Genomic DNA, 204,646 nt, shown 5'->3' with positions numbered 1-204,646 from the left:
AGTAACACGTTTACCAGAAACTCCTCTCACCATATTCATGCATAAGGGTGCATTCCCAGAGATTTAGATCGATCCATAGATTAAGATTTAGATCGACCTAACTCCCTGGAGGTTCATGCTAAATTGCAGTCAGCCGAGCGAGCACCATAGTTAATTACCCCCTTACAGCTTTTAGTAGGCGGGACAGACGCTTAAGCCGGCTAAGCTGACAGTAATCTAGTGAGACTCCCCACAGGGATAGATCGTTCTAAAATCTATGGGAATGGGGTCTAAGATGCCAGCAGCACATGCCGCATACATAAAACCATACTGCAGTACGTTAATATACGGGCTGATTCTCAAGGCAATGAAACTGTAATTAATGTATTTTAACTACCAGTACTGAGAGAGCAACTGCAGACAGGAGAAATTGTGTTTTATTCTGGTTGAAAATAACATGAGTTTGAAAGTAAACCCACTTGTCTGGGGACCATCTCAAAATTCCCATGGTTTCAGCTAAAAGTTTTTTTAAAGTAAAAATGGGAATTACCTGATTTAGTGCAAAGCAGTGGCGGATTTAGGGGGTGTCAGGGGTTTTTGACACCCCCCCCCCCGCCCCCTTCGATTTCTGACTCTAAAGGTCCCCTCTTCAAATTAGAATTTTGACTAGCTGAATCATAGTTCTAAACCGTACTTAATGTCACCGTTCGTCCTCTAAAAAAACAAAAAAGTTCGGGACCCTTCAGCGGGCCCCAAACCCCAAGTCAAGGGGGGGGGGGGAGGTCAGCTGCCCATACGCGGACCCCCTTCAAATATTCATGGATCCGCCCCTGCAAAGTGTCGCGATTCAGTCAAGCGTAAAATCTCTTATGTAAAACTATATATTGTCACTTATCAGTATGGTTCGACTGTATCTTAAAAAAGCTATATTTTTTATATAAAAGCTTACCTGCCCTTATCCACAAGTGCCTCGATCTCGAGACGTCCTAATTCAGCCCTCTACTGGGGTCACAGGTTGATTTTTCGCCAGATTTTGGAAATTTCACAGACACCGGTATGTCTTTGGCTAATTCATGAAACAATTCTCTGCCACTGGACTAAAGTGCGATCCTGGTGGAGGCTATTGTCATGCAAGCTAGGCTCTCAAAACTCCAAAACTCTTACAACTTTTGATCTCTAAATTATATTCTGACTCCTATCCTATCCTTTCTTTACCTAGTCCTGGCCTATCCCATTATCTATATACAGTAAATGTAAGCCTAGCTACCAGCAATTTCTCTCTACTTTTTTATCACTTGTTTTAGCGGGAGGAACACGCATACCAGCACAATACGTGTATATAGGCCAATAATATACTAACAGCACGTATCACATCTATAAAACCGTGACTTGCACAGCAGCACATTTTCGTGTCTGACACATACGGGTTGCTGAAAGGGACCATGAAAATAATATTGATGGCATTTTTCGGCTATTGAGCTAACAATGCCAGGGAACAGTGTGTTGAATGCAAGTTGCAAATAATACGGGTATTAATATAAACATGCTGGTTTCAAAACTTCTGACCTCAAAATTCCTCACGGGCTCCTACATGTACCTTTATTTACACTATTTTAATGAGTGAAACAATGACTGATAGGTATAAAATTGTGTATAATCTTCTTCGAGGTTAAAACGATTTTGAATGGGTCCTATATACAGTATATTGTTTATAGACACAAGCAAAGCAATCCCCCACATTTAATAATAATTAATTATTATTATTAATATTATTATTAACATTATTATTATTAATCGATGAATGACAGTTCTGTTTTCCTCTAATTTCATGATATAAAGCTCTCTATCATTGGGCGTGGCCAACTGACGTCGCATGTTGATCCTTGTTGTACATTTCAAGGGTTGATTTACACAAGAGGGAGACTTATAATCCTGACAGAGTTGTCATATAAGTTATAACCACGACACCAAAATCTGTGATTGTTTCAACCACAGTGACGTAAACTAGGTGACAGTTCGATCCACAGTCATCAATCCACAAATCGATTTATTCACACCGCACCGCAAGCCATTCAACAGCGTGTCACGTCTCACGCTGAGTCACTTTGCTGGATCTAAAAATAGCAACACGAGACAAACATCCGCATGCGCGATAATTACTTCCGTGTTGTCATTCACGCTGAGATCTTTAATCAAAAGTTGTCAACTTTTTGTCTAAGTGCGATGAAGTCTCTTTGAGAGTGAAAAACAAGTGGAAATACTGTTTCTCCCTCTCAATCAGGTCTTGTACAGAATCGGTATGTATATAACTATAGTTTGTCCCTTGGAGCATTAAGATTTTCGTTGCACATTACTACATGTATTACTGTTAAGCGATAAGTAGCAATCAACAGGTGACCCTGGCGTAGACATAATTTTGCAGTGAACATGGCACCCCGCTAGCTGTACTAAGTAATAGAATAACAACTCATTTAGTTAATAGGTGTCAGGCATAATTGTAGATCGATTCGGAGATAACGTACGTCCAGATGTAAAGTAGGCAGAGCGGATACACGATAACGAGCTGAAGAGGGGAAGGCAAAAATGGCCATGCTACCCTTTTTTTAACCCCAAACCCCTCTGAAATCCACACATAGATAATTAAAGGCTCGAAAATTAATTTATATAAGCTGGCACTGCGGCTGGATTAATTTAGTTGCGTAGTTCAACTACATACTGAGTACACCTGGAGATCGAAGAACGTAATTCGTGCTGATCGACACACAAATAGTGAGTGAACCACTGCACAGGTAGTTAAATTCACGGTTGACTGAACCTGAGACTTGCACATACTGCAGGTGCTATACATGTTACCCCTCCATTTTACTTCTCCTTCCTGGCTCTGCTGTTGAAGTAGATGTGAATGAATCATGTGGGGAAGAACTGTTTGAGTGGAGGGGATATACGTACACAAGTATTTTTATCTTGAAAAATCAATTAATCTCACAGTTTTTTTTTTAACAGACTGTTGAGGCAGCTAGTATTGGGAAAAGTGAGGAGAAATGTGTTACTAGGTCTGTATAGTCTAATAGATGTAGGAGTTAACAGAAAGTTTAATTTGGCAAGAAGTTAATAAAATGTGTCAGAATCAGGGAATCTTCAGTTTTTTTATGTACAGACACAGATGTACAGTCTGTACATATAGCCATCATCTGCGTCTGTCGTCGCCGTCGCCGCCGTCGCCGTCGTCGCCGTCGCCGTCGCCGTGCACTTTTACCGATAACACGATAAGTGGAAAACCATTTTGCCTTTTGATTTGAAACTTGCAGAACTGATGAATATTCATAATACGCAGGTCAAGTTCGAAAATCAGCATGATCGGGTCACTCTTAGGGAATTTATGCTGTTTTTTCACTTTTTTCAACATATATGCAGCACCGATAACACGATAAGTGGAAAACCATTGTACCTTTTGACTTGAAACTTACAGAACTGATGAATATTCATAATATGCAGGTCAAGTTCGAAAATCGGCATGATTGGGCCATTTTTAGGGAATTTATGCTGTTTATTCACTTTTTTCAGCATATATGCAGCACCGATAACATGATAAGTGGAAAACCATTTTACCTTTTGGCTTGAAACTTACAGTACTGATGAATATTCATAATACGCAGGTCAAGTTCGAAAATCAGCATGATCGGGTCACTTATAGGGAATTTATGCTGTTTTTTCACTTTTTTCAGCATATATGCAGCACCGATAACATGATAAGTGGAAAACCATTTTACCTTTTGGCTTGAAACTTACAGAACTGATGAATATACATAATACGCAGGTCAAGTTCGAAAATCAGCGTGATTGGGTCATTTTTAGTGAATTTAGGCTATTTTTTCTCTTTTTTCAGCATATATGCAGCACCGATAACACCATAAGTGGAAAACCATTTCACCTTTTGGCTTGAAACCTACAGAACTGATGAATATTCATAATACGCAGGTCAAGTTCGAAAATCAGCATGATTGGGTCATTTTTAGTGAATTTAGGCTATTTTTTCACTTTTTTTCAGCATTTTTGCAACACTGATAACACAATAAATGAAGAGCTGTTTTACCCTTTGGCTTGAAACTTACAGAACTGATAAATATTCATAATATGCAGGTCAAGTTCGAAAATCAGCACGATCGGGTCACTTATAGGGAATTTATGCTGTTTTTTTTCACTTTTTTCGGTATATATGCAACACTGATAACACAATATAAGAAAAACAGATTGGCCAATTGTCATTATACTCACAGGAGGGGCCAATCTTACTAAAACGCAGGTTGAGTTTGAAAATCAGCATAATCAGTCCATTATTTTAAAAGGTAATGCTGTTTTTTCACATTTCCTCACATTCAATTCTTAGGCATGTTAACAGTCTCATTATTGAACTAATAAGATACATAAATGTGTTTGTTTGGCATTTCCTGCATCTTTACAACATTGTTAGTTGATTTTGTAAAAATGATGGTAAACTTGTTATCATGTATTGTGTAATAAAGTGTCAAAAATGGAAATAAACTCATATCATTGCAGTTTGTCAGATGCATTCATCCACTATGTTCAGAATCTCAGAATGGAGGAAGTTGGGCATTTAAAACTGTTCTATTGATACTTTTCCCATCTCATCAATTTTCTTCATTGGTGATATAAAAATGGCAGTAAACTGTTTATTTTGTTTTATGTTAAAAAAGTGTTAAAAATGGAAATAAACCCATTTCAGAACAGTGCTGTATTGTTTACATTTTGGCATTTTCAATATGTGACTTTGAAGTTCCATGGGCCTGAAGGCTTTTGCTAGTCACATATTCTGAATAACCATGATACTAATATTTTATAATTAAAAATTGATGGTCATTATGCTGTAAAACATTATGTAATATTGCATGAAAATTTGAAGAAACCCCTATTTTGGGCACTGCTCCCATGATGACCATTTAAGGAAAATCATGTCACTTACTGTTCTCAAACTTACAGGAAAGAAACATGGGACTAAAATACAGCTCCAGTAGGCAATGTAGTCTGTTTGGTAAATTTTTCTGGCAATTAAACAGTTTTTTGTGAAAATTTAATTTTTCACATATTGGCATTTTCAAGGTGTGACTTTGAAGTTCCATGATCCTGAAGACCTTTGCTTGTCACATTTCCTGAATATCCATGATACTAAGATTTTATAATTAAAAATTGATGGTCATTATGCTGTTAAACATTATGTAATGTTGCATCAAAATTTGAAGAAACCCCTATTTTGGGCACTGCTCCCATGATGACCATTTAACAAAAATCATGTCAATTACTGTTCTCAAACTTACAGGAAAGAAACATGGGTCTAAAATACAGCTTCAGTAGGCAATGCAGTCTGTTTGGTAAATTTTTCTGGCAATTAAACAGTTTTTTGTGAAAATTTAATTTTTCACATATTGGCATTTCCAAGGTGCGACTTAGAACCTCCACGGGCTTGAAGACCCGTGCTAGTCACATTTTGTGAAAATCTATGACACTTATATTTTATTATTAAAAATCGATGGTCATTATGCTGTTAAGCATTATGTAATGTTGCATCAAAATAGAAGAAAACACAATTTTTGGTGCTGCTGCCTTGCTGACCATTATGGAAAAACCGTGTTACTTATGAATGTCAAACTTTCAAAAAAGAAACACAGGACTAAAATGCAGCCTGAGTTAGAAAAGCAGTCTAATTGGCTTCTTTTTCTGGAAGTTATACATTTTAGTGTTATATTCATTATCTTTTTTGGCATATTCATTGTGGGACTCGGAGCTCCCATGGACATGAACCCAAATGGTAATCATATTTTCTACATGTCCATCCTATTTATAGTCAATAAACAAAAATTGGTGATACTTATTCTCTAATTTATTATGTAATGTTACATCAAAATTGACAATCTTTTTGCACTGCTACTGCAAACATTATGAAAAGAAAACTGTGCTACTTATTATAATTTTAAACTTACAAGTACGATTTTTAGGATTGGCCTTCAGCTCATGAGAAAACCAGCTCTATTGGATTATCATGTTTATTGTATTTATGCATTTTTTGTGAAATTTTCATTTTTCTCATTCTGGCACTTTCTAAGTATAAACTTGAACTCTGATGGGCCTGAAGCCTTATGCTTTTACTTTCGTCTGTGTTACCTGTTGTGCAAAAGTTGATGTTGACTGTGCAGTTAAACATAATGTATTATTGCATCAGGATTGGTAGTCTCCTATTTTGGGCATTATGGTTTTGTGCTTTTCTTAAGGTGTGACTTATGGGCCTGAAGACCTTTGAGTGGGTCAGTCTGTAAATTACCCTTGGGTATTACTAGATTAATTTCAGAGTTATAAAGTCATTTGCTTTAATAGGCCATTAAATGAGATTACGTAAAGCACACTTGTTGATATTTCCCTGTAAACTCCCAAAGGTAAAGCTCTCTGCTAGATTAATAATAAGGAAGCAGTGATAATTATGCAGGTAAATTTTGTTTAATATTACAAATAAGTTTTAAATATATATATATATATATATATATATATATATATATATATATATATATATATATATCAAACTGGAAGATTAAAAGTTTGAATAGCAGCTTCATTGGAATTATATTTACCTCAAGCTCTGCCAAGGAGGCTATATTTTCACCCCTGTTTGTCTGTCATCCACATAACACAAAAAGTTATGGACTGATTTTGCAGAAATTTTCAGGAACTGTCGGAAGTGGGCCAAAGAGGACAATGATTAATTTTTGGTGGTGGTCCGGATCAATAATCAATCAATTATCAATAATAATCAACAATTGCTGCCTTGGCAGAGGTCTGCACTCTCAAAGTGCTTTTCTAGTTTTGTTGTTTTCCTTTATAATTTTTTCTCAAACACTTGCATTTGTGACTTTTAGCCCCAGGCAGGCTGTCATCTGCCTGGGGCTCTGCACATTTTCTGTATTTCTACATAAGCAGTTATATTGTTTTTTATGTCTTTAAACATTATGTAATATTATTTTATGCACTGTCATCATTTTTCAAATATTGAGACTTTCATAATGTGAATTTGAACTCTCATGGTCCTGAAACTGTAATCTTATTGAAGGGGTGGATTGAGACCATCTTCTGGGTCTTCCGGAAGACAGTCAGGTTATTAAGTTTATATTGACTGGTATCTATTTTTTTCTGTTGGAACACCATCAAAATGAGGGATGGATCAACATAGATACTTTGTAATACTGTCAGAAAATATCTCTGGGTCCGCTCCTGTTATTGACCATGTTACCTGTTGTGCAAGATTAAAATTCAGTGTTGACTGACAGTGCTATTATAAGCATTATTTATTATTGCATCAAAATTGACAAAATGACCTTTTTTGCATCTTTATTTTCTGTTTTTTGTCTGTACATTTGACAGCTTTGCTGCCTTGTTTAAATGTTTAATTTTAAAAACGTACAAATTGTAGCATGCATTTGTGTACCCTGAGTTTCATAGTACACTGGTAACTCCCCACTGTTCGCATAGCACAGAGTCTGTATAGAAAGTACATTTATGTGGGTTAAAAGCCATTTTCCATACACATATGAGACATACTAGTATGCAGTGTGTTGGGTATGGGAATGTTATGGTCACTACGGTGACAACTCAGGGTGACAGTTAACGGGTTATTAAGCTGTCAGTGGTTTGTGATAAGAAATGAATAATATGCTTAAGGGGGTCTTGCATCCCTGCATGTGTGTGTGTGTGTGTGTGTGTGTGTGTGTGTGTGTGTGTGTTAGAGAGAGAGAGAGAGAAAGAGAGAGACACATAAACTTGGCAACACTGGTTATCATAATAGGCCTATGGTCAGGATTGTTTGTAAGATGGCATATAGCTGCAGTACTAGTAGATGACTGTATAACTACTTGTAAAATGACGCGATCCTTTTCTTGGAAGAATTTGTGTACACTGATTTAAATAACAGTACCGGTACTGTCAGAACTCAATATTGGTGAATCATATGGCAGCTCTTTTGTGGCATTTAACCCAATTCTCAGTGTGATACATGTTGATGCATTTCATATGAAAGGGCGATTTTTTAGTTGCCCCCCTCCCCTGAAAATGAATAGGTTTATGGTTTTAAAAAATGATTAAAATAGCTATGAAGTTTAGGAGCATTGACTTAGCAGGCATACTTGCAGGATGGGGGGTGGGGTGAGGAAGACTCATGAACCACTGTGCTCCACCCCCTCCCCAATATTGGGGGGGGGGGGGGGGGATAGGATTTTTTTTTCAGTATTGAAAATGGAGGTGGGTGGAGGCAGCTCAAATATTTAAGGTACTTGGAAATGTTGGACTCTTTGGTATTACAAGAAGCAAGTGGCTCAATCACTCCCTCAAAATGGAGGACTTTCTTACATAATTTAGGGCACTTCACCACTATGTCTTTGTATGCAGGTAACAATATAGCTAGCTGTGAGTAACTGTGGATTGGAGGCTAGATCAAAGATTGATCAGTATGTGGAATGCCACCATTCTGTATCAGATAATATTTATGAGTGTAAATAAAAGGTACTTAAGTTTTTCATTGCTATCTCTTCAGTCTGTTGTCAGCTTACTAGTAATGATAAATATCTAAGTATAAAACAATGTCTTGTATTGGCATAGTTAGGGACTTATGATAATGTTAGATATATTTCTTGGTAGATAGCCATGTTTATTGCCCACTGCTTACTGCTTGTTATATGATATATTGTATAATATGATACAAATTAAGCCAGTATGAGTACAGCAGGTTCTTACTATTAATTGGAATGAATTTTCAGCTATATTTCCTGGAATGTTTTTTGTTAGGGCATATATTCTGTAATTCCTGAGATTAGAAATAGTGAATTAATATTATTTGAAATTTGGTGAAATTCTGAATAGGAACTTGGGATGGAATCAGAATTTTTTTTTGAATAACTAAACAGTTTTAATAAATCTTCAGTTTGTAAAATGTTTGCAGGGGTAATGTTAAGAAATTCCACATTCGTATACTTTTATACAGTGGTCAGATGTTTAAGACATAAAACATATGTACTTCATTAATGTTTTCCACAAACTCATCATTTTCATTTGAAGTTAGAGTAAGGTAGCTAATGATGTACATGCTGGGTAAAGCCAAGGAATATACTAGTACATGTATGAAATGGTTCGCTTTGTCTAGCTAGTACCTCTTTTGCCAAAATGAAACAGTACTAGTAGTTGACTGCAGCTATTCTTTATTTTCAGGATCAGAAGTTTTTTTAAAAATCCACATGTACATACATACAATTAGAGCATGGTACACACAGTATATAGAACACCAGTGTTGCGGAACAGATATAAACTCAGTATAGATATATTCTACAGATTAATCAATCTAATCAATCTATCAATCAATCTATCAATCTATCAATCTATTTTTTGAGATAGGAAAAATTTTAAATGAACTATAATATGATAAATGTCTATTCATGCATACATAAGGTTTTTTCTACTTAAATGCATGTTTAAAACAAATTTACATAGTTTTTATGTGTGTTATTTGTGTTTAATTCCAGGTCATTATAGTGGCAGTACAGTTAGAAAGACAAAGCCCCAGGAAGGCCTCATAATAATGAAAAGGACTGAATGGTACAGGACCACAAAATATTAACTAAATTAATATTTAATTGATGAGGTTTTGATAAATAATTGATAAATTATACCTGTAAGTCAATGGAGTAATATGCTTGCAGACAATATATTTTGTCAAAAAGGCGCTCAGTTCAATCATTTCAAGAATGCAGGAAGTCAGAATTTAAAAATGGAGTTTTTTTTGCCATTGTGCAAACTTTAGGTATTACATAACTTTTTGATGTCAACAGAAAAGAAGATACATTGCTGTTTATAAAAAGTATTTTTAACTCAAGAGGAGTAAACAATTTAGGCATTTTTCCCCAACCTCTATCAAGCAGCATAATTTTGGGACAAATTAAGTCTGTGATGTAGGTTTCATTTTTGACTTGATGATTATTGAAGGAACAGCTAAAAAGGAAAGAAGAAGTAAAGGCACTTGAATCAACCTACAAGTGAATAGACTCTTATGCATAATGGAGATAGACCAAGCTCTGCTGGATTCTCTCCCTTTGCCGCAGAGACTGAAACTCTGCAAGCAGCTCAGACACGAGCAAGTGAGAAGGTACAATGAACGACAGAAGGAAGAAGCCCAAAGAGGAGGAGTGCAGCGGAAGCGGAAGGAGAACAAAAAGGGGACCCAGGTTAACTTTCATGGCAGCGCCCGTCTGTGGGATGCCACAGCAAGATTTGATGACAGAGAGGGTAAGTGTTTGCTGATACATTTCAGGGTTAAAAGAAAACAAGGAGAAAAAAAAAGAAAAAAAAAGATTTATTGCTTGCTTATAAATGCATAATTGATGTTGCTGTTAACTGTTGATTTCCTCACACAAAGACCTTAATTTTCTGGATTTTTTACAATAACATTACAAAAAAAAAAAAAAAAAAAAAAAACAATAATAATAAAATAAAGTAAAATATTTTGGAAGGAAAACATGGTGTTCAAATTAATTGAGTAACTACTGTCAGTATATAGTTTGATGTATTTTGCAGTTAATAGAAATAGCTCCTTGATTAGTAACAACACTATGTCAAATCACAGCCCATATGTAAAGATAATTGTATTCTTCAATTATCAGTTATGGAACTACTACAGGATGGTTTCCCGCCTAATTTAACAAATGCCAAAGGTGCCACGCTTCTTCACCAGGTGAGAATTTTTAATGTAACTCTGCAAAACGAACATTTTCAGCTAAAATGTGTGTTGAGATCTCTCTTCAGGAGTACATTTTTCACTGCACTTATTTCAAACTTGAATTATAGTTTGGACAGTCTTAATTGGTGCTTTACCATTTTACACACACATACACACACACCATTTGATTGCAGTCTAGCTCATTGAATATGTAGCATTATGATTATATATACTTATGCCAGAACATTTTCCTTATATTTTCTTAAATGAAAATATTAGTATGGCCAAGGGAGTTTTTAACATAGTTTTTTTTACATATTTTGTTGGGAAGTGTTTAATAGGTTAATAGTATTTATTATTTGTTATAATAATCAGTCAGTAGTATTGATTTATAAAATTGTCTTCAATTTTCAATCTGTTTTAATAACTTAAAAACATTTTTACCAAATACTAATAATTGACTTACTTTTCTTTGCCTTAAGATTCATAACTTTTTGAGTTGATCTTTCATTCCAATAAATGGTTTAATAACTTTAAATTTAATTATTTAATTCTCTGTCTATCTCTTTATTTCCATTCATAATTTTACCAAATCTTTAGCAAACTCTGTTTTGTCTTTTCTCCTCTCTCTCCACTTGCCATTAGAATTAGATATGTAGAACTTTGGGTAAGTATGTTTTCTTTTGTTGTTTACTCAGGCAAAAAAAGCGTGTGCTGGGGCATGCTTTTTTGTGTACTAACTGAACTAAGTGGTATTGTGTAGAAGTCCCTCTGCTTGATTGAAGTTTAACTGTGCAGAGATGGCTTTCTTCTAAGGTGTTGATGCTCTAATATAAATGAATTGTCCTTTTGTATCAGTTGTTGTTCTGAGTGTCATTTAGAACTTCACCTAATTCAAGGATAAAGAAATTATGTCCTGCCTTGTTTTTTGTACATGTATGTGTGAATTTCCCTATATATACATAACACATTTGTCCAGCATGGGTGTACATCATCAGTATTTATACATAATGCCTGAAGAAATATATATATATATATAAAGTTAAATGCTAGATGTTAATGTTGTGATGTCATATAATATGCGTTTGCAGTAAGATAATGTTATTTCTATAATTTTAACCCCAAACTAACAATCAGCTTGTACAATCAAATCATAATTATCATGTAAACTTCAGTTTTCTTATTTTAATGTCATAATGAATGACTTGTAACAGGATGTTATGTTTCCATAGGTAAAGTAATCAAATTTGTGTGTTATATACCTTTACATTACGTTGTCACTGTGTTAAGACCTTGCATGAAAATGCACCAGGGAAGTTATATGTACCTCAAACTATGTGTTGAATGTTTATGAATGCTGTTAAGAAATCACAACCAAATATAAACAGCTATGCTGTGGCTGCATGAAATTGTATTCACAAGTATGGGCTTATCACACACATACATGAATGCATGTACACATGAAAGCATGCACATGCACAAGAGTGCACTTATGCTTGCACTCACACACACACACACACACACACACACACACACACACACGTGAGAAAAAATTTAAGTATGTAGATAGTCATATATTGCATGGGTATATTTCAGTAATGTTAGTAATATGGAGGTGGTAGGCAGAAAAAATTATTGGAAATTTTTTCACAGTCTTACTGGGACACAATAAAAAAGTTCCTTTTGAGCATTTCCTTTGCACATATTTCTCCTTTTATGCAATGTTTGAACAGTATTTTCAGGTTGACTTTTTTTACCCTGAAATCCATTCATTACATTTAATGCTGTAGAGGTTTTCAACAAAAATGAGGGAACGTTGTAAAAAATTTATAAAGATGGATCAAAACATGACTTGTTTGTAAATGCTTTGTAGTACTGAAATAAATAAGTCTACTACTTGATGTTTCATAGAGGCATAAGAAAAGTCTTAATTTTGGTACTCGCTATTCCAGAAAATTTCCCAAATATTTCATCCTTTAACATCCTTATACCATCATTTCCATTAAATTTTATATGCATTATTGAATGAAAACTTCTCATATGAAAATAAAAAATCAATGAAACTTGCATTGCCTGAAAAGTAAAAAAAAAAAAAAAACTACTAAAAAGTACAAAGAAAGTATCAACAATACCTACAATAATTTCTTTTCAAAATATCTCTTTAAGTGTGCCCAAGATGATAATATATCAGTGGCTGAAGTTTTAATCGCACGAGGAGCGAGTGTGAATGCACGAGATGTGGACCTGTGGACGCCACTTCACATAGCGACCGCTTGCGACAACCCAGATATGGTGCAGCTGCTGCTACAGGTGACACGTCAAGGGTTGACTTAAATTACCACTACTTATTAAAATTAATATTTTAAAATAATTTTTGTACATGGTTTGCCCCAGAGAAACAGATTAAGTCATGAAATGAAAAGATTATTTTAACAATAGTTAAAACTATTTACATTATATAATTGACAGTGTACTTTTGTTCATGTAAGTGTCATAACACAATTATTGTTACATTGTGACAGAGGAAAATGCAGCATTATTGCAAAGTATAATTGTAAGGTCTTGGTCTGTTGGTAAAAATCTGCAAAAATTAATGAATATTATTATTATTATTATTATATTCTCTATTTATCGCGTGAATAAGGCATACCATCTTCTTTAATGTTGTTACAGAATGGTGCAGATGCTGCAGTACTTGATATAGATGGGAACTTCCCATCAGACCACGCACCAGAGAGCAGTGAGGTGGCGTTAATGCTCGCGAGGCATCTTGACAGACTCGGTAATCATAAAGACTGCACTGTACAAGCTGAGTTGGTCTAACCCTGTTGGAGATCCCGATAAAAAGTGCAATCAGTGGCATCAGTTGAATTGTCTGGAAACAAACTTTCTCGGGCAGTTGGGGGGTAATTCACAATTATGGGCTTATTAAGCTGATTCTATTGATTGCACTTTAGCGTGAACCCCCCTCCCTCCCCTCTCAGAGTTGGACCGACCCAACTCTTTAATTCACACTGGACAGCATGCATAACTGGACAAGTCTACTTTGAGAGGTATATAAACATGTTAGAAAGTATTTCAAAATTTCAGCTCTGAGATTTATATATTAGAACATGTTAAGGTAAGCAAAGGATATGCAGAATTTGCATCAAATTGTCATTTTCTGATGTAGGTATTGACAGCAACAAATTGAAAGAAATACGTCTCCAAGCTCCCAGGAGGATGGCATCTGATGTGAAGGAACTTTTGGCTCAAGGTCAAGGTCAAGTGGGTCTTGCCAGCAATAATGGTGTGACTCTGGTAGGTTCCTGATAACATTGCCAGTCTTTGTGCTTGATATGAATGATAATGAAGATGATGTGTGTTTGTATTACTGATTTATTGACACTTAAAAATACAAGAATGAGTAACTGTTATTTTGGCTATGGCATTTGACATAATGACAAGGATGAAAGGCAAAGAAAAACATTCGACTTGATTTCGCAAGGAAATTAAGCATGATATGCAAATGAATATGACATCTTTTGAATTGTTTCATTTGGTAGAAGTTGATAAATAAATATGAAATTGCAAGCTTTGACACCTGTCCTAATCTGTTTAAGACTTCACATGAAAAATCTGTTTTCCAGCTACATATAGCAAGTGCCAATGGATACAGAGAGCTGGTCAAGCTACTGCTGGACAGTACAGTGGATGTTAATGCCCAGGACAGTGACGGATGGACAGCCCTACATGTGGCTGCCAAGTACTGCCAGGTAATCTCTCTTTCTCTCTCTTTTTCCTTTTCTGTGCACAGCCCCCCTCTCTTTTCCTTACTCCCCCTTATACCCCGTATCCCCCTTTCTCTCTCTCTCCTCCTGCATCCCTTACAGTCCTTCTCTTTCTCTATCCCTCACTCTTCCACCCTCTGTCTCTCTCTCTCTCTCTCTCTCTCTCTCTCTCTCTCTCTCTCTCTCTCTCTCTCTCTCTCTCTCTCTCTCTCTCTCTCTCTCTCTCTCTCTCTCTCTCTCTCTCTCTCTCTCTCTCTCTCTCTGGCATATATACTGTACAAGTAATGCTTTGAATATGTTTTGACACCCTCTTTTGCAGATAAAGATAGTAGGCATGCTGCTGAAAAAGAAAGCAAACCCACATCTTGTGAATAATGACAACCAGAAGCCATCAGATATAGGAGGGACTGAAAAGATAGTGGACATGTTGAAGAAAGCAGAACAGGATTCTGGGTCAAAGATGGAGGTCGAAATCCAAAATGGGGGAGAGGATGGTGACTCTGAGATTACGTTTTTAAGAGTGAATAGTAGAACCATGTAAGTACTTCAGATGTCATGGTCATTTCAGGAAATACAGACTGCATAATTTTTAACCTTAGACCTACAACCTACTTTACTTAATTAATTAAAAATTTATCTTTTTCTAAAACTGATCACAGCGATGTGTTTTCTGACGCTTAGTTTTAAGAACTTTTATTTTGATAATTGTTAGTGTAACTAAATATATAAGAAAATATGTGTGTGGTTGGTAATTTTTGTTTCATATTGTTCAATTTTATAGTGGACTATCCTTGTGTTTTCCTCATTTGATTTTGAAACTGACATTTTCACCCTTCAGAACTCTCAGACGTGTCAATTTTTCAGAACTCTTATACATGTTTTAATTGACTCAATTTTAATCTTATACATGTTTTAATTGACTCAATTTTAATCTTATACATGTTTTAATGGACTCAATGTTTTAATGGAAACAATTTTACAGGACTCTTTGACTTGTCCTACTTTTTCAAGACTGTCGTACATGTTTCACTTTTTCAGGATTCCCAGGCATGTCCCTTTTTTAAGCGCTTCCAGACATGTTAAACTTTTTCAGGACTCTTTTCCATTTTTTCAGTAATCTCATACCTGCCCCTCTATTTCAGGACCCCCAGACATGTGCCCCTGTCAAAGCAGGAGGAGCTTCAAGAGGGCCAGAGGAGGGTGGCAAAGTCCCCAGCTCCTGGACAAGATGAGGATGAGGATGAGGATGAGGAAGAAGATGTCTATGAGAACCTCAACTTAGCTAGGATACAGGAGGAACTGATTGATGAAAAGGTATGTAAACAGTGGTCACAGAATTTGTAATGAGAAAGTTTCTAAAACAATTGCAGCAGTATTTAAGATGTTACGGTAGTATAATATGCAATATAACACCTGTTGATTTGTCCTTGTCCAGGTACGCCTTCCACCAGTGTCCAGCACAGATGACCTGGCCAGTTTACCTGAGGTCACAGAGAGGTCAATCCTGACACACCTGCAGGACAGGTACAGGGGGAACCAGATATATGTAAGTGAAGGACCAAGATTTGGGGATGGATTTGGAGGGGGGGGGGGGGGAGTGGATTTGGGAGAGGATCTGATAAATTTATTTTAGCACACATACAGTTTTGCTATTGGTTGGATAGTGGGAATGCGGCTAGGGATATTACTAGATATATCAAGGGAGAGGGGATGAAACATAGAGCAAATAATTAATTAATAATTTTTAGATTATTTAAATTATTTAAAAAATATATTTTGACACACTGGAAATCACACGCACACATGTGCATGCACACATGCACACATTTTGTAAATAGAGGAAGAGAGCTGGGGGTGAAGAGAGATGGGGGTTAGATGGTGGAGAGGCGAAAATATGATGGCATGTCTGTGTGATAGGTATAGTGGAAACCAAATATGTAAAAGTAAATGACGGATGAATTCTTGGAGTACATTCATTTGATAATTTCTAGTGATAAGCTTGATCAGATTATTTCTTTCTTTCCAGACCTACGTTGGGGACATTCTCATTGCGCTGAATCCTTTCAAGGAGTTGCCATATTTTACCAGATGGGTGTGTATAGAATGAGACTGCTGAAAGAGGCTGATACAATTCATACTGTCATGTCTGACACAAAATGATAACCAACCATTAGATCTCTTAGCATATCTCTTAATTTAGCCAATTCACGTTTTAGATATACAGGCAGAAATTAGTGTTGGTGTCAGATCTTTAAAAAAGTGAAGTCCTTTATTAGAGGGGGGTTAAAGGATAGGAGTGTTGTTATAGGAGATTAATTTATAAGAACATATATATTCTTAGATGATGCAACAGTGCCTTATATCAGTATCCATGTTTCAAACTTGATAGCTTTTCATTTTCCATCTTCAAGTGGGAAACAACATATGATTTCTAGTAAATTATTGAATAGGGATGCACAGTTATTATTTTGCAACTATTCAAAAAAAGAAATTATAATGAATTATTTTGAGTTGTCAAAATTAACAAATTTACTTAAAATTGTCAAAACTAATAGTTGTAAGGTTACTGTAAGTAAATAAATGTAATTGATGCTATTCCCAGGTGTCCAAGCAGTACCACAAGGGGTCCGACCAGACCCCCCATGACCAGACCCCCCTGTCCCCCCATGTGTTTGCAGTGGCAGACAGGGCATACAAGGCTCTCCTGAGGGAGAATACCTCCCAGTGCTGTATTATCAGTGGAGAGTCGGGGGCCGGGAAAACGGAAACGTGTAAATTCCTCATACAACACTTGCTGAATGTTGCTGAAAGTGATGAGAGGGATCTTAACTATAAGATACAGCAGGTAATTTTAGGCTTATGATGAATTCTTTGTCTCTGTTTATTTGAATGTTTGGGAAAATATTTCATGTTTGATACTAAATAAAAGAAAGAGAAAAGGAAATAATTGATAAATTCCCCTCAATTCTTTGATGAACCTACATACCCATGAAAAAAATTGATTTTTAAGGTAGTTACTTTTCTTGATGTTTTATCAAAAATTATCCATTGAGTTTGATGTCATCTTTGCATTTCCAGGTGAATCCTCTGTTGGAGTCCTTTGGCAATGCTCAGACTGTGATGAACGACAACTCCAGCAGATTCGGGAAGTTCCTTGAGCTGAAATTCTCCTATGATGGCATAGTCCAAGGAGGTATGGCATTGTAAGATCGCATTCCGAACAGATGATCCGAGGACTTGCTGATTCATGGACTAAATATGGGCAACCCAATTTAAAGGCATAACTGCCTAATATCCCAAGTTTTGCTTTTAAATATCCTAATATCCCCTACATGGATTAAATCACATCTTCGAGGTTTAATTGCTTGGGTCCTGCGGGAAGACCATTAAGACCATTCCTTGATGTTTGATGGATCAACAAAGATAATTTAGTGTTTGTCAGAAAATATCTCTGGATCCGCACCTCGTAATTTAATTTTAATTTTTAAAATTATGTGTCATAAAATTTCAGCCAAAATCACAGAGTACCTGCTGGAAAAGTCCAGGGTGGTTTCCCAGGGAGTGAAGGAAAAGAATTTTCACATCTTCTACCTTATGTTTGCTGGCCTGTCTCCTGATGAATACAGGAAATATGGACTGGAGTCCCCGCACAAACACAGGTAAAAAGGACCAGCTTTATTTTACAAATATTAAAAAAAATCTCTTGTTTGCTGGTCTGTTGCCAGATGGCAAGTAAGGAACATGCCCTCCCTGATCTCTGACAGAAGATATAACCATCATCAAGTTATACTTTGGCACAGCTAACACAGAGTTAAAGCATTACTTATTTTAAAAAAGTATATCTCTGATTGGTTGTAGGCTACCTCTACTTGTGAACCATTGTTACATTAGCAATTTAGCAGTTGTTTTCTAAAATTGTAATATTTTTATCTCACACTTTGTGTTTTTTCTGTCGAAGTCCAAATTGTTTAACTTTTTCATACATTATCTAGTAAATATTGGCTATAAGATGGTTTAAGAATTTGGCATTATATAAAGTATCAGTTGCCATATTATTTTGTTGAATGTACTAACGTAGAGGTTTCTGTAAGCATTGTTCTGCCTTTTTATCGTTCATTAATACAAATTATTTACTTTCAAATGGGTTGAAGAATGTGAGTAATATTTTCTATTTTACAAATATGTCACTGATTTTGTAAACAATTTTTAGCAGAGCTTATTAGATAATTTTTTTGAAAATGTATGCACTTGATTGTTTCAACCTGTAAATTGTTATAACTTTTTGATGTATGAGGTGTATTATTGCAGGTACTTGAGGGGTGTGGACACGGACTTGGACAGGTGTATTTCACAGGAGACAGCAGAGAGGTTTGCTCAGCTCAGAGAATGCTTTAAATATATTGGATTCACAAAGGCAGTATGTATGAATTTACTTCTCAACTTAGATGTTATTGTAAGTCTTTGATTTTGTCGGATATGTTGTTTTTTCCCCAAGGTTGATTTTTCCCAATTTTTCATGATATTGTTATATGGTTAATGTATGCAGTTTAGCAATATGATGACGTTTTTTTGTCTTTTGTACTTTTTATCTATACTGTGGCCAAATCATAAATTTCCATGCATTATTTGGATCATTTTCTTCTCCAGGATGTAGATATGATTGAATGCACTGTGTTAGTTGTGACTGACAGTTAATTGTGCTAGATGTGACAGTCACATTATTCTTTCTTCTCCAGGATGTAGATCACCTGTTCTTTACTCTATCTGCTGTGCTACACCTCGGAGACATTCAATTTGAACCTGTTGGAAACAATGAGGCTGCCAAAATCTCTAACCCCGATACTTTAAGGAAAGGTATGGCATTGAATAAGATGTGACAGTGGAATGTAATGGTTGTGACGGCCATAATGTCACACATGCACACACACTCATGTGCACGCCTGCACACACACACAGTCACACACACACACACACACACACACTCTCTCTCTTTTACTTCTTTTCCCCAGGTTTTTCTGAGACTGGCATTAAAAAAATGTCTCATAAATATATCTCTCTCAATCATCTGCATAGAGTAACACAGAGAAAATTGAATGTTATTTTAAATGCAAATTAATATTTTTCTGCAGTCGCAGCTTTGCTCCAGGTTCCAGTCGGTGACCTCAGTTCTGCTCTGGTATCTGAGATTACCATCACCAGAGGTAGTATAGCTTTAACTTTTCCTCATATAATATTTGATTGTCTTTAGATATACTTATAATTGAATGAAAAGTGGCTTAAATGTCTAAATGAAAATGTTTACCTGGCCAAGGCATGATTTTCTTAAAGATGGAAAATTTGTTATAATATATAATTCAGGATTTTCTTAAAGATGGAAAATTTGCTATAATTTTATAGAATTACGTGTTTTTTTTCTGTATCAAGACATGATTTACCCTTCATCTTAGGGCTTAGATCACATGACTTAACACGAATTCCTTGACAATCGATCATTTAATCACAGCCCTAAGGAAAAAGGTAAAAATATCAGGCATCATGGGTAAAAAACCTTCTTTTTGCCATTTTTTTTACACAAAAGACAACGACATGTAATGTATTTCACTGTATCATACAATTCTAGGCGAACAAATCAAACGTGAGAGAAACTTGACCCAGGCAGGGGACTGCAGGGATGCCCTGGCCAAGGCCCTGTATGGCCGACTGTTCAGCTGGATAGTCAATGGAGTCAACCAACTCATACAGCCCCCAGAGGAGGTGTAAGTATGGGGCAGGGATCATTTTGATTCAAATTTAAATAACATTAAAAAAATATATTACTCTGAAATTTTGATGTAGGGAGGAAGGTAGTCTGTTTTAGTGACTTATCACTTTCTCTCGGGCTTTTCATTTCTCACGTTTGAACTTGAATTAATTCAATGGGGTGTAGTTTTATTTCTTCATTTCTTTGGGTGGTAATTTGAGAGAGAGGGGGGGGGGTGATATGATGTGGAGTTGAAAGAAATTGACTTTGTGCATCATCTTTTTTTTCTTTAAAAAATATAATTATTGTTTTTGCTGTTTTGTGTTAGTATATTTCCCAGCACTGTTGTCTAGTTATTTTTATTCCAACCAAGAATTAAACTGTTTTTTAGAGGATTTCCGATGCTTTATTCTATCAAAACATTCTGGAAATAAACACATATTTATCTTTAATTTCAGTGGCTTCTCTCCAGTTCAGATAGGAATCTTGGATATTTTTGGATTTGAAAATTTCCCCAGAAATAGTTTTGAACAGGTTTGTTCAAATAGCAATTTTAATGTCTTCTTGATTATTCTATATTTACATACACAAAGTCTAATAGGCTGGTTAAATTTGTGCCAGTCTTTGCATTTAACTCTAAAACACAGCTGAACAAAAACCTGAAATGCAATACATGATGTCTAGTATACTGGTAATTACGCACATTTATATAGTTATGAATAGTTACAAATTTTAAGACGAAATAATGGGAATCATAATTATTAGCAATCTGATTTACTTAAATTGATTTTGGTACACTTACTGGTGCACACACACGCACGCACACACACACACACACACACACACAACAGCCCATGCATTCATACACCATAATATAAACAATTCAACTTGTCACAGTAATATTTAGCAAAAATTTGAAGTCCTTTAATTAATACAAAATACATTGAATGATATACATAATAATTGTTACATATACACTGATTCAGATATAATTAAGTAAGACTTACATACACACACATGAATCATATGTACACACTCACCTTTATAATATATTTAAATTTGTCACAACAAAAGTAACTGCTATGATTGTTTTAAACATATCACCTCTGGCAGGCCTGTAGCCGGGGGGAAATGGGGGGTTCGAAAGAACCACCCTTTTTGTCAGGAAAAGGTCTATTCTGAGTAAAATTTGATCTAGATGCACATGGGTTTCATTGTAAAAGGTTCACTTTTTTGGAAAAAGAACCCCTCCCTTTTGAAATTGCTGACTACGGGCCTGTCTGACTATGCATAATCAACTCTGCATTTCTTTCCAAAAAATATATATACATCAAGAATAAATTTTAATGAAAAAAACATTGAAATAAAGTGAATATTTCTACTCTAAGATATGCATCAACCTAGCCAATGAGCAGCTGCACCAGTATTTCAATGAGTACATCTTTGAGAGGGAACAGCAGGACTGTGCCGCGGAGGGAATCGCCATGACAGATATAGCATTTATCAGTAACAAGCCCACTGTGAACCTGTTCCTGGCAGTAAGTTCAGTATTTTTGTATTCTGTGATGTATGTTTGATTATTCTACTACTTTTACGAAAGGCAGCAATTTTTAAATTTACCAGTAGCATGATCAGTTTCCATTGGTTCTTCTTTCCTCTGAGATGGCTTGTAAATGCAAGCCTGTATCTGATGTAGTGCAGGGTGGATTCTGGAAACAATGCTGCACTGCACTGGCACTTCACGTGATGTGTCACTAGCTGAACCAACTACAGTTCCAATGATAACTCTTTTGCCATTTTCCAATTCCACATAAACTGCAGATCCAGAGTCTCCTTTCTTAGAAAATGCTGCTTTATCGAGATTAGGGATGCTTAAAACAGTTATCATGTTTGAAAATGGTTTAGGAACTCCATGTGTGCCATCAATGAGATGAGTATTACAACAGTAATCATACTCGGAGCTAACAAATCCATGTGTCAGCCCCGTGGTTTTACCAAATTTGTGCACAAGGATAGGGTTTTGGATACAACTTACATCTTCTATATCCACATTACTGAATGATATTTGCTGTGATTGTATCGGAAACAAATTGGCTTTAGCATTTTTATGTAATTCCACAAGTGCAATGTCTACTCCATATGGAATCTTTGAGCCAAACCCATTGTCAAGGTCAACATTACCTGCATAGCATTTGCTAACAACCCCACATCTTTTCAAAGTGCAGTTGTTTTCAACATAGACGGGTGTTTTAGTTGCTGTTTCAGGATTTTCGCTGTAAGGGCAAACTACATGGGAACATGTAACAAATGCCTGTGGCTTGGTTGATGCTTGATCATCTTTGTGCTGATTAACAAATAGCCCAAGGCTACCCTGGCTATTTAGTAAACCAACAGAGCATCCAATATGTAACTGACTATGATCATCATTTCTGCTTCCTTCATTGTCAGCAGAAAGAGAAAATGTCCCTTCCCTGACTTCAACTGGAAACCCCTCAAGCTCTTTAGGAAAGTGTGCCATATTTGTTATGTCACTGCAGTATACTGCAATACAAGGTTTTTTCTCACCATCGCCATTTGCTTGAAGCCTTGAGATAGATATTCTTGAGATGTTGGGATATTTATGTTGCAAGAAAACTGAACATTTTTGGATGGCTGCTCCAATTTCTTCTCTTATTTCATGGGGAACAAGATCTGTTGTTATCTTTTCTAGGAGTTCTTTGTTTATGAAGTCTGGAACTGTGAAAAATGGTTTGGAAATGAAGCAAAATCAGATGTGAACTTTTTTAAAATGGTCAACAGTATATATGTTTGAGTACATGAATGAATAAGGTGAATCAAAATGTTCTACACAGAACTTAAAGGGACCATTCAGATTGAGAACAGCCAAGTGCTGGTGAAGCCATGACCTAAATATGGCAGACCTACATGAAAGGAAGACCGCTAGTCCTGTAATGGTCTCTCTACCTTTCACATGCCACCCAATGCTTTTTCCCTCGACTGGTTGAATTGAGCTGAGATTTAATTACTGTGCCCCTGCAGGGATGATGTGTGGGGAGGTGTATAAGAGGCGGAGAGACCATTACAGGATTAAGTGGTCTTCCCTTCATGTAGGTCCGCCATATTTAGGTTGCGGCTTTATTAGCACTCGGCTCTTCTCAATCTGAATGGTCCAATATACTGCCAAGTATTAAGATGACATTGGAGACTTTATTTACCTTTGCATTTAAGTAGCTTTTCTGCAGGTTTAAGCTTCTTAGATGAAGCACTTGTATATGCTGTATCTGATGTGCTTTGTCCTGCTTGTCTGAAAACAAGAATAAAGATTCTTTTAAATCTTATCAGACTTTGATACTCTTTTAAGATGATAGATGGCACAGTGGACATTTATTACCTCCGCCAAGAAAGTTATGTTTTCACCCTTGTTTGTCTGTTTGTCTGTCATCAACATAACTCAAAAAGTTATGGACCGATTTTGATGAAATTTTCAGGAACTGTCAGAAGTGGGCCAAGGAACAGATGATTAGTTTTTGGTGGTGATCTGTATCAATAATCAATCTTTAATCAATAATAATAAAAAATTGCTGCCTTGGCATAGGTCTGCACTCTCCTAGTGCCACAAAATATGACCATTACAGATTTGCACTCATTGTGAACTTGGCAAACAGTGTTACAAGAAATGCTGGAAGAAAGAATATCAGGTTATCCTAAAATTATTTATAAAATTGGATGGGCAACAAAAATGTTCTGTTTAGTTTTGCTGCATTATTTATGTATTATAGTGGAATACAATTGTGAAATTGTAATGTGGTTTGGTTTGATCAAATAAAATACAGACATTCAATGTAAAATATATGCATAATCTTAATTATTATATTATTGTAGTAGTAATTGCTATTAATTGCAATGAGATGCACTTCTTTCTGGCTCAAAGGATGTAAAGATGAGTGTTTAAAATTATCCAATAGTTGGAATTTCCCTGTATGACTATTTGAACAACCATGTCATGGTCTTGAAGCCTAAGTTGATGATTGATAGATTATGGATACGGTCACATTGTAAGAAAAATACTGTTATTCAAATTTTGCAAGCTGTTTGCAAATAAGTTACCTTCTATCCAATGAACTTGCCAGTTTTGATCCTTCACCGCTGCTACTGCTGCTGCTGCTGCCGCTGCTTCCATCTGTAAAAACAATAGAAGCTATCATGCTCTGGGAAATATATATGATCATTACAAATAATATATATAATAATACCTTATTTCTGGGCTTACAAAGTAAGATTTTACATCTTCTGTATGAGGATTTCTGCTGGTTACTGGCTAGAAGAAATCAGGGATAATCTGGTTAGAAAAGTCAGCTGTTAGTTTAAATGATCTGTACAACACCATGCAGTAACATTAAGTTTAAATATAGCAGTGACATTAAGTTTAAGTAGAGGTTAGTTTAGCAGTGACACTTATATTAAATAGAGGACCATAACAACTTGAAAACTATAACCTGTTTGAAGCATACATGTAGTAGATGAAAAAGATATATGTGCCATTTACCATCTATTTCTTTGTATTGTTTTCCCTCCTCCAATCCCTTGAACCTCTTCAAGGTTTCAAGGTAGCAGTGTATGGCTTCTTTCCCCATCAGATCCTCCTCTAGTTGTAGCACAAGGGGATTATCTCTCACTCTGAGACATTCTAAATGTTCAAGTTCCAAGAGCTGATGTGGAAGATGAGTGATCCTGTTATGTGACATGTCCAGGTACTGTAGTGATTGAATTTTGCATATGTCTTTAGGAAAATGAGTAAAATGATTATGGCTGAGTTCCAGATTTGTGAGTTTGGTCATTGTGATGACATCAGGATGAACATCGTCAATTTTGTTCTCATTCATTAGCAGTAAAGTAAGCTCTTGAATGTGGCATATCTCAGCTGGTATAGTTGTGAACTGATTTCCACTAAGGTACAGATATGTGAGTTTGGTCATTTTCTTGACATCAGGATGTACACTGGAGATTTTGTTCCTATCCATTTGCAGTGTATTCAGCTCTGGAATATGGCATATTTCAGCTGGTATAGTTGTGAATTGGTTTTGCAAAAGGTCTAGATGTCTGAGTTTGGTCATTTTCTTGACATCAGGATGTACACTGGAGATTTTGTTCCACCTCATTACCAGTTTCATAAGCTTTGGAATGTGGCATACTTCAGCTGGTATAGTTGTGAACTGGTTTCCACTAAGGTACAGATATGTGAGTTTGGTCATTTTCTTGACATCAGAGTAAACACTGGAGATTTGGTTATTATCCATTTGCAGTGTCTCAAGCTCTAGAATGTGGCATATTTCAGTTGGGATCTCTGTCAACTGGTTTTGACCGAGGTCCAGATTTCTGAGTTTGGTCATTTTCTTGACATCAGGATGAACACTGGAGATTTTGTTCTCATCCATTTTCAGTGTCTCAAGCTCTGGAATGTGGCATACTTCAGCTGGGATCTCTTTGAACTGGTTTTTACTAAGGTACAGATTTCTGAGTTTGGTCATTTTCATGACATCAGGATGTACACTCGAGATTTTGTTCCCATTCATTAGCAGTGACCGAAGCTCTGGAATGTGGCATATTTCAGCTGGTATAGTTGTGAATTGGTTTTGAAAAAGGTCCAGATGTCTGAGTTTGGTCATTTTCATGACATCAGGATGTACACTGGAGATTTTGTTCCACCTCATTACCAGGTTCATAAGCTTTGGAATGTGGCATACTTCAGCTGGTATAGTTGTGAACTGGTTTCCACTAAGGTACAGATTTGTGAGTTTGGTCATTTTCATGACATCAGGATGAACACTGGAAATTTTGTTATCATCCATTTGCAGTGTCTCAAGCTCTGGAATGTGGCTTACTTCAGCTGGGATCTCTTTGAACTGGTTTAGGCTAAGGTACAGATTTTTGAGTTTGGTCATTTTCATGACATCAGGATGAACATTGGAGATTTTGTTCTCGTCCATTTTCAGTGTCTCAAGCTCTGGAATGTGGCATACTTTAGCTGGAAAATCTGTGAACTGGTTTGAACTGAGATCCAAGGACTTGAGATTTGTCAACTTGATGACATCTGAGTGAAGACTAGCGAGTTTGTTATAACTCACGTCCAGTGTTTCTAATTCTGGCAAAGAACAAATTTGGGCTGGAAACTCTGTGAAGTTGTTACGCTGAAGGTCAAACCTCCTCAGATGTTTTAGCTGAGAGATGGAGTCAGGGAGATGTGTTAGATGGTTCTGTGATAAATCTAAGTCCTGTAGATTACTGCACCTGCTAATGCTTGATGGTAGACTGGTCATCCTTCTGGACCGCAGCCTCAGTTTTGTCAATTGGCCTATTTCCCATGATGGGTCAATTTCTTCACCTCTTTCCAATTTTTGAAGAATATGAAGTTTATCTTTTTCCTTTTCCTTATCTTTATAAGCCATTGTTCCAGTTTTCTATATCTTCATGAAGTTATGGTACTTTATCATATATCTTCATAAATTTGAATTATGAAGGCTTTGTTCCATTGACCACACTGTAGTGTTATTTGTGCTCCATGCATGAAGGCATCTTCTCTGTGTTACATCTTGTTCCACCAGCATATTCCCTTTGCTCTCTGGTATAAAAATTATGATGGAGTGTTCAGGAGGCAGAGAATAGGTTTCTGGGAAAGTCTGGTCTGTAATTGATAATTAGTAGAAGATTACTATTATAGTAATAAAGATATTCTAATTACAGCATCAGCAACATGTTGAAGATAAGATGAGTATATATACATGTATAACATAGTTGATTGTTTTGCTTAGGTAAATGCCATTTGTGGTTAATTTTTTAAATACAAGTTCTAAATCTCTGTGATGGAGAAATTTTAAATACTGACACCATACCTCAGACTTGAGAAAATCAGACTTTAGCACAAATTATTGTATCACCAGCGTTAGCGCTGGCGGTACACATGGTTTCGGTCCCGTCCAGATCATTCCGCCGGCTCCGCCGGTTCCGCTGGCTCCGCCAGACGGCTACCGTTACCGCTTCTCCTAGACGGTAAGGGCGCCTGTACCCATCTCTTGGATTTAGGTCACCTATAATCTCAACTCGTTCCACGTAAAATTTGGGCTTTGTCCGTATTGGGGTCTGGGTGTGGCACTCATTGCAATGCACCCTTGTCCAAAAATGGCAAAATTAAAGCTAATTATCTACCCTACGGAAAGGGTTATGGGGAAAATTTCTACAGACGGCTTTCCAAAAGTCATATGTGTAGATTTCAAATATGCCCTTGGATTTGACCTTTGACCTTTACTTCAAGGTCAAACGGGCCAAAATTTTCAAAAAAATAAAATTTTTTACGAAAAAAATTTTTTTTGCCCTGTTATTCAGACACCACAAAGACTTAACCAATAATAATATTATTGGAAAGTGTTACCCTTTAGGTCATCTTTCATCTCCGTGAATTTGAGGTCAATCGGTGCATTTTCACGGGAGTAGCGGCCATAAGATGCCGAAACTGAAAACTGTCTCTAATTCGGGAACCGTTAATGCTAGAGACCCATTCTTTTTTGCATTTTGTAGAGCATGTAAAGCCCAACACTGGAGGTGGTCTCCGTTTTTTTGTACTCAAACGCTATCAAAAAGTACATATTGGTGGTGAAAGCAAAATGTGCAGTACGGTATAGTCAGGTGGCTCAGTCCAAATTTTATCCAGAATTGTGCAATAGATGATAAAAGCATGAAACTTTCCACGATGAATAACCATTGGGTGTTCATCTGTTTTGGATCGGGGGGTTGACAAACACCCAATGGTCATTCATCGTGGAAAATTTCATGCTTTTATCATCTTTTGCACAATTCTGGATAAAATTTGGACTAAGCCGCCTGACTACTTTTCACCATGAACTAAACTTTGCATATTTTGCTTCCCTTTTATCTCCAAAACTGGCAGAGATAGGTCCATAGTTACTATTAAAGTTGAATGGGAAGTCATATACTGGCAATCTAAATGTGACCTTGAAATTGACCTTTGACCTACTTTTCACCATGAACTAACCTTTGCAATTTTCCTTCCCTTTTATCTCCAAAACTGGCAGAGATAGGTCCATAGTTACTATTGAACTTGAATAGGAAGTCATATACTGGCAATCCAAATGTGACCTTGAAATTGACCTTTGACCTACTTTTCATCATGAACTGAACTTTGCAAATTTTGCTGCCCTTTTATCTCCAAATCTGGCAGAGATAGGTCCATAGTTACTATTGAACTTGAATAGGAAGTCATACACTGGCAATCTAAATGTGACCTTGAAATTGACCTTTGACCTACTTTTCACCATGAACTGAACTTTGCAAATTTTGCTGCCCTTTTATCTCCAAAACTGGCAGAGATAGGTCCATAGTTACTATTGAACTTGAATAGGAAGTCATATACTGGCAATCTAAATGTGACCTTGAAATTGTCCTTTGACCTACTTTTCACCATGAACTGAACTTTGCAAATTTTGCTTCCCTTTTATCTCCAAAACTGGCAGAGATAGGTCCATAGTTACTATTGAACTTGAATAGGAAGTCATATACTGGCAATCCAAATGTGACCTTGAAATTGACCTTTGACCTTCTTTTCACCATGAACTGAACTTTGCAAATTTTGCTTCCCTTTTATCTCCAAAACTGGCAGAGATAGGTCCATATTTACTATTGAACTTGAATAGGAAGTCATACACTGGCAATCTTAATGTGACCTTGAAATTGACCTTTGACCTACTTTTCACCATGAACTGAACTTTGCACATTTTGCTTCCTTTTTATCTCCAAAACTGGCAGAGATAGGTCCATAGTTACTATTGAACTTGAATAGGAAGTCATACACTGGCAATCTAAATGTGACCTTGAAATTGACCTTTGACCTACTTTTCACCATGAACTGAACTTTGCAAATTTTGCTTCCTTTTTATCTCCAATACTGGCAGAGATAGGTCCATAGTTACTATTGAACTTGAATAGGAAGTCATATACTGGTAATCTTAATGTGACCTTAAAATTGACCTTTGACCTACTTTTTACCATGTACTGAACTTTGCAAATTTTGCTGCCCTTTTATCTCCAAAACTGGCAGAGATAGGTCCATAGTTACTATTGAACTTGAATAGGAAGTCATATACAGGCAATCCAAATGTGACCTTGAAATTGACCTTTGACCTTCTTTTCACCATGAACTGAACTTTGCAAATTTTGCTGCCCTTTTATCTCCAAAACTGGCAGAGATAGGTCCATAGTTACTATTGAACTTGAATAGGAAGTCATACACTGGTAATCTTAATGTGACCTTGAAATTGACCTTTGACCTACTTTTTACCATGTACTGAACTTTGCAAATTTTGCTGCCCTTTTATCTCCAAAACTGGCAGAGATAGGTCCATAGTTACTATTGAACTTGAATAGGAAGTCATACACTGGCAATCTAAATGTGACCTTGAAATTGACCTTTGACCTACTTTTCACCATGAACTGAGCTTTGCAAATTTTGCTGCCCTTTTATCTCCAAAACTGGCAGAGATAGGTCCATAGTTACTATTGAACTTGAATAGGAAGTCATATACTGGCAATCCAAATGTGACCTTGAAATTGACCTTTGACCTTCTTTTCACCATGAACTGAACTTTGCAAATTTTGCTTCCCTTTTATCTCCAAAACTGGCAGAGATAGGTCCATAGTTACTATTGAACTTGAATAGGAAGTCATACACTGGTAATCTTAATGTGACCTTGAAATTGACCTTTGACCTACTTTTTACCATGTACTGAACTTTGCAAATTTTGCTGCCCTTATATCTCCAAAACTGGCAGAGATAGGTCCATAGTTACTATTGAACTTGAATAGGAAGTCATATACTGGCAATCCAAATGTGACCTTGAAATTGACCTTTGACCTTCTTTTCACCATGAACTGAACTTTGCAAATTTTGCTGCCCTTTTATCTCCAAAACTGGCAGAGATAGGTCCATAGTTATTATTGAACTTGAATAGGAAGTCATACACTGGCAATCAAATGTGACCTTGAAATTGACCTTTGACCTACTTTTCACCATGAACTGAACTTTGCAAATTTTGCTTCCTTTTTATCTCCAATACTGGCAGAGATAGGTCCATAGTTACTATTGAACTTGAATAGGAAGTCATACACTGGCAATCTAAACGTGACCTTGAAATTGTCCATTGACCTATTTTTCACCATGAACTGAACTTTGCAAATTTTGCTGCCCTTTTATCTCCAAAACTGGCAGAGATAGGTCCATAGTTACTATTGAACTTGAATAGGAAGTCATATACTGGTAATCTTAATGTGACCTTAAAATTGACCTTTGACCTACTTTTTACCATGTACTGAACTTTGCAAATTTTGCTGCCCTTTTATCTCCAAAACTGGCAGAGATAGGTCCATAGTTACTATTGAACTTGAATAGGAAGTCATATACTGGCAATCCAAATGTGACCTTGAACTTGACCTTTGACCTTCTTTTCACCATGAACTGAACTTTGCAAATTTTGCTTCCCTTTTATCTCCAAAACTGGCAGAGATAGGTCCATAGTTACTGTTGAACTTGAATAGGAAGTCATATACTGGCAATCTAAACGTGACCTTGAAATTGTCCTTTGACCTACTTTTCACCATGAACTGAACTTTGCAAATTTTGCTGCCCTTTTATCTCCAAATCTGGCAGAGATAGGTCCATAGTTAGTATTGAACTTGAATAGGAAGTCATACACTGGCAATATAAATGTGACCTTGAAATTGACCTTTGACCTACTTTTCACCATGAACTGAACTTTGCAAATTTTGCTTCCCTTTTATCTCCAAAACTGGCAGAGATAGGTCCATAGTTACTATTGAACTTGAATAGGAAGTCATATACTGGCAATCTAAATGTGACCTTGAAATTGACCTTTGACGTATTTTTCACCATGAACTGAACTTTGCAAATTTTGCTTCCCTTTTATCTCCCAAACTGGCAGAGATAGGTCCAAAGTTACTATTGAAGTTGAATAGGAAGTCATACATTGGTAATCTTAATGTGACCTTAAAATTGACCTTTGACCTACTTTTTACCATGTACTGAACTTTGCAAATTTTGCTTCCCTTTTATCTCCAAAACTGGCAGAGATAGGTCTATAGTTACTATTGAAGTTGAATAGGAAGTCATATACTGGCAATCTAAATGTGACCTTAAAATTGACCTTTGACCTACTTTTCACCATGAACTGAACTCTGCTAATTTCTTTCTCTTTTAACTCCTAACCTGGCAGAGATAGGTCCATAGTTACTATTGAACTTGAATAGGAAGTCATATACTGGCAATCTTACTGTGAAATTGACCTTTGACCTACCTTTTGATGAACTTAACTTTGATTGTACCATTTTAAGTTATATATATTTTTTTGCATATTTTGAAAATTCTTGTTGATTGCATTTTTACAGCTTGTCAAGCAAAAGACTGGTGGCTGTGTCCCTTATTTTGTGTATGTGGGGGTCTATACAAATGCGCTTGCTCCAGCTGGTGGTACAATATTCGGAGGCGGTATCGCCTCTCTGATCCTCTAGTTGAACAAGATTTAAAAGGGAAATTTTCTGGGCCACCAGCTGCGATTGGAGAAATCAGAGTTGTTTACATCAACATTTTAAAGCATCCCAAGAAAATGTGGCAGGTCAAAGTTTGGATGGAAGACCAGCATACAATAAGAGAAAAAGAAAAAAATTTAATACAGGTCATGTGGACAGCGGTTGATAGAAAGAAGTGGAGGGGCTTGGTCCATGGAGTGTGCCAACAATCTTGGATACATGGAAGTTCAAGATGATGATGATGATGATGATGATGATGATGATGTTGACACCATACTATGGAGGTGAATCTCATTTACTTCTTAAAGCTATAGGCACCCACACCTGACTTGGTTAACAAATACTTGTTGCTTTAAAAAAGGAGAGCATTTTGTCCATAGATTAGAGACAAGGTATATATCTCCGCCAAGGAGGTTATGTTTTCACCCCTGTTTGTTTGTCTGTCTGTCTGTTTGTCATCAACATAACTCAAAAAGTCAGAAAAGGTCAGAAATAGGTTAACTTAGAAATGACTAGATTTTGGTGGTGATCTGGATCAATAATCAATCAATAATCAAAAACCAAAAAGCTAAGTTATGGACAGATTTTGATGAAATTTTACGAACTGTCAGAAGTGGGCCAAGGAACAGATAATTAGTTTTTTACTGTGATCAGTATCAATAATCAATCAGTAATTATAAATCAAAAAATCAAAAATCAAAAAACTAAATCATAATAGAATGAAAATTTAGGGGTGAAGCAGCATTGTGTGGATACTTTGCTGCCTTGGCAGAGGTCTGTGCTCTTGAAGTGCTTTTCTAGTTATAGTTGAGATGCAAGTCCATGTTAAGTGTTTTACTATTTTTATAGTAACAGTAATGCTATTAGACTCAAGCTTTTTGCTGGCTTTCACTAGGATGGGAATTTCTGTTGAAGTCATGAGCAAGAGAGAATGAAAGGCCATTCATGTTGATGTACTGACAAATTCAATGCTAAATTTATAGTAACTGCCTGAGAGAATTCTTAAAAAGCTGAAATATTGGAATCAAATTTTTAATGGCTAAGTCCGAGAGCTGTATCAATATCATAAATAGCATTGCACAATTTTGGTTCAGACATACTTATACACCAGCGAAGGCACTGGCTTATTTAAGATCTTATTTAAGCTTATTAGGCCCACCGTGAAATAAATATATTAAGTCCTCTACAGAGGTAGTGAAGCTGATACATTAACACACACACACACACACACACATACACACACACACACACACACATATATATACAATTGAATTTGATAAATAAATAGATAAACAAGAGACATGCAAAAACCCCTGGTTATTGCATGTCTCTTGTTTATTTATTAATTTTAATTGTGTACAAATGCTCCGGACTGTTGAGCACTCTGTTCCACACTCATATATATATAAGATATCATGGCACTTGGTATTTGCTGAATCATGATTAAAGTGCATGCATTGGCTTTATGTTGTTGACTTACCAGTGATATCCCTCTTTCTTGTTACAAATACAGCCATGCATTTTAAGAGTTTATGACTTCATATGACTATTGGGGTCATTGATTGTTAAACAGAGAGGTCCATTAATCTCAATCCAGACTTCAAGGTGGTTCTTCTTTTTCAATGAATTGTCATAAATGGTAACAAAAATAACATTAATAAAAACAAAGCCCAGGTTCCTTATTTTAAACAATTAAAAAGCTTAAAAATGGTTTATTTCACTTTTTGATTTGATTACAGTAGACGAGATGGAGAGTAGGTAACAATTTCGATGTAATAATTTAAGGACACCTGATAAGATATCATGACACTCGGTATTTGCTGAATCATGATTGAAGTGCATGCATTAGCCTTATGTTGTTGACTTAACCAGTGATATCCCTCTTTCTTGTTAGAAATACAGCCATGCATTTTAAGAGTTTATGACTTCGTATGACTATATGTGAAAAGCTATAATTTTTTTTGTTATTTCTATATTACATTAAGTCTTAACTGTGGGATTATTTTTCCATGTGATGTTTGATCTCTACTATTTCCAGTTAATGACTATCATTAAATATACAGATTGCCAATTAACAAATTGCCCATTTATAATTTAAGAGAAGTAATGAAAAATAATGAAATTTGACAAAAAGGGGATTATATATATATTATATATATATGGGCGTCTGCAGGGGAGTCAGTGGGGTCACTTGACCTCCCCCCCCCCTGGAATTTTGGCGGGCATGTTAATTGCGGGTACCAAGCCAAACATTATCTACTCCCTCAATGACTTTGACCCCCTCTGGAAAATTTTCTATATATATAACAAGCATATGTGTGGTGCAGAGTGTCCAACTGTCTAAAGCATTTATGCACAATTAAAATTAAGAAATGAAAAAAAAAAAAACATGAGACATGTATCAACCCCAACTCTGAGTTTCTGTGTGTATATATATATATATATATATATATATATATATATATATATATATATAATCAAGGTTGTGAATAACTTAGCTTCCTCTCTCCATTTTATTTAAAAAAAAGCCCTACGGCCGTTTCGGCCCTGAGGCCTCGTCAGGGGGAAAACAAATTTGTAATTTGTTTTCGCCCCTGACGAGGCCTCAGGGCCGAAATGGCCGTAGGGCTTTTTTATGTACAGACACAGATGTGTCTGTACATATAGCCATCATCTGCGTCTGTCGTCGCCGTCGCCGTCGTCGCTGTCGCCGTCGTCGCCGTCGTCGCCGTCGCCGTCGCCGTGCACTTTTACCGATAACACGATAAGTGGAAAACCATTTTACCTTTTGAATTGAAACTTGCAGAACTGATGAATATTCATAATACGCAGGTCAAGTTCGAAAATCAGCATGATCGGGTCACTTTTAGGGAATTTATGCTGTTTTTTCACTTTTTTCAGCATATATGCAGCACCGATAACACGATAAGTGGAAAACCATTTTACCTTTTGACTTGAAACTTACAGAACTGATGAATATTCATAATACGCAGGTCAAGTTCGAAAATCAGCATGATCGGGTCACTTTTAGGGAATTTATGCTGTTTTTTCACTTTTTTCAGCATGTATGCAGCACCGATAACACGATAAGTGGAAAACCATTTTCCCTTTTGACTTGAAACTTACAGAACTGATGAATATTCATAATACGCAGGTCAAGTTCGAAAATCAGCATGATCGGGTCACTTTTAGGGAATTTATGCTGTTTTTTCACTTTTTTCAGCATATATGCAGCACCGATAACACGATAAGTGGAAAACCATTTTACCTTTTGACTTGAAACTTACAGAACTGATGAATATTCATAATACGCAGGTCAAGTTCGAAAATCAGCATGATCGGGTCACTTTTAGGTAATTTATGCTGTTTTTTCACTATTTTCAATATAAATGCAACACTGATAACACAATATAAGAAAAACGGATTGGCCAATTGTAATTATACTCACAGGAGTGGTCAATCTTACTAAAACGCAGGTTGAGTTCGAAAATAAGCATAATCGGGCCATTACTTAAGAAGTTATACTGTTTTTTCACATTTCCTCAGATTCAATTATTAGGCATGTTAACAGTCTCATTATTTAACTAATAAGATGCCTAAAAGTGTTTGTTTAATATTTCCTGCATCTTTACAACATTGTTAGTTGATTTTGTAAAAAACATGGTAAACTTGTTATCATGTATTGTGTAATAAAGTGTCAAAAATGGAAATAAACTCATATCATTGCAATTTGTCATATTCAATCATCCACTATGTTCAGAATCTCAGAATGGAGGAAATTGGACATTTAACACTGTTCTATTGATACTTTCCCCATCTCATCAATTTTCTTAGTTGGACATATAAAAATGGCAGTTAATTGTTAATTTTGTTTTATGTTAAAAAAGTGTTAAAAATGGAAATAAACCCATTTCAGAAAAGTGCTGTCTTGTTTACATTTTGGCATTTTCAAGATGTGACTTTGAAGTTCCATGGTCCTGAAGACCTTTGCTGGTCACATTTTCTGAATATCCATGATACTAATATTTTATTATTAAAAATTGATGGTCATTATGCTGTTAAACATTATGTAATATTGCATCAAAATTTGAAGAAACCCCTATTTTGGGCACTGTTCCCATGATGACCATTTAAGGAAAATCATGTCACTTACTGTTCTCAAACTTACAGGATAGAAACATGCAACTAAAATACAGCTTCAGTAGGCAATGCAGTCTGTTTGGTTTTTTTTTTTTTTTTTTTTTTTTTTTTTGGCAGTTAAACAGTTTTTTGTGAAAATTTAATTTTTCACATATTGGCATTTTCAAGGTGTGACTTTAAAGTTCCATGATACTGAAGACTTTTGCTTGTCACATTTTCTGAATGTCTATGTTACTAATATTTTATTAATAACATTTGATTGTCATTATGCTGTTAAACATTATGTAATGTTGCATCAAAATTTGAAGAAACCCCTATTTTGGGCACTGCTCCTATGATGACCATTTAAGGGAAATCATGTCACTTACTGTTCTCAAACTTACAGGAAAGAAACATGGGTCTAACATACAGCTTCAATAGGCAACGCAGTCTGTTTGGTAAAATTTTCTGGCAATTTAACAGTTTTTTGTGAAAATTTAATTTTTCACTTATTTGCATCTTTATTTCACTTTTCTCAGCATATATGCAGCACCGATAACACGATATGTGAAATACCATTTTACCTTTTGGCTTGAAACTTACAGAACTGATGAATATTCATAATACGCAGGTCAAGTTTGAAAAACAGCATGATAGAGCCACTTTTATAGAAGTTATGCTGTTTTTTCATTTTTTTAGCATATATACAACACTGATAATACAATATAAGAAAAACAGATAGGCAAATTGTTATTTTACTCACAAGAGTGGTCAATCTTACTAAAACATAGGTTGAGTATGAAAATCAGCATAATCGGGCCATTATTTTAGAAGTTATTCTTTTTTTTACATTTCCTCAGATTCAATTCTTAGGCATGTTAATAGTCTCATTATTGAACTAATAAGATACATAAAAGTGTTTGTTTGACATTTCCTGCATCTTTACAACATTGTCAGTTGATTATGTAAAAATGATGGTAAATTTGTTATCATGTATTGTGTAATGAAGTGTCAAAACTGGAAATAAACACATATCATTGCAATTTGTCATATTCAATCATCCACTATGTTCAGAATCTTAGATGGAGGAAATTGGAAATTAAACACTGTTCTATTGATATTTTCCCCATCTCATCAATTTTATTAGTTGGTCATATAAAAATGGCAGTTAATTGTTAATTTTGTTTTATGTTAAAAAAGTGTTAAAAATGGAAATAAACCCATTTCAGAAAAGTGCTGTCTTGTTTACATTTTGGCATTTTCAAGATGTGACTTTGAAGTTCCATGGTCCTGAAGACCTTTGCTGGTCACATTTTCTGAATATCCATGATACTAATATTTTATTATTAAAAATTGATGGTCATTATGCTGTTAAACATTATGTAATGTTGCATCAAAATAGAAGAAAACATAATTTTTGGTGTTGCTGCCATGATGACCATTATGGGAAAATCATGTTACTTACGACTCAATATTTCAAAAAAAGTTGGAAAAGCAGTCTAATTGGCTTCTTTTTCTGGAATTTATACATTTTAGTGAAATATTCATTATTATCTTTTTGGCATATTCATTGTGGGACTCAGAACTCCCATGGACATGAAGCCGAATGGTAATCAAATTTTCTACATGTCCTTGCTATTCATAGTCAATAATAAAAAATTGGTGATCATTATTCTATAAATTATTATGTAATGTTACATCAAAATTGACAAAAATATTTTTGTACTGCTTCTGCAAACATTATGGAAAGAAAACTGTGTTACTTATTATTATGTTTAACTTACAAGTATGATTTTTAGGATTGGCATGCAGTTCAAATTAGAAAGCCAGCTCAATTGGGTTATCATTTATTATTGAATTTATGCAATTTTGTGTGAAATTTTCATTTTTCTCATTCTGGCTCTTTCTAATTGTAAATTTGAACTTTGATGGACCTGAAGCCTTATGCTTTTACTTTCGTCTTTGTTACCTGTTCTGCATAATTAAAATTTGATATTGACTGTGCAGTTAAACATTATGTACTATTGCATCAGAATTGGCAGTCTCCTATTTTTGTGCATTATTGTTTTGTGCTTTTCTTAAGCTGTGTCTTATGGGACAAATTTGTGTGGTCAGTCTGTAAATTCCCCTTGGGTATTCACTAGGCTAAGTTTAGTGCTATAAACTCATTTGCCTGATTAAGTGGCCATTAAATGAGATTTCATAAATCACACTTGTTGATATTTCCCTGTAAACTCCCAAAGGTTAAGCTCTCTGCTAGATAACAGTGTCCATAATAAGGAAGCACTGAATAGCAGCTTCATTAGATTATATTTTTGTTGTTTTCTTTTTAATTTCTTCTCCAACACTGGCATTTTTAAGATGTGACTTTCCCATCCACCTGAGGCTCTGCACAATTTCTGTATTTCCACGTAAGCAGTTGTATTGGTATTCATGTCTTTAAACACTAGTAATATTATTTTATGCACTGTCATCATTTTTCTTATATTGGGACTTTCATCATGTGAATTTTAACTCTCATGGTCATGAAACTATAATCTTATTGAAGGGGTGGATTGAGACCATCTTCTGGGTCTCCTGGAAGACAGTTAGATTTTTTATATTGATGGGTATCTATTTTTTTTCTTTTGGAAGACCATCAAAATGGAAGATGGATCAATAGAGATACTTTAGAATACTGTCAAAAATATTTCTGGATCTGCTCCTGTTATTGACCATGTTACCTGTTGTGCATAATGAAAAATCAGTGTTGACTGACTGCTATTATAAGCATTATTTATTGTTGCATCAAAATTGACAAAATGACCTCTTTTGCATCTTTTTTTTCTGTTTTTTGTCTGTACATTTGACAGCTTTGCTGCCTTGTTTAAAATAAAATGGAGAGAGGAAGCTAAGTTATTCACATCCTTGATTATACCAGCTCTCCACGGGCCGCCGCCATGGGTGGAGCACTTTTTCATGGTGTACTGACTTAATTCTTCGATATATATATATATATATATATATATATATATATATATATATATATATATATATATATATATATATATATATATCATACTGTACAATACTATACAAAAGAAAATTTTTTTCTTTAATACAGTATTTAGCACTAAGGTAAAATAAGCTTACCCAAAAGACAGGCAGGCATATCAGTATTTGAATTCGAATGAACAATGGTATATGATACTACAATGCCTATATGGATGCCTGGAAATGGCAATATTACATATGTATTCTGAATAATATTTTATTTTAGATCCATAAAAATTTTAATCAAATTAATATTCAAGACATCCGGACATGTTGCTTTCATTATTCATGATCTACATCATATTTACAAGTCATCTGCAAGTCTTATTAGGGCTAGCAGAATGCAGTGTCAGTATCCAAGTTTTCTACTCTCTCCAATATCTGATCATAAAAGTCAACAGAGGCAGATGGACACAATGAACATCATTTGTATTCTCAGCTTTGTTTTAGCTGATTTTAATTCATCATGTAGATTTGTCAGTTTCCATTTCTTCTTCCCTCTGTGATGCTTCTTCCATCCGCGGTGGCTTGTAAATGCAAGCATTTATCTTTTGTAGTGAAGGATGGATTCTGGAAACAATGCTGCAGTGTACTGGATCCGATGGGGCATCGAGTGCACCAACTAATATTCCAATTATATGGATTTTGCCATTTTCCCATGTAAACACGGCAGACCCAGAGTCCCCAGGTTTACAAAATGTCTTATCATCTAGAATAGGATTGCTTAAAACAGCTATCATATTTTTTAATGTCTTGTCTTTGAATGTTATGTCCTTGGCATATTCAAACTGTGGTTTGGCATACCCCTTTGTCAACCCAGTGGTTTGCCCATATTTGTACAAAGTGATAAGGTCAGGGAGATCCCATATATCTTTAGTATCCACGTCACTGAATTGTGTTTCTTGTGATTGAAATGGAAACAGATTGCCTTGAGCATTTTTATGCAATTGAACAAGAGCAATATCTACACCACATGAAATCACCTCACCATCCCCACTGGTATAATCAACATTACCAATGTAATTTTTGCTAACAACCCCACATTTTTTCAAATTTTGGTTGTTTTCAACAAAGACAGTTTTGCCAATTTCATTACCAGGACAAACTACATGGGAACATGTAACAAATGCCTGTGGCTTGGTCAGGGCATAATCACCACTGTGCTGATTAGCAAATACCCCAAGGCTACCCTTGCAACTAGTTGAACTTACAGAGCATCCAATATATAACTGACTATGATCATTATCTCTGTTTCCTTCATTGTCAGCAAGAAGAGAAAATGTCCCTTCCCTGACTTCAACTGGATACCCCTCAAGTTCTTTTGGAATTTTTGATGCATATTCCATGTCGCTGCAGTATATTGCAATACAGGGTTTTTTCACTACACCTTTTTCTCTTGAAATAGATATATATGAAATTTTGGGGAAATTCTTTTGTAATTCATCACAATTCCTTTGGATGATAGCTCCCATTTTCTTCCTTTCATCACGGGGCACAAGCTCTTTTGTTATCATATCTAAAAATTCTTTCTCTGTGATGTCTTCAGCTGTGAAAAATGAATCATAAATAAAATAGATGTAAATACTTTGTTTAAATGGCCTCAGACCAAGATTGTAATATTATGCATTTTTCTACAGTGTTTTGCATAAAAATGTGATCAAAATTGTAAACAAATTTGTTTCATTGAGTTGACATGTTCTGTGAAATATTTAGAAGACACTGAAAACCACATGTACCTTTGGGCATTAGCAGCTCTTCCCTACGTTGTGTTGTTGTAGATAAAGCACTTGCAAATGGTGCATGTGGCTTGCTGGGCCCTGCAGGTCTGAAAATAGAATACCATTTCTTTTAAATAAATACTCAGAAGCAATTTTAATATATGTATAATAGTTTATAAAGGAAGTGACATGAAAAAAAAAAACAACTAAGTTTGAGCCATCACTGTTTTGGTCCTTTACATATTTAAACTTGGCACATTTAGGATATTCCTGTAATTTTATTACTTTACATGTAAATTATTTACCGTTCAGATGTCATGTCTAGTTTCAGTCCAGATAATCTGAAAACAGGAATGAAGTTTTTTTTTCAAATAGTTGTATGAGAAAAAATATTTATGTACTAAGCAAGTTATTGACACTTGATACATGAGCCTAACTCTTTAGATTTTGGATATTGCCTGCAAATAATTTTATTAATTTTGATCTAAAATCTACCATTAGTAATGGAATTTTATTTGAATAAGGCCTTATGGGCAGTTGTGATATATCTGTTAAAGTATATATTAAAAAAGACAGTTGTTAAAATATCTTAAAAGTTCAACAAAATATTTGAAAAACTTAGTGTCAGCATCAGCCTTAAGATTTTGTGTATTATATTCAGATCAGTTACCCTGAAGTTGAAAACTATTGACCCATGATGGTTCCTTAAATATTGGTCTGAGAATTAGCATCATCCTTAGCATTTTGTATATTGAATATAAATCAGTTACCATTGAGGTTCTACTTGAGGTTCTAGATGTACTACAACATGTCAAATCTTTAAAATTAAACAATTCATTAAACATTTTTGCAACATCAATCTTAATATTTTGTATATTACATAAAAATTAGTTACCGTTGAGGCAACCCCTCCCATTCCTGGGGTGGTTCCATAAATTTTGGTCTGAAAAAAAAAAGGAATGAACCCTCATCCAATTACACTTTGCATCAGCATCAACTTTAACATTTTGTGTATAATATGCAGATCAGTTACCCTGAAGTTGAAAACTCCTGTTCCCATGGTGGTTCCTTAAATATATGTCTGATAATTAGCATCATCCTTAGCATTTTGTATATTAAATATAATTCAGTTACCATTGAGGTTCTACTGGAGGTTGTAGATGTACTATAACATGTCAAATCTTTAAAATTAAACAACTCATTAAACATTTTTGCAGCATCAATCTTAATATTTTGTATATTACATAAAAATTAGTTACCGTTGAGGCAACCCCTCCCATTCCTGGGGTGGTTCCATAAATTTTGGTCTGAAAAAAATAAGGAATGAACCCTCATCCAATTACACTTTGCAACAGCATCAACTTTAACATTTTGTGTATGATATGCAGATCAGTTACCCTGAAGTTGAAAACTCCTGTTCCCATGGTGGTTCCTTACACATTGGTCTGAGAATTAGCATCATCTTTAGCATTTTGTTTATTAAATATAAATCAGTTACCATTGAGGTTCTACTGGAGGCTCTAATGTTCTACAACATGTCAAATATTTAAAATTAAACAATTGATTAATTTTTTTTGTAGTGTCAACCTTAACATTTTGTATATTACATATAAATTGATAAATATAAAATAAATTACCGTTGAGTCAACCCCTCCATTTCCTGGGATGGTTCCATAAATTTTGGTCTGAAAAAAAAAAAGGAATGAACCCTCATCCAATTACACTTTGCATCAGCATCAACTTTAACATTTTGTGTATTATATGCAGATCAGTTACCCTAAAGTTGAAAACTACTGTTCCCATAGTGCTTCCTTAAATATTGGTCTGAGAATTAGCATCAACTTAAGCATTTTGTATATTAAAGATCAGTTATTGTTGAGGTTCTACTGGAGGCTCTAATGTTCTACAACATATCAAAACTTAAATATTAAATAATTCACATTTAAATTAAATTTAAATTAATTAAAACTCTTGCAGTATCTGCCATAACACTTTGTACATTACATATAAATTAGTTACCTTTGAGGCAACCCCTCCCATTGCCTGGATGGTTCCATAAATTTTGAACTGAAAAAGAAATGAACCCTAATCCATTTAAGAAGCAAAAATTTTTGTCAAGAACACAGTGTTAAAAATTATGTTAAAATTATCCACTAGTTTGAGTTTTCCTGTGTGAGTATTTAAACAACCATGTCATGGTCTTGAAGCTTTAGTTGATGATGGATATAGTTACATTGTTACTTGCAAATAATTTACTATGGGCAGCCAAAAGGGCAAAAATCCAAGACGTCGATTCAGTCATGTTTCATTGATTCACTGCCTTTTCCGTCATTTCAGTTTCAAAAGCATGATTGACTGAATCAATGTCATGGATTTTTGCCCTTCGGCTGCCCATAATTTACCTTCTGTCCAATGAACTTGCCAATTTCGATCCTCCCCTTCTGCTGCTGCTGCTTCCATCTATAAAAATAATAGAAGCTATCATGCCCAGGAAAATTTATATGATGTCTATTTCTGGGCTTATGAAATAAGATTTTGCATCCTCTTCATGAGGATTTCTGCTGGTTACGGCTTGATCAGATGAGTGATGAACTGGTTAGAAAAGGCAGCTGTTAGTTTAAATTATCTACACAATACCAAGTAATAGCAATGATATTCTAGATATAATAGAGGACCATTACAGTTTGAAAACTATGATCTGTTTAAAGCGTAGTAGATAAAAAAGAAATATGTGTCATTTACCATCTATTCGTTTGTATTGTTTTCCCTCCTCCAGTTCCTTCAAGGTTTCAAAGTAGTGGTCTATGGCTTCTTTCCCTCTCAGATCCTTCATTGGTGATGGCACAAGAGGATTACCTTGCACTCTGAGATGTTCTAAATGTTTACAATCCAAAAGCTGATGAGGAAGATGAGTGATCTTGTTATATGAAATGTCCAGGAACCATAGTGATTGAATTTTGTATACTTCAGCTGGGATCTCTTTGAAGTGGTTTTCACTAAGGTCCAGATATGTGAGTTTGGTCATTTTCATGACATCAGGATGAACACTGGAGATTTTGTTTTTATTCATTTCTAGTGTCTCAAGCTTTGGAATGTGGCATACTTCAACTGGGATTTCTGTGAAGTGGTTTTCACTAAGGTCCAGATATGTGAGTTTGGTCATTTTCATGACATTAGGATGAACACTGGAGATTTTGTTTTTATTCATTTCTAGTATCTCAAGCTCTGGAATGTTGCATACTTCAACTGGGATTTCTGTGAAGTGGTTTTCACTAAGGTTCAGATTTGTAAGTTTGGTCATTTTCTTGACATCAGGGTGAACACGGGAGATTTTGTTTTTATTCATTTTCAGTGTCTCAAGCTCAGGAATGCGGCATACTTCAGCTGGAAAATCTTTGAACTGGTTTGAACTGAGGTACAAGGACTTAAGATTTGTCAACTTGATGACATCTGGGTGAAGAATAGCAAGTTTATTGTAGCTCATATCCAGTGATTCTAATTCTCTCAAAGAACAAATTTGAGCTGGAAATACTGTGAAGTTGTTTTGCCAAAGGTAAAGCTTCCTCGAATGTTTTAGCTGTGAGATGGAGTCAGGGAGATGTGTAAGGCAATTCTGTGATAAATATAAAAGCTGTAAATTACCGAAGCTACTAATGCTTGATGGTAGACTGGTCATCTGTCTCGATTGCAGCCACAGTTTTGTCAATTTGCCCATTTTCCATGATGGATCAATTTTTTCACCTTTTTCCAATTTTTGAAAAATAAGAAGTTCAAGATTTCTTTCCTTTTCTTTATAAGCCATTGTTCCAGTTTTCTATATCTTCATGAAGTTATGGTTCTTTATCATATATTTTCACAAATTTGAATTATGAAGGCATTGTTCCAGTGACTTCACTGAAGGCATCTTCTCTGTGTTGAGTCTTGTTCCACCATTTTATTTTCTTAGCTCTCTTGTATAAAAACTATTGATGTAGTTTTTAGGGGGGCAGAGCATAGGCTCCTGGGAAAGTCTGGTCTGTAATTAATTGTAAGAAGAAGATTACTATAGTACTAAAGATATTGTAATTACTGCGTCAGCAACATTCATAAAGATAATATGATTATGTACATGTATAACATAGTTGATTGTTACCCTCTACCAGGGCGACATCGATTTTCCACAGCCATTTTGGCCTGATATCAGACCAAAATGACTGTCTATTTATCTAGAGACATATCTATGAATATCTGTGGAAAATTGATGTCGCCCTGGTAGAGGTTAGTTGATTGTTTTGTTTAGGTAAATGCCATGTGTAGTTAAAGTTTTATATACAAGTTCTAAATCTCTAAGATTGCATGGAAATTGAGAGGGATCCATACGATCACTTTTCAATTGACAAACCACTTTTCTCTTAACCTAACTTCAAGGTCAAATGAGAGAAGTGACATACACATGCAAAACATGGTGAATTTATACTGTAACAGTTGTAGATAAGACTGTAATTCTACTAAATATATCCATGGATAAATTATGTCTGCATTTATTCATTGCAGCTGTTATGAAGAATGACCATTTCTTTCGTGTGTAAATGTTGAATAATAAAATTGTGAGTGTTTTGAAAAAAAAAAAAATTTATTCAAAATACTGTTTACAGGAGCGATCCAGAGATATTTTCTGAGAGTCTTCCAAATTATCATTGTTGATCCATCCTCCATAATTGACCACCTTCCGACAGAAAAAATTAGATACCCGTCGATATGAACTTGAAAATCTGACCATTTTCTGGAAGACCCTGGTTTAAGAGCTATAGAATATAGAGTCTGACTAGTTATAAAATTGAAAGTTTCCTACCTGTCTTTGGTTTTCTGAAATGATTCAGCAGCAAAATCAGTGTTACAATATTACGTGATCATATTTTATGCAGCACACTTCACGAGAATATTGTAAAAATAAAGATTGCGCAATTGGTATCACATTGGACTTTGGTATTACCAGTACCTCGTGATGCATGTTGGGGCTATTGATTGTTAAACAGAGAGGTCGCTTAATCTCGATCCAGACTTAAGGGTGGTTCTTCTTTTTCAGTGAATGGGTCATAAATGGTAACAAAAATAACATTAATAATAACAAAGCCCAGGTTCCTTATTTTAAACAATTAAAAAGCTTGAAAATGGTTTATTTCACTTTTTGATTTGATTACATTGGACAAGATGGAGAGTAGGTAACAATTTTGATGTCATAATTTAAGGACACCTGATAAGATATCTTGACACTCGGTATTTGCTGAATCATGATTGAAGTGCATGCATTGGGCTTACATTGTTGACGTAACCAGTGAAATCTATCTTTCTTGTTACAAAATACAGCCATGCATATTTTAAAAGAGTTTATGACTTCATACTACTATATGTGAAAAGCTACAAAATTTCTTGTCATTTCTATATTACATTAAAAGTGTTAACTGTGGGATTATTCTGCCAAGTGAAGTTCTATGCTATTTCCAATTAATGGCTATCATTAAGTACACAGGTTGCCCATTACTAAAAAAAAGATAAAAATAATAATGAAAAACAAAAAAAAATTATTTACACTATACTATGCAAAAGAAAATTTATCTATACCTATACAATATTTAGAAAGCATTGAGATAAAATAAGCTTACCCAAAAGACAGGCAGGCATATCAGTATTTGAATAAACGATTGTATATGATACTACAATGCCTGTGTGGATGCCTGAAAATATCAATATTATATATGTATTCTGAATAATATTTTATTTCAGATCCATAGAAATTTAAATCAAATTAATATTCACGACATCCAGACATGTTGCTTTCATTATTCATGATCTACATCATATTTACAAGTCATCTGCAAGTCTTATTAGGGCTAGCAGAATACAGTGTCAGTATCCAAGTCTTCTACTCTCCCCAATATCTGATCATAAAAGTCAGTAGAGGCGGATGGACACAATGAACATCATTTGTATTCTCAGCTTTGTTTTAGCTGATTTTAGTTCATCATGTAGATTAGCCAGTTTCCATTTCTTCTTCTTTTTCCTTCTGCGGCGCTTCTTCCATCTGCATTGCTTCTTCCATCCGCGGTGGCTTGTAAATGCAAGCATTTATTTTTTGTAGTGAAGGATGGATTCTGGAAACAGTGCTGCACTGCACTGTATCTGATGGCGCATCGAGTGCACCAACTAATATTCCAATTATATGTATTTTTCCATTTTCTAATGCAAACACAGCAGACCCAGAGTCCCCTGGTCGACAAAATGCCTTATCGTTTGCAATAGGATTGCTTAAAACAGATATCATATTTTGAAATGTCTTGTCTTTGATTTTTGAGTCCTTACCAAAATCAACCCATGAAACGGCACACCCCTTTGTCAACCCAGTGGTTTGCCCATATTTGTACACATAGACAGGGTCAGGTAGATCACATATATCTTTAGTACCCAAGTCACTGAATTGTGTTTCCTGTGATTGTATTGGAAACAGGTTGCCTTGAGCATTTTTATGCAGCTGAACTAGTGCAATATCTACACCACATGGAATCACCTCACCATCTCCACTGGCATAATCAAAATTACCAGTGTAACTTTTACTAACAACCCCACATTTTTTCAAATTTTGGTTGTTTTCAACAAAGACAGGGGTGCCAATTGCTGCTTCAGAATTTTCATTACCAGGACATACTACATGGGAACATGTAACAAATGCCTGTGGCTTGGTTGGTGCATGATCACTTTGCTGATTAGCAAATACCCCAAGGCTACCCTTGCAACTAGTTGAACTTACAGAGCATCCAATATATAACTGACTATGATCATTATCTCTGTTTCCTTTATTGTCAGCAAGAAGAGAAAATGTCCCTTCCCTGACTTCAACTGGATACCCCTCAAGTTCTTTTGGAATTTGTGATGTATTTTTCATGTCGCTGCAGTATATTGCAATACAGGGTTTTTTCTCTACACTTTTTTCTCTTGAAATAGATATATATGAAATGTTGGGGAAATTCTTTTGTAATTCATCAAAATTTCTTTGGATGATAGCTCCCATTTTCTTCCTTTCATCACGGGGAACAAGCTCTTTTGTAATCATATCTAAAAATTCATTCTCTGTGATGTCTTCAGCTATGAAAAATGAATCATAAATAAAATAGATGTAAATAGTTTGTTTAAATGACCTCAGACCAATATTGTAATATAATGTATTTTTCTATAGTGTTTTGCATAAAAATGTGATCAAAATTGTAAACAAATTTGTTTCATTGAGTTAACATATTCTGTGAAATATTTAGAAGACACTGAAGACCACATGTACCTTTGGGCATTAGCAGCTCTTCCCTTTGTTGTATTGTTGTAGATGAAGCACTTGCAAGTGGTGTATGTGGCTTGCTGGGCCCTGCAGGTCTAAAAATGAGAATGCTGTTTCTTTTAAATAAATACTCAGAAGCAATTTTGATGCGTATATACTAATTTATTAAGAGAGTGACGTTAGAAAATATCTGTAAGTTTGAGCCATCAATGTTATGGTCTTTTACATATTTAAACTTGGCACGTTTAGGATATTCCTGTAATTTTTTTACCTTACATGTAAATTATTTACCGTTCAGATGTCATGTCTAGTTTCAGTCCAGATAATCTGAAAACAGGAATGAAATTTATTTCAAATAGTTGTATGAGAAAAAATATTTACGTACTAAGCAAGTTATTGACACTTGATGCACGAGCCTTACTCTTTAGATTTTGTATATTGCCTACAAATGATTTTATCAATTTTGAACTGAAAACTAACTGTTAGTAATGACATTTTATTTGAATAAGGCCTTAACTTGGCAGTTGTGATATATATATATATATATATATATATATATATATATATATATATATATATATATATATATATATCATACAGTTTGTATATTATATGCAGATCAGTTACCCTGAAGTTGAAAACTCCTGTTCCCATGGTGGTTCCTTGAATATTGGTCTGAGAATTAGCATCAACCTTAGCATTTTGTATGTTAAAGATAAATCAGTTATCGTTGAGGTTCTACTGGAGGCTCTAATGTTCTACAACATGACAGAACTTAAATATTAAATAATTCACCTTAAATTTTTGCAGTATCTGCCTTAACACTTTGAACATTACATATAAATTAGTTACCTTTGAGGCAACCCCTCCCATTGCCTGGATGGTTCCATAAATTTTGAACTGAAAAAGAAATGAACCCTAATCCATTTAAGAAGCAAAAATTTTTGTCAAGAACACAGTGTTAAAAATTATGTTAAAATTATCCACTAGTTTGAGTTTTCCTGTGTGAGTATTTAAACAACCATATCATGGTCTTGAAGCTTTAGTTGATGATGGATATAGTTACATTGTTACTTGCAAATAATTTACTATGGGCAGCCAAAAGGGCAAAAATCCAAGACGTCGATTCAGTCATGTTTCATTGATTCACTGCCTTTTCCGTCATTTCAGTTTCAAAAGCATGATTGACTGAATCCATGTCATGGATTTTTGCCCTTTTGGCCGCCCATAATTTACCTTCTGTCCAATGAACTTGCCAATTTCGATCCTCCCCTTCTGCTGCTGCTGCTTCCATCTATAAAAATAATAGAAGCTATCATGCCCAGGAAAATTTATATGATGTCTATTTCTGGGCTTATGAAATAAGATTTTGCATCCTCTTCATGAGGATTTCTGCTGGTTACGGCTTGATCAGATGAGTGATGAACTGGTTAGAAAAGTCAGCTGTTAGTTTAAATTATCTACACAATACCATGTAATAGCAGTGATATTCTGGATATAATAGAGGACCGTTACAATTTGAAAACTATGATCTGTTTAAAGCATAGTAGATGAAAAAGAAGTATGTGTCATTTACCATCTATTCGTTTGTATTCTTTTCCCTCCTCTAATTCCTTGAACCTCTTCAAGATTTCAAGGTAAAAGTGTATGGCTTCTTTCCCTCTCATTCCTTTCATTGGTTGTGGCACAACGGGATTACCTTTCATTATGAGATGTTCTAAATGTTTACGATCCAAAAACTGATGAGGAAGATGAGTGATCTTGTTATATGACATGTCCAGGTACAGTAGTGATTGAATTTTGCATACTTCAGCTGGGATCTCTTTAAACTGGTTTTCACTAAGGTACAGTTTTGTGAGTTTGGTCATTTTCATGACATCAGGATGAACACTGGAGATGTTGTTCCTATTCATTTTCAGAGTCTTAAGCTCTGGAATGTGGCATACTTCAACTGGGATCTCTTTGAACTGGTTTTCACTAAGGTACAGTTTTGTGAGTTTGGTCATTTTCATGACATCAGGATGAACACTGGAGATATTGTTCATATTCATGTTCAGTGTCTCAAGCTCTGGAATGTGGCATACTTCAACTGGGATCTCTGTGAAGTGGTTTTCACTAAAGTCCAGATATGTGAGTTTGGTCATTTTCATGACATCAGGATGAACACTTGAGATATTGTTCATATTCATGTTCAGTGTCTCAAGCTCTGGAATTTGGCATACTTCAACTGGGATCTCTGTGAAGTGGTTTTCACTAAGGTCCAGATATGTGAGTTTGGTCATTTTCATGACATCAGGATGAACACTGCAGATGTTGTTCCTATTCATTTTCAGTGTCTTAAGCTCTGGAATGTGGCATACTTCAACTGGGATCTCTGTGAAGTGGTTTTCACTAAGGTCCAGATTTGTAAGTTTGGTCATTTTCATGACATCAAGATGAACACTGGAGATGTTGTTCCTATTCATTTTCAGTGTCTTAAGCTCTGGAATGTGGCATACTTCAACTGGGATCTCTGTGAAATGGTTTTCACTTAGGTCCAGATTTGTGAGTTTGGTCATTTTCATGACATCAGGATGAATACTTGAGATGTTGTTCCTACTCATTGGCAGAGTCTTAAGCTCTGGAATGTGGCATACTTCAACTGGGATCTCTGTGAACTGGTTTTCACTAAGGTCCAGATATGTGAGTTTGGTCATTTTCATGACATCAGGATGAACACTGGAAATTTTGTTATCATCCATTTGCAGTGTCTCAAGCTCTGGAATGTGGCTTACTTCAGCTTGGATCTCTTTGAACTGGTTTAGACTAAGGTACAGATTTCTGAGTTTGGTCATTTTCATGACATCAGGATGAACACTGGAGATTTTGTTCCTATCCATTTTCAGTGTCTCAAGCTCAGGAATGTGGCATACTTCAGCTGGAAAAGCTGTGAACTGGTTTGAACTGAGATTGAAGGACTTAAGATTTGCCAACTTGTTGACATCTGGGTGAAGAATAGCAAGTTTATTGTAGCTCATATCCAGTGTTTCTAATTCTCTCAAAGAACAAATTTGAGCTGGAAATACTGTGAAGTTGTTTTGCCAAAGGTGAAGCTTCCTCAAATGTTTTAGCTGTGAGATGGAGTCAGGGAGATATGTTAGGTAATTGTATGATAAATCTAAGTGTTGTAGATTACTACACCTGCTAATGCTTGATGATAGACTGGTTATGTGTCTGAAATACAGACCCAGTTCTGTCAATTGGCTTATTTTCCATGATGGATCAATTTCTTCACCATTTTCCAATTTTTGAAGAAGAAAACGTATATCTTTTCTTTTCCTTTCTTTATAAGACATTGTTCCAGTTTTCCTTATCTTCTTGAAGTCACTTTATCAAATATCTTCACAATTTTGAATAATAAAGGCCCTTATTTAGTCACCACACTTGTGTTGTTTGTGGTCTCAGTATGAGGGTTCACTTGTATTTTCTCTGTGTCAATTAAGTCTTGTTTTCTTCAATATATTTTCTTAGCTCTCTGGTATTAAAACTGTGTTGGAGTTTTCAGTGGGCAGAGCGTAGGTTCTTGGGAAAGTCTGGTCTGAAATTGATAAGTAGTAAAAGATTAACTTAATACTGGACATATTCTAACCACTGCATCAGCAACACAATGAAGAAATTATGAGTTTGCATATGGACATTATAATAGATGACATTGCATAATTCCTGTATGTGTATTGTCTGGTGAACTTGTGATTTTGCATCAAGGCAGGATTATGTACTTTATCTTGAAACACAGAGTTGTAAAATTGTTGTGGGAATTGTTGTAGGAAGCATAATAATAGTAAAGATGTTGAACAATCACTGTAATTTAGTTGTATGAATTTGAAGTAACAAATATCTTTATCTTGACCACATAAGAGCTAAAAAATGTGCAAGAGCTGTACTCCAATATGTCTACCATCAGTGTTGAAGGTGTACTACAATTAAACACAGATTGATTGGGATCTGTATGATGGTTTTTCAACTGACAAACCCACTTTTTTCATGGCAACCTGACTTCAAGGTCATGTAAGAGAAATGACTTGCCATTCATAATGTAAACATACACAGCTGACTTAGGGCTTCATTTGAGACTGTGACGATATGTGACTAATTATCCAACACACCTTACAATTATTTAGCACCAACAAAATGATACATAGCACTAACATTCATCTGCTTTGGTAGTGCTGGTTAATTTATGGGTTATGTGGTTAATATGGATGTTAGTGCTAAAAGATCTGTGAGTAGTGTTAGTAAACCCATTTATAAAGTCTAATATTGCTACATCCTGTGTACATACAATTAAAAAAAATTGTCAAATAATAGATGGTATTATGGCCATGAATCCATAGGACTTCATATGTCAAACAACCACCATGAGCCTACATACAAAAAGGGAATTTTGGACAGTATATGTGCAACGTATGGTCATCACATATAGCAAAATAATGTAATCCAGAGTCATTTACTCTTAATTACAACCAATGCACTTTCAATATGCCACTGTTATTTATCTGTGATTGAAATACACATGCAACCATTTGTAATGAGAACCTTTTATATACTTAGGTAGTTATAACTTTTATAAAGCTCAAAATGCAATCCGCAATTCCATGGTTCATGTCAGCTGAAGTCGCTGAAAGATCCCAGGACACATAAAGACCAGTTTAATGGTTTATTTGTTGATGCTCTCCAACTACATCATCTACGCGAGGTCTCCAACTTCTAAAACATCTCCCATGGCTCGCTTCCATTTTCCTAGTGTAATAGGGTACATGTATTTCATGTATTCACGGGTATAAATATATATATATATATATATGTAATAGTATATTGTAGCGTACATTGATATAAGTGTCTTATTATAAATAGCTCTTGTATATAAATATATGATATGAATATGCATAGTGGTGTTAGCGCCCTTTTTATGTCACGTGGGTCATGTGACCCTGGACTATAAAAGCGGTTGGCGCGTAATTCAAAGTGAGATACACCAGTGATCGGCTGTGTAGATAGTACGAATAAAGATTTTTCTAAAAGGACAATACATTTGTTGTCATGCCACGGTTACACTAGCTCTCCTGATTGGTCTCCCCAAAGTTTCCCTTAATCAGAACCCCCAGGTATTAATTCTGAATGTCTGAAATACATATTTTTTATCCGTGTTTCACTATTTGGTGGTACATACTAATTTTAATTATTAAAATTGCACACGTCCACTTACGTTATATAATTACAGGTAAAGCCATGAAACAAGTTGAGTGCACAAGCAAACGACTTCAATAAAATTGATTAACAAGTCTGGGGATTATATTTGTGAACTTAACACATTGTGCAGCAAATATTATAATCTTGACATTTTTCTGTAATTTTAAAAACTGAATCCATACAATATACAATACCTATCTTAATTTATTAATCTAGTCATGGTGTCTGCTCCTATCAAGGTGGATTATAAACTGAATCTTACTAAATTTAATGAAAAATGTCAAATTTTCTAAAAGCAGTTCCTGTCGACTCAAGGGGTCGGTTGAGGTTATTATGTATTGCATTGTTCATGACTCAGAACAGCTGAGGTATCGATTGTAGCATTAATAATTTAGCAAATTGATACAATGTTTTTTGCACCTTACAGTTGTAAGGGCTGTTACTCTGCTCTTTCCCTCCTCCCACTGAAGATTTTTGAAAAAAATATAATTGCTCTTTATAAAGTATATAAGCTTTTTCTATTCTCCTAGTCTATTATAAGTCTCTTTCTTTTCCTTCAGTCAGTATCTAGATATTTAGTACCACATTATGTACAAATAACTAGGTTGCATGTATGGAATATATGGGACTTCAACAGCTGCCCCACCCAAGTTTTTTTCAGCCTATGGCGATTATTACATTTGTTCTGTCATTGTGAAATGTACCTTTTCTTCTTTCATCAGTGAATTTGCTTCTTACAAATATGTTATAATAAGGTGACCAATTGTATCATACCTTTGTTCAGAAGGTTGCGAAGAACGTCAATTTTTCTAGGTGCAATTCCTGTTGACTCTAGGTGTCAGCTGAGGATGTGACGCATTAGGTTGTTCATGACCCTGCTGATTGTTTATACTTCTTTTCTGCTCTTTTGTTAAAAAATCTATAGCATGTCTGGGGTTTCCATTATTAAGGCCACTAGTAGTAAAACGACCAAAGGCATAGAAACAATGCCTTGGGCTTATAAGTATTTATAAAAAATTAAAACATACTTCCCAAAAGGCCAATTAAAGACAGAGATTAAGTGCAGTGTCCAAAGGATGACACTATAGCGCCAATTTGGGGGGAAAAATGCCATTTTCGGATTGGGATTTTTTCTATAATCAAGACAGCTATTCAAGTGATTCAAACGACCTCATAAAACTGGTTGAAAGCACTTCAATCTGGTACCAGGGAATTGTCGTAAAGGGATAATAACTCTTCGTATGAGATCTATATTTCACAATAAAATCATTGTGAATAACTCATAGAAATATAATATATTCTGTTTTACCACAAAAACGGCAGTTATAGCTATTATTCTGATATCTGAACTTGTCTTAAGACCACGTGACCTCCATTGATGGCTATACTCTGTTAAAATCTCTTAAGAGTTTTTAACAAATACCAAACTTTTTAGGAAAAAACCAGGGACTAACTTTGAATGTAAAAATGGATTCATTAACCATTGGTAAGTATGGAAAATTGTTGTTTACTCCAGGAAAATTCATTTTTTGGCCAAAACTAAGAGTTATTATCCCTTTAAACGATTTACTTTTGATTTTATCATCTTTTACATTAAATTACCCCATATTTCAATGGGTTATACACTTCAAAAGACGATAACTTTCAAACAATTTCCACCAACACCCTTGGCATCAGACAGTAGTCCACATTTTCAACAACAATTAGTGCAATTTTCATAACGATCAGTTGCTTAGATAGGGAGATATACCTGAAACCGATTCACTTATCTCGTCAATCTGGAAAGCTGTTAAAACCGCCAAAAACATTCACAGGGAACGATCACTTGGAACTATTGCTCATTAATTGTCATCTAAAAATATTTTTTTGGGTTCTTTGAAATGCCAGAAAATCGTGCTTTTAATACATTTTCTGATCACATGTTAGACTTGTAAGCGTGCTGCCATTTTGATTAACAGCTCTGGAGAGGGCCCTAGCCTAGTGATGTCAAGTAGGGTGTCAAGGATATGTTGAAGGAAGTGCTAACAAAGGCAATTATGTGTAACCGCAATTAAGAGGTGTGAAGTTGTATTTGAACGTTTCAATGGGTCTTCCTCGGCAATTGAATAATTTTACCTGGGAGATTCCTTCTCTGCAAAGTGATCAGATGAAAGTGTCTGTTGAGAGCAAATGGCCATCGCTTGTGTAAATATGAGTTTTTGACAGGTAACGCCACAGGATTATTTTCATGGCACTTGGTAATTGTCAGGTCAACGGAAAAATCCAGTGATTACTTCAGAGCGGTATCTCTCGAAATGCCAGCTAAGATAAAGGGGAGACGCTCAGCTGCACAAGAATCAGCAGTAAAAGTGGCTGAGAGGCTTTTGAATAAAATGACAGAGTGTGGGTGAATTTTGAAACCACGAGCGTGTTGATTGTAAAAATGTATCTATTCCTATCTTTTGAAGCATGTAAAAGTTGCGTCGGCATTTTACTGTGGATTGCGTCTAATACCAGATCATTCACCGTACTTAAGGCCAACATGAAGTTATTAATTATTTTATAAATAGGTCTGATTTTCTTTCTTTCCTCTGGAAATGCATTTTTTTAAAAATTGTGTTAAAACACAAACTTTTCTCTTCCCCATAGCGTACTTGACTTCTTCAGTGCTTAGCTGATGTAAGACTTATGACCTATTACTGCACACGTAATCGACCAATAACTCAGTAACTATGCTCCGCCCCCTCATGGCAATGGCCCTTAGCAACAGAGGCATGGCTTAGTCGTCAAAAGACACATTTTGTGATGCAAATTCAAAAAAAATTATTACATCCAACGTAAGATACTTTTTTGATTAACATAAACACAAAAAACTTTAAAAACATGGTTTTCAGTGTAGTTTACCCTACTACTGGCCTTAAAGCCTTTGCTTACTGTATTGAGAAAAATGTTTTTCTGCACCTTATGGTTGTCAATTAAGGCTGTATTCACACCCCCTAACCCTAAGATTTTTGAAAATGTTACTTGTTTGTTCTGAAACAAAGTTCACAGATATGTGTTAAGCATCAATTTCTGCCATAGAAAGCACCTGTTAATCAAAATGTTTGATTTTCACCCAATCCTATTCAATACAGGTTTATTCACAGGTTTTATTTGCATTCCAAAAATGTTGAATTCATTGACCTTAATAATACTCATAGCTGAAATTTACACCAGAAATGGACTTTTTGACCCATTTTGCCTATAAAAATACCTGCCTGTAAAGTTTTCAAAAAAGTTCTTATTCACCCTACCCTGCTATTGTAGTTAATGCTTGCAATGCGGTGATCCACCCAAGCATTTTTCTTAGCCTATGGCTGTGATTGCCATTTGATCTGTCATTGTAAAGTGTTCTTTTTCTTCTTACATGAATGAATTAGCTTCTTAGACCCCATTTCCAGAGATTAGATCGATCTACTTTAGATCAACCTAACTCCATGGGGGTTCAAGCTAAATAGCTGTCAGCCAATCGGACACGAAAGTTAATTACCCCCTTACAGCTTGTAGTAGGCGGGACGGACATTTAAGCCGGATTATCTGACAGTAAGGCCACACTTTTTTATTTTTATGGATGACATCCTCTGGGGACCCCGAAATCGGTGCGAGAGGGCGAAAAAAAAAAAAAAAAACAGTCCAAAAAATGCGGCTAAAGGAATGGTGTCAGTACATAGCTGGAAACACAAATTTACCACAGAAACACGTATCATACTAACAATATGTCTTTATCCATGCTCTCAAAATATTAAAGCATTGTGAATACTTCGTAGAAAGATAAAAAAATGTCATGAATAGACGGGCCCATAGCCAGGGGGTTAGAAAGAACCACCCCTTTTGCTGGGAAAAGGTCCACTCTGGGTAAAATTTGATCTAGATACATTAAGTTTTTATGGAAAATGGTCCACTTTTTCAAAAAATGAACCCCCCCCCCCCCTTTTGAAATTGCTGGCTACGGGCCTGATAGACATGCTGCATATTACCCAATTTATTTAAGGTTATTTCATGCATTTTGTTGGTATAACAATCAATAAAACAAATATCAAACAAACAGCATGTCTTTATTTGTACTCTCAGAATATTAAAGCATTATGAACACTACACAGAAATATTAAAAAATGATGCAAAGATATGCTTAATACTACCAATTCTATAAAAGGTCATTTCGGTCGATGCCATTTGGTCAACTTCGACTCACATGAAGCAGCCAAACTGTCGGGTGGCCTGACCGACCTACAGCCCACCAAATACCTTGACGCACTGTCGACCCTTTTTTTTCGCTACAAAAAAACCTGGTATGTGTTGCTTTGGACAGAATATCACTGACATTTTCCGGGCGATAATTGCTGGCCGCCGCCAGCCTTTCGCATAATTGTAAAAAAAGTGGATATCTCCATGCCCAATATCAATGGCATAACAATCCAAAACGACGGCCCCGTTCTCTTTATGACTTTATATAATTAATTGTCCTGTAATTTGAAAGTAATCCTAGAGATGAATTTGATGGCAAAGCGGCCATATTTCCACGTGGTAGTAATACGCATGCGCAGAAAGCACATTTTCCGGCAAATTCAATAACGACGTTTGCGACAACCGACTTCGATGGGGGGGGGTGATTTTTTTTTTTTTTTTTTGGAGAACGGACGAAAATCGGTGCGCGCGCAGGATGTCATCCATAAAAATAAAAAAGTGTGGCCTAATCTAGTGAGACTCCCCGCAGGATAGATCAATCTAAAAGCTCTGGGAATACAGCCTTACACATGCTTGTTATAATATGATGATCAGTTGCATCATAGTTTTGTTAATGACATCTATCCCAATTGTTAACTACCCTTATTTCAGATCATATTATCTGAATGTTTGTGTCATGCCATATACTGTAGGACACTTTGGGTCTGGTAACAATGAATTTTAATGACCTAACTGCTGTGCACTAACATGTAATAATTTAGCAATGGTCTAATATCTTTCCTTTTATGTTCATCTTACACAGAAACCACAAGGCATCTTCTCAATCTTGGATGAAGAGAGTCACTTCCCCAAGGCGACAGATCTTACTCTGGCCAGGAAGCTACATCAGGGACCAGGTAATAGGAGTCGTGGTTTGCAAAACTTGATAAAAATTCAAAATTGATTTCAAGCATACCGGCATATTTAAGTCAAATATCATAATATGATTGGCAGCAAGATAATTAAATCAGTATTAGAATGGTTTCTTTAGGGGAAAATAAAATAAAACTACTTTCAATTTGAAAATTTTGTCAGTAAATTTTTATGTTTTATGTTAATGTTCAGGAGTAGTCATTGGGAACTATTTTCAAGAGAGGTTAAGATACCCCAGGGACCTGGCTAACCCTGGGGACTGCTGCCTCATCTAGTTGCATTGGCATATTTGAAAAAAATAAATAAATAATTTCAAAGTTTGATAACCTCAACAGTTTTAAAGACAACTGAAATTAAGTATGTTTTTGGGAAACCATTGTTTTACATAAATGCTGAAAATAAATGGCTCAAAGGAAAACCTTTCTTAGATTGGCACTCTGAAAAATTAAAAATCTTAAGTAAAAAATATCATGCTGGTCTGTTTGACTTCTGAGGTGTCAGTGTCTGACAGTTTTGACACCCGTCAGTTTATTTTTGATGTGGTGATAATATTAAGAATGTTTCATTTTAACACTTGAAATTTTCAGGGTTGACCATTAATAATGTTACAGTACTGTGTCATCTATCGGCATCAGATCTGTACGAAATTACAATTTTTAAGGATCGACATAATACACTGCACACTTAAAGGTCAACATTAAACTTGTTGTCCTACTTTGTCAATATATAAGATACTCTTTTTCCTTAAATATAAGGTCTCCCTAGTAGGGATCTACTGTCTTAGTACACAATGGGTACACTGTAACTTTCAGGTAAGACCTCCCCAGGGATCTACCTGCCCCCCAGGGATGGAGGCCCCACCTTTGCTGTGATGCACTATGCAGGCAAAGTTCAGTATGATGTGTGTGGAATACTGGATAAGAACAGGGACTCCCTTCCAACCTCTATACTCTTTACCATGAAAAGTGAGATCATTGTTATAATTATATTTTTTATTGTTCAGTTGTAGTAAATCCAGTATTACAGATGGCATCAAATCTATACACAATCTCCATATTTTTTATGGAAAGATTGAAACATTGTATCTAGAAATACAGGACTGGTATATCTGTCATCTGCATCCGTCTGATCTCTATCCCTTTGGTGTCTACATTATTGCTTTACAGTATTATCAATCACCTCTGATGGGCTTAATATTTGGGAAATGTTTACCGGCAAAGATTTCAGCACTGTTCCTTAAGTTTAATACAACAGAAGGCATCAATCTGTTATTTGGGTATTTTTCATCTCCTCCAGCCAGTGATAGCCTTCAAATCAAGGAAATGTTCCAAGGTAAAGTAACCAGGACCGGCTCCCTGGCTCCCAGCACTAGACAACAGAAATCCAGGAAGATTTCTGGCACCAAGTCGGCCTTTGAATTCTTCCAGAAGAGGAAAAGTAGGAAGGAAAGCAAGGTAGTTGTCAGAGTTTATCACTGTGTATTTGTATGTATGCACATATGCATGTGTGTGCAGGCTTGCATGTGTACTTGTATGTGTGTGGATGTATTTGTGTGTGTGTGTGTGTGTGGAAGTGTTATTTGAGAGTATGTGCATGTGCACTGTGAATTTGGATGAGCTTGCACATGTGTATCACCATGCATTATGATCATAGTAACATTTATGCTCAGCTGAATGTATATGTGTTTGTGGTAAATGTATCAGATATATGTGTGTGTTTATTAATGTACATGTATGTATATGTGTGTTTGTACGTGGATGAGCATGACTGTGTTTTTGCAATGTCTTAATCAAAATCAGATTGGATTGTGTTATGTTGATTAAACCAGGAGGGTGAGAAATCAGTGCATTTGATTGTGTTAAATGATGACAAAAATGAGTTGTGCCTGATTAAGTTTTGTAAATATCAATTCCAGTTTGGTAAGGCCAGGAACAAACGAGAGCGACCTGTCATGGGAACAGAAAGAAAGGGGGCGCTGACGGTGGCATATCATTTTAAGGTATCAGAACTGTGTGCTTATAATGGTAGATATAATGAAGAGATTTGATCAATCATCTTTGCATAACCTGTGTATGAGTCCATAAGTTAAGAATTTTGGAATAACATAATATTCAAAGGTGAAAGGATGCTTAACTGTATTTTTTGTAAGAACAATTTTTTTCATTGTTTTATTATTTTTTCTTAAAATGGTGAGATTATCTATTTCTGGTGTTAATTTGTTGGACATTGAATTTTATGGAAGAGCATTATAATATGAAACAAATTAAAGATATTAGATTTGCCTGAGTGATTTCTTCATAAAAATTCAAAATGGATTTTGAGCATACTGGTATAAAGTCAAAATGTCATAATATGATTGGCAACAAGATAATTAAATCAGTATTAGAATGGATCCTTTCTGGAAAGATGAACTCAAGCCACTTTTATGTTGTGTTACAGAATTCTCTAGCAGATCTGATGGCCAAAATGAACTCGGCCAGCCCTCACTTTATCCGCTGCATCAAGCCCAACATGGATAAGACCGCCCTTGTCTGTGTGCCTGAGTATGTGCTGGCGCAGCTCAGGTATTCTGGTGTCATGGAAACCGTGAAACTAAGACAACGGGGCTATGCCATGAGGATCTCCTGTGAGGATTTCCTTACCAGGTAATTCTAATTTTTTGAAAAATAATAATTATAACATAATAATAATAGATGAAATAAGTGGATAAATAATATTAGAATGAGAAAAGGAAGAAAAATAAAAAAATGATAATTTTTTACTTGTAATATTATTTACTGAAGCATATTTGTACAATGGTAATGATTGTTAAAATTATCATGATAATAATTGTATTGGTTCATACTTTTAATAATAACATGAAGTATGCTTTATAATGTATGAAATCTAATATATCAAATGCATTTGAAAAAAGTCAGACTCTGTAAAATGGAATTGAATAGAACACAATATATTATATTGTATAAAATTAATTATATGTAAAATTAATATAAATTCTAATTTGCAATAATTTTATTTTCTGCAAAGTCATTTAGGCAATATTATATGTTGTTAAACTTGAATGTTCTTTCATCTGAATGTTTTATTTTATACCTGAAATGCTGCATATGTTTTCAGATATGACGTGTTGTCACTCTGCTGTGTTCCCTTGGAAACTGGTCACATGACTCCTCTACAAAAATGCAAGCAGGCCTTGCAGAATGTGAAATTACAAGATTACCAGGTACATGGTATTACAGCTAGTGCACCAAATAAAGACAAAAGAACAATGAACAGAGATACATCAGTTGATATTTACTTAATATTTATTCTTTGGATAAGTACATTGTATTAATGTATTTTCAAAAATTGTTTACAGGGCTTGTTTTTAAGTGCTCTTACTACATAATACACAATAAAACTACCAGAATAACACACCTGCAATGACAGTTTATCTAAATATAATAAGTGACTCAGACTGACTTACTTTCACCCACTTGGTTTGCTATATGTCTTCACTTGATATCAGGTTGGCCACACAAAGCTGTTCTTTCGCTACTGGCACGTGGAACAGCTTGACAAGGTGATAGAAACCCTTCAGAGAAAAGTCCTTCTTGCTCAGAAAGGTGAGATAGGGTTCCCATGAGAATGTTCACATTCAAAATATCTCTAATTTTTTCCATTTTTTTTTTGTTTAGTGGCTTTCATTACTAACATATAAATGAATATTGTAAAGCAATAAGTCAGCAGAACAGGCTCATAATTTTGGGAGGAGGGTTCGGGGGATTAGAAAGAAAAAGTTAGATTTGAATCCAAATTGGATATAAGTCCTGTGCCATGTCTCAACTTGCTACAAAAGATTTGATTTTCAGAAAAAAAGACCCCCACCCCCATTTGAAATTGCTGGCTAAGGGCCTGCACAATTACACTGCCATTCTTCTGATTATTTCAGTTGTGAGAGGATGGATGGAAAGAAGAAAATACTCCAGAAAACTGGCAGTAAAGAGACAGCAGGACTGCTATGTCAGCCAGTTCTTGCAGGGTGTTTATGACACTTGTGTGGCTGTGTTCTCCCAGTTGGACTCTCTTCGAGTACAGGATATACAGAGACAGGAAGAGGAAGTAGAAGCGGAAAACAGGAGGAAGACTCTGGAAGAAATAAAACGGTTTGAGACTTCGATATATACTTTTTTCTCCCAGTAGCATTTGTTTATTTTACTTTTAAAAGTTTGCAGAAAGTCAATTACATGATGGATGCTAATATTACACCAGTTATCAGTTTCTTATTTATAATTTACATCAGATTTTTAACAAATCAGAGACTGAACAAAAGTTGTGAATTTAGATCAAAGTTTTAGAAAAATCTAGTTGCAATAAAGTCTCTCAACACTGGTGTGTTTCCACTAATTGACTATCTTTTACAAGTGCTTATGTACAGATGAGGTGCAATATTCTGTCACACTGATATTATGAGAATTTAAGATTTGCTTTCTCAATTTGTCGAAAGACATTTTGATTGGCATAAACTTAATCCTTTTAACCCCGAACAAACTGCAATTTATAGGAAAGAAGAAAACAGACGTTCAATAGAGGCTCTGGACTCCATTTTGGATCAGTACGATGATGAAAAGACTCCAGACAATGTCTATTATCAACCAATGGATGGTTCATTTGATGTTGCCATGGAAACCAGCACTGAGCAGACACACTACATGCCAATGGCGGGCAGCGATGATGAAGTTTTTGGGAGTGACCATCATGTTTATGGCAACATTAAAAGAGATGGAATCAGTCAGGTGTCAATCAGAGAGAGAGTCCCGCCTCCCAGTTCAGAGGAAGCAGCCTATGCCATCTCCCATCTTTTCCCAGGTAAAACTGTACCGCTGGTCCATTATGGCAATTAAAATTTTCACCATCTGGAATACTATAATTATACATATAAATAACAATCTGTATACTAGATGCATTTTATTTTTTACAAAATTAATATGAAACTTGTGGTACATGTATGTCATAATAATAGTCCTGCATCCATAGTTTGCTTATGGTTTGGCACAACTGTCAGAAGTCTAAAAACCAAATTTTTGATCTGATCATAAGGAAATTAATGCAGATTTATTTATTACCCAGCTGTGGTATTGATGGTCTTTGTATTGTTTAATCAAAAGGAGAAGACAGGAAAATGTCATTCGAGCACCTGCCACCAGCGCCACCTATACCTATTGGCCTGACCAGAGAAGAGTACTTACACTTTGTACAAGAAGCAAAGGTGCTGACCCCCTTCTTTCTCTCTATATATCTCTCTCCCTCTGTCTCTCTCTCTCTCTCTCACACACACACACACACACACACACACACACACACACACACACACACTAGTATTCACACAAATGCTCTCCAGCCTCATTCCCTCTCATTCTCCATACAAACAAGACAACAATAATAAAATAGCAGGCAATCTGTGAGATTATCTACAGTTTAATGTCCTCAATATGATGTGTCACACGTGTTCTGTTTTAGTTGCAATGAGCAGAAGTGTCAAGAACACTGTCATTTGTATATCATAAACATATCATTATCATATAATTATCATGAAAACGTGGTTCTCTGTGCATTTAAAATGAGTATGTCTGAGAAATGTAAATGTGTTAATTGTGTCAATTTAGAAGACCTCGCCCATCATTCTTATTGAGGTCAATTATGAACCATGAACTAGGCAATAGGATTCAAGCATACAGGTAAATAGATCTGAATTTTGAACAGTTTGAATTAATTTGGACAGGAGTCAATGGCCAAGACTGAATGTGTATATTACATGTACAATGGAAGATGAGAGAAATTTGCAAGGCATATACTTTTCATGTGGCCAGATACTATGAGTGTCTTAATTGACTGGGAGCTAAATATTCCAAATAAACCTGTGTTTGATTAGAAATCAAGACAGTTTGCAGTTAGGTTTATCAGTAATTACATTTATAAATGATTTGAATTTCTATGAAATTTCAGAGTGGAAACTTGCCCGATTTTTGCCCATGATTGTAAATAACTGTTAGTGCTAGTTAATATACCTGCATGAATGATTTTAGATTTTATCTTATTGTGGCTGAAGATATCTTTCCGCCAGTTAGGAAATATGGTGCAAATCTGAAAAGAGGGGGTCAGTAAATAGCCCCTTTGTCCATAAAAAGCCTTCGCTGAAACAAAGTTTGATCCAAGTTCTAATTAAGCTATTAAAAAGATTTTTTTCTGAATAAAGGACTCCCATTTAAATTTCTAGCTACAGGCCTGCTGTACATTTTGTTTCCAAATGAACAACTTTGGCTGGCAAAATGTATGCATGCTATGTTTTGATATACGTCTGTAAATACGTAACAGATTTCCTTTTAGAATGTTACATGTTGTTTAAGATATAGTCAGAAGTTTACGTTGAGGATGACCTACATTTACTGAATTGTTTCTAATTATACACATTTGTCTGCACTGGGAGATTTTATTAGCATCAATAATGTGGTGCGTTGAGTAGATTGAGGTAATGTCTCTTTTTCAAATAGCTCCAGTGCCATAATTGCCATACATTTTAAATTGAGTGGAATTGAAATTTAATTTTGAACCTGCTATTAAGAAAAGGTGAGTTGTTAAAGAAGGGAAAAAGTATGTTGGCATGGAAGATATATAAGGGTCATACATGTGTCTGTTTTTATATTCAAATTGTTCATTTATTTTACACCTTGTCAGTGCAAAAAAACTGATATAAATTAATTGATGCTTTGTGTCAGCATTGATTTGAAGTATCAGTTTTGTATAAAAACTAAGTATCATAGAGAATAACATTAAATTATAACATTTCTTACTAAGGGTTAAGAAAGCTAGGACGGGCCACCAGATGTTTGGCTTGACAGGTCTAAATGAAAGGAACCCCTGCTGTAAAATGGATCTATTTAATTATTTAGTACAATGTACTAGTATTTCAGCTATACAAATCTGTTTAGAACAGGTGTTGGAACTTTATACTTGTATGTGATAACACAGTATGTGGCTTTTGTGTGAGAACAGTTATGAAACCAGGCTAGTTAACACTTATGCATGTTTCCAGGAGAGCACTTGTAGAAAAAAATATATATAGTTTGGAATTTCATAGGAGACGGGTATGAATGAATGAATGAATGAATGAATGAATGAATGAACGATGAATGAAAGAATGAATGAACAAATAAATGAATAAATAAATTAATTAAAAAAAGGTATGAATGAACAAACAAACAAGCAAAAAAAAAAATTAATAATAAATAAATAAATAAATAAAAGCAAGAAGGGGTGTGTGGAAGCGTTAGAGTTCTGTGCCCACTCTACCCCTTCAATTTGTCACTTACTAAACTGAAGTATATCAAAACCTAAGCAATAACTAATATGCAATATATCCGAAACTTTTCCAGACTGATCCCCAGGGCACAAAGCAGCCACCCCCTGCAGTCCCTGTGCGTAGCCCTGACACCAGACTGAGCACTGGAAGTATGTCGGAGCCACAGTCCAACACAGACAGAAAGGTATAAATGAGTCTTTTCTCAAGTACATAAAGGTGAAATTGATGTAATTTAATAACACAGCATCCCACCGAAGGGGCCGTAGCAATATTCTGAAGGTTCATTAGTCCAAAGGTTCATTGGTCCGAATGTTCACTATAGAACCCTCAGACCAATGAGCCCTAGATTGAAAAACCATTGAAAATGTTACCATTTTCAGACCAATGAACCTTCGGAGCATCGAGATGCCCCCCACCCCCACCAAACATATTATTTGTAGAACTTAACTACCTTGACATGTAACATGCTGCTTCTAATTTTAAATTGTAACTATTTGATCAAGGCTGCTGCTTTTTATGTACAGACACAGATGTGTCTGTACATATAGCCGTCATCTGCGTCTGTCGTCGCCGTCGCCGTCGCCGTGCACTTTTACCGATAACACGATAAGTGGAAAACTGGTTTTTCTTTTGGCTTGAAACTTACAGAACTAATGAATATTCATAATACGCAGGTCAAGTTCGAAAATCAGCATGATCGGGTCACTTATAGGGAATTTATGCCGTTTTTTCACTTTTTTCAGCATAAATGAAGCACCGATAACACGATAAGTGGAAAACTGTTTTACTTTTTGGCTTGAAACTTACAGAACTGATGAATATTCATAATACGCAGGTCAAGTTCGAAAATCAGCGTGATTGGGTCATTTTTAGTGAATTTAGGCTATTTTTTCTCTTTTTTCAGCATAAATGCAGCACCGATAACATGATAAGTGGAAAACCATTTTACTTTTTGGCTTGAAACTTACAGAACTGATAAATATTCATAATACGCAGGTCAAGTTCGAAAATCGGCATGATTGGGTAATTTTTTAGTGAATTTAGGCTATTTTTTCTCTTTTTTCAGCATATATATACAGCACCGATAACACGATAACTGGAAAACCGTTTTGGCTTTTGGCTTGAAACTTACAGAACTGAAAAATATTTATAATACGCAGGTCAAGTTCGAAAATCAGCATGATCGGGTGACTTGTAGGGAAGTTATGCTGTTTTTTTTTTACTTTTTTCAGCATATATGCAGCACTGATAACACGATAAGTGGAAAACCGCTTTACTTTTTGGCTTCAAACTTACAAAACTGATGAAGATTCATAATCCGCAGATCAAGTTCGAAAATCAGCATGATCAAGCCATTTTTAGGGGAGTTATGCTATTTTTTCACTTTTTTCAACATATATGCAACACTGATAACACTATATAAGAAAAACAGATAGGCCAATTGTCATTATACTTACAGGAGTGGTCAATCTTACTAAAATGCAGGTTGAGTTGGAAAATCAGCATAATCTGGCAATTATTTTAGAAGTTATGCTGTTTTTTCATATTTCCTCAGATTCAATTCTTAAGCATGTTAACAGTCTCATTATTTAACTAATAAGATACGTAAAAGTGTTTGTTTGATATTTCCTGCATCTTTACAACATTGTTAGTTGATTATGTAAAAATGATGGTAAACTTGATATCGTGTATTGTGTAATATAGTGTCAAAAATGGAAATAAACTCATATCATATCATATTGCAGTTTGTTAGATTCAATCATCAACTATGTTCAGAATCTCAGAATGGAGGAAATTGGACATTTAACACTGTTCTATTGATATTTTTCCCATCTCATCAATTTTCTTAGTTGGTCATATAAAAATGGAAGTATACTGTTTATTTTGTTTTGTTTAAAAAGTGTTAAAATGGAAATAAACCCATTTCAGAACAGTGCTGTCTTTTTTACAGTTTGGCATTTTTAAGATGTGACTTTGAAGTTCCATGAGCCTGCAGATCTTTGCTAGTCACATTTTCTGAATATCCATGATACTAATATTTTATGATTAAAAATTGATGGTCATTATGCTGTTAAACATTATGTAATATTGCATCAAGATTAGAAGAAACCCATATTTTGGGCACTGCTCCCATGATGACCATTTAAAGAAAATCATGTCACTTACTGTTATCAAACTTACAGGAAAGAAATGTGGGTCTAAAATACAGCTTCAGTAGGCAATGCAGTCTGTTTGGTAATTTTTTCTGGCAGTTAAACATTTTGTGAAAATTTAATTTTTCACTTATTGGCATTTTCAAGGTGTGACTTTGAAGTTCCATGATTCTGAAGACCTTTGCTTGTCATGTTTTCTGAAAGTCCATGTTACTAATATTCTATTAAATAAAAATTGATGGTCATATATGCTGTTAAGCATTATGTAATGTTGCTTCAAAATAGAAGAAAACAATTTTTGGTGCTGCTGCCATGATGACCATGAAGGGAAAACCGTGTTACTTATGACTGTCAAACCTTAAAAAAAGAAACACTGTACTAAAATGCAGCCTGAGTTGGAAAAGCAGTCTAATTGGCTTCTTTTTCTGGAAGTTATACATTTGAGTGAAATATTCATTAACTTTTTGGCATATTCATTGTAGGACTCGGAGCTCCCATGGACATGAAGCCTAATGGTAATCAAATTTTCTACATGTCCATGCTATTTGTAATCAATAATCAAAAATTGGTGATAATTATTCTATAATTTATTATGCAATGTTACATCAAAATTTACAATAATCTTTTTGCACTGCTACTGCAAACATTATGAAAAGAAAACTGTGTTACTTATTATTATTTTTAACTTATGAGAATGATTTTTAGGATTGGCATGCAGTTAAAATTAGAAAGCTAGGTCAATTGGGTTATCGTTTATTATTGAATTTATGCAATTTTGTGTGAAATTTTCATTTTTTTATTCTGGCACTTTCTAAGTATAAACTTGAACTCTGATGGGCCTGAAGCCTTATGCTTTTACTTTGGTCGGTGTTACCTGCTGTGCATAATTAAAATATGATGTTGACTTTGCAGTTAAACATAATGTATCATTTCATCAGAATTGGTAGTCTCCTATTTTGTGCATTATTGTTTTGTGCTTTTCTTAAGATGTGACTTATGGGCCTGAAGGGTCTTTGAGAGGGTCAGTCTGTAAATTTCCCTTGGGTATCACTTAGCTAAGCTCTGAGTTATAAAGTAATTTGCCTAATTGATTATTAATAGGCCATTAAATGAGATTACATAAAGCACACTTGTTGATATCTCCCTGTAAACTCCCAAAGGTTAAGCTCTCTGCTAGATTAATAATAAGGAAGCAGTGATAATTATGGAGGTAAATTATGCAGGTAATATATATATATATATATATATATATATATATATATATATATATATATATATATATATATATATATATATATATATATATATTATATATATATAATCAACAATTGCTGCCTGGGCAGAGGTCTGCACTCTCGGAGTGCTTTTCTAGTTTTGTTTATTTTCCTTACTAACTTTTTTCTCAAACACTTGCATTTGTGATATTTAACCGCCTGAAGCTCTGCACATTTTCTGTATTTCCACATAAGCAGTTGTATGTTATTTATGTTTTCAAACATTATGTAATATTATTTTATGCACTGTCATCATTTTTCAAATATTGAGACTTTCATCATGTGACTTTGGTCTCTCATGGTCCTGATACTGTAATCTTATTGAAGGGATGGATTGAGACCATCTTCTGGGTCAGCTTCCAGAAGACGTTAGGATTTTTAAGTTTATATTGACTGATATTTATTTTTTTTCTGTTGGAAGATCATCAAAATAGAGGATGGATCAACAAAGATACTTTGGAATACTGTCAGAAAATATCTCTGGGTCAGCTCCTGTTATTGACCATGTTACCTGTTGTGCATGATTAAAATTCAGTGTTGACTAACAGTGCTATTATAAGCATTATTTATTATTGCATCATAATTGGCAAAATGACCTATTTTGCATCATTATTTTCTGTTTTTTGTCTGTACATTTGACAGCTTTGCTGCCTTGTTATTTAGTCTTATAGTGACAGTATGTAGAAGCCACAGTCAGACACAGACAAAAAGGTGTAACTGGGTCTTTTCTCAAGCACATTAAGGGGTAATTGATACAAATTTTAAACACAGCGGCACACCACACAATGTTTTTTGTGGGACCTATATGTACTCATACATACTACTACTATAAATAAATGCTAACTTGTAGCTACTGGAACTAATACCAGATGTAGAAATATAATTGTGAAAACTTGATCAAGGCAAGTATCAAATAGCTGGCATTCTGCTTTTTATTTAGGTTTATAGTGACATAGATTAGATGAAAAATGTTTTTTATGTTTGACAATTATTGTGCTATGTTAACAATTGACTGATAAACATAAAATAAAATATTTTAGTTCTACCCTATCATAAACCTTCAGGAAGTTATCACTTTTTTGCAATTCCCAATAAGGCAATTCATCCATTATCCCCTAATAACCTGATACTGTATACAGTAAGCATTGGATATAAGATTTCCAACTTTAAGGTATTATACACAGTAGGGGGTGGTGGGATTGCAATCAAGTATATACTTTCTGTATTTAAAACTAAACTATTTGTAAAAAAAAAAAAAAAAAAAAGAATTGAATGCAGACAGGGCTGTGTGTACTAAATTGAGACTTTAATTAATAATTAATAAATAATGGCCATTTTCACAAGAATGTCATCACTGTTGCAGATTTTGGGGGACTACGACCTTCCTGCCGATTACGACATTGCCTGTCCTGTGATTCAGCCACCAGAAACTGAAGATCAAGGTGATAGCTGTGACCTTGACCCCTATTCTCTTCCCCCTCCTCCCTTAGCCTGGCTCAACTCAATCAGGAGAAAGGGAGAGAAGCCAATTTTGGAAGTTCCACCACCAGATGGCAGTGCAGGTGCTCTTCCAGTGGATCTGGAAGACTATGATCAGGTTGAACAGGTGGTTGCAGCCTATAGGAAGTCACAGATGCCAACAGGTGGCATTGGTGCACACCAGCAGAGGGCAGCACAACAGATGAGTGGGTCACAACAAGAATTACCATCCAGGTCAACAGAACAAAGATGGCCTCCACAAGAGATGAACTTCCCAAAAGGGAGAAAAGTAGCACCCCCAGCAGTTTTGCCAAAGCCAAAGAAAAGCTCTAGCAGCACGCCTACCACCCCATCTGCTCCTTTAAATCTTGGTAGTCCAACTCCATCACAGACAGACAGTACGCAGAGTAAAATCCCAATGAAACCACCTGTGAAGAACAGTGAAAACGCACAGCAAGTACCAAGAAATAAACCTGTCTCAGACATGAGACCCGTGGCTCCCTCTGCAGACATGAGAAGAGCTTCCAAACCAGTCCAGCCAGGGCCACCTGCCACCTACATTGCACCTCCTCCACCCTCTTTTGTACCTCCTCCTCCGCCTTCAGTGAACCAAGCACAACAAAGACCCCCAAAGCCTAGTGGGCCATCACCTGGCAATGTTTCACAGGGACAGTCTGGAGCAGTGGCTGCCAAGGTGCCCAAATCTCCTGTTAAGCAATCACCAGCTTCTCCAGGACCTCAGACAGAAGCGGGTCAAAGGTCAAACCTACATCCTGGTGATCGTTCCCCATTAACCACAAGTGGTGCAAGGTCATCCTCTGGTGGGGTGCAGGATGGTCCCCCATCTTTCGTCCCCCCACCTCCACCTGGTGCTCCTGGAGGCAAAAGGAGCTCACAAGGGCCTCTCCCCTCACTCGCCCCCCAGCCAAAACAAACAAGTGGCACAGGGGGTCCTCCATCCTTCACTCCACCCCCTCCATCACCAAAACATGCTGTTCAAGGAGGACAGAGCAGGCAGCCACCAGGATCACATGGGCCACCTCCAAGACCTCCAAGCACAGCTTCACAGCCACCTCCATCTCCCAGGCATAGTAGTAGCCCAAGCAGACCAAAGGACAGTCCTCCAAGGCCCCCCTCACAGGGTGACAAGAATGTTTCTGGTCAACCAGGACCAGCGGTGCTTGGACAACCTTCCCCTCCACAAAGTAAGGAGGCTGTGACACAGAGAGGCAATGGAAATGGGGGACAGAATAATCAGAAAAGAATGTCTGGGCCATCTTCAGCAATGGCCAAACCTCCACCCAGTCCACCAGCCTTGCAGAATATAACACCTGCTAAAGTACTGAAACCCAAATCTCCACATACGCCTATGGGTGCACCCCCTCCACCCCCTCCACCCCCTGTATCTCCTGCAACAGGTAAACCAGCACCCACACCCTCATCTGCACCCCCACCTCCACCACCCCCTCCTCCAGGTCCACCCTCTAACATCCCTCCCCCTCCTCCAGGTCCACCCTCCAATGTCCCTCCCCCTCCTCCCCCTCCTCCAGGTCCATCCTGCAATATCCCTCCTTCTTCTAATGTACCCCCTCCTAACCTACCCTCTGCCCCACCCCCACCACCCCCTCCCCCTCCACCCCCTTCCACATCATCAGCACCACCTGGTGGCCTGCTGGCAGGGATTGCCAATGCCAAACTGAAGAAAGTGGAGACTGGACCAGGAACAGATGAAGGTAAGATAATTCCAAATATATGTGTGTTATGTTAGTTGTGATTGGTTTTGGGTTTAATTGCTCTGGGCATGAGTGGATTAATTGTGTTGTTTTAATGAATATTAATGTAAGTAAAGGTAAAGATAATATTTTTGATTGACTTTTGTTTGTGTCTTTAAATTGTGTTGGGGGTGACTACCTTGTGTAAATGATTGTGTTTGGATGTGATTCCTTTGAATAGTTGGTAATAACTTATTCACTGTGGCATTAGGGAATGCATGCTTAAATGAATCAGATGATTATAGAAATAAAATTGTGGTAGTTGATTTATTATTAAATGCAAGAACTTGCACTGTATCAGTGTGTTTGACATGGCAGTTTTCACCGGCTTTTGACATCTGTATTCTTTGTTTTCTTTATTGGAGTCACCTTTGAAAGGCATAATTGCTTTTGTTGCATTAGTTGTGTTGACAATGTGAGTTTTATATGTGTTAGTCTGAGTTTTATTCTTAAGGGATTATCTGTACCATATGATTATTTTAACTTTGCAATATCATATGGGAGAGCAAAGATTTGTTTACTAAAACACAAGCAGATTTTGTTTTGACCTTATGAAAAATTATCAGACATTAAATAAATTAGATTAGAAAATTTAGAGATATGAATGAATAGAATAACTGAAACTTACTCTAATCTCCTGCGAAAATTTGTCTCATTTAATGCTTACTTACAGTTCTCAGTCTGTCCTAGAACATAATGTTTTTCTCTTTAAATGAAAAAATGTTCTTAATGTGTTCTAGGACATTCTGAAGGACTTCCCAAAGAGAGTTCTCGAACTATTACATTCATTACAGAACAGCATTAAAACTGTGAAAAAAAAAATACACCAAATGTTCTAGAATAGATTGAGAACTGTAAGTGAACGTTAAATGAGACAAATTTTCACAGGGAATGGGTGAAGTAGGTGTGATGCAGTACACGCCCTGTCCTCCTTTCTTAAAATTAAATCATTTGTTGACTATATGTTCTGTAGTTGCTATATGAATCATATAAGATGTTCTTTGCTTTTTTTTTATTCACTGTATTTTCTTGGTCTGTTGATGCCTGTTTTGCATGAGTAAATGGTAGTGTTGAGGGCAATTGTTTTTTCCCATGTCCACAGAGACTGTATATTTATGATTATAAATCAATGTGGATTGGCTGCAAGTGAATTTTATTGTGATATGCATATTAATGGCAATGTTATTTTACTTTATATGGAAGATTTTACTGACACTAAATATATGTATTTTCTTCATCTTAAGTAGGTTTTTACTTAAAACCAATAATGCCGAGATATATTTTAGAGTAAGATATTTACACATTGAAGATCATAAAAAAGATATGTAAAGAGTGTGCAACAATAAAATTTTCAAAATATCAGATTCAGGTTCGAATAATAAATTGATCAAAGTTGATTAAATTTAAATAAGATGGGATTCAAATTTCTGATGGTAAAATGTGAATATGCCCAGTTCAGTTATATTCTTAGATATGTGAGATGTTCTGGGTTAAGTTTGCTATAAAAAGTTGTATTCTGCTATTACAAACCAGCTTAAATGTTAAAACCTTAATTTATTTAGATTAAATCATACCAGATTTAGCATGATATTAATACAAAGTAACCTTGGTGACAGCTCATAGACCATAGAAGTGTCGATTGCACCAGGCACAAGTTGTGAGTATTACAATGAACTCTCTCTAACCTGCACAAACCGGCACACACTCTGCCAACATGGAGGACGCATCAACCAGTTCATCGCTGAACTTTTTCTACTGCTTGTGGGAGAACTTTTAATCATAAAACTGTTTAGGATTTATCTACTGCCCATTGTGTCCAATGAAATAGGTCAAGTTGCTGGGTGAAAAATGACTTTTTATGGTAAGTTAAGGATATTTGTACACCAAATGAAATATGAAAAATTATGTCCTAGAGAAGGGGCCTCAGTACAATAGGCAATTAGTGGAGGCGGGAGACAATAATAATTGACCCAGCTGTCACAGGAATGACTGTAATTTCACAGTTGCATGACTTGAAATTGTTTGATATAAAGTGCTGTAGATCAATTAAAATTGTTATGGTTTTAGTCTGTTTTTAAGATGGATGGAATAGAGGGGCAGGAGGGGAGAATTTGGGAGAGGAGAAGAGGGGCCCCCATCTGTCCATCTGTGATATACTAGTAGCAACTGTTCAATTTTGATCTTTGCCTTCTAGTTTGTTGAATCTGTTTGAAGAAAAGCTACAACAGACATAAAATTAGATTATATCTACCAAGGTACTGTTTTTTAGATTGTTTTACATGCTTTTTATGTACAGACACAGATGTGTCTGTACATATTGCCATCACCTGCGTCTGTCGTCGCCGATGGCGATGGTGATGGCGATGGCGATGGCGATGGCGATGCCGGCGCCGTGCACTTTCCTTGTAAACACGATAAGTGGAGGGCAGTTTTACTTTTTGGCTTTATATTTACAGAGCTGATGAATATTCATAAAACGCAGGTCAAGTTCGAAAATCAGTATGATCGGGCCATTATTGTAGAAGTTATGCTGTTTTTTCACTTTTCAGCATATTTCCTTTTTTTCAGCATATGTGCAACACTGTAAACACAATATAAGAAAAACCGATAGGCCAATTGCCATTAAACTCACAGGAGTGGTCAATCTTACTAAAATGCAGGTCGAGTTCGAAAATCAGCATAATCGGGCCATTATTTTAGAAGTTATGCTGTTTTTTCACATTTCCTCAGATTCAATTCTTAGGCATGTTAACAGTCTTATTATTTTACTAATAAGATACATTAAAGTGTTTGTTTGACATTTCCTGCATCTTTACAACATTGTTAGTTGATTATGTAAAAATGATGGTAAACTTGTTATCGTGTATTGTGTAATAAAGTGTCAAAAATGGAAATAAACTCATATCATTGCAGTTTGTCAGATTCAATCATTCACTATGTTCAGAATCTCAGAGTGGAGGAAATTGGACATTTAACACTATTCTATTGATATTTTTCCCATCTCATCAATTATCTTAGTTGATCATATAAAAATTGCAGTAAACTGTTTATTTTGTTTTATGTTAAAAAAGTGTAAAAAATGGAAATAAACCCATGTCAGAACAGTGCTGTCTTGTTCCACATTTCCTCAGATTCAATTCTTAGGCATGTTAACAGTCTCGTTCTTTAACTAATAAGACATGTAAAAGTGTTTGGTTGACATTTCCTGCATCTTTACAACATTATTAGTTGATTATGTAAAACTGATGGTAAACTTGTCATCGTGTATTGTGTAATAAAGTTTCAAAAATGGAAACAAACTCATATCATTGCAGTTTGTCAGATTCAATCATTCACTATGTTCAGAATCTCAGAATGGAGGAAATTGGACATTTAACACTGTTGTATTGATATTTTTTCCATCTCATCAATTTTCTTAGTTGATCGTATAAAAATGGCAGTGACCTGTTAATTTTGTTTTATGTTTAAAAAATTGTTAAAAATGAAAAAAAAAAAACATTTCAGAACAGTGCTGTCTTGTTTACATTTTGGCATTTTCAAGTTGTGACTTTGAAGTTCCATGGGCCTGAAGACCTTTGCTAGTCACATTTTCTGAATATCCATGATGCTAATATTTTATTATTAAAAATTGATGGTCATTATGCTGTTAAACATTATGTAATATTGCATCAAAATTTGAAAAAAATCTATTTTGGACACTGCTCCCATGATGAGCATTTAAGAAAAACCATGTCACTTACTGTTCTCAAACAGTACAGTAAATATGTACAGATGTGTCTGTACATATTGCCATCACCTGCATCTGTCGTCGCCGTCACTGTCACTGGTGCCGTGCACTTTCATTGTAAACACGATAAGTGGAAGTCAATTTTACTTTTTGGCTGTATATTTACAGAGCTGATGAATATTCATAAAATGCAGGTCAAGTTCGAAAATCAGCATGATCGAGCCATTATTGTAGAAGTTATGCTGTTTTTTCACTTTTCAGCATATTTGCAACACTGTAAACACATTTCAAGGAAAACCAATAGGCCTGTTGTCATGAAACTCACAGGAGTAATCGATCTTACTAAAACGCAGATCAAGTTTGAAAATCGGCATGATCAGGCCACTATTTTAGTACGGTAATGTGCCAGGCATTTCGACGGGCCCAGTCAATCCGACCACAAAAATTATTTTATAAAATTAATTTTTCTGGGCTCAAACATTTAGTCCATACGTCAAAATCATGCGACAGAATTTTTTTCTTGTTCCGATTGTTCGACCACATCGTCGGCAAGTCCCGGTAAATTTTCAAGCCAGTGAAATAGATGCTGCATGCCTCGGCCTTTTGTCAATTGTTGTCCTTTCAATAGCTCTCGTCAATGAAGAAGAAATAATTGAAGATCTAATCTTGAAGCATGACGTACCTGTCATTTCCTTTGTCCCCGAACAGTGCTCATAGACATACAATTTGTGCAAATTAAGCAGACTTGCCCTCGCTGAGTGATTCATCACGCCCGTATCTGGGGGAGGGGGGGGGTTAAAAAAGGTCTATTCTGGATGAAACTAAATATCGACAGTGGGTAGAATACGTCGTAAACACCTTCATATAGACCATATATAGCGTTTGCTAGCATTAAAAAGTTTGGGAAGGATATATGCAATTTATTTTCAAGTTCAGTTGTAATATACAGTATATGCAGATGGGGAAATGTTCTTCAAGTCAACACCGCAAGATCTTACATTTACTACAATCGCCCGACAGATCAGCGGGATCGACCGCCCAGACTTCTTGGCGCCAAATACCACGCGCTGTCAAAATCTGACGAACACGTGTAGCTGTTCACCTACATGGATAACTGATTTGTCAACAATAAAAATGACGTCTTCCTTAACTCCATGGGAGCTTCATAGAGAGTTCCACTGGGTATTTATGTTACCTGTGAGTCAATTTTTATTTCCCCAGATGCATGAAATGTTGATAATATTTAACGTAATCCACGAAGTACTCCATTCCTGTGACCCCCTCCCCCAAAATGGGACCGTCTTCATTAACATGTGGTTTGCGCTATGCTGGAGCAGACCAGATAAAACTAGTCTCTCATTTCTGCATGTGCTCAATTCTCACGTCAAATTATAAATGCACCTGTTTTGTGAAAATTATGGCGATTAAATGCTTTTTTACGTTGTATCATTGGGGTTTTCAATATACACCGTGGTTTGTGCACAGCGAGAGTACTAGTATATAAGTAAGAAAATCGGAAGAGTGCCAGCAAGATACTGTACTGGTATGTCTATCGGCACAGGTAGGCTCGATATTTTGCCTTTTCTCAATATATTTTAATATGACATGCTTTTTAAATAAAATACTAAAAGTAATTTGAAGTTACACTGAATTCCGTTTGAGTACCAGTTGGTATTCTTTGATACGGGTGACTGAATTTTCTTCGGAAGTAAGTACGTCTACGCTGAGTAAGCCTTGCGGGTTGAATACAACTGATCTCAGACTGGTAAAAAATTTCAATTCGGTTGATTTCAGTTGTCATATTAAAATTCAAATAGGGCGTACGTAGATCACATAACTAGTTTAAGTCCACTAAAGCTACGGTTTCAAATATAAGTGACCGGCCTTTGTTTACAACACCTGTCTCCGGGGAAATACTCGTCCCACTTGTGAAGCGCATCATGAAAATGATCGTAGGTGAGGGAAATATATAAATAGAAATTATAATTGTCGTCTTTTTTAATGTTAAGTAATGTTAGCACATATTGTACACAGCAAAATAAGATTTCAAAAGGAGGATAAAACATGCCTGAAACACGTGTTAGGCGAAAATTGCGGCTTATCTTGCGTAACACTTCCGGTAAAATGCAATACTTCCGGAAAGATGGACGTTTTGGCAAATGCCCCTAACAATCCGACGATATCAAAGGTTTCCATTTGCTGTATTTTAATCAATTCGACCAAACCATGAAATTAATTAATTAATCTTGGTCGAATTGTTTGGCATATTACCATAGTTATGCTGTTTTTTCATTTTTCAGCATATATGCAACACTGTAAACACAATATAAGAAAAACAGATGGGCCAATTGTCATGAAAGTCACAGGAGGGGTCAATTTTACTAAAATGCAGGTTGAGTTCGTAAATCAGCATAATCGTGCCATTATTATAGAAGGTGTGCTGTTTTTTCACATTTCCTCAGATTCAATTCTTAGGCATGTTAACAGTCTCATTATTAAACTAATAAGATATGTAAAAGTGTTTATTTGACATTTCCTGCATCTTTACAACATTGTTAGTTGATTATGTAAAAATGATGGTAAACTTTTTATCGTGTATTGTGTAATAAAGTGTCAAAAATGGAAATAAACTCATGTCATTGCAGTTTGTCAGATTCAATCATCCACTATGTTCAGAATCTCAGAATGGAGGAAATTGGACATTTAACACAGTTCTATTGATATTTTTCCAATATCATTAATTTTCTTAGTTGATCATATAAAAATAGCAGTAAACTGTTCATTTTGTTTTATGTTAAAAAAGTGTTAAAAATGGAAATAAACCCATTTCAGAACAGTGCTGTCTTGTTAAAATTTGATGTTGAATTTGCAGTTTAACATTATGTACTTTTGCATCAGAATTGGCAGTAGCCTATTTTGTGCATAGTTATTTCCTGCTTTTTGTCTGTACATTTGACAGCTTTGCTGCCTTGTTTTGTTTTTGGTGTTGTAAGCCTTGCGTTGGTATATACACACCTTGCTGATGCAAAATGTGTTCTTGCATATATCTCTTGGGGTGATAGCATATCATCTCACACATAAGCGTGAAATCCCAACAACAACCCCCACCTCCCTCCTCCCAAAAGCACTACATAACCTGAAAGTCATGGCAGACAACCCAATCTCAGTATTTTAGCCACTACTCACAACACTGGACTCTGCCGTACATCTCATTCACCTGGCCAGCATTTATATGGACTTTTTTGGATTGCCTCACACTTATGACCAAGGGAGCCAACAAGTATTACTTTCAGTGAATTGCTTAGATATTAGAATGTGCATCATATTGCCTTTGTTTTGGGTGTCAATATTGGGTTGAACTAGGATTTCGCCGTGAATTTGAAATGGATATGCTAAATTTTTTATGCCGCATTCATAACATATGATCCATGAACTTACTGATCCACAGACTAAATATGCCCAAACCTACTTAAAAGCCTTTCCAATAGCAATTAAACCTTGCAGCCCAAATTTATTTCATGTTGAGACTAGGAGATCATTGAAGGATTAGGCTGTTTTGTCATCATGTAGTGTTCACCATATCTGATCCGGGAAGGAGTAGCTCCGAGGATCATCTGTTCTGAATGCGACATAAGACAAACTATGGGGCTACACTTTCCCACACTCTCTGTACTGTAACACCCCATTTCCATAGATTTTTAGATCGATCTATCCCTGTGGGGAGTCTCACTAGATTACTGTCAGCTTGGCCGGCTTAAGCGTCTGTCCCGCCTACTAAAAGCTGTAAGGGGGTAATTAACTATGGTGCCCGCTCGGCTGACTGCAATTTAGCGTGAACCCCCAGGGAGTTAGGTCGATCTAAATCTTAATCTTTAGATGGATCTAAATCTCTGGGAAAGCACCCTAAGTCTCTCCACGTGTCACACACCATGTTAAGGCAAGGACAGTGTCACCATCTGGTGCTGTGACACAAGCAAGGAGATGGAACACCACAGTTGTCAACATTTGGGAAATGTATTAGATGTGGAAATTCAACCCGCAGGTTACTATGATTTCATATAGAGAAGGTTATTTTATTATGGTAAATAAATAAAAGAAAACAGCATTGGTTCCTAAAAGTAATAGGTATTCTAATCCAAATACAAGTCTTCATTCAGAACTCTTGCTTTAATGCCTCCTTTCTGGGTGTTTTTGGATATTGGGGCTTATAATACATGTAAAATAAGCAAAGCTGTGTACAACTTGGTGTTCCCATCATGAAGAAGCTTTTATTGTTGACAAAATGTAGCACTCTGTGTTGATTTGGTGCATTTATATGTGTGCATGTACCATTGTGTCAGAAATGCTCCAAAATGTCTCCATAACTTGTAAAAGAGTATGTCAGTATCTCTGTCTCAATTCCAAACTGTCCCTCGTCCAAAGTAAAGATAAAGTAACAGATGGACAAGGGTCATCTTTGGCTGCCTTTGGTCACATCTGCTGACCTCAAGATGTGACTGTTGGGAGAAGGCCCTTAATTAATCCAATATGGAGGATGGAAACCTCTTTTTTACTCTCATTAGTGAGTATTTATGTAATGTGTACTCTTATATTGTTTTTCTGATCAGTTTATCTGGTATGTCCATTTTCAAATTGTTCAGTATCGGGTATAATGCCTGACTTTTGTTCAGAGGTTTTGATAAGCTGAGTTTAGCTTAAAAATGTAACTTAAAAAAGGCAACTTTACTACCAGTATTTAGGTATCATTATGGAGCATTATACAATTTGTACATTTAAGAATCATTGTATGTTAGAATATCGCTGAAATGTGAAGAGCAAGTAGACGAGAAAGTGTTCAACATTTATTATTTTTTCTTTGGTGACATCACTACTTTTGTCACCTGTGATATCAGAATTTGACTTGTTTTGACAAAGGTGACGTTGAAGATGTCCAGTCACAGCAGTGACGTCATCCAATTCTGTAAGATATTATTAGCATATACAAACATTGTTATAAAATAAAATTTTATTGTATCATGATACTTTTTCATAAGCCCTGAATCTTCATAAGAGGCATAGTCAGAAAAAAATTAAAAATAAATTAAATTGTTGAGATTATCATATAAAACATTTATTTAATAATTGCAGTATAGAACATACTGTACTCAATCATATTAACGTTGAAGTTACTTAGTCTTTATTTGATAATTAATACTTCTTTACGTGGTAAGGGTGTTGTCAGAGTGGTGATTAGATCCCTTGTCTGTTCTCCCATAAGGGTGCTTAAGGAGAAAAACCCCATTTCCCCCAGGTAGATATTTCATATCAATCAGCTGTATATTGGCATGAAGAAAGATTGGTAAAAAGAAATTCTGATTGCATGTGGTTTTAGCTAATTTGACAGACTGGCAAGTCAGTTAATTTTGAAGGTACCCATATTTTACCTAAGTTGGTGATCTATAGGAATTTTTGTCTATTGTAATATAATAATTCAAAGTGAGTGATCGAGTGATCAATCCTTTTTGAGAAAATATACACTGTGATAGTGTTTCTTTTTGATAAGTCTTCACTTTTTTTACATAATCAAATAAAAACATAAATATTAAGAAATTTATTGTAACAGAAACAATGCAAGGGGTGCCTCAACTAGGTATTTAGTTATTACCAGTGTTTTCCATACTGCTGTATAATGTGATTAATATGAAGACGAGAATGCACTTAGCCTAGACTAGAAATTTTTGATATTAAGTACTTGGTACATGTAATGTAACTGTCAGAGGCAAACACAGTTAGGATGCAGTTGCTTTGACTTGATTAGAAGGAAGGTGAGTTTTGGTATTAGGTATCTTGATGAAAAAAGAGGATTGCTTATAATTGGGAGTAGTTTGGTATAACAAGTAAGTTGTTAATTTTCTTTATAACCCATTACCTGTGTATAAAAGTCATGCACACATTGAATTGAAGTTTGTGTGAAAATCAGAAAAATGGCAGATATATTATTTTGATCAAAAGCAAAACAGCTTTTGATAATTTTCATGTGGTGAACTGCTAGTATGGTTGGTGTTCATGTACGGAAACCATGTTATAATGCCAATGTCATAGGGACTTTGTTCTGCAAAATTCATGGTCCACGGAGTAAATTTTATAAGGGCATTGTGACATTCACTATCATTTCTAAGGACATTGTATAAGGACATTAAAACTACAGCATATCTATCATTTATATCTCTGGAAATTTACTGTTCTTTGTCAAACAAGGTAATATAGCCATAATGTAACCATGTTGTTTAAATATTATCAGGATATATAAATGTTTTTCATGAAAACAAAGAATTTAGACGTCTTTCCATTAAATTACTTGGCATCATCATGTATTCCATGTTTTAAGTTTCAAAAATTCCACTGTTGTTTTTTTAATTGATAAATTACCACAAATATTATTCTTTATCATTATTATATTAATAATGCTTCTTTTGTTTAAAAATTTTCAAGAACAAATGTTGAAATTGGTTTTTTGCATGTTTCAGAAAATACCCTGGCATTTGAAGATTTTCAAGTTAGAATTTTTAATTAGAAATTTGTCAAATAAGCTGTTTACAGTTTTTATTTACAAATATCATATTTATGTCAAACATTCCCTCTGTTTTTTAGAGAGACCAATGAAATCATCAAAGCAGACGTCAGCCCAGTCTGCCCTCATTGCACAGATTCAAGGAGGCATAAAGTTGAAAAGAAGTCCTGGGCCAAAGATAAAAGAAATTCACAGAAATGGTACATTGTCAAAGTCTTCTTTGTAGCTGCAAGTCTTGCATTGCTAAAAAATAAAATAGAATAGAAATGGATGATTAGAAAAGAAATAGAAATAAAATTTTATGTTGATGCAAAATAATCATGTTGATTACTAATATTAACAAAGCAAATTTCTGAACATCATGAAAAGCAATATATCTGTCAATCATTAAGAATAGCTGAAACTGTATATTAAACAACAGTTTTGGATCTTGAATTTTGTTACATTGTCTATAAATGTTTGTGAATGACTTCAGATTCTGTAAAGGTGAAGAATGGCCCAGACAGCACTGGCAAAGTAGCAGGCACAGGACAATCCAGTATAGACCCACCAGGGGGCACTGCAAAACAGGAGGGTCCATTGTCACCAGGTGAAGGCACAGAACAAATAAATAATACCCAACAAGGTATTTACGCAATTGGTATGATAATAATAATTGTTACAGAACTGAAATTTGCTCAGATATTAAGAATTTGCTAAGTTTGGAATTTGTGTTTGTTCAAAATTTGGTTTTGTTTCTGTAATTCAGAGTAAGAGCTCTTTTCAAACAAAGCACACAGAGTTATAAAAATCATATTAATAAATTGATTGTAGCAATATTAAACAGCAATTTCTTGTTTATGCAAGACTGGGTCTTTGCTGTTTGTTTATGACTGCATGTTATTACGTAATATACCCATGTTAGAGCAACTTCTTTAATTTGAGGGGTTTTGATTATTTATGTTTTTTTAAGGTGCCTCGGATTTCCCAAGATCGCCTTCAGGACCAAATGTGACAGTGGTACCAGTTGGTAACAGACCTGTGTCACCCAAAACTCTGAAAAATAATGCCCAAACCACAGGTTAGCTCTCTCGCTCTCTCTCCCTCCCTCACTCCCTCTCTCTCTCTCTCTCTCTCTCTCTCTCTCTCTCTCTCTCTCTCAATAATATACAATGTATATATACTGTATAGTGGCCAATAAATTACATATATCCATGCCCTGCTATTGTGCTGATTTCTGAAACCACACTGATCAGTGGACAGAAATGATCAATATTTGGAGTTCAATCAGAATTCTTGATTACAAGCTTATCAATAATTGTGAAATCTATTGGTATTCATGCATATATGTGCTGCCGTGATGCAAGCAATTTGGTTGTATTAAAATAAAGTGTAGTGGTTGTGGTAGTTTTTTTAGGCATTGTTATATTTATTTATTTATTTATTTATTTATTTATTTATTTATTTATTTATTGACAGTGACAACATTTACCTTATGTAGTCTGTGAATGAAGACCTATTGTGTTTTTAAAAAGGTTTTCTAATATACAGCTGTATGTTTTGTTGACATTTTTAGGTGAACAAAAAATACGTAACTGAAAGATTTCTCCTATACCCAAATAGTTTTTTCTTCACATTAAAAATATCAAGTTATGTTTGGCAGTAATCGCAAGTAAATGTGAATGTCCATAATGTTATTATTATTAACCTACCTTTTCTTTAATTTTGATTAATGGCAATTAAAAAGTTTCAAATTAAAATAAATAAATAAATAAATAAATAAATAAATAAATAAAAGCCATATAGTCAGAGTGCTCAAAATGCTCCCCAAATGTGAAATGTGGAAAAATGTTATAGAAAGATATAAATTGTGAAAGCCAATGACTTATCCCAATTACAACCAAGTGCCATTGGACAAAGCCAATTATTAAAACAAATACATAAAATACCAACAACCTGTGGACTACTAGTATGTAAATACTATATCCACCTATCCTCTACACCTTTTTTGTATAAAAGTCAGAGAACAAAGGCAAAGCAATGCAGGTAGATTCTAATGAACTTGATGACTAATCAATTAATCAATGAATATTGCATGCTGGGTTTATTAGGTATTTTGACCTGAATGGGAAATTTATTGTTGAAAAAAATCAATGTCTGCTGCGTGTATGAAGCCAGCTCACACTGTGAGCAGGGAGCTCGGCTACTGGCCTCACAGACTAGTGGCTGCTCTTACTGTTCTTGAATGGAACCTTCTATTTTGGTCTCATGTTTTACTCCTACCAATTTTTGTCTTGGGTCAAAGTGTCTACTGTATTAATGATGCCAGCCTTGCAGGTCTGATAGCTTAGCTTCTTGTTCAAAGTGTGAGCTGGTCTTAAACTGCTGGCCTGGGATGGTGTGTACCAGTATATTAAAATGATTGATCAGAAGGAAGTTATTCTTCTTCCAGAGCATGGTGTATATTTATATTTTACAGAGGTTATTTTAGAATTCAGGATACTATGATTGATTATTTTTTGTTACTCATGAAAGCCTGTTCTCTTCCTCTCTCCCATTTAATTTTTCATCATTTTTTTTTCTTTGAGAAATTATGAATAAACATTTTTCTTCTTTCTACAAACTGTAACAGCTAAATAAATAAGTGTGTGCTGTTAATGTGAAATAATGGACTAAATGAGCCTTTGCATTGCCTTTGTGGTCTTAGTACAAGTCATATTGGTCTTCTACATAAGACTTGCAGCCAGGGTCAGCCTTTACCTTTCAACTTTGACACCCAATAATGAAAAACTGAGGCTTGCAGTGACCTCACATTACGTGATCAATAAATAAGCAAAAGAATCCATAGCCATGACACATGCCCACTCTGATGGGGCCCGGTATGGATAACCAATGGAAGCCAAAGACAGAACCCAACCATGCCGTTGTCATTTCATAAAAAATTCATTAATAGTCCCACCATGCATTGCAGTTTTTGGAGAGAAAATTAATGGGTTATTACAGTCTGCGCCTGCTACCTGTTCTGGTTCTGTTAATCCAGGGTCTATAGGTAGTGTATATGTGACTTTGGGCAACAGAGATCTGAGTTAACGGTACAAGCAAGGTACATGTACGAAGACAAATTGCAAATACTTAGATTTCGGAAGAAGTTTGATGATATCAGACATGTATTTTTTAAGTTTCGTTGGCTACAGTAGCTTTCCATGCCTGTACATATACATTGCATTATTTGTTCTGGTTGTTTTGTACAGTAAAAATATGACATGAATTGTTATATCAAATTGTTATATGATTGTACTGGTATTACTGTAGATTTGTGGCCATGCAGTCATTGTTTATAAAGTTTCAAAGTCAAAGTGAAGATTATCAGATTTTTATACCTGTTATGAATTTGTCACACTTCTCTAACCAGAATTTTTTTGCATAGCATTAGGTTGTATCTTAAATTGATGCAAGTTATAAAATAAAGCTGACATTAATTGTGGTACAATGCATGAAGATAATGACCATTCACTTTGTATATCTTTGATTTGTACAGGATTACCATCATTTCCTTTCTCGAAATGCTTATGGATTTTGTTTATCATGCTGTTCAACAAAATAGATAGAATATAACCTCTGTAAATAAAATGATGTTACAGAAACAAAAGTCAAATATGCACATACATGTGGAGTTCATTATGATAAAGATTCTAGCATTTGGACTTTATTTATAATTTAAGTGATGCTACAAGGTGCTGTGGTACCTCTGTTTGCTTAACAAAATGGCCCATATACATAGTACATTTTTCCTTGATTTGAGGCTGATTCAAGGACATAATAAGTACACTCCCCCCTCCCATCTTCTTTGAAGGCTGATCTTTTGGGTAGTCTATACTATATAGGCCATGCAGCTGAGTGACAACATTAATTCTATGCAAAAAGTTTGGTCGCATGGGCATTATAGACAGGTTTAAAGAATTAATCAGAAACATACAGCAGGTATTTGTGAATTTCTAGTAAAAAATCATTCTATCTATGCCCTTGGTAGGGGTACATTGTAGTTTTTGGGGATGTTCTAGGTATCATGTGTACATCCCTTCATCTTTTTTTCCATTTCTTAATATAAGCCTCGGTGTTATCTATGATTATCTATATCAGAATAGAAGATCCAAGTATCAACTGAGGATCAAATATGATGGACCCTACATATAAGTAAGACCACTTAATCCTGTAATGGTCTCTCTGCCTCTCACGCGCCTCCCTATGTGTCGTTCCTGCAGGGGCACAGTAATTGAATCTCGGCTCCATTTGACCCGACGTGTGGGGAGGCGGAGAGACCATTACAGGATTAAGCAGTCTTCCTCTCATGTAAGGTCTGCCATATTTGATCTTCGGACCAGTTGATACTCGGATCGTCTATTCTGAATGGCCCCTTTGAGTACATCTTTTTAATTTCACTTACATGTATGTTTCTTTCCAGTGTCTTCAGCCATAGTGACCACAGACATGCCTGGACCTGCCGGACCAGCCACTCAGAAAGGTCAGTTATCTTTGGTAGTGTCTTTTGCCCTGTAGATAATTTCTGAAACTCTTTTTAGGTGTGAAGTCAGTTTTCCTCCCCTAGGAGAACTGCCTTTTGATGGTCATGGTATATGTGTTACCTAAATTTTGTTGTAAAATATTCATGTTTAAGATTTAATTCTGAAGTCCAAACCTGTACCTTTATTCACTCGTCATGGTTTGTGTGGTTCATCTGGGCACATTGAAGACTTGTAGGCTCCCCTATCACAATCTTAAGTCCACATGTCACTGTTCAGCTGCTATAATAATAATAATAATTCTATAAGTTCCCAGTGATTGTTATCCAACACTAATTAGATGTTCTGGCCTCTGGCCAGCAATTTCTTAAAGGTGGGGAAGGGTGATCTTTCGCCCCACAACATGGAATTTTTTGCCCCTTTATTGTCCCAGCTTGTGAAGTGAACCTAGATCAAACTTTGATTTAGAGCAGACCCTTTTATTTCAAAGGGTATTTCTTTCACGCCACCCCCTACCTTCCATCCACAAGCCTGACCACTGCACAAAAGACAATGAAAGTCTCACTTCAATAATAATTGGATGCCCCTGTTGAATGAAAACACTATAGTGGTGTGTCTTTGCAGTAGTGTTCCAAAGATATTTTGGACAGTTTTCCAAATTAGCTTTGTTGATCAATCCTCCAAGTTTGGCCATCTTTGGCTGTCAGAAAAATTTACATGCCCAGCAGTATAAATTTGAAAAACTCTGGAAGACACAGATTATGGCCTCTATCAACCTCTGTGATATATCACACACAGCAGTGGCCAGGTAAAAGAATATTAACCTAATTGTTCAACAGATTGCCTCTTTTAATGACCAATTAAGTCAAACAGCAGTAATCACTTTGCAGTAATGTTATTATTGTGTTAGCTTTAACAAAGAGAAGATTGCCCATAAACGGCGCCATGAACATGAAGAAGAAGGAGAGATGAGGTTTTAACGTTTTACATTGCATTTTTCTACTTAGCTTAATGTTGTGTGCTGTCAGGCTTAGTGTAAAATAGTTTTACAGGTATCAAGTTGTAAGGGATATGGTCTAATGTATAAATTATACAGCATTGAATCAACAGGTAGGACTCTCATTTGATACATGTGCTTGTGCCTTATAATATGATTATTATGTGAATGAAGTTAAATGCTTTCATATAAATCATGTGAGACTCTCAAATTGAGTCAGACTTTATATTTGATGATATGCATGACTTCTAACCTAAAGAGAGAAGCATGTGATGCATATGTTGCCTACTGTAATTTGTTCCTGCCTTTTTAGGTGATACCACTATATTGCTGATATCATAAAGAACAGGGTATTTATGTGAACTATAATATGTTGTCAGAAGCTATATGTCATTGACATATTGGTTCCTATTAAATCATATTGTCATTGATGTATAGTCTCTTTTTAATTTATTGTCATTGATACACGGTCTCCAATTGAATTAATAGGGTTTCATATCCTTGGCCACATTGAATGAATCAGAATCAAGCATTGTTTACCGTTCTATACTAATCGTTATTAATTCATTATATAAATGCAAGTCCCCAGTCACTTACTTAGGCTATGTATAACAGTACACTAACCAGTTCTCTTTCTCTTTTAAACTGTGCAAATAAGGTATATGTAAATTCAAGAGAGAAAGAAAGGTAATAGCTACTTGCAGTTTGTGTGCGATTAGCTACATATACAGAGTAAAAGAATAACTATGAACTATATATTGATGAGTAGGGAATCAAGGAAGAGATTATGCCTCAGTAGGTTTGCATGCATGCAGAAGGTGGTGTTTATTCCATATGATTGTTGTGACAGTATGACTGTATAAATCATGCTGGCTCAGATGAAGAATGCCTTAGATCAGTAAAATCATACTTACTTGCCACGCCCCTCATCAGATTTAAGCCAAGGTCTACTTAAGATTGGAAATAGGTCTTACTTACGTCATCCCTTATCTGTTTAGACTGATCCTTCTTTAGACTGGAAATACAGTTGCAATAGGTCTTACTAAATCTGTTCCCCCATTTGTTTAGACAAGGCTTGATTCAGACTGGAAATGGGTCTCATTTTTGTCATCCTTCCTCTGCAGTAACAAAGATCAGTTTAATAAGACTGTGAATTGGGTCTTTACAAGACCACAATAAAATTGTACATAGCTGATATTAAATTTATAGAGACCAATTTGTGTTGAGAGAATTGGAAACCCGCCTAATCAGTCAGTTTGTCTGATTATTTGATGAAGTAATTTCAGGTTAAAAGTCGATATTGTCTTTACAAACAGTTACGTGTATATGGTTTGGTAGACTTATCATAGAAACACACACGTACATATAAACACAGAGAGGGATTGGGAGAGGCTCAACCTGGGGAGAAGCGGCAAAGACAGTCAGAGACTGCTAGTAGCTGTGTCGGTCTGACTCTGTGGGAGGTTTCTCGCTAAGGTAAAATCAGCTTAATTGTCTGACACACCTCCTCGAGCATCTAGGAGCTAATTAACAATTGGGTGCTGATAACAATTCATAGAAAATGCAAAAAGACTGGTAGGATTCCAAACTGACAAAATTTGTATATTTCTATGCATCTTTAATGCCAGTTTCAATATTGTGTTTAGGAACATCAGATATATTGTAATGGACAAAAAATTTAGGCTGCTAGAGCAATGTAATTTTGACTTAAACCAGCCTTGTATTAATATGCAGAATTTTGTCACCCTGGAGTGTAACAAGGTGCCCCTGTTCCCCCCTCAGAATACTGATGACAACTCTTGAGTGTCATCTTTCCTTTCCACACAGCCACTACCTGCGTAATAGTCTGGCAGGAGGATCAACAGTGAAGATCACTTACATTGCTCATTAACTTTACTGTTTGTTTACGGAACAAGATTTCTGACAGATACTACAGGTTCTGAGCTTGAAGGTATTTGGGGGTTTATAGTAATCAAAATTAGCTTTAACGATTGTTCGTCAGTAATAGATAAATATTTTGGTATGTTATAGATGCAATATGAATACTTTGGAAAAAAGAGGTAAATCATAATTTAAAGTGAAAACTGATAATACCCTGGTAATTCAAAACAATGTCTAATACACAGTCTGAGAAATTAATACAGAAAGGTTCTGTTCTTGTTGTCAGAAAGGTTCAGGTAATTCACTCAATCATCTTCAGAAGCAACAGGTAGAAAGAAGGCCCTTATTCAGTTCATGTGATACTAAATTTGTGACAAATTAAAGTTGTGAAATTTGAAAAATAATACTGTAACAGTGACAACTAGCTAAGAAATCTTGTCAAGCTGAAAACAAATGTTGACAGATTCTTAGCAGACTGAAAGTATGAACAATGCAACAGTTGCTTCTCTGTTTCACTTAATTAAATCTGAGCATTTGATCTGTCACATCATAAACAGACCATACAGACATAATAGTATTATTTCATTTGTTTGAGCAAAATAGAGCAAAACCTGCAATTATCATTTCTTGTTTATAATTTTTGGTTTTTATCATTTCTATAAAAGAAAGCTATCAAAATGGAGGATGTGGTTGAGACAGTCCAAGGTATTGTAATTATCAGCATCTGATAACAAAATAGATATTGTACTGCATCAGTTTGTTTGTAAAATTATATCCTAGTGTATTCCTATTATTGTTTCTTTGTCTGAGTTAGTCGTGATATTTTTACTATATACATTTATTTTATTCATATATATCTCAATATTTGTTTGTTTTTATTTTTACGCCTTACATCTTAAGGGCTGTATACTAATGGCAAGGTCAATACTAAATATAGCAAAGGCAGCAGAAATGCTGTACAAACTATAAATAATTCCTGTCCAAGTGATTTTGAATAATCCCCTCTATGTGTCAATATTATCATTTTCGTCCACTCTGTCCTTGTATGTGTACAAGTCGAACATGATTCTGGACATCATTGCTGTGTTTGAGCAAGGGTGTGTCGTTAAGAATGATGTTGAGACGATGGTGTTACTGTCAGCAATATTACATTAATCAATAACCTAGCATGCAGCAACATGTGGCTGTCTGTTATTGTATTGTATGGTAATCAAACTGAAATTTCAAATGCCTTGGTTATTTGTATGACATTTTATTTTTTTGGAAAATATGTTTAATGCTCACAAAAACATACATTCTTACTTATGTATGATTAAATCTAAGACTTGATCAGGTATAATCTGTAAATAAATTACTTGATCAATTCATTAATTAATTTTTTTATGAGTGTGTGAGTGAAACTCACATATTTTGTTTGAATTTTACAAGTAATTGCCATAGTCAGAATCTTATGGTATAATGGCAGTCTTCGTTGCATCTTAAATTGGCTAAGTCACTGGAGTCGAATTGTCATAACCTCCACTGCAGATTTAATAATTTGATATTTCTGAAAAACAAAGGTTTGGCTAAGAGGAAAACTGATTTTATTAAACTGAATATTGATTAAACTGAATAGGAATTTAGAAGAATAAATATAATTGAAATAGTTGTATGATCCATTTTCAAATTGGATTTATACTGCTTACAATGTGAACCATACTACCATTTTATTAACTTGTAATGGACAACAAATATTCATATAGGAATAGATTAATTTGCATGTTTCTTTTATATAAGTATTATGTATGTTATGCATGTGATGCAGTTGTACAGTCAAATAGGTTGTCAGGGGCACATACATGTACTTGTGGATATTATATAACCAATGTTTATTTGACTTGATTTTATAAATACAGTCATGTACTACACGTAGATATGTATTTTATTATAGTTCAACAGTGCCATGCCTGTTACATGTAAATTGCTAAGTTACTGGACGTGTGAAAATTTAAAGACATATAAAATGATGTAATTCAGTATATATATATATAAAAAAAACAATTGGAAATCTGTAACAAACAGACCTCAAAAGAAGTGTCCACCAAATGTCATAATAAGATGTAGATAACACATGTTGTGTGTGTTTAACACTCATCTGATTGTGGCGCAGGGGGGAAGTAAATCATGTAGTACAGAGAGGAATACAAGAATGAATTATCCCAAGGACCAGGTGTGAAGTCAGCATATTTGTTGCATATGATGGTTTGATACTAATGTTGCATGTCTAGGGTTGTCACAATATACTGTATGTTACTAAAATCAATATTCTAGTATTGCTGATGATATTTATCCGTAAAACATTAAAGATACTGTAGTTTTCTGTTTGTTATTCCGATTATTATTTTTGTGTTTTTTATTGTTATAATTTTTCTCTTGGGGGGGGGGGGGGGGGGGGGAGGATACATATTCCAGTGGAAAGAGTGTTAGGGATTGTTTTTTAAGGTTGTTTCTGTTACCAAAATAGATGCACTGTAGAAATTATACCTTATAACACTACTGGTAGTATACACTGAATGCACAGGGCCAAGGTCTGTACATGTGTGTGTGTGTGTGTGTGTGTGTGTGTGTGTGTGTGTGTGTGTTTGTGTGTGTGCATTAACTATATGTATATAAATTTATACATAAGCATTGCTTTCAATTGTATGGTTAGTTGGGTTTTAGATATGTATTCATTTACATATAACAGCTGCCTTTAGCCATATGATCGGTTGGGAACTGGATAGCACACATTTTACAGATAAATAAATGAATGAAAATATTCAAATGTGGTCCAGGAGTAGGAAGTGGCAGTACTGTGATGAACTAGTTCAGTGTATTAGTTCAGCAGCTGTTGCTTCATTGGCTGACTTCAGAGTAATTTCTGTTTCCATATTGACATCTGCCTCACTTCAACAAAGTCACACCCTGCTACAGAACTGGTATTATATCTTTGCAACTTTAAAAATCTGCCCGTGTGAAAATGTCAAGGAATGCAATAGTACAAGTTGTTTTTTTTTTTTCTTTTTTTTTTTACATTATATGACATTAAATGGGTTGGCAGCTCAAAGGAATTCTCTCAGTCTGGCTTAATGCAGCAAAAAAATAAAATAAAATAAATAAATAAATAAATAAAATTAGATTAAGTAAAAATAAGAGGGAATGAGATATTTATGCCCCCTTTTGAAATAGCGGTAGAGCCTCTGTAAGTTGCTTTGCACATAACAGTCCATCTAGATTCATCAATAACTAGACCTACATGTCCTTCATATTGCCTTGCTTATTTTGGATGAGTTTTCATGAAAGATATAAAAAGTAAACATCAACATGCTGTCAGTTTGATAATATTGGCTTTTTCCATCAAATCCTACCTGATTGTGATGATAATGATAATGATGATAATGATGATGATAGCTTTGTCTTCGGCCCAAAGATTCAGGAAAGGTGCATCATGTTGGGCCTTGCCTACCTCAGTATATGCTCTCTCTGGGAATAGAGACACTGCATATAATTTTGATTTTCAAGCTCTCCCACACTCAGGGTAGGCAAAAGCTTCGATGTTTGCTGTTTGGACATCTCACCATATACTCTTTCCTTTCCTGATACAGATATACCAGATATACATAATACTTTATGTTTCTTTACCTTTTTTTCTACGAGATATAGATAATATGCTCTGTAGTCAAAGGCAGAGAAGGACACTATGCATTAGACAACATCCATAAGCTCTGTATATATTAAGCCATATGCATGTGCAATATTTGCTTTCAGAAACTTGTATTTGGAGGAGTATACCTGTATATTGTCTACAACCCAGTTCCGATGACTTAGAACTATAATACAGTAACATGAATGTTGGGTGGGTTAATAGGGAGATTAGGTTGGCAGTCACTGGGTAGAAATTGCTGACAGTGTATGGTACTGAGTTTAACTGTCACAAGTAGGTTTTAAATGCGCCTTGTGACATATTGCCCCAGTTGACATATATATTTCAAATAAAGGATATTATAATCAATGTCTAAAGGATGCATACATACACTGAATATTTGATATACACCATCAGGGCCTATAGCACATGACCAGAGCCCTACAATTGCATTTATGATCATGATAACTTTGAAGATATATACATTACTGTGGCCCAGTGTGTATGACTGGGGCCCTTTGATATGTATGATGGACTCATGTTGAACACAGGATATACAATATGTCACAGCAGTACCACCCAGAGAGCAGCATATGTCTTGAAAGGTCGTAGGTCCTCCAATTGGTAAGTCTATAAGACAGGCGGGGTGCCTCTTTCAGTATTCATATTACATAGGTGAAAGTGTGTGGAGGACACATATCTATCTGACCACTCTGAGATTTTATAGCTTACGGGATTTTTACTGCGATTGCCTTGGAGCTGAAAAGAACTGTGCGAGCTCACTGACATAAGGCGTGCTCAGTTCTATTTGAACATCTATTCATAGTCTCCTTGTACTGGAGAGCGTTAACTGGCATCTAAGATAAGCCTCTTTGGAAGTTTTATTTCGGACTCATTCACATTCAAAGGCATGATGGGCGAAAGTTATGAGGAACCAATTCCATCTTTCCCCCCACCTCCCCCACCCATGGGGCAGGTTTTGAGTGAAGATGAGGGGTACGGTAGAGACAATCAGCAGGAGAATGTGCCTCCTCCACCTCCCCCACTGGACTCAGATTGTATAGACCCAGATACGATACCATATGGGAGATCCGAAGGTACTGCTCATGCTAGTTGTAACTTTTTATCTTGGCTTTGTTGAGGTTTTCAATTTGAGATATATCTAGAAATTGGTTTCTGTGTATGTAGAGAATAGCAAATGCATTAAATGTTGTCAGGTGATTTTGGATAGAAGAAATTTATTTCAGAAGATTATATATGTCACCAGAAAATAAGTCAGGTATAATATGAATGATGTGGTGAAAAAAAATTCATAAAGGGAAAAGATTTACATGTAAGACATTGCTTGTAATAGAAGTGACAGTATTATAGTAGTCTGGTTGTGGCTGTAATGCCTCCATGCCTTACTGGGTATGATAGGAAATCTGGAATCGCATTTTGTTTTTGTCAAATGTGCTGCACTTGTAAGAAACAAAAGATGAAGTAGATTAAAAAAATGACAAAAAAGTTTATTTGTGTGTAAACAGTGAAATGCAGGTGCCTAGCTGCAACAGGGATGTAAAATTTCGGCAAGGAAATCAAGCAGTAAGCTTAATCTTGATGGTTTAAACCTTGGCAAAACAAAGCAAAGATCAACTGAGAGAGAGAAAAATCAATAGTAATATTTTTTGGTAAAAGCATGTTCACGTGTTTACAGGATGTTAGAAAGTAATTTTGTGAGTTTAGGTAACAAACCTTTTTGCACCTAAGATGGCACTGGACTGTGAATGTAATTCATCTGCTTTTTGGAATGAAAACTAAACTAAATGAACTCATGCTATAATACAGAGCATGCAGATGGATGTGTTAGTTGTGAATCTTCGTGCTGCATCCAAACACAATTAGATTGTGACAGTGCCATAGAAATGATACGAAAATGGCAGCGCTGAGAGATTTTTATCAACCTTACAGCATCTAATCTTCCTATTTCATAGTAAAGTTGACAAAAATGGTTAGACAGGGGCGCAATTCAAGTGCTTGATGTAAGGGCTGCTTTCTGTGAAAAACCTCCCTGGGTAATAATGGAGCATGGCAAATTTAAATAATGCCGTAGAATAAGTTTTTTTTTCTTAGTAATAGTGACTAGTAATATACTAATAAAGATGATTAAATATATGATAATATAATCTGAAATAATATGATAATAATAGAGCATGGCACATTTAAAGTAATGCTGTAAAACAATTTTTTGGGGGGTTTCTGTGATTTCATTACATATTAACTCAAGAGGCAATTGCAGTGTTCACAACATAAAGTACTGATATGTTTTCAGAAACAATTTAAAGGTGCTTCCTTTTAACAGTGACTAGATAATTATTTAATAGAAAATTGTACACTTATTGCACTGTAATTAAGTTTTTTCTGCATGTTGGCAACACACAATAGGAGCTGAAGAAGAAAGTGTCACTTGGTCAATATCAGGTATTATATGTTGTCATTTAGAGAATTTTGTATTTTTTACCTCACAAACTCCTGTGCTTGATGACTGTGTGCATCTTTTGCATGATTTTTATTTTGTATAATATATCTTATATAAATTTTTTTTTTTCTGATGGAACGAGTGTGTGAAATTGATGTATCTGAGTTGACCTTATCTATATTTGTAATCCATGTATGTTTCATAATTGGATGTTTTTTGTGTAGACAGTCTTCCAAGCCAGATGCTGTGGGAGTGTCTTCTTTGATTTTTATCAACAGACCAAGAAATGTCTGCTTAATGACCTGCTCAGACTTATGCTAATTGAGACCGGGAAATTAGTCTTAAATTTTAGACCTAATTTATAGTATACTTTGACGCAAAGTATATTAGAAGAAGTCCAATTCTATGAAATATTGTACATGTTTTATAGCAAGAAGGACATAGCAAATGTTTCAAAATAATAATTATTTCATTTAAGTGGTCTGCTATATGCAATAAAAGTCCCGAAATGAATAAGACTAAAAATTTGGTCCAAAAGTTTCAACTAATTTTTTTTTGACTAAATTTAATTGTTTTATGAAGCCAGCCCTATAGATAATTTAGGCATTATCCTGGATTGATTGTCATGTTAAGAGACCCAATGTTGTATTTCAGTACACTGTATGGTAAGTTGTGCATGTACATCTGTGGTTTTCGGTCTCAGTCAGTCCTAGTCTGATCAGGCCTAGTATTACATCATGTAAGTCTGGCTTGCCTTAAAATATACAGAACAGCTTGTCTTGGGCCAGCATGTATCAGTTTTATAGACTTTGTTAATGTGGAACATGTGTTGGAATTGAAATGTAATGCACACGTTTTTTCCCTTTTTTATTATTCTTGAATTTCTAATCTCTGTAGACATAAGTGAAATATGAGAGAGAAGGTTATGTGTTAACTTTGTAGGTGGTGTACCATGGGGTATATGATGATCGATTATACCCTGTCATGGTTTAGTGAGGCTCTAGCAAAAAGTAAAGAAACAGAAAGAGACCCATTGGTCTTGGTTTCAATAGCTTCGCCAGATAGCCAAATTCACATGACTGAAAAAAAAAAAAAAAAGAGAGAAAGAGAGAGAAGAACTAGAAATCTAAAAAAAATTGATGGATCAAACTAATTTTAAATGCATTCTTTGGACTAGATCCGTCATTTTTTTTTAAACTGATGACAGTTTTTGCTGCCCTTTGGTGAGGTCATTTGCAATTGGTCAATTATTTCAAATCAAATGAATAAGTCATTGATTCTGTTAACTGAGACTGCTCCTTCTACACTCAGCCCAACATTTTTCCTTTCACATCTAAATTTCAGATTGAAAATCAGTTTTGAATATTCACCTTCGCTGAAGAATTTTTAGGTCAGCTATATTAACTTGATTTCTGTTATTTTTATCTGGAAGCTCGATACATGTGATACATTGTTATATTGTTTGATCATTGTTTTTTTTATTTTTTCAGAGAAAATGAATCGACTGCCGTTGGCTGGAGAAGCCCCAGTAGAGGGCACCCCTGCATGGAAACGTCAGCTAGATGAAAAGAAGAGACGAGAAAAGGAAGAGGAAGACCGGGTAAAATCTTTTGTCATTCTCTTTCTCTACAAGTGCTTTTGTATTTTCCTACTGAGGATGAATCAGTGAAAGTTTATTCAGCTTATTAAAAGTCAAAGTTTGCTCAGAGGTTTAAACCATGCAATGGAAAATGGACTGGAAATTAACCTAATTTGGAAAAAAACACTTGGGGAAATATAAAGCAGGCAGTCTGTGGCCAGGATTATATGAATACACTAAAATTTGAATATAATATTTTGGCTACAGAAGAGAAAAGAGGTATGTGAAGATTCAGTAGTAAGAGAAGTCCGATTCATGTTGCAATGTAGCATATTGACATGTCATTGAGTAATTTTGTGGCCTTCTTTTGCATGATACTTTATGATATAATAATTTCTTGTATAAACGTATGAACTGATGTAATAAAATGTTATATATTGCACTGTAGTATATTAAATTCAGGGATGGGATGTCATCATCTTCTGGAGGAATAAATTTCCTCTGTTTTTACTTGTAAAAGATATTCAAAAAAAGTCGTTGGACTTGGTGTGATTTTCCTCCTTTTTATGGTCCTTAGTTCCCATCCCTGGATTTTAGATTCATTATCGAGTGCCCTCTGTTGAGCATTTTCAGTATTTGCAGCACCGTATCAGACTTTTTATTTCCACACTGCAACAATTGTATTTATTATATGATACACCAAGGATTTTCTGCACATTTGTGTCTGTTCTTATAAGTTTTGTACAACTAAACATAGTTTTGTTATAATAGAAAAATCAATGTGAAGGCAATTATACAGGGGGAATTAAAATGGATTGATTCATATTTTGGATAAAATATTGTCATTGTTCTTGCACAATTATATTCTTGCGTGTTAATCAAAATAAAAGGAAAACCTCCACTTTTTCCCAAATCATGTTTCCAAAGAATAAATACAGTGTACACTCTACTTTTTCTGTTGAGTATTTTCACCAAGTTTAAGCTATAAACTTGAATTCAGGTAGGCTGAACTTAAATGAATGTGCAAGAGATGTACATAATATTTTGGTCTTATGCTCCTTTGGGTGGGAAAATATCTTCAAAATGAGGGGAACAGTCTTGGGTTGATCACACAAATATTTTTTGGTATGCACAGAGCTTTTTTAAGAGCATTTTGCAGGAGCATAATTTGTGCCTTTTTATACCTCAGATTGAAGAGGAGCGTCGCCGCCAAGAAGAGATTAAGTGGGCCGGTGTGCCAGAATGGAAGAAAGCAATTATATTGAAAAAAGAAACTGAGAAGAAGGCTGTAGAAGAGGTTGGTTTGAAAGCCTTTAAAACAAGAAATATTATTAGAAATGTGTTTGCAGTGTTTGACCAATATGTGATACAAAGAAACTTATTAAGTATACACTTGCATGACAAATAAACTTTCTTTGGTCTTCTTAAATCCTCATTGTATCAATTTGCTGAATATTTGTTATACAATTGTTTTTATTATTTGATATTTAAATCACTGTCTGGTTTTAATCCTAATGCTTTGTGTCTTTTATTTGTTACAGCAAGCATTGGCGGTAGGAAAATTATGTCAGAGTTTGTTTCAGCATTTGTGCACATAGTTACGTCTGTACTGTAATCTTTGATCATTGTGATTGGAAAATTTACTTTTTACAGTTGGTATACACTGATGTCCAAAATAAAAGGGCTCGCCATAAAAATGGATGGCAATTCTGGTAGTCAGAGCAATTAGGCCAGACATATTTGATAAATTAGTCAACATGCAGGAATTGCGGACCCTAATTTTTAGGATAGGGGGGTGGGGGGTTAACACCAGTGTTTTAAATTATACTTCATTTTAATGACTGTAATGATTAAACAGGAAATGGAGTGATTTTTTTAAACGGCATTTTGAAATGAAAGACATTTAAAAGGTAGATTGTATGAGTATCATTGATTGCAGTATAGCTTTCTTCATCATCATCAGTTTTGCACTTTTTCTTTACCACTCCTGTTTCAAAAAGAAAAAATTGTAAAATGAAAGAAATAATATTTTTTTAATTAAAAAGAGTAATAAAAAAGGATGAAAAAGAAATATTTTGATGAGATTGGAAGTATTCCAGATGCATTCTCTGGAGACAGGAGTGGCAAAGTTAAGTTTTCTCATTTTGCACTTCATCATCACCTCTGTAATGAGAAATCTGAGTGATTTAGCTTAAAATTCTCTGCCTATGTTTTCTTTCATAATCCTATTATGACATCATATTTATTCACTGATATAACTGGATTGCATTTCAGAAAATATTGTGACATTGTATTACATTTGAAGAGCACTTACCCTTATTATTTCTCGCCTTTTAAAATATTTCTAATAAATTTCAGAATTTTGCATCTGTTGTAATAGAAATAATTCTAGTATTCAAAAGATCTTTTACTCTTTTCTCCCCAAGTGAGCTTTTTGGTTAACTAGCAAAAGTTTTTTTTTAGTTTGTAAAAGTAGTCTAGCTCTCTCCATTGATACATGTAACCCCTATGAATCTGTTTTCCTCACAAAGTTACCAGATGATTGTCAGCCCAGCAGTATTCCACCTCTGAAGTTCTGTAATATCCATAAAACTTGGTTCTTTCACTCCTTTGATTAATATATTGATGCCTCAGACCCAGATTCAGAAATCCTTTCTAACCCTATATCGCACCTACCCAGGTTTAAAGGTTGTACATTTAATCTTTGAACATTTTGTGAATAGAGATCGTTTTTGATGCAGGCTTTATAAGGCCCAGACCATAAGCTAGTTTAAAATTATGCTTCAGACTATACTCCTCTACCCCAGCTTAATCTATCCCTCTTTGCACTGTTGGGCACCTGCTCTCAGGTGGCCTTTTGCTGGGCTGACAACTCCTCTTTGAAGTCATCAGAAATATAAAGCTGCAGAATCTGTTGTATTTTGTGAGGTGATCAGTCCCAAAGATTTGCTTGGAAGTCATTAGCAGTTAAATAGTTTGAAAAATAATTTAATTATGCACTTTAATCTAAATGCACTGCACTGCACTGCAATAAGGACTGTTTTAAATGCATAAAGATATCATACTTATGAGTATGTAATTGCTGTTAGCGTAGTTATTGGCATAGATAACAGAGTGCATTTATGTTTTGATTTGCTCTGAGTTAAGTATTCTTCATCAAAAGTAAAGTATAGTTCATCAAAAGTACATTTATAGAAATTAATATCCCATATATATATTTTTAAAATTCTAATAGTTAATTTTCCTGGTCTAGTGGTGTAGGTTGAATGTAGAAATCCACTGGAAAAACCTTAGTTTAAACAAATGAATAAGGAATTTTAAAAACTTTTTAAATCTCACTTTTCTTCACATCTTAATATGAGTACACATGTGAAAACAGAACATCAAACTCAATGTATTTTTCCTTTCCTTTTCTCTGCAGGAGGAGAGAAGAAAGCGTGAAGAAGAGGCAGAATACCGCAGGAAGTATCCCTGGAAATTCCCAAACAAAGACAACAGTGTTTCCAATGGAAACTAATGACTTTCACTTTCACTTTACATCACAGAAACTTTTATATGGGGAAATAAAGTCTCTTCACAGAAATTGACATGAAGCCATGATGATGATGATGTTGAAAGTGTGCTTCTATAATTGAATGCAGAGTTAGGAGAAGTTGGGATTTTATATTGTATGTACACAAACTTAATAATGTAGTAATTCATCTATCAGCTTTAAGGATGGTCACCCTAGCTTCTATTAAGGGAAATGTCTTTTGATTCTGCATCCATTAAACTAAGTTTTAGCTGGAAAATTTGAGTTTGAAATATTGATACCATATCCACACTGACCAATAACTGTAACAAATAATTCTATAATGTTACCACATTAAGTATTATTATACATGTACACAAGATAAGTATTATTATACTTGTACACAAGAAGTTCTTCGTTGTACCTGAAATATGACATATAATAAGACTTAAAACTGTGTCCAAAATTGGTGTAAGATCTTGCATCATTGGGTTAATGATACTTGTACCATTGTTTAAATGATTGCATTACAGTATCCTGTGGACAGAAGAAATTGATTGCTATAGCTTTACAAATGTAACTATCTTTGGTCTCTGGGCTATATACTGATGCTATAAAATTAAATGTACAGGTATTGTTATGCTGCCTTGAAATTAAGCAGTGTATATAACATTTGTGTCAGGTTGATGACGCATATTTAAATATTCAATACTGGCCACTTGCATGGGTATATATTATTTCTGACCTTTTTACTCGGCATAACGCTTGATGCAGCATAATCACAACTAGCACAATGACCAGTGCAACATGTTTTCTCACCTAACACAATTAAATGACTGGTACAACACATTCACAACTAACACAATGCTTGGTGCAATAGGTGACACTACATAGAGACAGCTAACACAGTAGTGGGAGCGTTTATCGTCAAAGTAAATGTCAATATTGAAAAAATATAACATTGTTTTAAATGTATCCAGACAACTTAAAAGATTTGAAATATGTTTAAAATGATATGTTTTGAAATACATATATCCTAATCAAGAGATTTAAATATATTAGAAATACAATATATTATTTAGTCAGATGGGACAAGAACATACAGAATAATATTAATAAACAAAATGAGTATTATTTAATACAATTTGGTATGGTTTGGAAAGGATTCATCAATAAAATAGCTTTTTCCATCGACTGAGTTTAGAATTGGCAGTGCTTTAATTTATACATTACTGGCTTGTTGCATGATAATACCAAATAGAATTAAGTATTTGGTGTCCTTGTTTTGTTATTTGTTCGATTGTTGGTATGTGTTCATTATTGTACCCTTAAAGCATTTACTGTTTGTTACCAGGTAATGTTCATTAAAATCAAATTTGTTATTTTTATTACAATTTTTATAATTTCGACAATCTTAAATATACTAGAGTACATTGTGCTATTTTATTTCAGTTAAAAGGAGCATTGATATGTATAGAAAGCTAAACATTTTGGGTAACAAATCGGCCTATTATTTCAAAATTGCTAGTATTTGACAGCGGGAATTGAATATTCATTAAGTGTTTGTGTACGCTATAGCCAAAGGGTCAAGTTTTAATTAAAAAAACTTGTAATATTTGGTTATCAATTGACAAATTCAATAGATTTCAAATGGATGGAAAAAACCCCAATTAATGCAGTGTGCATATTTTCATTTTCTACTGTCTACAAATTATAAATGCAAACTGCAAATTAGGATTGATTTGGTGGCATTTTCACGTCATATTGGTAAATAAGCATTAATTTCCTTGTCATTTTGGAAGGAAGGCATAATCTGCAGTTAGCCATAGTATTTTATGTCATAATCTCATAATAAAGCGGACAACAGAGCCATTGTTTGTAATTTTATCATGAAATTCTGCAACTCTGTGCAATAAACGTTTAGTGAGCTTGTGACTTTTGGGATTTGCTTAATTAAATTAAATAAATGTTTTCCAATTCACTCCATTATGCTCCGTTTTTGATATTCTTTGGGCAAAAAAAACTATATCTATATCTTTTACATCTATTTCAAACTGATGCCCCATCTAAATGTCTGTTGTAATTCAATATTTTAAGAGTGATATTTCTGGCCTGAAATAGCATCTAGTTGCAGTCTGGGAGTAACCTATTTCGCCATCTTGAATCCTGGTTATGCATTTTTCTCAACGCACGCGTCCTTGACCAGACATGACCTAGTTTTATCGATATATTTAAAAAGGGTAGAATTTTGTTCAAAAGTTTAGAAAAATAACACAATCTATCCATACCATACATCTGTTGTATTTACTAACTTCTTATGTTAAAAAGTATGCTAAATATATGAGTCTCGCGTGCGCGAGATATAATAGAAAGTAGCGTCAAAATGGCGTCGTTGCTGCGACACGATGGTATAATTTTAGATTATAGTGATACAGCACCGGCCCCAAGCAAAGACTTTTGTCAAATTCTGATCGACCATTGGCAGGTTAGTATATTCCCTTTAGAGACTGTCACTTGCATCGATGTTTTATTACAATCCAATGTTTTAATTGCAATTTTAGCTGCCTTGTTTACAACTATACACACTGACTAAACGGAAAAGATGTCACCTGAGGTGAGAAATTATCATTCTCTGCTTTTTCTGCTTACATTTTACTATTTTCTGAGGAGCAAGAGTCTGGTCTAATTAAATAAAGCTGAGGTGATGGAAATCATTTTAAATCCCTGACAGTGTGTGATAGGAGCCTCAAGTTCTACTCTTTTTCTCTTATTAATTTAACGTACTGGTATGCTATGATTTTCTAATCTTCAAGCCAGTACAGTAGGCTGTGTTGCTCTGAAATTGAAACGCTTTTGCTACCGTTTAGAATGGCTAGCACTGATATGTCAGATCATCTGTGCAAAGTGTCAACTAGAAATCAGAAAAATTCAAAACAAATTTTGAATCAACATTATCTACAAATTAAGAGTAGAATTCTAGTCAATATGAAGTGCTGAATTTGGATGATTTGAACACATAAATTTTACTAGTATATACATGGTAAAGTTCTTGATGTCTGCCATTCTGATCCCTAGCAGCTTAGGTCAAACAGTGCTGTTGTATCTCTGTATGACTGTATCCATATAATTTATTTATTTATTTATTCATCTGTTTATTTATTTATTCAAAAACATCACACTGAAATATTTAACTCCTGTTTCTTTTTGTAGGTAATATTTCGTTGGTGGAAAATATCTCCAAGAAATGAAGGGAAGAAGGCACCACCAGGAGAAATCAAGGAATCTTATGATGATTTTTTGCATGATGATAGGACGCAAAGTAAGAATCAGTGTAGCTCATCTGGGCCACAGAATTAAGAAGACAAATGTCAACAAATGGCATAATTCTTTATTTCTCCTAAAAGCCGAAAACTGCCGTAAACTAAAAACAAATAACACAAATTACAATGGTGTGACTGAAATGCGCAACACACTGCAATACAGCGCAACACAGCGCAATACACTTGAAAAAACAAGTTAAGTTGCAATCACATAAAAGAAACAGCCATTTCCAACAAAGTAGGGTGATTTAAAAGCAAACTGCATTACTATTAAAGTAATATTGTAGATAAAACTTAACAAATCGGCGAGACTTTTATATTGTCGGGTCAGCAGCCATATTGGTGAGTAGCTCTTCTTGGATATATTACTGGCCAAGAAGAGCCAATCACCAACATGGCAGCTGACCCAACATTGAAAAAAAATGTGTCAATCTCTTGCGGTGTATCAGCAATATTCAATACTTACTGATATATTTTGCTTTCATATCGACCTATTTTGTTTGAATTCACCCTTTCTCATGTTTACTTGTGGCTGGACTTGTTTTTTTCAAGTGTATTGCGCTATGTTGCGCTGTATTGCAGTGTATTGCGCATTTCAGTCACACCCCAAATTACAACTCATTGTTTAGCATACAAATTAGTTCATACTTTAAACAGCTTTCCTGCTATCTATAGATATTATTCAGTGCTACAAAATGTATTACTTCCAAAGTGAATTGAAATGTATTACCACAAGTTCATTTTAAAAATTCTAGTCTTACCATCTTTGATCAATGAAAGTCATTACATGGCCAAACTAGCATTTACATTATTAGAACATGGAAAAGAAATACATTTGATCAATTATATGTAAATAAATACATAAATGTTCCACCCACCATTTATATGCTTCTTTCCAATAAATTCTGCCACTATCACTGTGAGACTTTCTGAAGACTGACAAAAGACTGACCCACTGCATACACTAAAGGGTGTGATTGTAAAAAGTGTTCAGTTATGTAAATAAGGTGCAGTGGGTGTGCATGGTCAGCACACCCACTGCAATACTGACCACTTTGTTCTTACAATCAGAGAATACCAATAGGCTGAGAATAACATTCAGCAAATTATATATCATACATGTGTTGATTAACATCAGAAATATTTACTCTCTTATGACTTTCTGATGTAATTGGATGTAGGCAATCATCTTTAATTAAATTCATTTATTATAATCATTTATTTATCATTGTTATTTTATCTAAATATTTTTTTTTTATAAGTATAACAACACAATTGCCTGGTGAAAAGCTAGTTTTTGTTTTTCAGACTTATTACTATTTTATCTGCATTTCACATCTTGCTTATATTATGTGTCAGTTTTGACTTTTCTCAGTGTTTTGTCAAAGTAATATACAGAAAACTTTTTATCACACAACTTTGTATTTGAATCCAGGTGAAGTCCACAGGGTATTTGGTGTACATTTCCTGGAATATGTGAAAAGGATTGCAGAGGGACACATTGACTATTTCCCCAGAATGCCACCAGAGCATATCATTAGAATTCTTTCCTACCTGGAGCTTGAAGATCTAGCCAGGGTAGCACAAGTCTCTAAGCAATTCAGGGAGGTCAGTAATTTTGTATTATGGATAAAGGTTATAGTATATTATGTTTCTGTGTCATAATTTGATTCTGTTAAGAAGTTCTTTCCGTACATTATAGTTGGTGTGGCTACTTGTAATTAAATGTTTGTAGTTTGTGCAGAAGTAGATGCATTCATTTGGGTTTTAAAGGTTGTGAACATAATGGGTGAATTGCACTTAGTACTGTTTTAATATTTTGTTTAGAATTTTTTACTTTATTTTCTTTGCAATTTTTTTTTTTTTTTTTTTTAGAAAAGAGCCGTAAAATGCATTCCTTACGTAACAGTAATGTATATATTTTCTCTTGTTTCAAAAAAGACACATTTGGTATCAGTATAATGATATATTCAATGAATATGTATAATTTTGATTTAAATGGCTCCCCTTTTATTTGAATACCAGTTGTGTAACAGCAACGAACTGTGGGAAAAGATTTATCGCGCCAACAGTGAAACCCCTATAACACCTCAGCTGCAACAGTTGGCAAATGAACAGGGCTGGAAGAAATTATTCTTTACCAACAAGTTGCAGTTACAGGTATGTCATATCTATTTCTTTTTCTTTTTTGTTAGTCGAACAACATTTAATGTAGCTGATTGAAACTTCACATGTACTTGCACTACAATGGAAAGGCATTTTAATAAGTATGAACTAATAGGTGAAAGATGTTAAAATGTTCTACACTTTAAAAAAAAAAAGCCTATTTTTTATGATGTTTTGACTAAAGACCATTTAATTGAAAAAATAAACTGCTTTTCAACGTGAATATTACCTTGTTGATGTGAACTTCAAAAACTTGATGTGGGATCTGATTTACCTGTCTTCTTCATTGAAGGTCCAGTTGAGGCGCCAGTCCAGAAAAAGAAGACCCCAGCATGATGACCATCCGTCCTTTGTTACTGAGCCAGCTTTCATGACCACAGATGACTCCAATGATATGACAGAATAACACATTGTTTTTTTTTTTTTTTTCTTTTTTTTTTTTTTAACTCATCCTCTATTTGATCATCAACTCAGGCATCTGATGCTGGAGGGATGCAATATTCACAAAGGGATAAATGCACATGCATGTATTGAATGTGGGACAAGCACAGAAAGATAATTAAGAAAGCACTTTATGGAATCAGTTCTAATGCAGATTACTCTTACCTCTTATACGTACTTGTTTTATAGAAGCTCGTTCAATTTCCAAAACCTGTATGAGATCATATAAGTTTATCAATGAACTCAGACAGATTTGACTAGCAGCATTATTTAGTCACTATGCTCAAGTTACAGTGGTCATGTCCAAAAAGGAAAAAAAAAATATGGGAATTTAAGAGTTGAATGACCCTTAATTCATTCTAGGTTTTGGTTATGAGGAAGGCACACACATTTACAGGGTCTTCCAAAAAAAAGATTTGTATTAAAGTTGCATGATGCTCATATTTAATTAGTAGTACATGTAATATGGCAAGAGTAAAAAAAAAAAAGAACAACAAAAAAAAAAAATTATTTTTTCTCACTGTTGAAGATGTATTGAATTAACAAATTTCTGGCAAATTAAGTACTTGTGGTGCTCTAGTATTACTGTATGTGGTATAAAACCATGCCCATCAGTTTCTTTTTATTTCAATGTTACTTGAAAGTAGATTTTATGTTATTACACCATAAAAAGACTATCATGCATATTTTTGAAAAACTTTTCTTGATTACCCACAGGACAAAGTAGGATCACATGTCCTGTTTAGATGATTATTTTTGCAATCTGTGTTGTTTGTTGCAGTTTTTGTACATTGTGGAAGTTAGATTGATTTAACATTTGCACCTTGGAAAAGTGTAAAATGGTGAATTATTTCTTGAATGAATTTTTAGTGAATCATTTTGCTTTTTACATAAATTCACAGCATAGATAAAAAATAAGCTAAAATGAATGTTGGTTTTAGCTGTGTACCATTTAACAATTCTACAATATTCAATGTGTGCACTAGTAGCAAAACAAACCATCAATTGCAGTTTATTATGAATTAAAAAAAATCCTCTGTGGTACGTTAAGTGACAAAAACTTTATTGTGATATCCTGGCAGCAGTTTACTAAATAACTTGATTGTAATATTTCAAGTTTAATTTACTTTCAAAAACCAAAAATTAATGATACCGCTATGCATTTATGCCAATGTATTAAGTGCCTGTTAAGTGAAAGCTACAGTCATGTGATATTTTAGTATGTACATAAAAAAGCTTATATGTAAAATTAGATTTATGGTACTAATAGCTGTTGCAGTTTTACTAACTTAAAGCATAATTGCAGAAAATGTTATGAGAAATTGTTAAAAATTTAAAATACAATATTTGCTTGTAGAAAGAATGAAAAGTTAACATACCTGTGTTAGGGATATGCATGTTAAATATGTGAATTTTTTTTCAACATAGCCTAGTTGTAAGTTGGCAAATGATTCTTTCATCAACCCTGAGTTTCATCGACAAAAATATGTGGTTAGATTCAGTAATCTCTGAAACTGGGGTGTTCCTACCTATCCTAGCACCAAGACTAATGGTGACTATACTATACATATACTACACCTTTTATTAATTTTCAACTCTTGCCACTATATATATAATATAATTGGTTCTATGAGAAAAGTAAAGTTGTGGCAACACCTGCAGGATTTTGAATGTGTTTTATATGATGGAACAAGAACTAACCTGCACCGTTGCGCATTTTTGTTGACAATTTGTTTTCCGTCCAGTGTGTTCTTCATGTACTTAACATTGGTGTATTATATATAATGTACAGTCACAGGCAGTTGATTTTTTCTTTAACTTTTGTTTTTCTTTCTTTCTTCTTTTTCTATTACTTTTTTTTATTATTTTGTGGAATAAATGTTGAATGATATACAGCAAGAGTTGGAGTACGTGTTTGTGTATAAAACCCTCATTTGGTCAGCCTGAGCTCATACGGTACATTGCTAGCATATCTATACCGTTTCCTGTTTGGTAATGGTGTCGAATAGAATCTGGGAAAAGAGGGAGCATGAGCAACTGAAATTCGGAATTTCCCCTATATGCTGTTTATTCAAGGTTTAAAAAGCACGGAAAATGAAACAGTTTAATTTGTTCCTTCTGTCTCAACTAAGGCAATTTTGTGGTGTCTTTCTTTGACTAGTTCCCCAAATATAAAAACCATATAAACAGTACTCAATGCGTTTTGCTCATGCCTTTTTTCTTTGATAAAATAATCAACAGAAAGAGAAGAAAGATTCTTACTTTTTTTATGCATGAGGACATTTTTTACGCACTGACAGATATAAATCCTAAAATCAAGAAACGTGCAGAAAATAATTTTTAGTGGAACTAGGTCTAAAGATACCACAAACCGTAAGGAAAATCATGATCTAGGCACTAAAAGCCCTTGAAGTTATACCGCAAAAGAGCTTGATAGTATGTCGATGCAATATTTTCATTATCTGAAATATTATTGCATATGCAAACCTTCTGTGAAAATTTAAGTGTGCTAAGCGAGGCGCACCTGACCGATTCCACTGTGTTGCTGCCGGGGAGGGCACTCGCCTGGAGCGGAGGGCTGCGTAGACTGGAGACTGCAGGGCAGTGAAGTGTTGTGGTAATGTTGTTAGAATTCAGTGTTTTGCTGACTCAGTATAAACTTCTCAATTTTTATACACCCTAGTTATTCTCGTGGATTATTTCTGACTTGCAGCTTGTCCTCCCAGAGCGACAGTGCCTTTACAGAACAAACAGTGTGTCCATTATTTTAATCTTCCGGGGTCAGCCTTTTATTTAACATTAAAATCAAATTCCCAATTTTTCCACTGTTTCCGTATTTTTTTAAATAAAAAATTCCTGCTTCACCCAACTAGGCCCACTTGACTTTATTTTGTTTCTATGTGTAATTATTTCTTTATTTATTATTCTCTTGAAGTTTTCAGTTGTTTTTGTTTTTTTTTTTTTTTTTTTTTTTTTTTTTTTTGGGGGGGGGGGTTAATTTTTCCTGCACATTAGGTCCACCCACATATTTTTTCTTCTTGTTATAATTCAGTTTTTTTCTACTGAGGTTCACATTTGTTAACACAGGTCACAGAATCTGGTCTACAGAAATGCTTTAAAAGTCATGAGGCAAACTACCCTAGTCCTCATACCGGTACCCCTTTAACTTTTTTCTTTCTTTTCATCTTGGGGATAGCATGCCAGCTTTATTACAGCAGGCAGTATGTTAATTTGATATGGACAAATCTAAAATGTCTTATGTTTCTTTCTTTTCAGTTGAAGTCACCACAGTCATGGCGATACCATGTCAGCTTTATCACGGCAGGCCGTATGTGGACTTGACGAAGGCACTGGGATACATCAGCCAAGACTGTTGCAAGGACACACTGGTATGCCTTCATGGTGATACACTAAGAGACCATTCCCACAGATATTTGGATCAGTCTTTTATAGCAAAATGAGTGCAAACATGCACATGCATATTTGGATGGATCTATCTCCCTGGGGAGTCTTACTAAATTGTTATCAAACTAACCGGCTTAAACGTCTGTCACTACCAGTAAAACTGTTAGGGGGTAATTATCTTTACCCCTAGCTGATTCAGTAGGCGTGGCAGACATTAAAGTCTCTTGAGAGGGCCGTAGCGATAGTCCGAAGGTTCAATAGTCCCAAGGTTCATTGGTCCAAATGTTCACTATAGAACCTTCGGACCAATGAACCCTTGATTAAAAAATTGATGAAAATGTTACCACTTTTCGGACCAATGAACCTTCGGACCAATGAACCTTCGGACTATCGAGACGCCCCCCTCTTGAGCTGTTAGCAATTTAGTGTGAACACCCAGGGAGTTAGGTCGATCCATATGGATATGCCTTCATGGTGTTACAGTAATTAATTATTAAAGCTCTGTAATAAGCAATTTTAAAGGGGTGGGATCCTTTCTTAAAAAGTAGACCTTTTTACTATGAAACCTTCATGTACTTACATATGTAGATCAAATTTTACCCAGAGTGGACCTTTTCTGGGCAAGAAGGGCAGTTTGTTTGAACCTCGATCCCCCCTGGGCTACGGGAATGTAGAAACAGTTTGTTGAAAGCGGATTTAGAATTTTTATGCTCTGCTTTATGCAGATGCATGCACACACATGCATTTACTAGTACTTGTTGAGTGCTTGTAATGAGTAGATTTTTAAATATATTTTGTAATTTTTATCATGAACTTGTATTGGATTATGTTGTAAATTTTACATATATATGTGGCTTTGTGTTTTAAAGTCTTAGCCTTAAATTTGTCATATTTACATTTCAATTTCATTTTCCAGGCCCATCTGGGAAAACAAGGTCCAAGTGATCAAAACAAAGAAATTGAAACAAACCAATTTTCCCAAAACACCTCAGTGACTGGTCTAAAAATCCAAGATGTCAGGAGCATTTCTGTTTTTTCATCCAGTGAAGATGATACATGTCAATTTTTAGACAGTGGGAAAGATTTGTTGGGAAACAGTAACCATGCCACAACAAAGATAATCACAGAAGAGGAAAAAGAAACCTTAAACCAAAATGAGAAAGTGGAAGCTGATCAAACAATAGACAGTTCTGTTGAAAGCAATGTGCATGTAATCTTACCTGATGTGGACAATTCTTACAGTAAAGACATTGAAAGTGACAATCCAAAGAAAAAAGGAGAATTGCTATCAAAAGCATTTGACTGTAAAATCGGTGAAGCTGTTTTTTCAAATGTTGAGCAACAAAATACAACATCAAGTCAGACTGAAAAAAATGTTGTATCGGAAGATCATGAGGCATTTCTAGAAGAATCCTCCACTTTGCAAAACCAACAAAAATTTCATATTTCTGAACTAAGGGACAGAAATGAATCTCCTTTAGGTGGAGAACATGACACTTTACGATTAGCAGGAACTGATGCCCGTGAGAATGATTCCAAGGTGTCAGGGACCTCCTTAGAACTTGATGAAGAACTGGTGCATTCACTCACCAAGGAGTATGGGTTGAATATCAGCCCCATATATGATAACACAACCCAAGATCTTGCCCTGGAGGCTTTTTTATTGTTACTGTTCACATGCACAGATGAAAAAACACTGCCATTTGAACAAAGGGATATATACAGGCAGGTGGTATGTGAAATGTGTGAGGTGTACGCGCAGTATGTGGCCACTGCCCAGGATACCTATTGCTCTTCAGGGCTACAAATTCCTGTGGGGTACAGTGCAAAGGCTTGCAAATCCCCACCTCCAGCCCCCAAGAAACCTCGACCAAAGCTTGCTGTAAAGCTTAAACCTAAGGGACTAACCAAATCTGGAAAACGGAGAGGTAGACCGCCTAAAGTGAAGAATCAGGAAACTACAAAAAGCAGGCAAATAGGACTGTATGATTTTGAGACAACACAGGCAGATGTTCGACCAACAAGGAATTCTGTTAGAAGGCACTCATCAGCAGCATTAAAGACACCAGTTAATCAAATAGAAAAGGAAGACATTATCTTGGAAACAGCTCCATCTAGTGGTGAAGAAAATGAGCAGTGGGCAACAAAAGATGATGACTGTGATGATGCTAAAGATCCAGATTACAAACCAAAGAAGAAATATGTTCCCAAGCAGAAACAGAAAGACACAGATGACCTTTTCCTTGGAAAAGAGTTAATTTTCACCTGTACATCATGTGGAAAAGTCTTTGGGAAAAGAGAGACACTTATGCGCCATCGTAGAGTTCTATGCCTTGTGAAACCCAGCAAAGCTGCTGGCCCTTTAGCATGTGACGTATGTGGCAAAATATTTCCACGTAAGAAAAATCTTCAGAAACATAGAAGACGCCATTTTGGAAAAAAGCAGTACAAATGCCGACGCTGTGATACACAGTTTCAATCCTGGGATGAACTCGTTGAGCACAGAGGATCGCATGGCAAAAGGCTATTCAAGTGTTCCCTCTGCGATAAACTTCTTGCAAGCAAACACAGTTTGGAAGTTCATGAGCGCACACATACTGACGAGCGACCATTTTGTTGTGAACAATGTGGCAAATCTTACAGACAACAGAGTAGCTTGCTATCACATGTGTTATCACATACAGGAGTTAAGAACTTTATATGTGAGATTTGTGGGAAGATGTTTGCCGATGGGGTGTCATTGAAACAGCACAGTGTAATTCATAGGGAGAAAAAGCCTTTTCAGGTTTGTGCACGCAAACACATTCACACACACACACACACACACAAAAAAAAAAAAAAAAAAAAATTCAAAATGATTTTTAAGAGTGTAAATAAGTATACAACATTCCCAATTATCCTGGCCAAAAATAAAGTGAATATATGGTTGATAAACCAAATTAAGAGAAACTTTTTTCAGTCTTTTATGGCAAAATGAGTGCAAACATGCACATTCTTTGACACTACACCATTTTAACATTGTTGTGTTACAATGAATACAAGCATATTTTTTTGTTTTCTTTATTTTCTAGTCAAACAGGAAAACATTGGGAAGTTAGAAAAAAAATATTGCAGAAAAAGAAGTTCATCTTTTAGTAATCAAAAAGATCTGAAAAAAAACTTTCAATATTTGAACATTTAAAATTTTTTTATTTGCAGTGTAAAGAATGTGGCAAGGGATTTAATAACTCCTCCAACATGCAGAAGCACATGTGGCACCATACGGGTGAGAAACCTCACAAATGTGAAATATGCAACTTGGGATTCCTGAAACTCGATCGTCTTAATGCCCACATGTGCAGTCACACAGGTGAAATGCCCTACACCTGTGCTACCTGTGGCAAACAATTCGCCCACATCCGTTATCTAAAACGCCATGAGCTGACTCACACCGATGTTCGCCCATACCAGTGCACCATTTGTGAAAAAGCCTTCAGGCGTGAACATCATTTAAAAGTGCACATGCGTCGTCACAATGGTATACGACCCTATGCATGTAGTCACTGCAACCGTAGGTTCACTGAAAAACATGACTGTAACCGCCATGAATTGCTTCACCTGGGGATCAAGCCTTACCAGTGTGTTGTCTGCCAGAAACAGTTCTCTGAAGTGAGAATACTCCGAAAACATATCAAGGCAACTCATGGCGATGCTTATGCCAACTCTACAGAGATCATGTTTCAAAACGTTGCACAGACTGGTACTGCTAACACAAACACAGCAGCAACTTCGTTACAGGCAGTTCCAGATGGATCCCCTAGCACAGCAATGCTGAGTAATGTTCCCCAAGCGACCTTAACATCTGAAGAATTGGGTCAAGGTCAAGGTCTGCAAGTGGGGAGGATGGTACCTTCAAGTACCACAGTGCCACTGTCAATGCTGTTCCCTGTATCCCAGGGGAGTGGGGAGGAGGCAGCGGCTAATAGTGGGAAGGTGTTTCAGTGCCAGGGGTGTCTGCTAGGATTTGAGACGATGAGCGATTTGACATATCACACACAGCTTTGCCCTAAGATACAGGTCTTATCTGCCATGCAAGGCGTAAATTATGTAACCTGGTAGTTTATTGTAGTTAATTGGTCTTTTTGATCAGTTTTTTTAGATTTTAAAGGAATATATAACTAATTTTTAATGAAAAAAAAATGACCAAACACTTTATTGGCTTAAGACAGTAAATGATACTTAGACCAAGTGCAGATAAACCTATTTTACTAGCTGGATCAATTCAACTCTGTGTCGATTCTCATTGAAGTGCATTCAGTGAAATAAGCTTAATTGCCTGACATGCATCTTTAAGTAAAAGAGCTTCAGATAGCCAAGCGTGCACAATAGTTAATTACTGCTTTGCTAATCAATGAGGCCTCTCAGACAATTAAGTTGGTTACACAGACTGCACTTAAGTGAGAATCCCTTTAGAGTTGGATCTAAGAGGCTAGTATCATAGGTTTATCTGAATGCTCCCTAAGCAAAGGAGAAAAAACACATAGAGCTGGTCTCTCTCTCTGTGCTCCCCTTTTACTTAGTTGATCAATCTCCGTTTTAATTGTGCCAGTCTTTCTGTGTGATTGTTAACTGATTTGGTATAATGCTAGCCTCCAAATGTACATGTTATATGTACTGTACAGTGAATACTTGTCAAAATGAATGCTGCGCATATATAATTTATATATATATCTTAATGGATATTTTAAACTTTATGATCATTTATATCAATATGTTGTTGCTTGCATAAAACATGTTAACAAAACTTTTGTTATAGGTGAAAGTGTGGTGATTGCATAGCTTTTAACAGCAAACTGTCTTTTTTTGGGGGGTGATACTACTATACAGCACTTAACAATGGAATTTACAAACAGTCAAAAGTTGGCGTTGATGAGATTTTTTTTTAGAAATATTAAGTCATAAAAAGTATTACACTTAATTAGATCAAAGGAAATTATGGTTGATCCAAAATTTCTCTCTCTCTCTCTCCCATGTTGCACTGCTGGTCATGTGTATTGTTCTTCTGTTATCTTTACAAGGTTTGTGTTTTCAATATTCTTTTAATTTTGTTGTACTTAGGTCCATTAAATGAAAATATTTTTGATGGAATTCAGTAATTCAGAGGGTAAATTGTTAAGATAATTTATTTTAATGAGCAAATAGTCTTGTAATTATATTTATATAGCCTATCATAAGCATTTGATGTTTAATTGATGGTCAAAGTTAACGGACTTATGTAAAACATATTTAAATAAAAATTGGTTTGCAATTTCAGCACAAAAATAGCATTTTATTTAAAATTAAGTGAACTAGACAGCAAAGCTGGCAAACGTGCAGAGACCAACCATTAAAAAAGAAAAAAAAAAATGAAAAGAAGGAAAGAAAGATGCCAATTGGACAGACATGATAGTGTAAATGTCAAAATTGGAAGTAGCAGTGACATGAGACCTTAACTTCATATTCACAATTTGAAAAGGTCAATTTATTAAAATAAAGAAATCACAAACAATTTTTAAAAAATTTTAAAAAAAAGTCTGGCAGTTAAAGGGAAATGTTGCCCCCAAAAAAGAAGCAAAATAAAAAAAAATCAATAACTTTTATAAAAATAATATGATCATTCTGGTTTCCCAAGGAAAGAAACCTTTTTTTCAACAAACAAAGCTAATCTGTAAATTTTAAGTAATAAATATAAGCAAAAATACAGCATGGCAGATGTGTCACAAGTTGACAGTACAGATAGACATATTGGGCAGAATATCTACTCAGTTTATATATAAAAATTAAAAACATGCATACTTTGTTTATAACTGTGGTTTATTTTTCATTGGTACTTTTTCATAATTCTTTTGATTTGATAATAATGGAAATCAAGTCCACTTTATACTCTGTAGTGTCATATAAAACATACATTCAGTATTTTGCATAATACATTGTAAAGAAGGATTCAAAGCCATATCAAGAAATTTATCAGCTCAGAATTTGTAACAGGTCTGTCCTTTCGTTTGCCACATAATTTCTAGGTAGTTTATTTCTGACATCAGCCACTGACTTCAGACTTGGGTTCTTCTCTACTAACAAAGTCATGCAACCACTGTGCCCATTTTCTGCAGCCTAAAGAAACAGAAGACTGGGATTAACAGATTTCTACATGGGTAACCACACTTATGAAAAACATTAAAACTGAAAGAATAAAAAGACAAAGTCATATACCTGTACTTTCACATAATTTAATATGTTATTAGACAAAAGATAAAGATGCAACATGGCAACATCATTACTATTTGCTACATGTAACAAATAATTTCTAACGAAAGATATTTTTGTAACATTACATAAAAAATTTTTAGGTTATGCAAACATTTCAAAATCAAGTTACTGGTATCTAAATACCTTATGCAATGCTGTCTTCCCATCAGAATCCACCATGTCTTCCTTAGCTCCATACTTCATTAAAAGCTGCAGAATGTCCTGATGTCCACAGTATGCAGCTCTGTGTAAGGGGGTAGCAGCTCCTGCCCTGGTCTGGACATTCACACTGGCACCACTGGTCAGCAACAGCTCACACACAGCCAGATGACCATTTCTGCTGGCATAATGCTTAAATGAAATATATACGATAAGAGTCACACAGGATGTGTATGTGTGTGTGTGCATGTATGTGTATATAACATAAATACTGAATTATATATATTAATTATTAATATATATGAAAAAATGTAAATATATATAGTGCAGTATATATAAGTCCTACAAAATGTAACTATAACTTGTGTAATGTTCAAATTTACTTGTGTATAGGCAGACCAATTCCTGGACTATAAGAGCAACTAAAAACATGGTGATGACCACAGCTGGACTCTATTTTCAAATTTTAATCTAAATTACCAGAGCTGTGTATCCAGAATTGTCTTGCGTATTGACATCTCCTCCTTTGTTTAAATAATCAGCCACCTTCTTGACATCACCATCCATCGCTGCGCTCCAAATGCCACGACTAAAATCCAGTTCATCGAGGGTTTGAAACACTGAAGGCGTACCTGTGGCGTGTGAACAACACCCGTGGGCCTCGCTGTCGAAAACATCGTGACGTTGGTGAAACTGCCGGTGTTTTGCACTGGTACTCATTTTCTTCGGTTCAAATCACCAAACGTTCATTTTAATGATGGTGGTCTGCGTGGACTTTGACGTTCAGGTATACGTAGTTATGCCGTATTAAAGTATGACTTGCTTTAACAATAAATCATTTCTTTACCTGAACACCGCCGCTTCGTCACTGGTCTGGGCAATAAATCTCCACCGGAAGTTGTGCTACATTGTTTACTACTTCCGCAGCAAACCGATGCTTTTCCTTTGGATTCATATTTGAACAACTTTAATGAAGCCGAAAGGTATTCATTATGTATGAACAAATACAAACAAAAACTTGAAAGACTCTTGATCGAATGTTAAATTTTACTACAAATTATAAAAACTCCGCACTGCATGAAATGACGTCATCATCTAGCAGACGAAGTCATCATGACCGCAGTTACAGGGAATCTTGTAAATCAAATGAGAGAACTTCAGCGAGGTGTATATTGTACATTTTCGTAGATTTGTTGGTTGCTAAGTAAAGTAGGTTTTATAAAAGATTGCCATGTTATTAACTATTTGATGTAACGTAAACAAAATGAAAAACTTCACCAGTTTGGATTACACCCCTGCAGGCAAACGTCATTGATTCTACGTTGATTCAACGTTGATCCACCAAAATTAACGTTGATTCAACGGTGAATCAATGTTGTTTGTCTGCTGAGACTGTCCGTCAAACTTGGAAAAATAGATAATTAAAACAATAAAACACTTAAATACATGTACATAGGTGGAAATACTATTTTTTATCACGTTTCAGAGAAGGCACGCCTGGATGATAAACTTACCGATGTCCAAAAACAGAGGAGTGCATCAGAAAAGTCATTGGCACTGGGTAATTAGTTCATTATATTATTATTTCTATAATGATTTTATTATATCACCATTATATTTGAATAAGGATCGAATGTACTTTTAAAATCACCAAAATTAATAAGGTGAATTATCCAACTCATTTATGTGAATAGTAGAGACAGTGAAGAAAGTCACCTGGCTTTAGAAATATGTTGAAATTCAAGGACTAGTAATTTTGGGGGACTTGCATGTACGGAGTATTACAGCTTACAGTGGGTGGCACATTATTTGTATTCACAATGTATGTCTAAAGGCTATAGAATTTGCAAAAGTATTAATGTTCTTTAATAGAGTAATCCTTTTATTTCAGCAAGAAAGAAACACCAACATGAAAAAGAAAAAAATGAAATGATGAAAGGTAAACATTTCTATTGAATGTTATGAGTAGATGTACATTAAATTTTGATCAAATTGCAAATTATTTTTCTTAATGGTTAAATTAATAAATTTATTTATTTACTTGTTTAAATGTTTTATTAGTAATTAGTATATGTAATATTTTTCTCTTTTAGAAACCCTCAAGGTTGCAAGACACAAAATTGCTCAAACAAGAGAACAGATGAACAGGTGGAACAGTATTTCCAATTTCCAATTGCAATTTATGTTGTTGTAAAAAGATAAAAATAACCTTTTACACAGGAAAAGTAAAATTGTTTCTAACAATTTTTTTAGATCTAATTAAGGTATATAATCTTTTATAAATCTGTACATGAATGTGTGTATAATATATTATAATTGCTTATTGACCCCATACTGTTTTTAAAGTTTAAGGGGGAATTTTATTATGATTTTTTCAAGGGCAGCTAGACCATTAATAATAAAGCACTCTCTTTATCTGTTAAAAGCTTTGAAAATGCCATAAGTCAAAGGAGAAAAATTTTATCAGATTTAACCTTGAAAATTCAAGAAGTTGAACAACAGCATTTAGATGGCATGTGAGTACATGTAGAACCTGATCTTGTACTGTAAGTGAGGAGGTTGGAAATAAATGGTTTCTGATTGTAACAAAATTCATATCTTTGATTTACAAAAAATGTTAAATGTTGATCATACTTAAAAGAAAAGTTGTTATAAGTATGGTTTTGATTGTAATGGTCTCAGCTAGTATATATTTACTTTAATTTATAGACACTCAAAAGTAATATTTATAACAAATTAAAAGTAAACATTATAATTTGATTTTTTTATACATGTATGTAATGGCAATCTACTTCCTTACTCCATTATTTTGTAAAAAAAAAAAAAATCTTCCCATGATATATTAATTTTTTTTATTTCAGCTTAATAATTTTTAAATTTCCATATCGGATATGAATGCCGAAAAAGAATTAAGCTTGATTGCAGTTCTAAAGTTCTAAGTACAGTTCATAAAAGCAAAAAAAGTTAATGATATACAAAATATATAATTGTATGTTGTAAATATTAAATCCATCTACCTAATATTTCTCAACATACCTATTTCTGATTTTCCTTGGATAGTCATGAATATGAAGAAAAACTGGATCAGCTGGCAGAAAAGTTCAGTAAAGCAAAGAACTACTTCGTGAGTTTCAGATTTATACCAATTGCTGTTTTATCTACATATTGACTTGTTTATAATGTTTATAATTATCCATTTACCAGTAGAAAATTGTTGAATTATTGAAGGGATGAGGATTTTACTGGACTAAGAGTTCATGGAATGAAAATGGTTTAATTTCCTCCCTAAATACCACTTTAATTCTTTCCTGCTCAACTTAAGTCATTCATTTGTTTATTCATACTTTTTATGTTAATTTTCCTAATGATTTGTGTATTATTCATTTAAAACATAGATCTGAAGAACTGAATTGAAATTCAGTCTTATGTGTAACAGTATCATTATTGGCTTCATGACCACTTGCATCGTCAACCTATCAAACAAGTCTTTGTATCATCAAAGCAAATTTTAAGACATTGAAGACAGCAAAAATATGTCAGTCCATGACATATCACAGTTATGATACTATGTCATTATTTTGCAGACCAAGAAAAGTCTTGAGAAAGAATTGCAGAAAACAAAGCAAGCTTATTCAGTGCATATTGAAAGTAGTAAGTTTTCTTGATTTTTTATTTATTTTGATATAATTTATTCAGTCTCAAGATATATTGTATGCAATTCCTAATATTCTTTTGTAAGTATAAACTTTTCCTGACAAATATGCTGATTTTTTAATTATTAATGTGGGCCTGGGTATTGATTTATAACTTATGTTTTATAATTTCTATTGTTTTTCATTTTCAAAGTCCAAGTCCTCAACTCTGACATTGAGAACCTGACCAAAAGTGTAGAAGATTTGGAGCTGCAGTGTGAAGCATTAGACGAAATAGAACAGAGATTTCTTGTTGACTTTCCAAAAGAATTCCAGAAAGATATCATGTAAGTTGAAGTGAGTCTGATTTTGAATACTGACAGGCTGAAATTGAGAATAGCATTATCAATAATTGCAAAATGTGTGTTTCTGTCAGAAAACACTTTCAAAAATATACTCGCTGGATCAGAATGAATTGTCTTTGTTGTCTGTATATACATGTTCGGTGTAGTTGCAATAGATCTTGTCATGATTTCTTTTCAAGTTGAGGTCACTTTATATTTTTGTTATAGCTAAAGACTGTTTACTGTACACTGTGTATTTTAGAAATTACAAATTTTCAGAAATGTGTTTAAAGATGAAGAAAGTCTAGCTCATGAAGAGACATTGAAGTTGCAGAAAGACTTGGATGCTGCTATGGCAGAGCTTGATGAATACAAAGAAAAAGATCTGGAGATAAACACATCAGCAGCTTGACTGTTTTTTATGCTTTCCAAAATTTGACAGGAGAGAACATACATATATATAAACATGAAATATAAAATATATTGACTTGCCTCAAAACAAAAAAGAAATGAGAAAGGCATTATTATTATTATATTCTGACAGCAGTTTTATTCTCAGTATTATAATTCAGATTATATTTACAATATTTACAATTGTGGATCACAGTAAACTCGTTCAGAATAATTTAAACATTTACACATAACATGTAGAAAAATAAATTTTGAAAGAAGCTAAATCCACAGTTTTATTTTGTTATTTCAAGTTGCTGTTCATTCAAGTAAGACAACTTAAGTTTTGAATTCTAGTGAAGACGACAAAATGTCACAACTGTTCCACTTTTGATAAATCCATGTGTTAAAATTCCACTGATAAATAACCCACGCTTTTCTTTAAAGTCAAAATAATACATTTATAAATATTTCTCAGCTTGGTTTCTGGGGTTTTTTTTCCAATCATTTTTAACAAGACTTGTTTTAGCCTTGTTGTTCTATACAGTTTTGACAGCAGCACATATTCTTCCTTGCATTGTCCAAAATTCTAAAATAATATTCCATTTTTGTTCCAACAAGTGAAGTCAATCTGTTTCAATTCTTTTAATTTATTAATCATCTAGAACTGTCAAGTCAATCTAAGATTCCGCAGCAAAACCGAAGGCATCATTTAATAGTGCCTGGTAGTTGATAACCTGAACTTGTTTGCTTGCCATGGTTCCCTTCCATGTCTCGTCCAGGGTTCCCTGGAAGTTAGGTGGCGCCACCACGGGGCAGTTCTTCCAGTCAAGATACTGGAGGAAGGTGTCGTATTTCAGCAGACCCTCCTGGTTGATTTCACACCTGAGAGGAAGACAACAAGGAATGTGAATAACTACGATTGATAATTTTAAAATGCTACCTATTTAAAATTAATCTGAATGCTGAGACTGCAAAATTCAGTGCTTCCCTCCATTGTTCACAGAATGATTAAATGTTTGAAACATAACATTATTAGACATCAAGTTGAAGTAAAATAAACAAACTTTAATCTACATTACATTGTCACTGTCATCGCATGTAATAATCCTATAGAAACACTCTAAGTTCTGAATCAGATAAAGATATTTTGAAAAATGTAAATATGTCCATATCTCTATGAACTAAGCTACTAGAATGATCACAGTGGCTATACTTACTTAGTCATGAGAGCCCACACTAGATCTCTGGGCACTGGCAATCTGAGAGCTTTGCAGGCTGTCATCACTACCTCAGGGTGAAGGTAACCACACCTAGAACACGAAAAAAATATTTAAGAACTCTGAATTTACAACCAATCCAAAAAAATTCTGAACTACCAATTAAATTGACTAACTGTGTCAGGAAATGAAATTAGTTGTAATGTATTTTGGGCCAGACTTGACATATATTTAATTTTAAAAAGGCACTGTAATTTTTGCAAATCAACCTATACAAAAAAAGAAGTGCCAGCATATGTAATTTTGCTTAATCTTGACTACTGGTATTTATATTGTGACAAAAAGCCATCATAAAGTATAACTCACTTGTTGGCATCAGCCTGTAGCAGGCCATCAGGCAGTTTGTTAATATTGATATCAAAGTTGTGTTTCCTCAGCAGATCTTGTATGATGTAGGCCAGCGTGTTCAGGTCAACCCCGTCATCATCCTTACGAAGCATGTAATGTCTGAAATGTAAAACAATAAAATGTTGCAAAAAATAATAACAATTAAAAGTTGTTCTGTTTTTACTTATATATCTCCAACATTTTTCCCCCATTTTTATAAAGAAAAGAAAATTTAAAATGCTGCTGTATCAAAATTAGGAGACTTTCAGTGATGGGCAGGAAAGTGGGAGTCTCATCTTCCTCTGCATCCATTCCCTGCTTCTGTCACATTGTAATCTCTAAATGTTTTGTTATATTGTTCTATATATTTACCTCCCAACTGTCATTATCTCATGCTCAGCCAGCCTGTTTTCTGAAAGCTGCATAAGAAGGTTTCTGAACTGCTCGTACTGGACATTGCCTGTGTTGCTGGGGTCATTACGCATGAAGAAAGACTTGACTTCTTCAGTTTTGCCCTTGGAGAGCTCCTTCAGTTTCTCAAAGATTCTGTCAACGTTGGCTTGTGGGAACTAAAAAGTAACATAATGATAATTTTATATAAAAATAATTAAACAGAGATACCAGTATACTCATTTATAAAACATCCCTTGATATTTGCGGATTCAAAAAAGGAGAATGAAAAAAAAAAAAAACACAGAATGACATTTAAAAACCAATCAAAAGAAATATCTTTGATTAAATTTGATTTTAACACTGGATGTCAATCACTAAAGGATCAATGAAAAAAAGAACATTTTCAACTGTATAAGATTTCCTCAAAATGAAAAATAATACCATCAAATAAAGAAAAAAAAATTTCAAGTCCTCACCTCATCACTGTGTTGCTCCATGTACCTAAATGCATATTCATCAGCATCAATGAGCAGGAACTTGTGGTTGTTGAAGATGACCAGTCCTCCTACATACAGATCTGGTGCCATGTAGTATTCGGACAGCCGTGTGCTGTATGGAGGCTGGTCGGGCTTCTTCACGCGGCCACGCTCCAGGAATTTGCCGCCAATGATGCCTGTGAAAAAAAGGGAGGAAAATCAACAAACTGAATTTCATGCACTGGATTCTTATTATTAAATCATTAAAAGAAAGAAGAAACATTAAAGAATTTTACATGATATGATTTATTTCTAATTAAAGACTGCTTTTTATATATTCAGTTTATTTACAGGGGATTTTTTAATGGGGTTTTTACATTTCCTATTATGAAACTTGCATTAATTATTGCTTTTTTTAAATTTTGAATAAAAAGTTTGACAATTAAGTAATGCTCAGTAATTTCTTTTCAAAATAAACCAATAAGAAGAAAATAAATTTAATTTAATAGGAAAATAACCTACCAGAGTTCCTAACAGGAGGCTCAAACACCAATATAGTGTCATCAGACAGGAAATAGGAGATGATGAAGCGACGGTCCATATCGATGGGCTTTGTGGTATCCATTCTAGCCAAGAACCGTAGTACATTGCTCTCCAGTCCGTGGCGATCCTTCTCCATGAATTTGACGAAATCTCTCCTGGGTGGCTTGGGGATAAGGCCCATGCAGGAACACAGAGAGTCCTCCTCACTGCCAAACCCATTGTATGGAGGCATCTCTCTTGCCTTGCGGCCCTGGGGGGTACCCTTGTACTGAATGGGTGTAAAGTTGTCTGTAATTGGAGAAACATTTTGTCAGTAAATTTTTTAGCTTTATTACAATGGTTAATCAAAATGTTTTTCAGTTGCTGCAGAGTCAAAAATGTCATGCCAGATATGGTTTCATTTCTTTTTTAATATGATATTGAAATAATGAATTATTACTCAGCATTTACTGTTTACAAAAACTGAATATATAGAAATTAAAAAAAAATATTCCAATGGTATCCTACTTTTTAAAAGCATTTCAATTTAATTTTAAAATATTACATATAATCTTCAGAAAGTATGTAAAAAAAATCACCTTTCAAAGTAATGATAAAATATGAAATAAGATGCATGGCATATATTTGAAAATAATAATTAAAAAACTTAACCTATATAATACTTACTGATGCCGTACTTGGTCCTGTAGTACTCCTTGGTGAAGTCATCAGTGTCACATAGCAGGATCTTCCTCCCCCAGGCGCTGACCACTGATCCAATCATCAGATCACTGTCCTTGTAGAACTCCTCGTGGACAGCACCAGTCTGGACAAGAAAATAATACCTATATGGTTGAACACCATTTGTTTGAATTGTCTAAAGTACTAACAGGTACCAGGGCATGTGCCCCCAATTTCTTTATATTTTTTTTTTCATTCACAGACATGCCAAATGGAATAAAATAAATAAATAAATAAATAAATAAATAAATAAATAAATAAATAAATAAAAACTTCTAGGTCTATGCAGTGCGAAAAAATATATATATAAATACATATGTGTGTGTATTATCTGTTTTTCATGTGCTTTTTCAATATGCTAGAAACATTCAAATTAACCCATGCCAAAATGGTTTTCACCAAAAGAGAATAAACTCACCTTCAGACTGTCCAGTATGTACCTTCCACCATGTCCAGTTGGTCCAAAGACATTCAGGACAGTGCGGTCAGTTTTCTCACCAGGCTGGCGTAGACTGGACACCTCCTTAGGCAGTCTGGCCCGACGCAGGAACATTGGAGCGGCATCACGTCCAGAGTTTGCCTGAATGATCTCACGGATTTCTATTGTATCATCAGCAAGGAAATAGTGAAGGACCATCTGTCTAGGGTCACCAAACATGCTGTCGGTGTCATCCCAGTGGCAGTAGAAACGCAGGACATGACGGTCATGATCCAGAAATTGTTTGAGGGTGTCGTACTTCTCATATGGTCTCATTGGCTGCATAGACTCATCCATCTATTAAAATATGTAAGTGATGAATATAATGCGATGATGCTTTAACTTTTAAAAAATGGTTTGAAAGAGTAATTTTCATTTAAAAAAAAAGAACTAAATTAAAAATTGCAACAATACATTTACATTATTACTGAGTGCAGTTCATAGTACTTAGATTAACCGAAGAAAATACAAAATAATCAATTATCAGAAAAAAAAAATTTGCTTGGCACCAGAAACAACAAAAAATTAATTAAATAATATAATCTAATGACTTAATAATATTTATAAAAGTTAGTGTAATACTTACAGCTTTCCTGTACTTGGTATAAGGGTCAGCTGGTACAGCCTCTGGAGCATTTACCTTCACTCCAAGTTTACGGAGGAAATTGTGTGTAAACTCATCACAGCCTGTGATCTTGAATATGCGAGAGTAAAGGTTCACCTCATTGCCCACATTGAAGTCTTCCACGGTGTAGAATGTGTCGTCATATGGAGCAGGCCTGGGTATTCTGTGACGGCGGATAAGGGTTCCTGGAAATTTGTTTGAAAGGGTATAAATAACTGAATCACATACTAGTATTAAAATTTCAGAAATTTCATACAAATATGAGTTAATTCATTTGAAAATGCACTTACTGCAGAGTGATGATCTGTGACATACATGTACATTTCTTATTTTGGATTTGATGACTGACAGCAATTTTGCAGCAAATACAATTTTATGTACACACTGATAATGCTGCTAATCTATGCACTGGCATACCAGTATTAACAATGTACATGTAATTGAATGACTAATAATTTCGATCATTCCATTTTTATATTACAATAACAACTTACCTTGAGGAACACCTGCATTTTTCATTCTTGGCTCTATAACTTGGATGGAGTCATCTTCCAAGTAGAAATAAATTTTGCTGTTACGGATTCTATACTGTTCCTCTCTCTTCTCGTGTACAGCTTCTTGAAAATATGCATCAAAACACAAAACCTGTCTGTCAAAAGCCACCCAAGCTGGCAAATTTCCACCCTCTCCAGAAGGGAAAACGCTGTTCTTTGGTGTGATTTTCTGCCCTGCTAAAAGCTCTCCACCAATCCCAGGTTTCTCTTCACCAACCATCATAGATACTTCATTGCGATAGTCAAAGTGGTGGGATTTATGATAACGTGTTTTCCCCAGCTAGAAAAATAAAAATAAATACAAAGAGTTAACTACTTTTTAATGCAAAATTTAACAGTTATTAATTTGGTAAAATGCACTTGTATGCCTTTAATCATAAAATGTACAGTGTTGGGAACTATACATAGTAGAGAAGTTTATAAAATTAAAAATTAAATTATAAATTATAAATTGAAAAATATAAGAACATAAACATTATTTTCCATGTATAAATTGCATAAAAACCAATATCAGTCGGCAGTTTTATGAGAGTTACTATGCCCTAACAGTACAAACCGGACGACGACTAAATGCATTACTTTACGAAATTGATTAGAAACTTAGAAAGTGTTAAAAGTTGCTAAGCCTAAAATACATTTCTGTCTTTCTCCATAGATACAAACACCAAAACTGTTACTCACATTAGGATTAAAAGAATTCCCTGGCAAGTTTGGTAATGCCATGCTTGCCTCTTGATTCCACAATTTCTGTAATAAAATATATTTTATGTGCTCTGCACCTTGTATACTCTGGTTCCCTGCTACACTTTACAAAATCAATGAATACATGGGCAGCGTGTTGTGTTTGTAGGTTACCATGGGAGGCGATACCAACCAATAGAGTACAGCACTACCAAGATAAGCCAAAATAGCCTCGCTACAGTTACAGCAATTTTAAGTCTGTGTTACTATATATTTTATATCTCTTCATATCTTCAAATCTATCATTAACAACAGTTTGTAAGATTCAACCAGATTTATCTATAATATTTACCATTGTGTGTCTCAAGCCATCATGTAAGCGTTTCTTGGATTTCTTGGGTTTGGAGTTCGAAATACTCATATTCTCAAATACCCGGATTATCTGTAGCAGGCGGAAAATTTTTCTCTGCATTGTTATTTCTGTTTTTAGTGTTTTCATATTTCTGAATAGCCCTGCAATTGTAAAACAACCAAAGGTCTGGTAGATAGTTGTCAGCAATATGCCACGGGTTAAATGTCAAACAGAAATATGTAAGATACAGGATTGTTTGAAGGGTGAGTAAGTTAATAGTTACCGGTAGTCGTTGACGTTTTTGGTTACACAACTGTTGGAAAATATTTTTGTTTCATTCTCACTGTATAAGCATGATTTAGTACTAATCTAAAATCTTAATTTTTTTTTTTAAGATGACATCAACTCGCACTCTTGAATTCAAAATGAATGACAAAAACCAAAAGTACCTACTTCATATACAATACATGTACATTTACCTGTCATGTACGTACATGTACCGGTATATACTAGTATTCATAAGTTGCAAATTATGGAAACTACATATTAAAATCTGAGGAGATGGGCAAGTAATGATGTAATCAGATCGGAGGAAAGAGGGAAGGTTAAACCAAAATGGAACCGTATCACATAAACATTTCTAACACATTTATCGTGTTATTGAATGGTATCTTTATTATTACTAGTAAGGCCTTTATATTGTTATTGATATACAACTAGATCACATTGTTGCTGTTTACAATAAACATTTAGATCGCAAATGCTTTAATTATGCTCATACCTTTTATTACATTATTCTTTGAAGTCATTTCGTGATGAAAAGTTTTCCATTTCTGTAGTTTATAGCATCAAATTAAATTCTAAGTCTTGCATGATCCAGTTTTTCACAGTTTCCATAATCACATACCTACTTTTTTTTTTTCAATTTCAGTCAATGACTACCAAGAAAGCAAGTGTAGAGAAGTGCTGGAGGAAGCCATCAAGTGCTGTAAACTGTGCCAGTTTGATAGTCCTGTCTGTTCAGGGTTCACACACTATAATACTGACACCTCCAAAGATAATGTAGTATCACTGGACAAAAGTGATTTTAGATTATATAAAGAAGACCAGGACAAAAAAGTTGACTCAGACTCAAAAGAAAATAGAAAAGATCCTGGGAAAAACAAGGATGAAAAAGCCTGGAAGTTATTTTTGTGATTTTTATCTGAACATTGTGAAACTAGATGTTTTTTAACGCTAACCCTAAGGGACAGACACGGCATAGAATGAAGGGCAGTACTGTTTGCAGTCTTACTTTCTTTCTAATGCATCTTGTACTCCAGCTCAAGACATTACACAAAAAGACATGGAAGTTGTAGAGTACAACTAAGTCACCTAATGTATGGTTCAAACTTTCTTTCAGCCTACAGCACAGTAGTAACGTTCATTACATTCAGGGAATCTGACGTTGGTGTCGACAACTGAAATTTTTGCTTTTTAATGATTTTATATCAAATGATTATATAATGATCAATATCCCCAACAGACATACCAGTAGAGAAGTCACTTCAGTTTATTTGAAGAAGTCAACTGCAAAAGAAGAGCATGAGAAGTGAAGATTGTACCATATTTCATGGTTGGACACAGACGAGGATGAGCCAAAATGATGAAATTGTATGCATGAACACTCCTGTTCACTTAAACGATGCAATTGTTCTATTACAAGCATTTATGGACTGAGTTTTACCTAAATTGAGTCTGTGATATTTTGTTTTGGATATACTGGATAGTTTATAAACTACAAAAAAATGACTTTACATTTGTATTTGTGGTTTGTGAAGACAATAACCTTTATTTTATCTACTTTATTTTCTGTTTACATTGTAAAAGCATGCTGTAAACGTGCAACTGTAGGGGTTAAAGCGGGTGCTCTATGGACTTTTGTGAAATTAACAGTAACAAATAAAAAAAATCATTCACCTTTTTTAATATTAAATAATGTTGTTGGATCCAATAGCACTAGAGAAGAGAAGTATGTTGGATCCAGCTGCATAATCTTGGATCTCATGGCTAATGATTGAAATAAAATGACCTTGAATATTATTATTATTTGAGGAGTGACTTAATTCTCCATTTCTGGTTATATACACTGATGGGCATCTGCTGGTGTTCTTTCATAATCTAAAATTCTGCATCTCTCGGTCGTTTTCCTAATCCCCCCCCCCCCCCCCCCCCCAATTTTTATGATGAAAAAAGGTGGGATTACGCTCATACATATGCTTTCCTATTAAAGTTTAAACGGAAACAAATTGGAGTAGTGATGATAAAACGAGAAGAATTTCATTTCCCACAGCAGGTGGCAAAGTAATACCACAATTGACCCATTAGAGCCTGCGTCATCAAAACAAATGGCAGCCATACTGGAGGGAGACCAGAATCGTCTGCTGCGCATGAACAAGCCATGTCTGTAGTTCAGTTTTCGTTTTCTGTATTTTTTTTCATATTTAACCGAGCAAAATGATGAATTACTGCAGGGTATTTGATCGAGAGAAGGTAACTTACTTTACAAGCGTTCACAGACTGCCTGCAGTGGAAAAAATCCATGGTGAAGGAACTAAAACCATAAACGGAGGAGAGACGGCGAGGTGGCTTTGAATCAAGACTCTTCGGAAAAGTAAAGGATAAAACTAATTTATTTTATAGCAAAGAATGAAGAGCCAACTGTGCAGATTTACCATAAAAGAAAAAACAGTAGAACACCAAAGACCTAGGTGTGTACGTTTGGTAAAGTAGTGCCCAAAAAGTGTGGATGGAGAGTGTGTTAATTTATTAAAACCCAGGCAGGGTTTCGACTTTTATAATGAAGACTCACCTATTGCCTTGGGTGTAATTTGTTATCAGTTACGGTGCTCTCTAGATTTTATCGGCTGTCACCTACCTCTTTTATACCTGGTTAGCATTATTCCCAATTAGTGTCAAGGCTATATTTGTACTGTTCACAGCTGAGCTGGGCCAATTAAATCAATTACCTGTATGAAGTGTATTTGGAAGTTAGTGGCTTAATTTTCGATTTGGTGTATTGATAAGAGTAATTTTATTTTGCAAGTAAATTCTACCTCAGGTGTAATTGACATATAACTTTAATAACCTCATGAAATAATTTTGCACTTTCCTCTGTAAAAATGTTAAATTCTGCTCCTTTAATTCAACTGTAATGTTGTAAGTTATAATATGAATAAAAATCACTATTGTTATCTTTCTATTAATTTAGATTTACATGTAGGAAATTAATCAGGCATTTCCCACCAAGCCACACTGATTGGGTGCAAGTAAATTATTTAAAAAAAAAAAAAAAAAAAAAAAAAAAAAAAAAAAAAAAAAAAAAAAAAACGGAAGCTTTTGATGACAGGTACAAAAGGCAGCTAGATGACACACAAGGTAGAAGCAGCAAAAAATATTCCTAGATCTCTGTGACCAGCTGAGGAGACAGGATCTGAACATCAGGAGAGTGAAATCCAGTGCATGACAGGAGTTATTTAATTGAAGCGACACTCAGAACTCAGCATTTCATGTTCACTTTTATTCATACAAAATGTGCACTTTTCCTATATGTTTAAGCAAATGGTTGCAGAAATCAATTCATGAACTGAATTATTATTTTACATTGGACATCATAAATACATGATTGTGAAAAATGCCTTGCTTCTGTGAATGACTGAATAATAATAAAATCCTAACAAAGTTGCTTATATGAATGGTTGCATTCATGGTGAATATTTTAATAGGTGAATATTTTAATAGTTTAAAAACTCTCTCAAACAACAGTCTCGTTACATGTACTTTCTAATGAACCAAAATGAAGTACAAGAATGCTGAAATAATTTAAAAAGTTGATGATGGTATAGAGCAAATGTTCTGCATACTTTACTTCTGTACTGTATAAACAATAGCATCTGAAAATCCCCAATATAGTTAGGCTTTACATTAAAAAAAGAGAACAACAAATACCTGATATTGCAGTTTTAAAGTAAATTTAAAATACATGAATTTTGTTCACTGAATACCTAGCAAAATATTCTCAATGCAAATGGTATATAAAATTTTATAAAATCAGTTTGATACAATACTTTTTATGGCAGTAGATGTATTTTGAAAACTTATTTACAACACAACTCACCAGCTTTATTTTGATACAAAGGACACGTCTTTTTCATCATTGACATAGTTTCTATTGCTCCATTGATATCAAGTGTATAGTCCCATGGCAAATTCCCATTCTCTAAGTCCCACTTAAACTGAGGTTTGAGGATATTTGTAGTGCCTAACAAATGCTTCTGTGAATGACTGAACTAATAATAAAATGCTAACAATGCTGCTTATATGAATGAACAACAGTCTTGTTACATGTACTTTCTAATGAACCAATAAGAAGTACAAGAATGCTGAAATAATTTCTGACAGCTTCACGATGTAAAGATAAGTCATAACTAACAGCAATACTGTATTTCATGTCATAAGACAATCATACATTCTTCCTTGAATCCACAAGGGTTTATCCTAATGATCAGCTCAAATTTTTTATATCTATCCTTTATGAAAACAGTTGCTTCTATTTATGGTTAAACTTATGATTACACATTAAACTCTCTCAAACTATAACTGTTATTACCCAATGAACAAGAAAAATGAAGTACAAGATAACTGAACTATCTTCTGACAACACGATGTTGGGTAAGTAGCATTTAGTAGGATTTCACGTTTTTAGACTGTCTTGAGTTCATATCGGTCGATCCCGCTGAGCAGCTGAAGCCTCAGCTTGTATATATCCTTTTCCCTTTGGTGTCCTTGATCGTGATATGAAGTTTACTTTATTTTATTTGGTTTACCTATATTTACGCTACTATTCCCCGTCGTTCATTCCCTCCAGCATGGCCGCGGGACTAGTGTTACGGAGCAAATATGACGTCACTGTAATCGGTTAATATGAGGCCCAATCCATAACGGGCGAACAAAATCTGTTTTAAGTCCATTAAACAGACTGATTTCACCCACTTGAATACTTCCCTATCTATTCAGTGTCTATTAGCGGATTAGGGTGTATTTCCAGAGATTTAGATCGAACCAGGGATTAAAATTTAGATCGACCTAACACCAGGGGGTTCACGCTAAATTGCAGTCACACGAGCGCGCACCATAGTTAATTACCCCCTTACGTCTTTAAGTAGGCGGGACAGACGCTTAAGCCGGCCAAGCTGACAGTAATCTAGTGAAACTCCCCACAGGAATAGATCGATCTAAAAATCTATGGAAATGGGGTGTTAGACGGCAAGCTTTGTAGTGGATCGCCATAATTTGACCCTCGGACTAGTTAGTCCCCTAATATTCTGAATGGGGCCATTGATACGCATAGGGTTTTGCGTGTGTTTTGGGGTGGGGCCGGGTGACACAGACATTCAGCCCGCTCAATTCCTGTACGAAATCTTAAAACGGTTTTAGTTCAACCGCTGCTGACTGGGGCCGGATTAAAAATGCCCGCTTGCGTGAGAAAAGGACACCTGTGACCGATGAACAAACTTGTACATGGAATGCTCTATAAAACACCTACACTCAGGACCTTGGTCTGTGGTAGGTATTAGGTCTATTTATTCAAAATGTATTTGATTGGGAAATAATAGGACTGATTTGGCATTCTCGTTGTGACGTTTATCAACTTTTGTACTGGGTATTGTATAGTGGACGGGTTAAGTTTCCAGACATACTAGCATTCTCGGATTGTTTTGTTATGGTTTCATTATCACAATTATTTACTCTGTTTTAGATACGTTGATTCTGCCATACATGTAACTAAAGAATTTTTTTTTTCTTTTGAGAGAAGCCTGCCCGGTTGTAGGGCATTGGTAATAAACTGCAACATGTTGATGAAAGGCCTATTCCCAGTCGCTTGGTTGCTATTGGAGCTATTTCATGCCAGCGTTCACGCAGGTACAAATGCATTTTGTTTCCAGTGTGTGTGTGTGTGTGTGTGTGTGAGAGAGAGAGAGAGAGAGAGAGAGAGAGAGAGAGAGAGTTATTATACGTGTAATGGCTGATCACTTTATTCGGTAGAACATCTTTATTCATGTATTTCTACTTTTTTTGTCACGTTGTCTGCAGCAGATTCATTAATCAATCATGAGCAAACATTTTCATTCGGACCCTTTGTTTTTATTTCTCATTTTTAAGCATGCCAAAACCTCGCAAAACTCGACCAAACTTATTATGCTAGCGGTACAGTCATAAAGTTTCTACACGATGTGACGGAAGGGGACTGTGAATTCGGCTGCCTCGTCAACTCCCTGTGTCGCTCAGCCACGTACCACAAGGTATGGAAAACGGTTTTCTTTAATTCTGACAGCTGCAATGAATAAACAAGTAAAAAAATATGCACATAGTATGAAAATCTAATAACACAAAAACACACGAATGGAAAACTCTCATACATACAGTTACATTCCCACGCGCTCGCACCCATACTTGATCATTCGCTCCTCTGTATTATTATTATTATTTTTATTATTATTATTATTATTATTATTATTATTATTATTATAAAAGGTATGGAAAACGTGCTGGCTGAATCCAGAGCTTCGCTCAGAGGGGTCCGGGGCCGAGTGGGTGTCCTTCAGCAAGCCGTACGGATGCGACTGCGACATGGAAGTCAATTATGGCCAATATATGTCTGGAGGTACAGTGTTTGACACGTTTTTTTATGGCAAATTCCTCAGTATAACCACTGCCTCCCTCTCTCTCTCTCTCTCTCTCTGTCTCTCTCTGTCTCTCTCAGGTGTCACTTTTTCAACTCAGTGGAATATTTTCGTCTTGTTATATTCCAAAAAATAGTCAATAACCATTAGTATCAGTTTAGTATATTTGACAGGTATCTTTTTTTGACGATAAAACAATGTAATTTAACGCAGTGTAAAATTTTAAAATGGCCCCTATTCGTTCTCATCCTACTAGTAAATTAGACCCTTCATTCATTCGCCGATCTAGCGTGTCCTGAAAACAGAAATAAATGACCAGAAGCAATGGAAATGGGAAATTAGTGATCAATGTAGTTTATTCATAATAGTGTGCCTTTAAATTACCAAAGCAAGTGTTATAGAAACTAGTTTACCTGCCTTCCTTACAACGGGGCCTTACAGCATGAATGCCCCAGTATCATTTGTATCAAGTACGGTTTTCACGGGGCAGAACTGATATGGTTTTTTTGAATATTTTTTATGTGAAACGTAGGCACTGACATAAGCGCTTTCAATGTGAACGGCGGCGATGATTGTTCGATGGAATCAAGGAGTTATAACAGAAGGAGATTACACGCGTGGGGGCGGAGCCCGTATTACGGTCTCTCATTGGTCGGAATGAATAGAACCCAGAGAACAATGGATGCCTATCTCTGTTACGCTTAATTGCTACTCTCGTTTAAATCTCGTTTGTTAGTATCTGTGCCTTCGTCTGTTGATTTTTGAGGACAGAAACAGAAACGGAGTCCCAAGTTTCTAAAAAATGAGAGAAATACAGAATTTATATGATATTACGTTGGACAAGGTTTTCAAAAAACAGGTAAGTGCTTTTAAATGCATAACTACACGAAATATGAAGATAAATTGCAACTTTTATGTCGTAGGGTCTCACTGTGTAAGTGTCCAGCTACACGTTGATCTCGCGAGGTGGTGTGTGGAGAATAAATATTGCACGAAAAATATTTCCCACTCATAACAAGTGCCTATAAATATAGTATCAGATGAAGAAAGTTTGGTCTTTATACAGTTGCAATTGTTAAGTAATTTGTGGCAATAGCAAAGAATAAAACTTAGGTGCACTTTCAGTAGCCGAATAACAAGCAGATGCTTAAGCCGCCATCTTGTTAATATTTCGAAAAAAAAAATTACTCCAAAAGACATTTTCCTCCTACTTTTTGAAATTTGTGTCACATGACAGTCATAAAATTTAACTAATTGTTATGTGTGCAACACACTTGCTTGAGCAGTATTGTTTTTTTTGCGATTTTACATGTGGTCTAGCTTGGATACGACAATTGACAATTTTCATGAGTTCCGATCAAAAAGTGTTACGCTTGTTACGGCCAAAAGCCTTACCGCTTTTTGTACTTTTCAAATGCAAGGTTATAAAAAAATTTGGTGTGTTTAGATTCTTGAACATCTTGGTCTTGGCGTGGTATATATTGCATGGATACTGCTCCAATATTTCTTGAAAAAAATAACCCGATTTGTTCAGAATACCAATTTTTTACTCTAGTGTTATGGGTAAATGTACCATTTTGGCCTTTACCTTTTTCATGTCTAAATCTAAAAAGACTTATCATGACAGTTGGTCATCATTTTTCTTCTCACCATGGTGGGTGGCTTTGGAGTGGTAACTTTGTTGTTAAAGTAAAGTGCTCAGTTTTTTTGACTGGAAAATTTTGCCTCCACCCAGCATTTTCCATCATGGCGGTCTAACAGGAAGTTTGACTTCACAGTGTCTTTGGTATAGTTATTTTTAACTTATTTAGTCTTCTTTTTACATATATATGTTTGAATTCATATTAAACCTTTGAAAAAAGAACACACATGAATCCTGGTGCTTCTTAATTTAAAGTCTTAAGGTTTTAAGTTCACCTAGGCTCCACCAATTACTTTACCTGTTATCTCACTACACATCTCTCTTTGAGTCGAGGTGTGTAAGACACACCTTATTGTGTAAGACACCTCTATAATTAAGGGGTACTTGCTTCTCTACTTAAATTATACTTCACTACTTTGGCATGTTAGGTGGCAAGCTTGGATGTTTCAGTTCATTTTAAGAAAGAAGCTTTGCCTTGGTGGTTACAAAAGAATAGAACTCTATTAAGGTTTATTCATTACTTGAAATTAAATATTTCATCTTGTAGTGTTGAAACAAAAATTCTCTCAAAATTGATAATGAATTTGACATGCATATCTTAACACTACTCAAGTTTTTTTTTTTCTATTATAGATATGGGAGAAGGCTGCATTGAATATATGAATTATGGTCAGGCTGGAAAAAATTAAAATATGTCAATGAAAAAAGGAGGTCAGTGTGTCTGGGGTAAGTTACTTTTGTCATAATGCCTAAGATGCATTAAACATTAACTAACAACAGTACCCTTTTTAATTTTTTTTCAAAATACAACAACCTTGGGCATTTTCCTTTTAGCAACCAGCCTCTCTGAAATCCCCTTTTTGTCCTGTCAGAAGAGTAGGGACCAGGGCGGATTTAAATAATTTCTTGTAATAAGTACAATTTCTTTCAATTTCTTGGGGTTATTAGCTTGTGATCATGAATCTTGATGTTCTATATAAATTTAGTTGTAAATTGTTCATTTATGTGGTGAACATTATTTCAGTCAAGTCATAACAAGACACATTAAACTTCACTGCATAATTCCATAATGTCTACATGGATACTAGTAGTTCATAATGCTATTATTATGTTTTTTTTTCTAACCTACAGGTTTCTCTCTTTTCTGAGTGGCATGGCATTAGCAAGGCAGAAGAAAAGGCCCTGAAGAAATTCTCACTTGAGTTGTCCTTTTTGGAGAAGAAACTGGATAAGACTGGCCAACAGAGATTGCATTAAATTAATAGTGCTCCTTTATGACATTTTAAAATATTTTCAGTCACCTGACTCTATACATTGCAAAAGTGGACATAAATTTTATGTTACTGTTACGTGGAAAAAAACTCAAAACCTATATATAAATTGTTGAGTGCCATGGTATAACAGTCTACCTGATTGCCAGTGAAATTTCTGTTTCAGTGAAATTTCTTTAAAGCAGTCACTTACTGCTTACTTACCAGTTAATTTTTTCAGCTGTTACATTTTATAAATGTTCTTACTAAGTGTTGTCTTGATCTATAATAACCTTTTGAAAATCCCATTTCATCCTATTTGTAAGAATTAACCACTTTATCTTCTAGGATTTTTTTTTTCATTCGGCCCATTAGATTCTCAGACCTTGCTGGCCTGTAAGTGGAATAGTATCTGGCACAGACTGGTATCAGCAAGTCAGATAAAAAAGAATACAATTATTTCTATTTGCACGGTTGAAAAAAATGCCATCATAGACTGCATAAAACTGGAAAACTGTAGCAACTTAATCATTCTTATGACTTCATTTATTACTGCTTATGTGTAAAATTTTTGTTTTTGTTTTTCTATTGATATAATAAAATGGTTTTACTCACAGATGCTACTTTCATGAGTATAGAGTATAGAGTGCTTGAGTATAGAGTTGACTTAAAAGATATTTTAAGTTAATATAGTAAATAATTGTTTGAAATTCAATATTCTCATCTTTATTTGTTTCACTTTAAAGAGCTCAGTGAATACTAAAATTTCTGATATATTTTGTACATAAATATATTTATGAATGAATAAAAATTATTCTTAATGTATAGCACTGTGCACTTGTTTACCGACAAATATGAACAGTGTTAGTACGTGTCAAATAATCCTGAAAAAAAAGGGAAATTTCCAAGATAAAGAAATTTATAACGAGTATTCAGTAAACTGACGTGTCGTGGCATTGCCTCAACCTTGGATTAAAATTTTAATTAAATGCATTATAATATTAAAATTATACCGAGTGAGAGAAAAAATACTTTAAGAAATTTAAAACCAGACACAAAGCGTAGGCACTGTCACAATGTATATGTTTATGGGACCCAAGGGCAGGAGGGTCCAAACGTTAATGTATTAATATTATGTCCTTTGGCAGTGAGGACAGACGTACACTTGAACGTCATTTTCACAAACCACAGTTGGGACGTTTTCTTTTGACTTCTCCTTGGTGATTTTTCACCGGGTTGTGCCATAAAAAAGCCATCTATCACCGACTAAAAAAAGCTCATGGCGACCATCCTCAGTCACCACCTTATAATCGCTTTCTATGATATCGTTCCCTTCCAGCACATCGTCCAAATAATTACCTGTGAAAAAAATCGTCAGCATACAACGGCGCTTTGACATTACTGATCTCGAATTCTAACGCGAAATAACGCATATGAAATTTATCTCCAAGCTGAGGAGAGCGACGCAGACGAAACCTTGAGACCGGAGGCCCCCCGTAGCTAGCTCCGCCCACCGTAACAGACATCGGACAATAGAAAGGCTTGCGTGTAATCTCCTTCTGTTATAACTCCTTGATGGAATGCTCTAAAGAAGAGAAATGCATTGCTGCCACCTATAGGAGCAGCGATAAGGTATGTGGAAGAACCCACCTACAATGTATTTGGCCTATTACATGTAATTAATTTTGCATTTTATTATCTTTTATGTCAATAAGGACACTGAAGTTACTTATAGATATTGCTTACTTTAGGCAATGGTCATCAATAGCTTATTCGGTTCAAGACAAAAAGAGACAAAATAATTCAAACTTTAAATTTGATTCAAATGAATGCTGTAAACTTACATTGCCACTGGTACATACTTTGGTGATTTTCACAAAAAAAAAAAAAAAAAAAAAAAAAAAAAAAAAAAAAACTTAAATCAACTGCGAAGAAGCATTCATGGAAACAAAAGAAATGTAACTTACCACCGAAAGAACTGAACAAGTGATAGAAGTTTTAGTTAAATAATTTAACGCTGCCATCGACCGTATGCTTAGTAGACTGGCACGTTAATTACACAAAATTTTCAATGCCTCACTGTCCTGATAGTTCACTTTTTCACAATTTATCATTTTAGGCTCACCAAAAATAACTTACTGACAAGAAAGCAGCTTACTTTCCAAAAGTCTTTAAAAAACTCTTCTGGGTATTTCTAACATCAATTTTTTATATTACTATTGTATTCGGGAGAGGAAGGAGGTAGTTATTATTGCTTTTATGTTGTTTTAATTTATTGAATAATTACTGTATTTGGTTTCTATATAGATGTGCTGGCTGCACTCCGCAGTGAAACAGAAAGGGCAGGGGGATGAGTGGACAACCTACGTCAAAGAGGGACACTGCAGCTATACCAGCGATGCCGCAATTGTTGGATAAAGCACACTGGTGCCCGCGCACACGCGCGCACATACACACACACACATGTACTCAAGTCAGCAAGCAAGCACGCACGCATGCTCACTACGCGCAGGCGCAATATATATTTGTAGTTGTACAAGTGTGAGGAAAGGATGACAAACAAAAAAACAGAAAAAATAAAATTATTAAAAACTCTTATGCCATTCCCTTGTCTTTTAGGTCTAAAATAATTTATTCATTAAAAGAAGAGTACACCAACTGCCAGAAGGGAAGAATAAATAAATAAATAAAAAAAAGCAGGGGGATTAAAGTAAATAGATAAATAAAATGATAATATTCAAATTATGTCTACCTTCATGTCGAGAGTGTTACATCATTAAAATATACCTGTTGATGTTCAAAAATGAGAATTCTCAGTTAGAGGACCCTCTCAATTTTTGTCAGACTTCCAAATAGTTGCTGTAGTTCCAGATAGTATTGCAAGACGGGCAAAACAATGATAAACCACTCGGATAATTATAGGTCCTTCAGTCATTATCCTTTAATAAAAACTTTCGTATCATCATACAGAAAACATTATGACTTTCCACATTAAAATGTTTTTTTTTTTCAAAAAGAAAAGGGTATTAGTTTTCATTTTCAATCAGAAAAAAAGGCGCACTGTGTCGTCCTTGAAAATTAAAGCACAAATTGCACATTTTCATCGTCAAACAAACAAAATGTAGTAATAATTGATCGTTTTACCGCGTTCTGCGACCACTCATCTAGTTTTCCGTTATGTTACAAAGGTTTACGGATTCCTCTATTGCGCAGAGACCATATATATATATATATATATATATATATATATATATATATATATATATATATATATACAACCCCTTTATTTGTTTTCCAAACCGTGTCATCACAACAAGGCTAATCAGTATACGGAATGTTTTTTTAGGTCGTGTTTGACAATCACGGATGCGTGCTATAATAGGGATGAGGACTTTGGATAGATTTCTTAAGCAGGGTAGCGCAGTGGGACTACTTCCCGGTTTGCCCTACCTCCGTTGACCTCACTATATATATATATATATATATATATATATATATATATATATATATATATATATATATATATATACTGTAGTAAACAAAGCACAATTTTACGCAAGTACGCAAGGCAGGCAAGGTACTGGGCTATACACAAGTTTGTAGTATAAGAGTGGAAAGCTTCAGTGGGGAAAATTGCTTAGTCTTGTCTCGTTTCCCTCATTGTTATACTGTTATTTTATAAGTAAGAAGGGAAAGCGGATACGAAAAGCGACAAGTTCCCGCCGCACCCTTCCCACGTTCCACCTTTGGACACAGATATATTCTATTCGCCGAAATAATGGAACCTAGTAGTCAATGAAGTGAGCAGGGTATTTCAACAACCCCTTTATTTGTTTTCCAAACCGTGTCATCACAACAAGGCTATTCAGTATACGGAATGTTTTTTTAGGTCGTGTTTGACAATCACGGATGCGTGCTATAATAGGGATGAGGACTTTGGATAGATTTCTTAAGCAGGGTAGCGCAGTGTGTCTACTTCCCGGTTTGCCAGGCCTCCGTTGACCTCACTCACTTAGACGAGGAAAGCATACACGCTAACTGTGTCGTTGAAGTTACCTGTGTCGTTGAAGTTGCTTCTCTGTCGATGTGCGGGTTATCCTGAGCTTCACTTAAGATATATAGACGTTAGTGAAATGACATGCTCCCAGTATGGGGACTATCAGAATATACGGAGTAGCTTTGATTGTATCGATGTTTTTATTTGGTCAGTCATGGAGTGTAACGGATGGAGAAGGTAGGTCTTCGAATCCCTGTCGATTTTTTTAATTTCAAGGGTTAACTTTTAAATAAACGAAATTTGATACATATACTAGTACTTTATCACGAACCAGTAAAAAAAGGTATAAAAGAGGATGCAGCTTTTATGATACATTTTGTGATGTGATCTTGACTTGGAGTTCATTCAACAGGGGAGGTAGGCTGAACAGCAAATTACTTGAGACTTAACTCCCCCATCCTTCCACTTTCCCCAAAGAATTTAATTAGAAACGTTTTTCGTGAAATATATATTTTTATTTGCACTCCCTGCCGTCTACCGGATTAATAACTCACTGTAGTTAAAAAATCTTTGTCGGTCACAGAACAAATAATTGCACAGCATGTAATTAGCTTAAGGATTATCTGTGATAACATGTACTAGTTAAAAGATTCTGAGGCCCTAGTGGAGAACCCTAGGCCTGCCCTGGTTTTGAAATCTGAATGTCGCTCACTTCCTATTTCAAACAGGGCTGGTAAGCAGTTTATGGAAGAAGTGGGTTTTTCTTAGACAACGTAGATGGGAATAGACAGATAGATTGATAAAATTTGTGAGATACATCAGGGCTTCAAAATGCTTTGGGCAACTTTTTATGGTTTACAACAAGTGCAAGCAGGATTTTAGTAACCATGTATACGCTGACTGAAGCAGACGTATGATGGACTGGGAGAAAGAAGGTTAATACAATGTCAAATGTAATTCTGCCTTAAAGTAATAAAAAACTAAATAAGTATACTGTTTTTCAGCAATACAACGCTTAACACTGGAGTCGACGCGTGAGTAAATAGTGAACACTGTAGTTAGACGTATTTGAAAGGTAGTGTCAGTATGCGCAAGATAAAGGAGCACCCGTGGTCGCTTTACAATGGATTACTTACGTAGGCTCTCTCAAAATACTGCTCATGTTCTTATGTTTGTTAAAAAGAAAAAGCAAACGACACTGCCTCTTTAAAAGAAGGTAATGCCTGAAAAAATAGTTCAGGCTAACACACCGAGTATATATTTCGATGTTGTAATGCCGCTCTTTCTTTGCCATCAGTTTCACATGGCATAACAGTCCAGGTATTCAGAAATCGCTCATGACAGTTTCTTTGTTTCATTACACGCAATGTTTAAAAAAAATTTTCCAGCTTAGCATTATATTTCGCTTAAAACAGGTCATTTTTTGTGCGACATGCTACAGAACTGACGCCACGACCCGACGTTCTGATTATGCATTTCATTCACGCCACTAAATAAGGAAAAACGCGATAATGTAACGCAGATCACATGTCAAAAAAAGAAGTACCTTAATTATAGACCTTGGGAAAGATACAAAAGTATCACCTTTCTTTAGATTTATCACTTGATCGAGCCTGCCAGTGTGTTTTCATATGTTTTAACCTCAGTCAGTGTTATTTATTTATTTCAACTGCGCTGAACATGAAAAGGCCTGCAGGTCTCCGTTTGATTATAAAAGCTTAGGTAAAGAGACACAACGATTGTTAGAATGCATTATACGCCCTTAGGATAAAATAGAAGGAAGAAAAGCATTTATTTGTAATCATTTGACATCTATATACAATGGATCCATATGGATAGGTTACGTCTGAAAACTATTTCACTACGATAAAAAAGTTGATAGAAGAATGTTTGTAGCTCGGGTAAAATGAATGGAGAAAAAATGTCGGTCGGCAGTAAAAGTTGTTCATATTAAAGCGGTGAAGAGGACCTCTAACCCTTGGAATATTTTCTTTCTCTTTTCTACCCGCGGCGCGCGCGCACGCCAAGAATTAATGTATTGGTCGTAGATTTGATCTTTTTTCTCTCTTACATTTCGCCAAATAGTTCTGCCAAATATTTTAATTCACTGACACAGGCTTTATTTAACGCTGGGGTTTAAGAGGCCCATACAATCAATCATTTTTTAGGACAAATAGGCATATTAAACATAATATAAAGATAGATTTGTTGGTAAAATGATAACCATTATATCATGTCGACAGTTCAATATTTAAAATTGTACAAAAGGACATCCTTTAATTATATTTTTAAAAGTAACGGAGCAAACTGAAAACAGAAGTTAGTTTTCAGTTTTCTCCGAAACTCAGCGTGATCCTTTTTGATCGTAAATGTTCTAAGTATTTGGGTCCTTCTATTTCAATTTATTATTATTATTATTATTATTATTATTATTATTATTATTACAGTACTACTCAGGAACAACGGCTCATTCTCAGACCTAGTCTATGGTAGGGTAGAAGTCTACCACTCCGGCCAGTACGGTACTATATGCAATGCACGCTGGGGACAGACTGAGGCTGACGTGGTCTGCAGGCAACTGGGGTATGCCTTTGGTACGGCTGTCACGGGGCTATCGTACGGACAGGTGTGTATGATAAGACTTAGGTGATAGAAAGGTTTTATTACTCTCTCTCTCTCTCTCTCTCATGTATAATTCAGAAAAGCACCCAGAGAGAACACTCCTCCGCCAAAACATCCAACCAAAATTTAACCATGATCTAACTGAATCAAAATGATCTTCACCAAAAATTTAAATCACTCTTAAGTCGGCCCATTTTCGACCTATCTGAATCAGCCCTCAAAATCCTTCCGTAACTTTTTGAGTTAGGCTAATGACGAACAAACGGAGAAGCAAAAAAAAAACAAACAAACAAACGGAGGTGAAAACATAACCTTCTTGGCAGAGGTAATAAACATACTAAGGATGTCTAAGGGACCGTTTTTTAAAGATATTTTGTTAAATCTCTTGTGTTCTAAGTACTTCCACGCAATGGATTGCAATGAATTCCTCGTTTTATCATTATGTTTTCATCCAGGCTTCAATTAAACAACGGTATCTCATCTACAGGTACAAGTTCAGTATATTAAATCCAATGACGAGTATTTTTCAGCAGATATACCTAAACAGAGTAATGCATTCCATGGTATTTTCCTTTACTTACTTTATTATAAAACTTATAATCATCGTTAACTGTGCTGTTTTACTAGGGGACGGGAACTGTCTGGTTGTCAAGTGTCAGCTGTTCCGGAAGTGAGGCCACACTAGCAGACTGCCATATTGTCACGTGGGGTGGTGATGTCACCTGTGGTCACGAGGAAGACGCGGCTGTTGTTTGCTACAGAAATAATCCAGGTAGGAGGACATGGATGAGTGGTTACAATAACTGATAAAAGCACACACATTTACACTTTCCATGACACATTTTGACTTCACTGTTTTAAAAACTCACACTTGAGTTTTACATGTATTTTATTTATAAGCTATTTAAGTAGGGTGAAAACGTCAGAATATAGATCTAGCGTCTAAATGCCCTCGGAGACGAGAATGCAGGCAGAGTAACCCTAAATTTTATAAAATGTCCACGTGCATGGAAAGCATTTTAGCCATAAAAGAACTGTACAAAAGTAAAAGAAAAAAAAAACTCGCAGATAAATGTCCGTAGGTAGAAATTAAGTACTAGTATAATTTGAATTATAAACAATTGTCAATAAAAGTTAATTAAAACGTGCTTTATTCTTGTATTGGGGCAAGAATAGCTCAATAAGGGACACCTTTGTGTATGTTAAACCATAAATCATAAAGGCAATCACATTCTTGCGTGTTTCGCATGCTTGTTAAGAATTCTACACAAAGAGGTGCGCTAAAGTAAACGTAAGACTAGCACCACGCTTGGGGAATTATGCTGACGTAGTTTTGAGGTAATGTCGTAGCCCGATTGTTGAATTTGAACCATGCGACGAATGGAAATTAGCCGTATTTTTATAACTTGCTCCATCCATACAAAATCCCATGCCCTCCATGTAATATTTAACTAAGTACAAGGAAGTATTTGACTAGCAGCAACACGTTTTTCTGTTCCGTGTCACGGTTCACCACTAGTTCTTTCAATGGAATAAAATTACTGCCCTACAACGTGGGTCGCGGTTTCACAAAAGAATTTTGGACCCAAGTTTGGTGTTTAAGATATTCAGACCCAAATTTGGTATTTTTTTCAGTTCAAAATAAAACTTTTATGGCTCATTAGATTAGAATAACTATAACTCTTACACAGAAACCATATTTCACTGAAGTAAACTACCACTGGTTTTTGTTACTCTCACTCTATAACAGAGGCTAGCTGAGTCATGAAATTAAGTTTATGTAAAAAATTTTGCCTGACAGCAAAAAAAAAGACTCCAAAACTAGCTGGAGACAGGCTTATCTGTGAATACCTAGTGAAAAATCAAGCTGTGGCCTTTGGTTTAGCTGGGTAGCTTTATCCTGGGTTTAAAAATTTAGACCAAATTTTGGTCTAGGGCTCCTTTGTGAAAGAGACCGTAAGTATTAAGCGTTTTAAATTCCAGGGGAGGGTGATGTTCGACTAGCTGGAACACATTTCTCTGGCCGTGTTGAGCTGTACCACAATGGCGTATGGGGTACTATGGCCAACATTGACCGCACGGCTGCTGACGTTATTTGCCGCCAACTCCACTACGATTATGGGAAAACTGAATCACTTGTGGTAAGTGTAGCTTGGGTTGGGGAGCATTCTCCAAGGGCAGCAGCTTTATTAATTAAGCGTCCCTCAAATATATATATTTATGTCTCCTCCATCTCAGTGTACCACAAACTTTTATAGTCTCATTCATAGCAAGAAAGAAGGCAACAATGAATATTGATTGTTCGTTATTTGGCCAAACAGGGCCGCTTTTATTATATAACCCCTCTATCCTAATCGTTTTAACAATAATAACAATGTAGCAAATTGTTGCCTGTATTAAATGTTATGGCCTTAGGGGTAAAAATTATATATCAAATATTCAATAAGACTCATCATCCTAAAAATTATGATGCGACGAGTCAGCAAAAGTAATTATTTACCAACAATATATATTTACAGGACACCACAGTATAAATTGATCAGTAGATCTTCTTGTTTACTGAAAGTATCATGTCTATATGACTATTATTACACATTTTAGACGTACGCGGATGCAAGCGTCCCCGTGCACGCTTCACGTGTAAGATGCAGTGGACCGGAGGCGCAGCTCAGCGCGTGCGCAGTAACGTGGGCAGTCAATGCACAGAGCTCACATAATCACTCTGGGGACGCGGGTGTGGTGTGCTTTCAAAATGAGTGTAAGAAAGACTAAGTCTATGTTCAGCGTGTAATTGACAGTATAATTCTTGACTTTCTTTCTCATCTTTTACATTGCTCAGAGTTGTTTTGTACGTTTTTGTTTTTGGTGATTCGGTACAGGAACGATGAATTGAATCTGTACTGTCCCCCAGATTTGGCAGTCTTTTTAAAACCAAAAGATTTTACTATCAGGGCATCTGTGATGTTTATTCGACAATATCGTCAAATTCTAATAATTCTAAGAACAACTACACTAATTCTATTCAACCATATTGAAACGGTCACGACGGGGAGCCACCAGTCAATGGGCACCCTCGTTCTAAAAGAACAGTTTCTTGAACACCTGTCATCTACTCTGCATTTTGGTGTTGCAGCGCCTTCCGTCCGCCTAGCGGGTGGCGGAATGAATTACGGCCGAGTGGAGGTGCAATATAACGGGATATACGGGAGTGTCTGTGACACGAACTGGGACTACAGAGATGCCAAAGTCATTTGCAATATGCTTGGCCTCTCATATGGGAAACCTCTCAGGAATTCCAGGTAAGTAAGCACTGCCAGTGTTTTGTCATTGCTTGGGATTTTGAATAGGGAATGTTATGATCCACCCTACACAGAAAAAATCCAGTAAGATTTTGTTTTTTAATTTGCATTAACTTACACCCCGTTGGTTCCAATTCACTTAGATACTCGTAAATGCGCAACATACAGTCGTACCCGGTACCAGTAGTTAAGAACATGCACAGTTTGAATGTGTCCCATGCAATTTGGTAGTCCAGGGTAGGGCATAGAGGGTACTGTACGTGCTTCTCTCTTAGCTTCTGAGCTACCGCTTCCCCTTTTCCCAACCACACACACACAAAATAACTACCAAAGCAACCAAGCAACTCCACCCTCTCCCTGTGTCATACATATCATTGTAAAATAGTTACTGTTTATTTTCGGCGAGCATAGAGAGTCCAAAGCATTCAATCCCGCCATCTTTAAGAAGAGGAAGTGAAAAAATATGATCCTTGATCCGTGCTTAGTGAGTCAAAACATTTTATCCTTGACCTCCTCGTGCAAAATCTTACCAGTGTTACACGTATGTTTCATAACCGTTTCAGATTCGGTGGCGGTAAAGGCATCATATGGCTAAACAATGTGAACTGCCAGGGATCCGAGGCAGTGTTAACATCGTGTAGTTTTAACCTCTGGGCCACAAATCTTTGTGATCATAATCACGATGCTGCAGTATACTGTTCAAATGAAGGACTAGTCAGCGGTGTATTTGGTGAGTATTTTCGTATGATGTCGCATTTACTTAGTGTATTTGTTTTAAAGTACTTTGTACTGTTAAGTTAAATATAAAATCTGTTTCCCATGTTTTCACACAAAGCAAGGCAAACAGTGGACAAAGACCTTATTTTATCATGGTGCTTCCAACAGAAATAAATCTGGATCAAGATATTTGTTGATTTGGATATATTACATTCCGGCACAATACAAGCAGAATGTACTATATTATATTATATTATATTATATTATATTATATTATATTATATTATATTATATTATCGTAAGAGTTGAACCCGCATTTTATGAACCAGAATAACAATTCCTATAAAGGGTTCATTTCAGTGTTTATTTGCTAAACCTGCACATATGAATGACGTGTTGAATAAACAAAGCAACGTGATCAAGTGATAAAGAACTGGCAAAAGAAAACTCAAGTGTCGAGACTATATTGGCCAATGGAAAACGAGAACGTATAAAGAGAGAAAATAAGGCCTGAAAATAAGGAACGGCAAAAGAATAAGATAAATTGAAGTAGAGTGGTGAGCAATATAGGAAACTCATGGTAAACTAAGGAGTTTTAAAACACTCCTTGGGTATGAGCAAAAATGTTCATCAGCTTGGTAGTTGGATCACACATGAAAATTCTCAAACACAAGCCTAAAAATTTCCGTACCGTTAGCTCACGGCCAACATGGTCGAAGGCCTTCATCAGACTGGTGTGAGTAGTTGTTCACACTCACTGACCACTAGGTGGTATAGCGGCCAAGACCCTCCTATAAATGTCAGGTAGATCACCCCCCCCACCCCCACCCCCTGTCCCTATTCATGTGATAGACACCAGCCACAGTATCGACTGGAATTCAACTAAGATCCTTGAATCTGAGTCATCCGACATCCCGCGAAAAATACGAGAGGCTATCAACATCAGCCGTCACCTGCCACCCATGAATAGGGACGGGGGGAAGGGGGGTGATCTTCCTGACATTTATAAGAGGGTCCTGGCCGCTATACCACCTAGCGGTCATTGAGTGTGAACAACTACTCACACCAGTCTGATGAAGGCCTTCGACCAGGTTGGCCGTAAGCTAACGGTACGGAAATTTTTAGGCTTGTGTTTGAGAATTTTCATGTATGACTCCTTGGGTAAACTAAACGTGACTCTCTTTCTCACTTTCTCATTTGGTTTTATAGGTTATGACGAGATTCGCCTTAGTAATGGCAGCGTAGGTTATGTGGAAATACGACGCAACAACACATGGGGTGGTATTTGTGATGACGGGTGGAGTGACAGATCGGCAAATGTCGCCTGCAAAGAACTGGGATACAAATCTGTAAGGGATCTTGGTTTTCTGATTTTTTTCTGTCGGTTTAAGTGGTGTGTTTTCATAAAAGGGCAGTCTGGCAATGCACTGACCTTTGGTAGGCCTACATGAAACAGTCAGATCATTTTTTTGCCCTTGAACACAGTAAATGCATTTTTATTAGCTGTACTAATAAAAGATTAAAGGACTGCCAGGTATATTGATACTGATTGCCTACAATGAAAGATCAACATATCAACCGACTTAAGTTCTACGTGTTCTGTTAACATTCACGAGTGCGGGGGAAGGGGGAAGTTTATTTTCATCTCCATCGCGACTTTTATAATCTGATAAATAAAATAAATCATGCTGAATATTGCTTTATAGTGATAATATGATAAATGTAGTTGCCAAAACCTGCTGCCGATTTCTAGAATTAAGAAGAAATTTTATTTACGAATAATGTTTTCATGTGTATTTTGAGTGATACTCAGTCTCTCGTAGTTCTATAAAGAACTGCTGTAGTGATCCGGCATCGGTGTGTGGCTTGTCTTGGCCTCGATCCGAGTCGAGGCTGAGTGTCAGTTTTTGGAGAAACTCGATAGCTGTAAGGAGTGGGTTACAGCGAGGAGCACTGAGAACAAAGGGCGACGCCATTACTGTGAAGCAAGATAGAGATAGAGGTTGGAATCCTGATTTCTAGTGGTTATCTATAGGAAAGGGATTTCGTTACTGCTAAGGTAAGCAGATTATTAGTAGAAATATCCGGAGCTAGAGTTGATTAGCGTAAGGGATTTCTATATTGGTGGCAGCGAAAACAACGAGCCCACGTTGCTGAATAAAAGTTTAAAAACGAGTAGTTGTTTGTTTTTTCATACAAATAGCTGTTTTTCTAGTTTATTCAGCGGTTTGCTTAGGCAGACGTTACTGTTTTGTAGAAATTTTGCAAGTAACAATTAAATTGTGGGTGCATTATTTCTAGAGGGGGCTATATTTATATATTTTCAATAAAGATATATTTATAGTCGTTTGTGTTCTTCATTTTTATATATATTGATATTAAATATGGAGAATGTACATGTCATTAAAGTCAACTCGGCTGACGTTCAGGAGCTGTCACTAATACCGGGTGTTAGTGATAAAATAGCTGAAACTTTGGTGTCAGCGAGACAAAATGGTGGACAAATCACCAGGGAGTTATTGCAACTAATAACTCGTAAGAAGTTGACGGATGATGTACTGGAGTTATTAGACTTTACTCCTAATACTACCCTCTCTACAGTACAGCAAGCCTCTGGAGGTAACACCAGCGCGGATCAGAAAATGGTGTCACGGGAGCCCAGTAGTTCTTCGGGTTTCGGGATTGGGTGTTTATGGACTTCTACACCCATTCGGTCACCCTTGAGTGAGGTACCAAGGGCTGACGAGAGGCGCATGGTCTCCACGCCTGTACAGACAGGAGAGGGGATGAGGGAAATGGTCTCCACTTCAGTGCAGACGGTGGTATCTACACAGACTGGAGACGAGTCGGAGTTACATAGGAGGTATGTAAACCTGGAACAGGCAGGTGTTAACCAGGCACCTGGGGGGATTCCTGTGGGTTCCAGACAGGAATCTCGAGGGCCAGCTAGAAGGCCGTTGAGTAAAATTCCGTGGGGAATAACTCCTATTCCCGAGAATCCAGGGCATGGTGATGACACTGAAGTGAAAATTCCATTCACTCAGGATATGCGTATACCTGGAAGGAAGACAGAAACCAGCCAAGTGCGACAGGCTACTGTACACTGGAAAACAGAGCCAGTCCCAGCTTACACCCGAGGGAGTCATGAGAATTATGGTGCAATGTATCAGCCAGGTCCGTTCACACAAGGCCAAAATGGATCGACTACTGGGGTCAGACATGTAACTTTGCAGCCAGGTGTGGTCACACGGGACCAGTGTGGACCGAGTCTTGCTTTTATGCAAGATGGGCAGCAGTCAGGTGGGTTCACACAACACCAGTGTGGATCGAATCTTGCTTTTATGCAAGATGTGCATCAGCCGGGTGGGGTCACACTAGACCAGTGTAGACCGAGCCTTGCTTGTGTGCAAGGCGGGCAGCAGCAAAGGGAGGTCACACGAGACCAGTGTGGACTGTACCGAGATGTCAGACCAACAGGGTGGCAGCCAGACCAGGTCACACTAGATCACTATGGACCGAACCATGCTTATATGCATGGTGAACAGCTGCCAGGTGAATTTACACTGAACCATGGTGGACCGAATCGTGAAAACTGTGGTCGGGGTCTAGAGCCATTCAGACAAGACTGGTTGAGACCGGACTATGGTGAACCAGTACCAGTTACCGGTATCAGCACTCAAGGATATGACTGTGGGGGGCCATACCAGGCGCCAGTCATTTCTCAGAGGAGAGCTGATGTACCCTGGGAACCAGTTCCTACTAATGAGGCTTCTTACCCTATGGAAGTCGGAGGTAGAGGTGTCCAGGGAGGACATCGTGGTGTACAGGGAGGATATAGTGGTGTCAATGGAGGACACGATGGTGATCATAGGAGTCATGGTGGATGGGGATCTACAGTTAGCGCCCCAACACGGAAGTTTAACCCTCCAAAGAACTTAGTCTTTGATGGGCGTGGTAACTGGACTGCATTTAAGAGCTTATTTGTCAGACATGCAGTTCGTGAACAGTGGGATGATGCCTTGTCCCTCGATGGGTTATGTTGGTGCCTGCGGGGAAAAGCTCAGGATTACTATGCTATACTGAGTCAACGGGTAGGTGGCCTAACATACCAAGTGTTGCTGCATGAACTGGAGAAACGGTTCGGAGAGCGAGATACGCCAGCTACAGCACAGTCGCGTTTCCAGAGTTCAGTTCAGGAGTCTAATGAGTCGTTAGATGACTGGGCTGATCGTGTGTTAACTTTGGCAGGTCGTGCTTACGAGGGCTTGCCGGAATCATTCACTGATATGCAGGCAGTGAATCGATTTTGTGCTGGTTTATTGGACAAGGAGGCGGGGCATGCTATTTATATGCGGAGTCCTCCAACTGTTCGTGAGGCAGTGCGTTTAGTGAGGATGCATCAGCAAATGTACCAGGTGATGGAACACACGGTGCCGAGGAGGGGTCGTCAGGGAAACCCGAGAGTAAATCAGGTAGCGACGGCCGAAATACCTCCAACACCTGAGATGTCCAGGTTGGTCCAGTGTATGGAAAACATGGAAAAATCCATTAAATCTTTACAGCTGGATGCGAAGAAGAAAACACCTCCTAATCCGGATATGTCCAAGTGGGTCCAGCGAATGGAGAATATGGAGAAATCTATTAAGTCTCTACAACTGGATGCGAAAAAGAAGGCGATCGAGAAAAGTGGGTCGCCGAAGGCAGAAAATTGGTCCAAGTCTGAGAGTAGACCTATGGATGGGACTTGTTTTAAATGCCGGGAAAAGGGACATTTTATCCGTGAGTGCCCAAGATGGGGAGATGCCTTGGAAAAGAGACAAGATAAGGTCTCAGGGGCGAAGCAGGGAAACGCCAAGGGGTCGAGGTAGGGGGCCTATCCTCGATCCGAGATGACGCTAGGTCAGACGTCAAAGAAACTGATGATAAGGCCCGAGAAAAAGGATCTGAAGCAGAAAAGAGGACACCTGAGCCAGAGGTGGTGTATGTGAACCAGATTGGATCCGTATCCGACTACTCTTTAAAAATCAGAGTAGGTGATAAAACAGTGAGGGCATTAGTGGATACCGGTGCTCGTGTCACCATTTTATCTGACAGTATCTACAATAGCTTGAAAAATCCGCCGAGAAAATTAAAGGATGTGCAGTTGTGGGCTGCAGGGCGGAAGATGGCTATGCCGGGTTTTATCGCAGGTCCGATAAAATTAAAAATTGGACACAAGTGGTATACGGAAACAGTATACGTGGCTCCTTTGGAGGAAGAGATGTTGCTGGGAGTCGACATATTGAGAGATCGGGGTCAAGCCATGATTGATGTTGGAAGAGGGATTCTGCACTTCGATGACATGAGTTTAACGTTGGACTGTTGCCTGGAGAAGGGTGTTCCCCAGGTAGCACGCGTTATGGTGTCAGAGCGCCGGGTAATTCCTCCTAACTCTGTAGTCAGAGTGGCATGTAAAATGGACATGGACCTCGATGATTATGTCATAGAGCCAGTGGAGAGGGGCGCGTGTAATTTCTTGGTTCCAAGGGTTATACGTAATAGGGGGAGTGACCCTATTATGGTGCTGATTAACCCAAGTGACAGGTATAAGCTGCTAAGGAAGGGGTCAGAAATTGGGAGGGCTTTTTCTTATGAAAAAGTCGTGACGTCTGGACAAGCGTTTGACGAACATGTGCAATGTGGTTCAGTTTCGACTGAGTCGAGGGTGTCTAGTACGACATCGAGTCAAACTGAAGAGGATGTGGTGAGAGTAAATTACTCTATTCCTGCACCGCGGAGGCCTAAGGAGAGACCAGCCGAAGGCGAGGGTGAAGAAAGGCCAGGGGTTCCTCCACATTTACAGAAGGTGTTCGAGGAATCGAGTACAGAGTTGAGCGAGGACCAGCAAGCTCAACTGGGTCAAGTACTGACCGAGTTTCAAGATGTGTTTGCCCAAAGTGAGTTTGACTTAGGTAATTTTACTGCCTTAGAACATACTATTGACACGGGGCAAGCGAGGCCGATCAAGCAGAGGATGCGGCGTACACCAGTGTGTTTTGCTAATGAGGAGGAGGCTCATCTGCAGAAAATGATCCAAGCAGGGGTAATACAAGAATCTACATCGGATTGGGCGTCAGCGCCGGTGTTAATTCGTAAAAAAGATGGTAGCGTTCGTTACTGCATTGACTACCGTGCTTTGAATGAAGTTACCACTAAGGATGTATTCCCACTGCCACTGGTGGACAATTGTTTGGATACCTTGTCGGGTAGCGTTTTCTTTAGTAAGTTGGATGCAAACTCAGCTTATTGGCAGGTACCCATTCGAGAGGAGGATAGAAAGAAGACCGCGTTCATAACAAAGTATGGATTGTATGAACACATTCGCATGGCGTTTGGTCTTTGTGGGGCACCAGCTACCTATGCCAGAATTATGAATTTGGTCTTTCGAGGTTTATCATGGAAGACGGTGCTGGCGTTTCTGGACGATATAGTGGTGCTGGGTGCGAGTTTCGAGATTCATCTGCAGAATCTGCGTGAGGCTCTAATGAGGTTTAGAGCGTATGGGCTAAAGTTAAAGCCGAAGAAGTGTTCTTTCTTCCAAAGAAAGATCGAGTTTCTAGGTCGAGTAGTGACTGGGGACACCTTAGCCATGTCGGAGCATGATATCCAGGTGGTCAGAGATTGGCCGATGCCAACATGTGGAAAGGATGTCGAGAAATTTATGGGCCTAGCAAACTACCACAGGACGTTTATCAAGGACTTTTCCAAACTCGCTGCTCCACTATATGCCATGACTGGTAAGAACAATTTTCAGTGGGGTGAGGAGCAATCTGTGTCATTTAGATCACTGAAGGAAGCATTAACTTCACCACCAGTGTTGGCTATTCCGAGGCAGGATGGCGAGTATATTTTGGACACAGATGCGAGCGAGTATGCCATTGGAGCAGAGCTGCTTCAGGTACAAGATGGCGAGGAAAAAGTTGTAGCTTACGGAAGCTACGGCCTCACGAAAGAGCAGAGGCGGTATTGTACAACACGTAAAGAGCTGCTTGCTGTTGTACGTTTCACCAGGCAGTATAGACACTATCTCCTGGGGAGGCCATTCATGGTGAGAACCGACCATTCGAGCTTACGTTGGTTAATGAGGTTCAAGGAGCCGCAGGGTCAGTTGGCGCGATGGTTAGAGGAGCTGTCGCAGTTCAACATGGTTCTATCACATCGGGCAGGGCGACTTCATGCAAACGCGGATGCACTGTCAAGAGCTGGACACACGGGGCAGTGTTTAACGTTTGGGACAGGGGTGCGCCTTGGAGACCTACCCTGTGGAGGATGTGAATATTGTAAGCGTGCTCACTCAAACTGGGCCAGGTTTGAGGAGGAGGTTGATGATGTGGTGCCATTGGTGATCCGAGGGGAAAACCAGGGGGGTACCAGGAGCGTCGAAAGCGATGAAACCTCAAGTGACCGACAGAGTAACAGTGGCAAGACGGTAAACACTGTTATGGTTGACTCAGTGAGGCAGTTTTCAGAACTGGAGGTATTGGGGCCAGTGGTAGATACCTCGCCTGATGAAAAGGTGGAAGACATGCCTGAGTACCAGATGTTGAGAGAGGTGATCGAGAATATCCCATGGGACCCAGGGAAATCGGTCCGAGTTAATGTGATCACCACTCGTCAGCAGGCTAAAAAGATGAAAAGAACGCCTGAAGTGGGCTCTACTGGTGTAGAGTCGAGTTCAAAAGAAGTGGGCTCTACTGGCGTAGAGTCGAGATCAACTAAAGTGGGCTCTACTGGCGTAGAGTCGAGATCAACTAAAGTGGACTCTAAGGATATAGAGTCGAGACCAGCTGCAGTGGGCTCTAATAGAACAGAGTCGAGGTCAACTGTGAAGGCTGAGAGTAAGAGTACCTCAGGGCTGCGCAGTTGGGGGTATTCAGTGGAAGAGGTGAAAGCGGCACAGAAAGCAGATCACGATGTGAATCTGATCAGGGAGTATGTGGACAACGCCATTATTCCAAATCAGTCTACTCTATTCAGAGGGAGCAAGGAATTAAAGTCTTATTGGCTGGATAGAGAGATGTTTGTAATGATTGATGGTGTACTGTATTGGTCAGATCCGAAGACTGACGATAAGAAGTTAGTGCTTCCACATGGATTGCGAGTTAAGGCAATCGAGTTACACCACTGTTTACCATCAGCAGGACATCAGGGAGTCTCTAGGACTAAAGAGAGACTTCGAGAACGTTTTTATTGGCACAAGTTAGGCCGAGATGTGGATAACTTTGTGCGAGGCTGCGCAAGTTGCAATCAAAATAAAAAGTCGGCAAGACATGGCCGGGGTGCTTTAACCGAGTTCCAGGCTGGAGAACCTATGGAACGTGTACACTTGGATTTTCTGGGTCCTCTACCGAAGAGCACCAGGGGAAATGAGTACATACTCATGATGGTTGACCAGTTTACCAAGTGGGTGGAGTGCATCCCGCTTCCATCGCAGTCTGCTGAGGAGACAGCGCAGGCGGCAGTCGAACAGTTTTTCTCACGGTTTGGGGTACCGTTTGAAATATACACGGATCAAGGAAGAAATTTTGATTCGAAGCTGTTCACTGAGGTGTGTAGGATATTGGAGATCCATAAAGCACGGACGACACCCTATCGCCCATCTTCCAATGGTCAGATTGAGAGGTACAATCGGACATTGATGGACGCAGTGCGTTGCTTTACAGAGAGATCTCAAAACCAGTGGGATTCTCATCTACAGCAAATTGCCGGGGCTCTCAGGTCATCGGTCAACAGGATGACAGGTTTTACGGCTAACAAGCTGATGTTGGGCAGGGAAGTCAACACTCCTGCTGGAATAATGTTCCCACAGAAGGGAAGAGAGCCGAGTAGTACCGAGGGGTATGTGGCTGAGTTAGAAGCCGACCTACAGAAGGCGCACGAGACTGCCCGAGGTAAGCTCAAAGTATCTTCTAAGCGTATGAAGCGGGATTACGACCTGAGGATTTTGGAGCGAACCTATGCGGTCGGGGATTCAGTTTACATACTGGATGCGGCCGGAGGCCGGGGGAAGTGTAAGAAACTATGTCCCCCGTGGAAGGGTCCGGGAGTCATCGTGGAGAGGCTGAGCTCGTATTTATACCGGGTGAAGGTAAGAAATGCGGTGTTCGTGGCCAATCATGACAGGTTAAAACCTTGTCGAGACAGTGAGATACCTCTGTGGATCCAGCAATGGAGAAAAAATCCCGTGGTTGACTCTACAGTCAAGGGGGATGACAGGGTGTATTGTAGCTGTAGGCAGAAATGGCAGGGCCGATTTATGATACAGTGTGATTATTGTAGTGAATGGTATCATGGGTCCTGTGTAAACATTACTGCGTCTGACGCCCTCTCGATAAAGAAGTACAAGTGTGAGGATTGCACACGTCGATTGGTGCGTCCGGGCCATGACCCTGGGAAGGGTTAAGGTCAAGATTTGTGGTGTTGAAAAGAGAATGGGCGCTGGTTGTTTTTGAACTAGTGGGGGCCCAATTTTCAGTGCACCACAATGCTGGCCAGGAGAGGTACGACCTGGTCAGGAGTAGATGCTGGGAAGGAGTATTCCTAGTGATGAGTACCGTGTATTGATTCCTTGGCTGGTCAGCTTGGGCTGATCGAGAAGCGACAAGGGATCTGGTAGAGAGAATGGAGTGGGCGGTCCTTGGCTGGGTCAGCATGGGCTGATCGAGTAGTGATACAAGGATCGTAAGAATGTGTTGTTGGTGTTGGATTGTAATGACTACCTCCAATCCAGATAAAGTGGGGAGGAGTGTAGTGATCCGGCATCGGTGTGTGGCTTGTCTTGGCCTCGATCCGAGTCGAGGCTGAGTGTCAGTTTTTGGAGAAACTCGATAGCTGTAAGGAGTGGGTTACAGCGAGGAGCACTGAGAACAAAGGGCGACGCCATTACTGTGAAGCAAGATAGAGATAGAGGTTGGAATCCTGATTTCTAGTGGTTATCTATAGGAAAGGGATTTCGTTACTGCTAAGGTAAGCAGATTATTAGTAGAAATATCCGGAGCTAGAGTTGATTAGCGTAAGGGATTTCTATACTGCCATGTTTTATTGTTTTTAACTTGTATTTCTTTTTTTATGGGCGAGACTTAAAATATCTTGATCTTGATCTATGACTTACTTAGGGAAGAGCGTATAGGCAATCAAGACACGGGATTGCCTCTCGAGGTTTCTGGCTGGATTACGTACAGTGTACCGGACAGGAACCGTCTCTGTCCTACTGTCTACACTCTCAGTGGACCCACGACTGCTTCACTGACGAGACGGCTTCAGTAGAATGTTTTGGCACCGAAATAGGTACCCAATATTTTTACAACATTATTATGTGAATAGATTGTGGAAACATTAGATTATAATAATGCAGTTTGTGAGGTATCCAATTAGAAGCAGCGAGTGTGCCCTTGTGGTATATTGTGAGTTAGTAGACGATTGGACGCGGATGATGTAAAGATTTGCTTCTTTAATGGTTATTATATCTTTTGAACGACACTTACCATTTTTATACCGATTATATTTTATGACTTTTCTTTTGCATGTGTATTTACATAGATCTACATAGATTTACATAGAGTTTATCATAGATCTTAGGTAGTCCCACCTGTTATAATAATAATAGAAACAACTAATAATAATAATAATAATAATAATAATAATAGACCGCGCTTCACCATCTTTTTCTATTACACTCATTTAGCCTCCTCCCTTGACTGCGATTTCGAATACAATGGCCTGTGCAACTACACCAACAACCAATCCTCCGAGATAACGTGGTTGTTACACTCCGGGAGTACCAATAGCCGCCTGCGGTCTGGTCCTATAAACGACCATACATATGAGAATGCAGAAGGTATTTACCAACACACAATGGACAATAGAAGTGTCACCCCCTGAATCAGAGTAATCAAATAATAATCAAGTAATCAATAATCAAAGTAGGCAGATCTTGAGTAGTTACAATACCTGGTCTACATTTTGTGTGTGTGTGTGTGTGGTTTTTTTTTTTGTGAAATTTGATGTTAATAAAATGATACCAGGAAAATATCATTCCACAGTCATTTATCTCCCCCATAGTATTGGTTCAGTAGGGGTGACACTTCTATTGTCCATTGTGTGTACTTAATCTTAGGGTCCATTCAGAACAGCTGACTAACTAGTCCACGGGTCAAATATGGCCGACCCACTTGAATACTTCCTCACGGGGAACCTGTTCAGTGTCTAATAGCGGATTAGACGGCAAGCTTTTTAGTCGGTCGCCGTATTTGGTCTGCGGACTACTTAGTCCGCTGTTCTGAACGCAGCCTTAGGGTCTGTATAACACCAGGGATTATTGGCATTTCCAGTGCAACTTAAACACCGTTTGCTTTGACCCGTGTGCTACCAGCCATCGCATGGGATGAGCATGTGAATTAATGTATAAACCTCGAACAAAGTATTGTATTTACTCTGTATTGATTGAAAATCATTATCTAGGCTATTATTGCTGCTGCTTCTTTCAAGTTTATATCTAACACATTTAGATTTATTAAAATATTTTTTAAATGGGCGCTTACAAATGTATCCTACATGTATTTCATTTAAAACAAATGTGTCCCTTTCTTGTTTTCCCAGGGCATTACATCTATGTTGAAGCGTCTGCAAATGATGAGAAGAAGGCGCAGTTGATTTCCCCGGCCAACACCGTATCCTCCCCCACGTGCCTTTCCTTTTGGTATCACATGTTTGGTTACGACACCGGACACTTGAATGTGATACGGCGTTCTACAAGCGGGGTCGACGAGATGGTTCTTTGGCAACGAAGCGGTCCGCAGGGTGAGAAATCATAATTTTAAGCGATTTTTTTAAAGATTTGTTTTATAGAACTTTTAATGTTTATCATATAGATCTTCACTTTTTAATTGATTTGATCATTTTCCTAAGTAAGCTGAAAAGTTTGTAGCAATTATGCTGCAAACCAAAAGTTTACGGCAACGAGTTTGCATGAGTTGGCAAGAAAATAGTATTACTTCTAATTTGAAGCAAACTTGCTGCAAATGTGCAAGAAGGAATTGCAGTTTGCAGCAAATTTGCAGGAAGCCTGATATAATGGGAAAAGGTTTATTGTTTCAACGGCAATTCAGGAAAGTTTCAATAAATGCCTTTTGCATTTAAAGTAACAATATGCCTAATAGATTCGCCCAACAAAGCTATCTGAAATATGATTCCGCTGCTGCTGGAAGAATCTACATGTATTATCTTAACTACCAACTCCAATTGGTTAAAGGAAAATGATAACTTCTGACTTCAAAGGTAACACATGGAAGCACGCAGAGATCCAGCTGCCAGCGGGGACCTACCATGTTGTGTTTGGGGCGAAGATAGGTTTGGGTTTCACGAGTGACATGGCCCTAGACGACATCACTGTACAGGCAGGACAATGTAAAAACACAGGTAGAGTAATCCAGACAGGGATACACCCAGCAAACTCAAAATGCTTTTTTTTTCGTTACAATAACGACGGGTGAAACGTCATGGTAGCGATATAATAACGTTCGTTTTTTGGGCAGACGCTTGGTTTTCACTTTTTCATTTACGTGTATTCAACAGGTTAATTCATGGGTTTTTTCCTTTTCATCTGCTAGGTGCTACTAGTACATTACTAGACGTTTTCAGATCTTTTCTGTTGGCATATCTCTATCTTAAGTGTAAGAATTTATCATCAATCTTCTATGTCGGTCACCAATGAAATTGTGTTACTAATTTTGCTTTAGTTGTGAGCACTGTTTTTTATTAACAGAGGATGGAATTAAATCTACGAAAAAAGAAACACTACTGCATTAGAAAAACATGTAAATTATATCTCTTTTTTAAAGCACATTATTTACTTTGGTAGCGTTGTACGCATGTTGGGAAATCCATAATGAACAGTACAACACAACACAACGAATAAATACAACTAGCACAATTGACCATTATTGTAAAGATATTATGGTTTTTGAATCAATTTAAAATATTGACAAGCTTGGTTAATGTCTAGACCAAATGTAAATTATTAAATGAATCAATTTCAACCCTTTCATATTCCAACAGACGGCGCTCACATAGGACTGTACGAGATAGCTAACAGTGACCCGGCAGTGAGAGTTGAAGCCAATGGAAAGTGGCGTTTTATTTGTTTCGAGGGATGGGACTATCGAGACGCTGTGGTCAGTCTTACTTTCATTTATTAATCAAAAACAAATTATTTGTACAACTTGTAAAAGGCTTAGATTTGTTGCTTTTATCCTTGTTTCATTGAAAACACGCAACATTTTGTGATACAGCCATTTCAGAGATTAGATTGGGATATATACTTATTTTTACATGTAATTGGTCCCATAATGTTAGATGCTTCGCAACATATTTCACAGTCGTAGAATTTGACATAAAGGTCTTCTTTTTTGTTCTTCATTAATGGCACAAATTGGCAATCCTTGTAAAACAAATTGTAGACGATCTCAGCAAATGCGACCGAGGAACTATTGGATCTCTCTAGTATCTTGAGTAGAGAATTTCAGCTAAAAGACTACATTATTAATTGGTTTTCTTTCTTTTCCTTTTGGCATTTTTATTGTAGGTTGCCTGTAAGGAGCTGGGGTACCAATACGGACGACCCGGTAAGATTAGGCTGGTCGGGAGTCTCGTCTACAGTGTTCACCAAAACATACGTTGCACAGGGTCAGAAACGTCGTTAACAATGTGCAAAGGGGAGTTTTCCGAGCCATTCAAGTGTCGTCACAACCAAGTGGCTACGGTGGGGTGCACGTCAACTGTGGGTAAGTATGTTCTAAGGCCCCATTCCCATAGCCTGTGTTCCTATAAACCCATCGTACTAGCTTAATTGATCTAAGTTTGTGGGGGTTTCTCACTAATGTGCTTTCATTGTAACAGCTTAATTGTTTGTGGGTTATTGACTATCGTTCAGCAGTTTGAGTAGGAGCGTAAGACATTTCAGGCGTTTACACTGCATGCGATTTAGCGAGAATCCCCGCAGAGTTAGATCGATCCAGCTAGTGGGTTCATGTGAACACCCGTCATAGACACCATCGGTCAACGTAGATCGATCCAGCCCCTCGAGGAACAAAACAGAATCCTGTTGCTTCGGTATGTCGCGATATTGCGCGAGATTGACATTTTAGCATTGTGCGATTTTTGTATTCCAGTACCAACCGATATCTACTTAGTGGGCGGCAGCCAGCCCGGGAGCGGACGAGTGGAGATTGTGTATAATGGAGTCCGTGGAACAATCTGCGACGACCATTTTGACGACAATGACGCCACAATAATTTGCAGGCGACTTGGCTATGTGAGGGGCAAGGCTTTGAGAGGAGCTTTGTAAGTGGGAATTAACGCCGTCCGTGTCGTCCCCAATATTTGTTTATATTAATTTTTAGCCATTTTATGAACAAGAATCAAGTAAACAATTACGTATGGAATGCAGAATATAACCCCAACAAATTTGTATCAGCAGTGCTTATACATGCAGATTAGCATACACATACATATACAGGTGCATCATATTTTACATATGTAGTCAAATTGTTTTACATTTATATCCAGGTCCCTTACCATTCTCTCTCTATATATCTACTTCTAGTTTCGGCCCTGGAAACGGATCTATAGTCCTAGACGAACTGTCCTGTTACGGACTGGAGCCGGATGTAAACTTTTGTGGTTTCGTTAGCGGCCAGAGCGTGGACTGCGACCACAGCGAGGATGCCTCCGTGGTCTGTTATAATACCACTGCCCCCACCAGTACGTATTGGTCAGATATCCCAAGTTTAATTCCCGGTGTGACGAAAGTGTGGGTCCGCGTAACAGAGAGTCCAACCGACTTTTAATTATAAAGGTTAGGGTTATATTAATTAGCCTGTCGTAGGTGGGTCTATCTCCAGGCCCGTAGCCAGCTAATTTTAAAGGGGGTTCTTTTTCAATGAAACTTATGTGTACCTAGATCAAATTTTACCCAAAATGGACCTTTTCCTGACAAAAAGGAGCGGTGCTTTCTAACCCCCCGAGCCCCCCCCCCACCCCCCACCCCCCAGCTTCGGGCCTGAACTCAATGGCGAAGCTTACCTGTGCAAATTAATGGGAACTGGACTGTCTATCATGGGGGACTCTCACGTCACACTGGTCCAATGAACTCATCAGAAATATCTTTAATATCTTAGAGATTATTTGCATTTTCAGATAATGTCCTGCAATTTAGTTTTGTGTCTTTGAAAACGGAGGCATGGTTTCTTGGAGATCTAACATGGGCAAGTGGTGGATTTGTGATTAAGTGATCTAACTTGTAATTTGGTTGTTTTGTGCAGGAACAGTTAATTGAATTTCTGCGAAATATTTTCATTGGGGGGGCGGGAGGGAGAGAGGGAGGGGAGTAGGATGTTAATTTACAGAGTATAAACATTGCATGAATCACACAAAGGCATGCAGTACTGAAAAAAAGAATATCAGTGTTTTTTTTTTCTTTTGCTTTTTGTTAAATAAAACAGTACCAGGTGCAACATTGTGCGACTTCGAGAGCCCGACTAACCGCTGGTGCAGCTTCACACAGGACGCCCCGAATCAAATTATCTGGAAAGTAAAAGCTGGTCTCACTCCTTCAGCCGATACCGGCCCTTCCACGGACGTGACGTTTGGGAGCAGTAGCGGTTAGTTCTGGGCATGCGCATTGTTGTTGTTACTTTTCGTCTGTTTAGATTCGCTTCAAGGCTATTTGTTGGTAAATTAGTGATAAGAAGTCCTTTATCAAGTTGCGCGTAAACAAAATTTGTTAACACTATTAATAACACAAAACCTAGACACCGCATTTAACATGTCTTATTATTACCGCACCTATAGAGAACACATATAACAACCATCCCTAAGGATATAAAACGTCGATTTCTCATTACCTTATTGTATTTCCATAATCTAGGGCATTATATTTACCTCGAAGCAAGCGGTACAAATGCCGCCGAAGGAAACAAGGCCCGAATCATCACCCAGGCAATATCTTCTGCATCTCCAAAATGTCTGAAATTTTACTTCAATATGAATGGAATCAACATCGGCACCCTCAATGTTTACCGAAAAGACACGAGCTCGGGGCTGGAGACGAAATTATTCAGCGTCTCGGGTAATTTCGGCGATCTGTGGTACCCGAGGAGTATAACATTAGAGAGCGGGGCTTATTCTGTTGTCATAGAAGCGGTGCGCGGTGACGGATACAGGAGCGACATCGCCGTGGATGACATACTCATTCAAGATGGTAATTGCCGAGACGGTAAGTAGAGTTGATAACTACAACGTAGTGTGTTTTGAGCTTAGTGGTAAACCCAGCCTTCCAGTTCAATTTGTTTTTTTTTTAGAGGGGATTAAAATGAATCTACAAATATGTAATGCCTATAAAATGTATTACCTCTAAGAGCATTATTTTTCAGTGTAGTGTTTGTACACTGCGATCACGTAGTTTATTTGAGCTTTAAATAATTATGGATTCTGCCATTAACGAGTAGCTACTCCATACAGTCAGTTTGGCTATGGGATATACATATGAAAGTAAAAAAAAAAAAAAAAAAAAAAAAAAAAACACAGGAATTCTGATAACATAAAAGCGTCTATAAGCCTGTGTTATTTTGTAATAACTCGTTTGAAAAGGTGTTACTTTCCTTATTCCAGACCACCCGGTACGTCTCGGAGGCGGTGATGCCAATGCTGGTCGAGTTGAGGTGAGACACCTCGGCAAGTGGGTAACAGTTTGTGATGAAACTTTCGACTATAGGGACGCTCGAGTTCTCTGTCGACAGATTGGATATCAATTTGGAAAGGTGAGAGCATAAACATGTCCTTGAACTTCGAAACAAGGTTACGGTCATTACATCGCCTTCAGATCTGGTATATCATTGCCTTTTTTAAAGCAGTTTCCAAACCCGAAGTACACCGTTAAGGATAACAATTAGGTTCTGATAAAAGCCCAATAACGCTATGTTAGCAAAAAGTTAATCAAATACTGGATCAATATATATATATGTAAATGGAATAATGATTTAAACATATTGGAATATGCATGCACCAGCAGTTTTACATTATTCCCGTGTTCCGTTCGTATTACTGCTTTGTTTGTATGTTTGGTATGGTTATAATTAATTTCATGCATTGGCTACAATCCCTTTCATAATAAACCCGATCCTTATTTATAAGTTAATTACATCTTTTTTCTTGTTCAACAGGCAGTGTCATTAAAACCATACGGAGAAGGTACAACAAAATGGCAAATGACAAATATTGACTGTGAAGGAGAAGACAATGACGTCATGCAGTGTCGTCCAATCATAGTGCGGGGCGGTTGCCCACATTCCCATGATTCAGCCGTGCAGTGTGGGAATGACCAGTCATCGGGTAGGCCACCTAAAGAAGTCAAAAATGTAGCTACAGTACATGTATTAATTTGGAATTTTATTCGTTTTGTTCACACAATTCCAGTTATGTCAGTGCCCCTGAATCGAGCTCGAGCATTTAAAACATGCTAATGCCAATAGGAACTCGTTCCTCAATTTTAAAATATGTTCTGTAACAGGAAAAATACAATTTAACCACAGAATTACATCTATGACAGCCTCAGCCTCAAACATCAATGTTTTTATTATTTTTTGTTTTTCTCGGTGAAATCTATTTAAAAACATATGTGAAACACGTATGCACCGATATTTGTTCCTAGAATTGCTACCAGTACCTTAGTGCATTTGTAACCACTGCTGTTTACAAGTTCAGTTTCACAGATCTACCAGTAGAGTATTTAAGTCATTGGCCGATTAAAAATTTTTTTAGATGTCCAGTTGCGTCTTGCTGGGGGGTCCAGTGACTACGGACGAGTGGAGGTAATGTACAACGGGACATGGGGGACGATTTGTGACCACCACTGGTCAGACGAGAACGCCAAAATTGTTTGTAAGCAACTGGGATATTCTGAAGGCAAGGCATACAGGTAAACGGGACTATCTATCTATCTATATATCTATCTAGTAACTTTTTAAATATTGCATATGTTTAAGGTGAAAACCACTTTATCTTTTTATGATACACTTAGTGTTCGCTGAATAATGGTTTCGACTCTTGAACACAATTCAAACGCATTGCAAGTGGATGGCAATGTTTCTATCAAAGTTCCGTAGTAAGTAGTGCGTATAGATTTCACTCTTCTCTTTTCCATATGTGCAGAAAGCTATATCATTGGTTGAGTTAAGGTACATAAATATAATTTATCCAACTAAGGCTCAGCTTCCATTTTTTTATCAATATGTTTCTCATTTTATTGCATCCCCCAGAAACGCCAGGTTTGGCATCGGGTCTGGACCAATATGGCTGTCGGGCGTGCGCTGTGTAGGGGAAGAACCGGTGATTGATTTTTGCAACAATATGCTGTGGGGAGAGCAGTCGTGTGACCATTTCAGTGATGCTTCTGTCGCCTGTACATCTGAAGCTATTCAAAGATTTTGTAAGCCAAGAAGCTGTTAGATTATAAAGATGTTCGAATATTTTTCATATATATTACTCGTACGTGTTGGATAACAACAATTCTAAAAAACGGTTTAAGAGAATTGTTGTTATCCAACACGTACCCTCGCTGTGAAAAAGTACCCTAGGGAGTAACACTTTTGTTGTCATCTTCGTAAGTTTTCAATTTCAACCTGGTAGCGAACAAAAGATATGGAAGTTGAATTTAAACACGCAAAGCGATCGCTTACCAGTCATGACCTTCTTTATGGCAGATAACCGTTTTCCAATGTGACTAAGGAAGATGTTTTGCCTAATTTTTGATATCTTACAGCTACCACCATTGATTGCGAATTTGAGACCGAAGACAACCGCCTGTGTGGATACACCAATGTTAGTGGGGACTGGATACTGTGGGCTGGACCCAGTAGCTCTCGAAACAGCGGGCTATCAGGCCCTGCACACGACCACACTAAAGGAACCAAAACTGGTATGTCAAATATTTCAGGCCTGTTTTACATGTTCATTTTTGGAGTAAGTTTCATTTCAACGTAGTTTTATTGAGGGACTTGGTTTAAGAATGACAGATGGGAAAGGTGATAAGAACTCTGGTTTAAAATCTGGTTTTATGGTAGATTAAACCCATGCAGATTAGAAAGCAATCTTTTCACATGGTTTGATTTGACACCTTACAGTCATGCATTATAATCCCATTGCGCTTAAATTTTCGGAGATATACGTTTCATTACTTGCTTTCTGTCCCTTTTTGCTTGGATAACAATAAAACTTTGTTCACACAAGGCCAATCCCAGTCAGCTGGTAAATAAGTGATTTTTCTTTAAATGGCGCAAGATAGCTAGGATACTGCAGTACATACATGTATACTTGCGCCTTTTTATATGGTGCAAAATAATGTTTGTTAGAGCATTGTGATGATCTGATGGCGCTTTAACTTGAATTTTACAATCACAGGTGGATACATGGCAGCCGGGGCAAAGGGCATTTTGAAGGACGTTCAGTATCTTCGGTCACCACCTGTTACCATCACTACATCTTCCTGCCTTCAATTCTATTACCACATGTTCGGGCAATCCATGGGGTCTTTGAACGTCTATATCAACCGAACGTCCAATCACCAAGCGACACGTGTCATGTCAGCTGATGGTAACCAAGGCGACCTGTGGAAACTGGGCCAAGTGAATTTGACATCTCAAGGAACTTATATTGTAGTGTTTGAAGCAGTTCTTGGTGAAGAGAATAAGAGTGTTATAGGCTTGGATGACGTCAGTCTCACGGAGGGACCATGTCAAAATAGAGGTATGGAGGTGATGTAATATTTCTTTAAGTGCTCAATAGATTAGTTAATGGTGTGGCTTCAGAATTTTAAGCTAGGTGAAATAGTGGTGTATCGAAAATTTTTTAAAATCCTTTTTGATCTTAAAAAACGTAACAGTTGCCTTTAAGACCCTTAAGAGTACAAACCCAAAAACGATTTTCAAAAAAAAAAATAAAAAAAAAAAAAAATAATAAAAATTAAAAAAATAATAATCTAAAAATCATTATTTGTTGTAAGTATGACTAACACGAATAACCTCTCTTTCTATGCAGCGGAATATGGCAGCGTACGACTTGCGCCAGACGATGGGGCATATTACGGTCGTCTAGAGGTGTACTACGGTGGCTCATGGGGGTCGGTTTGCGACGATGGCTGGGATGACAACGCTGCAACTGTTGTCTGTAGGATGCTTGGGTACCAGTGAGTATATGTGAAACTATAATGTCCATAGGTTAGACTCCATCAAGTTCTCTGTTGGCGAAAGAATTGGGCAATAAAAAAAGATTGTTTTTGGAAGAAGTACCGATGCAAAAAAAATATGATAATAAATAAATAAATTTAAAAAAAACAGCTGACAAGCACACCCCGTTTATCTATATTTTCATAATTGACTACAGAAAGGGGTGCTCGATTTTGTCAATGTTTTATATATTTTCTCATTTTTCGTATTTCTTTTTTTTTTCTACATTATATTTATCAAACTCTGTCGTGTAATTTTAGGCACGGAAAGTCGTACGTCGGAGCGTATTTCGGTCAGGGGTCTGGGATCATAATGTTAGATGATGTCCAGTGCAGTGGGCATGAAGGGTCATTGTCCGAGTGTTCTCATGGTCAGTGGGCGCACACTAACTGTGACCACAGAGAGGACGCCGGGGTTTGGTGTTACGATGGTAAATTTCCGTAGACAAACCGATTGATAATCGCTTCTGATCATGATCGGTACCATAAACACACGTGCATGCATGTGTATAATGAATTTCTCATTAGTGCCAATTGCTCACTTCAAGTACGTCGTAAATAGCAATGTAACGTCTTTCTATGACTTTTTTTCTGGATATGATTAGAGGAAAAAGTAAAAACAAAATAAGAATAATAATGCAAAAACTAAATTAGCCGCACCATATATCTCTTTGCAGCCGAGTAGATAGTGCAGCACACTTGTAGCCGCTAATGAACTTGACCCGCCCATTTTTGAATGTTGTAGGATCCAACGCACCTCCACCAAGAAAAGGAGACGTCCGATTAAGGAATGGGAACCAGACAAATGAAGGACTGATCGAGGTTTATAACGCTGGTTACTGGGGCACAGTATGTAGTCTTGGCTGGGATATCCTTGACAGCACTGTCATGTGTAGTGCCCTGGGGTTCAGGTTTGTACGATATCAAGAGCCAAAAATCCAAGTACCCTAGGTACTTTTACACCTTAAGTGCGCCAGATTTTATTCTGAAATCTTAAGGATATCTGCCTTTCGTTGGCATAAGAAAATAATAAATATACAAATAAACAATTTGGCACGTATCAGATATAAAACTTGGGTTCCTACATGTAGCAGGTCATTGTCTGATGCTTGGAGTGGATTAAAGTTAATGGCATTGGGACGGGCATTTTTCAGTAAAGGCGAAAGGAAAATATTGTGATAGAAATACCCAGCATTCCTTCTAAATTCCTTTTGAACTTAATTTGATATAGTAAGAGGAGATAATGGTACAATCCATGATGGCAACTCGCGCAGGAACTACACTACTACTGTATTATTGTCAAGGCGTTGGTAATATATTCCCTTGCCCATTGTATTGTCCACGATTAATGTGCACCATTTGGTCTAATGTTGATTCCTCCTTGTGTGCATATCACTTACATTCAGTCCTTTCAATTAAGTGGTGCTGTCAGTGCTTGTAATGCCAGCTCCGGAGACTGTCACAGGCAAGGCAGTGGCGACATCTGGTTGACCAATGTCCAATGTAATGGCACGGAAACAGCTATTGACCAATGCCCTCACGATGGCTGGGGTGGTACTTCCTGCACACATGATCAGGATGTTGGTATTGTTTGTAAAAGTAAGTACGTGTTTTTGTCATTAAGATAGGTATATATAAAGCACAGGGTTATCCGTTTGATATCTAAAAGGGGGTTAAAACGCTCGTCCTCCTCGACTACCCCTAACCCAAATACATAATTGAAGTATAAATGTATTTGAAAAAATGTTATATGGGAAATGAAGTTTACATTTTTCCGTTCTTCCGCTTTTCTTCCCCTGGGATAATGTGTGTGTTTGGATGAGTTGGGATTGGTGATGGATAAAAAGGGATTTGGATAAACACATTTTATTTGGAAAGGGGGTCGTTCTCTCTCCCACTTGATAAATATTAACCGCACGATTATGTTAACTTACCCCCGACATTGCAATATATAATTGCTGCAACCCTATGTGTACTTTCAGCCAAATCCTGCGCTCCCCTTCTACCTCCACCATTTGCAACTGTATATCCCGCCACCTGTTCCTTGACGTCACATCCGCAACAGACCACGTGCAATACCACGTGTCAGCAGGGTTACATTTTACAAGGAAGTGAAACGCACCGCTGTCAGAAAGATGGCATTTGGAGTGACATGACAGGGTTGGAATGCGTGGGTAAGTAAAGTGTGGATTGTAGAGTATACTGATATTGTATTGTATTGCTAATTTATTGCTAAACAATACTACATGCATTAGGTTATTACTTCATTCCTTGCGTTGTTATCCATTTTTAGATGGCATACCACCGACTCTGACGTGCCCACAAAGCATTGTAGTCACAGCTGCTAGGGGACATACATCCGCCACTGCCTCGTGGGCCGACCCGCAGGCTTCAGATAACTTGCCGGGCGCAGTGCAAATTTCACAAAGTCTTCGTTCCCCGGCAACCTTTGGGGAAGGGGTAACGCACGTGTACGTGAACGCGACGGATAAGGCTGGTAATATTGCCACGTGCAGTTTCACAGTCGAAGTTCAAGGTAATTTCGAATTGTGGATTCATCTGTTGATTTTGTGTCGAATTAACAATCAATGTAGATATACCGGGCATTAATGTACCGGTACAGGTTACAGAAAGCTAGAGCGATATCAGTTGACGTGCAATTAAAAATAACGTTAACTTTATGGAATGGTAGACTGTATTATACATGTTCTGCCTGTTGGTGTCTTTGATATTCTTAAATAAGTTAGTGTGAAGTGATATTGTTGATGATTGCTGATAATGATTCAGTTAAAGTATGTACGAGTAGATGTAAATATTGTTACAGTTATGAAATAAAAAAGACTTTTTTCTAAGTATCATTTTTAAAGGAATGATAACTCTTCGTTTTGGCCAAAAAATTAATTTTACTGGAGTAAACAACAATTTTCCCATACTTACCAATGGTTAATGAATCCATTTTTACATTCAAAGTTAGTTCCGGTTTTTTTTCTTAAAAGTTTGGTTTTTTGTTAAAATCTCTTAATCTCTTAAGAGATTTTAACAGAGTATAGCCATCAATGGAGGTCACGTGGTCCAAAGATAATATCAGATATCAGATTTAAAATAGCTTAAACTGTCGTTATTGTAAAACAGAATATATTACATTTCTTTGAGTTATTCACAATGTTTTTATTGTGAAATATAGATCTCATACGAAGAGTTATCCCTTTAATATTGTGTACCGAAACATGAGCACTATGAACATATTTTCTTCAAAATGTTTGTAGTTAAGAGATGCCCAAACCTGACACTTCCGAGGCATGCGCACGTCAAAGACGAATGTAGATCACACTGGGGCGCCGTCTGTACGATAGGGTGCGCCACTGGCTACACACTGGCTGGAAACGAGTACGTCATTTGTGAGGCGCATAATGCCACCACCGATACTAACTGGGGACCGATAACTGGAGCCTGCAACAGTAAGTTTATGCTTTAAAGACAGCTGTTTTTGATACGAGAGGAGGAAATGACTTGATCAAACCCGGTGGCGCAATTTAAATTCAATTTCTGTCTGACTCTATTGTAAAAAGAATTTCCATCGAGCTTACACTGAGATTTTTAGTAACAAAAAACTATTTAGCAATATTGAATGAAGTATTTATACAAACATTTTTCTTTCTTGCCTTCGTAATTTCTTTTCACAAAATTCAATTTCTGTCTGACTCTATTGACCCTTAACGGTATTACATGTGTTCAATTCCAAAAGGTGAAATGCTTTGAACTTTACATGCGTACAATTTCCAGTTGTTCAATGCTCCGAACTCCCAGTCCGCCCCCACACCACAAAATCCACCTGCAGACAGCCTTACAACTACGGAGATGTATGTCAACAGAAATGCGCTGATGGGTACGAGCTCGAGTCGGGGAACGCCACTAGAACATGCACAGAACAAGGGGTGTGGTCGGGGGAGCCTGTTAATTGTACAGGTAATAAGTTGTGTTATAATACCCACCGTGAAAGGAAAGTCCTGTTTTTTTTTAACACCACCCAGACGTCATACATGTACGTAACTCCGGATATACGGAAGCGATTTTGTTGGTGACCACGACGAGGTTCATTGAACAAGGCGACAGGAATGACGACACCGCTCTCTTGTTTGGAAAATTATCCCATCCTATCAACGACTCTTTGTACGTCATGTATTCATGAAAGTATTTGTGTTTGTGTGTGTGTGCGCGCGCGCGCGTGCGTATGTGGAATGTGTTATTAAATTTTACTCGAATAGCCAAATCACTAAATGCAGTAGTGATACGCATTACGTGTTGTTCAAAGTTCAAACATTGCTATTTCGTAAATTCACCGAATAAGACTCGAAATAAAAGTGCTAAATATCAGTGTTCCCATTCCATCCACATATTGATATTACCAGTTCTATAAAAATTCCCGTTCCAGTGAAGAGGTGTCCAGCCTTATCCCCGCCAAGCAATGGCACCGCAATCCCAGGCCCTTGTAAGTCTGCGGACGGCGTGGTGCCGGGTAGCGTATGTACCATCTCCTGTCTGGAGGGCTACCGGGTGGAGGGGAACTCGGAGAGAACTTGTCTCACAGGAGGCCACTGGTCAGGCGTCGCGGCAAGATGCTCAGGTATGTTACGTAATTGAACTTTGGGCAGGTGGAAAAAAGCTGGTTCTTGTGTTCGTTCCGAATGTAATACACAGTGTACGGCGAAATTATTATATTTCACATTAAACACAATTGGTTATGTTTTATTGGGGTAGATTGAGGCCGTCTTTTTGGTCTTTCCAAAGGCGGTCAGATTTTCAAGTTTACATCGACGGGTATTTAATTTTTTCTATCGAAAGACCGTCAAAAATGGAGGATGGATCATGAAAGATAATTTGGACGACCGCAAGAAAAATGTATCTGGATACGCCCCTGGTAATAATATTATAAAACAAATATTGGAGTGCCCAGTAGAAGTTTATCCTATCCATATGATAAACTTCCGTGGATTTATAAAGGAAATGTCATGATTTACCAGTTCCCGTCTTCCGCCCCTGCTATTTATTCAATCATTTTAATGTTAAAGCATGTCTTTTTAAGTGAACGCAGCCCCTTTGTTAGACTGCCCGGATGACATTACGGTCAAAACAACGGGAGGCAACCTCTCTGCAACAATATCGTGGGGAGAACCGACGGTCATTGATGGCAAAAACGGCACCGTAGATTTCACGTACTCCCGTAGCAACCCAGGGACATTCACTGAAGGAACTCACACCATCGTTGCCACGGGTCACCGTGATGGTGACAGCGGGACGTGCACATTTCACATCCAGGTTATAGGTGAGAATGGTGACAGGCACGGGACGTTTGCATTTTAATTTTGATGAAAATGTCTATGTTTTCTACTATTTGAGCATTATTTTTAGAAAAAAAAATAGTACAGCAAATGTTGTTGTATTTTCGATGAATGATGTTGCGGCTACTTTAAAAATTTACGTTTCATCGCACAGTACCAAGATGCCCATTAGCAGACGAGACCAAGGAATCTGGTATAGTTTACATAGACTGTCAGAATCATGAAGGGGCCACTTGTGCTGCCATCTGCCGTCCAGGGTACCTACAAACGGGATATTCCAATAGAACATGTGACGTCATAGATGGCGTGGCTGTATGGCGCGAAGGAAACTTCAGTTGTCGGGGTAACGAACGGTTCATCTTAAGTTACCGAATTTTAGTCAAGGGAAATTTTTAAGACAGGAATTTAAAACAATATGTAATAAAAGTTGTACAATGGTGAAGTGAAGAATAGAATACAGTTTAGAATGAAGTTTATATAAAACTTTATCATTTAAGCGTAATTATACATTGGATGAGCGAAATTTTGAAGGATGATATCTTCAGAAATTGCATAACGAAAATCCATGGCTTTTGAATAACAGTTGCGCACGATGTTCCCATAAATATGCTCTTGTTTTGTCTTTTTGCCATAGATATTGAGCCTCCTAGTCTGTCCGACTGTATCCCGTTTACTAGGATAGTCTTAGAAAAAGGACAGGACAAAACAAATGTGACCATATCACCGCCAGTATTCAATGACAATTCTGGAGTTGTCACAGTGACAAAGAACGCCACACTTCCAACATCCCTCCAACCAGGTAGTGCATTATCGGCTTGTAGTTTTTTGGGGGCAGGGACTAAGCTATAATGGTTAGGGTTAGCCTGACCTAAGTGGGTCAAAATCTAGGTCGAGACTTACCTGTCCCAATGAATGGGAAGCGGATTCTCTATTATGGGGTACATACTGTCACGTTACACCAGTATATGGTTTAGTATACTTTTGTATGTGCGTATTCGTACATGCGATTTCAATAAATTATCTAAACAGTTATAGGTAACTGTTACGAATAAGCAAACTTCTTTAGTCTTTTTCACATCTATTTTATTTGCTTGTCATTGAAATTGTCACGTAGAAACTGAAATGAACAAAATACATCAAATTAAGAAATTATCCTTAAATTATGTTACAATTACAACTTATAAAGTTCCTATTAACTGTTTAAATTACTAAATGATTCATAAAGTCTTACCTCATTGCGGGAATTAGTGACTTTTAATGATCAGAACATAACTAACTATAAGCGCGTGCTCTAGTCAAAAAAGTAAAACGCTATCTCCACCGATGTGCATAACAGCTAAGACGGGCCAAAACCTTAACATGGCTCCCCTAAATTGTGAAAGCAATTTACACAATATACACTGTTTACCTTATCATTACGTATAAAAAATATTTGCTCGGAAATTATTAAGAATTACCGTACCTTAAACACCTTTAAGGAACATCAAAACTTACTGTTATTAAAACATAAAATACTTTGCAATCTCATAAACACAAATAGTCCAACATGTAACTGTCTTTAGAAAACAAAAGTGTTCATTAAATCTACACAAACTGTAGCATAGAATCATAACAAACTGACATTGTCACAGTTAACAGTTATTTTGGCTCCTCGACGGGGTCTTCTCCGGTCAATAAAAGAATTAACTTGTGCACTGGTCTCTCATATGTAGAGTCCCTAACTTTCAACTTGACCTTACGCACATATCCATCTGCACTTTGAAAGGTTTCTGCTATGCGACCAAGTGGCCACTGATTTCTTGGTGCACTGTCATCTATCATTAGAACAATATCTCCAACTTGTACATCTCTATGTTGTTTGATCCACCTTTTTCTCTCTTGTAATGTAGGAAGAAATTCCTTTCTCCACCTGTTCCAAAATTCATTGGCTAGATATTGAACATGTCGCCATCTTCGATGAAGGTATGTGTCTTTCCTTATGAAATTCCCAGTTGGTGGCATCACGACCTTAGTTTTCAGGGTCAGGAGCTGATTTGGAGACAAAGGCATTGGAGAATCTGGTGACTGTGTATCAATGTAAGTCAAAGGTCTACTGTTAACTATGGCTTCTGCCTCAATTAACAATGTGGACAAGGTATCATCATCTAAACGGTCACTGTGAGCTGTGAGAAGTCCTGATAAAGCATTTCTGGCTGATCTGATCATCCTTTCCCACACGCCTCCCATATGTGAAGCATGAGGAACATTCATTTCAAACTGAATCCAGTCACAATGGTCTTTCAGAAGTTCTCTCCTGATCTTGTCCTGATCCATATCCATAAAGGCAGTTTCTTGTTCTCCCTTAACTCCAATGAAATTGGTTCCACGGTCTGCTCTGAGTAGACGTACTGGTCCACGCCTGCATACAAAGCGTCTGTAGCAGTTAATGAAAGAATCTGTGCTGAGTGAATATGCAACTTCTATATGAATAGCACGTGATGCTAAACATGTAAACATAGCACCATATCTCTTCATCTGCTTTCTTCCCTCCTTCACATAGAATGGTCCAAAGAAATCTACTGCACTGTAGGTGAATGGAGGTGCTGGTTCCAGTCTGTCAGCTGGAAGATCTGACATTTTCTGACTCTGTGAGTTTGCTCGTAGCTTACGACAGGTCACACATTTCCATATATATGATCCAATCTTGGCATGGCCAGAAATTATCCAATAACCACTAGCTCGGACTTCATTAAGAGTAATGCCACTTCCTGAATGTCCGCATCGTGTATGATAGTGGTCAATTATGAGATTTGTAACGTGATGATGCTTAGGCAGAATCACTGGGTGTGTTAGCTCTCTGGGTAGATTTGACCTCTTTATACGACCACCTACTCTGAGTAGTCCATCTTCACATAAAAATGGGTCTAGGCGGTACAGTGAACTGGTTTTCTTGATTTGTTCGTTGCGATATCTTGCCTGTTTTCTCTCTGTGTGTTCACTGTTATCTTCTCTGTTAATTGCTTTCAGTATTGCAATTTCCTTCTCAAATGTAGCAATCTGTGTTGACTTGAGAATGATCTTTTCTGCCACTTGTATTTCTTGAACATTCAACGGTTCATTGCTGGTCTCAACTGTGTTCTGCTGTGTAGATTTCCTGTTCTTAGCTTGTTTCAGCTTCTGTATGAATCGTAAACACCACGTAACAACTCGTGTTGCTCTGTTCCAGGAAGAAAACCTTTTCAATACATCAGACAAGTGATCGTGGTTGGTTTCTACTTTAGTAGCAAATACATTGACTTCAGATTTGCGTACTTCTGGGTCATCTGGTGCTAGTCTGAATTGGGTATCAGTGGTAGATAGTGGTTCATCAATGCGCAGAAAGTCTGGCCCACTCCACCACTGTTCATTCTGTAGTAGCTCTGTCACACCTGTTCCCCTGGAGGCTATATCAGCTGGGTTGTCACTGGACTTAACATGCCTCCATTGGGATGGCTGACTGACTTCTCTAATTTGTTGTATTCTATTTGCTACAAAGACATGAAATCTCTTAGCATCATTATTGACATACCCTAGAACAACTTTGCTGTCAGTCCAATACACATGGGTGATGTCCTCATACTCTAACTCCTTGGCAAGAAAGGTCCCCACCTTTATAGACATCACTGCTGCTGACAACTCTAAGCGTGGGACTGTTACTGGTTTAGAGGGAGCTACCTTGGACTTGCCCATAACTAATGTGGTTGCTATTCTTCCTGTGTTGCTTTTAAGTCTCAAGTAACTACACTGACCTAGGCCTTCTACACTGGCATCTGAGAAGTGATGAAGTTCTGCAGTAGTCACTTCACCAAAATCATTTGGCTTATAGCACCGTGGTATATTCAACTTGGTTAAGTTCAGCAAATCTGAGCGCCATCTTTCCCATCTGCATCTAATACTCTCTGGCACTTGATCATCCCACTCTGCACCGTCTCTGCATAGCTCTTGGAGAATTTTCTTACCGGCAAGGATGAATGGTGAGACAAGGCCTAAAGGGTCAAATATGGAACTTACAGTGGAGAGAATTCCCCTTCTTGTTAATGGCTTATCATTGGTCTGGACCTTAAACTGAAAACTGTCCGCTTCTACACACCACTGTACTCCTAAAGCTGGGCATATTGGCAATGTGTCTCTGTTAAGGTTAATGTTTCTCATTTCTTTGGCTCTCTCTGACATTTGGATTGTATTCATCACTTCACGGTTGTTTGATACTAGCTTGTGAAGTCTTAGGTTACCTTTGTTCAGCAGCTCTCTTGTTTCTCTAACAAGACGTATAGCTTCTTCACTTGACTCGATGCTCTTGAGTCCATCGTCTACATAAAAGTCATTCTTAAGAAAGGCAATGACGTCTGGTGAATACTCATCTTGGTAGTCCTCTGCTAGTTTCCTCAGTCCATACAATGCGCATGCTGGTGAACTTATCGCTCCAAATATATGAGACGTCATTCTGTATGTGATGGGATTACTACTGAGGTCACCGTCTTTCCACCATAGGAACTGTAAAAACTTTCTATCCTCTTCTTTCACTTTAAACCTGTGAAACATGTTCTCCATGTCACCCATGATTGCTACTGGCTGCTCTCTAAACCTCAATAAAACACCTATGAGCGAGTTATTCTGATCAGGTCCTTTCAACAGGCAGTCGTTTAGCGCAACATTTTCACGTTTTGCACTGGCATCAAACACCACTCGTAATTTCTCACGTTTCTTGGGGTGATATACACCATGATGTGGTAAGTACCAACCTCCATCTTCATGAGGTGATTCTTCTGCATAGCATTTATCTATGAGGTCCTGCATAAAACTGTTATAGTGCTCATAATACTTCGGGTTGTGGATTAGCCTTTTCCTTAGCTGCTCTAGCCTGATCTCAGCTGCTGGTTTGTTGTTTGGCAATGCTGGATGTCCATCTTTAAATGGTAGTGGCATCTCATAAAAACCCTCGTTGAAATGTATGCCTTCCTCCATAATCTTCATGAACTTCTGGTCTTGAAGGCTTAACTTCTCATCTTTCTGTTGGTCGAAACCTTGGTCAAAGAGACTGCAAACCTCAGCGGGGCTGATCTCTGTCACTTGTGTTCTAAAGGCAAAGGCATGTGTTCCAAAGCTCTTGTTCTCATCTATGGGTCTTGATTTGTCCACTGGCCCTACTATACCCCAACCTAGGTTACATCTGTATGCATATGGCTCCTCTCCTCTACCATGTATGTACTCCAGACCTCTAATGGCTTTCATACAGTTTACTCCCAACAGCAGTCCTACCTCTATGTCTGGGCGATAAGGAGTAATCTTATCAGCAATTGAGTGCAAGTGTGGCCATTTCTTAGCAGTTTCTGGTCTGGGTATCTGTGATCGCTTAACTGGAATGGAGTCTCTGGAGTATGTATCTGGGAGCTCAATCAATGTCTCTTGGTTCAGACCTCTCACAACAAGTCCTCTAACTTTCCTGCTCGGGACGGTTTTTTCTCCAAGTATGGTTGAAAGTCTGATGTCTACATGCTTCCCTTTACATTCGAGTTCACTGAGGGTCGAGGACTTTACAAAGCAGGCATCTGACTGCTCGTCTAGTACTGCATATACCACTGAATAAATGTCTGGATTATCCTCGTGGTGTACTACAACTGGCACTATCATGGAATGCACATTCTCAGAACTGTGGGTGGTATGGCATACAGCTGCTCCCACTACTTTACTAGTGTAATTGTCATCATGTAGAATTGTTGGATGATAAGAGTTACATTTTTGGCATTTCATTTTACTTCTGCATTCATGTTTTCTGTGACCATATGCAAGGCACCCAAAACATAACCCATTATTCTTTATAATGCCGATTCTTTCATCCATTGTCTTTTCTTGCATTTCTGGGCATTGGTGAAGTTTATGTTGTTCCTTGCATAATATACACTTGTGAACGTGTCTTTCGTTGTTGGATGCAGAGGCACTAGACAGTACTGTTTGTGCTGGAACTCTTCTCCTTGGTGCTGGTATAGGTCTCTCTGGTGGCGGTGGAACCTTTCCAAAAATGGGGTCAGCCAATTTTCGTGCTTCTTTCTGCACAAAATCGACGAAAACCTGAAAGGTTATCTTCTGTCCCCTTTCCTTCCTTTCATATACTATGCTTCTCCATTTATCATGCAATTTGAGCGGCAGCTTCGTCATTAGCCTCTTAAGGTTATCGGGATACTCGAGGACTGGAATGGCATCTATTTCTTTTACTGCATATTCACATTCCCTTAAAAATATGCCGTATTTGTCTAATGCGACATAATCATCATGCTTTATCACTGGCCACTGTAAAGCACGGTTTATATACGATGTCGCAATCTGTTCTTGGTCCCCATACCTTCTCTCAAATTCCTTCCATGTGGCCTTGAAACCAATGGATGCATCTAAGTGAGCGAATCCTAGCGTAATTTCATGAGGCTCACCTCTGGTGTATTGCAGTAGATAGTTCAGTTTTTCATCGTCAGAGTCGCATGTTTCTATGATTCTACTTTTGAACTGTCTCTTAAACAGCACATATTTGATCGGGTCACCTTCAAATACTTGAATCTGAATTCTTGGTTTACTGAGTTCCTTTGCTATCGTAGTTTGCTCACACAAAGTGAGTGGGGCACAAGATGTTAGTGCATTTTTGGGCGTAGATGTCTTTTTTATATTTGACTTTGTGAAATTAAAATGCTTTTCCAACTCACACATGGTTTGGTCTATATCCGACTCTACCCTTTTCAGTTCTGCTTGCAGCAGTAACATTTCCGCTTGTGTTGCCATCTTTTCTAAATACTATGCTGATCGTCTTTCACTAAATCGTCGCTCAGTTTCTATTATCTTTCACTAAATCGTCGCTGAGTTTCTACTGTTACGAATAAGCAAACTTCTTTAGTCTTTTTCACATCTATTTTATTTGCTTGTCATTGAAATTGTCACGTAGAAACTGAAATGAACAAAATACATCAAATTAAGAAATTATCCTTAAATTATGTTACAATTACAACTTATAAAGTTCCTATTAACTGTTTAAATTACTAAATGATTCATAAAGTCTTACCTCATTGCGGGAATTAGTGACTTTTAATGATCAGAACATAACTAACTATAAGCGCGTGCTCTAGTCAAAAAAGTAAAACGCTATCTCCACCGATGTGCATAACAGCTAAGACGGGCCAAAACCTTAACAGTAACTTTGATATTGCTTACATTATAATGACGTTAAAAAAGTGAAGTTGTTATAACGCTATTTGCATTTTTTGTCAACATGCATGCTTGTATTTGACTTAAGCTTGAAAACGTTTATTTCCAATAAGACTTTTGCACTTCTTGAACATTTAATAATTTAAATGAAACTTAATTCTCATTGTTTCACACATAAAAAAAACAGGTAATCACACTGTCGTCTACACTGGAACAGATGGCGCTGGTTTATCCACTGCCTGTGCCGTCGTGGTATCAGTAGTCGACCTTGAACCCCCGCACGTGCCGGACTGCATGCCGTACCGGGAAATCTACTCCAAAACGAGTCCAAGCGGTATGGACATCCAGGCGCCTCGCTTTACCGACAATGTGGGCATAATTGAGGAGACAGCTCAGGGGTGAGACATTTTTTTCATATTAAGAGCACATTTGTATAAAAATGGTTATCGTTGATAATGGATACATATGCTTGTATATTATGGTTAATATGTTCTAGATGGCATATATTATTTTCGTAACCAATTGAGAAATTCAACGAATCCCAAAAAAATGTGCTAAATACCAGAAAATGATCACATGTACCCTGCATGAATCTGTATAACATAAAATAAATTCAGTTATATAAGAGAACTGTTAAGTGCTTCATTTACGAACGTTTAATATTTATACTGCTATATGGTCCATCTAATCGTTTGAATGACCAATGTGCTATATTTTGTGAACGAAGAAAGAAGATGGGTGTGAAGAAAATGCATACTTGTACATTTATACATGGCGCTACACAGACTCTATGTGGCTAATGACCACCTGTTGAAAGGCATTCTTAATGCGTAATTCTTTCCACAGAAATCCAAACAGCCCAGTGTCCTGGGGATCATATGACATCACGTATAGCGCATCGGATGTATCTGGGAACGTGGCTACCTGCAAGAGTCAAGTTGCTGTGATAGGTCTCTCTCTCTCTCTCTCTCTCTCTCAAACGCTCTGGACCTCTTTATAAATTCCAAAAATTGAGAAATATCATTGTCATTTTCAGCCAAGAGTTATATTTTGCCCGCTCTCGTTCAGCAGCTTGTCCCCCGTTTTGAAAAAAATTACCTTAATCCTTAGTACAATGTGTCTAAATTTACCTTAATCCTTTGTACAAAGTGTCTTAGTTTATTGGAAGTTATTAAAACAGTTCTGATAACTGAAACGCAACATTTCCTGTTTCATACTGTGCTTCTCGTTTATTTCCATTAAAGGCAAAACGTGCAATGACCTTCCCGACCCTTTCAACGGAAAGTCCGTGTCGCGTGTAGATGGGAAATCCAATCTGTGGACAATAATATGTACATCTTCATTCTTGACGCTACCTCAGTTCTCGGACTATTTCTACAATTGCACGCAAGGTCGCTGGCACCCAACGTCGACAGCCATCCCTTGCTTAGGTAATAAAGTTGATGTCCATTGCATATGTGCTCATATAGTCTCTTTATTCCCTTTGGTTTACTGGTAACTTGGACAGTGGCCCAGCAAACACTGAACGTTATTATAACCTTACCATAACGGTTTTAGTTATATATATAAAATATAAACGTTATGGTAACGTTATAATAACGTTCTGTGTATTCTGGGTATGCCACACACTGTACTGTTTTAGTGTGTTGCACACCATGCAATGAGAATAGAGTAATACAAGCCCAAATAAAAAAAAAGGTTAATGTCGTTTTCACTGTCCAGAAACTGGCATTGCTGTATAATGAAGAAAAATGAAGTTGACATCCTCCAATAGACAGCGCTGTCCAATGTGTTAAAGAGTACATTATAAGAGCCATTTAAAGTTCCTCTAGTTTTATGACTCTGGCTTTAAAATATCTATGGAGATCAATATGGTCATTCGCAATTGTTCGATACTTTACATTGCAGCCAAACATCCATTCAACAGAGTTAGACTATCCGGGAGTTTCATCCTTGCTAACCTCAAAGGGCGCTGTACGGATGACGTGTACAGACAACAGATGGCGACAGCGTTCAAGAGGATGCTTTTAGACCGCGGATTTCAGGGTGTTTGCAGCGTGTACTCGTGTAAAACTGATGTCACCATAACATGTGAACCTGAACCTATAGCGCTATTTAATACTGACGTAGAATCAAGGTATCAGAAGAGTTTGATTAAATATATTTCTGACGATGATCACGAAAAAGGCAAAGACATTTTGTTTTTTTGGTATCTCTTTGTTGACGTATATTTATTTGAAGACTTTTTATATTGGCGATGTTGTTTGTTGTGTAGACTTTTTGTACTTGTATATTGATAATGATAGAAAAGACAAAAACGTTTTGTTTTATGGTGTCTCTTTGTTTACGTATATTTATTTTGAAGACTTTTTGTATATTGACGATGTTGTTTGTTGAGATATTTGAACGTAAACTATCATTATACACCGATCCTACTATCATCATATACGCGCATTGTTTTCACTGTCATAGAAATTAATTGCATTGGGCATTTTAAGAAATAACCAACAAAGTTAATTTCTTATTAGCATATCCGTACCACATGATTTGCAAACGATGGTGGATAGTTCGACATTGAAGTTGCGAAGGGAATTAAAAAATGAAATAACATTTATGGTGGTGGTAGCGGTGGAACGGCATGAAATCACAGTGGTCGCAGATAGATCTAGTATCCAAACTCCACAGGGCAACTGCCGAGATGGGCAGCAGCTAGTTTCAGGAGGTTGTGGTAAGTCCCTTACATCCCTTGGATGAATAGGAAAAAGCAACGTGTGAAATAATGCATTTATGTTCACAATTTACACTATTGGCAAGAAATAATTCATGTAAGATTATACAATGTAGTTTTTCGGCAAAGAAACACATGTAAACTGGGTCTTGTGAGAAAGAAACAGATTCCACAAATTCTAAATTTGATGTCGACTTGAATACTATATATATATATATATATATATATATATATTGCCAATAGTTACTTGCAAAGATCACGTCCTGCACATGAAATAGTTTCCTGACAATTATAAGCTACAAATGGAATTATTAAATATGCTGCACGATTAAAGATCAGCCGATCTCTTTCCCACTCTGTGCCAGTTTCTCTATTTGCTATTATCATGACATCTATATTGCACGAGCCCAACCGGATCCCAGCCCGTAACCTATACTTAGCCTGTTACGGACTTGCGGTGGGCTTTAGATAATATATAAGGAGTGCTGAATGAATGTTATTTGTCGTCCAGTTGGTAAACGTAATTGTAAATATCACAGACATACATTTCCTCATACAAAGAGTGTTATTGGTTTTAAAATCACGCGTATGCGTCATTTTTTAGTGTCTTGTCCACAAGGAACATTCTTCAACACTGAAACAAGGCAATGCGTCCTCTGTCCAAAAGGAACCTACCAGCCCATTTCAGAAAACTTGTTTTGCCGCCCTTGTCCAAATAACACAACCACGGACACTATGGGAGCTGCCCATGTATCTGAGTGCGTTGGTAAGTTTAGCCTCTGGTCTTATTTGAGCTGTATTGCAGACGAAAACGAGACTCTTGCGTGGATAGCGTGCTTGTGTATTTTGGCAGTTACTTTTGAGTGTTTCTTTGACAGTAACGCACGTAATATGCGGCGATGTTTGTCCTGCAGGCAAGGTTAAGTGGCGGTGAGGCAATATTCAATATAAGGGGAATTAATATCGACATAAAATAGAAACGGCTTATTAACATATTTAATTTTTGTACTACATGTATAATGCAAGACGCATAAGTGGACATTGTCCATTTACACAATAATCCACATTTTATCGTTTTGCTTTGGGGCGAGCATTCTGCATGGCTGACGTGTCATCTTCCAGGGTACTGTCAGTGTGACTCGTATTCCTACAACGGCCTTGAGCCTTGTATTACAGCGTGTCCATGTGGTGCCCCAGAAACAAGGATCAGAACTACAGACGGTTGCGGCACACCATGTACAGGTACAGTACATGTGTAGGCATCGGGGTGTAGATTTATGCAACACTGCCCACATATTTCAGAAGCTAAAGCATATTGTAGTTATAAACTTTTTATCTCCCCCCCCCCCCCCCCCGGGCTGCTTTAACTGAAAACCATATATTTGTCTCACAGGGCTTCTGGATGTTAAATTGACCACGAAAACTTTCTTTGTTGCCACTGTAAAACATGAGGATTTTATTGGGAGGGCGGTATTGAGCAAGTACTTGCGGTTCCAGTTGTTAATTGTACTATGTTCCACATCCAGTGCATCACTGTAATACTGCTACACTGGCTTCAATATATATATCTGAAGTGAACTCACCTTTGACTGAATGTTGGTGCTGCACTGGCCACTTTTTTTTCAGATGTTCTATGCGCTGTTCATACAAGACCGTTTTCCAATACGACGCCCCCTTACGTAGGTGAGTACATTATATTGGTGTTTTTATGATACCTGAGTATTTTTTATGTTTGCTGTCGGAGTCACCAAGTACAGTGTATTAAGAAATAAAAGAGCAACCGGGGCATTGTGAAAACGTTGTCATTTATATACATGTATTAGGCACACCGTGTGGTAGCCTGATTGTCTTTGATTTATACAGGCAAGCCCCGTCTTGGACACACTTCCATCACATTGAACGTAACCTGTACGTGTTATACGGGCCATCATTTCTTACCAATGCGATAACAAATGGATAGAGAAGAGAGTAAAATCCTTTCTCCCGGGCTTAGATTTAAAACGATTTGTTACGTCTTCCCACTTATTCCACTCTAACACAATAATGGAGTGTTACTAAGACGAGTGTGTATGATATAAACGCTTAATTCACAGCTGCTATGTTTTAATAACTAGCATTTTTTAATATAATAACATTTTAAATAAAATGTATCTGTAACTACTCTGAACTGATTTTATAATAGTCTTAGACTGTATATGATTTTTATTTCACTTTTTAGATTTTATGCCAGCAGGGATAGCGGGCGGGGTTGGAGGAGCAGCGGTTTTGTTAGTCCTAATTATAATCATATTTTATAAACTGAAGTGAGTGAGTTAACCAAACAGTATTAAGAAAATGCCTAATCTATGATTATCAAAATGTTTTATACTGCAAGATTAGTAGCTCATATTTTAGTGAACGCGGAAAGTTAAACGTTACAGTATACTTTTTCTACCCTATTCCATAGGCGCATAATCTCTTAATTTCAATGGCTGATAAGATCACGTTGTTAAAACTAAAGATACACCCACAATAATTATACTTGAACACCATTTGGTAAAATTATAGGAAACGAAGGAATTCTGTCCCTTCTTCCGCATTTGAACAACCAGAAGACCAAGAAGAATCATACGAAAGATTACGAAGTAACATAGAAAGCTCAGCCGACTCGGGGTTTTCTGGCGACTCCGCAGAATCTGTGGAACTGTGGGAACGACAATCCACGTACGACGAAATACCAGCAGACGGAACTGACAGCATTTCGGCAGACGATCTTCCTGATCCGCCAGAAGTCTCGAGGCACAAGGCCATACGGCAAAAATCGGGAGCTTATACACACCACCTCCCTCATCTCACACGGAGGCTAACGGAAGAGCGGTCCCAAGGCGCCTCCGACCAGTACACCAACCCCATCGCAAAGCAACCCCCGCCGATCGCAAAGAAGCCACTATGGGCGTACAAATCCGCTTCTACGCGGGTCACGTCGATCGGCGCCGAGCCACCTCCGGATTACGATACTGATGATGATAATGGAGACCTTAAAGTGAGTGGTCCTTTTTTTTTCGAGCTCTTGTTTTTTTCTAGATAGGAGAAAAGTCACAGGATGAGACCCAAAATGTGCTTGATGCACCTTGAGGTTTCCTACCCACAACTTACAAATCAGAAATAATTTTTTCCTTAAACTTTCCGGGTATGGATTTTATCTGGTTATTCTGTTTGCAATTCCCTTCGACGAGGTGTTTTGCACGCCAGCTAGTCACCACTCAGCCGGTCATTTGTAGAGTGTATGGATTCACCGTGGTTTTACTAATGGTCGCTTCTTTTGTCCCACTCCCTTCTTGATATCCCGAATCCCAAATCCAACCTTGTATCACCTGTATATCTTAAAGGCACCAATTTTTGTTTAAATCTTAAATTCTATCCACCTGCACTTCTCTGTGTGATATAAATTAGACTGTATGAAGTACGGCATAATTAGCAAGATGATTCATCTGCACCCTTCGTAATTTTATATAGGCCTGTATTTTTGTATTGATACTTTTCTCTAGTGCTGTATATCATGTGGTTTTCACTGGTTTAATCAAAATTTACAGTTGGGGGACTACCTTTCCATGGACGGCCAAAGTGCCAAACCAGATGGAAAATTGGGCGATTACCTTACAATCGGTGGAAGTGGTGCAATTCCAGACACAAAGGACAATGAGCAGAGTGAGGCGCTGGACGATTACGTCAAACCAAGTGCACCGGAAACAAAGAGCAGCATTGTGGGAGAGGAAACTCGGGAAGCTTCGGAAAGCTCTTCCTCGGCAGTTTTCGTGCCGACTCCAAGACTCGTCACCAGGGAGCGCACAAACACGTATGTGAAACATCCAATACAACCGCAAGCAGGGGCTCCACCGCGTGAAAATGATTCACACTGACATGCCGCCAACTTGATTTACTTGACGCATTCTCAATAATATATACTTCTACAGGCGTTATGATGGGATAATTACACAATAACAAACGGGTTTTTTTTCAGTTGATATATGACTAACATTAATGCTAATTGTACAGGGAAAATGAACGATATTCCAGAAAAGAAATATCTTGTGTGCTTGAATCTGTTGACGAACTAAAGTACTAAGGAAAGACGTCGATCAAGTTGTTATTAATGTACATTGTACTGAAGCTCGACAAAATTAAACATTCTTATTTTAAGAAGCCAGATTTTGTTTGGGCACTATTATATTAAGTCAAGTAAGTGATTTAATGTTAGCATGATGTCGTAGAGTTATATAAAAATGGTAACATTTTGCTGCAGATTCCTTCTACCCTGCAGACAAAGTGAAAAAAATTATAAAAGAAAGTCTATCTAAATATACTGAACAAAAATATAAACGCACGAAAGAATATGTAGATTTATTTTCATATATGGAACTAGAGTATATAGCCAAAAATAACAGCATATTTTACTCGACAAATAGACATCAATTTGAGAGCATTAAAGGGACAAAAAATAGGATTAAAAACGCCTTTTTAGTGCATGGATTGCTTCTTTTTTAACTTATCTGAGAACAATTGCTATGGGTAAAGCATAAAATGGCAGGTAAATGGCCTTAATCAATATCGAAAAAAAGAATCATATTCACCGTCCACTTTCGAACCCCGGGCGTCAGCCATCTTGACACAGTTTGAAATAACGCGGCTTCTCGACTCAGATACGAGATGTAAACAATGCAGACAGCATGTCGTTTCGAAGGTGAGCGTGGACGTGAAGGAGAAGAGGAATTGCTCACCGAATCTTTGCAGGTAAGCGAGTTATATTTACCAAAAGTATTTTAAAATGGGAAGATGGCAGTGGAAATCAAAATGTCTGGCAGAGGAAGTTAAAAAGCGTAGATAACTGCTAATAATTAACGTTTCCTCGGGTAACGCACTCGCAGCCAAATCACTCGCACTGGGTACGTACTACTAGTTATATGAAGCGAGATAGTGCACTTTACCCCTGAGGTGTATAGTTCTGTAAAGCAGGAGGAATACCCTTTTCTGCTCAATGTGGTCATCTACCAGTACTTACAGACTAACCTCACACCATATTCTCGCAGGGGAATCCCATGAGATATACAATGTAACTCGAGTACTAGTGGGGTTAGAGCAATAGAGGGTGTTCTTTGTACGGCACGTAACTACATGTACGTTAGCTTATTTGTAAATTTAATAATATTGTCAATGAATATGATTATAAGGAATGATTTTTTAGCCTTTCAGAGGAGGAATTGGGTGATACACCCCTTCAAGCACGAGTGAAGAGATCAGGTATGTTAATAATTTTAGCAGTATAACATGGGCGGATCCAGGATTATTTGAAAGGGGGGGGGGGTCCGCGGATGCAAAGCCGACCCCCCCTAGTTGGTCAAAATTCTAATTCCAAGTGGGGAATATTAGTGTGATTTTTTTACATCAGTTCTTTGAAACCATGTGTGATTATGTTATTTCTTCTTGTGGCCTTTATGATTTAATGCAGCTGCAGATATTTAAATTTAATTTTTTTTTTTTTTGCCATAATCAGACTTGCTTCTTTATAATAAGCTGGTTATCATGTAGTGATCATGCCCTCTAATTTGTTGATTTTTGTTAAAGAATAGTGCTGTTATGATAATATCAATACATTTTTTTCTTTATAACCATTTTATGTAATTTTACTATTACAGTGCCTCAAGTTATGTCTGGAAAACTCATACCAGGAAGCACTCCAATCTTACAATACTGCATCACTTCAATGTCGGTGTGACAAGTTGTGTAAAAGACTGCTACAAAAAATTTGCAGCGATGACCACATGATCCACCACCTTTTACCAAAACCGAGTGAACAGTTTTATATTATAATGCCCATGTACATGTATTTAAAGTGACAAGACTGAGATCAGCGAGAGCCTCAAGGCCTTTATTTTCTGTGCATTGTCAACTCTTCAATAATTTTATAATTTTGTCAAATACATCCAAAGATTCAATTCTAATGCAATACTTGAAAACTTTTTTAGAATATATTTTAATGTCGAACATGTTTTTCTAAGAACTAGCCCTTTAGTAAATTAACATGTACTATCCAACTATTATTATTAAATAACATATTGTTATGTACAAAGCATAAGCTGCAGTATCAATGAAGCATTAACTGGGTAGAGATTATGAATGAAATAAAAGTTTAAATATTGAAACATCTTTTATTTATATTTGGCAAAAATACAAGAATAAACAAAGTTTGCTACATAAGTTTGGAATTTGGCCAAATCATCTTTATTATTACCTGTCACATGTAATGAATAAGACATACACAGATTCTGTAAGCTAGAATGCATAATTATTTTCATACTCATTAATGCCATCTTCATAAATAAGCCTTCTATTCAAGCATTCACAAACTTTCACATTGTGCAGTACACATTATAGTATGATAACATTTTTGAGAGAGACTTATTAATAGCCAGGCTATCATGTTAAGAGTCTGATGTACATGCAGACCCATGAGGATTGCAGATCAACAAATTATCCCCCTCTCTGTCAGTGTATTGACTTGTGAGCTGTCTCCATGCAAAGGGATGTGTCATAAGAAAGGACCAACCCAACTTACACAAACATAAATTGTTTCATCAGTAAGATATTCACACATACTTTTCCAAGATGTGCAGGGAATAAATAGAAAGGTATAAATATTTCTTTAAAAAATACAGGCATAGCTTCCCTGCATGAATATTCTAAATAATGGCTGAGTGGAGAATTGAATACAGGCACAAGTGTTCACTCAAACCATTTTTGTAGGTCTTAAAAGAAATGACATGCAGTCATTTGCCAAATACAGAATTTTATGCTGTAACAAAGTCACAAAACTGCAACTGGTGATCTTACAAAATCTAACAACACACTGGTTTAAAATCAAGTTGAAATCACAATATGCCACCAGTACCATATTCCATAATACATTTGATGTCATTTAGATTTAAGAAGTAAATGCTGGACCAAAATGGTTTATTCTCAATATCAGGCATATGACTTAGGTTTGGGAGGAAAGACCACCTTGATTTCCAATCTGTCTGCATTATAGCATACATGTAAGTGCTAGATGGTTTGAAGTCAGCAGATTATGCTTTGTCACATTGGCAAGATGAGTTCACTGAATATATCCTGTAAGCAGCACTCGAAAGTCAGGAAAAGTCTCTCACTATCCAACTAGTCCCCGCTTTGGACCCTCAAGAAAAGTTCATCTTTTTTTGGTGGAGAGCCATGGAGTTCCTCTTCCATGTAAAAAACTCTTCTTCAGGACATCATACTGGCAGTTGCTCATAACCTTTAGGTCTAAAAAAGCAAATCAAAATAATAATAATAATAATTTATTAAGATTGCAACCCAGTGGGTTGAAGTTGTACATAGTGTTAAGAAAATTATAATGAAAATAAAGTGAATATTTGCTTGAATAAAACTGAGTTAAAAGACTGCTAATTGAACTTTAAAATTATTGTACTTAGGATAAAAGACAACATAATACTATTGGAAATTTAAAAGTGCAGACGGAATAAAAGAGCATCAGAATCTGTCGGTCTTAAATTGTGGCACTTTGTTACTATTGTTTGATCTTAAAAGACGGTTGGATTGATCAATAAAGATGTGATTCAGTTTGTCAGAGGATTCAGTTATTTTGTAAAAGAAAGTTTTGCACAGATCTCTTCGTTTATCTAAAGTACACATATGCCAGGTTCAGGGTTTCATCATAGTATAGGTCAGGGAAAATAATCTTCAAAGCACGAGTTTGGTCAGTCTCTTAGAGTTTGCATTGCTCTATAGTTAGTCCTGGATGCCACACAGGGCAGGCATATTCTAGAATTGAGTGCACAATACTTTGGTAAAGCTTAGCTCGTTTCAGTTGACGGAGGAAATAGAGTCTTGCATTATGTTTACATTATGTGTCGCCAATTTGGAAAAAAAATTGATAAAAGAGAAATCATGCACCTATATGCCTAATATATGAGGAGTGAATATCAGCTTATTAAAATTCTGCTTACTCTAAAGACGTGTTTTAGTCCCATGTTGGATCATCAGGATCCTTTAATTCCCTCTTCTTCAGCATCTTCCTCCTCTTCCATCTGCACTTCTTCCAGTTCAGGCATACCATAGGAAAAAGTTACCTTGATACTGCAACCAAAAAAAAAAGCAACAGTACATAAAATAAGATAATCAAGTTTGAGAAAAATTATGTAAAAACATAACTGAAATAAGTATAAAATTCAACTGAAATAAGTATAAATGCCATTTTTCTCAATATGATCACCTTAATTATCTAGACTGTCATCTTCAACTGCACTAGTATTAACTACAACTTAATTTTGAAGTTTCTTGATCACTTCATATTGGTTTAATCTCCGAAATACTGGTTGGAAGTTAAAATTGTATGATCTAAATTATTACTCTGGACTATTTAATACATTAGAGAGATGTACCAAACATAAACATGCAATATCCCCTTTCTGATTTATTTATTTTTAATGTAAAAAGGAGACAAATTGTCTTTAAAATATAAAATCAAAATACTACTATTTATTTTCACTTATAGTTGACATGCCATTTAACATTGGGTTAAACTTAGATACAATAACAGCTTCTGCACATTCATTTTGGGATTTAGATGCCTAAAAAAATAGCATCTTTGTCATATGTCTTAATTACTGTGGTATGCCTAGATGTTAGAGGCACAAGAAATGTGCCCTCGGTAAGTCAAAAAATTCGCCCTGGTCATTGTAATGTATATGTAATGAGACTAGTATCTCCCACCATGTCCGTTTTTATTTAAACTTTCTTTGCTCTATAAACTAACCCAAACCCTGTCAGAGTCGACATATGAGCAACACTTGCAATTTCTGTCATCGATACCACTCATATTAGTTACAATTTCATGGCATATTTTGACAGACGAGCCTGACAATCGTTAAGATATACAACGAACACACGTAAAAAAAAAAATAAATCTCTGTGCTTAATAAATATTTTCACTGGTGTCTTATCTCAAAGATTATTGTAAATGGTACTCACAAATCCAGTAAATACTTCGCGGCCAGGCCATTCTTCGTATCCATGGCCACCCAAGCAGGTTTTCATCTGCCTTCTTCCTCGCCGGTGTTTATTGTTTGCCTGTCGTACATTTGCTGATACACTGTTTTACGCATGTTTTTTGTAAAGGCTGTTTCTTTTTTCTTTTTGTTATCTGTCTTCGCGTCTTCGAAGGACTCCCAGCATAACTGAGCCTCCTGTTTCACGTTGTCCTTTCCCGGCAGCTTGAACTGGTTTTAACTAGGTCGCAATACGAGAATCTCGCGAGATCCGGAAGTCTAGAGAGGAGGTGGTTGTTGGTAAACCTCCGCTTAAGCGGAGGTTTTCTTTTTATTGTATTTTCCAAAAATGTTACAGAGCGATGGCGAGTGCCGGGAATGATAGATTAAAGGTTGGTAAATCGCGGAAAAGAAGTGTTAACCTCGGGATAAATCAGGATAAATCAATTTTGGCGCGAAAATCCTCTTTTGTGTCCTTTTAAGGGAAGTTTAAATGCATAGTCCAAGAGTTAGAGCATCAAATACACCATTGGGGGTCAACATCCTGAGTTCACAGACACCATTAAAGTTGTGCACAGCAGTACACCAGCGGCGCATGGACATCACTAAGTTGTCAATAGATGCCTAAGGGATATTATCCCATTCCTCCTGGAGTGCTTCTTGCAGTTGGCGAACATTTTCGAGAGCTGGAATATGATGGCTGAAAACTCTGATCCAGAACATTCCACAGGTGTTTGTTGGGCGACATGGTGCATGAGGGTGGTTCCTAATGCTACCAGTGTCTCTGAAGCGTGTTCCCAGACGGCTGACAGTGGAATGATGCACATTCAGGCATGCTGCAACTTCTGTTACTGACAAGCCAGCACTGAGCATGCTGATGGCATGCTCCCTCATGGTTCCAGACATCTGTGGCATGTTGACAAGTGGCAGAAATACACATTTTGGCGTGTCTTTTTATTGCCTAGACGGTAGAGTGTCCGAGTATTGGTCTTGCAGATTGACCTCTACTCCGTCATGCTCCATTAGTCTTATGGGTGTAAAAACTGAACCTTTGAGTATACTCACGGGGAGCGGCCAAGTGAAACCAGACCACTATAATTGATCAAAACAAATCCATCAGTTCACAAATAAACCATCAATCTGGGCATATTTCATGATTATCCATTTCAACTGACCATTTTAGTTTCGTGCGTTTATATTTTTGTTCAGTATAATAATGATTTTTATTGGTTCTAACACATCATTTATAAAAAAAAGGCTGTGGCCTTACAATAATACATTATAATAATGGTATATGCCTATCAGAAATGAAAACCTTTATATAGAAAATACTGCTAGTACATATAATATATTAGGTTGACGATTGAAGACTGTGTGTAATGAATCTGTGTAACAGGAATGGCAGTCCGCTAAAAACTGTAGTCATTTCTCCATTACTTTGTACAGGTGACATTCGTCCCATATATTTACCTCAATACTCCAACTAACCCTAACCTGTACTAATCATATGGGACTCCGGAATTCCATTCCTACATTGTAGGACTACCATTCCTGTCACACCGGTATCACCAGTACTGTTGCAATGCGTAAATAAAGCCTGTTTGGAAAACACATATACTAGCTGAGGCTTTATATATTTTATTTACATACCTAGCAGATGATTTTGTGGTAGTCTTAAGATTGATTACATTCTCTTTCTAAATTATTTTGTTACATACTGCAGTACATGTATCTGGAGAGTGCCTTTCCTACTGGTATTATAGCGGGTACTTCTGTGGCCTCTTAATGTCATCATTCTTAATAGATTTACCGCCTCTGTGGAAGGTATGGGCCCTATAGCTGCTCTAGGAAGCGTGTCTTCAGTTAAGCTGATTACACTCAGCGAGAGTACCCGCAGAGTTGGATTGATCTACGCAGGCCGATAGCGCCCATGGAGAATGGGGGTATTTGAAAATGCCCCCGAAAGTTCATCACATTCGAAAAAACATCGATAACGTCTCTTCATACAGGTGTATGTATTGTAGGGTGGCGTTCCGTAATTGTTTTTATTATCTTATCATTTTCTTTTGTGTGAACGTTCTTTGTCATGAAGTGCGTTGAGTCAGATGGTTTTATCCCCCGAATAGCTGAACGATTCACTGTCCATCTCATGCGTGTGACAGTTGCTTTTTATATATATTTGTTTTAATTTTGTTCGCAATGTATGTATATTATTTGGTATACGTTGCGGTGTACAGAATGTGGTCACAGACGTAAATATTTGCATCGTGATAGACTGGGCTTCGAGATCTAGGTGGAGAAGGCAAATTAGGTTAATAACGAAGTTTATGGCCACAGTAATTAGTGGTCGGTTTCTCACCTCATTCTCTTCAACCAGAGGTAGTTACAGATAACCATCGCCTGTCTTTATTTCAGGGACATTAGTGCTGGCTCATGACTCTTTTGTCACTTCCTCTTCCATTGTCTGTTGAGGTATGTCCGATGAATACCGATGAGACATCAGCACGCATATAACAATACTGCTGGAAGGCTCAAAATTATCACAGTTTATGTAATTTTATTTCAAAGATCAACTTAAAGATTGAAAGCACTCACTACCAACACTCGAAATTTGTACAAATACTTTTTTCGAAATGAACGTTCTCAAACGGAATGTTGAGATGTTGGTATGTGCTTTGTAGGCTGTTGATTGAGATCGGGATCAGCCCCGTCGTAAGAAAAAATATGTTATAGTGATCCAAAACTATGCGATATTATACTCATTTTTGCTTTATTATTATTTAAGATATATTATAATAACATCTGTAGGTGAAACAAGAATGTAGTGATGAAAAAAAAGTAGGAGGGAAAACCAGAGGACTAGCAGACTCCTTATATAAAATAATGACAGGGAGAAAACCTGATGTGAGAGTGGCCTTTTTCTTCTGTCTTTCTTTCAAATTTTACTGCACTGCAGATACCAATGTTTATAACTTTTTTTGTTGAAGAATGCTGATACTGGTACGTGTTACTTTGGAACGCTTGACCCACGTAGCATCCTAGGGGTATTTAAGTTTTCACTGAGACAGGAAAAAAAAAAAAAAAAAAAAAAAAAAAAAACAGAAGAAAAAATTGCTGAAGTGTTTCCTTTTATTTATACTGATGAATCTGTTATCTGTTTGACAAAAAGCATTTTTGGTTTGACCACATTCTCTATTGTGTCCGTCTGAAGAGAAAAAAGGATACAGGGTATATATTAGAAGCGTTTTACTTGGGAGGGGGGTCTACATATTCAATATACAATGTGTATGCGTACATGAAGAACAATTGCATTATTTTAAAGAAGGTTAAATTAAGTTTTGTTTACATTAATACAAACGCTGGATAATTTTTACAGAAAGTTAATTGTCCTTAAAACGTCCTATATTTTATCAAATTTTCAGCAAGCAATAATCTGTAAAATGAAGCAAATAAAAACAAACAATTTTAACACTGAAAATTCTTATGAAAATGAGGCTATTTAAGGGCCCTTTTATTACTTTATATGAAAAACGGACCTATTTAAAACAACAACTTTTACCATCAAGCAAATGTTGATAACAAAATAATACTGAACGTTGCATGCAGTGAATATGTTAGTTCGAATGTCAGTTTGATCTTTTTTCCACAATTTAAAAGTTTAACTGTTTTCAAGTTTTAACTTGTTACTTAAAAGTCTAATTTAGTTAAATAGTCTAACCGAACAAATGTTGATTCCATGCAATTAATGGTTATAAAATTTAAGTTGACTTTTAGATGAAACATTAAAACAAAAATAGTGAGCAACATGGCAACATAAAAATGACCGCAAACAAACCAATAAATTAACACTGTGGTTGGATAAGGCATGTAGGCCTACATGTGCCTACATCGTCTGAATTACCTTTGTAACCGTACTTGTAACCTGGAATTCAATTGGATATAAAAGTGTTAAGTAAACAAAAAGGTTACTGAGGTGCATAAGCACTTTTAACAGTTCTATATAAAAGCTATAACGACTTTGTCGCAATGTAGTTAGCGCGTTCGATATATTGTTGCTTGCACATGTAAAAAAATGGCGCCAATGAAATATCAGCCGCGTGCTCAAAGTCGACTCGACGCGGAATGTAGTTATTGTTTTGAAAATAAAGTTTCTGTGAATGGTGGCCTGAAAAGATGTTTACAGTGTAATATGAAGTTTTAAAGAACATATTGAACCACGGCAGCATTAGTATATTCATATCAAGCAGACTCTGTGCATATACGCAAGTCATGCCCTGCAATGTGAGGGTCACGCTGTCGAGATCGCCCGGTAAACTGTCCAGGTAAAATTTAAGTAATGCTCGGCAAATCCATAGTGAAATAAGTCAATCAAGTTGTCTAGCGAGATATATGATGCAAGCACGTTCCACAAGGTTATAATTAACTGAAGCGATCTTAATAGCTGATTCAACGAGCCACACGTCGTTTACCGGATTACATAACAAGCAAAGATAAAGTGGTGTTGGCGTCCCGCTGCGGCTTCAACAGCTTATTTTGACAAGGCTCGCGCTACGTGCTGGCTTGAGAAAAACATCATTGTTAAACCTTAGTGTCGATGCGTTAATTACTTATGGTCGCATTGTCTTCTTCCCACGGCGACCATTCATAAAAAGGGGGCGTAGTTAGGTATTAGACGAATTTTTTAATCACCCAACGCGTTAGTGGTGCGTTGTCCTCTGACATAATCCGTTGTACCTTTAAAAGACTATGAATTACTAATTTATGAAGGTTTGTCTCATCTACCATATTTTATTTGGTTCGTTAAGGCTGCATTTGATTCATTTTGATTGTATAATATCCACGCAATGGCGAATTTAGGAGGGTGTCGATTTCTAAAAAAAATCACACCAATGGGCTTGAAATTAGAATTTTGACTAGCTGAATCATAGTTCTAAACCGCACTAAATGGCACCGTTCGCCCTCTAAAATACCACAATTGTTCGGAGACCTTCAGCAGGCCTCGAACCCCATTTTAAGGGGGGGGGGGGGGTCGGCTTTGCATCGGTGGCATGTCACCCCTGAAAACCAGACCTCCCTCAAATAATCCTGGATCCGCCCCTGCCACGAAAGAGAAGTGTGCACCTAACGCGTTTACCAGGGTCCCGTAACTCGTAAGCATGGCGCATTGCGATTACATGGCTGGTAATTGTTTGCATAACTGCTCAGGCACTGCCACTTAGCAGGTCCAGTCTAAGTCTGCTTGACAGCAATCAAGACAGTTAATTTCTCTGACTTAAATCACTTGCTCATCTGTGACAGATAAAAAAGCCTTACACCCCATTTCCATAGATTTTTAGATCGATCTATCCCTGTGGGGAGTCTCAGTAGATTACTGTCAGCTTGGCCGGCTTAAGCGTCTGTCCCGCCTACTAAAAGCTGTAAGGCGGTAATTAACTATGGTGCCCGCTCGGCTGACTGCAATTTAGCGTGAACCCCCAGGGAGTTAGGTCGATCTAAAACTTAATCTTTAGATCGATCTAAATCTCTGGGAAAGCACCCTTAGACTGGTTGCGTAACGAGCAGTTATCACATCGTTGTGAAGCTCAGCTCATGAACAGCGAGTACAAAGCCTTTGGTGCGCGCGCAGAGATAATTGTTACCACATGGGATTTCTCAACAGGGTGAGTTTGAACCAAAATGACCATTTTCTATCTAGAGACATATCTGTGAATGTCTGTGAAAAATCTATCAGTCGCGCTGGTAGAGGGTAGCACGTATGCATGGTCAAAAGGACAGATCGTAGATAATGATGGCTGAAATTTGTAGAGAAATGAAACGAAAATCATGTTGAAATTTCTACGACTGTTTGTTTCATCTAGATTCTTTCATATGTTACAAATGTTTATTTTAACAAACACTGCATTTGATCCAATTTTAATTAAGTTTATCCACGAAAGAGAGGGACACACGGTAGTTTTATTTAATACTTGATGGTGTTTATAATTGTCATTTGACTCACGATTTTGCGTCTTACGATTTTATCACCTGTTTGTATTTTAATTAAAATTGTAGGCCTTCAACAGCTGCCCTCAAACATAGTCTTATCGTTCAGTTCTGTGTTTGCCGAAGTCCCCTCACGTTCGTCCTCGCTTTAATACGTGACTCCTCACACGTTTGAAACCTTATGTTGTTTGCCATGCACTTACATGACGGGTCAATTTTTTATTTATTTATTTTTTTTTGTTTGTGAGCTTGTAACACGTGCGTGTCCGCCTCGGGATATTGTTTATTTTACTCAGTGTTCAGTTTCTTTATAAAACGCATGCCATCACCTACTGCGTGCCAGGAAGTGTCATGCAACATAGTATCGTTATGTATCATTATCTTAATGTCTGTTGCCTTATATGGATTCAGTCGTCCGTCTTTTTGTCGAAACTTATTTGAAAATTATTTAATGGGTCGTGGTATTTTCAGCCTTTTGTTCGTTTTTCTCAATTTTTTCTGTTTACAACGCAAAATTATTTACTACCATGCAATTCTTTCATCAGTCACGCCTTTTAATTTTGGCACTGATGATATGATAGCAACCCACGAGTTAATTATGTAGGGCCCTAAGCCCTAGAGATAATTATATACTTTTAAACACAAATATTGATTGATAGCTTTGTAATCACCTTTTCTTCTAAAGTCGTTGTGGTTGCTGAGTAGGCAGTTTTGTACCTTTTCGAGTTACAGTGTTTTTTACGTCCATATGCATGGCACTTCTCATTTGATTTACGTTGAACTTTTTTCTCAAAAGAAATATACCACTGGACTACAAATATAGGCCTACCACTGGACGAGGTTTTTCGGTAATAAGTTTAGACCACTTTAGGGGGTAAAGTTTTTATCGTGAAGTCAGCCCTTGTTGAAACAATTGCTGTGTGGCTGAATACCTGTAGAACCGAACAGCTTATCAATTTGAAGAGAAATAAAAAATCTGGACATTGCATTGTGTGTCTAACCAAATATCCCACTCACATTCATCAGTGAATGTCCCAAGTGGTTTCTTAAATAAATGAATAAATAAATTTTATCAGTTCAACCTTTCTTATGCCTACTTGTTTTGTTTTTGAATTGCGTAAGTTAAAAATGCGACACCTCATCATTTTCTTTTCAAATATGATAAATAATCACTTAATGATAGGTTGTCAGCATCCAGTCTCATGTTTTAAAATTACACAACCATTGATAAGACACTTAAAAATGCTTAGTTTTTTTTCTTTTTTTTTCTGGTTGTCGAAAACTTTCCCACCACATCAACATATGAAAGCGCGTTTATTTCTGCTTAAAAACTTGGAAGACAGTGTTCGTTCTTTGGAATCGAAAACTTGTTTGTCAAAAATATCCCGCCGTGATGGCAGCTATAAAAAGGAGAGTACGCCCAGCTAGAAGCAGACGGCGAACTCGACCGGTCGGAAAAAGTAAAACCTTGAGTGCTGCTCTCTGCTAGAAGAGTTTTGATAGACTTTCATGATGCTGCCAACTGTAAGTGAAAAGACTTCCGAGCCAGGTGTGACAGTCATCGCAGATGGTGGGTCCTCTGAGGTAAGTGTATCAAGTTAGCAGATGTACAGGCCAGAAATTTTTTTTTACTCTAAGTAGGGTCACTCCTCAAAAAAGTGAACAGTTGAGTCGCGTCAGCCACATTGCTTTTGTTGTGAATATTCATCGTTTTTCATTTTTTTTTTAAACAGTAAATGCCCATTTTTTAGCCTTGCCCAGTTGTACAATAACTTTGTCATATAGACCATGCTTTTTTGTCTAAAATTGTAACCATGTTTATTTACCGACATGTGCGAGGGAGGGGGGTTCATTCCCCCTTTTTTTATTTTAGTGAGTTAAGTTTTTAGAACGCTTCAAAATATTCTGTAAAGAAAAAAGGTTGACTTATGCAGATATTTAGACATTTTTATTTCTGAAAAGACAGTCATCCGTCCGGCATTTGTTAATTTTCAGAGTACTGGGTCTCAAGTTTCTCTATGAAGGAATCAACATCGTTTTTCAATAATAAAATTGCATGCATGTCAAGAGATGAGTTAAATTATTTTTAAGTTAGTTTTAACACAAATCTAATATGGAATTTTCATGTTTTATCGAAATTACCATGTTTGCAATGGTGAATGTAATTGGCGTATACACTTTACAGCACCGTTGGCGATGAGAATTATATTATATTCCAAGAATTCTTTTGTTCCAATTTACCTTTTCATTTTTTTTATATTTCACACCAAGGCGTCGTACAAGAAGTACATCATTGTTGCTGTTGCTGTCATTGTTGTTGTTGCTGTTGCTGTCGGTGGAACATTGGGAGCAGTTCACATCTCTAACAAGGCAGCACAAGATGTGTGGAAGGTGGGCATACTTTATCACTAATAATAATAATAAAAAAATAAAGTAATAATAATAATAATAATAATATCAGAATATTTGGGAAATAACGCATCGATCTGGTTTTAAAGGAAATCCTTGGAATTATGTGCCAAGAAATGAGCAATCAAAACTAACAATCTCATCACCATCATCACCTTACTATATGTGATTATTTTTATTATTATTTCGTCAGGAGTACCATCTCCGTTTAACCGACAAGCAAGGGAAGAAAGTTGACGAAACGGTTCAGGTTGATCTGCAGGACAACATCACCGTGTACAACGTGAACAACGAGAAGTTCCACGTTGCCATGGACAACTCGAGGGTGGGTAGAGGCGGTTTTAAAACTATTGTGAAATTGCTAATCAAAAAAGGGCTAATTTACTTATACTTTGTCAATGCAAATAAGGTTTAGTACCTCTAATGGCCCAGTCACAATGTCGGCGATCTGTCGAGGATTAGTTTTGGCCGGGGGTCGTCGTAGAAAATAAAGAATCCTTGAACAATCCTAGCAATAATCCCAATAAAAGTGGAGCAGTCACATTGTCTGAGATTTTTTCAAGGATTTTGACCCGGTTTTGTCGAAAAATCGTTGGATTAGCCTCCGATCGCCTCCGATTGCATCCCTTGGCATCTTCAAAATCTTCTGTCACAGCCTCCTGCAGCAAGAGCGTCTCAAACTTTTAGCGATCCGGTCGGAGGCGGCCTTATATACACGGCGATTTACTACGATTCCACCGTACGATTCGTCGGAGACGATCACATAAAGCGTACGAATCGTCGCAGGACTCCTCCGATTCAGTCGGAGGGCGCCGGAGACTACTCCCAGACATTGAATCTCAACCTGATTTTCCAATCCCACACAGAATCTTGCGACTAGTCTCAGATTATTCGGAGGACGCCTCCGATTAATCGGAGGGCATCGTAGGTCATCGGAGATGGTGTCTGGGATGCCCAAAATGGGTGAAAAATCTTGCCAGCAATCTTAAAATTTTAGTTTCAAATTTGGGGACCGCGACGGGTGTGGCGATGTCTAACAAATCGCCTCCGACGGGTGCAAAATCGTGAGATCTGTCTCAAGATTTTGTTAAAATTTCCCGGGTTTTACCCATCCCCGACGCATCGCAACTGATTTGTGACTGGGCCTTAAGCTGAGATCTGTAGAATGTACTAGATTCAATGAGGTAACATTTCTACATTTACCAGTAACTCCCTTTTAATTTTGTTGCGTTTAAGATGCCAATGAAGTAATTTTGTGGGGTATGTTAATATTCCATCAGAACCTGTTTTAATCAATTTTATGAAAAAAAAGAAAGAAAAAAAGAATTCCCAAATATTCTGTTGAAATATTCCATCATTTTAAGCAACAGTTTATTGTCCTGTTTTGTATCTTTTTAGAGTCTGGTAGTATACAAGATGAAAATGAACAACAAGTTTGCTTGTTACTTGACTCCAATGAACAAATCTGAAGAGACTGACAGCAAGGACGTGGCCAACGCTTTGGAACAATCGATACGATTTACTTCGTATTAATTCGAACTTTGAATCTGTGTTTACATCTAAACATACACATTACTTTTAATTGTGTTTAAAGATATCAAGTGGCATTTAAACATGTGCAATGTATGAATAAAACCGTAATCTAACCTATACCATCATGTTTTTAGAATACCGTCGAAAATACCACATATGAAGATATTGAACAAAAGCGATTCGTTGTCAACACATCTCCGATCAAGGACAAGTCCTTCCTAAGTCCCAGAATGCAGGAATTTTGCAGGGATCTGGAGGCATACTGGCTTACCCAGAAGGACGACAACATTGTAGAGAGCGCCAAAACCCAAGCACCGGCAGGTGCGCACAGGATTAATCTATTAAATGTTAATTGTTACTCGGTGCAAAACGTACAACAGTGCCAGTGCAGTAAACTCATTGATTACTTTGTATATAAAATGTGCAGGGCATTAAATGTGAGCCATTGTCTCGAATTTTGCTTATTATATTATATTATATTATATTATATTATATTATATTATATTATATTATATTATATTATATTATATTATATTTCAGGAGGTAATCGCCAGAAGCGAGCTTGCTACTTGGACAGTTGCTTGAGGCTTGGATACTACTGCCCCTATATCGGTGTTTCTCAGTATTGCTATTATTATTACTATTATGCTTTGTGTTACGTATGCTTGGGTAAATAAACGTCGGGGCAAAATATTTGTTTATCACAGAGATTACTGCATAGGGTTATTAGAACTTTTTCAGCTTTAGGTACTAAATCCAAGAATATCTCAAAACGTTGAATTTTTAAAGCGGGGTAATCCACTGTTACATAAGCGTCACTTGGTACAAATGCGCTATGACTTTTGAGAAAATCCCTTCAGAGGTTCTTAATCAACGTCCGTTTTCTTTTCCTTTTTCTTTTTTTCTTTCTTTTTTTGTTCATTTCTTTTCAATAAAGCTTAAGTATGCATTTAATGTATGTTAACTGTCATAATAATATCAGCTAAGTCATTATTCTAGATGACAGATAGTGATGCACCTTTTATTAATGCTTTTATTTCTTGTTGTTTGCTTTAAGCTCGAAAAATGAGTAAAGGAATTAGATAGACAAGGACTGACTTTTTCGAAAAGTTTTTAATTTTTAAAAAAATTATTTACGGAATCAAATGTCAATGGTGTTAGATTTCAGCGTAATTTTTTTCCATTGTATCTGAACTGCTGGTTACAAAAGTATATTATATTTAGGATATGAGGGCCGCATGGTTCTCGTACAGAATGGTGTTAAAGAAAATCCCTTCCGAAGCTCTTAATTAGCTTCCCTGTTTTGCTATTCATAAGTTCCACGTGTGTATTTTTGTATGTTAACTCTCATGTCTGCAACAGTAAAATTAGTATCCTAGATTATTGTTACTTATACAACTTTTAGTTGTGCTTCTTTTGTCTTGTTTTTTTTGCTTTGTATTAGAAAACATGAATAAAAATCACTATGTGACTTTTTTCTAAGTTGTTATCATTGTTTTTTAATGGCTTTTATTTATTTACAAAAAAATATACATAAATCAGCGATGTTAGAATTCGGTGAAATAGGCTGTTCACTGTCTTTCTTGTAATGGTAATTTTTAAATCACGATTTTGAAAGAGATAAATGTGTTTTCGACGTATGACGAGTTACTTTCAACCCTTCATCACAACGCATTGGACACTTGACTGTATGCCATTTTGGCAGTCTTTACGTCTTTATTTGGGGTGTAAAATTGAACTACACACTTTTTTTCAGTTTTCGTGGAAGGCATTTTTCCCTCCTTTTTATTGTGTTCATAGAGTTTTAAATTACCTAAGGAGTGGCACTTGTTTGATGAGAAACATTAAATTCATAAAACACGCGCGTGTGGGTAGATCTAGGAACACGTCTGTGGCCAGTAAGAAAACCTAGCATGTCCACTCATTTAAAAATTAGTTTGGGTTTTTTTACTGCTTGATAGAACTCTGCATGTGAAATTTCTGGGAGATTTCCCTTTGAAACAGTGTTTAGCTCAC

The 204,646-nt window shown here is 36.6% G+C and overlaps 13 protein-coding genes and 2 long non-coding RNA genes across 21 annotated transcripts; 9 read left to right on the top strand and 6 right to left on the bottom strand.

Annotated features, from left to right (window-relative positions):
* The first annotated feature begins 2,113 nt into the window (after positions 1–2,113).
* LOC106170228 (unconventional myosin-XVI) lies at positions 2,114–103,193 on the top strand. Of its 5 annotated transcripts, none has more exons than XM_086997961.1 (42): positions 2,114–2,276; positions 9,552–9,624; positions 10,012–10,311; positions 10,686–10,756; positions 12,908–13,051; positions 13,415–13,523; positions 13,914–14,041; positions 14,371–14,496; positions 14,831–15,048; positions 15,654–15,825; positions 15,947–16,057; positions 16,538–16,603; positions 17,114–17,356; positions 17,590–17,704; positions 18,023–18,170; positions 18,820–18,928; positions 19,248–19,365; positions 19,641–19,712; positions 20,132–20,267; positions 20,710–20,785; positions 21,640–21,789; positions 58,269–58,362; positions 59,191–59,343; positions 59,675–59,832; positions 60,294–60,377; positions 60,818–61,023; positions 61,496–61,601; positions 61,887–61,983; positions 62,310–62,523; positions 62,922–63,226; positions 63,526–63,626; positions 65,791–65,901; positions 70,508–72,356; positions 82,753–82,872; positions 83,148–83,261; positions 83,625–83,732; positions 87,114–87,173; positions 96,135–96,170; positions 97,659–97,768; positions 98,937–99,044; positions 99,289–99,300; positions 101,169–103,193. In XM_086997961.1, exons 3-42 carry the CDS (start codon positions 10,083–10,085, stop codon positions 101,262–101,264), a joined length of 6,783 nt encoding a protein of 2,260 aa, XP_086854087.1. In that variant the 5' UTR covers positions 2,114–2,276; positions 9,552–9,624; positions 10,012–10,082; the 3' UTR covers positions 101,265–103,193. The 5 variants fall into 5 exon arrangements, with proteins under 5 accessions (XP_086854087.1, XP_086854083.1, XP_086854086.1 ...); XM_086997957.1 differs by having other exon boundaries at positions 83,148–83,297; XM_086997958.1 differs by lacking the exon at positions 2,114–2,276 and adding an exon at positions 2,548–2,748 and having other exon boundaries at positions 83,148–83,297.
* LOC147759444 (uncharacterized) lies at positions 21,789–26,800 on the bottom strand. The gene is made up of 4 exons (XM_086997962.1): positions 24,798–26,800; positions 24,359–24,431; positions 23,467–23,555; positions 21,789–22,987 (listed from the first exon to the last, which is right to left on the bottom strand). The coding sequence occupies exons 1-4, from the start codon at positions 26,695–26,697 to the stop codon at positions 21,843–21,845; spliced, it is 3,207 nt and encodes a 1,068-aa protein (XP_086854088.1). The 5' UTR covers positions 26,698–26,800; the 3' UTR covers positions 21,789–21,842.
* LOC147759443 (uncharacterized) lies at positions 41,970–48,136 on the bottom strand. The gene is made up of 7 exons (XM_086997964.1): positions 48,041–48,136; positions 45,563–47,850; positions 43,474–44,746; positions 43,134–43,191; positions 42,751–42,798; positions 42,369–42,416; positions 41,970–42,038 (listed from the first exon to the last, which is right to left on the bottom strand). Exons 3-7 carry the CDS (start codon positions 44,531–44,533, stop codon positions 41,987–41,989), a joined length of 1,266 nt encoding a protein of 421 aa, XP_086854090.1. The 5' UTR covers positions 44,534–44,746; positions 45,563–47,850; positions 48,041–48,136; the 3' UTR covers positions 41,970–41,986.
* Positions 49,169–54,114, bottom strand: LOC147759442 (uncharacterized). Its single transcript, XM_086997963.1, has 3 exons — positions 54,038–54,114; positions 49,611–51,611; positions 49,169–49,328 (listed from the first exon to the last, which is right to left on the bottom strand). Exons 2-3 carry the CDS (start codon positions 51,367–51,369, stop codon positions 49,267–49,269), a joined length of 1,821 nt encoding a protein of 606 aa, XP_086854089.1. The 5' UTR covers positions 51,370–51,611; positions 54,038–54,114; the 3' UTR covers positions 49,169–49,266.
* Positions 103,194–103,611: 418 nt separating the features above from the next.
* On the top strand, positions 103,612–109,076 carry LOC106176275 (F-box only protein 36). Its single transcript, XM_013558591.3, has 5 exons — positions 103,612–103,743; positions 104,469–104,577; positions 106,014–106,186; positions 106,604–106,738; positions 107,037–109,076. Exons 1-5 carry the CDS (start codon positions 103,642–103,644, stop codon positions 107,148–107,150), a joined length of 633 nt encoding a protein of 210 aa, XP_013414045.1. The 5' UTR covers positions 103,612–103,641; the 3' UTR covers positions 107,151–109,076.
* Positions 109,077–109,528: 452 nt separating this feature from the next.
* LOC106176260 (uncharacterized) lies at positions 109,529–116,395 on the top strand. Its single transcript, XM_024077169.2, has 4 exons — positions 109,529–109,802; positions 110,462–110,574; positions 111,507–113,375; positions 113,789–116,395. The coding sequence occupies exons 2-4, from the start codon at positions 110,479–110,481 to the stop codon at positions 114,686–114,688; spliced, it is 2,865 nt and encodes a 954-aa protein (XP_023932937.2). The 5' UTR covers positions 109,529–109,802; positions 110,462–110,478; the 3' UTR covers positions 114,689–116,395.
* A 6-nt stretch (positions 116,396–116,401) lies between these two features.
* On the bottom strand, positions 116,402–117,733 carry LOC106180268 (serine/threonine-protein phosphatase 6 regulatory ankyrin repeat subunit C-like). The gene is made up of 3 exons (XM_013564222.2): positions 117,494–117,733; positions 116,999–117,205; positions 116,402–116,719 (listed from the first exon to the last, which is right to left on the bottom strand). Exons 1-3 carry the CDS (start codon positions 117,731–117,733, stop codon positions 116,576–116,578), a joined length of 591 nt encoding a protein of 196 aa, XP_013419676.2. The 3' UTR covers positions 116,402–116,575.
* Positions 117,734–117,870: 137 nt separating this feature from the next.
* On the top strand, positions 117,871–121,666 carry LOC106176254 (uncharacterized). Of its 2 annotated transcripts, none has more exons than XM_086997967.1 (9): positions 117,871–117,996; positions 118,500–118,574; positions 118,905–118,952; positions 119,107–119,161; positions 119,440–119,529; positions 120,074–120,137; positions 120,598–120,664; positions 120,860–120,992; positions 121,269–121,666. In XM_086997967.1, the coding sequence occupies exons 1-9, from the start codon at positions 117,984–117,986 to the stop codon at positions 121,399–121,401; spliced, it is 678 nt and encodes a 225-aa protein (XP_086854093.1). In that variant the 5' UTR covers positions 117,871–117,983; the 3' UTR covers positions 121,402–121,666. The 2 variants fall into 2 exon arrangements, with proteins under 2 accessions (XP_086854093.1, XP_086854092.1); XM_086997966.1 differs by lacking the exon at positions 117,871–117,996 and adding an exon at positions 118,021–118,178.
* Positions 121,520–127,646, bottom strand: LOC106176253 (EF-hand domain-containing family member C2). Its single transcript, XM_013558564.2, has 11 exons — positions 127,457–127,646; positions 126,716–127,055; positions 126,183–126,406; positions 125,537–125,893; positions 125,065–125,203; positions 124,378–124,686; positions 123,856–124,052; positions 123,359–123,555; positions 122,966–123,106; positions 122,600–122,692; positions 121,520–122,264 (listed from the first exon to the last, which is right to left on the bottom strand). Exons 1-11 carry the CDS (start codon positions 127,496–127,498, stop codon positions 122,060–122,062), a joined length of 2,244 nt encoding a protein of 747 aa, XP_013414018.2. The 5' UTR covers positions 127,499–127,646; the 3' UTR covers positions 121,520–122,059.
* A 216-nt stretch (positions 127,647–127,862) lies between these two features.
* LOC106180257 (uncharacterized) lies at positions 127,863–129,890 on the top strand. The gene is made up of 2 exons (XM_086997968.1): positions 127,863–128,071; positions 128,740–129,890. The coding sequence occupies exons 1-2, from the start codon at positions 128,017–128,019 to the stop codon at positions 129,003–129,005; spliced, it is 321 nt and encodes a 106-aa protein (XP_086854094.1). The 5' UTR covers positions 127,863–128,016; the 3' UTR covers positions 129,006–129,890.
* A 3,408-nt stretch (positions 129,891–133,298) lies between these two features.
* Positions 133,299–140,020, top strand: LOC106180274 (uncharacterized). 2 transcript variants are annotated; one of them, XM_086997537.1, is made up of 7 exons: positions 133,299–133,412; positions 133,663–133,769; positions 134,010–134,149; positions 134,382–134,511; positions 135,063–135,116; positions 139,005–139,054; positions 139,730–140,020. In XM_086997537.1, the coding sequence occupies exons 2-7, from the start codon at positions 133,700–133,702 to the stop codon at positions 139,838–139,840; spliced, it is 555 nt and encodes a 184-aa protein (XP_086853663.1). In that variant the 5' UTR covers positions 133,299–133,412; positions 133,663–133,699; the 3' UTR covers positions 139,841–140,020. The 2 variants fall into 2 exon arrangements, with proteins under 2 accessions (XP_086853663.1, XP_086853664.1); XM_086997538.1 differs by having other exon boundaries at positions 133,320–133,412; positions 133,660–133,769.
* On the top strand, positions 135,134–138,038 carry LOC147759441 (uncharacterized). Its single transcript, XR_015331389.1, has 3 exons — positions 135,134–135,389; positions 136,806–136,898; positions 137,304–138,038. It is a non-coding gene; the product is annotated as an uncharacterized LOC147759441 (long non-coding RNA).
* A 1,145-nt stretch (positions 140,021–141,165) lies between the features above and the next one.
* LOC106176257 (uncharacterized) lies at positions 141,166–194,319 on the top strand. Its single transcript, XM_086997798.1, has 49 exons — positions 141,166–141,656; positions 143,867–144,045; positions 144,669–144,813; positions 146,025–146,182; positions 146,643–146,799; positions 147,175–147,340; positions 147,904–148,070; positions 149,267–149,406; positions 158,212–158,383; positions 158,781–158,933; positions 159,695–159,895; positions 160,373–160,513; positions 161,153–161,268; positions 161,679–161,877; positions 162,265–162,436; positions 162,699–162,856; positions 163,597–163,755; positions 164,022–164,369; positions 164,765–164,913; positions 165,316–165,484; positions 165,914–166,070; positions 166,411–166,580; positions 166,914–167,069; positions 167,552–167,896; positions 168,188–168,335; positions 168,636–168,805; positions 169,120–169,285; positions 169,795–169,973; positions 170,357–170,548; positions 170,668–170,910; positions 171,641–171,832; positions 172,158–172,340; positions 172,807–172,998; positions 173,458–173,697; positions 173,868–174,056; positions 174,348–174,512; positions 181,107–181,317; positions 181,766–181,869; positions 182,164–182,349; positions 182,828–183,056; positions 183,448–183,647; positions 184,252–184,413; positions 184,770–184,889; positions 185,274–185,330; positions 185,866–185,950; positions 186,195–186,669; positions 187,220–188,417; positions 188,869–188,924; positions 189,320–194,319. The coding sequence occupies exons 1-47, from the start codon at positions 141,572–141,574 to the stop codon at positions 187,544–187,546; spliced, it is 8,577 nt and encodes a 2,858-aa protein (XP_086853924.1). The 5' UTR covers positions 141,166–141,571; the 3' UTR covers positions 187,547–188,417; positions 188,869–188,924; positions 189,320–194,319.
* Positions 189,879–195,110, bottom strand: LOC147759440 (uncharacterized). Its single transcript, XR_015331472.1, has 3 exons — positions 192,690–195,110; positions 191,666–191,795; positions 189,879–190,961 (listed from the first exon to the last, which is right to left on the bottom strand). It is a non-coding gene; the product is annotated as an uncharacterized LOC147759440 (long non-coding RNA).
* A 4,970-nt stretch (positions 195,111–200,080) lies between these two features.
* Positions 200,081–204,112, top strand: LOC106176252 (uncharacterized). The gene is made up of 6 exons (XM_086997800.1): positions 200,081–200,272; positions 200,960–201,079; positions 201,291–201,422; positions 202,496–202,610; positions 202,766–202,951; positions 203,171–204,112. The coding sequence occupies exons 1-6, from the start codon at positions 200,198–200,200 to the stop codon at positions 203,305–203,307; spliced, it is 765 nt and encodes a 254-aa protein (XP_086853926.1). The 5' UTR covers positions 200,081–200,197; the 3' UTR covers positions 203,308–204,112.
* Positions 204,113–204,646: the final 534 nt, after the last annotated feature.

The sequence above is a fragment of the Lingula anatina genome, chromosome 10, assembly GCF_051362555.1.
Source record: "Lingula anatina isolate TDL-2025a chromosome 10, LinAna3.0, whole genome shotgun sequence".
In the NCBI taxonomy this organism is placed as follows: Eukaryota; Metazoa; Brachiopoda; class Lingulata; order Lingulida; family Lingulidae; genus Lingula; species Lingula anatina.
Note: the sequence above shows the minus strand (reverse complement) of the source record. Positions and strands in the feature narration are given on the sequence as shown.

Coding starts and splice junctions, on each gene's coding strand:
- LOC106170228 (XM_086997957.1), top strand. CDS start 10,083: ATGGAGATAGACCAAGCTCTGCTGGATTCTCTCCCTTTGCCGCAGAGA. Junction 10,312..10,685: donor AAGATTTGATGACAGAGAGG/GTAAGTGTTTGC, acceptor TTCAATTATCAG/TTATGGAACTACTACAGGAT. Junction 83,298..83,624: donor AATAAATAATACCCAACAAG/GTATTTACGCAA, acceptor TGTTTTTTTAAG/GTGCCTCGGATTTCCCAAGA.
- LOC147759444 (XM_086997962.1), bottom strand. CDS start 26,697: ATGGCTTATAAAGATAAGGAAAAGGAAAAAGATAAACTTCATATTCTT. Junction 24,432..24,797: donor ACAATACAAAGAAATAGATG/GTAAATGGCACA, acceptor TTGTTTTTACAG/ATGGAAGCAGCGGCAGCAGC. Junction 22,988..23,466: donor AAAGCTACTTAAATGCAAAG/GTAAATAAAGTC, acceptor CATTTTTCACAG/TTCCAGACTTCATAAACAAA.
- LOC147759443 (XM_086997964.1), bottom strand. CDS start 44,533: ATGGCTTATAAAGAAAAGGAAAGAAATCTTGAACTTCTTATTTTTCAA. Junction 43,192..43,473: donor ACAATACAAACGAATAGATG/GTAAATGACACA, acceptor TTATTTTTATAG/ATGGAAGCAGCAGCAGCAGA. Junction 42,039..42,368: donor ATGGAGGGGTTGACTCAACG/GTAATTTATTTT, acceptor TATTTTTTTCAG/ACCAAAATTTATGGAACCAC.
- LOC147759442 (XM_086997963.1), bottom strand. CDS start 51,369: ATGTCTTATAAAGAAAGGAAAAGAAAAGATATACGTTTTCTTCTTCAA. Junction 49,329..49,610: donor AGAATACAAACGAATAGATG/GTAAATGACACA, acceptor TTATTTTTATAG/ATGGAAGCAGCAGCAGCAGA.
- LOC106176275 (XM_013558591.3), top strand. CDS start 103,642: ATGGCGTCGTTGCTGCGACACGATGGTATAATTTTAGATTATAGTGAT. Junction 103,744..104,468: donor TTCTGATCGACCATTGGCAG/GTTAGTATATTC, acceptor TTCTTTTTGTAG/GTAATATTTCGTTGGTGGAA. Junction 106,739..107,036: donor CCAACAAGTTGCAGTTACAG/GTATGTCATATC, acceptor TCTTCATTGAAG/GTCCAGTTGAGGCGCCAGTC.
- LOC106176260 (XM_024077169.2), top strand. CDS start 110,479: ATGGCGATACCATGTCAGCTTTATCACGGCAGGCCGTATGTGGACTTG. Junction 110,575..111,506: donor ACTGTTGCAAGGACACACTG/GTATGCCTTCAT, acceptor TTCATTTTCCAG/GCCCATCTGGGAAAACAAGG. Junction 113,376..113,788: donor GGGAGAAAAAGCCTTTTCAG/GTTTGTGCACGC, acceptor TTTTATTTGCAG/TGTAAAGAATGTGGCAAGGG.
- LOC106180268 (XM_013564222.2), bottom strand. CDS start 117,733: ATGAGTACCAGTGCAAAACACCGGCAGTTTCACCAACGTCACGATGTT. Junction 117,206..117,493: donor ATTCTGGATACACAGCTCTG/GTAATTTAGATT, acceptor ATTTCATTTAAG/CATTATGCCAGCAGAAATGG. Junction 116,720..116,998: donor GGAAGACAGCATTGCATAAG/GTATTTAGATAC, acceptor CTGTTTCTTTAG/GCTGCAGAAAATGGGCACAG.
- LOC106176254 (XM_086997966.1), top strand. CDS start 118,127: ATGACCGCAGTTACAGGGAATCTTGTAAATCAAATGAGAGAACTTCAG. Junction 119,162..119,439: donor ACAAGAGAACAGATGAACAG/GTGGAACAGTAT, acceptor ATCTGTTAAAAG/CTTTGAAAATGCCATAAGTC. Junction 119,530..120,073: donor CAACAGCATTTAGATGGCAT/GTGAGTACATGT, acceptor TTCCTTGGATAG/TCATGAATATGAAGAAAAAC.
- LOC106176253 (XM_013558564.2), bottom strand. CDS start 127,498: ATGGCATTACCAAACTTGCCAGGGAATTCTTTTAATCCTAAT. Junction 125,894..126,182: donor ATACCAAGTACAGGAAAGCT/GTAAGTATTACA, acceptor ATATTTTAATAG/ATGGATGAGTCTATGCAGCC. Junction 122,265..122,599: donor GTGTGGGCTCTCATGACTAA/GTAAGTATAGCC, acceptor TCTTCCTCTCAG/GTGTGAAATCAACCAGGAGG.
- LOC106180257 (XM_086997968.1), top strand. CDS start 128,017: ATGCCACGGGTTAAATGTCAAACAGAAATATGTAAGATACAGGATTGT. Junction 128,072..128,739: donor GATACAGGATTGTTTGAAGG/GTGAGTAAGTTA, acceptor TTTCAATTTCAG/TCAATGACTACCAAGAAAGC.
- LOC106180274 (XM_086997537.1), top strand. CDS start 133,700: ATGTTGATGAAAGGCCTATTCCCAGTCGCTTGGTTGCTATTGGAGCTA. Junction 134,150..134,381: donor GCTCAGCCACGTACCACAAG/GTATGGAAAACG, acceptor TTATTATAAAAG/GTATGGAAAACGTGCTGGCT. Junction 135,117..139,004: donor CGATGATTGTTCGATGGAAT/CAAGGAGTTATA, acceptor CCTTGATGGAAT/GCTCTAAAGAAGAGAAATGC.
- LOC106176257 (XM_086997798.1), top strand. CDS start 141,572: ATGGGGACTATCAGAATATACGGAGTAGCTTTGATTGTATCGATGTTT. Junction 173,698..173,867: donor ATTTCACATCCAGGTTATAG/GTGAGAATGGTG, acceptor TTCATCGCACAG/TACCAAGATGCCCATTAGCA. Junction 181,318..181,765: donor ATTGAGGAGACAGCTCAGGG/GTGAGACATTTT, acceptor TTCTTTCCACAG/AAATCCAAACAGCCCAGTGT.
- LOC106176252 (XM_086997800.1), top strand. CDS start 200,198: ATGATGCTGCCAACTGTAAGTGAAAAGACTTCCGAGCCAGGTGTGACA. Junction 202,611..202,765: donor CAACGCTTTGGAACAATCGA/TACGATTTACTT, acceptor CATGTTTTTAGA/ATACCGTCGAAAATACCACA. Junction 202,952..203,170: donor CAAAACCCAAGCACCGGCAG/GTGCGCACAGGA, acceptor ATTATATTTCAG/GAGGTAATCGCCAGAAGCGA.